Consider the following 283,755-nt stretch of genomic DNA (forward strand, 5'->3'; position numbering starts at 1 on the left):
TCTTCTTGTTCTGTAGCTGATCTTGTTATAACTGAAAGCACAAGAGCGTAGAGAATCCATACATCAAACAATACTTAACAGATCAGGGTTATCCGCATGCAGATCTCATTCTGTCGGTTGACAATGAACAACAGATCATGGACAGATCAGTTTAGTATAGAAAAAAAACGATATATTTCTATACATTAGAAAGTTAACGTTTCATGTGCTATTTGGCAAAAATAAAACAAGGTCGCCTTTGGCGGTGGCGGTGGGAGCAGTTATGTTAGCAGTTATAGAAATTCGTGATCTCATGATCTCAACGCAACTTGAACTCGACTCGGCGACTGTTAATTTCATCATCATTTAAATTTAGTTGTAGCTGTTAGGCTTGAATGTTTTTTCTCGTATTTATTTTTTATTTAAACACATCGAAGGTCAAATCAGGACATTGTTCAGCTGCTGATTTTTCTCAATTGTTCGACTCTCGAAAACTCGACAATATATTTTTTAATATTCAAAGTGAAGCGCAACTCGAAGTCATACGCAAATTTAATTACTGACTCAGTGACTGGACAACCTCTAAAAACATTGGAGCTTTGAGGCGCCCCGAGGGCATTGAATTCAGAAATAGAAAACAGTGATTTTTTGGCAGTTCCACTTTATGCAAATCCCCCAAAGTGTTGGACAGCTTATTATTAATAGTAATAATTGATGTAGATTTTTGTTTTAGCACCTTTATTTATTTGTTGTGTGTGTGTTTTCTGTTGGGTTGGTTTCTCCCATTTGTTATGTTTATGATTTGTAAGACAAACAGCAACAGCCACAGAGATAAACAAAAGCCGAAAAGCCAAAAGCTGGTGGACAGTCGCAGCTGGCAAATTCTCTTTCTCATGGAATGTTGAGTTGGGTTTGAGTTTGGGTTGTCTGTTGTCTGGTTGGTAGGTTGGCCAGCCTGTTGCTTGGCTGGCTGGCTAAGAAACTTGTTTTCTAACAAAGACCGCCTCTTAATGGGTCGACAAATAAAAGTATAATAAATAAATAATATAAGGAAAATGCGTAAAGGGTCGGGGTAAACAAAAAATATAAAAATACTCTTCGACACATCGCAGCAGTCACTTGATCTCTTCTGGCCAAAAGGCGCTGAGAATCGAATTGTGTCTCGAAACGTGGGCGATGAGATCATCGCCATTTAATTGGCTGCGACTTTGACTTTGCCTTTTACAACAGTGAATGCAAAGCTTCTTCTTTCTCTTCTCCTCCTCCTCCTTCTTTTCGTTCGCTGTGGTTTTACAGTAGCCCTCAAAATCTGTTGTTGCTGTGCTGTGCTGTCTTCTCTCCCTCACTTTACACTCTTTTTATGGTCGCGTCGCGCGCGCGTTGACCGAATTCGGAAGATGAATGTGCGACAAATGCCAAAAGATAAGGCAAGTGACTGACTGAGTGACTGACTGACTGACTGGTGAACGCGACACGAATCAAATAATCGTGTAAATCTCACAAAACTCGTAATCTGATAAATTGCTGATGTAAATTTCTAATGCTGACGCACAGCGAAATACCCTTACTTCAAAACTCAGAGGGTATGACAAGCTTTAATGATGCTAGACGATGCATAAACTATATGAAGTTACATGTGTAGAGAGCATCTTGAAGTCAAGCACGCTCACCTGTTATTTTTCTTGCCATTTTTGACTGCATTCTGAGTATTTTTTTACTGCTTCATATGACAGTTTGTGCATTGAGGAAAAGGCAAATGCTAAGCTGATTGACATGCGTTGTGTCGTACATGGCGTATGCGCAATTAAAGGCAATCTACAACTGGCATTTCCTTGCTGTCCATGCAAATTGAATTCTAGCCACAAATAACGTCTCAGCTCACATACAGATTTAAGCTATGCTCTAAAAACTAGCGTCTAATTTTAATTAACTCATTTATAGTCATTATTATATCCGGTAATTTGGGCAGGAAATGGCCAGAGTTGGTGGGAGAGTTGCCAAAAATTTGGCTTACCGTTACGTTTGATTGCTAATGCTAACGTTGATGCTGATGCTGATGATGATGATGATGATAATACAATATTATTAGGAGCAGACTAGGTAGACTGTGAGACGTCGCCTTAACCATTTGTTGTTTGTATATTTTTATAATCTTGTTTTTTTTCGCGTCTAATTGATTTTATAATCAAGGTTTTAATGCCGCTTCTCGTTTTATTGTTGTTTTTGTCATTTCAGCAAAGCCGCAAAGTCTCCAACACGCAGGCAAAACTTCAAAGCCGGAGACACTAACTCTCCAAAAAACGTGTGTGCGAAAACAAAAACAAAACCAAAAAAAGCAAAAACAAAAACAAAGTAAAGCCAAAGTTTGCTGCTGCCAATGCAAACGCCACTTGCGCAGCCGAAGCAGCTCGCGTCGCTGTCGCTTCGTTGGCGCTCGTGCTATGCGACAGCAACAGCAGCAGCATTAGCGGCAAACAGCCGAAGCACAGCAAACGCAGCAGCAGCGCTCAGTCTGTTTCTGTCGCTCGGTACGTTCGGTTGGCAATTCGCGCTGTGCTCGTTCTCGTTGACGTTGTCGTTGTCGCCATCGTCGTCGTCGTCTACGTCTTCGTCTCTGTTCGTTGCGCGTGCGCCGTCGCATCGATGTGTTGCTGCGGTTGAATATGTCGTCGCTTCAGCCCATAAGTTCATGCGAGAGTCAAAGTAAAAGCCATTAAAGCAAAAGAGCAACGAAAAATAAAAGTGTGCGAAAACAAAAATGTAACAACAACAACGCAACAGCAAGCAAAACCAAACCAAACCAAACTAATCGACCGACAGTTTAATACGAGTTTCGTTCTTTTGGCTGCTGCTTCTTCGTTTAGTTCTTATTCTCTTTTGTTTTTTTCGTTGACCATTAAAAGTGACGCTGTAATGAAGCTTTGAACGCACAACTACTACGACAAAAGCAAAGTTGAAAATAAAATAAAAAGTAAAAAAAAGAAATAAAATAACAGCAACAACAAACGAATTGAGCCGCCCCGGTTGAGGAGGCATCAACTTGAACTTCAGTCGACAACGACTCCGCGGTATTTTTAGACAAAACACAAGCGAAAAAAAACAGCAAAAAACAGCAAAAAAGAAAATCACAACGCAATGGGCACCAAGTCACCCGGTGGTCCACAGCGCTGTCGTCTCATACTGCAGCGCTGCCTGGCCATCCAGCTGAGCAAGCCGGGCCACACGCCCGAGGACTTTTGGATGTACGACTCGGGATATATGATATTTCAGGTGAGTCTCTCCAACTCCAACTCCGTCTCCAACACACACACACACACACACAGTTACACACGCAAAGAGAACTTCGAACTGGTTTCTGGACACAACTGGTTGCATGTCCCAATGTCTCAGTTCAGGCGGCGCTTTAGCGCCCCAAAGTGCGTGAGGATGTTCGAGAATTGCGAAACAACCAACAAAAAAAAAAAAAGAAAGAAACCAAGTGATTCACCAATAGATTGCAAATATTACAAAATACTCTGTTGTAGTTGAGAGGAAATTAAATGCCATAAAGATCGCTAGTAAAGATTGCCATCTTAGCTGAAAAGTAGTAAAATGTATTAACAAATTATTGTTAATGATTTCAAGATAATCTCGTGCAATAACCTATAAATATAACTAAACAGTGTGGACAGGTTTCGCGAGGCGTGGAAAAGTACTTTACATACATATATTTTTGTGTTGTGTAGAGATGTTTATAGTACATATTATAATCGTCGTCGTTTCAAGGTCGCTTCGAGATGTGCGTTGCCGTTTTTTTTTTATTTCTGTGGGCACTTCCCATGACAACAAATGACTTGGAACGATGGCGAGTTACACAGGTTACAAACTTAGGAGTTGTTCGCTTTGCGAATAGCGGCAAATTTTGTGTGTGGCGTCATTCAGACTAGACAAGAGCATCGCAAGTCGCATGCAACTTACAACTCGCAACTTGCAATTGCAACTGCAATTTACAAAGAGCAGAACTCTGCGTGTTTGTCTGAGCCAAGTTCTGTTTTTATTATCGTCGACTTATATTGATGACTCTGGCTAAAAAAGTTGCTCCTTTTTGCCAAGTTGCAAGTTGCAGCTTGCAGCAGATAAGCACTACAGCAAATAAATCACAGCAGGGCTGGCTTTCATATTCATGAAGTTCATTATAAATTGCAACGTTAAAAGCAAATCGAAACTGCGGCATTTTGTTTCATTCAGCTTCCACTTTATTCCCTCCTCTCCCTCTCTCTTCCTCTTCTCCCTTGATGCATTCATCAACACGTCGCGTTGACAGCAAATTTGAATACAAAATGAGTTTTAGTTTTTTTCTTTCCGAATTTTTTATTCAGTTTTTCGGTGGCTGAGTTTGTATTGTCTGTGGGTTCTGTTCAATGTTGGATGAGTTGTATTGCAACTTGATTGTCGCATGACGTCACTAGTCAAGTTCAAGTTTGTGGCTTTAATTTATGTAGCGACACAAATGACTCAAAATAAAAAAATAAAAATTAAAATCAGTAGATGAACAATAATATGCAAAATAATGCGCGATACAAGTTGAATGGAGCCAATATAGTCAAGCTTCACTTCCTACTCATTTGCTAAATTTATTTGCAAAGTGCTCTAAAAATAAACGAAAAATATTTAACATGATTTTTTGTGTGAGATAATGTGGTTTCAATAAGTGGATGAGTTTTCAACTGATTGCTGCCATTTCAAGTTATTGCTGTCAGGTTTGTCATGTTTATAAAGCATGAGAAAAACTGATTTGTGTAAAGTGGCTAGAGTTTCAAATAATAATATTAAAGATATATTTATATACAGTTGAGAATAATTTTGTCAGATTCTTTCCATATGAAATTTGCTATGAAGAAACAACAAAATACAAATTTTCAATTCAACTTAGATAAATTAGAAATGTGTATATGACATTTAAATTTTGGGAATACCTCCAACAATACTTGTTAATTTTCTGATCAACCAAAATCAGTAAAACTAAAAATTAATTCTATTTACTAATTTCGGAATTGTGTTTAATAAAAAATAATATGTATATTGAAAATTCACAACAGAATGTTTTGGAATGTTGTTAGGATTCGGTTCATTCTCGAAATTCCTAGAAGTTTTTAAGCTGGATTATTCTATAATAATTTCAAATTAAGAACAAACTTCTCATGTTTCTTTTTAAAAACTCAATAAATTATATATTTAAGAATTTCTTCCAAATTCTCCAAAATAAACAACTAAATTTATTTTTAAGGTGTTTAGATTGGTGACTTCTAAACTGCATTATTCCATATTGATTGGAAATTAAAAACATTCATCTCAAGTTTCTTATGAAAAATTTAAGATTTTTATAATTCAACAATTTTAAAGAGAGTAAATTTACTTTTAAAGTATTTAGATTCGAGACTTCTAAAAGTTTGTAAGCTGCATCGTTCTCTAATAATTTCAAATAAAGAACAAATTTCTCAACTTAATACATTTATAAATTTTCCTTCAACAATGTATTAGAAAATCCACAACTAAATTTATGTTAAACGTTTTTTAGATAAGAGACTTCTTGAAGTTTCTGAATTGCATCATTCTATAGCGATTTATTCAAGTTAAGTCTAAATTGCACAAGTTTCTTAATTCAAACTTGATAAACTTGTAAGTTAGCCATCAACAAATTGAAATTGCTAATTCAGTTGGCAACTTAAATTCCATTTGCGTATTTTCAACTTCCCTTTTTTTGTATTTATGGTTCATTATTACTTAATTAAATGTCGTGCGATTGCCTTAAAAGTGAGTAATTTATTTGTACACACGAACGAACGAACGAATGAACGCTGTGTGCATTCAATTGTAAGTTTTGGTCAAGACACACTTCAAGAGAAGTGTCAACGGCGTTCTTTATCTGCTTTAGACCCGGTTATTTCGCTGCGATTTTTTGCACTTTGCATACCAAAATGTTGGCACATTCACGACGAAGTCGAGTTGAAGCGAAGTAATTCCCTTGAGTTTCCGTTGACATTTCCATTTACATGTGTGTGTACAATATATATAGAGATATCTGTAAGTGCATACATTACGAAAATCCAAACGAGAAGCATTCATAAAGTGCCCCAAGTTGGACAGTCCAGTGTGCTAATTAATATTACGTGCCTCGGCTCCGTTTGTAGAGTTTCTCATCATCAGTTGTGTCTAGAGAGACAGAGAGATAAGAGCAAACAATGAAGCGTGCCCTGAATGTGAATCGGAAGAGGCCAAAAGATGTGTTGTTTAGGGCCAAACAGTAAACAATGCCAATTCGGGGCATGCTTCACGTGAAATGCCCAAAAATTATTATTGAAAATTGATGTGTGAGAGAGAGAACAGGAAGTGACTAAAGTTCAGTCAAAAGAAACGTCGACGACTTCGACTAAACAAACAGCGATGATAAACTTGTGAGTTTGTGAGTTTTGTGACTTTGTTTTGCCTGAGGTGCAATCATGTGTGAATTATGCTGGGCGTGGCAAGTCTGAAGTCTGAAGTTAATGTTGCGTTAGCTTCTTTACCTTTCACAGAACTTCAGTGTTTCGTTTTCGTTTTTCGACGTATTACGTATACGCATTTTTAAGGGCGTTTCCCAGGGACAATGGACTTAATGAGCATATCAAAACTCGAGTCGACAGAGATATATATTATTTTAATGTTGGGCCTTTTAAATGGCTTCCGGCCGCAGAGAGAATGATGAGAAAATATGCGCATTTTAGTGTGACGAAATTAACACGCTTGTGCAATCCATTGAAAACTAATTAAAGTTTATCATAAAACAACACCCGACAACATGTGGCAAGAAAAGTGTTATAAAGTTTAGGATAAATTATTTATGTTTTCTTTTTACGACAGCCAGAGAAAAACATAATGATTTGTTGCTTGAGCAAACTACTTCTATGATAAATAGATAAATATAAAAAATTTCATATTTTCCAATTTTATTGAAGATTATAAGCAAGGTTTTTACAACAAGCTTTTTGAAGTTTCCTTATGATATTTTTTAATAGCATGCAGTATATCTTATTTTTGTTGGCCTTATAGCTAACGAGGCAGCTTCAGTGTCAGTTCTGAGGCATGTTAGTACTAATATTTTATTAGCAAAACAGCAAAAAGTATAAAAAAAAAGTTATGCCGCGAGGTCTGCACCCACAACAACTGATCTCTGAACCGCATTGTTTATTTTATGTATTTTTCTCTCTCTTTTTTTTAGTGTGTGTGTTTGCAACAGACAAATGACATGAGCTAAAACAAGTTGTTTCTTCGTGTATTTCGTGATATTTTATTATTATTATTGTTTGACTTTTACGGCCAGACAAGCGTCTTAACTAAATAAGATTGCAGCAAGTTTTTTGCTTTGCTTTTGTTCTTTATGCTTTAGAGTGCAGAATTATGTCATCCAAAGAATTCATTTGGCAATGAAATTGAAAAGTGAAATGCGTTAAAAAGAACTATCTTGAACGTTGTTCGATTCCTGTTTTGATCTTGATGTGAATAATCGACTCCATTCACTCTTGGCAAGCTTGTTAAGTGCTTTTGACTTCGACTCCTTCGCCGCTGGCAACTTTCTGGCTTGATCAAATACAATTTCATGTGCAATCAAAATGAAAATAAACCAAAAGTGAAGCAGACGAAGATGAAGTCGAAGCCAAAGCCAAAGCAAATTGATTTATCGGCACGCGGCACACACAGAGTGGAAACCAATTCGAATTCAAATTGTTATAGGCTTTGATTGTTGATTCCCCCCTTCTCTAAACTCCCCAACAACTGCTTGTTGTTTCCCTCCTCGATTAAGCTGATTGAGTTAAATGAACATTTTAACGATGGTGCAACATTTAAACTCAAATTTAGTTTTGTCGCCCCGCTTTTAATTGGTTGGCTTGTGCCTTATAATTGATTTTAATTTCAAAATTTCAATTTCAATAGCACAGCAATTGCAATTGCTTTAAGTGACTAATTTGATTGGCAAACAAAAGAAGGCAAAACAAAGCAAATTGTGTGGGCTGCAAGAGGGCATCTGGCTGCTGGCTGGATTATGCAAGCGAAGTTTCTTCGATCAAAAGTCGACAACAAGGTCGTCTTGGATTACGTTCCATCGTTGTGTGTGGAGTCTGGAGTGTCCAATGTCCACAGTCAAGTGGCAAACTGCTTCAGTTCAGTTCCAAGTCACGCCGGCGACAATAATTGCCCCACACTCTTGGCAGACATATGCGAGACTCCGATTCGAGTTGGAGTTGAAGTTTTGAGTATGAGTTTGAGTTCGAGTATATACTCGTATTCAGATTTACGAGTACACAACAAAACAGTTGTTGCGCCTCGGGGTGTTAGCCGAAATGTTGTTTGGTTAAAAGTTAATTAAACCAGCTGCATTTACGAGTACGACGAGAGTTGCTTTCGTATTTGTAACAGTTATGCTTCAAATTGGCATTAACCAGATTAACACATCACCCAAGTTGATCGACTAACGACTCCCCATAACCGTTTAATACTCGTAGTCAACTGCAAAAGATGTGTTTATAATTTGCTGTGCAACCTGTTGATTTATTGACTCGGAGTACAGAAGAAAAGGGAAAACTTTGGGCTTATGAAACACACACACACACACAAATGTGTTACGATCTGTCTGATCTTTCGCTTTGTTTGTCTAGTTTTTTTCTATTTCTATTTCCATTTCCACTGTTGTTTCTATTTCTGTTTCTGTTGTGGTTTTTCTCTCAGCTGTTCGAGTTTCTGAACTCAGTTTTCAGTTCTATTTTAAGCTCACACATTTTAATGACTTACGACGAGTATAAACCTGATTACATATGTTCAAGTTGTAGATTCTCTTTCACCTGACTGGCTGTCGCTTTCTCTGCGCTGAGCTGTGAAATAACTCGAGAGAGTTAGAAGACTGCTCTATGAGACTGAAATTGATTTTGCAATTAATGTCTTAATTTGTCATTGCCAAACAATCTTATTTAGTCATAGTCAAGTGTTCTAAATATTGCAATTAAAATTCAATAACTAAATTACTGCTTAGATTGATTATCTTCTTCTACCATCTGTGGACTTTGGCATTGCATTGCAATTAGAATTTCTGACAGCAGTCTCATCTATTCCCATTAAATGTTGACAGTCAGCTTTTAGTTTAGTAATGTGGGAAATGGGATATTGCTTCATATATTTAATGCACTCAGAGTTTTTCATTGCATGATTGCCGGATTGATTGAATGACAGACATAGAAGTTGCGTGCTAACAACTGCAGATACATTTTGCAGGTATAGATACGAGTACAGCAGCTATTTAACTAACTGCTAAAAGCGACAGACCAGACTTTTCAGCAACTGCCAGCTGCGCATCAACGCCAAAATACAAAAGCCAGCGGCAAACAATAACAGCAATTACAACAAGGGCTCCGACTCTGAGATACTTTGCACGACGAGCAGATACTTTTTATACTCCCTAGGGAATAATAACTGTGTCGGCAGAAAAATGGCAGAAGGAGGCATCTTCTACTCCATAAAGTATATATATTCTTTATCTGAGTCAACATCAGATACGATATAACCAGGTCTGTCTGTCTGTCCGTCCGTCTGTATGATCACATAGATCTCAGAGACAAAATCGAAAAACAAGTTCAATATTGAATGTAGAGTCGCAAACAATAACTATAATTTGGTATATTTTGAAGTTAATGGTAAATTTGGATGACAATTAAGTATATTTTGTCGTCAATGGTTGTATTTGGTTGCAATTATATAAAAATTGTTGAAGTTATTAAAGAAAAACTTTTGTATGGCAAATTACGCATTGGAATCTTAGCTGCTTCGGCAGATAATTTGGTATATTTTGACTTTAATGGTATATGTGGTATGACAATCTGGTATATTTTGACCTTAATGGTATATGTGGTATGACAATTTGGTATATTTTGACCTTAATTGTATATTTGGTATGACAATTTGGTATATTTTAACCAAAATGGTATATTTCGTATGTATCACTTTATAAATATACTGAATATGGTCTTAGGTTATTCTAGCATTTTTTGCGGTATATTATTTGGTAAATTTAAGAATAAAACCTCACTATCTTGCTTTTTTCAAATTAAGTAGCGGGTATCTAACAGTCGAGCATACTCAAGTATAAATTTCTTGTTATGCATTATTGTGATTTAAATAATGTCAGCAAATATGCTTTGCTATGCTACTCTACAGGGTATTACAATTGCTACACAAAACAACGACAACGTCAACAAATCAAATTCAAAAGCAGCGTCAGAACACAACTGAACAGGTGCCAAGAGTTGGCAGCTCCAATGAGATCCGGCTAGGTAACGAGACAGAGACAGAGAGGGGGCAGAGCAGTGGGCAGGCGGGGGGAGTGTGGGCAACTCGGTTGAAATTGGAGCTGACTGCAACAGACTTTATTGTTCCCACAGTGTTGTTGTTGCTCGAACTTCTACAGCTCGCAACCTAATAGACTTTTCACGCTTCGGTTTTAAATTGAGGCGCTGCTGATTTTTAGCAGCTGATATCTGTCGTAAAACTCTATATAACTTCTTCTCTATATATGTATATATACATATATAGGTGGGTATTTATTTTGTGCAGTTTCTCGTTTTATTTGCCAAAAGTTTTGCAATACGAAAAAGTTTTGTAGACGAGCTCTGACAGCTCTCTCTCTCTGGAAGGGGTTTGGGGGGAAGTTGCAGCTTAAAGACTTAAGTTGAAGTTGAAACGAATTGAATTGAAATGAGAATGAGAATGGCATCGAGTCGAGTTGATATTTGTTATTAATTGCAAAAAGGGTTGCCAAGAAGATACGTCGTTGTGCACTGTCAGATGCAGTTTTATGTGTGTCCTGTTTGTCCTGTTTTTATGCCATTTGCCAGCTGCCAGTGCAATTTGTTTTGGCAAATACAAACAAGACTTAAGCCTCGACACAAAAACTAATAAAACAAATCGGCCATGTGCAGGACACTGGTTCAATGAACTCCATCCCAATTCCTGATCTGGATTACAACAACCCTCACCACAGTCAATGCTTTAGGCATTCCCAAAGCTACGCCCGACTGACCAATTCGATGTCGATGTGGCACTTTAAGTGCAGTGCAAATTGCTGAAGACGCTGTCAAGAATCCCATTCCCATTCCCAACCCCTGACTTGGTCAAGGGTGGATTACTCAATTCTCCTTCCTTCTACTGCTTCCAACTGGGCGTTGCTTTGTGGCTATGCAATTTGTGCGCTTATCAGTTGAAGCATTGATTGGAATTGTTGTTGCGAGCTCTCGCTGAACATATTTATGCAAGCAGCCGCTTCCGACTCGACTCGAGTTGAGTAGTTTCATTGTAGCAGAAGACATAGACAACGAGAAGCATTGACCACCACTTGGAGCTGCAGACATATAAACAATGATGACGCCCTTAGATAGTCGCATAGAAAGAAGAAGCCCACGGACTTTGGTCTTGGGAATGAGCACATTTTGTAATTGTAATTTCAGGCTGGGAAAACTTTGCAAAAAAAAAACACTCATTTAAGTCATTTAAATAATTATGGTTATTGTTATACTCAGTATTGAACTAATGATGTTGACTGCCAAAAGATTTATTATTCGCTTACGTACAACGATATTTTAAAGACTCTAAATACTTGGGTTGTCTTTGCAATTTGCATTGTTTCAATGTTCATTGATTCGCTTAATATTTCGACATATTTAATTGGCCTATAACCATTAATATAGCTGTGAATAGTAATGCGACTTTAATGTATTGAAGGAGACTTCTGCGTCAAAATGTTTATTGGCAATCGTTGAGCGAATCAATTCAGACTTTTTATTAATCCTCAAAGTGTGGAAATAGTGAACTACTGACACTAAATTTTATTAGGCAAACAGATTTACTGTTTGTTGAAGATATTAAACATCTTGTATTTATATATTTATGCATTAAACCTCAAAGAAGGGAAATTAAATACATAATATAATAACAAAATTTGATTCGAGAAAATATAGGAAATTTCTGTCTATAATAAATTTCTGTATTAATACTAAAAGTTAGGAACAATTTACACAAAATTTTATAGTAAAAATGTATATTCTGTTTGATAAAAATATGAAACAACTTTGAGTATTAAACACTAAAGTGGGGGTATGATAAACTATTTAAATTAACAAATTTAGTTGCGCAAATAGATTTCAATTTAATACAAAATATGAAAAATATTTCAAGAATATATTTCGGAGTAAACTCCTAAAGTGTGGAAGTAAAGAATTACCTAAATTACCAACCTTTATTGCTTAAATATATTTCCTGTTCTTGAAATTTGTTGAACATCTTTTAACCATAGATTTCTATTTTAATCTTTAAAGTGTGGAAATAATGAACTACTTAAATAACAACTTTTTAGTCCGCAATCTGGTCAGCCAAAGCAACTAAGCCCATACAAACTTGTCTTGGCTGTTGGCGCAGATCAAGAATATATATACTATATAGGGTCGTAGATGCCTCCTTCTGTTTGTTATATAATAATACCCTTCTACTCTATGGGCAGTGAGCATAAAATATTTTAGTAATATTTTTCTACATTAATACTCAAAGTGTACAAGCAATGAAATATTTCAATGAACAACTTTTAGTGCACATATAGATTTCCTGTTTGTTTACGAATATTTCGTTATTTTTCGTAAATATAATATATGACTTTTTGCACAAAGTCTTTCGTTTTTCTCTCTGTGTATTTCCATATGCTTGTACTTTGCTTTAGTCTTTTTTAACTATTTCATAAAAGCGGCAACTTTATAGTTTTGCTGCTTGCAAAAATTAAAACGGAAAACTAAAAGTAGAAACCGCTCCACGAAGGAATCTTCAATAAAACCACACACAGCAAGCGTTTGTTTCTTCTTTTTTTTATAGTAGTAGTTGTTGTTGTTGTTGCTTTTTAAGTGGCTGCTGCAAGTTGATGTTTGTTCGTGGTAAGGTCAAGGATTATTATACTCTCTTCATCATAACTCTATTAAGCTCCATGGCAGCTTGCTGTTTGCTGTTTGCTGCTTGCCACAATGCCTACACATTTGTGTTTGTAAATTGTTATTATCTCTCAGAGACAGAGACAGACACAGAGTGAAAGATTCCCCTTGAGTTGCCACACAGTGTCAGTCAACTTACAACTTGGACCAACTCGAGTCGAGACGGAGACGCTTGGTGATAGTTTTGTCTATTTAAAGCCACCGCAAACAGTCTTTAAATGTTTTGTACATTTTTCGTCGTTGTCTTCTTTTTTTTTCGTTGGTGGGAGTTTTCGGCTGCGAGGCATTAAGTAAAAGTCCAATATGAAAGCGCCACCGTTTGTGGCAGCCAAAAAAAAAAAACATCAGTCGTCTGTCAAATGACTTTCGTAGCCAAACACATTTAATTCGATTATTAAAAGTTTTGCATTACTTCCGAAAGCCGGCACGAAAATCGAAGAAGCCATAAACACATATTTTTTTCGCTTTTCATTTTTGTTGTTGTTGTTTTTGGTTTTGGGATGCCATCAGATGATGCAGCAGAAAATTGTGGAGGAGAGTTTTGTCGGTGCCCAGAGCAGTGAATACATAGTATATTTTTTTTATGGTTTTATGATTGCATAGATAATGCAGATAATGCTTGGCTTGGACGTTGTCATCTGATGTCGGCGCGTGACAGCCGAACACGCCCACTTTTTATGGGCAGATGACTTTAAAGCTCTCCTCTGACGGGTTCATCAGGCAATGACGAGTTAATTTTTGCGCCATCTCATGCATTAGTCGAGCCTCCAACTCGAGTCCAACTCCCCCCAACTGACATCTGCATTGTATAACACTAGACACTAGACACAGAGACTCGGAGTCGACGTGCTGGCGACATTAAAAAGCCAAGGAGTGACCACATCGAGAAATGGCATCGAAAAGGTCAAATCGCTGAGACCACAAAAGCCAAAACAAAACCAAAACCAAAATAAAAAGCGACCCAAAATCTAGGTGATGTTCATTAGCGTGAAACTATAAAAGCTACGGAAAAGGCACTCTTTACTTTTTTTTTGTTTTTGAGTGAAACTAAAGAGAAACTTGCAAATAAAACCTTTGACTGCACTTTAAACTTGCATTTCCTAAGACCTTTCCTCCTCCTCCTTCCCAGCTGCATCTACATTCCTTGGCTGGCTTTATATATTGAGAGTTTTTGTGTGTGACTTTTAGCCTGAGATCCCTGGGCCCATGTTTACATCAGAAACGTGCCTCAAGTGTTCCTGTCACCGCACAAATTGGACATTTATTTGTTGCCCGCGGACAAAAGTTTTGAAAAAGTGTTGGGAACAGCAGACACAAAAAGCCGAAAAGAAAAAAATGTTGGCAAAACTCTAAAGAAATACATAAATAAACGCTGTGCTTGGAGTTATATGGGCCAGAACGTGTTGAGGATTTGGCATTTCATTCACGACAACAACAGCAACAATGCTTCAATTGAGGCAATGATGCAGCGACTTTGTGGCGCCTCCTCAACAACAGCAAATATGTGTTGCAGTTGCAGTTGTTTTTGTTGTTATTGTTGTTCAGGGGCGTGCTGCGATCCGCTTAGCTAATTGACGACTGCCAACTGGTTTGGGCTATATACACGCTACGCCCACAGATGGATAACTCTTTACTCGTAAGCAGCTACAACTGAAGTGGCAGCAACAGCAGCAGCGGTTGCAAGTTGCAAGTTGCAACAGGGGCGGCCTAACTCAATTATGCCACTTGCAGCACTGCAATTTGTCAATTAGATCAACTGCTACTCTCAACTCTGTGCCAACAAACAACTGATTCCTTTCAGACTCTTTCTTGATGCCATTCAAAACTAAATTGTTCAATTCAGATTCTGCAGATTCAATTCAGATTGATGCACTGATTGAAAAATTACAGCAGAGTGTGCACTGTTTATAGCTTCTTTTTGATAGCTCAGCTCTTAAATTTATCAACTCTACATTTTTTTATAAATTTGTTTTAAATTTTTAGCTCTATAATCTTAAAGATTATGATGATAAAATTGGTAAATATATTGTGTTCTTATATTTTCTGCATTGTTGATGCATTGATTGGAATATGCTGAAAGCTCTCAAATGAATCAACTATTTAGATTTAAACATATAAATTATGCTGTTAGAATCTTATAAATGTTTAATTTTTGCTGAAGCTATTTAGAACATAAAATGTAGAAGTTTTATTTAGAATTTAATTTTGATAATTCAGCAAAAAATCAAAATTATTATTATTATTTTATTGAACCAGAGCGTCTAAGGTTTTCAAGCTAAAATTAAAACTTACTTGAAGTAAAATGTTCAAATGCATTATTTTATTGTTATATTTAATGTTTCAGTTATTATTTCGGACATAATCAAAGAGCATTATTCTCGATTTTGTTTGGATAATTTCATTTAACATAAACTTGATTTTTTATCTATATCTCCAGATATTTCTTTGTCAACAACAACTTAAAAGTTCTCTTTGGTCAGCTGACTCAACTTGTTTGGCTATCTCTGATATTAACAAATATTTTATTGGCAGTGACAGTTTCAATTAAATTAATGAATATGAAGCATACTCTAGAGAATCTTGTAATTCCCAAGCAGCCATCCGGTAATTAATTTTTATAGTCAATCAGGTGAAACTCATATAATTGTATTCTATAAAACTGAAATCAAATGAAAGTTGTCAGGAACTGCTATGGAAACAGCAACTAAAATTGTGATCGACTTAGAGATAGCTGTAGCAAATAAATATAGTAAGAGTATAGATAACTGATGATACTATACAATATTAATTGGTAAACAAAGCAAAAAAATTAAAGTTTTCCCATATAAAACAATTTGATTTCAATAAATTTATAAAATAGGAATATTGAATTATCAAAAGAAGACATGAAGTGTCATATGTATATATTGTATTTTGAAATTTTTCTCATTTAATTTATTTTTCATTTTCTAAGATTTAATGATAGTACAAACAGATATTTGAATTTAGTATCAAATATATTATATTTTCTTCACAAATTTTCCTTTAAACTATAACAGTACAGTACAGTATTTTGTTAAATGTCATATTTTGCTTAAGCTTTACTCTCTGTCTTTTCTTCCTTCTTTTTTCGAATTCTCACAAACCTAACATACTCGTTATCCAAAAATCATTTTCATCTTTTACCAGTTTCTGACTTGTTTAGCTTTAGTTTCTAGCTTTTCTTTCTTTTTTTTCCCTATAACAAATACTTGAAATTCCCACAATCCTATCAAGCTCTTTTGGCTACTAAAATGCCGAGTACAAAAATCAATTCAAAACTGTTCCTCGTTGTTGATTTGTTTAGTTTTGCTCAGTCTTTAATTCTTCCTCTTTTCCCTTTAACAAATACTTGAAATTTCCACAATCTTAGCATACTATTTTAGTTACTAAAGTCTGACTTGCTTCTGACTCGTTGAGCTTTATTCTTTCGCTTTTCTTTCTTCGTCCTCCCTTTACATACACTTGAAATGATCACAAACCTATCATACTCTGTTATCATATCAAAGTACCGAGTACAGAAATCGATTTGAAACTGTTTCTCGTTTCTGACTTGTTTAGCTTTTCTCTCGCTGTTGCTCTTTCTCTCTCGCTTTTCTTTCCGGCTTTCATTGCGTTAAATTGCGCGACTTTTAACACGTTTCCTCCAATCGTGTTTTTTGCAGAACTTCCTGGCGGCCAACGCGCAATGCTGGTGGAATGCCCCACTGACGGCGGCAACACGTGCGCTCAAATATGCCGGACATGTGGCGCCTGGAATGCTGCTGGTCACCGCCGAGCCCTGCGCCCTCGAAGTGTTGCGTGGCGCGTTTGCGCGGAGCGTTCTCAAGCCACCAGCCACCTACATCATTAGCTCTGTGGGTAAGTACACAAAAATGATCTTAGTAGACATTTAGTTAATGTTTGGGAAAATGAAATGTGCAAATTTAGTTTAAAGTGAAAGAGATTTTTAATTGAGTGCATAGAACAAAGAGTGAGAGTATGTTGCAATGTTGTATGATAAGTCAAAAATACTCTACTGGACGCATCGTCTCTCTCTGAGACCCGACGAGATACAAAAACTATCTCCCGAAGAGCTCAACTGTCGTCTTCAGCTGCTGGAAGAAAGGGAACGAGCGCAGGAGTTGCGCATGGCCAAGTTCAAGCGTTGGCAGAATCTTTGCGAGTTGCGTTGGCTGATGTACGAAGTGCAGCGAGAGTTCAATGTGAAGCACGGTCAGGCAGCGATTGGTGTCTCCATTTGGCGAATACTTGCCTTGGAGCAGAACAGCCTGGAAGCGGAGCTGCAGCTGGATGAGTTGCGAGGCAGTTGCCAACGTTTTCCATCCCCAATGTCGATGATGGTGCCGGAATGTGAGCCGGATGAAAAGCTTAAACCTTTGAGATCTATGTTGACTGGATTAAGTAGTCAGAAGAATGAATTGAGAACGCCCTTTACGGATGCGCTTTACGAACAGGAAAGACAGCTAAGGGAGGAAAGGGAATTTGAGGAAGAAATCACAACCGAAGAGGAAGCATTTGAGGAGCAAGTGGAGCAAAGCAGCAGCTCAGCCCGTAGTTTGAGTAGACTTGACTTACAGGAGGATCTGCTGGACATACATCTCGAGCTGCAGAACATAAAACGTTCCACAGCGCGTTGCGATTGGATTATGGATGCATTATTTGCATCACACGGGGAGCGAGAAGATCTCAGTTCACAGTCTCAGCCAAGTGACATTAGATGCTATCGACAGCAGATATCCTGGCAAACTATTTGCGATTATTGAACAGATCAAGGTAACATCAGCCCCTTTTAAGGCCTTTTGGCTGGTTGGCTGCACTTAATCACTTTTTGATGGCCAGGTCCGTTGTGCCTCGTTGGCTGTCAATTAAATGGACACCTGCACGCCTAATGCGACACTGTCTTCGTCCCAATCTCTCTCCTCTCTCTGCGCACAAGTCGCATTTGGCGCTTTTTTCACACTTTGCGGAACGTTGAACGCTGGTTTATGGGCTGCCGCTGCCTGAACCTTGTCGACATGGCTAACCATGGCTACCAGGCCTCATCGATGCCAAGCTCATGAATTGATAAATGGCCGAGCAGCCAAAGATCGGCGTCGGCATCGCCATCGACAACGTTCGACTTGCCTGGTTGTTGCTGGTTCAGTTCAGTTCAGTTCATTGGCGGCCTTTGGCGAACCCGTTTGGAAATTAATAAGTTGCGATTTGGCAGCCTCAAGGGGGCGCCCAACTTGCTGAGTGCCTCCGGCTGGCGGTTTATCTTTGTAAATTGCAATTGAGGAAATATATATTGCCAGCAGAGATTTGCAGCAGCAACATCAGTTTTTCGCACACACAAGCAAACAAGCAACAACACACACATTGAGATACTTTGTTGGCAGTGAAGTTTCGCTGCAGAATTTTCCATGTTGTTAATTAACGCTTGCAATGGCGTAGAACCCATTAGCTCTTAATTACCATAAACATGACAATTCCATTCGTAAACAAGCTGCCAAGCAGTGTGGCAAGCAGTTCAAACAGTGCACACTACTTTAATGTAAAGCAGTGCAACATTTGTTGCTAGCAACATTTCGTTAGCAACATTTTTGCCAAGTCTTTTGATTTTTGGCAACTTTGTGTGTTGAAATTCATCAAAGTTGATCAATGTTGCCCTGACAGTGGAACTGCAACAATAACAAATTGCATGCAAAACAATCAATCAACGGCAATTTCTCGCTCAATTAGACAGCAAACATGCCAAATGAAACAAAGCAGCTACGAAACAAGGCAACAAAACAACACAAAACACAACTACAAAATGAAATTAAATTCAATTTCGTGTTAAAGTGGCAATTGCAAAAGACTGGGAGTAAGCGAAGAGACGAGGGGGGGGAAGACATTGCCAATTTGACAGTGAAGTATCAAAATACTAGTAGAAAAAATCAAAACAAAACAGCAGCAGCAGCAGCAGACAAATGAACATTTGATAGTTGATAGCAAAATGCAAAATAGCTGGAAAGTGAGAAAATTATGCAGGAGACTTCCCCTTTCTCTCCTCTCTGCTCCTCTCCTTACAGCTGTCAGTAGCTATGATGGCGAAGAAACAGAAAGAAAAAAAAAACGTTAAGAGTTGAGCCGCAAATCAATTTCATCACGATTTCTCGTTGAGATGTTGCCCCGTTGAAAGTGAAATGTGGCCATGACAGTGGCCAAAGAGCCATCGAGCTATTGTTGTTGCTGTTATTACTGTTGATCGGCTGTCCGTCTCTCTGTCCGTCTGTCTGTAATCGCAGTTTAATATTTATGCCATTAACTAAACAAATGGCTGGCAACAAACGCGAGTTTTTGCCTCGCTTCGTTTCCCACACTCGTGTTTTGCAGTCACATATTTGCCCCAAAAAAAAATGGCAAAACGCTCGCTCCTAATGCCATTTAATTCTTTCGTTGAGAATACCGTTAGTCGATTCCCTGATTCTCTGTAAGTGGCTTTTCGAGTCAATTTCACGCTGACAGGCCAAGTGCGAGCTCCGAAGCGGCGAAGGTTAACAAACTCATCGTTAAAGAATTCGCCAAAGCGTAACCAGAGCAAAGCAGAGAAAGAACGAACAGAAAAGATTCGCCACAAAAGTGCATGTTAAAGGTAAACTTTTTTCAAAGTTATCGTTGGCATATCAACGCGTCATTGTCAACGGACCTTCTGCAAGTTCATAATCACCGTCATCATCATCGTCATCATCATCATGCTCGCTTGAACACCCCAAATATTTATATGAATATGTGTGTCCATGTGCCGCCTTCAACTTTCAGCTCGAAAAGTGTTCTCCACATCGCTGGCGTTGCCAAAGCGATTATTGTAATTTTATTGTTCTCGTTGTTCTCTTCCCGACTCTGAGACTTTGAGACTATGACTCTGACTCTTTTGCTATAACTACCCGCTGATTGCCGCCGCCGTTGACTGCCTTTAATGAGGTCAACTTGGGTCTCCTCTTCAGCCTCAGCCTCAACCTGGGCTTGGACTTATTTTTAAGTGGTTACGCTTCAGAGCTTTGCCATTCGACAGACATCACGGGAAAGTGTTCTCGCCCGCAACTCGGCAACTTCTCTGCAACTTTAAAGTTCGCGCCATTGTCTCTCTTACGAACTTACAAATTGCGCAGCCAACAATTTCACACAATAAGTTTTCCAATTTTCTCATGTGCATGACAGACTTTCCAGCAGCGTCGTCGTCGTCGTTTTCCATGTGTCCAATTCGTTTAATTATCTTCATATATCTGTAAGTGCAGCAACAGTTATTCCATTTGCAAGTCAAATGCAAAGCAAAGCTCAACAAACAGCGTTGCCACCTTGACAAATTGTTGCATTAATCAAATGCGAATTTGATTAATTAACTTGGCATTAAAATCTAGGCTACAAAGTGCAGTTAAGTGCAATTTCCTCTATGCTGAGGGGAATTAAATTATTTGTTGCATTATTAGTAACTCAATTTCAGTTTCCGTACTACAACCCCTTAACATTAGTGCGCGGTGTTGCCACTCTGTTGACAGTTTTAAGAAGAACAATTTAGAAGTGCAACAAAAGCTTCTTTACAATTGTCAATATTCAAAATGTTGAAGTAACTTTTGTTGCTGATTTTCGTTACTTTTAGACATGTAACTCATTTCACATTAAATATTGATTATTTTATTCACATTCTGTATTTGCTACCAGTTCTTAAAAATGCAATCGTCGCTGGGTTTGTTAATATTTCAAACGATGATGAATTCTTAATTGAAGTTTTAGGAATTCATGGTTTTGAAAAGAATTTCATACATATTATATTTACAAATGTGATGTATGTTTTTATTGTCAATTCCACTTATATTTTTTGTCACTTTATTTTTGTACTTTGTTGTTTTTTGCTCCTCATTTTAATTTGAAGTACAGCATTTAGCTTTCAATATTCGAAAATCTTTTTTTAAGTTTTCTCAATTCAAATAATATTTAGTTTTCAATAATTGAAATTCTTTCTTTAGGTTTTCTCACTTTTACAGAATATTTCATACATGTTATTTTTTACATTTATTTTTTTGGACTTTAGCGCACATTTTTCTTCGTTAAGCATAAATTAAAACTAGCATTTGCTTTATAATGCATCACAGATAATCTTTACCCTAAAGTTTACTTAATCGTCTCGCTGATGTAACAAGAATAAATTGACAGCGTTGCCACCTTATGGCAAATAGTTAAAGTTTGCTAGTTAAACACGGCCTTTAACAATTGTTTACGCAGCTTAGCCCACATTTAGCTGCAATGCATTTGCCCCTTATTGAATAGGCGTTGTCATTTAGTTGACAAGGCTTTAACGCGCTTTCACAAAAGGCAAAGGAGGAAAGAGAAAGAAAAATAAATGAAGCCAGAGGGCGACATTGGGGGCACGTTATACGAGTACGAGTATGCCGATGCTGACAGTATCAGACATCTGTGTGAAGTTATTGACTCTCCACATAAGCTGAAATGTCTATGAAATTGCTCGCGTTTGCAATTGGGATTATTGCACAACGGGCCAAACAATAAAAGGAGCTGTGTTTCTTCTCTTTTTTGCTTTTGGCAACTATGAATATTCGACAGACAGGCAGAGAGACAGTTCCAGGTTCAGGTCCAGTGCCCTGCAACCCCACAAAAACTCATTGACCTTTAACACACAGCCCGTTTTTATTTTGGCAAGAGATTTGGCAGGCGAAAAAGTGTCGCCAAGAGTATATTTTGTGGGCCTCTTTTTGGCTCTTTGCAGTTTGGCCATCATTGTCGACATCGACTTCGACGTCGTGTTTGCTCCTTATTTGCCAGTCAGCATCGTTGGGCTGCTGCTGTTGCTGCTGTTTTGGTGGTGTTGCAACCACGTAAAATGTCAATTTGCATTTTTTTTCTTTGTTGTTGTTGTTGTCGTGCTGGAAACTGAAGCGTTGCATAAACAGTCTGAGTCGAGCAGCAACAACAGCAGCAGCAACAGCAGCAGCCTTGTTTTCAATTTGTTACTGGCCTGAAATATTTTTATTAACCGACGGAAACAATTAGCGTCGCCTTGCAACGTTTTTCCCAAACTAACATAAAAACCGAAAATAAAGGAGAAACATATTGTGCACTCTACAAAAATACAGAAAAATAAAATTGGAGGTATGCATATTGGCTGGACAGGCGTATCATTGCCTTTATGGGGCGCTGCTGCGTGGCCTTTTCCCCTTGCCACAGCAACAACAACAACAACAACAAAAAAGTGGAAATTGAAAACGCGCAAAAAACATTTCAGACACAAAATCGTGATTGTCGTTTGCCGCTAGACATTTTTTGAGTGCAACAACGACGACAACGGGCAACTCGAACAGCAACAGCAACCGTCTGCTGCAAACTCCCAACATGCAGCTTCCAGCTTGCAGCTCGCAGCTCCTTCGATTGCTGCTGCTGCTGCTGCTCTACATGTCTTCCACACAAAACCAAAAAAAACTCCGAAAAGAGATATCGATAGTCACTTGAAGCTGTCCGCAGCGATAGCCGTGTCTGGCGATGTGGGCGGCAACTTATGTAAATGTCGAACAGCAAACGGCAACGAAAAAACTGAGGCAAGGTGTTTTCCTCCCAGAGGTTTGCCTTGAGGCGAAGCCACCATGAAGATCGCTGCTAAATTCCATTAAGTGCTGTTGACAAACAACGCAGGCAACCAGTTTAGTTTCATTCCAAAGCGAATAAAGTTAAGAATAACTTAAAGAAACACCGTTACCTACAATATAAAATATATATAAAAAGAAACCCATTCAAAATTAACAAGTGTCAACAGCACCAGAACAATAACCGAGACCACAACAATAATCAACAATAATGCTAACAAATGTAGCAAATGTTAATGCCAAGTCGAGTCGGTGTGTCATGTATTCATAATTACTTTATCATTTTATCGTCACGTTTTCAAACCAATTTTCCAAAAGCGAAAACCAACCAAAACAATATAACAAACAATTCATCAGGCACAAACATCAATGTGGTAGATAAACTAAGAGATACCCTGTAGAGATAATGAAAGTTATGGGAAATATATTTAAATAGGATGAAGGAAAAGCAGATGATCAAATTTTATTAGTTTTAGTTTTAGGAATTAGAGGCAAAAGATGAAGAACTAAATTTTATTAGTTGGTGCTTTAGGAATTAGAGGAAAAAGAATAAGACAAAAATAACTATTAATAAGGAAATAGAATTACATTTTTTAAAAAGTAAAGAAATTAATGAAATAAAAAACAAAACAAGTTTTATACATTTTACAGGAAAAGTTATAATTAAAATATAAATTGAATAATAATTGAAGCAAGTTATATTTAAAAAAAGAAAAAAGTTATTAAAAATTCAAGAATGAATATAGCTCATTAAATTATGCAAGTTTTTAATTTAGGTATTAGAGGCAAATTTATATGAGAAGTAAATAAACTATGCAAAGAATATATATGTAATTTTCTGGTGAAAAGAAAAGAAATTGTATATTATTATTATTAAATATGAAACTATTTGTGATGTCTTACTTAAACTTGCTTTTTAATAATTCAAGAAAAGCAGCATTTTATTTTGTATTTCTCATATATGAATATCTAATTGAGATATATTTTTTTGTATTCTGATTAGAAAATTGATACGACAAATATCATATAAAAAGTGGTAACTCTTTAGAAGCAATCTTTATAAGTACATTATTCTTATATACCCCTTCAAAAGTGATTAGAACTTATTGTCAAAACCTCCTCAAAACAGGTAAAATGGTGTCAATAAAATTCTGTATAATTAAAATTGATATCATCTATAATGACTTGCTAATTGTTTGAGCACTTTAAATATATAATTCCACTGAAAGTGCTTAAGCCAAACAGATAGATAAATTGCGAGGGAGCGAGAGCTGCAAAAAGGATAAGAGAAGAGTGAAGCAAATATTGTTCTTGAGAAAAACAGCTTATCTGTTTTATAAACAAACTAAAGAGTTTTCATTGTCAAGTAATTGAAAAGCGCATTACGAGCAAACACTCGAAGCGAAAGTTTCACTGCGTTTTAATTGCAGTTCTTTCGAGTGTCGATTTAATAGAGTTAAAGCCAGCTAAAGTTTATAGAAAAAGAGAGATAGAAAGAGAGACCACTTTATGTGTTTGCGTTTCGACTTTGTTTTATTTATCTATTTTTTTTTTTGTATTTTTTGTGCATTGTGCACTTAATCGCAGAGCTGGTAAAACAGCCGTGAGGCGTTGTCTCTGGCAACTCCCCATTTGCGAGTGTCTATTTACCGAATGCCTATTACCAATTGCCAATTGCTGTTTTGCTATTTGCTATTTGTTTTTCGCTGTTTGCTGTTTTTGCCATTTACCATTTGTCGGCTAATGCAATTAAAATTAATAAACGAAAATCAAACGAATCCACACCGACAATTACTTAACGAATTATTATCAATTGCAATTGTGCTGCGGCATTTTTTACTACTTCTTTTTTTTTTGTTTTCTTTTGCGATTCCAACTCGTTTCGACCAGCATTATTATACCCGCTACCCATAGGGTGGAAATGTATTATAACTTCATACTTCCAGGATCTGAGTTGCTTTCGGTGAAAATTTGGTATATTTTGAGTGCAGTACTATATCAACAGACCAAATATATGTAGGCTTTGGTATATTTTAGTATTTTTTTGTATATTAGAATAACATTATTACTTTGTGACTCTCTAGGCTTTTAGGTTGTCTTGGTTGAATTTTGAATGTAGTACTATTTCAATATACCAAATATAATCTTTAGTATATTTTTAGTAATTTGAAGTATACTAGAAGGATATTATAACTTCATGCTTCCAGGATTTTAGTCGCCCCAGCTGACAATCGGGTATATTTTAAATGTTGTACTATATCAATATACCAAACATAGCCTTTGGTATATTTTTTAGTATTTTGTAGTATACTAGAAGATTATTATAACTTCGTGCTTCCAGAATTTAAGTCGCACATGAATCAATATACCAAATATAACCGGTGGTATATTTTTGTGGTATATTAGAAAGGTACCATAACGTTGTGCCTCCAGATTGATTTGGTTGACAATCTGGTATATTTTGAATGTAATATATCAATATACCAATTATGGTCTTCAGTATATTTAGTATTATATGGTATACTAATTTGGTATAATATAAGAATAATACCTTATATACAATATAGTCTTTGGTATATTTTAGAACTTTTACGGTATTTTAATTTGATATATTATAGTTATAATACAGCACTGTCTTCCTTTTAGTCAGTATAGCTAACGGGTATATCACTGTCGAGCATACTCGACAGTAGCTTACATGTTTACTACTTCTTTTTGTTTTGCTTTGCGATTCCAACTCGTTTCTGCCAGCAATATTGTTATTATTGCTATTTCTTTTGGGCGATCTTGTGTTTATCGTTTAAGGAAGTGTTAATTTATTTGCAGCTTCCCCAGCGATTGTTGAGATTCCCCAGAGAGACCAAGAAATAGCAACAACAACAAAAACAAAAAAGAAGTAGAAAACAACAAAAAAATAATAATAAATTGCCACTGATAGCTAAAAATTATTGATTATTTCGAAATGGACAGCGTTTAAATGTTTATGGTGTCCGCAGTCGTCGTCGTTGTTGTCGTTCGTTGTTGATTCACTGTCTGAGTTGTTGTTGTTGTTAGTTGAATCGCTGGCGGTTATGAGATCAAACAAAACAACGCGAAAATGTGCCAACAACACGATACGATAGCTGCGCAGATTTCCTCTTTTATTTTAAAGTCTCTTGGTTTCTTTTCTTTTTGTGTTTTTCTAATAATAATACCCAGTGAAAAACAACAGCGAGGGAGAGAAAAAATCATACATCAAGATTATTGTAACTCGCGGCAATTGCATCACAGTAATGGCCAAAGCAACAACAACAACTAAAAAAACAAAAGCAACAACTGCAAATCGGCTGGAAAAAAATGGAAATCGCAAGAAACATTTTTCATTTGCATAAAAATGCATGGCAAAAAACTACAAGCGCTAAAAATGTTTGCCGCATGTTGCGCAGCATGACGAAAACAAGGAGGGTAGAGGGGGAAAGGAGGTGAGGGGGGAGGGAAGGAGGCTGGGTAGTGGGAGGTAGACGAAACAACCTTCAAGCTACAAAACACTTGACTCCATAGCTCAGCGCGGGCAGCGTTGACGTCGCTTTGGTTTGATTGAAGACAAGGATATGTGTCCGCCGGCAACAACAACAACAATAACAGCAACAACAACATTGGCAACAATAACATAAACTAAAGTGCAGTCAAGTCAACTGCGATACTACAATAACAAGTAACAACTGACAACAACAAAAGCAACAACAACAATGGCGCAACGTCCACAATTTGAGGCAAAACGCAACACTTTCACTCTACTTAAGACGGATGAGGCGATTGAGGGAGGAGCAACTCCCCGACCGGGAAGGGGGAGGGAGGGCAGAGAACGCAAGGGGGAGACAAGATCGCGTTGGTGGGAAAATCATTTGCCGTGTCCCTCGTCGTCGTCTCCTTCGTTCGCTTTTGATATTTATTATCATTTCGCGCGGCGTTTCGTTGCAACGGCAACGACAACGGCAACTGCAACAGCAACTGCTGCATGCAACTCCGCGTTGCAGTCACTAAGATTATCATTTGCATGAACACAAGTCTCCCCAATTGCGGGTTGATCAATCAAACAATCAATTTTGACTCGACTCCGGTTACTCCGCCGTAAACCTGCTGCTCTGCTCCATTTCACAAGGGATTGCCAAAGTTGTTATAGCTACAAGCTAAATCGCTAGATAATAAATATAAAATATTCAACAAAATACAATATCCACTCTGCATAAAGCTACATGGCTTCAAATTGAAAATTTGATGTTTTAAAATTATCAAAAGTCATAGAGAACATATATTTGATGTGAAATAAGCGAAATTCACAAGTATTTCTCGGACTTGCTATACCTAGATCCATATACTATATTAAATTGTGTATTTTGTGAATTTTTGTAACATGTTAAATTCCTACTTACCAATTATGAATATGGCTTTTCATTGCTACAGAGTCATGGTAACACTTTTCAATTGAATGCTTTACTTCAAAAGAATTTTATGCCAATAAGCAATTCGATTTAATCAACACTACAAATTCGTTTTTGTCAATAAACATCAAAACATTGAAAAGAAATATTTAGATTAATTTGAAATTCTCCCAGAATTTTTTTGAAATAATCAAAATACTTAGCAATAAAAAAGTATCTTAGACTGCGTGCATAGGAAAGGTGTTTAAACTAAAATGTTTTTAGGTGTGTGAAACTAATCTAGACTCTATTATTCAATGTTCAATACATATATGGGACTTTATTCCTTACACCGATGAGTAAACCTCAGGCTTAGATTATTTCCATATGTTTCATAAATTGATAGCCAACTTTTATATTCACATTAATGCATTTATGCGTAACATTTAAAATATACAATATTTCTATCGAACTCATGTTCCAATAAAATGAACCTTGGCTTCAGCAATGTTCATCTTTATGATTTATTAAAAAAATATGCAAACATGCAAAATACGAGGTTAACTTATAAATCAATGTATTAGATGAAGAGTGATAATATTCATATAAACACTTTGAATAACTATTTAGTTTTCTAGGAATTTGTGTTGATAAATATTTATATTTTGCAACCATTCACATTGCTAAATATTTAAGTATCAAATAGTTTTTGTGCTCAGCTGTTTGCAACACAAAAGAAAGCTGTTATGATCCCAACCAAAATATTTATTTGGCCATAAAAACAGTCAAGGCTGCTGCTGCATTGCAACAGAAAGTCAAGGCTTAAGGTCCTGGCTTTGCATTTTAAATATGATACTCACAAACACACACACTTGGCCATTGGCCACACACAGCCTCGTATTTTGACCAAAATATAAAAAATAAAAAACATTGAATGCTTGCCAAGTTTTGCGAGCTGCTTTGTATGCATAACGTAATGCCGGAATGCAAAAAGGAAAAACAAGAGCAAGTGCTGTAAAATTGTTGTCCTACGAGTATGTTGGCAATCATGCCGCAGATGATATATGAGTTCATATATGGGATATTTGTTTTATGAGGATGGTTTTGGCACTCGCGCAGAGTTGCTCAATTTATGGGCTGGGCTGGCGATGCCAAAGCCAAAAACCGCAACTGATAAGCGAAGGCAAATAAATTGCAATGTTGCAGTGGCAGCGTTGCAGTGGCGACTTTGCAGTTGCAGTTGCACCTTGGCATTCAGATTGAGATTGAGTGCAATTTCAATTGCAGTCTCGGCTTGAGCAAGTGGACGATTAAGCGGCAAACAAATTTGTTGCTCGTTGTCGTTGTCATTTTGTGCGCAATGTGAAAGTGCGAATGCAGCAGGTGTTATTACTCGTACTCCAAAAGGGGGGAAGAGAGGAGTAAAGAGAGGAGTAAAGAGTTGCAGTCGCCCATCAAATGGCGCTAATTGTCCTTGACGATGGTGCCATCCCACATGGCATTTTGATGTTGCGTTTGCGTTTTGCGCAAATTGCTGCCGGATAAAGCGCAACAACAGCAGCAACAATAACAACAGCAACTGCAACTGCAACAGAAAGTGAAAACTTGAAAAATTATGCAACTGCCGCAAGGACGTTGTTGCCACGAGGCTGCCGCAGAGGTCGTCACACACTTGGTCTCATTTTGCCGCATGCTCCAGCTCCCACTCCTCTTTGTTGTCTCTTGTCTCTTGTCTGTTGCAATGTTGCAGCTTGCTTCGGGGGCGTGTTGTAAAGTTTGCTGTTGCTTGCGCTTTTTGGAGGTTAAGCTCGATGCAAGTAGGAAGCATTGTTGGAGGCGCCTCCACAAATTGATGGCGACAATGCGGCAGCCAAAACTGAGATCCAAACACATGAGACATCTCGAGACATGAGGCAAACAGACAGAAGACAAGCGACAACCGACATGGGACATGATTTGATGCTCATAATTGTTGTCTTTTGTTGTCGTTGTCGTCGTTGCTTTTGCTGGGTGCGCATTTTAATTAAGTATACGACGCGTGAACAATGCTTTGGAAAATATATGTGGATAAGTTTTTTTTATACAAAAAATCATTTGGCAATTGCCTTATTAGGCTTTGCGCTTGCCACAAACTCTGCGCTGCATGTGCAACCTGTGTGGCTACGTGCCCCACGACGCTCCCCAAGATCACAGGGTGCCTAACTGTGCGGGGGCAGCTGCAACTCTAAAAAGTTCGGCGGAAGCTGAAACACAACGAACGACAAGTTGACAAGCGCACGACGAGGTGTGATCGATTGATAAATAGATGGGGAGCGACAACGTTAATTGGAACAAGCCAGGGAAGAGAGAAAGGGAAGTGAGAGAGAGGTGTTAATGAGGGGTAAGAATTAGTATTGAGGTGGAAAAAGAGATAGAGATATAGAGATAGTTTGAAGAAGAGATGAATGAGGAGAGAATGGAATGAATACAGAAATGAGTAGAGATTTTAATGTGAATTTAGAGGAAGTTAAAAAAATGAGGAGTTGATTTTTATGATGATACTAATAATAGAAAAAAATCAAATTTACCTTTAATAAAGATGCCGATATTAACAACTAAAAACTAGAACTAAAGAATTCGCAGATAAATATAGAGGTAGTTTGAAGAAGAGATGAATGAGAAGAGAATGGAATGAACACAGAAATTGCCGAATGAGTAAGTAGGGATTTTAAAATGTTTTTAGAGGAAATTAAAAAAAATAAGGAGTTGATTTTTAGATACTGATACTGATAATAAAAATAGATTAAATTTGCCTTTAATAAAGTTGCAGATAATAACAACTAAGTGCTAGAACTAAAGAATTTGCAGATAAATATAGAGACAGTTTGTAGAAGAGATGAATGAGGATAGAATGGAATGAAGACAGAAATGAATAAGTAGAGGTTTTAAAATGTATTTAGAGGAAGTTAAATAGAATAAGGAGTTGATTTTTAGATACTGAAAACGAAAGAAAAAGATCAAATATGCCGTTAAACTTTATGAAAATAAAGAAAATTAATAAATATGCTGATAATAACAACTAAAAGCTAAAATTAAAGAATTAGCAATAAACTGAAAAAAGAGATGCAGATAAATTTGAAGACAGTTTAAGGAGGCGATGAATGAGAAGAGTATAGAATAAAGGCAAAAATTGCAGATTAATGGGGATAAATTTTAAATTTGACGTGTTGCTTTTTAAAAATAATTGAATAGAAATAAGTGAAATGTATATTATTATACGTACTAACAACAGAAAAATATCGAATATGCCTTTAAAATTATATAACAATTAAAAGCTAAACTGAATTCATATAACTAAAGAATTAGTAATGAACTTTAAAATAAATGGAGATAAATATAGAGGCTGTTTGATAAAGACATGATAGGAATAAAGGCAAGACACCGAAAGGTGTGAATACAAAAATAAAAATTTGAAAAAGCTGAGAAGAGTTTACATAGTGAGAAAAGAATGAGGACGAATTTAAAAAGAATATTGAGATCATTAAAGTAGTATATGTTACAAAAGCGAAATACGAAAGTACTTTCAAACACCAATAACGTTTACTGTAACATTTGTTGTCATTTAAATTATAAAGATCAAGTGTAGTGATTATCAAGAATCACTCAAATTAATATTGTATCTTAAACTCATCTAAGAAAACAAACAAAAGTTGGTGTCAAAAGACTTAGAAATAAATAATTCGCATGAATTCGAGTTCGAGTTTGCTGCTCTTATAAAGTTTTTCTCATTTAATTTCTTGATGTTATTATTCACGAAGAGAATAACTGCAACAAGCGAATTTGAAGATAACTTTATATTCATAAAGATAATAATAACACGAAGCGGTATTGTAAAAACGACAGATTCGATTTGTAAATCACATAATTCATAAACTCATAAAAAATACTTAGCAGAACATAAATCTTTAAGAACTGCAAAGATTTCCCAAAACTTATAAATAAATCACTTCGAATCACGCTGGAATTAGAGGCAAATAAGAGATTGATCAACTAATGGAAAATTGTGAAAGAGCAAAACACTCAAGAGAGCCAAAAATAAACGAATGACAAAATGGCAAATCCAATTGAAAACTGGAGCAAAGCACTTAGCGGCACATCTCGTGCCTCTTCACCCCACCCCTCTCTTCATCATCCGACGTTGCAAAGTGCGTGTGGCAGTACGTTTAATTAGCCGAGCATGTAACATCCAACAACCAAACATCAAATGCCAAAATGCCAGACGGAGAGCAACTGAATCAGAGACGCACACAGAGTCAAGGTTTTGACCATTCACATTCACATTCACTCACTTGCTGGTCTGGCCTGGCCAAGAGCATCAGCATCAGTATCAACAGCAGCAACAGCCCGGGTGGTCACCCAAAATGCCAATCCATTTAGTTGTTGGGGAAAAATGCGAGCGAGCGCGTTGCACTGTTTATACCAAATGTGGCAGCTTGGCCCCCCGAAGTTGACCATTTTGAGTGCAAGTTCCAAACAATTTTTAGTTTTAGACATGGTCTGACCGCTTCTCCTTGGTTTCATTTTTATTTTTATTTACTGTTTTTTTCACTCTCGTTGTTTTTTTTTTTTTGGCTAATTGCAGGTGACATTGACGATTGCATTGTGACGCCAACAGTTCAGGGACAGTTCACCCCGCTGCCCGAAGCACTGTGCGATGTCATCATGGACCTCACAGCCGAGGGTCAATCGGCGACCATCGAGCATGTGCGCAGCAAGCTGGGAGTCCGCTTTCCACACATGACCACGCCCGGCATGGAGGTCATCTACGATACGCTCGCCCAGCTGATGCAGGAGCAGAAGATCTACCAGACAGCCAAGGGTTACTTCATCTTCACGCCAGAGTGAGTAGCATATTCAATTCAATGCAATGAACAGAGAGAAGAATCTTACAAGCCTAACATTTTGTTGGTACTTTGAATTCAAAGAGCAAGTAACATTTGAAATATGCATAGAGGGAAAATGAAAGAGTGCAATAATTGGAAGAATAATTCAAGTAGAAATAGTTGTCTTCATCATTTAGTTTGTTCTTCAAATTTTGAGACAAGATATAAAATATATATATTTAAATTTCGACTCTCATAAAAACCATGAGTTTCATCTATGACCAGCACTTTTCATTATTCAATTTAAATAAATAAATCCAAACACTGAATGGAATTAAAGCTACATAATTCTAAAGTAAGAAGTCGAGTGTGCCCAACTGTGAGATACCCGCTCACCATTTTTAATACAAGAAAAACAGTACGGTATTCATTTTAAAAAATACTTATATATACCGATGGCTATATTTGGCATATCGATATACTATTATGCTCAAAATACACCATAAAGGTTAAATATATTAGACTGTCAAAAGCAACATAGATGCAAACGCAGCAGGCGTTTTTTTTTCGAACAAAACTATTTCTTAAATAGCTTCTACACCTACTAAAAATACTGGAATATACCCAAGGCTATATTTGGTATACCAATATACTATTACCTTCACAATATATATATAATATAATATAAAATACTTAAATATATCAAAGCCTATATTTGGTATATCGAAATACAATTGCATTCAAAATATGCCATAGAGTTGGTTAAATTCTGTGCTGTCAAAAGGAACAATGACCCGATTGCCGTTATTTTCACAACCAATCCATATCTTAAATATCTTTTACAACTGAATTTCATTTTTATTGCAAACTAAGTCTTAATATTATTTATTTCAAAAGTAATTTTATTTGACTTTTATACAGAATCAAATTTAATTTCTTTGAAACTTAATTTTATCTTATTGATTGCTACTCTTAAATCGTATTACCGAAATTGAATTTCAGTTGTTTCAATGTTATGTAAAAAGCTTATGAATGCAGATTGTCAGTGTTAATACGCATTTTTAGGATTTTAGTTTCATCGCTTAAGACTTTCTTTCTATAAATGCATTCATGATCTAACCCAATTCCTTTCTCCACCAACAGACGACGACGCAGTCGCTCGCGACCGCGCAGCAATCATCACCAGCACAGCAACAGCGGCAGCTTGGCGTACTCACAGCTGGCAGAGGAGGAGCAGCAACAGGATGTGGTGCCACCTGAGGCACGCACAATGCTCATGTCAAATGCTGAGGCTCTGCACTCGCTCTACGGCGAAATATCCACGGAACGGGACGGTGATCTAACGCATCAGTGTATACAAACCAATCTGGCGGATGTCATCTGTGGTGGTAAGTGAAGGGAATGCTATTCACTCCTTTCATACTTCATGAATATCTTCTTTTGCAGGCAATCCCAATGATAAGATCATCTATCCGCGTGCGGCCAAGCGACGCAGTGCATCATTTCCGACACCGCGCAGCCTGGAACGTCGGCACAGTTTGCGGCTCTTTGGCTCATCGAAGCGCCTGCAACGCTGCGCCTCCACACGCAGCCTGTCCAAGACCTACGCCCAGACACTCAACACCACGGACAGCAGCAGTTCGGAATACCAAAGCACAGATTCGTCATCACCCAGTGAGTAGCAAAGCACTAGAGTTAAGAGTAAACTTCTCGATGAACAAAAAGCAGACTGAAGTTATCATATTGAAATTCTATCTATTAAAAAATCCGTCTGCTTGCTTCAAATCTTAACCAGCTTTGCAATTATTGATGCCAAACTTGGCTCTTAGTTTAATATGAACCCCACGCAGTCCATTTCCTCTATAGCTAAGCACTTCCTCTACTCCAAATTGAACAAAAACATATTACTAGAGAAGTTTCTAAAATTTGGTAACTTTATAGTTTATTACATTTAAAACTCTTCTAGCACATAATATATTTCTATTATACTTTATTACATTTATTCTAGCACACATTTCTATTAAGAACATACAGCCGTGAACTTTAAAATAGCAGTGCGACAGAAAAAAACTACATAGCATTTTTTTTTTTGCATATTCCTTTTTGTAAGTTAATTGCTTGCACATTGCTTTTGTTAAATGAAACATGAAGACAAGAAACCAGCAAAAACTCCGTTAGATTTGTTAAATTGTTCTGTTATTTTAATATTTTTACACAAGTGCACAACATTTTGACTGCACACTGGAGTAGCAGCTTTTGATTTCTACTTATTTTGAATGAATATTTTTTCTTAACATTTTCATTTTCAATGAGTCTCAAAGCGAATTTGCACTCTAGATATTACTCATAACATTTAAAGTAACATGAACTCTTATCTTTTAAAAATTAAAAACTTTAAATAATTTACTTCGACAGTTTTTTGAGACAATACTCAACGAAGTTATTTATAAATTAAAGCTTGCAATTAAATGTTGTAAATATCGGATAGGTGGTATGAAAGATCAAATTGTTTATATCAGTAAGAAAGTTGGTTTGGAAAACTATATACATATAAGTTTGCTGTATTCTAAGATATACTATAACAACAAATTCCACCAAACAAATCTTTTAAAAAATCACTTTAAATATCAAGAGTATTAGGAACTACGCTAATTAGGCCCTTAATTGACTCCATCCGTTTTACAGTTTAAAGTAATTCGACTTTAATTTGATACAATTTGTTGCGGAAGAGAACATTTTGAAGTCAAGGTTTAGTGTAGAATGATGTCGTTTTGGAAAATATTGTATTAACTAGTCTATATCGCTTTGAATGTGGAAGATCATTTATAAATCAAGCTACTATTAATGATATCACCTCGAATCCAATTTAACTGATGCAATGTTTTTCCCTTTGCAGAAAAAGGATCTTTGCTCTCACGGCTGTTCCGACGCAGCGGACGCGCCAAGCAGCGTCAGATTGAGACTTATTCGGCGCAGTTTCCACCTGCCGAATGGTTCAATACACGCGCCGTGCATCTGCACAGTGTGGGCACCCAGACTGCAGACCACGTGAGTAATTCTGAATATTATATTAACTATCATATTAATCCCTCTTCCTCTCTTTAGGACATGCCCGCTGTTCATACGCTGTCCAATTCGACGTTCTACGATGGCTCCGAGCTGAGCCAACGTTCGTCGACGCTACCGCGCCGCCATCGCCGTCACATGTCCAGCGAGTCGACCTTCCTGATCTCCTCCAGGGACTGCTCGCCGATACGCCGCCGTTCGCCTGTCTACTGCAGCAGCTCGCTACCTCGCTCCACGCAGTCCATACCAGCTAGCAGCAGCAGCAGCAGCGCCGTCGTCAATCACAATCACATCAAAATGAATCATTCGTCGGCAACGCTCTCGCGGTTGCCCAACGGCGCAGCGCCACAACAGAAAACTGCACAAAAATCGGTGATTGGCAAGCACATCTTCGAGAGTTCTTCCCCGGCACGCAGCTCCACGCTAAAGTCCGCCTCAGCGTCGCCGGTGAAGCGGCAAACGGACATCAACAGTGTCATCAACGGTTGCACGGACAACAAGCTCGGGTATCGCAGTCTGCAGAGCAGCGGCCCCTCCAGCCTGGAGTCGTGCAAGACATCGATGCTGGCGAGCGGTCCCTCGAGCATTGACAGCGGCAAAGTCTCGTTCAGCCAGAAGACGAGCGGTCACTCTAGTCTCGACTCCCAATGCTCCACAAACACAGCCGTTGTGGCACCCACAACCACAACAACGGGCAGCGGCAGCACACGTTCCATACTCCTCTTGAATGGTTCGCCACGTGGAACGCCTCGTCATCAGGCGATGCGAGCGCGTGTTGCTGAAGCGCAGGCGCAACGACAGCGAGCCAGCACTCCAAGTCGCATCCTAGAGGAGTTGTCGTATCCCACAACAACTGCGCAGAATGGTGTGCCCAACTCGAGCAGCAACAACTCGATTACGCTGCAGGTGACGACGAGCTCCAATCAGAGCATTCCCAGCACCAAGATCTTTGTGCAGAACTCGCCAGTGCGGAGTGTGATCACGCTGGAGAATGGCAAGATGCTGGAGAACTCGAATGTGTTCATCATCAACAACGAGACGATGACCAACGAGAAGGGCGAGATCATCAAGAAGACGCTCTCCAAGCAGTCAACGCCAGCTGCCTCAAACACAACTTCTTCCATGCCCATGGCCACCTCAACGCCTGTGCGTCCCGAGTCGGTGCCAGAGCAGCCGCTAAGCGAAACGGAGGCCAACTCGGAGACCTGTGATTCCATTTCCTTCATCAGCGAGAGTTCGCCAGAGAACACGGCAACGGAAACGCCTTCCTACGATGGTGGCAAGTATGCCAAGAATACCAACAACGATGCTACCATGAACAACAGTCGCAAACTGTGTCTGCAGCTGGCCAATGGCATTGCCTACAAGAACAATGTGCTCAAGAATGAATCCCAACCCAATTCACCCATTGGGGAGCAACAGCAGCCACTGAAGTTGGCTGCGCTGGCCAAGCAGGATTTTGAGATTGCCGGTTCGGTGGGGAATTTGCATTTCTATGAGAAGCACTCCAAGGACAAGCTGATGAACAACAGCAGCAGCAGCGATCTGAAGAATCTGTGCTACGAATCCGTTTGCCAGTTGCAAAAGTGTTCCATGAATGGCGATGAATTGGCGCTGGCGCATCTGCTGCAAAAGTCCAGCAATCCGCTGGGAAGTGAACCCAATTTGGCTTTAAAGGATCATGCAAACGACAAGGCCATTGACAAGGAGGCCATGGATAGGCGGCTCAGTCTGACCAAGGAATCGCTGGAGCAGGGCATGGGCAATGTGCTCAACGCTGGCAACGAAGAGCTCTACAACTTTCCCAGCCTCACGGATCTGTCCTTCAACTTCACATCGCTGGCGGCACGCAAAATACTGCAAGGCGTCAGCCTGAACAGCATCGATACCCTGGTGGAGCTGAACATGGCTGCGGCGGCGGCTGCTGCGGTGGCAGCAAGTAGTGCCCAGGAGAAGCAACAGAATAACCAGGCGGCAACGACGGCAGCGACTGCAACAGCAGCTTCGGTCTGCACAGACTTTGGCATGGTCTAGATGTAACCATTCGTAGTTGGAGGCGCCTCCGGCCAAACAGAGCAGCTCTGTTTGGCAACGGATGCCGCTTCATCCTTAGCATAATCAAAACGAACCGTAGAGGAAGCGAGATAGAGAGAGAGAGAGAGCGAGAAATCGAACTGCATTTGGCAAGCAAATTTAATTGCGAAACTCTGTAATTTATGTTTTAATAATCGACTGTCGATTCGATTTGTTTTGTAGCCGCAATTCTTTTTTTTTTATTTGTCCGTGTGTATTTGCAATTTCTTTAAATATCGGAAGCAATTTTATTATTTACAGTGCCAAAATATGTTTAGTTTAATTATAATGTTTATATACTTTGTACGTACAAGTCGATGAATCGATTTCCCAACAACAACACCAACAAACACAACCACAATCCCAATACACACACGCAACACACTCGCGAATCATCCGGAATGCATCTGAAAGAGTTTGCAAGTGCAATTTATTTGTAAGTAGAGCGAAGAAGAGAAGAAAGAGAGAGAGAGCGAAAGAAAGAGAGAGCAGAGCAGCTCGCAGCATTTTTATGTAAAGTTTTATATTCTTTACCTCTGCTTAGGATCCCGTGTTTAATGCTTAGTTCTTGTATATTTGTTTAAAGCAATAATCGTTTAGACTAACACGCTGATAATTGTAACCAACACACACCCACACACACACACACGTTCACACATACTACGAATATAGAATTTAGCACATACAGAAATATATACAATAATTTTGTACAAGGCCTTAATTAGTAGAGTCAGCAATAATACGAAATAAGTTGAAATCACTAATAAACATATACAAATTTATACAAACGAAATGCGTAAATACCGTATTTATTTTATATGGAAAGCTGGTTTGAATATGCATGAGTACTGCCTTTTAAAATATTAAGAATTATCTAAAGAAAAGTTGCCGCTCCACTCTAAAAAATTAGATATTCCAGCAAAAAATAGTCTCTCATTTGCCAATTTGATATTCAAATTTTGGCGCCCACTTCACTGCAAGCAAAGTAGATAAGCAACGACAAATTAAAGCAAGCGCCCAAAAGATGAAAAACGATCATTTAAAAAAGGCGCCTAAAAGATGCAACAAAAATTAAAAAAAAAAAAATTGGTCCATTTACTTGCTGCTCATTTCTGTTCGCCTGGTATTTCAGTCAGAATTTACAGGCTTTGCCGGCGGTTTCCAGAGTTCAGAGTCAGCACACACACGCACACGCAATGTGTGACACCAACACATGTGCACATTCACACACACACTCACACATATGACGACGCTGTAAATGTCAAGCAAACAGTCAAATTTCTGACCGAAATACCAGGCGAACAGAAGTGAGCAGCAAGTAGCGAAATGCACTTTGAGTGACATTAAAATGGCGTGAGTGAGAGTTATGAGTAAGTGAGAGTGGAGTATGTGAGAGTGATGAGCATGAGTTTTTTTTTATTATGAGTCAAAGTGTTCTATCACGAATGATTGATTGAGTTTTTTGTTTGAGGGATCGCTGTATTTGAATTTTGACTGCTGATTTCAATTTTTGTTCTGTCAACTATAAATAAATCGTTTTCATGGAAAATATATTTTATTATTTAAGCAAAAATAAATAAAATATCTATATTATTAGTAAAAAATAAACAAAATCATTGGTATTATTTCTTTTCATTTATTTAAATTTTTAAGTCTTTTGCTTTTTCATATACATATCGGGTGTTTTGCTTTTTTCCATACACATTTTGCGTTTTCATTTATCGATATCGTTATCATTACCATTATTGTTATTATTATTATTGTAATTGTAATTATTATTGGTATTTAATATTATTAATCAATATTTTAGGTTTTGGGTAGTTTTGGCTCTATAAATATGAATAATTATAGCTAATTGCTTTTAAGTTAATATTCATGGTATATACACTCACACAAAGATTGAGAGAGATATATATATATAGATATATGTATACTCGAACTGCCGATCGACTGATTGGTTTTCTAGTTACACAAACATAATTATTGTATAGGGGAAGGAGGGGGGGTAGTAATAATATACAAAGTAATATAGCTACGTCGTGTATAAGTATATATAAATATATATATATCGATAGAAAGAGGGGTTGGATTAGATACAAAAGAAAAGAAGAGAAAAATGCTAGACCAAAAGTTTTGGTTACGAGTATGCGATTAACGTCAAGGGGTATTTTCCATATATGTGGTAGATATATGCGTAGATATAGTAGATATCGTGTGTAGTATATATGTATATGTTGTATGTGTATATGTACAATTAGTTTTGGAAACTTACTTAAACCGTTAAGTGTAAATCGCGTAGAATAGACGAAAATTGTAATTTATGTACATGAATATTATAATTAATTAATTCATAATTATTAGCAGAGAGAACGAAGGAACATTTAAGAATATTTGTTGTTGTTTTCTTTTTTTTCTAATGTAGCTACTTCTGGTGTTACGGGAAATGGCGTTCGATTCGTTTTCGTTTCGGGATTATCTTTTTTTTGTAACATTATTTTTGTTTTTTGGCTCATACAAAGTCGTCGGGGTCGTATGATACGTTTGAATAGATGAGTGTGTGTTATATTTATCGCTCGCTAATTAACTAAAGATAGTACAAATGTTGAGCCACATTTAGACCTCCGTGGAGCGCGAGTCATCCGAACGCGATGCCTTGCGCTCTCGTCCCGGAATGCGACCCATGACCACAGGTCCTGGTGCCACAGCTGCTGCAGCTTGGGCTTGAGCCTGTGCTTGAGCCTGAGCTTGTGCCTGCGCCTGAGCTTGTGCTTGGGCCTGAGCATGCGCCTGCATTTGAGCTGCTGCCACCTGTTGCTGCTGCAACATCTGTTGCTGTTGCAGCAAGTATGCGGCCTGCGACTGCTGCACAAAGTTGGCATGCGTGTAAGCCTGCATTCCCGGAGCTGCGTACACATTGTTGGGCGTGCCCTGCATGTTGAAGCGGATCTTGGAGGCTGCATTGGCGGCATTAGCAGCCGCTGCGATGGCAGCTGCGTTTTCCCGGGAGGCGCTCGATGTGGTGGTCGATTGGAACGAGATGCTCATGCCGCTGTCCAGGGATCCAACGCTGCCACGACGCTGCGGCTTCTCATTGCCAACTAAAAGCGAGAAAGTTACATTAGTTACGTGTTTATGAAAGAGCTGCCCAACTGTCGAACTCACATTGCTCGTGCATGTCCAGCAGACTGTTGCTGAGCGCGCTGCGCTTTAGCTGCGATGAGTCCGCGGAGTTGGGCGCCTGCTCTCCGGCTGCTTGCGTGCCTGGCGGATAGGGACAGGGACAGACTTCGACGTCGGCGACTCCGCTGTCACGATTGTCAGCGTTGCCGGTGGCACGATTGCGTGCGGACTTTTGACGTTCGAGTTCGGCTTCAATGCGCAGCGATTCCATTTCGTCCATTTCGCTGATGGACTCCTTGAGATCCTCGGCAAACTTGCAGCGATCGTGCTCGTTGCGGGCATTGAATGTGATGAGGATTTTGCCATCGACCTTCTGCGACAGCTGAATGCAGAACGGATAGTTGGGCAGATCGAGCAGGGTGACAACGGTGCCACAGAGCGGGAAACTGTTGCGGAACGTGTACGTCACTGAGGTCTTCTTCTTGCTAAAGATTTTCGTAATCACTAGCAGATCGTTGAAGAGGAACACCTCACGCTGATGGACGCCAGGACGTTCCTTCTTGTTCACATCGGGTATTTCGTACAGGCGACAATAGCAGACCAGACGACGATGCGGCAGCGCCAGATTTGGTTTCTTGCCCACAATTGTGGCCTGAACCTTCATCACTTGGGTGACGTGATCGCTGCCGGGCTTGAACTCATCGGACTTGACGCGCTCAAAGATGCCGCTCAGCATGTCCTTGTCAATGTCGTGGCAATCGTCGATGCCACGCAGATTCTTGATAAAGTCCTCGACGCGCATGCGACGCTCTGGCTTCAGATTGGGCGTATGCAGATCCGTGTTCAGCATGATGATGGCAAAAGCCAGCACAAAGATCTGCAAAGTAAAGGGAAATGTAAGTCAGAGGAACTGTTTAAAATAAGGAAGGTTTCTCTTACCGTATCGGATGATCTCAGTCGACCCACAATGTCCGCATTGCATTCGCAGTAGCGCTGCGAGAAGATCTCCATCAGTCGCTCAATCTTCTGCGCCTCGCCGGGCATCCGGAAGTACGCCTGGAACTTGCGCAACGCCACATCCACCTGTCTTCCAGATAGATCGAGTTCCATGGCAAAGCAACTGAGCACCGCCATGTTGAACTGATTCTGCAGATTGCCCAAATACTCGCCAATCATTTGCCGCGAGAGTCCTTTGCGGGTGATGAGGAAACGTGCCACGCCCTGTGGCGTATTCTCGAGGAAACCGCGACGTATCAAGTAGGTTATGCCCTTCTCGGGTTTCTTGTTGAACAGATTGAGACCCACGCGATACTGTCGCTTCCTTATTGTCTCCGACATCTTGTAGTTCTGTGCCACGCCCGCCGCAGCAGCCGCCGCCTGCAACTGTTGCTGTTCGTGCTGCTGCTGCTCGTGTTGCTCGTACTGTGCGGCACTCGTGTGCGACGAGATCGCATGATCATCTGTGGGTGGCACGCCACCAGCTGCTGTCACAGCTGCCACCGCCACCTGCATCTGCGAGGTGACACAAACTCCTGCGGAGTCCGCCGAGTGTGTGGAGAACTGTTGTGAACTATTCAACGCTGTGCCACGTTTCCAGGTGTGCGGCGAATTGCTGCGATCCGAGCCCAAGTCGCTGTTCATGTTGCGTTCCGCTGAGGTGACGCTCGAATCCGACCCAGAGCTCTGCACCGAGGTGAGACTTCCATTCTCCGCCGTCTTGCAGAGTCCGTTGGTGCGCAGCAAAGAGGGAGGCGGCGGTGTTTGACGTTGCATCATCAGCAGCTGACTCTGTTGCTGTGCGGTGATCGAGGAGGTGCGCTTGGGCACCTCGGGTGGCACCTTCTTGCCACTGCCGCTGCCCTGGCTGCCACAGCTGGGCGTGGGCGTGGTGCTGCCGCCCTTGGGTCGCATATAGATCTGCGCTGCCGAATAGTAGGGCGTGTGTGGCGAGTGTCCGCTTGTGTTCACCCACGAGGCATTCAACGAGGTGTCCGCCGAGCTGGCGAAGCTCAGATCATGCGGCGAGCCGTGGTAGCTGGTGTAGTACGCAGCTGTTGTGGGCATCGCCTGGGCATTGTAGTAATGCGACTCGGCTGCGTGCAGCAAATTGACGTGCGGATGCGAGGCCAAACCAGAGACTGAGGTGGTGGAGCCGCCAATCGAAACGGGGGAGGCGCCTGCAAGAGAAGTTAAAGAGAAATGTGTTAGTTAATGTGATAGAACTTAACTACTTAATAACTAATAACTAGCTAATAACTATATCGACAAAAAATTGTCATCTTCAACTTTATAAAATAGCACATCATTAACAACTGAAACTATTTAACAATGCCTTTAGGTTCATGTGTCTGTCTATCCCTTCGTATAAATAACTAGATCGTTGGGTCTCTAAGAACTAAAGCTATTAAATTTGACAGTCATAGTAAGCGAAGTTAAATCTCATTTATAATACGTCACGCCACCTTAGGAAACTCCTAAATAAATTTTAAAAATTATTAACAACATATTGTAATTTCTATAAATAATTGCCTAGGTCGACACTAGGTTTATTCAGTTTGTTAAATAACACACTCTAAACATAAACTTGACAGTCGTAGTCCTCCAGAGTCTACAAGGATTATGTATCTATTAAAATGCTCAATCAATGTCAGTCCCACTTTGGGAAAACACAAATTAATAAAACTACAGCCAAGCTTTGACTCTAATAAATAGTTTACTTTACTATTGCACGACTTCAAAAATGTGCAATCGAATAAGCAAGCCTTTAAATAAAATTGCAAAAATATCAAAAAAGATATTGTAATTTCTATAAATAATTGCCTAGGTCGAAACTATGTTTATTCGGTTTGATAAATAACACGTTCTAAACATAAATTTGATAGCCGTAATCCACTGTAGTTTACAGGAATTAATTCTCTAATAAAATACTCCATCAATGTCAGACCCCCTTTGGGAAAACAGTAAGTGAGAAAGCTACAGCTAAGCTTTGACTGCAATAGACCCTTTACTTTATATTAAGTGACTGAAAATGCTCGCATATTGAATTTGTCTTTGTTTACTGATAATTTACTAATCCATTCTAAATGTTTACAGAAGAAGCAATTCAATTTAAAAGGGTGTAAAGCATTTGCTGTCAATGTTTAGTAGCTCTTCTTGGTATTACAATATTTTATTCAGTTCTTCACTTTTTCCTCTGAAAATCGAAGTTTATGTTCCATACTTTCTTTTACTTTAATTAAATTTGATTGTTATGCTCCTTACTTAGTTTTATTTTAATTCAATTTGTTTGTTACTTTGTTTTACTTTAATTCAATTTTAATTTAAGAATAAAATGCCAAGTTGACTGCAGTCTTTTATTTCTTTTCTGTAAACAGTTTCACTTTAAAGCCTTTATAATCTATTATTCTAACTACTTCGTATCACCGCCTTTGCATATTAAATGTTACAAAATTCCAAACGCAATTTCTAGATAGTTCCGTATTAAGTTATTATCGATTACCCCATGCTTATCGTATTTACTGCATATCTCATAGTCGAGCCCACTATAGCTTCACTTATTTTATGGTGGCATGATATTCAAAGCGTAGCCAAAATACTCGTACCAAATTCCAGGCAAAACAAAGAAGTTAACAATGACTCAGCGTTAGATAAGAAACGTGCACTGAACTGAGGCAATATTTGGTTGAAAAGTCGCAAGAGAATTCTCTTTATAAATCATTTTAAATTCACATCTCTCACCTGATTGACTGCGTGGAATGGGACTGCAATCGAGCTGGCGTCTCTCGCGCATGGACATCGATCGTGTCGGAGGAGTCCGTGACAATCCCGGCGAGGCGGCTCCTGGAGGACCCGCCATGATGGTCACACGTGGCTGTTGCTGTCCCGCAGCCGCAGCTGCTGCTGCTTGTTGTTGTTGCTGCTGTTGTTGTTGCTGTTGCTGCTGTTCGAGCTGAGATTCTGTGGTGCTGCCATAGGCAGATGAGAGCGAAGCATTCGCTGAACCCGCGCTCTCCTCGGCCAGCGTCATGCTGGAGGCGGTGACAACCATGCGGCGACTGAGACGCTTCTCGGCTTTGGCCATCGCTGTGATCGAGGCGAACTTCTTCACCATCATGTAGTGTCGAAAGGCGCGCTGAATTGTCACGGCTGCATTGCGCGCCCGAACGCCGCCGTACTTGCGTTCCAGCAGCTCGATCTGTTTGTCCAGCAGATCCTGTGATAGCTCGTAGCTGCAGTTAGAGAATACACGGAAAATATGTTATTGAAAATGCTTAATCAGAGACTTTTGCGTTGGGAAATATGCGCATAACTGAGGAGCGAGTCTCCAAGTTTGCCCGATTCGAGTCGCCAAAGTTGCGACTCGTCACTTGATAAGATATCATTTTGTCGTCTATTTGAGCGTCGTGTGAGTATCTTTACCCAAACACACACACACACACTCACACCACGGTTCGACCTGATTAAAAATGTTGCCACGAGCAACGAAAAACCTAGAGAGAGGTTCCTCCCCTCTGAATTTGCTTATTGCCATAAACAGTTTCCCCATTTATATTGCGCATTTCGATGGGAGATGAAGATAGCAGAAAAAAAAGCCACCTGGAAGTCATATTTGCGAGTGTTATTAATTAGCAGTTATACAGATGGTCTCCAAGATATCTGCTAAAAAAAAAAACACTGAGAGATTCCCGCTGGAAGCATTTTTTTCTCTTACTCTCTTTGAGGTCATTGGCAGTTGAGTTTATCACGAGTTTTTCAAGCATCAAACAAAACTGTTCTGTTCAGAGATGTTTAAGTATCATATTTGCATGATTGATTGCTGATAAAGTGAGGGAAGTAACATACATGTTATAGGAATATTACTAATCAAGCGAACTAAATGAGTTCGGAAGAAAAAAAGCTAGCTTGGAATAGCTGATCACATAGTTAGTAAGATGACAGTAATATAAAAACATATGTAGGATTTTTCAGAAAGAATGCTGACGATGTTTCTACAGGCTAAATTACTAAAGCTGTGCTGTAAGAAAATGAGTTCAATTTAACCGATGAATCAGTAAAGAATAATATTTAGTTTGGGAGTTGGAAAAGAATGAAGAAAAAACTCTAAATGATCAGTTAATCTATAAAATCAATATTTCCATAACCTTCATCAATATCGAATGAAGAAAGTTCTTCAATTGATCGAATAATCCATAAAAAGTAGATTTCACTTTGAGAGATCGTTAAGAATTAAGAAAGTGGCTTAAACATTTGCAATAAATTGCTATTACAAGCTGAAGAAAGTACTATAGTTAATGGATTAATCCGTAAAGAATAAAATGTAGTTTGGGAGTTCGTTAAGAATGAAGAAGAAATCTAAAATTATCAATCATTTCATAAAGAATATATTTCAGTTCGAGAGATCGTTAAGAATGAAGAAATAGCAGCCATAAAGAATCTATTTCAATTTTATAGATCGTTAAGAACGAAGAAAATCGCTTCAACATTTGCGGTTGAATAAGTTTGAAATCTAATATATTTAACGAAGATGAAGAAAGAACTACAATTAATCGAATAATTCATAAAGAATAATGTCTTGGAAGTTCGTGAAGATGAATAAATCACATTACATAATCCATAAGGAATATATTTAATTTTTTGATATCGCTTAGAATGAAGAAAGTCACTTAAATAGTTACACTTATCATAAGCTGACCAACTGCTTGAATAATAAATGAGATCTTTTTTATGAATATGAAGAGTGTATAATACTTCACTTAATCGGTTACTCCATAAAAAATAATATGCGAATTTAGCAGTTTAATAAAAAGGAAGAAAAACGAGCCTTAAAATCGGCAATAAATAGTTATTATAAACGATCAAACTGCTTTTATAAAATAGAGATGTAAAATATTTTACTAAAGATATAACAAAGCCAAGTAACTAGTAAAATTGTCTAAAAGAGTTTATCTTTATGTGCAATAAAAGATTTATGAAGAAAGTTAAGGAAATCTGCAATCACTTTCAAAGATCAGCGTTAAAGACTTTTCTTCATACCTGCAGACAACGATTCTGAGTGAAAACATCTGCGTCGCATTATCATTTGATATTTGCACGCAGAGACCTGTTTTCCTGGGCAGCTGAAAGTGCGTTGCTGCTGCTGCCAAGCACAATGAACAAAGACAAACTAGCGTGCAAAAGAGAATTTGCTTTTGGCTAGGAAAAACAGCTGAGATTGAATTACAGACAGTAGCCAGAGAGAGAGAATTAAGGCCAAGCAACTTGTGGCTGCTCGTAAAAAAGTCAGCTGTCAACTGAGTGCCAAATATTTACATTCCAAGCTGCTAATGTGCGTCAGTTCCTAATCTTGGCTGGGATCGTGTGTGTGGGTGGTTGGGTGATTACATATATATTATATATATATTTCGATTCGAGTTATCAGCGTTGAAATGCCGCAAAGGACAAAGTCCAAAGTCGTTAGCAAGACAGTTTGGATGGCTGATGGCTCATTGGATAGATAATCGATCACAATTTGAATGGAATACTTACGCTGATTGGGCGCGCGTTCGCTTGAGAACATCGCCACCATTGCGTATGGAGTTCTTTTTGTGCATATTCTGTTGCTGTTGCTGCTGCAGCTGCAGTTGCTGCAACTGTTGCTGCTGCTGTTGCTGCAACACCACAGCGCCTGCAGCCGAACCGGCGCCGGTGCCAACGCCGCTGCCCGCAATGACGACAGCGCCGCCGTGATGATGATGATGCCCATGGTGATAATGATGATGATAGTGCCCAGCACTGCCCACAGATGGCGCTGCCTGCACTTGCATATAATGCTGCTGCAGTTGATGTTGCTGCTGTTGTTGCTGCTGCTGTTGTTGTTGCTGATGGCACGTGGGATACTGTTGTATCTGGTAGATCATCTGCGGATGCTGTGGCGCGGGATAGTTGATGGTGGCAGCCGAGTTATGCCCCCCGGCCCCCGCATAATGATTCTGCAGATAAACATAGCCACCGACGCTGTCCGTGGTCGATGTGGAGCCGTGACCTCCTCCAGTTGACGATATTGGCGCACCCGCCAAGTCGTACTGTGTGGAGCCGCTGCGCTCGATGCTCTTCTGGGGAAAGCTGCAAAGATAAGAATACAGAAATAGATTAGTTTAGTTTAGGGTAAATTTGCAGAGTGAGAGTGAGAAGTTGAGGGCAGCAGCAACAGCTTTTGTTATGCATACCTTTCGCCAATTATAAAACCCGAAATGCAAATGATCATTTTGGAAATATTCTATGGGTTTGGTTTAATAAATTAAGCACAAACACACACACACATCAACACATTAACACATCTAATATATATATACACGCACTACAGTTATGGTGCGAGTTAATCACAATAAAAACGCCAACCACAAAAAAAAGTTTGTAATAAATATTCAAATTCAAATTGAGTTTCGTGAGTTTTGTGTTTACGGTTTGACCGATCACAGGAAGCACTCAAAGACGAAGAAGCGGAGTCGATTCTCAAGCGGAAGAAGAAGCAGAGTTTCGATTCTCAAGCGGAAGAAATCGTTCGTCGCGTCGTCGCCCAGCAACGGTCGCGTTTCAACTAAACCGAGAGACATCGCTTCGAGCTCGACAAGCTGCTCAAAAAAGGCCTAAACGTGTTTTTGTATTTGTATGTGTGTGTGTGTGCACACATACTATATATTATGTATGTATTAGTATGCCATGCCAGCTGCCTACGCATCGAGCAGAAATGCATCTGTTTTGTTTTTTGAGCTCAACAATTGTTGTTGTTGCTACCCTTGCGAAGCCATAGACAACAATACAACGAGAAAAAGAAGAGAAGAGAGTGAGAAAACACTGAAGAAGATCCTCCTAAGCGTAAAAGGATCCCTTTCAAAAATGAAACCCAAAAAAATCCTAAAGCAGAGATGGAGGCGGGGGAAGGGGCAGGGAGAAGTGTCAGTGCCATATGTCGACTGGATCAGCATCAACATCCATCCACTCTCTGTATAGGAAATGATTAGCTAACGATGACAAACACACACATCGAGAATTCCCCTAGACACAAAGATTGCAGTTCAACGACAGATCTTCAAGAATTTTGTTGTGGCAATTAAAAGGGAGAAAGTGCTGAGCTGAGTTAGATTAACAACAACATTGCATTGGAAATGGAAACGGAAAAGAAAAGTGATTATTAGATTGATAGATTGAAGAATAATATATGCCTTGGAAAATGGAAAAGAAAAACGATTATTAGATTGTTAAGATCACTGAACAGAGGTGAGGATTGATCAATAATACAAGATAAAAAGCCAGATTTGTAGATGTGCATAAATATAAATACTTTGGAGTAACATAATATAAAAGAATACGGTATTGATTGATTCATTTTTATTACAGACGATGTAATATGTTTATAAGAGATCTTAACTCGATGCAAATCAGAAAAATAAATCAGTATTGCATGACCTACACTTTATAAATAAATTTAATTCAAATTGAATTAAATTTCATATTCGAAAAGACTTGATAGAAGATTTTCCTTTCTATTCTCTTTAGTTAAAACCCAAATTCAGCGATTTTTGATTGCTGTATAGACTTTAAAATCCTTAGGATTACTAAAATGCTGTATGTGACATTTTGGACTTTAGAAAAAATTGCTCAAACTCTTAAAGTTCAACAATTTTGAGGTTTTTTAAAAATAAATTATGTCACTGTATAGTAATTAAAGTTTTTAAAATTAGTAAAATATTGTAACAGAACTTTTTGACTAAAGAAAAAAGAACTGAAAATCTTTTAGTAGTAAGAATTTTTGAACTATAATAACTAGAATTGAAAAATCCTTTACTATTTAAGATTTGTTTCTCTTTTTTTCTCAAGCGTATCTTTGATCTATACAAAATTTTAGCGCTTTAACTAGACTCATCCTAAACATTTCTTGCTACCGATTGAAACGTTAAAAGTTCCCACATCAGTTAATATTTATACTCTATAATTTCAGATTTCCTTTACAAATAAATCTATAATTATTTCCTTTAATTATTTCCCGAGCGTTAAAACCCTGCGCTACTGCGTCTAAATAATTGATTATGTGATTCGTATAGCGCTGAAGCAATTTGAAACATGGCTCAGTTGGTGGCCTAATAGGTTTTTGGCCGTGGCTAAAACGCAATCAGTTAGAGCACAGTCGATGCACAAAACCAAAAACATAAAAATGAAATAGAGAATCTCAAATCGACAAAATTGTGAACAATGCGCAGCTGCATTTTGCACCCAGCGAGCAACACAAACAGGATTGAAGGATAACGAGGCAGGAAAACACGCACAATACGATTTTTCAAAAGGGGCGAGTGAATACAAGAATATTCGAGTATGAATACGAATACGAATACGAGTTTTATCCTTGTTCGATTGTTTTGTCTTCTTCTCTTTTTTGCTTTTTTGCCAGGTTGAGGAATAATGCACCTGGCGAACAATCCATCCCCGGTTGTCCTTACAGAGCAGGTAGAGCAACAACAACTTGCTCTTGTTGTTATTGTTGCCAGCCAAGCAACTTGCCACACAGTTTTTCTCCCTCTCTCTCTCTCTCTTTCTCACTCTTGTGCAACGATTTAAGTGCTTGGCGAGTCCTGCTTGAAAATTGAGTCGACGTCCAAGTGAAAAAGAAAAAAACATCTGCCACACGTCGCCACTAATTGTTTGCTGCTGCACATGTGTCCAGCTGTTTGTTTGCCTCCAGCTCAAGCTGTATCTCTTGGATACGATTGTATCTTGCGGCCAGCGACGTCACTGACACACTGCGCTTTGCGCCGCGAGCCACAAAACTTTGTCTGTTCCCCTGCCCCCCCTCAGGCAGCACTTCCTCGCACACTTCCTCAGTGGCTGTTTGATATGCAACAAGTGTCGTCGTCGTCGGCCTTTTGACGTTGCGACTTGCGTGACCTGACGTCGTCGGCGACCGCCTTTAAGCAAAGCGCACCCGTAATTGTTATTGATTTTACATTAGTGTTCGTTTTTGAGGTCTTATGCTTTATGGAGTGTGCCACATTAAGAACCAAACAAACAAATGAAAAGGCCAGACAGCTGACAGACAGACAGACATACACAAAAAGTGACAAGGAAACCCAGTGCAAAGGTGCGAGACTTTTAGTTTTCATTTTAAACTGAAGCCAACACGAAGCTGTCTAAGTAATAGACTCTATTTAAATGTATGTGTTAAGTCAACTTATTGCATTTGACTTTGACACATTACAAATTCATTTTATGTCTTCAAACAGCTTTTAATTAACTAAATTTGTAAGTAATACCCGCCTCTCCATACATTTCTTATTGAGAAGTAACAGCGCTGTTAGCTTAACAGCAGCTTAGCATTTTCTGTTACAGCCCAAAAGTATGCAACATTTTAGTTGCATTTCATTTGACGCAGCGAAGACACGTTCCAGTGTTAATGAAACGCATTGGAAATGGAACGAACATAACAAAGCACAGGCGATAACAGGCTTTTTAATGCATCGTAAATACTTTTAACTGCTGTTCGAGGCATATCCGCAGAAAGATAACGATAAGCTCGGTGGTAGGCTGGGTAGCCTACATCTTTGTGGCGCTTACCTGACGGCCGTCACATGGTGCGAGGTGTGTGTCTGCGTCTCCTTGTGGCGCGTCGACAGACTGACCACGGTCACGTGCCGCGTCGCTGTGCGCACCACACGCCGCACTCGACTCCGACCATCGCCGACAACAACAACAATCGGCGGCGGCTTCTTTTCGCTGTCGTATTGCAAAAAGGATTCGCCGCCGCTGTCATCGAGATTCGCTGGCACAGGAAGATGCCTTCGATTGTTGTTGTTGTTGTGATGATGGTGGTGGTTGTTGTTGTGGTTGCTACTGCTGCTGCTGGTCTTGGACATGATCGTTGGAACGGGAGATTGAAACAGCGACGTTGTTTCTTTCGCATTCGTTGCGTTTCACACACACACAATTCACAATTGAAAAAGACACAGACACAGACAAGGGGCAGGGTATTGGAAGGGGCGTGGTTTGAGTACACTTTCGCCTTCACTTTCCGTAGGTTTTTGTTTGTTTGTTTGACTTTGACTCGAGAGTCGAGTTGAGTTGAGTTGTTGTTGTTATTTGTCGTTGTTGTGTTATTGCGGTTTCTTTTGCTTTCGTTTCATTCAGTTGCAAATTGATTTGTTGTTTTCGATTATAATTTATTGTTCTTGCTTTCGTTTTAATTTATGTACATATTTTATTGATATTTGTTGTTGATTGTGGTATTTTTTGATGTACTCTTCTTTGATTTCTTTGCCATTTTATCTTTGGTTTGGTTATGGAATCCATTCGTTACTTCTTCCCTCTCACTCTCCCGTTTAGCTGTCTACATTTTGTTTGTAGATAACGTTTGTTGTGTTTTTTTTCTTTCTTTTTTTCGAGGTATGCTAAGCGATAATATTAGTAAATTAATTTTAGCTACACATTCCACACACGCGTTTTACTATCTTTTTGCGCATTGCGTAGCCCAACCATAAACATTAGCTGCAACAACAGCAACAACAATTGTGAACGCCCTTCAAAAAATGGCTGTAATAAAGCAACAACATTGACACACACACGAAACACTGAGAGCGAGTGAGAGACAGAGACAGAGAGTCATGGGATGACAATCGCTAATGAAGCAAAGTGGGTAGCGTGACACTTGCAAAATGTTATAGTTGTTTTGTTGTTGTGGAAGAGCGAGTGAGTGCAAGTGAGATGGAGAGTTGCAAGCTCTCTTCTCGGCGCATTCAATCAGCTTTGTAGCTTTTTAGGTCAGCGATCGCAAGTAAAAGTCGCATAGCTAGAAAATATATGAAATGAAACCGAGCGAGCAAGCGAGCGACTTGACAAGTGCCAAGTAAACAAATAAATATTCAAATTGAATGCGAATACACGCACACCAACACACACACACATACACGCATGCAAATGTCAGGGATGTGAACAGTTGGCATCCGTCTGCACTAATCGAAAGCTTTGGCGAGAAAGCTCTTTTGGCAGTGTGCCCAGTCCCCCAATCCCCCAGTTGTGTGACCTGATCCACTTAAATAAATCCATAAATCATATGGAAATTTACGTGAGAAGATTTATCAATGGCAAACGCGACACAAACAAAACAATGGCGCATTGAAAGGGAAAAATATTCGTTTGTTTTGTATGGTATATCGTCAGACAAGATCAAGATCGCTATAAAATGTAAATTGAGAATACTCTCGAATCCAAAAAAAAGAAACAATATAAAAGTCAAAGTCGCCCCCGCACTTTCCACTCGTAAATCTGTTTGCGTCAAGTTCAAGAACCTTTCGAGACAATCTCGAGTGTCGCTTCTTCTTCTGCTTTTGGCTTTGATCACAAATGCTCGATGGGCTTGATGTCTTCATCATTAGCGTAACGTCTTCTCCAATTCGTTACAATTGTAGCTAAATGCTGTCAATGTCTCATTTCGTCATTTCTTGTATTTGTTGTTAGTCAGAAATCGAGACACGACAGCAAAAAGCTGAAAGCTGTTTAAGCCAACGAATTTCGCTGCCATTTCGATAAGCCAACAACCTCCCCACCTCCCTCCCTCTGTAAGTGTGTGTGTGTTTTTAGCCTTGCCTTGGATTCCACAACAAGTCATGGCATTATTGGCCAAAACAAGTCGCCTACAATCAAACAACAGTTGTTCTGTTCTGTTCTCGGGGCGTGGAGAGAGGTGCGAGACGTGGGGCGAGGTTCGAGTCTCGACTGTGAGAATGCTGCCCCGAAAAACCCACTCACTGAAAATATCAAAGCCCAGCTTCGAATATATATTTTATTATTTAGCAAACTATTGAGAAGCAGTTGTTGTTGCTGTGGTTGTTGTTGTTCTCAATGTTGTTGCTATTGTTGCCTAAAGCATTCAACTTGTTCTCGTTGCTGTTCTTTTTTTAGCATATTCTGAGAAAACACTTTTGTAATTGCAGTCTTAGTTTTAGTTGAACAAGTTTGCAGCGCTAACTTTTCAGCTTAAGAGTTCTTGGCTCCTTCGTAAAATAAAAAAAAAAATTGCTTTGGTTGGGTCGCGTTTTAATTTTCATTATGCTTAAAGCTGGGCTGCATGCATCCGCCACAGTGCACGACAATAGCAAGTTGTTGTTGTTGTAGTTGTTGTAGATAAAGCTGCCTTTGTTTTACAGGTGTTCCACTGCACGAGCAACAACAGCAACAGCCGCAGCAACTGCAGTTGCAATCAGCTACAAGTTTTCTTTGCTTGTATTGTATAATTATTTAATTTATAATTATTACACACACACACACGCGCGCGCCCATAGTTGAGAGAGAGAGAGGGAGCAATGCAGTTGGGCGCCTCACAATAGGTTCCACACAGTGTTTGTGGCCCGTGCTGCCAACGCTTTATTCACTTTCGTGTCATTAGTAACGGCGCAGCACGTAATCCAAAACTCTCTTTCGCTCTGCCGCTCTCACGCGTCGCACTCACTTGTGCGCTCTCGCTCTCCCACTATTTGCTGCATGCGTCTGCAAGTGCAGGCAGCGCTCGAAAATGAGCGGAAGAGGAAGTGGAAACACAATACTTCGTATGCAGCGTAATTGGTTGCCAAGTGGTTACACAAGCAAAAAACTAAATACAAAAAAAAGCCAGCCAGGAGAAGCACAACAAGCAGCAGCCACCACAACTAAGATCGCGCAACGACTGCGCGCGACGTTGTCAACTTCGTGACACAGCACGACAGACAGCTTTTATTATTGTTTTTGGGAAGCCAAGTAACGGTTAACAGTGCTTTCTCTGGCCACTGCAGGTCAGCTGCAGCTGCGCACTGCGAACTCAAAAAATATCAGCTGTGAAGCTTTTGAGTGGCTGTCAAGTGAGCTGCAAGCTTTTACGTTGAGTAATGCCCAAAGGACGTTACGTTATTTCACAGCTGCAGCTGCACATTGCTCTCTGATCGCAAAGCTTTTGCGGGAATGTTGTGAATGCTGCTAGTTGAAAGAGACTGAGAGAGAGGGGAAGAGTGAGTTCACTCTAATAGCTTTAGTTGGGTGCTCTATGTGCTGTTGCTGCTGCTCTCAGTCAGTAGTCAGCACTTGCCCACAATTTCAATTAAAAAATGTGTAGCAGAAATTTCCAGTCGAGTCCACACATACACACCGACAGTGGGACGCTTTGGACTTGTGTTTGCCGAAACGTAACGGGGCAGTGGCCGTGGCTGCTGCTTTGCTACTACAGTGGCTGCTGCTGCTGAAGCTGCTGCCGCTGCTGTTGCTGCTATTCCCGCTGTCGACGCCTATTTCTGTAGTTGCTGCTGCTGCTGCGCTGCTTTTGTTGTTGCTGCTGTATTTGTTGGCGGCACTATTGTTTTTGTGTGATACGCGCAGCAGAGAAAGGCGATTTTCTCTTTAATTATATTTTATTTTTTTACATTACAAAAAAAATATTGTGTGCAATGCTGTTGTTGTTAGTTTTTTTTTTTTTTTGGTTTCCGTTTTGTTTTTGTTTTTTGGGTTTTTCGTTTGCCGCTTGCTATTTGTTTTTATTGCTTTTGTATGGCAAAGAGGGAGCACACGACGATGTCAAATTAATAAACCGGCCCTGACTTGACAGCAGCCACAATCACAACGACATCGAGACATGGGGAATTACAACAACAACAACAACAACATCGACTACAACAACAACATGAAGATGGCACACGCGTTGCCAAATCGTGAGCTGCGTGTTATGTGTAGATTTTGCAATTAATAATGTTGATGTTGTTGCTATTGTTGTTTTATTTCTCACTTTTTCAACACTCACTCACACTATCACAACTCACTCACAATTATTCAGCGAGACAAACTTTTGTTTGCAAATCAATTCGCGCGTTGCAAAAAATATTGTGTTATTCGATTTTGAAATTTTGTTGCTTGTTTTGCGTATGCAAAGTGGCAATAAGAGCAACAACAACAACACTGCTGCTGCCAACAATAAGCAATAAGCAATCCATTATTTTGTGACTAACACACAACACAACCGAGCGAACCGAACCAAGTAAAATGTTAATGTTAATGTTAAAATGTTAGCAACAAAACGCACGATCGAGCAGCGCTTGAGACTGAGAGACGACGGACGTCAGACGTCAGACGACGTTTTGAATCGAGAAAAGCGCGCGCGCACGGGTTTCTCTGCGTTGTGTTGTCTGTGCTCTGCTGCTGCTGCGGCCTGTCGCGACGAAACTTTGAGAGAGACTAATTTGGCCGAGCGAGGCGTGCAAGCTTCCAAGCCGTGAGTCGACTACACACGGTTCGTTTTGCTCTTTCTCCACTCTCTCGCTCTCTCGAGTATATGCGAGCAAGTGTATGAGTGAATGGTGCGAACGTATTGTTCACATGTGTGTGTGCTAGTTGTTGTGTTGTGGCTGCTGTATTATAAGCTGTTCTTTTCAATTTGATCTACCGAAAACAATTGGCAGTCTATAAACGAAACACTTGCAATAGTACGTCTATCATTCGCATACATACACACACACACACACACACACATTCCTATACACCTGTATCTACCTGTCTATAAAGTCATAAGTGAGCATTGACGTACGTTGTACAGTGGGACTAATTGCAATTACAAACTAATAGTTTTTAGCACTGAAAACAGCTGCAATGCGCCAGTTTATGGCTGATTTGTCAGCTTTAAATGCGTTTGCTTAAATTGAATAATTGAGGAAAAAGAGAGTAACAAATCGTATAATTCGATATACGTATGCTGCTGTAAAAAAAAGGTGTAAATTTGCATGCACACACATACACAAGCTCGCTCGCTTGCTCATACATGTCCAAAAAAGCGAGCGATCACACAATAGCAACACAATTTGTGAGACAGTTGAAAACAGCTGCTCAGAGTAAACTCGATAACAACAACAATAACGATAACTGCAGTGGGAGAGCGGGAGAGCGCAAATGAATGAGTGCTGAGTGCCAAAAACACAAAAACAAAACCTATAGCAAAAGCAAAATGAAATAACGAGCACAAGTACCCAACGAGGCACACGAGCAAGCAAGCAAACATACAACAATAAGCTGCGCTTACGTTACGCTCAGGTGACTCACGACTCACCAACGAGTGAAGGGCGAAACGAAGGCGGCAGTGTAAGCGGGGGCGCTCTCTTTCGGTGTTGCTTGCTTGTTCGCGCTCGCTCCCTCTCTTTGGCGTATGTGGTGTTTTTGTGCATGTGCTGTACGACTATGAGTACGAATAGTACGAGTACATTATGGCCGCTGTAAACGCAAACTGTGAGGCACTTTTGGTAGTTAGTCGCTTGCGGCGGGCTACTAACAAAATGGGCTTCGTAATGGCTGACTGGGCTGGGGCTGGGACTGGGACTGAGCCAAGCGTTAAGCGTAATGATGAGTGTATTCCACTGCATATGGATATACAGACATTTGTATGTGTGAGTGAGTGTGTGAACAACAAACCATTTATATCCGGACCTGCGGCCTGTTTTGACTTTTCATTGAAACTCGCTTGTTGCTGATGTTGTTGTTATTGTTGTTGTTGTCGGACGTTGCTGTCACTGGCATCGTTAAAAACTAAAGTCATAAAAACCAAAACTTGTGCCCACTGTGCCACACTCATTCACTGGCACACACACACACACACCTGCAAGCATAAACATGAGTTACAATACGACTATGTTTTGTATCTACTACTCTATGAGCAAGCTTGCAAGCAAGCTGCTTTGATGATGATATTAACGCATTAGGCACAAGGTACACAAAACCCATTTACCTTTTGCCTGACTTTGTCTCAGCTGTTATGAAACAATAAACAACATTCAGCGAATGATGACAAGCAACCGCAACAACAAATAACTTCATGTGAGCGAGGGCTGCTCAATATAATTGCCACACCTAACGAGTCAGCTGCACTCACTCTAATTGCATGACAGACTGCACTAAATTCACTTTCAATGCATCATGTTTTTTTTTGTTTTTTAATGCATTTTAATTTGGGTATTAAAATTCAGTTTAGTTCCAGGTTTAATTCCTGTTGGTATGTCTAATTATTGTATTGACTGTGAGAGACCCTTTAGTTATTTTCTTAAATTTCAGTTAAATTTTTAATTTTCCTAATTATTTTGTTTAATATATATAAGCTTAAAAAAATACTTAATAATGATTCCCTAAACTTCGATTTCAATTTATAGAACACTTAAATTAGTTGAAACATTTCTAGAAAAACTTTACATAATTATATATTAAAAAAGAAATTTCTAGCTTTTTCTAAAAATAACACTTTTATAGGCAATATTTTCAGTCTAATCTAATAATGTTGTAATAATTAGGAAACATTTCTAGAACAATTTCAGAAAATTGTACTTTTGTCTTTTATTAAAAAGAAATTTCTCTTTTTTCTAAAAATAACACTTTTTTATGGTCAGTATACTTTTATAGACAATATTTTCAGTCTAATCTCTAATGACAAAATGTAGATTAATTTAGCTTGTCTCGCTCATTATTTAGTCTGCTCAATTATCGCCTACACCTTGTTAATGTACAATACTTTTTGTCTATTGACTTCGTAATAAATATCTATCTAATCTTAACGTAGAACCCAAAAAAAAAAAAAAAAATGCATAGTAAAAGTATCGATATGTTTACACGTCACTTGGCCAGTTCATTTAACTAATCTAATCTTATCGGGTTGTCCAAATATTTATACATTTCCATAACTACTTGAGCGGCCCGTGACTAGGCTTACTACATACAACATCGTCGTATACGAATCGTTTTGTATATTTCATTAGTAAACATAGCGAATGTAGTTACTAACTATGCGATTACGATTACGTTTACCGACTGTTTGCCTGTTGTTGACTTGACCTTAGGCGTCTGAACCCAATTTGTGGATAAATAAATGTATAAGCATATATACTATGCATATGGCTGTCAGCCCTGTACGATTGCGGGGCCAAAAAGACCTTCAAACCTCCCCAAAAAAAACAGAAAAACGAAAAAATAAAGCTAAACACAATGATTGCGAGAGCTCGTCGCTTGCAACCCTCCACTGCTGCCTCCTCCTGGGTCTTTTCCTACCTTCAACTTGCGTGTCGCTGTCGTTGATTGCATTCGGTCGGTCATGGCTGCCACAGACTTTGCCAACTGACGACGACGACGTTGACTTTGGGTGATTAGAAAGTGAACGCTGGGCTCCGAGCTGAGACAATGGCAAACAGAGAGAGAGAGGGACAAACACACACAAGAGAGGTGGATACGGTTAATGAAGCGTGCCCATCCAGAGTAGAGATGACTGTTAAAGCATTATGGAGCGTGGCATGTTTTATTTCTTCTTTTTTTGGGGTGGTTGCAAGAGGGAAGTACGCACATACTTAATTTACTCAGTGTTACCTAAGCTGTGAAATGGCATTATGTACTTTTCCGTTGGGTTCCCCTTTTTGCCCCCATCTCTAATCCGAAATTACAGCCAAAAGGTGAGACAAAGATCGCGACAAAAGGCGATAGGCGATCAGATTCACTCTCACTCTGACTCTGACTTCGACTCTGACTCGTCGGGCATTTAATTAAATGTGTAGCAAACACAGAGGCGCCAATAATGAAGATGAAGATGAGCAGCAACAATGACGAACCACAGCAGCCGCAGCCGCAGTGGCTGCCAGAGCGGCAATCACATCAGTCAACAGCAGACACCACCGCAACAGCAGCAGCAGCAAAAAAATGGAAATGGGCAATGATTTCTATACCCGGTACTTCTAAGGTAAGAGGGTATGATAATATAGTGTTAAGCAACAGAGAAATTTAATTATAATTGATAAAGTATATGAGATCATATCTGAACATAATGCTTCCAGCAATTTTTGGATATTCCGATTTAGAATTGTAGAAAGAAATTTTGGTATATAAAGTAAAACAGTTCCAAAAAGGTATATTATATATAAAAAAATCATCTCTGAACACAATACTTCTAACATTTCTTCGATATAAAAATTGTGGAAAGGAATTTTTTTAAATTCTAAACAGTTCCAAAAAAATTTAAGAGAGATCATATCTGGACACAATTTTTGGATTCAGCTTAAAAATTGTCCGAATGAATTTTAGTATATTGAAGAAAGTTTAGAAAAGTTTATAAATTCTTAACATATTCAAAAAGGTATAATAATTTAAATAATTAAAGAGGTCACAATACTTCCGGCAATTTTTTGGATATTCGGTTTAAAAATTGTCCAAATGAATTTTAGTATATAGAAGAAAGTTTAGAAAAATGTTTATAAGTTCCTAACAGTTCTAAAAAGATAATTTAAAGTCAATCCAATTTTGATATAGGAAAATCAATAACAATGGCACTTTAGATTATTATTTTAATAAAACATATAGTAATTTTACTAAAAATTATCAAATACTATGTCAAGAATTTTTCACCAAATGAAAGTCTTATATTTGGATACTTAATATTGCTTAAGATATCGAAAAGAAACTTAACGTTAAATTTAAAATGTTGAAAGTTAAGTCAAAATAATCAATTATATTCAACAATCAACTAAAAAAAAGAATAGAAAGCCAGTATTTCATAGTCGAGCATGCTCGCTTAGCGCTTCCCTACTTATTTTCCATTTTTGCTTGCTGCTGCTCTTTATCGTTTTCTGTGTATTTTTTTTTGTGCTGTGCTGTTGAAAATTATGTTAGTGGGAAATTTTTGTTGTGGTTGCCGATGAAGTACACGACAGAAAGACGGACGGACAGACAGACAGACGGACTGACGAACGAAGCGCCGCCAAAAACTTCACTTTCACTTGCACTTCAGCAGCAGAGTCAGCGCCGCACTTCACTTCAGTTCACTTGTTTCTTCTTGGCCATGAATGAAGCATATTGTTATTGTTATTGTTGTTGTTGGTGGTTGCTATTCGCTGCTTTTTGGCTGCCCACTGGCGTCGCCTTCATCAATCACAAAACAATCACGAGAGCAGCGTGCGCCGCGGGGCCAAAAAAAAACCACAGAGGAGCAAAGCGAGGCGCAGCAATTGTGGCACGATGTGGATGTGGATGAGAAAGTGCGCCCACAAGGGTTCTATGCTCGTTAGGCTCTAAATCACGTAGCGCAGACCCAGCCCCAGCCCACCTGGCCCCCATTTTCCCCCTCCCTCCTTCACTCTATTGCCTCCTTTGGGGCATTTCTGTGTCTGCTTTCTCATCGATGTGGCGCGTTGAAATGTTCATTGGGAAAATGCATGTTTACAAGCGATTAGCAGCCTATTATTTATTTATTTATTTATGTTTCATGCAATTGTAACTCTCAGCTCAGCTGCTGGCTAAGATTATCAGCATCGAAAGATTGCCATTTTCGTAATGATCATCATCAATTCAATTGGCTAGCTTTGCATAATCTGTTCCCCACTAAATTGGACATCATTATGCGAAACTCTTTTATCTTGGTTTTTGTCTATTTTTGGTAACCTGATGCGAAGCTACTGCCTGCTTTCCACAGAAGCTAATGAACTCTTCGCTTGATAGAGAAGAGAGGAGTGCGGTATTTAAAAATTCACAAAAAACTACAACCCTTGCAATGATTTGGAAATTGTGCGAGCTGTTGAGATGTTGAGATGTCGTCATTTCGTCAGCTTCCAATTCAATGCAAATTTATACAACTGACAACGACGCAGCGACTGACGATTGCACGCTCTGTCGACAAAACAACAAAAGTACAAAACGAGAAAACCGACAACAATGCAATTGTGCCGCTATTGTACAACTCGGAAAAGTGGTGGTAGGAAAAACCTGTAAGAACATTAAGTGCACTGTGCTGTAATTGTAGATGAACTGCGGCAAACCTCTTGCTCTAGCTTGTAGATATCTACTGTAGCGAACACAGTAGTCACTCACTACTCAAAAAGCTATTAGTAAATCACTTTTCAACTTTTAACTGCTGTCATGGGAAAATAAAACATTCATACAACTTTTTTTTCGCATCGCTTTTAGTGAAATTGTATAATAAGTAAATAACATATTACTTTAAGCTCGTGCAAAGCTGCAATTTCGTTTAATATCTAAAATTACTAAAATAATGATCAGCAAAAATAGAATAAGAAGAGGATAAATAGGTATTTAAAAAGTGAAATGTGGAAGCTAAAAATTAACATTCAATAGAACTAATAAATCATTAATCATTGTGAAAATATTCGAATAAAGAATTTAAAAAAAAATCAGTTTCCTTAATTTTGCAATAAGAAATTCCCCGATTTACTTTACTGTCGAATAAAAATGTAATTTAATTAGTGAAAATATTCAAAAGAATCTTGTTTTAAACATTGCAATTCCTTCAACTTTCCATCTTTACATTAATGGATGAACAGGCATAAGAAATGATCGATTTGCGTCATTTGATCGATCTAATTTTATATACGTGCATTAAATGCACATTCAATGAATAATAAAGAACATACTTCATTCAAAATTAACTACTTGAAACATATTCAAAAGAATCTCTTATAAATATTTACAGCTGCTTTTACTTCACACACCTTAAATTGATGGATTATTACAAATACATGATCGATATCTGTCATTGATCGATCTACTTTTAAATACATGTAAACACATTTTTACTATGTTTAATATGTAGTGAAATTATCCACTTGAAAATATTCAAAACAGTTGTTTCTGAACATTTTAGTTGCTTTCATTTCACACCCCTTAAATTGATGGATTATTACAAATACAATAAATGATCGATATGCGCCATTTATCGATAGACGTAAACAATACCAAAGTGCAAGTAATCGATCATTTGTGGCTTATCAACATTAAACAAGTTCTTTGTTCTGGCATTTCCCACAAACACACTTACACATACGAACTCATGTATCGAGCTTTATCTAGCGTGTCATATAGCCTCTAATAATCGCATACACTGCAAATTTTTACGCCCGCTGATTACAGGGCAAAACGGCAAAGTACTTTTCGGCTAAGTTCTCGGCTTTGTTGTGTTGTGATTCTCTTTGCTTTGCTTTTGCTTTTGCTGTGCTTTGCATGCATTGTGGATGTGTCCACAGCAACAAAATCAACGGCGTCGACTGCGACTGCGACTGCGACTAACTGGAACTCCAGAAATTTGGCACACAACTAGGACGACAACAGCAACAACTACAACTACAAGTAGTAACAGTAACAAGAGTGGAAGTGGCAATAACAACAACAACGGAGCTACAAGAACTGGTAACTGGTCTGCAGCAACCGGCAACCGGCAGCTAAGAAAAAAAAACTGAGGCAACACCTCCGCCAACCGCCTCGTTACCCACACATGACGTCAGCCGGTTGGTTGGTTTGCAACTCTTCTTAACTGGTTTTTCAGTTTGTTAATTTAGATGCTTTCTTGATGCTCTTTTCGGCTGAATGTGTAAATACATTTGCGTAGGCCTACAAACCCAGAAGCCTACTAAAACCGCCCCGACGGATGCCAAAGAAATCGCAACCCGATTTCATATTGATAAAAAACCAAATAAAAAGAAGACTGACTTTCAATTAGCAAACGATGGCTAAAAGTATTCGGAGAGAGAGTGAAAAAGCTAGATCACGTGGATCAGATCATTTAGAGGCAATTAAAGGCACACTTTGAACTTGAAATTTGCATCGCGAGACAAAGGCAATAAAGTCAAGTGGAATAATATATTTAAATAGCATGACTTTCGAAACAAAAGCTGGGCGCTGAAACTTCAGATACAAATAGATAAACAGATACAAAAACAGAGAGAGAGAGAGAGAGAGAGAGACTTGCTGAAAGATCACTTGAACCACATGTCAGATGATTAAATGCTAAATAGCAGCTACTAACTAAGTACACAATTAATGTGCTAACTTCCATTAGTTTCGTTCCGTAGATATATGCAAAATGAACTCTTTGCACTCTTTTGAAAACTCAAGGCATAAACACACACATAGTATATATTTAACTAGTTTGACTTTTGTTATAGCAACACAAATGTGAAATCTAGTTTGGTTTTTATGTGATTTATCAACGTGATGAGTAAGTCTGGTTTAATGTCTTTCGTCTATCTGTTTTTGTTTGCAGTGAAGCGTGCATTTCCTTATTGGCTTTAATTTTGTGATTTTATTATGGACAAATAGTGAATAACTTTTATGTCATTTATGGCTAATATTGAGGTCTGTTTTGTAGTACTTTAGCTTTGATTATTACCAAACAAAAAAAGTGGTTATAATTATAATAATTGCCAGCTTAAGCAGAGAGAAAAAAACAGTCATGGCCGTATCGCAAGACGCAAGCATAATAAAAAAAAACGATACCGACTTTATATTAAAACAAAACTGAGAGCCAACTCAATTACAGTACATATCAATTAGCTTGTTATGCAAATTGTTTAACAATAATTAAGTTCAATTTTCTGCAATTATCGAGACAAGAAATAGGGCAGCAAAAATCACAACCCTTAACCCTTAACAACGTCTAAGTACAATATACAATTCCAGCTGCACTATGAATTAATAATCGGGGTTTGCTTCTATATATCGCACACGTCTTTCGCTGTGCTATCAATTGGCCCTAAGGTTTATAGTTTATTTTTCCGCGGAAATGCTATACACCAATTAGACGATTGTCGTAAAGAAACAAGTGCATGATAATGGTTGTCAGTCGCTGTTACACTTGCATTTGACTCGAAAGACCTATTGACAGTTATGTACATATAATCACGTGTTTATCATGGAATTTTGTATGCGCGTGTCTCATCGTGGGAGTCACTGAGCGTTACGTCTGCTACTAGTACTATCTGTATCCATAGTATGTTATGTATCTATCTACTACTACGAGCAAGCAGCACTTGTATCTATCGAACAAATATATGCAAATGTGCTTATGTGTGTCATGTGCTTGTAGCCAAAATGTCAGAGTTCAAGGCTTTAGTAGCTATGCTTTTTATGTAACTGTCAGCTAGCAAATGTACATGTCCAATACATATATATGTACATATATATATTTTGTTGCCACACAGTACAGAACGTGAACGTGCACGGAAAAAGGATATCAGCTTATTTTCATGCCAAAATAATCGATTTTTTTTCCAATTGAATGGGCTTTCGAAATAATCTAAGCCTGTCACATCCGGCTGCCAGTTAACTGCACACAAAAGGTATTTACTTAACACAATTTTTGTGACTATTTCCATCATAAAGTTGTCACAACTTTGCCGAACTCACATTCCACAGCAGCAGCAGCAGCGGCAATAAAAAATCGTAGCATACTTTTACGCTGCGGCATAACTAATAATAGTGTAGCATACTTGCAGCTGTCAAGTGGGCAGGTTATAAAAGTGTTGCCTACTTTTGCGCTGAATGAAATCCAATTCAACTCGTTGAAATAGTGCATTGTGCATTGGGACTGTTGTGTGGGTGTTTTATGTGGTGGGCGTCGTCGTCGCTGCCTTTTGTTGTTATCCCCACAAGAGAGATGGAAGTTCGTGTGTGGGCCAATTGGAGGGTGGGGCCAAACTATGTGTGGGCAGGCAGCAAGAGGGAGTTGGGGGAATAATCATAGAAACACAAACAGCAGAGATGTCATTGATTTTTGCCGCAGCTGCTGCAGCTTCGGTGGGATGGATGCGGATGGTTGTGTGTAGGCGTTTATTGCGTCACAAGCGACCTCGTCAAGGCGAACCTTGAACTGCCGGCAGCTAGACGCATTTGCGGGGGCGTCAGCTGGAGCAATTTTGTGAACGAAGGATGCCCCACAAGTGCAACGCAAGTTAAGGATAAAAAAAGAGAAGAAAAAAAGGATAAGGATAAGGACTTTCCACTTACCAGTAGATCTCATTGGAGGTAATCATATTGGTGGTCTTGTAGTACTGGGCGGCCGTATAGCTGCTCATTGTGTATAGATAAATAACTTCCTTTATATACGTACGTAGAATATATATGTATTTGTGTTTTATGGGGTTTCAGTTTCGTGCTAGTTAAGGCAGACAGCGACCCTTCAGTGCAATGTGGGCAGTGTCTAATGAAACGGAATTGTTGTTGTCGTTGTTTGTTGTTTGATTATATTTTTGGTTACTGTGGAACTAGGTTCGAGATTCTTTTATGGACGGTTTACAACACTTTGGCACCAGAGCGATAGATACACGTAGTAGTCGAAGCAGTAGTAGAAAAAATCAATAGAGACGCAAGCGGGCAAAGAATTTCACTTCACTTTTGAGCCAATTTCGCGATTAAACTACATATATGTACTTATAGCGAGTATTTATAATCCACATATATATCTGCCATATATACTAGCAGCAATCTCATCGCATTATTAACGCCCAGCGGGGCAGAAGGAGGGCGACAAGAGACGACGACGACGATGGCGATGTATTTGCCGGGGTTGGCCGCAGACAAACGAATACATACACAGGCGACTGCGACGGAGGTAGGCGGGGGGCGGGACGTTTGCGAAAAGTACGAAAAAACAAATACAAAAAAACAAAAAAACAATAGAATACAACTGAAAACGGGACACCGAGAGACACTCGCGAGGATACCTTGTTGTATCTCAACAGGGATCCCTAGACACTAGAGACACACTAGACACTAGAGAAAAACACTAGAACACTAGAGAGCTAGCGCTAAGTGGCGCCTCTACTACATGGGATCTACAATAAGTTGATGTATATATTTATGTGAAAAATGTTGCTAGGCGGAAAAGCGTCTGGCGAAAAACTAACGTCGGCTAACTGTATGGCGAGACTGACTACAACGGGGCTGCTACGCTCAGCTCCTGAGCTACTGAGCTGGGAGCGTTACTAAAGGCGTCGACAGAGCCAAAGCGGCGTCAACTGCTCAGCAAAACTGAGAGAGAGCGACCCTCCGAGAGAGTGAAGAGAGAGTAAGAACCCTTGGCAGATGGAACAGATGTGAGTGCGGGTTGTTTTCCTATGTTCCCTCGTCTCGTCGCGTCTCGTCTCGGGCTGCGTCTCATTTACTTTTTGGGCCGGGTGGTTGCTTCGACTCGTGTCGTGTCCCTTTGCCAGAGACTTGGCAATTTGCAACTGCAGCTATGCAACACAGCAATTGCATTGCAGGACAGCTGCTGCTGTCAATTAACTGCCTCCCTCTCTCTCTCCCTGGTCGTACTGCCAACTTGCTGATTGGACCAGGCCAATAACTTCAGTTCATTCGCTTGCATTGAGTAATTGTCGCTTAAATAGTTTTATGCGCGCATTAAAAATCATTAAAACTGCAAAACGAGTCCATTAACAACAATTTGCCGAGCGCAGTCACTGAGCGAGATAGCTATAGATAAACCAGAAAGAGAGAGAGACCGAATAAGTGAGAGAGTATTGGAGCGCCAAAAGGGGGGACGCTCTCTCTCTCTCACTTTCTGTGGCTGTTTTAGGGGTTGCTTTGGATGCCGTCGCACACATTTTGTTCACAATACCTTTGGGTTAAACGTGAGCAAAGCGAATCCGGAATGTTTGCTAAGGACGACAACAACAGCTTTGAGTGCCTGAGGAGTCCTTAAGATGTACGACGCAAGAGGGCAAGAGACTTTAGGGCAATTTATTGCCCACCCTTATTTGCCAAAATCGGGGTGAACGCAAAAAAGAGACACAGAGAGATAGAGAGAGCAACGCTCAGAGAGCGAACCTAAGCCAAAGAGAGCGCAAACAGCGTTGCCAGCTCGAAAAATGTACACTGCAAGAAAAGTGTGCTGACTAATTGCAATCGCATTACCAGCTGAGCCAATTAACTTCACTTACTTGTCTTCCCATTTAATAAGACAAGTAATGAGTATTGTATCAATAATGTAATAATCTGGTATTATAAGAATTAATGACCCTGGAGTTAGTCAAGCAATATCTTCAATGTACATTTTATGTTTTCATTTAAATTCCTATTTATTAATTACTCATTGGGGTTGAATTTAAATTAATGTAAATAGATTTGGTAAACCGTAGCGTCTATTTTTAAGTTCATTTCAAGCGATAACAATGTAATATTTATTTCTCATTGAATCACAGCTCATTTGGAACAATTCATTTATACAGATGTTTTAGTTTATCGATAAATAGAGAATTTTAATTGCGCATCTTTAACAAATGCGAACTACTGTTTTTTATTTAAATATTTAAAAAAAATTATTGTTAAGGAAATCTTTTCTTATATTCAGTCAATTCAATAGCTTTTAGCTTTAGGTATTTCTTCAAAATCGGATTCTAATTACTTACTTCAACAATTCCCTTTACAATTCCAAAGAATTTCATGACTGAATTTGAATATAGCGATAAATACATTTGACTTCACTAGTTAGTGGAAAAATATCAAACATATAAAAAAAAACAAATAATAACAAGAAATTTTGTTTTTTATCATAGCCTAAAGATGCTTTAAGACTAAATCCTAATTGGTTACTAATTAGGTTTTCAATCTAAATCATCACTCGCATTAAATTTCAATCAAACCATAAAAGATTATGCTCAACACTTCAGAGACTTTTCTTAACTAGACCTTTAACAAATAGTTTAGAGAATAAAATAAAACTGTCTGTTTTCAAAAGATAATCCATATCTTTCTAATCCGAAGAACAAACCCTTGGCTGACATCAATAATAAATCACTTTGGCGCACAATTCCCAGGCGTTATTAGGTTCTTTTTTATGGCTGCATCGCATGGCATCGAGTGGCGTCGAGTTAAATGTGAACGAGAGACATGTATTGAAGCAAAAACCCAGAAAAAGTGACGAATTGAAAACTTCTTTTGGGAACTCCTTTCCCTCAAACCTCAAACCTCGAACGTTGACTGCGTGCGTGCTCGAGTGTCGGCAATTGCAGTGTAGGTGGGAGTGTGGGAGTGTCAGGGGGAAGGGAGAAGTGTTGCAGTGGGGTGGTTGGTTGCTCGACTGCTGTCTGCACTTTCTATGGCCCCGTTGCATGCAATGCAACCAGCCAACAAACAACAATAAGCACTTGACGCTCACAGCGAGGTTACCCCCAAATGAGACTTTTGCCTTCGACTTCGATGTCGAGTTCGTCTTCGATGTCGACTTGAATAGACGAGCGCGCTTTTCAAATACTAGACGCGCGGCAATAAGCATTTAATAATCGGCAGCAGCAACAACACATTGCGGTAATTGGCAACTGCAGCAAACTGCAAACTGCAATTGTGAGACGACACCGCTACAACAAGAAAGAAAATAAACCTTATTCCTCTTGGCAGTTTCTTTGTGCATTTGATTGTGTGAAAAAGAGCAAAGGAAAAACACAACAACAAAGTTCAAAAGTTTGTGAATGCGCTTCTCATGGATTAATTTTTGAAGCGACAAGTGGACACGTTGCACTGTGGAGAGTGTGGAGTGTAGACAAGTGGAGTTTGGAGTGTGGGAGAGAAAGAAACATGCTCTCGGGTGCACGCCCCCCAATTGAAATGGGTCAAACGCATTAGTGGCACGACAACGACGCATCAGAAATGCAACTTTGAACTAGATAAAAATTGTTGAGTTGTATCTTTTCTCTCTGTGATGTTGTTGCTGCTCCCCTCTGAAGCTAAGACAAACAAACTGAAAGATGAGAAGCCAAAACAAACCCAAAGAATGCTTCAAGTGTAAACAAAAGCGCAGCAGCCTCAACAACAACAACAACAACTGAAAGCAACTCACAGAATTATCATCGAAATGAACTCGAAATGAAAATGGAAAATGGAAATGAAGCTGCAGACCAACTTCGAGTAGGCAAATTGTGTGTGTCTGGCTGGAAAAAGCAAAAGAATTTTCCATATCCAGCTGCCAAGAAGATGACAAGTTATTAGCTAGGTGCAGTACTTAAACTGAATGTAACTGCAAATTTAGCACTCGCTGCTCATGGCAGCTAATTATGATAAATAAATAATCAAGAATTGCATTCCTAAGAAGCAGTCGACTCTCTCTCTCGAGGAAAATGGGAAAAAGGGAGATGTCTGTCTGTCAGTCAGCGAGCAAAATTTGTATAAATGGAGCAGCTGCCAACCATGCCAATCTCCCCTCTCTGTCTCTCCCACAGTCTCTCTCTCTCTGTCGTTCTTTGTCAACTGTGTAAAAGTCAGCAAACGCTAAAGAGCACACCAGGAGGGAGCCGCGCATATTCAGAGGGGGAAGTGGGGAGGGGGAGGCTGCAGTGGGGCATGCAACTTCAGTGCACTTCATGTTGCAGTTTGGGGTGGAGGCGCCTCAAAACACGGTCTTTGACACATTATAAAATCGCATGGCGACGTCATTAAGGACTATTAAATGCTCTACATTAACTGCAAATTAAATTCAAATTACAAAATAATGAGAACTTAATATTCCACCTGATTATAGTTAAGAATATGTTAAATCAGTTTGATTCATATGCATTTATTATTTAAATTCAGATTACAAAATAATGGCAACTTAATATTGGAGCTAATTATAGTTAAGAATATGTTAAATCAAATGAATTTTTATTATTTTTTATTATTTAAATTCAGATTACAAAATAATTGCAACCTAATATTCCAGCTAATTATAGTTTAGAATATGTTAAATCAGTTTGATTCTTATTCATTTATTATTCAAATTCAGATTACGAAATAATTGCAACTTAATATTCCAGCTAATTATAGTTTGGAATATGTTCAATCAGTTTTATTCTTATACTTTTATGCGCATGTTATTAATCAAGCACTTTTTTACGTGCTCAACTCGAGTTTAATTAGATTATCTTTCTACTTTACTATCTTTTCAATTTCTTGCACTTGTCTGAGTAATAATGATTAGCCAGTTGGGTGTGGAAATGAGTGTTTCGTTTATTAGATAGCTGCGTTATTTGCACTTGAACTTATCAATTTCAATTGCTTTTTTTTGTTGTTGTAGGAAACTGAGCACAAAGCAGGAGATTGCGTTAGAATTGCCATGAAAGTATGACAATGGCAGAAGTGGAACTTGTTGATTTGTTTTCAAACTTCGATAGTTTTGTCGGTGAAACTTCATTGAAGAGATAATTGTTGGCTGCTAAATCGGATTTTCCTACTTTAAATTTATGAAATTAATCTTTAACTAGAACTTTGAAGTTTACTTTGCCATGGACTATAAAAATTATGTAGATATTGATATAAGATATTGATAGACTTGCATAATAAAAATATTGTAGATATTGATATACGATATTGACAACTTACCTAAGACACGAACATGTTGAGCTTGTTAATTCTGAAGCCATCGAGTAGATAAGTTAAAACTCTTGTATCTTAATTATAGACAGTGAACTCATTAGAAAAATAAAATATTCCAAAACTTGTTGATTGCTTACTATAGTATTGGATTCTATCTTTCCTTACTTTAGTATTGGCTTCTATGATCTTTCCTTACTTCAGTATTGGCTTCTATGATCTTTCTTAAATCATTTAGTACACAGAGAGAAATAAATCTAGATTGAAAAATGTTGCTTTAAGATTCTTTCGATCTTAAGACAAAAAATACTATCTTAAAATATTTTAGGTTGAAAAAATCTTGAGTCAAAATTTGTGTGCTGTATTTGTATTTTAAGATTAAAAACATCTTATTTTAAGATTGAAATCTATATTTAAGAATGTTTTATTCTAGATTAAAAAGAAGATATAGAGTATAAATTGTAAAATATGATTTTTGGCTTGTCAACTCAAGATCTGTTAAGCTGAAATTAAGTTTTTAGAACTCAAAAGTTGATCACTAAACAATTTAAGAAGTGAATAAAGTTTAGTTGAATTTCAGTTCATTACTAAACGATCTAAGTATTGAATATTCCTAAAAGTTAAAGTTTAGTTTGTTAAATTGGTTCTACATATTTCAGAAAATCAGACAGTTCTCCCATCTAAAAACTGAGGCTATTTGGCAGCTCTCAAGCTGCATCTCAAAGTGAAGATGCTTCAGTCAGGAGTTCAACAGACGCTGCACAAGAACAAAGAGGAGAAAAACGCATTGAAAGAAGTGCCATTGGGCCGAGCGTTGTTCCACTGGGAAAGATGCATGCAAAACGCCTCCGCCTCCGCCCCCGCGTCTCCAGTCTGCATTCCCTTTACGCTGCAGTTAGAGCCCTCAAGAGTGGCCCTGCAGCGAAAAGGCAAGAGAAGAGGAGAGGAGAGAGGAAGGTAGGGAAGTTGAAGTGAGCGCCACAGGACGATGACGTTTCGTTAGGCGTAGGAAAAGTGTGCTGAGATTTTGTTGTGCTGCATATTTGCGAAAAATTGCAAGCGACTTTTCGAGAGAATGAGAATGAGAGAAATGAAATGGGCACAACAGCCATAACTAAACACACACACACTCGCACACACTGTCGGAGGCGGTTTTGGTTGCATCAACGCGTCATCCCCAATGTGTCATTGTGTGAGTGCGCTCGTGAGTGTTTCCACTGTAGTATATATTTTTCATCTTCTTCTCTGTTGCTGCTATTTTTTTGGGTGCGTTGTATGTGGTGGAATGAATACTTTTACAGTTTGTTAAACTCTATTTTTAGAGCGTTTGCGACGCGGCGGCCACAAGGAAAAATCTGCGTTGATGTTGCCTTGATGTTGTTTTTGGACCGTGTATATTTACATATATATCAATGTATGTGTGTGTGGGGGCGCTTGTTGGCTTAGTTATTGGAGAGTCTGTTGCATGTTTTGTTAATATGACAAACACGAATTGAGACTTTAAAAACATTTCGGGAATCAAGCGATTGCTTCAATTTGTCACGTCTAGACTGGAGTTAGGGGGTGGAGGAGGGAGGAGGGAGGTAGGTACGAGACGAAGCTGTGTTAATTGGGTAGCGTAATTAAAATAGAGCGAGACAGCAGAAGTAAAGGTGTGTATGTGTTGGGGGTGCTGTAGACGCAATTAACGTTAACTTAATTTTCATGAAAGTGCCAATGAATGTGGCATGCAACAAGCATGTGCAAAGACTTGCTCTTGCTCCTCTAGCTGTGGGTGATGTCCGTCTGCTTGTGAATCGATATAAACGTTTAGTTTATGTTTGTTTGTCTTCCCACGGCAACACGTTGAACTCAATCATCGTCCCAGGTCTGCTCTCAATGCTGCTGCTGCAGCTATGATGATGATTTCTATACCGCAAAACCAAGTCGACACTGCAGTGTAATATAATCACAAGTCCGGCAGGCAGGCAGGCAAAAAACAACAAGTACGAAAGCTACAGTTGAGTGTACTCGACTGTGAGATACCCGCTACCCATTTTGAATAAAAGCAATATATTTTGCGGTATTTTTCTCCAAATATACCAAATATACTGCAAAAATAATAAAGATATACCAAATGGTATATGTGGTATATCGATATAGTACCGCATTCAAAATATACGATAGACGGCTGAATATACCAAATTGTCAGCCTAAAACCCCTAGTAAGAAGGCGTTTTTATACCCGCTACCCATAGGGTAGAAGGGTATTATAACTTTGTGCCGGCAGGAAATGTATGTAACAGGTAGAAGGAGGCATCTCCGACCCTATAAAGTATATATATTCTTGATCAGCGTCAACAGCCGAGACGATATAGCCATGTCCGTCTGTCCGTCTGTGTGTCTGTCCGTCTGTCCGTCCGTCCGTATGAACACCTAGATCTCAGAGACTATAAGAGATAGAGCTATAATTTTTTTTCGACAGCATTTCTTATGTTTGCACGCAGATCAAGTTTGTTTCAAATTTTTACCACGCCCACTTCCGCCCCGCAAATCAAAAAAATCGAATAACAAGCGTAATTTTAAAGCTAGAGTTGCGAATTTTGGTATAAAGTATAATTACTACAGTATTTATGATTCCTGAAAATTTGGTTGCGATCAGATAAAAATTGTGGAAGTTGTTAAAGAAATACTTTTGTATGGGCAAAAACGCCTACTTACTAGGGGTCTTAGTTGCTTTGGCCGACAATCTGGTACATTGTGCCGTCTATGGTATATTTTGAATGGTGTGCTGTATCAATATACCAAACATACCATTTGGTATATTTTTAGTATTTTTTTAGTATTTTCGGTATATTTTGAAAATAATACCGCAATATTTTGCCCCTATTAAAAATGGGTAGCGGGTATCTCACAGTCGAGCACACTCGACTGTAACTTTCTTACTTGTTTCCCATACAAAAGTATTTCTTTAATAACTTACACAATTTTTATCTGATCGCAACCAAATTTTCAGGATTCATAACTACTACAGTAATTATTGTATATACCAAAATTCGCAACTCTAGCTTTTAAATTAGGCTTGTTATTCGATTTTTTTGATTTGCGGGGGCGGAAATGGGCGTGGCAAAAATTTGAAACTAACTTGATCTGCGTGCAAACATAACAAATGCTGTCAAAAAAAAATTATAGCTCTATCTCTTATAGTCTCTGAGATCTAGATGTTCATACGGACAGACACACAGACGGACAGACGGATATGGCTAGATCGTCTCGGCTGTTGACGCTGATCAGGAATATATATACTTTATAGGGTCGGAGATGCCTTCTTCTACCTGTTACATACATTTCCTGCTGGCACGAAGTTATAATACCCTTCTACCTTATGGGTAGCGGGTATAACAACAACTCAAACACAGCTCGGTTCAACTCTCTAAACAGCCAACTATGTTACACCAAAGAGAGTCATAATACAAGCAACTAAGTAGAAACAACATTTGCAACTGCAATAACAACACATCTAACAACAACAATTGCAGTAACTACAAAGGCTACAAAATAGTCGGTAACTAGAAATCACACAAGTAAAAATCTCTGCTCGAAGTTTGAATGCACTCAATGTTTGTAATCCGGGGCAACAAGCTGGGTTTCAATTTCCAGATTACGCCTGTTAAATCAACTTTGAAAATAGAAATTGTTGATTCACATGGAAAATGCATTTATTGATTGCGACTTCGTTTCGAGTGTGTGTGTTTGTAAACATGTGAATACTTTGGAAATGCGTCTGCCTCAATCAATGAGTGAATGGCCATGAATATTAACAAGTAAATAATGATCGATAACACGCCTCGAGAGTGTTTGATTATTATGCTCAAATATATTTTATTGACTCTGACAACTTATGGTTATAGAAAGCGATTTCAATAAAGTAAAATAGTTTATTTTTATTTGTGGTGGCTATTAATGTTTGGAAATGTCGTGATGACAATAATTTATGAATTTACATGATCGAAAGTTGAGCCAGAAGTTAAGTGATTATTATAAATGCAAGTAAGGGAATGCAAGAAAAAATCACTTTTGAAATATATTCATTTGATAAAAATATGAAGTTCAATTCTAATTTCTATTTGTGCAAAAACGAAAATAAAAAAAGAGCAATTTTATTTTCCTTAGAAGCAAAACAGTGCGGTATTATCATTTAAACTTACCAAACTAAAGTACCAAAAATACTGAAATATACTGAAGCATGTATTTGGTATATTGGTTAAAAAACTGCTGTCCCGAAAAAAATCTAGCTTAATTTCTTACAGACAGACAGATAAATAGCGGGTATAAAATACTGAAAAATACTGAAACATGCCGAAATGTATATTCGGTATATTTTTTTTAAAAAAAAGTTCTGTCCAAATATAGCTCTATATCTTATATAGACAGACGGATAACAGCTATAAAATACTGAAAAAATACTAAATCATACAGAAATATATATTTTTGGTATATTTATTTAAAAAAGTGCTGTTCCAATATTAAATTTAGCTCAGTTTCTTGTAAACAGACGGATATCGGGTATAAAAAGGTAAAACTTGGAAAAGTTGCAGTGCAAAGATCTGCAATTAATGCAGTTGAGAATGAATATGCTGAATCTTTACTTTATCAAAGAAGCATTAGAAATAGAAATTCAGAAAGAATTGTAAGCTTTTTTCTTAACAAAATAAGATAAGAAATAGAAATTGACAATGAATTGTATTCGAATTTCTCGTTAGTATATAAATATACTATAAAAGTTTACTATTGAATGTTGAAAGTACAAATGTAAAAGAAAAAGCTAAGAACATGAAGTATTCTACTCACAATATATAATATAGATTGATACTCTTGAAATAAATTACACACGCAGGTTTCTTACTAAATTATTTCTATAAATTAATTGCTACAAACCGCAGCAGATTAAATATATAGATTAGAGAGACTCAACTAGTATTTTCCTTCCCATAGAATAAAATTTGCTTGTGATTATGATTTAATGGGTGACGAAAGACATGTGAACATACACTCAATTTGACTCTCCACTGTTTTTAGATCTGATCCACGAAGCAGCAGATGAAAGGCAGTTTATTCATCTTTCAATATTAAACAATGTCCAAAACGTAATTAAATTATCAGCATTACTTCAATTACGCTGCCCCTTATTAAAAATTCAGCATGCTCGTCTCGCTTATTAGAGTATAATTCAACAACTGGTTGTCAGCACTGGGCAGCGACACCAAGTGACCAACGAGGGGGGAGAGAGGGCGCACTGAGAGTGAGAGGAAGACAGAGAGATGAGATGAGAGAAGAGGGAGACACAGAAGGGGGGGAGGCTTTATGACGACGCTGCTGACAATCGATTAATGGGCCACGTAAATGGCTATCTTCTGGTTGGTTGGTTGGTTGGTTGACTGGTTGCTCGTGGTTTTTCTTGGTCTCTTGGCCAAGCTGGCTAGCTGGTCAGCTTGGTGTTGACCAAGTTGGAGTGCTTGGGTCAGAGCGCTAAAGCGTTGAGCTAACTGAATTCGCTTTCAATTTGCATGTTTTTCAGTTTTCAGTTTTCGTTTCACGTTTTGTCGTTTTCGATTTCGCTTTTTATTTGTAATTTGGTTGAATGAATGAAATAAACATAAACACGGCATTAATACACAAAATACGAGTCGATCGATTGAGTGTGTGTGTTGTTGGTAATACATATAAATTTTATATTCATATTCGTGTGTATTTATTGTGGGCGTTTTTGCTGAATGCGTCTCGAGCGGCGCCGTTGCGACGACGCTGACGACGCTGACGACGGTCACCAATCACTTGGCGACTGCGCACAGCCCGAACTCAGAGAGGGGGAAGAGAAGGGAGACGCGTTGCCGCTGGCTGCGTCCGTTGACGTTGGCGAGTTGAGGTTGCACAGAGAGAGAGAGCTAAGGTCAAGCCCCAAGAGCTGCCGCTGATGAGTGATGAGCGGCGGTGGCAAGTTGTATTTGTCGCCCAAAAAAAAAAATGAAAAATAAACCTAAAAATATAAATCGCAAAGCGCCCACACACACACACGCTCACACACACTCACACACACTCGCACAGCTGTTGAATTGACGTGCTTTTAATTTTCGAAAAATTAAATTTGAATATGCGGGGGAACTCGAAGGCAGAGACGGAGGAAGCTGCTGTTGCTGTTGCTGCTGATGTCTCTGCACTCAAAAACCGATAAAGTGTCTAAGGGGGGAAACAAAGAGAGAAGGGGACAAAGCTGTATGAGTATGAGTATGAGTGTGTGTGTGTGTGTAGAAATTAAGCAACAACGCATTTTCTTGGCACCAGACGCAATTGGGGCGTGCTGCTGCATGGGGCATGAGGCAAGAGGCAAGCAGCAAGCGGCAAGCAGCTTGAGGCGTGGTGCGTGGCCAATCGGGGGGTCAGCTGTAAGCTGAAGGAAGTACGCACTCATAGCCCTGAGGGGAAGATGGCGCATTGAATTTGGGTCAATGTACAAAAGACAAGAAGAGCCCAACAACCAACAACCAAAAACAAAATAAAAGAAAATCAAATGCCCAAAAACAAAAGCACATATATTTTTCATTCTCTCATTTTTCTTCGTTTTTCATTCTTGTCGTTTTTTAATGTTTTTATAATTTTTTTACAACAAGAAAAGAAGAAAATAAACACACATTGCATCTTTTTAATTGCTGTTTTGAAAGAAATTTTTGCTCGATTTTTATGCTGCGCAGTCGTTAATTGATTGACGACTTCGAGACTTCTTCCAGAGACACGCGCCCTCAACAGTTGACCCCAAAAAAAATTGAAGAATGTCGGAAATTACGGCAAGGAAAAGCTGCCACAAAGCAAATGTTGCAGCTGCTTCCACAAAACACACACATTTGAGCATTGCAAAAGCCCTAGAACGGAAGTGGCTGTCACTTTACATTCCTTGAGATTTTCCACAATCCATTCCATAGCCATAGCTCACAGTTAAACTATATAGATGATGCGATTACAGATAATGCCATTTGCACCCGTCTTTAGTCAACTTCCGCTTTAAGAACATCACATTGTAATATGACAAAAGAAGAGACAACTTTTTTTTATCTTATTCGACGAGGAAAACATATTGTGGAAGGTGTTGCTCAAGTCAGACAATCAGAAATTTACTACAGACTCTTACATCTTTATGACATGTGCAGCTTATGGAGATTATAGAAGACATTGAGATAAGAATGCAAATGAAACTGAAACTGAAGACTTCATGATTAATGTAAATTAATCTAAAGATAGAACTTATCTTTACATGTAACTTTATGAGTTAAGCTACTCTGATTAAGAATGAAAACATTGCTAATGATTTCAAAAGAGTTAAAAAGGTTTGCCATCTTCATATTGTATCCTATCCTATACTAACCTAAACTATGGTATCTTATCCTATCCTACCCTATACTAACCTAACCAATGATGCTATTCTCTCTTATCCTATTCTATTCTATCCTATTATATATAATATATCAAATCCTATCCTATTTTATCCTATCCTATACTATCCTTTCCTATCCTATGTTACCCTATGTCACCCTACCCTATGCTCTCTTATGCTGTCCTATCGTATCCTAACATATCCTATCATATTAAGAAATAAAACATTGATGATGATTTTGAAATAGTTTGAAATGGTTGCCGTCATAAGATCGTATTCGTATTCTATCCTATACCTACCTAACCTAAGCTATCCTACTCTACCTTATACTAACTAGGTTAGTATCTTATCCTATCCTATCCCATCTTATTCCTATTCTATCTTACCTTACCCTATACTAATATATGCTACCCCATCCTATGCTAACTTCTCCTTTTGTATCCTATCCTATCTTATCCTATCCTATCCTATCCCACCCTATACTAACCTAACCTATGCTACCCTATCCTATTCTATGCTACAAAACATCGTTTATGGAGCTTTTAAGAAAATTTCTATGAACTTTTTTCTATGCAAGTCTTGATTAAAATCAAGTTGTTCATATTTCATCGACATATTGCACCATTGATTTCTCTTCGCAAAACTCATAAATAAACAATTCACAAGTCAGCTTCAAGTACGAACTTCCTAATATCAGGGTTAAGGTTAAAACTCAGTCGAAATTTGGCAACAAAAATCTTGCCAAAACTAGAACAATAGGCTTAGTTAGCTCATTATAAGCTGCTGTAACTGCTGACCATAACTAGAGACGTATTCGAGTAGCGTGTCTTCTTCTTCGTTAGTTCTCTCCATAATGAAAAAAAAAGCAAAAAGCGAATCCCACATTGTGAATTTTGCCATTTTTGGGTCAATCATGGCGCAGGCGCGACCAGAATGAAATACGGAATCGGAATTGGAATTGGAATTGTACCAAAGTTGTGATGATCGTGAACCGTGTTTCTGAGTGTGTGTTATGGCCAAGTTAGGCGAGTTGTGTTGTCCACGAGCTTGTCAAGCAGCAGACAGAAACAGCAACAAATGCTGCACGAGTCGGAAGTTGGTTGTAGGAGACGATAACGAGCCGCATTCCCAGTTTCAGTTTAAGTCACAGTCTCAGTCCCAGTTACAAGTTGAGTTACAGTTCAATTTACATGGCCATCAATCATCGTCAAAGCCGCCGAAGCTCAAGCAACACACAACGAATGCAAAATGTCTCCCGCAAATTGATTACATTGTGCCGTTTTTTTGTTGTGCACAGTCAAAACTAATCCACAAAGACTTAAGACTTAAGCTGACTGCTTGCAAAGTGTTTTCATATTTATATTTTTTGCAAGTGAAATTCGCATGTGAAGCGAAGGCCCCAAGCACAGCAATAACAACCACAATATCAATGGCAATAGCTTGAGACGCCAGTGGCATTGTTTATTAAACATTTCAAAATGATATAGACAAGTGATTTTAATTATTATTCTTTTGCCACTGCTGCTGTTTGGTTGCTCGATGATCTCATTTTTCAATTGAAAAACTGTTTCTTTTTTTTGTTGTTGTATTTCGGGCAGCTCATGAGAAAAGTGTTTTATATTTTGTTTATTGCATGCGTAATAAATAATTATCTGTATGTTTACGAGTTCGTATTGTTGTCTAGTCAAACACAGAAAGAGGGAGGACTGAGGGGGAGTGACTCCACTTGGCTCCCACAGACTCAACTCGCTGTCTGTCTCGAGTGTTCAGCGCTTAGATCAGCACTGTTCCCCTCTCCCCCTTCTATGCTACCCTCACTTCAACTCTTACAGTGCATGTCCATTTAGCATAACTTTTAATTAAAAGCCAACAGCAACAGCAACAACAACGACCACGAGAAGAAACAACATTTGCTGCACGCATGTTTTAAAATTAGGTGCCACAACGTCGACGCCCAACAAACAAATGTTGCATGCAAATGAAGAAAAAAAACCAACAAAATTATAAGTATAAGCTAACCACTAAATTTAACAAGATACTTATCATTGCGAAGCGCAGATTATATCAACGACACCGACCATAAAATACACTTTTACTAATGAAAAAGAAATACATCTAAATCTAGATAATAAAAGAATACAAATCTAGAACATACAATCTTTCACTCTAGCAAACTGTTAACAAAGCATTCATAAAATTATGAAGAACATTTTTCCGAGTCATTTAAATATAGAAAAACAAATTAAGAGAAATAAAGTATTGAAGAGATTTACAAACCAATAAAATATGTCATGGGTTGAACGAATAAATAAAATGTGTTTCATTGCTCAGATATTTCAAACAGAAATAGCTCTATGAAATATTTTGGTTATTCCCACATACGTTATTAATATAGTGAATAATTTCAGCTATTTAATTTATCAAAAAAAATTTCCCAGAAATAATATTTGCCAATTTATAAATATTTCTCTGGAATTATGGAACTTTTGGAAAATGATTTCAGTGTAGATGATTGTAATATCTACACAGAAAACATTCGATATTATTGTGTATAAACATTTTTCACTAGTTAGTCACTAAATTTCTAGAATATGGATAAATATTTCCGTTTATAAGAAAGTAGCTTTCAAATATTCCAATCTTTATTGAACAAATGAGCTACGTAGAAAATTTTGATTTTGTTATATTAAAAATCTATTAATATTTTTCCAAATTTCGAATTTTAATAAAAAAGGAAATGTTTTGGACTGTATGCTAATGAAAAACAAGAAAGCCTCAAAAAAAAATTTATAATAAATATCTATTAATATTTTTTCGTAATTTCTAATATTTCTAAAGGGATTTTTGTTTTCACTATCCCAATAAAAAAAAAGAAAGGCTCAAAAAATTTGATAATAAATATCTATGAATATTTTTCCTAATTCCTAACTTCTATAAAATGGAAAATTTCTTTAACTTCATATAATGAAAACCCAAGAGAAAATAAACCTCTAAAAAGTTGATTTTATGATAATACACATCTTAAAATATTTTTCCTAACTTCTATAAAATTAACCTCAAAAAATTTGATTTAATAATAATAAATATCTTTTCGGATTTACAATTTCTATAAATTGGGAAATTTTTTTTAACAATATCCTAACAAAAAAATCATAAAAAATACAGCTCTAAAAATTTAACTTTATAACAATTAGTATCTTTACATTATTCTAAATTCCACACTCTATAAATGGGGCGGCAATGTGCAAATACTTATCTAATAATTGCTCATGTGTGGAATCTATTCTTTCCTCGTTGCGTCATGCATAGCAATTGACATTATTTCTATGGAACATACAAGATAAGCGGAGAGAGAGACAGTCTTATATATGTTTAGGTTTAAGTGTGTATCTAGCATACAAGCACAATTATCTTTTATTTGCTTTGAATTTACCACGCAGCTCTCCTATCTGCAGTATTATGTGACTGATCTACATATTCACCTTTCGCCAAGTTCTTTGACCAAGTTATTGACTTCCCAATAATTCTTGTTCTTTCTCTCTCTCTCTTTCTTTATCTATTCTGTATCTTTAACTGTTAAATAGTAGTTTTGGCACAGTGTTTACTCATTAAGTGGTACGAAAACCGTTGCTCATCCCTTTGTTTAACATGCTATCATTCATTTTCATTCCCCTCTCTTTCTTTCGCATATTTCCAGCTCTGTCACTCGCGATGAGCAGCTTAAAAGGGGCGTATGAAATTAATAGACTCTCCAACTTGCTTAATTATCGCACTCGACAGACAATTTTAAAATGGGCAAATGTTTTTCTTTTTTTGTTCGTCGAGTTTTTTCAGAGTTTTTTTTTACAGCCATTTCCATCCGGAGTTGTTTTGGCCGGCAGGCTCGAGCTTAGCTTTATTAGATGATGATAACTTGGCTAATGAGTTGTTGGACTGACAGCAGCGGCACTAGGCGAAAAGCCAACGACATTGTGAATTGTGTTGGCTGACCAAAAGCAGCAACAGCAGCAGAGCAAACAACACCACAGCAACCACAACAGCAACAACAACAACCACAACAACTACACAAACAACTTCATTTGAGCTGCCCGCGCATTTTCAACGTTTTCATCTTGAGAATGTAGTTTTTAATGTTGTTGTTTTATTTTTTCGTATTTATTCATTTTTCGTTTGCTTTTTGTTATACCCGCTACCCATAGGGTAGAAGGGTATTATAACTTTGTGCCGGCAGGAAATGTATGTAACAGGTAGAAGGAGGCATCTCCGACCCTATAAAGTATATATATTCTTGATCAGCGTCAACAGCCGAGACGATATAGCCATGTCCGTCTGTCCGTCTGTCCGTCTGTGTGTCTGTGTGTCTGTGTGTCTGTGTGTCTGTCCGTCCGTCCGTATGAACACCTAGATCTCAGAGACTATAAGAGATAGAGCTATAATTTTTTTTCGACAGCATTTGTTATGTTTGCACGCAGATCAAGTTTGTTTCAAATTTTGGCCACGCCCACTTCCGCCCCCGCAAATCAAAAAAATCGAATAACAAGTGTAATTTTAAAGCTAGAGCTACGAATTTTGGTATATACAATAATTACTGTAGTAGTTATGATTCCTGAAAATTTGGTTGTGAACAGATAAAAATTGTGGAAGTTATTAAAGAAATACTTTTGTATGGGCAAAAACGCCTACTTACTAGGGGTCTGAGTTGCTTTGGGTGACAATCTGGTACATTGTGTCGTCTATGGTATATTTTGAATGGTGTGCTGTATCGATATACCAAACATACCATTTGGTATATTTTTAGTATTTTTTTAGTATTTTCGGTATATTTTGAAAATGATACCGCAATATTTTGCCTTTATTAAAAATGGGTAGCGGGTATCTCACAGTCGGGCACACTCGACTGTAACTTTCTTACTTGTTTTATTTAATGCTTGTGCGAAGGTGAACAATGCAAAAAGACAACAACGCCAAAAAGAACCTTTGCCGTCTGATCTTCTGAGCTTCTCTCAGCTACAACTCTTTAAAATTTCAGTTTGTATTTTTAGTTTTTTGGTAATTTTATTTGGCGAGGTTAAACGGGCAGCCAAAAAACAACGGTTAGAGATAACTGAACACTTGCGTTTATTTGCTTAAACGGGTTCAACGCTGGGCATGACCACAAGGCAAAACAAATATTCCCCTCTAAATTAACTTAAAATATTTCCTATCTTTATTTTATTTTCCATCGTTGTGTATTTCAATGTCGATATGTGTCTCTGGCCAATTTATCTTTTGTACTTTGTGTGTTTGCATTGCATTTACTACAACTAATCTGTGACTAAGTTCTTCATTTACTAGCGATGGCAGCGTGGGACTAAACTATAATTACATTAAATATTTAAATGTTGCACAGATATGATTTAGCTAGCTTGTTTAATTATGCAATTTTATGGCAGATTTATGCTCGAGCTTATCTTCGTTTTATTAGCATTGTAGTATGTGGCAAAAACAAATTTCGAAACAACGTTTTACGATATTCTGATTCCATCAATTTCGTTTTTCGTTCTTTTTGGAGAATCTACAATTAAAACGCACCCACGCAATATTATTTAATTTGTTATTCATTGATCATCAACAATGCCGACACTTTACTCGCATTAAAATATTTTACTGCTTTTCTGTTTTAGAAATAAAGCATTAATATTTATTAACATTTGTCAAATTTATTTGTCAGCCAACTTTTTAATTAACAGCCAATTATTTCCGCATTAGCATGAGTTCTCGCAAAAACGTTTAGTCTCAAGTTTCACGATATTCTAAGTGAATAGCAACCGCTAATTTAATGCAGATTAATGATTTTCTAAATTGATGTATACTTTTTATTTATTTAATTAATAATTTGCTGAGCATTAACCCTAACAAATTATTCTAAGCTTGACTTTAGAGATATTTCATTAGCAAGCACTGTCAAATTTTGAAGAGGTTCTAATTGAATGGAAAGCACTGTATATATTTTAATATAATTTTATGAAGATTATGATCCAAGTATGTAAACATCAAATTTTTTTTTAAAAATTTCCGAGTTTCTAAATTAAAGTTTACTCTTATTAAAATTTCTAAATTAATAATAAAAATCTTTTCTGAGCATAAATTCTCAAAAATTTGGCGATATTTTACTGTCAAATTTTAAGAGGTTCTAATTGAATGTGTATTTTTAAATAATTCCATGAAGATTATGATCCAAGTATACAAAAATAAAAATATTATATATCAAAATTTTGCTGTTTTTTTAATTAAAGTCCATACAAATTAAACATCTTACAAATTTCTAAATTAATAATAAGCATCTTTTCTGAGACGATATTTTCCTACCCAATTTTGAGAGCTTTTAATTGAAGAGCAAGCACCGTAAACATTTGAATATAATTTCATGTAGATTAATTGATCATCCATGTTTGTCACTTGCCCTTCATGCTCACATTATCTCAACAATTGAAGGAGACAGTGTGAGAGAGAATTCACCGTGTTGACGTCAATTAAAGCGTATATCAATATCGTAATATTTGAGACTTTTTATTTATCGTGCTTTTTGGGTCAGGGCAAAGCAGATACCCTTGGCACGACCCGCAGCACGCTCATCTCTAGCAACATCGATAGCAATAACAACAACAATAACAACAACAAGTTCGATGTGCAGCTGCCCTAAACTTGCCATTGAATTTCCGTTGGTAAATTCCTAGTTTTTATAAATTTTCGGTCTGCTTATCGATAACCGTTTTGTGTACTGAGTCTTTGTCTAGCACAGTGCGAAGTCGCTTATCAACTAGGCGCATACGATAAGGTGAAAACTACGCACATACACACACACAAACACACTTGTACAAGTGTGCGTGTGTATTGACGTCGAAGTGCAAAGCAAACAAATGGCAGGGGAAACGATAAGCATAAAAGCAGAAGCGAAACATACCGAAAAAAACAAAAAAAAAAACAGCGGCCTCTGACTCAGAGTTGCAAAAACCCAAAAAAAAAAAAAAGGGAAAGAAAAAACAATTAAGGTAATAAAAAGAAACAGGCACACTTTTTAATGCTCGCCTCGATCGAAAGTTGGCACCATATTTTGGCCATCAGTGTCACGCACACTAAGAAATTGCACATGAAAAGGGGTTGCAAAAAAACCAGAATGAAGTTGAAGGAAAAAGTCGTAGCATTTTTTGTTCAGAGCCTTTGCAAAAACCAATTTGACAGCTGGGTCGAGAGCAGGACATGACGCAACAACACTGTGACTCAGTAGTCACAGTGCCCCCTGTCAGTGCCCCCCCTCTTAAAACAAGTTAAGCATAAAGTAGTTGTACTCACCCTTCATCCAAATCGAGGGGCAAACGCTTCAGTTCGGACATGTCGAGCTCCAAGCGTAGATTAGCCACCTCGCAGAGCAGACGATCGCGTTCGATGCTCAGCTCCTTGAGCTTGGCGTGCAACACATTGTTCTCGTGCACCAAATCCTCCACATTGAGTGGGCGTGGCTGTGACTGTGGCAGGGGGCAGAGCATTGAGCTGGCCATGAGCAGCGATTGAGTTGTTTGATGCAACAGCAGCTGTTGTTGCTCCGGAGCGTCAGGCTCGCTGCGCTTTGGTGACAAGGTCTTGTTTTCGGCCTCCGACATTGTCTTAAATATTCTACAAACACACACTATGCACTTTTTGTCGTATTTCGTATTTTGTTGTTATGTTATGGCTTAAAAGCGAACATCGCGCCACGCAAACGCACTCGCGACCGCCGCCACCGCAGAGCAAGCGAGATGGGGAGAACACAACACACACACTCGCGCACACACACACACACGCTCAAGCACAGGAAAAAAAGCGACTTTGAATATCAGTCAAGAAGAAAAGCGAATGAGAAAGAACAACACGACGGAGACAACAAGGCACGAAAGCGACGCCGCCGCAGTCGCAGTTTGCTTTGATTTTAAATTCACTTGATATTCTTTTTCTTGCACTCAACAAATTGGAATTCACTTGATTTGATTTTGCTTTGGAATATTTTGATCTTATTGTTGCACTGCGTCGGTGTGTGTTATTTTGGCTGTTGAACAAACTCTTTCAAATTTCGGATTTTCGTCACATGCGCGAGCGACGAGCGAGCGACTTGTGCTTCGGAATCGAAACGAATACGAATACGGCGGCATAGAGTGACCAAACCTGCTGCATTCATAAATCCACCACTTTAAAATCCAATTTGCCATTATTCAAATGGGATGTGTGGTCGATAACATGTTATGCGGTTTTTTATCGGGCGCATTTAACATGCATTCTGTTAAACATTTCAAAGAGTATCTAAGGTTTATTAAACAATTACTTAAAATTACTTCTAAAAGTCAATTATTTTGTTTATTAAACTTATATCTCAAATTTGTGTCTTTTCAAGAAATAAATGGTTTTAAATTGAATTGTATTCATCAAACTGTACAGTTTCTGGTAACTGTTGCTTTTGCTAGGCAGCCCTTGCAGTATGCCTCAAACTGTAAAACTTCAACCACATTTTGCTAGAGCAGCTACACGAACTGATTAAAAACAATCTTGTTAACAAATATGTTTTATTTTATTATTTGGAACAGTTTAGTAGATGCTACGTTTCAGTTGCGGACAAATGCATCGCAGGAGGCGGCATCGTCGTTGTCGTTGCTGAAGTTGATGGCTGCGATTCACTTTTACGCGTGGAACGCTTGCGCACACGTTTCGTTTCCTTGGCCCAATCCATTTCACTGTACATCTGCTCGGTAGCACGCCAATGCAGCTCCTGACGCTGCACTAGCTCCACATGCTTCTGCTCAAACTCCTTATCTGGGGGCAGGAGCAGCTCCCAACGTTTCGTAGCGGTTACGCGTGCCACAGTCTTCAGAACATCCAGAGTTTCGGCGGGTGGCAATTGAGTGGCAGTCATGACTTGGTTGCGATACAGGAACGAGGTGCGTGAGAATCTAAAGAGCTGCAAGATGAAATTCAAATTATTGACACTTCTGATCAGAATGTAAACAAGTTCTGAGTAGCAAGCTGTTAAAATTCAAAAATGCCGCGTACCGACTAGCAAAGGTGAGCTGCAAGTTTCGATAAGTTGTCGCAATATATCGATATTTGAGCATGTGAATAGTAACTGAACAAAGTGATCGATTTTAAAATAAATGTAAATCACATGGAATTTGTGGAAGGAGGCTTCTGTTAATCACTTACTATGTAATCCCTGGCTCGAATCATTTGCTCCGCTGTCACACCATTTGCATGCGACAACATCTTCTCGGGATAAACGACCTCCGACTTGGGCGCCCAGTTGCCATGCAACAAGATGCCAACTTGAGGTAATAGGGCCAGCACTTTGTCCGCATTCACATGCGGATCGATGTGCTCAGTCAGAATGTGGAGGACATCGGCAAACGAGAGAAGCTTGGCATCCTTGAGCAGCACACGCAGCTGTTCCAGCAGCGGCATCGTCTTCAACATGGCCTTGTTATAAACTGGCAACACGCTGTTTGCGTCAACCTGTTGCACGTGCTCATCGTGTGGCAGCAGCTTGTTCAGATACTCGCGGGATGGCAACGCCAACGATTGATTCGACTGATGATTTGTGCAGAACATTTTCTGACGTTCCAGCTCCGCTGTCGGCGTATTCCTTGCATGCCAATAGGTTTCGCACCACGGTTCCTCAACAATGCGTTGCACAAAGTTATCGTAGGTGCCTCGCTGTTCCTTTGTTTTCTTGGCAGCAGCGGCGCCAGCGCCGGTGCCACGTGCAAACTTCACCGTCACCTGCTGGGCAACCTCCTCATCATCCGTCTCATCGTTTTGTGCCTTTTGCTCCGCCTTGCGACGCTTGTCCTCCTTGTCGAAGTGGGTGAGCGAAGGCCTCAATTGCACAATGCTGGCCAGTGGCGACAGATGCACCTCCTTATCCTCCGTATAGATGCCCACCACATATTTCGAGATGTCAGTGAGAGAACGTGAGCTTGTAAACGCCTGCTTATCCATAATGCCACGCTTGTATGTGGGTCTCTCGGCTCCCTTGGCGGGCACAGCACCATAAGTGTTCTTGCCATCGGCAGCCACTGCGAATTGTTCGCCTTTGAAGCGATCGTAGTGCTTAGACTCGAGATTGAGACCGAAATCCACTTTGACTTCCTGCGTGAAAGGTTTCACACAGCAGTTGACGACGACAGCATCGTCGTGGTTGGCAATTTCGGTTTTGGTGGGGTACTGGAACAAGTAGAGCTGGTCCTGCAGATGCTTGGATAGAAATACTGGTATCTCCTCCACAATGGGATCGTCGGTGTCGTCCATTTCAGTTACTGTTGCAATTTAAATGTAATACTTGCAAATTGTTATTTTTCAGCTGGCCGCATGCGGTCAGTGTGACCGTAATCTGAATTTAAAAATTCACCTTTATAAATAAATATACTGTTATATGGTGTGGCCGCTGGACGTGCAATGAGGCTGCCAGATGTAATGAACTTTTCGATAAGCGATTTATTTCGATAGCTCTCAAATTTGAAATTCAAGCAATTGGCGCTCAGTTGTTGCATGCACTTGAACCTTGCGGTTAATTGAGTTAAATTACAGCAACTCCAGATCTGCTGACCTTGGGAGAAGTTGTGCTGCCGAGTAAGCGACAGCACACCCGTTTATGATGATTACCATGTCCGCAAATACGTACATAAGTCATCAATCAGCGGCACACACATGAATGTAGATTTAATTCACTCGAATATCTTGCGCATAATCCGCTTCCCCTCTGCCCGCTTCGCAAGTTGTGTAAATATTTGTTGATGGTGGCAGCAACAACGTCTGTCTGGCCTTATCAATTCAATTGAAAATGTTATTAATAACAATAGCACGCTTTATACGAGAAATGGGAATGTTTGTTGCATCAACACAGACTTGCGGCGTCGTCGTCGTCGTTGTCAACGTCGCGCACGCCCCTCAATGAGTAATCGCTGCATATCTCGGAGATGACGAAAAAGAATGCCAACAATTTACGATCATTAAAAACATATAAAATAATTTATTTGCTCTTATTAATTTGTTTTAATAAATATACAATATGTAAAAAATGTTTCTGGTTAGTTCTTTTTTTTTCTTTTGTAGTACAAAAATAGGCGAGTGTATAAAATTATTAATATGCTACCCGAACTTCAATTACACACTGATAAACTGATAACGAAAACACGTTTTTTACTATTTTGTTGTTGTTTTAGTTTTAGTAGGCACACTTTTTTTTGGACATGCGACAAAATGCGTCTTGACTTGGGGGTTAAAAGATTGTATAGAAGGCACAACGTGGGTTGTATTACAAAGTATTACATATATATTAGTCTAGATATTAACGTTGACAACAATAGCATGACACACTATTGCCTATTTTAACATTTACACACTGACACAGATACACACGCACACAAATCAATTAATGCTGTTACCATTTGAAAACATGCGACACTTTGTTGCTTCTAATTTTTAGTTTTGTTTTGTTTTCGTTTTTGTGCTTGGCACTTGTTTTGAATTCTCTCCTCGAACAAATAGTGAGAGAAGGTAACAAATCAGAAATTTGTGCTCGCCGTGCATTTTTACGACCAGCCGCCCGTCAATTTGTGGAACATCTCCTCGTTAAGCGTCTGATTGTTCTCCTTGGAGCGCATCGACATGAAAATGTAGCCGCCGATGAACTCATGCACCACCTTGCAGTCGGCGGAGAGGCAAGAGAAGACGACGTTCTCATCGTGGAATTGAATCATCATGCACTTGATGCCCCAGTTAACGTTCCATGCCTTCATCGTGTTGTAACGCCACGTCTTGATGTGATCTCCCGTATTCAGATCCATGCGCATGATCCGATTGTGCGCCACACCCAACAGCTCCTCCTTCTTGTGGCCATCGAATTTGATGACGAACAGTGTGACCCCAAAGTCGGGCAGCGATTGCCAGGCCTGAATGTACTTCAACTTGGCATCCATCAGCTGCAGCTGACGGACATTCGCATGCGCCTCCAGAATCCTTTGCACCGCCTTGCTCGACAGTTTGCGCAGCATCTTGGGTGACAGATAATCCACAGCATCCACGGTGCGTGGATTTATGTTAAGTGGCGCTGCCTGCGCCGGTTTCTGCATCTGCAGCAGCGAACGTATGCTGCTCACTTCGCTGTCGTAGCTGCTGTCGGCCAGCGAACGTCCCTTGGCCGCCAATCGGCAAGCGGCCATCCATTTGGCGTATTGCTCCTCGTTGTCGAAACGCACCCAGAACTCGCTATTCGGCCCATTGCGTCCCTCGGGCGGCACCTCGAGTCGTATGCCGAACTTGCCCTGTGCCAAGTGCACATCGGGCGTCACTTCGCAGCCGCGCAGATTGATGCTGATGCTGGGCGCGCCACGTCGGGATTCCTCCTGCGATTTGTACAGATGCAGATGCAGATCGCGATAGGTGAAGAAGTAGCGTTTGGACGACTTGAGCGTGAAGAGATGTGACTTCTGGAAGCGCAAATAATCGGACAACTCGGGTATGCGTGTTATGTTGCCAGCATCGCCTCCACCTCCGGGACCCTCTAGGGTAATCTGCAGCTCATTCAGCGCCGAGTCAATGTCATCGTCACCGCCATTTGTTTGTGCGCCAGACAAATCCTGGCTGGCATTGAAGCCCGCTGGCTGCTTGTCCGTCTGATGATTCACCTGGAACTGCAACGCAGCGAACATCAGAGTCTCCTCCTCGGTGCAGTCCAACTCCTCGTTGAGGATGGACCATTTGGCCTGCTCGTACAGCTGATTGATGCGCACCTGATCGTACTTGGGATTCAGATCGAAGAACGTGTAGTACTTGAAGCGCAAACACAGCGTATCATACTCGCGCACTCCCTGCTCCATGATCGACAGCGAAGAGTCCAGCCAACCGACATTTAAACGTGCCTTCTGCACCAGCGTCTTGGGCCGCACAAGGCGAGCCCGGACATCGGGACTCGGAGAGCGTGGCGACACCGCCAGATTCTCCTGAAAGTCGCCGTAACTGGAGCCAGAATCGTAGGCAGCATAGCCACCAGATGCTAATCCGTTGTTGCTGCTGCTGTTGTTGTGCTTCCAGGTGCCGGTGGGCGAGCTGATGGGCGTGCCAGGCGCTGTGGCCGCTCGCCTTGGCGTTGTGCCGTACGGCGAGGCGGGAGCGCACAGGAAATTATTGCCATTTAGTCCCTGGGAGCGATCCAGACTGCCGTTGCTGCCATTGTAGGCGGTCGTGATGGGCACAAAGCTGTTGGTGTCCGCTGCTGGCTGCAAGTAGGCGATGCCATTGGCCTCGGCGACGGGAATCAGCTTCGAGGGCAGCTTGGAGAAGTTCTTCTTGAGGTGCTCCTGTTCGACGGGTTTGCAGAGCGACAACTCCTCAGGGTAACGTATGTCCAGATCTTTGCACAGATTCACGACGGCGCCAAATGTTTTCGCGGAGAAGTTGACGCGATAGTCGAGCGTTCGCAAATCCGGCAGCTGAACACGCAGCGTCTTGTGCATGGGCGTAAAGTAGAGAAAAGAATCCGATTGAACGCCCGCCTGATCCAAGGTGGAGCGTGTGCGTGTTAGCCAAATATTCCTGGCTGGCCACCACAGAGCGTGATCGGACCAATCCTTGGGCATCTCGGGATCCACAAGTTGCAGCATGACGCCGCCAATGTGCTGATCGCCGCGCACCCGCAGCGTCTTCTCCACCTGCAGATCTGTGATCAGAATGCGCAGGTTCCAGGTGTTTTCGCCCACATGAATCATCTTGTTGCTGTGCTCCTATTTAAGCAGATGGCTACAAAAATCACTTGATTATTTTTTTGAAAAATTGCTCAAACGATGACGTAATCGCTTACGTTACTTACGTTCGTTTCTATCTCTGTCTCTCTATCCACAAGTTATAGTATTATGTGCGCGTTTGTCTTCTTTTATTTGCAACTGCAAATGAAAATGGAATAAATTCTTGGCCCTTATCTGGCCAGATGTTTTCTACTTCTACTTCGTGCTCCAGCTGCAACTGTTCCAGCTCCAGCTCCACAGCTCCACTTCTAACGCTGCTGTGCAACAAAACACACACACACACGATTGTTATTTATGCCCGTCCAAGGTTATTTGTTAAGCGCTCTCTTGCTGGCGCTCTTTCGAACTTTTAATTCAAAGCTGGTGGAGACGTCGTTGTCGTCCCACGGCACAACAAACACTAATGAATGCTGCAAAATTCCACACACGAGCAACGACGGCGGCGAGCGAATCGTGCACACAAAGCTACGCAAGAGAGATAGGGAGAGAAATTAATTCATAAATAAATCAGCACGAAGCAGCGACGACGCGACGTGTTTTCGTTTGGATTTTTGCCTTTTGCTTCTTACATTTTGTTGTCTGCCAATTGTATGTTTGTTGGTATGTGTGCGTCTATTTGTTTATGGCTTGTTTATTTGGCTAATACACAGCACAGTAGATATTTTGGGTTGCTATTTGCGTTGCTGCCTCAGCTTCCTAAATAATTTTGTCGCTTTAATATTTTGAGTTTATTTTTAGCAGATTTTTCACGTTCGTCATCATCGGCCTTTGCCTTCTTCGACTACCGCTGAGTACTACCAATCGCTGCTATCGATAGCGAATGTTATCGTTGATCATGACGATGGTATCGTTTAAACTTAGTGTGACCGCTTATCATTTTCTCTACGTAGGATCGTCACTTCGCAGAAAACTGTTATGACCCCTTTTTTTTGTATTTTGTAAATACATGCTATAAAATAAATAAAAACTTAATATGTTCTTTGGATTCTTATTTGAGAGTACAATTTTTAATTATGTTTTAATATTTAAGCTGGTTTTGAGCTGCGGTATATTTTATATACCGAGCTGATACTTCGATGCAAAACACAATATGTTTATGTGCCCTCTTGTACATTTGGCAATTTACCAATAAATTACATTTGTTAAATAAAAGCATACATTCCTTAAAGAAAATGTATATGAGTAATGTAGTATTAGTCATTATAATACAAACAATACAATTCACTTGTTGAAAGCGCAAGTAAATGCCGTCATTGCCATTGCTAGATTTTATGACTGTGAATGAGCTTTTCGATTTATTTACAACAACAAATCGACTTAATCGATTTATTTCATGTACCGGACGTGGTGAATATTTGAAATTACTAAATTTTTAAAGGGGAAACACAATACAGTTTCTTCGAGCTAAGGACCGTCTCTTAACAATTATGTGACTATTTCGGAAAAAAATTATTTATTTGAAATCGACTTACAATCGAAACGGTTCCAGCACTAAAAACTGACTGCCACGCACGCATACCAACTAACGCGCACTGCTACTCACACGTCATTCGTAAACAAACACAATGAAAGCTCCCGTTCAGCCCGAAAGCACCAGTCGTTGCGGCGCTGTCTCTTCGAGCGCACGTATTTTGTCTCTCAGTCAGCTGAACGAACGTTTCGTCGAATTCCGATACGCGGCCGCATGCTATCTCGCTTGTGCGCACAGCAGCAAGGCGAATACGAATACAAATACCTGTAAACGAGCGCGTTCGTGTGCATGGCTTGTGCGAGAGTGTGTGAGTGAAAAGTCGCAACTAGGAAAATTGTGCATGAAAAAATCGGGGAAAATCTTTGTGTTAAAACCGAATGCGATGAAACAAATAATGCGTTTACAATTGTGTCAAATACTGAAACTTAGTAACGTGTAGCACAAGCAACAAACAACATCAGAATCATTTGTACAACAGATTTCCGTAAATATTCTCACATCACTAGGAATCAACGTATTGCACGGAAAAATCGATCCGAATATATTGTGCTAAAACGGCCAAAATTATAAGACTTGTCTGCCGACGCCGGAGCCGCAGCCTCAAAACAAAAAAGTAGAAATACGTGAAAAATATAAAGCAAATATATAATTAAATCAAGAGCTAGAGAGATAAGTTAGTAAAAGTTGTTGTGAGAGGCGAGTTGAAAAGTGAATTACGTTAATAGTTACAAAAAAAAACGCGCAATAAGTTTTGTAAAGCAACAGCCGCTGCAACAAGACAGCAACAACAACAACAATAATAATCATAATAGCTGTAATAATAACAACAACAACAAGAGGGCGCTTAGTCATCCGTGTGAGTTACGCCAGCGCAGTTCCAGTTCCAGCTTTTGGGTAGTACGAAGTGCAAGACACTCAACAAAATAAAAAATAGAAAATAAAACAGAGCTGCTCAGATAGATAGCAGCGAATTTGTGACTTGACTGGTAAATAATTACGAATTACAAGCAACGAATTGTGCCCACGCCTACGCTCTGCTACGCTACTGATTTCAATAGCAAACAAGAACAACAACTCATCAACTAACAACAACAACAACTACAGCGTAGTAACCTGTTGTGGACTTTTGTTGTTCACCTTTCGCCATCTAAAAACGGTCAGATCTAGACGCAGATACAACCACATACACACAAATTCAAATAGATACAGATACAATTGTGGAAAGAGACAGAGAGAGAGAGAGAGAGTGCGCGCATTGAGCTTACAACAAGCAAACAAAACGTAGTTAAGCCCGCGGCACACCTGTTTGCAGTAGTCATTATAGCCCAATTGTGCTACCAACAACGCATCAAACACAATTAACAATAAACAACAAACATGTCGCGCCTAACGGAAGAAATGGTTGTTGCCCGTTCCAAGCAATCCGATTTGGGAATGATTAAAAAGCTCAATTGCTGGTAAGTTCAAATGTAACTAATGCGTTTCTGTTGCTCTTGCTGCTGTTGCTGCAGTGAAAGCCTATCAAAGCACGTCCATGATCTCTGGCCTCTCTTTAGGCGCTTTCACTACGCTTCAAATACGCTTCCCAGTCAGCCTGACTAGCTGACTGACCCAAATCCCTCGCTTCTAACCAGTTTCTCCCGCACTGGCCACTTGCTCTCGTCTATATAACTGTGTCGAGCTCCTGAGGGGTTAAGCGCCTCTCGAGCATTTTGCCAGAGATGCTGGCCAGGCCACTTCACACATGGCTTCAAGTGCTGTTAGCAAGTCTAAGCAGCAACGCTATGTTCTGCAATAAGCATCCTCAAAGCTCTTGGCTTGCGAGTTGAAAGCTGATTAAAGCTTAAAAGCATTTAATAATGATTTCTGTTATATTTATGTAAAGTAGATTACAAATTTCTACATTCATACAAAATACAATATTTAAATTAACTTACTCAGTGGCAAAGTCACATTCTGCAATAAGCAAAGCTCTTGGACTGCGAGTTGAAAGCTGCTTAAAGCTTAGAAGCATTTAGTAATGGTTTCTGTTCACATTCATTTATTTATCTAAACTGGATTGTAAGTTTCTACAAAAGACAATATCTAAATTTACCTACTAAGTAGCAACGCCACATTCTGCAATAAGCATCGTCAAAGCTCTTCGCTAAAACCTGCTTAAAGCTTAGAACCGTCTATGAATTGCTTCATTGCATAATTTAATTTATCTAAACTATATTGAACTTTTCGATATTAACACAAAACGCAATATTATCTAAATTAATTTACTATGCAACGACGCTAAATTCTAGAATAAGTATTCCCACAGATCTTGGCTTGGAGTTAAAAGCTGCTTAAAGCTTAAAAGCATCTAATTGCTTTATTACATAATTTAGTCTATTTATCTGGATTAATTAATGCGAAATGCAATATTTAAATAGCCAAAATCATAAATAGAATTTCATACAGGAGTTTAATAAACAATGAAATATGGAATTAACTAATTAAGTGATTAACCAATATAAACCAAAAAGCAGATTGAAAATGGGTACGAGAGATTAATTCCATTCCAATACAATACAAATTATGCAATTATCTGCAATAGCAATATTACTTGATTGTTTTTTATTTTTAACGAATTCGCACTAACATTCGACAGTCATAATGATCGCATTTTATTTTTGCTGAACCGGCAAACTGTATGAATTATCAGCTACTGTGCGTTTAACTAAAACTTATCACAAAGCAATCGATCGTCTATTTTTGTTAAGCCAATAAGTGACTCCATTTAACTAAAAATATATCTGGCAAAATAGCAAACTTTATAACTCAAACATTATGCAATGAACGTAATGCATTTCAGTTTTATGAAGCAGACTACATTAATTTGGAAAATCGTAGTGTATTAAAATTAAATGATGTAGAGCAAATATTTCGCGAAATACATAAAGTGTTTTGCAATTAACTTAGTTGTGCAATTAAAAGTATGTTGCTATTATCGTCACACTGTATTTGCATTTATTATTTTTTTATTTGACCATCTAAAATTTGAAATTTAAGCTTTTTAAAAAGTCTCTTTACAGTTAATACTGATAAAATCTAACATTTAGTTGGCATTAGACTCGGATTACGAGGAGTTTCAATTATGCAAAACCGAAGCTAAATTTGTTCATGCAATAATGAATTTTTAAGCATGAAAAGTCCAGATTAAGAGTGTTAGACTCGCACTCTAAAAGTTGCTTAAAGCTTTCAATTAATCTAAAACTAATATAAAGGAGTTTCAATGATCGTATTCAAAGCCTACATTTTGCATTATCATATGCAAAACTTCACAGACTAACATTTAAACAAAGCTTAAAATAAATGGAAAAAACAAATTTAAATTAATTTGAGTTATCATATACAAATCCTACATTTTTTACATTAATTAGTTAAAGTTTTCAATTAATCAAAAACTAATTGAAATGGATTTTTAATAATCGAATTCAAACTACATTTTTATGATATGCTAAGCTTGGAATCGGCAGATTACAAATCGCTTAAAGCTTTTAATTAATAAACAACTAATTTAAATAAAATTCAACCTCTACATTTAAAACTCGGCAGTCTAAGATTCGTTTTAAGCTTTCAATTAATCAAAATCTATTCCATTAACAAGAAGAGAAATGCCGGTTTTTAAGTTTGTATTGATTTACAAACAAAAAGAAGAAATATTTGGGGAATTATAAACACAACTAATGTCTTACTTCATCTCTTTATAGGGGCAGTGATCTCAGCGATGTGAACATAATCAAACGAATGCGTGGTGTTGAAGTCTTGGCGCTTAGGTAAGTGTTCTCAGTCAATTTGCTCCTGTACTGAATGGGGATTGTTTGCCATTTGGGGCTTGCTTTAGATTAGACAACCGTTACGCTCATTTCCTGCGTTTGTCTCTATGATTGATTTCAAAATTCAATTAAGAGCTTGCGGCGCTAAGCAAATCTTCTCAAAGTAACGCGAGAGAGAGCGACGTAGATAGTGGATATAATAAGTACCTATCCATAAGATACTTGTGCGCGAAATGATGTCATTCGAGCACAGCGAGAGGCAGCGGCATCATCATCATCATCATCGGCATCGAGCAAGCAAAGCGCAAATACTTTGGCACGCTCAAGCGCGTAATTAATGCAAAAAGCAGCTACGAAAACTACAACGAACAACGAACGACAACAACAACGAACTTAACAAATGTTGTGGGAGCACCAAAATTGGCAACAACGACTTTGGCTTTTTGTAGGTTTTTCTCTAGCTTTAGCGTCCAGCAACTGCCCAGCAAAGCGAGAGCGTGGGTTTGCAACAAGATGCGTAGGCGTAGCGCACTTGCCAGAGATACAAGATACAAGATACTACAAGCTGTCGTACTTGTAGATACTTACTTGGCGATGATGATTATGCCAAGTATCTGTTGTCGAGTTGTTGGCTGCATCGTGCGGCCTTTTAAGGCAAAAAATCATTGTTTTGACTGTCAAGGTCGTTGCGATCGATTTGCAAGCCAAGACTCTCAGTCTCTCAGTCTGTCTGTCATGTCATCTGGGCAACATATTGCACGATACGTGACTATAAATACAAGTTTTCATGCTTTTTTGCTTTTAATCACTTTATTTGTTTGCCTCAAAAAAGGAAGGCTTTGCACACAAAAACTGCTGGCAAACAGATGGTTTTTTTGTGTTCAGCTTTTTCCTCATTTGTAATTGGGGCTTTATTACTTTCCTTGTGACACGATTGCTGTAGCTACTTTTTATAAGACCCCCTGCAATCAGATGTCATAAAGTCAACGCTTATCAGTTGCTCAATTAAAGTATTTACTGTGAAATTATGTGTAGCTTATAGATAAAGAAAGACTCTACCCAGGGGCAATAACACATTCATTGAGTTTGCGTTTTCATTTGCATTTGCATTTAACAAGGAAACCCTTTTTGTTTCATTTGACTGACTCTTTTGTCGTTTGCCATTTATGGCCTGGGCAAAAGCGAGTTCTGAGGCGGAGAATTGTTGTGCTAGGCAAAGGCCAGAAGAAGGCGTAGGTCGTCTCGTCTAGTCTACCCATAAATCAGTTCAATATACCCACACACAATGCGTTGTGTATTACTCATGCGCCCCGTTGGCTGTTTGTGGTATGCTTGGATAATTTTTGTATAAGAGAGTATTCATATTGATTTGCATTGCGTGCCGCATTCCATTATTATTATTATTTTCCTTTGAGAGCGCTACTTGAAAACCCAAGTGCTAACCTTGAAAGACATTGATGATGTCGTTGAACATAGATAGTTTTTGCGTTCGAGAGTATCTTGTGCCAGTTTCTATGCAACTATAAATAGTATAGACGACGACAACTCCACATTGATAAAGAAAATGTTGTCGTGGCAATGCACCCTTGTGCCATTTACGAATCGAATACGTTTTCAGCTATCTTTAGATCGACGAGTATCTCTTTCCTCTACAAAATTGTATTTTTACACATCTTCACGCTGTGTGTTTTTATCTTATCATCGAACATTGGGCAATTGAAAGTAATCAAAGCACGAACCATCAGGCAGCAAAATTGCCAATTTACTCGCAAATTAGCGAGCGAGGTGCAAACCTGACCTAGACGATGAAAGATACGCTTATTATGTTTGTCTGATCAGAGCTTAACATGCCAACCAGCTTGTTTCCTAACGGTAGGCTTTAGTAATGTCAAGAGAGACAGAGATAGAGAGAGATAGCGCGAGGAAGAGCTGAAGAAAGTTCCCTCTACATAATGTTAATGACCTCGTGCAGCAGCCAAGAGTGAACGACGCGCTACCAAATGTTTCTTTTGTATCTTTTGTGTGGTCGCGCCGCCCTGGCATAACTTTAAAATGATTCATGGCACTTAAGCGGGGCGTCTTTGTCACTTAATATGGTAATACACTCGAAGAAAACGAGTCCTACTATAAATGTGCTGAGCATTGAGGTCACGACTTTTTCGGTAATGAGCAAGCAAAGAAAACTATCTACCAGATGACGAAGCTAAAATGAGCTTCAGATCAAAGTCAGCTTTGGGGGAAAGCCTTTTTCAGAAAGATTAACGAATAATAAATTGATGATATTTATACTTTATTTATTTTGTGATTGCTTTAAGTGTGTTGTGCAATATTTTATGCATGTATCTTATCTATGCTTTAGTTTGAGAGCTGAGTGAATAGTTCGTCTAGGTGTAAAGGTCAAACGTGGGCAGTGCTTGAACAGCAATATTTTAAGTATCTGTAGCACGTATTTATTATTAAAATAGCTGAAAAGGTTAGAGTGAAGTTCACTTAAAAAGGCACGTCCAGGTGGACGAACGGACGGACTCAATATATTTATATCGATTTAGAAGAAAACAAGTAAAAAAGCGAGTGTGCTCGACTGTGAAATAATTGTTAACCGTTTTTAATTAAATCAAATTATTTTGGTATTATTTAAAATATACCAGTTTAATATACTGAAAAAATATATAATTTACAATAAAATCAAAACAGTGTGGTATTATTCGAAAATGTACCAAATTAATATACTGACAACAATATTATACTACGCCGCTGAATATATTGAGATAATCGGTATTCTAAAGATATACCAAATTAATATAATATAATCGGTATTCTAAAGATATATCAAATTAATCTACTGAATGATGCCAAAGACTATATTTGATATGTCGATATACTTGATTTAAAAATGTGACCATATATATAATATACCGAAAAAGTGCTGAAATATACCGCAATGTATGTTTAGTATATGATATAACAAGGCTTGTCAACAAAATTATAATTATTTTCTTCCTACCCTATGGGTAGCTGGTAAACAAAATTATAGAATATGTTAGAAAGACTGAAATAAATTGAACGTAGTGATACATTAAAATATTAAAAATGTTTTGTTTGGTATATGGTATATTTTTAACGTGATAGTATATTGACATACTTTAAATTCAAGGTGTTCATTATTTGGTATTTTAGCGTATAGTATATAAATAGGTTGAGCCCATTAAATCATATACTTATACGCATATACATATGTATAAAAAATTCCCATTTCTTACGCAGCGTGAACAAGATCAGCACTTTGGAACCATTTGAAGACTGCCTGAAACTACAGGAGCTGTATTTACGCAAAAACAATATACAAAATCTCAATGAAATTAGCTATTTGCAAAATCTGCCAGCGCTCAAGTATCTGTGGCTGGAGGAGAATCCCTGCTGCGATCGTGCGGGACCAAAGTGAGTGAATTTTTGTGGCATGTAGTGACAGAAGCCCCATTTAACACCCTCCCTCGGTATATTGTAGCTATCGCGCGATTGTGTTACGCGCTCTGCCCAACCTCAAGAAATTGGATAATGTGGAGGTCACACAGGAGGAGCTCGACGATGCATTGCGAGGCGGAGGCGGCGAGACGCATGCCACCGAAGACGATGTCTATGAAGATGCCTATGAGGCGCGACAACAGCAGCAACAACAACAACAACAACAGCAGCAGCAACATCAGCAGCAGCAACAGCAACGCGTTTCACCGCAACAGCAGCATTCACCGCAACAGCACATGCAACAATCACCGCAACAGCCAACACATCACTCACCGCAGCAACATCAACACCAACAGCAGCCACAGCAACATCAACAGCGTCGCAGCTCGAGTCCCATGAAAGAGGTAACTAAATTCCTTTGCTTTACTCTCCTTGCCCCTTATCTCTCTTACTTTGCCACATGGAAATTCCCTGCATAGTTGTAGACACTAATTGCGAGTCACATTTTTAACAACTTCAACTCGTTTGTTTTCCTTCAATTTCAATTTCAATTATTAACAAGCCGCCACAATTAGCAAGTCCGCTTGCCAATAACTTGGATGGAAGTGTAACCAATAATATCACCGATTTATATAGTAATCAAGTGCAAAACTCAATGCCCCCCACACCCACAAAGGTAAACGAACGCTGCGGTGTGTCAACCTAGGGGTAAACACTAAAAGCTCCCGACTAATTTGTTGAATGTCGAACTTCGGACTATAATTGAATTCCCCCACACACTAGACGTCAGGGTGTCTGGGGAATAACCGATAATGTTATTTGGGCTAGGATTCGTCGACCAAATATGTTATTAGCTGAATTATAGTTTAGTCTGACATTAGTCATGGATTTAGGGAATGATATCAAAGAAAAACCTTTTTGTTATTCCGCTCTATCTGTAGGGATTAATTTTAATAATTCCTTCTTTTTTTAATGTTAAGAGGCCAATAGCTTAATGATTATCGGAAACGCACATATTTCATATCAAATGAGGAAAGAAATGTAATATGTATGGGAAAAGCTTCAGCTGTATTACCTTGCTAAGCTTAGGTTTTTTTATAGTTGGGTTAATATCTTATTAATTATAGGAAATGTCTATCTTTCTTATAAAATGAAGCAAATGTATTCGAATTTCAAAATATGTTTATCGTGTTGCCTAACTGAAGAATAGCTTTTTTCCCCTGCTAATCGCAATCAAGAATATTTGTGTACATTGAAATGGGATACTCATTAATTTAAGCATTTAAAAACGAGCTCAGTATGCTATCATTTTAATTAGGAAGATAGCCACAACCTTGGTTGAAAATAAAAGCTAATTAATTCTATTTTATTTTGGTAAAGTTTTACAACAGTTTAGAAGTTTATTGTGTATGAACTCCTAGGTAGAAATTGATATAATATCCACGCCTTTTGATTTCCAAATTAAGCAATAACTATTGGGTGAAAGAAACCTCAGTCCATAGGTGATAATTAGGCAACAATTTACATAAGTAGTCCAAATGTAATAGGCTTCCGTTAGTCCTTGAAGTTAATGTTAAGCAGAAACACCTTGAGGGTCGTTTACCAAAAAAAAATGTCGTGACCACACCAACAAAATTTTAACACTAACCCATATACTTTTTTTGTGTTTTGCTGTCAAATTCGCTACGCTATCTCCCCAGGAACCCGCGCACCCGCCATCGCCCAAATATAACACCATTACTAAAGAGCAACGCACTTCCTTTCATCAATATGATGTAAGTTCTCCCCCCGCCTGGGCCACCAACAAAATTACCATTTATATTACGAACTGATGAGCTGCTTGAGTTCTGACTTCTGTAGAGCTTGTTGGACTTGTTGTTATTTTTATTTATTATTATATTATACTCTTTGTTCTTTTATAAGTTTTGCTTTTTTTTTTGGGCGTGTACACGTCACACTTGAGGCGCACTCACAGCGAACCCTTGCCCCTTCTTTTGTCCCCCCACGTTGGGCGCCGTGTTACGCGTGAACGAGTCACGCGATGTGGCACTGGCATGGTTAAGGTTTTTTATTCTCCATTTTTCTCAGTTTCTCAATTTCTCACTGCTAGCTTTTGGCCCATTGTCAGTGAACAAAGAAGGGGGCTTCGCTTTTTTCTGGGTTAAGTCGTGCCGGCAAACAGCATTTGACTTTGAGAGAGAGAAAGAGAAACATAATTGCCACAGCGTAGAATCCAAAATAAACTTAAACTGATTAAATGGGTCATTATGAAAAACCAGAAACACAGAAAGAGAAACAGAAGTAAAAAACAGAAGTAAAAAAAAGGGTTAGGTTGGAACATTTTTGGGACTCAAAAAAGCGGCTCAAAATTTCGTAACATAAATGCTAATGAGATAAAGAAACTTTTAACAAATGTCAACTAACAACTTCTTTGTGCTTCCCTTCCCCAAACATCGAATGCACCACACTAACAACAACAACAACAACTACTACTACCACTTACTACTACTTGGTGTAGCACTCACCGGGCTCCGATCAGGAGAGCCCGCATGTTGGTTACCGGGAGGTGCGTCCAACGCCTCTGCCGCCCAGCATATCCACACACTCGATGAAGGTAAGCATCGCCACAGTAGCCACAGTCCATGAAAGGGATTCAAATGGTGATCGCTTATTGATTATGGTATTCCCTTCCTTTCCCTTCTCCCATTAGGAATACTATCAGTCGGATCGTCAACCATATCCAGCACACTATCGTCACAGTCAAACCGATCTGACTGAATGGGAGGAGCATCAACAGCATCAGGCACCTCAGGTTCATCACAATCCCTACGGCAGTCAGATGCAGTTGCATTATCAGCAGCAGCCACAGCAGCGACGTAGCGCGGGTCCCGAGACCGGAGAGCGTTACGCCTATCGGAATGGAAGTGCTCGGGAGAATGGGGGAGAGTGGGAGGAAGAGCGACCCCGATCCAGGTAACGACCGAGTCACCTTTTAGCACTATCTTATCAATCGAAGTGCGAACAATTTGTAATCAATATATTTTTTTGCTTTTGAGCAGCAGACGTCCCGAGGGTCGCTACAGCGATTCGGTCAGCAATGTGTCAGCAAATGTCTTGAATCACTTCTCCGGTTGTCATCGAAGACCTGTTAATAGGGTGAGTAAGCTTAAAAAGCGTGATAAGTGCTTTTAGTGTCGACTAATTTATAGATTATTAAGTATTAATTTCTGATTAAAAATATAGTACTACTAACATATGAATGTGTGAACTTTGAAAGTGCTCTCGACCTATAATATAATGATATAATAATATAATAATATATTTGTGCAGCACATTCCATTTACGTTTTTTTTCTTTTTCAATAATTATTTGTATTTTTGTCGGTTTTATATTTTGGATATTATCTTATCTTTTTAATTTTTCGCATTTATCAATGAAATATCTTGTATATCTTATCCGGTATCTTCTTTCTATTCCTTTTTCATTTTTAGCTTTTGTTAGATTATAAATATAGTTCTTTGTACATATTTTATTTGCATTTTTTCAATATTTACTTTATTTTTATTCTAAATTTAGTTTGTTTCTTTAATTGTAGATTTTGTTAATTTATTTTCTATTCAATCAAATTATTACAATATTTTTTTTATATATTTTAGTTACAAAGTTTATCCAGTTTTAGTTTATATTTTAAAGTAATATACAAATTTAACAATATCAATAATTTCATTTCATTCATTTTACAGAACTCCAATCTGCTGTCGGCCACTTTGTGCCTGGTCAAGGAGCTGGACTATAGCAGTCTGGAGGTGCTGGAGCACGCTGTGCGCTGTCGGATCGATGAAATGGCGGGCGAATGATGAAGACGTCTATCTAATCGGATGTCGATTAGCTGATTCTCACAACACGCCTGAAAGGCACTCGAATAAAGACCACAACACGCAACCATAAGAAAGACAAATTTTGGGATATTAATGGAAAGAGGAAGAAAAAACGAACTCACGTTAACATTAACTAAACGAAACAACAAACAAAATACTTTAACTTATACTTGCCAATTGTAACTGTAACTTAACTTTTATAAGTAACAAATTTTGCTAACTGAATTATGGGGAAAGAAAATATTATGAGAAATGTAACATAGTATAAACTACAAACTCAACTCAACGCATATGCTATATCGATGTTTGTTAATGAAATAATATGTTCGTTATCCTAGCGTATTTATTTCGCTTATCGTTTGTTTTTCAATGCAATCCTTAAATCGAAAGCAAATATCAAAAAACATACATATGTAAAACGCGCCACACTAGCCTTATTTTGTACTTAACAAGAAGAAACACTCAAAACAACAACACACTCATACACTTACGTCTTAGGCGTTGAGCACAATACTTGAATCTTCCTTGTTTATTGCAAATTAGTTAAAATGTTTAACTCAAGAATATTTTGCGGCATTTTGGTAAAATACTGCAAATTGCCGCACGCGTTTTTTGTTAAATAATTTTACACAACAATTAAATGCTAATATCTTAATTTTTATACTATAATGTAAACACGTCCAGTTTAAGTATATTTTCTTTTATAAAATGCGTATGAAAATATCGAAAAAAATAAATATACATATTAACAAAAGGTATGAAAAGGCTTTTCATTTCGGATTTCAAATTTGGCGCGCCAATCAGCAAGCAGTTTTGTATATACTGCTTGGAGCTTTGCAGTAAACTGCTTGATTGATTTAAGTATGGATACGTTGTTAACTGCTTGCTACGATGTAAACTGCTCTTTGCGAACTGCTTGTAACAAGTCAGTCGAATATCGTAAATTGTTCTAAAGCAGTTTTTCGTTCTAAAAAGAAGTTAGATCTCGTTTCCATCGTACCAGTTTTATAATGCAACTTCACTGACATCAATATCGATATGAAATTACAACATTCGATCATTTTTATGAGTAATATATTGAGAGAAATATACTCAATTGCAATGCCAATATATAGTTTCCTCCAAAAGCTAATGTTCTCATTTCCCTTTCCCATTTCATTACAAGTTATGGACCATAAATAAAACACAGTTTTCTTTAGAGGGGCTTTACAACATTTAACACATAATATATTTGACTTTTATGTAGGGTTTTGCTCTGTATTATGGATATTAATATGAAATTGTCATTAAATTTCTCTTGCGCTGTTCTGCATTGTTTTGCATGGATTTTTGTCTACCCTATTTCTCTATTTAAGCTTGTTATTAATTGTTATTTACTTTCAGCTAATTTGTAATTGTTATTGTATTTTATTTATATAGTTTTCTCCGTTGTTGCTGATGTTACACTTCTTGGTGACATCAATTCAATGCCAGTTACAATTAAACCAAAGAATTTTCTTATTTTTCATATTTTTGTTGTAATTGATGATGATGTTGTTAAAGTTGTATTCATTATAGTTATTATAATGAATTGATATTTTGGTTAGTTGTTATTTTTGAGCGATTTAAGACTCTTTCGGCCGCTGTATTCATGGCAGAAACGCAACGCCTAACACATATACATATACATAAATGTAAAGTGCATTATTCATATATATATTATAATTTGTATATATATATTTATATACTAGAATATAATGTATTTGTGGATAATGTTTAAACATGCTACACATTGATATATTGAAGCCGCAATAAATGGTAAATAAATGTGCTCTGAAATCGATATTAAACTGCTTCATTTTTTGTCACTTTTTTCATAATCTTCTTTTTTCGTAACTAATTGTGCAATTACAAACATTTATAGAGTGCCAGATTATGAATATAGTTTTCTTTTTTGTTTTTCTAACATTTATATATAAATAGAATTTTCTTCAGTGTAGCCAAACTTTACACACACAAAACACATTCGATTGTGAATGTATTTTTTTCTCATTCTCCAAATTGTTTTCTTTTTTATATTTAATTATTGTCTGTCACAGCGTCGCGTTTAACACAACAACGTGTGCTAGCTTTTAAATATAATATGTGGAAATAATAATTTGTTTTGTTTTTGTTTTTGTATACTATGTTTAAGCTCTTAAGAAACTAATTGCAAGAGATGTTGGTTTCGCAATTGACGCATGTCTTCCAAAATGCTTGTTGTTGTTTGCTGAAATGCGAAAAAATGTCTTCCAAACACTTTTTAGCATATACTATTATTATTATATTATTATTTATGTATATATGTATAGTTATGCACATTGAGATATTTGCAGTAAATACACTTATTTAATTAATGTTCTCGTCGAAAAACTTCTTTCAGCTTCTCTTTTCTGTTCAATGAGCCTCTGATTTGCAATCGCAACTCATTTTTGTTGTTATTTTTTTATAGACCAATTTAGCTATATATATATCGTATTCATATATATAATAACCAACACTAAACTCTTGGTTAACATTTATAATTGTGACACGTAATTGATGCTGATTCTTTTTTGTTGTTGTTGATATTAATATATTACTTTTCTTTTTGTTTAAATTGAACTCAAAAATGTTTAATCAATTTTGTTTCCTTCTGCCTTTGTAAAATTGATATGCTGATTCCATTAATTAAACAAAAGTGATATCATATTATAATAGTAGTATGTAAATAATTGTATTCACGACGATATGTTGTGTATTTTTGATATTAATTGGTTGTTTGATTTCTAAGCATTATGATCTTCTCTTTTCTTCTCTTCTCTTCTCCTCCTGTTAGCTCCTACAACTAATCCTTAGGTTTGGTTTTGTGCCAACAATGCAATCTCGAAGATCTTCGGATAGATCCTCGAAGGATTCGCAATTGTTATGCACTGGAAGCCCTTTTGTGATTTTGCTGTTTTTTCCGCTTACGAGCTGAGAATGTGATTTTTGTTGTGTTGTGTAGATTCGCTTGTTGTTATTATTAGGTTTTCATCTTATTTTTTAATTGAAATTAATTATAAATTAATTGATTCGCATAGGGAATTTTTGTTTTGTTTTTGCTCATGGCTCATTACAAGTATTTCATTTATATATTTATATAGATTTACTTTTGTGCTTATTTCGCATTTATACAATACAATTCAACTAAACTTTCGCAATTAACAACAGTGAATATAAAGACAACACTAGCATTTTTAACACAAATCGAAATTGTCGCAGAGTGCGACACCAAATTAAATTTCCTTTTTTTTTTGCATTTTTTTTTGTTAGATTTTAGATTTTTGTTTTGAGTGTACAACAAAAAGACAACGAAATAATTTTTATAGTTGCGATCTATGCACCTTCAACGAGAGCCTCAGGTGTGAAGCTCAGGTGAAAAACGGCGATAGATCACAGTTGCACAAAGACCCGCCATCGCCAGTCTTGCACAGCGTCTTGCACACTTCGTCCCAGTCCGGCGTCTCTGAAGTGTCTCTTCCCGCAATCTCAACTTGGGGTTTGACTGCCAGCTGCATTGTTGCTGTCATCGTCAAACTTGCGCCATCTCCGGAACCATGTGAAGCCGCATTCTGCACTGCACTGACCTTCTCCTTCTCCTTCTCATCCTTTTCCTCATCCGAAACACTCAACAACTGACATGGACTGCAACCGTTCAATGTGCGACGGCGCTGATAGCAGAAGCTCGAGCAAAGTCGATCGCCGTAGGAGATGAGAGGCTCAGCTCCCTTGCACTCAGAAGCTGTAAAAGATTTGAAAAGAATTTTGAGATTATAGAAACAAATAGTAAAGTATATCTTGAATAATTATGAAACATGCGGATATTAACAAACGATTAAATTTCTCTTATAATAAGAACTAAAACAGATTGTTGTCATTAGTTGAATTATTTAATTATAATAAAGATAATGAATTATAATAAAGAGATAATGATAATTATTGTTTGAGAAACTATTTCCAAACTAATAAATCTACATAGAATGAAAAAATGTGCTAAAATCAAGAATAAAATATTGGAACAAGATTTTTGTATGTCAAAATTGAACCAAGAAACTTTATTCTTAAATAAAGATCGAAAATCAACAAATAATCTAAATTGCCCAGTCTTTAAATTCAATATCAAATTTACAAATTATATATAAATTCAATCGTTAAATAAAAATAAGTAAGAGAGCTACAGTCAAGTGTGCTAGACTGAGAGATACATTCGAAGCATTTTTAATAAAGGCAAAATTGTGCAATTTTAAGAATAATTAAAATATGCCAAAAGAATATACCGCAAAAAGGTCATATTTGGTATATGGTTGAAGTACTTCATAAGAAATATACCATAGAGCTTAAACTACACCAAATTGTACATGAGAAATATACCATATACCATATAAAGATCAAAATATGCAAAATTGTCAGACAAAGCAGCTTAGATCCTTTTGCAGTAGGCGTAATTTGCCATACTCAAATTTTTATTAAATCACGTCTACAAATTTTAATGAATAAATAATTTAGTTATTATATAAAACCAAACTTGATCTGCGTGCAAACATAACAACTGTATAAATGTAAGTGTATAAATAAAAAAAGGCAAATTTTAGAACTTGATGATCCAACTTACTATAATTTTAAATTGAAATAAAGATAAAATGCTTGTCAACAATAAAAAAACTTGCCAATGCCAAGAATCAAAATTAAACAATTCTGGTAAATAAAACAAAGGCATGATTTCATTTTTACATAATTCATAAATGCAGTTAAGTGTCAACTATATTTTTGGGTTACATAATCAATAAACGAATACTAAGTAACCACTATATTCTCGTTTACATAATTAGCAAATTCATACTCAATGTTAACTATTAAATTTAATACACATTGGGTACTCCATTTTAACTATAAAATTTCATACAAATTTTGTTCTTTTTACTTACCATTTTGCGATCCAGTCAGTTGCCCGCATTTAGCCCAATCGAAAACAGTGTTCAGGATCGTCACCATTCCGCCGCCAGACTTTTGGCAGTAATTCGCACATGGCGTTACGCCGAGGCCAGCTCTGAAGAGGTCAACGAAAAAAGGCAAAAGCAAAACAAATTAGGTAAACAACACTTGAAATAGCAAACAAAATAAAGTCACAGTTGCCGGCATTTAACATATATATTTTAATCGTATTCATGCCCGCTAAGCTCGATTAGTTATCTGGGAATTTCGGAAAGCACTCGAAATGCCAATGCGAAATGTCTGCTCATATCACTCAACACACGATTCACGCGACAAAAGAGTAAAAAAGTTTTGATGTTCTCGAGTTGATTTTTGACTAATTTGTCATTCATTGTGACAGCTTTGTACGCGGATAAACACACTCGGTTATAGATTAGATTTGATGAGCTGAGTTGTGCTCTCGAAGTTGAAGCGCTCTATTATACAGTATAACTGTTGACTTACCCGCAGAGCTCTTTACACACCAAACTCCAATCCTGAACTACGCTGACGGACGTCAGAGTTGACGACGACGACGACAACGACGGTCTGTGCTTGAGCTCATCTTCAAGGCTTTGCTGTGCTGCTTGCAGCGCAATTGTAGCATCCCCCAATGTCTGCAACAGACGTGGATGCTGTGACGTCACGGCGCAATGCGACTGCGCAAAGCACACGATGGTGACAACCAATAGCAGTCGAAACATGCTGTTCTACCAGCTAGAAAGAGACAGCAAACACACACATAAGCTCGTTGTATGTAATGTGTAATGGCCACCATGTGGTATGCGTAATGTAATGCTAGTAGGTGGGATGTGAAGAGGGTTGAATGTAGGTTTGCTAGGTGCGGAACTCGCTTCTAAGCATTGACATCGCACAATGGAAGCAATTGCGCTCGAAATGCAATTATCGCGCGCCTGAAAGTAGGCAACAAAAAAACACACACACACACCATTGCATTGCATCGAGTCTATTGTTATCATCATCATTTTGCTTGCCGCTTGATTTGTTCCTTTCCAGCCAAAAAGCAAGGCTTTGCGCCTTTGTCAGACCCAGATCTAGGTTCTCTAACGAAAAAAAGTAATATTCGACTAAAGCTTGGCATCGATTTTTGCTGCCATCATCCCGTGTGTTGTGAGTTAATTTTTTGTGTACAGCCTTTTTAGCAAATACTCCGCTTGAGCGTGCTGTGTCCGCTGTGTGTCTGCCACACAGTTTGAAGTTGCCAGCGAGCGCAGACACACATCCGTATAAACTTTATATTCCCTTAGGGGGCTCTATATACTCGTTCGGTGTTTTAATCCGGATTTAAACGCTGCAGCTGTGTCTGCTTTTTAATTAACTTTCGCAATTTGTCATTTCATACGGTGTTTGTTTTTTGTGTTTCTTGTTTTGAGTCTTTATTCACCTCTTTGTTGGTGTTGCCGCAAGCACCTCACGTAAAAGATTCAAATATTTTCGCCTATCTGGGTTATAGAGCCTATCTGCGCTACGTGCAAACACAGCCAGGTAAATATACGCTTTAATTACTAAAGTCCTTGGCCAAAACCCTTTGCGGCTAGTCAGCGAATCGCTTTCAGGGCTGGCCACAAGGTTAAAGACAAAGTCGAGGATATTGAGAAAATACTTGACTCAAGATAAACGAAATATTTCATTTGCATTGAGTTATATGTATTAAAAGTTTAATTAATCAATTATCGAGTTAGAATGTAAGAACGAAATATGATTTACTTTAAATAATCTAGATATATATTTATTAATTTTTATATTAGTATTGAATAGAATTCTTTATGGCAATGAAATGAGCTTTCAGGGCTGGCCACAAGGTTGAAGACAAAAGTCGATGATATTGAGGAAATACTTGACTTGACGTTGGCCTTAAGATAACAATGTTTAATTAATTAATTGTCGAGTTAGAAAGTACGAAAGAAGAAAGAACGAAATGTGATTTACTTTAAATAATCTATTCCGCATTGCAATTCCTTAAATAAGCCAGAGCATCTAAGGGTTTTACGCAAAAACTTGGGTAGATTTATTATCTATTGTATATGTTTACACAATTTAGTTACTTTTATAAATTAAATATCACCAATTTCTTAACATTAATTACCCAACAATTTTGAAGTGTTATTTGATAAAATTTTAAGAATTTATGATATTAAAACAGAGTAAAAAGACACCAATTAGGCGTGTAAAGTCATCATCATTCATTTATCTTTCTCTATTTCCTCAAGTAGAGAAGACTAATTAATTATTTGTTCAGGCAGAAAGAGACATTGAAATAGCAGTTACTTGGACACTCGGATTAGTTACTTATCTGCATTAAATGTTACTGATTTTTTAACCTTATTTCCACAACAAATTTACAGTGTTATTCGATCAAAAGATAGTAGAAAGATTCCACTTAAACGCATTATATCATTAAATCATATTCAATTTCCCCAAGTATAGAATAAAATATATGGTATACAAAATTCCCAATAACTAAAATTTCTACAGGATATAAGGAATTTTGTGTCTGAACAGAAACAAATGGCACGCATTTATAAAAATTCTTTGCATTGAATTCCAAGCACAAAGCTTCTAATATATAATTTATTACACAAGTCACAAAAAGCTAAAACGAATTCGCTTTAATTAATGACTTTGTTCAAGGCAATCAATAAGAATTGACAGCCATTTTTTATTTCTTTCACAAATTTTTGTAGTCAGCAAAATTCTTTAATACTCACATCTCACTCGATAGACATAAAATTGATGTACAACTTAATAAAATTCAAACACATTTAATAAAGAATAAATCACTTTGTTGTGCTTCACAGTTCAGTGCTTCAATTAGAACTAAATTCTGAGCTAAATTTTGCACTTGTTTTAAAAGCCACGATACTCAATCAACTGATTCAGCCAGATGGGTCAGCAAATCTAAAGCGAAAATATATTTTGCGTATATAAACACTCATAATAAAGCGTTATCAATTGGCTTGGCTAAACACACGACTAGAGAGACTCGGCTGAGTGTTTTCTATTATGTTTTATTTTTTGACATATGCTTGGCCTATTGTGTTGGCTTTAATCAGAGATAAACAGAGTTAACCAGGAGCACCTAATTATAATTGGAAGCATTTTAGCTTTGCTTCGATAAGCTTCAACCTGTCAGTTATGCGACTAGATAACAATTATTGCTCGTTCAATATATTCTGTGTACTTCTAATAAACAATATCAAGCATTAAAGTGTGGGGCACAGTTAATGCGGGCCTTCGAAGTGTGTTGAGGATATACTCGTAAAATGCAGGTTGTAGGATAAGTGAAGCTGATGGAATTAATTAACAATATATTTATTAAAATGCCTGCAAAAATTAGGATAATTAGCTTGACTGAAAGAAATCTGCAGGCAAGATATTGGGAGTAAACTCGACTCTCTTAAAAAGACAATCGTTCTTCAACTTTTGCTTCAACATTTTCATCATGCAGATATTTTAAATATATAAATTATATTAGGACAATATCTTATTTTGGACTAAAACAGATTGGAACTAAAGTTTAAGATCTGATTTTATTTCTTAGCTGCAGATTTACAATTTATTGGGGACATTGTCCTAGATGCTCTGTTGGCAGAAATATCTATCCGTCTGTCGTCTCTCCGTCTGTCTGTCCGTCTGTTCGTTTAAATACCTACATCTTAGAGACTATAAGAGATAGAGCCATAATTGTCAACAGCACTTGTTATGTTTGTAATCATACCAAGTTTATCAAAAATTTAGACACGCCCACTTTCGCCTCCGCCTTATGGGTCTTAGTTGCTTTGGATGACAATGTAGTAGCATTTGTAATGTAGTACTATATGAATATATCAAATGTAGCCTTTGGTAAATTTTTAGTATTTTTGTGGTATATTAATTTGGTATATTTTTTCATAGTTGGTAGAGGGTATCTCACAGTTGAGCACTCTTTACTTATTTTACATTAAATTAAAAGGTAATTCAGTCGATTCCTTAGAAACTTATATTGCGGATTTTAAATAAATTCAAAGTCATATCTAAATTGTTACCTACTTAATTCTAGGTTGGATGTTACTGCTTTTCTTAATAAACTGAAGACATTTGCAATAGTCCAATAAGTTATATTCTTTATTAAAAACTTGTTTGCTGTTAATGAGCACTTATTCTGCGTATTGGAAGCATATTACGAGTAAACAACTTTTCATTCTTGTTTTTTGTTGTTAACGAGCGCATATTCTGCGTATTGGAAGTATAGTAAACAACTTTTTATTCTTGACTAGAATATATTGCAATTGAAGCTTTAGTTCTATTTCATTTACTAGCTTCACATAAATCTATGGAATAAATTGCAAAATTATTGGAAATCAGTTTGTTAGATAGATTCTTGGTAAAAATAATCTTCGCTCGGGAAAAAAAATCAATAATATATTTTCAAATTAACTGAAAAACGCTTTACTCGTAAAAATAGGTTAATGTGAATATTAGATATTTGATATAATTCTAACATTTATAAATAATTTATAAAAATTTTCAACTAGTCTACATCAATTTAAACAGTTTTTTGTGGCTCAAACAATTTATATTTCATTATTAGGTACTTGAAATTACTTCAACTTCTTTTGAGAAAACAATGCACTCTATATTATATTTTGGAGAATTTAAGTTTTATATGTTCTTAACCCATCTTGTAATACATAATTTTACTTTCTTTTTTTTTTTTTTGCTAACAAGTGGATATTCTGTAAATTAAACAACTTCTCATTTTTGACATGAATAGATTGGAATTGAAGCTTAAGTTCTGATTTTTTACTATCTTCACATCTAGCTATTATTTTTTCTATAATGTTATCCTTTGTAATACAGAATTCATCGTATAGTGTATATATACATATATATTAAATACTTCTTTATAATTCTTATACGTTTTTTTTTGATATTTCAATAACTAAGTACTAAGCTTTGAAATTACTTCAAGTTCTTTTGAGAAAACAATGCTGATAAGTCCACGCTGTTGAGCAGCAGCAGAACATTACAACAACATAAAAGTGAGTTTAAAGTTGATGCTGAAATTCAATTAAAGAAGCGGACAAGATAAACAAATCTATGCGGTGTACAACACAAGTACTACATTAAGACCCAGGCAACAGCAAAAGCAGCAGCAGGAAAAGCGTCAGGCACTTAAAGGCTGACAAAAGTTTTGTGGGCCACAAGCGATGCCTGCATGTTGTGAGATAAGCGAGCCAAGTCGAAAGATACTTTTTGCTGTTCTTGCTGGCAAACTTGGCCAAAAGTGTAGGTAGTTGTGCCAGCTGCACCTATTTTTTCTTTTCTACTTTTCTGCCCTTTTTTTGCACAGTTCCGACTGGCAGCTATCAATGTTACATAAGACTCGAGTAACGCTGAAAACTATGCTATGGAAATCATTCAATTGCGAATAACGCAATTGAACTGCGTATGTGTGTGGGAGTGTGTGTGTGTGTGCTGTCCGGGCAGCCATTTTGCAAAACACATCTCTACGCTTTGTGTGTGTATGTAGGTGTTTCTCTCTACTTTGTTATTTTTTTCGGTGCTTTGATTTGACCTAAATTTGTGAGTGCCTCGGAAAATCCATAAATTGCGCTGTAGCCTTTGGCATACACATACACATATGTAAGCAGGATATATAGTATTTCTATATATAGCACATGCTGGTCTATTATTTACTTTACTGTTATGTTACTTCAAGGTTTTTCGCATCGCAAATTGCGTTTTCCTCTCTCTCTCTAGTGATGATGATGGGGCAATAAAAAACTTTGGGCATTGTAAATGTCAAAAACAGTTGCAAAATTAGTTTGTTAATTAGCTTTTCATTCTGCCACATCACATGGCAAAAGCAGACAAAGTGCTTGACAGTAAAAAGAGGAATCGCTACAACAACAATAACAGCAACAACAACAATTAAGGCATGCCATTTAAATTTTTTGGAAAAACATTCAACACTTTTTGTTGACGAACCGTTGCTCCCCACTTTCCCATGCTCCCCCTTTGAATGAAGCCTGCGCATTTGAGAGAAATTTTGAAATGTGTATCTAGTGGATATGCTGACGCCCCATTTATTGTAGCTCCGCCTTCGCCATGTACAACTTAGCCAAGATGGTTGCCAGAAATGGCAGCGATGACGTCATCGTTTGGCGCCCAAAATCACAGCAACAACTACATCGAAATATATCTGCATATATACGAGAGACGTGCCCATACATAAGGACAACGAAATGCCATTGCTGTTGTTGAAGGTTATGCAACACAAACAGAGCACATATAGTAATGTGTGTGTTTGTGTGTAAAGTGTGTGTGTAGGTGGACTTTTTGCTGTGTGTGTTGTGCGTGGCATAGGCATCGTAGGCAACCCAAGCGGATGCTGCTGCTCAGAGCTCCGCAGATCGTCAGCGAGTGAAGCTGCTTTTTGCCAGCCAACAGCAAACAGCTAAGAGTCACCACAAATCCGACAAGCTAGTCACAGTTAGTCAAGTGGTTCCGTCCCGTTCGGTTCAGTTACAGTTCAAGTTACAATTTACAATTGACAATTTACAATTCACGACGCGTGTGTACAAACAAAGTTTTGTAAGTTTGTAGTTTGCTAGTTTGCTGTCACCTTCTTCCAGTTCAGTCAGCTCTCGCACATCAATTGCATTCTAGTTACTAACAAAATCTTAACTAACCAACTGAGTAGCTAAATTAACTAAAAATCATTTCGCACGCTCTCGCTCGCCAACAATCTTCGTCATTTAGTTTGTTTGTTGTTCTCTCTTCTTGTTGATTATTATCGCACATTTTTCGCATTCGCACACGTTATTACGTATACGCAGCCAAAGTGAATTATCTAAAGCAATACATCGACGATATCCGCAGGATAATCGGTAAGATATCCTACATCCTCACACACACACACACACACATACTCCATTATCAGTGCGTATCTCTGCATAATTCTCGTTGTCTGTTATATAAGTTGAGTTCAGCTCAGTCAGGTTTAAGGTTTTTCGCATTACGCCAGCAGATGTCGCGCTGTCTTCCTTCCACTCCTCATATCCTTGCCATCCTTCATAGTTATATACATCCTGTAGACTCTGGAAATTAGCTTAACACTCACTGCGCAAATGCAGATGGCGTCCAGCTTTATATACACAGCACACAACACACAACACACACTCTATACACACTCCATATTCTATACAGTCTCAGCCTCATTTGAGTATATGAAATCTGTATTTCTCTATATAAGCATAGTCTATGTGCCATGAAGGCAGGAAGGAAGCTTGCAACACCCACACACCTACACACCCACACTCACACACCAATTTTGCCCTTCAGTTGTCCTTGTGTTCAGGCTGAACAGTTATGTATTCCTCTCTTCTTGCTTCTGTTTATTTACTCAATCGTTGCATTTTCCCGCTCTTTTCCCTCCATCCCGAATATTTCCCCTTGGCCTTGCTTTCGATTATGTAATTGTTCGTGTAGGTATCCATTTTCCATTTTTCAGTTGTAGATTGTGTAACACTTTGCTTGTAATTGCCATCTGCATATTGTCATTGCAATTTCAATTGCAATTGCATAATATTTGCACATTTGATTCATTGCCCACTTTTTGCAGGCAACTTTCTCAATTAATTCGAGTTAATGTTTATGATTTCCCACGATTTATTTTTCTTGTTATTGCAGAGGAGAAAATGTCGCTTAATCCGAACGGGTATAAACTCTCCGACAGGACGGGTAAACTAACGGCATTTGGTGAGTACAACTATTCGAACCTAATCAATTCTATTATAAAATATTTTCAGATATATTTTTAAACCATTAAATAAATTAAATCAATGAATCTTTAACACAAATATTATAAAAATATCAGTATAATTTTCAATCTTGGATTTGGAAATGATAACATATTATATATTATCTCGTGTAGGAATGATTTCTTAGATTATGTATGGTATACAAGTTTAATGGTCAACATCTCAATAACTTATAGCACGCTATAGAAACGACATAATTTGACACACATTTGGTTAAACAATTCTATCATAAGATATTTTCAGAAACATTGTTGAATTTTCGAATATACATTTCTAGGAATCTTTAACACAAATAGAATTAATAACTAAGTTTGGTTTTTAATTATGGATTTCAAAATGACAAAATATCTAGTGAAGGGATGATTTCTTAGAATTTATATAGAAGCTCAATGATTAAGAAACTAAAGATAAAGAAACTAAATAATTTCAAACACATTGAGTTAGAATTACATCCTTAAATATAACTATATTTTCAATAATCTTTTCAACCAAATCAAAATGATAAGACCTCTTTCGATTCAACTTATTAGAATAGAAATTTTTCCGAACCTCATTTCCAATTGTAAAGAATGCATTGAAAAATAAATCAGATATTGAAAATAATTTATTTGAAATAAATAATTTGTTTTTAAATTGAGAAAATTAAGTTAACTTTTGCTAGACATAATAATGGTGATATACATTATACTAACAATGTGTAGGAAATATAAATAACTAATAATAATAGCATATTTAAATTAAACAGACTTCAAGAAAGTATTTAATTTCAGTAGTTTGAAATCTGTACAATATTTTATGGAAAAATAACACTAAAAGTGTTTTACTCTTTTCTTTTGACTTTAAGTTTTATTCCTTTTGTTTTATCGACGTAAAACGAACAAGTTGTTTTAGACGAGTCAATATTAAACGAAGATTTAATAAATTAAAACAAACACACAAGTTGATCTTATTTGCATTATTAATTTTTAACAACATAAAGTTAACTTTTATTTAAAGATAAATTATCCTAAGCTAAAATCATTTACGTCGTATTATATGTGATTTGAGTATTGTTTCCCATATTATCCATTAAATATATGTTTAGTCATTTAATCGTCAATCATTACTAATCATTAAAGACTAAGCTGTGGTGTGCTTATCATGATGATAAGTTATTACTAGCTTAAGCAATTGTGTGCTCAAACAATTCCTTCACATGCGAGTACTCCAAACAGGCTCTGCTTCTGTTATTTATTTGCAAAGTCAATAATAAATGAGAGTGTTAAACTGACACTGGCAAACAAAACGCTGCGAAGGACAGCCGCAAGGACACAGAAAAAGAGAGAGAGAGAGAGAGAGAGCAAACACATAGGAGAGCAATTCGATAGTCGAGAGGCTGTCTAGGACATTCGCTGCCAGTTGCAGCAGGAGTTCTGCAGGAGACCTTGATAAATTGCTGCACCGTTTGGCTTCGTTGGTGCGTGAAACTGGCGAATGCCTTGTAACAGATTTTTTGGGCCAGCAAACAAACAGACAAACAGTCGCACACACAAACACACACACACACACTGATAGACAGACAAACAGACAGGGAGACGGATGTGGCGAATGGGCAAAAGTCAAAGGCAACCACCACTGAGAGAAAGAGAGAAAGCAGAGGACTAAGGACTAAGCATAAGGTGCTGCCAGACGCGTGCACGAAATTGAAAGCACAACAAACATAAACCGTTTAGTCACAGGATATTACGCATTCTTACCGCGTGCACGCATGAAAGAGACAGCAACAGTTACATGGATCAGGATCAGGGTTGAGGTCCTGTCTTGCCCTGGACACGGCTGTTCTTGACATTAAGCGCACAACTCCACGCTCAGCACATTAAATTTTATTTAACTTTGCTGTAAACTTGAGGAATTTCGAAATTGCTACAATTTGTCTGCCACGGCTGCTGGTATCTTTTGGGGTAGAAAGTTACCTCGTATTTGAATTGAATTGAAAATTCGCCAGGCTTCACTTGATGCCCTTTTAATGACAATCATGCGCAACGTTAAGTTTCCAATTGAAAGAAGAAACAATCTTGGCGCTGGCCTACATTAATTTCATCATAAAGCCAGGCAATTAATAGCTGCAACCACAGCAGCAGCGATGGACAAGCCACACCCTTTGTGAAACAACCTTGCCACACAGCATGGGGCACAACCCCACATAAAGCAAAGCCACAGCTTGCCACGGCATATGGCTATAAGCCATAAAAACCTCGTAATGTCCAGGCAGCTCAGCACAGGACTGAGCTGTAAATTTTAAGAATCCTTTTAAAAGTATGTGGTGTACTTTTTTATGCATAAGACGGGCAGATTTATACCCTTACTAAAGATTCATTCTTTGAGGTTTTATTTAAAATGTAGACAAAATATATCCTTACTTTGGATTCAAGACTTTCCAATTGATATAGCAGTTGATCATATGCTACATCGGCACTTACAATCTCGACTAAATGTATAAGTAATTATAACAATTTGCATTCATTTTGAAAATACATTAAAGTATGTGTTACAAGGAATGAGTACGTTTATAGGAATGAATATCAGTTATAGAACATTTCGTTAAAAATTGGAACAGTCAAGATATTAAAAAGAATATAGAAAAAATTAAAATGCAAAAGAATGACAAAGAGGAAAATCTAAAGAGAAAGAGAAACTTTCAAAATAATTGAAAGTGAAATGCATATTTTTGAGCTTAATTTGAGTATTTTGATTTTAGGAAATAATTTCAACAGATATAATTTTTATTGTAACCTTAAATTCAGTATTTTAATATATAAATTGGTAGTCTTTCGAAATAACTTTATTGATTTCTTAATATCAGTATTTTAATATATTAATTGATGGGTTTTGGAAATAACTTCATCAGCTATAAATCTTTTATATTGTATTTCTTATGTCCTTTTCCTTTAATATAATTTTTTTTTTTGATTATTTTATAATCATTAGGTTGCGTCATGAACTATTTTATTTTTGATGTATTATAGAACTTGCTATTTTTTTCTATTTATATATTTCAGTAAAGAAATATTCTCCAATTATAAGTATTTTATATAAATATTCATTCTTTTTTTTACTCTTTACTACTTTACTACTCTTAAATTTCGTGTAAAACTCGTCAGTACCATTTGCATCACTTACCTACTCTTAAGCACACTCATTCCACTGAAACTCTCAGGATTCACTGTGAGGGTCGAGAATTGAAATCTGTTTTTTATGGCTCGAGCGTCGGGTTTCAATTTCAATGGCAAAGCTGTGCCACAAATCATCATAACAATAATAATCATATATCACGTTAAGGACTTGCGGCCAGATAAGGCCCAAAAGTCATTTACGCTGTCAGCAGCAGCGCACGCTCTTTAATTTTTTTTCGTTCATGCTCAACGATAAGCGAAGAAGATAGTACATGAATATTATTTTTTATTTTATGAATCATTTTTTGTGTGTGTGCCTTCTTCTTATCGCAGATCTGATGCCAACGACAGTGAGTGCAGGACCCGAGACACGTGAGTTCCTGCTGAAAGTTATCGATGTGTTGTTGGACTTTGTGAAGGCAACAAACGATCGCAATGAGAAGGTGCTCGACTTCCATCATCCTGAGGACATGAAGCGATTGCTCGACTTGGATGTACCTGACCGAGCGTTGCCGCTGCAGCAGCTGATCGAGGATTGTGCCACAACGCTGAAGTATCAAGTGAAGACGGGTAAGTGGGTGAATGAAAGGTGAAAGACTTTCCCAGGGGTGGCTTATCAAATGTTTACACAGCCAGTTGGTGTTAATCAAATTTGTCTCTGCATAAATTTGCATAGCATATGTTTGACTGACAGAAATTATAGAACACTTTTGCAGGGCGCGTGCCCAAATAACTTGCGGTCGCATTAAGGACACAAAGTGTGCAGTCTTGTAGATAAGCACATTAGCTGCAAGGACATCACAGGCAACAGAGAAGAGACTGCGAGACAACAGACAATGCCATTTTATGGCCCATTGAGCTGTGCTCGTCCCCAGTCGACTTCTTGTTTACACCTTTCAAAAACACACACTCCACTCCACTCCACTTATCCGTCTAATTCTGTAAATCTCATTTGCCATCAATCATAAATCAGCCACAGCCAAAAAAAAAAAAGAAAAGGGTTCTCGTTGGCAGCAGCTTTAGCAGCCAAAAGTCATTCGCACGTTTCACTTTTTGTTGGTTGTTTTCTTTATTGGCGCTGAATATGCGCCTGATTTCATTGAAAATTAATGCCAGGGGTGGTCAGGACATCGTCAGGACATCGTCAGAGGACAGGAGCGAGCGCACGTGACCGCAATTGTGTTTGGAGTATCGATAATAAGCACCCCCGGAAGTTGTGGCCTTGTCTAGGAAACTGCCTGAGCTTCCGTCACTTCCCTTTTCCGCCCCCCTCATTTTTACTTTGCTCTGGGAACGTCGGAAATTATTCTTTTGCCTTCTGAAATTTCGGTAGCTAAAAATTGAATTAAAACAAGTCTGAGATTGTGATGTAATCAATGATTGGCTGAGTAAACCAAGATTTTATTATGTTTGGAACATTCGAAGAATAGCATTAAATCAATATTGTGGTTGAGGAGTGAAGTAAATGGGAGAAAGAAGTAAAAATGAAGAAGAAGGCAATAACAGTATCGTATATTCGCGAAACATTTAAACAGAATATTTCTTAGAAACATTATTTTAAAGAATACATTTATATAATTGTTTGAGATTAATTGAATTCATAACAGAATTTAATGTCTTGATAGAGAAATGAAAAATGCACTTCATGGTATATTTTGAATGTAGTATTGTATCAATATACCAAATATAGCCTTTGGTATATATAGAATATATAGTATATATTTTAGTATTTTATCGGTATCGAGCCGAGCACACTCGATTGTAACTTTCTTACTTGTTTCCTCTTATAATTATAGTATAGCAAACAAGTAATTACACATTTTGTGGGTTAGCATTCTCAAAATCTTCTTAAATAGAATTCAAGCTAAATATATTTATTCATCTTTCAAGTTTCCAAATATATAGTTTAATACTATCCAAGAAAATAAAAATATTCTTAACTTTTTTACTCTGGTGTTTAATATTGAATGTTTTTATCAATATCTTTCAAAGTAAAATTTAAGCTGACGAGATTTTTTTTAAAGAGTAATATACATTTTTCATTAAAATATATATCAAAGTCACAGAAATTATTCTTAAAACAGAAAATAATGAACTTAAGTATATATTCTCTATATTAACATTTAATATCCAAGTTAAATATGAAATTTCGCCTCTATAAGTACAAATTCAACTCTGTCTCATTGAAGACTCGTCAACTAGCTAATTTGCAATCGAAAATCCAGCGCACAACGTGCACAAATTGATGTACTCAAAAGGATATTGAAAGTTTTCGGCAATGGAATTTCCTTTTTAGTAGCAGACGCAACATTTTTGCGTAAACTGGCATGATATAAATCCCATTTATGATCCATAATCTCACATAATGCGCACCCTGCACGAGGGAAACATGATATGCCAAGGCAGAGAGAGGCCAGGCCATGAGGCCAAAGGCAGGCTTTTGCTGTCTGCCGACGAGTCGACGACTCTATATAAAAAGGGGAGCTTTAATCAAAATCCGTTGTTATTTTCTGACTCGCTGCATTCCTGATCCTTTGATGCGAGTGAATGACTGACTGCCTGACGCTCTAAGGCCGTCGTAGTCTGGCCAGGACTCCACTGAGTCGTGTGTCTAGGTCGAGGGTGCGTCGTCTTCTGCTGCTGTGGCTTGTGGCAGCTGCAGCCACATGGGCAAATTGAAATGTTTGAATGCCGACGCTGATACATTCTATGTGTATGGGTGGATTTAGCCTTGTGGGCAATGGGATTTTAATCACACGACTTATGGCACTCAAGATGTGAACTGACAGACGCCCCCAGAAGCAACAATGAAGGGTTCGCCAGAGCATTTAGCGAAGGGGGAACTTCGACAGCTTCCTGCTGCTTCTGTTGTTGTTTGCACTGAAAGCATTTTGTGATTTTTCGTGGGATTTTCAATGCCCAGCAAGTCGCAATTAGCTGCAATAAATGAGCAATTTAAGACACACTCGAAACAAGAAGATTTCGCTGCTTACATGGACTTCAGTCTATTGATTTTGCTGACCCCCAAAAAAAAGTGTAAAAATAAAACAATGTCTGCCCTTGAACGTATGTACTTCCGGCCTTGTATTGAACGCCAGCGAAGCATATGAAAAAAAAGGGGGCCAACGACTGTTGCTTTTGTTTCAGCTACGAAATATTTTTAATATAAAACAAAAAACAAGAGAACGCAGCTGCCAGGCACATCTGCTGTCAGCTTAAAGGACTCCGGTTGACAGTCAAGACAGCCATGGCGAAAATGGAAAAGCGACAGGCATTTTCAGCTACATTAAACTCACGAATTTTCTCTCATTTCTCACTCACTCAGGTCATCCGCACTTCTTCAATCAGCTGTCGTGCGGATTGGATCTGGTCTCCATGGCTGGCGAATGGTTGACAGCCACTGCGAATACGAACATGTTCACATACGAGATCGCTCCGGTCTTTATCCTTATGGAGAACGTGGTGCTGACCAAGATGCGTGAGATTATCGGCTGGTCAGGAGGTGACTCGATCCTCGCTCCTGGTGGCTCCATCTCCAATCTCTATGCCTTCTTGGCCGCTCGCCACAAGATGTTCCCCAACTACAAGGAACACGGTTCCGTGGGTCTGCCCGGCACTTTGGTCATGTTCACATCGGATCAGTGTCATTATTCGATTAAATCTTGCGCCGCTGTCTGCGGTCTCGGCACCGATCACTGCATCGTGGTGCCATCCGATGAGCATGGCAAAATGATCACCTCCGAGCTGGAGCGTCTTATTCTGGAGCGCAAGGCCAAGGGCGACATTCCCTTCTTCGTCAATGCCACCGCAGGAACAACTGTCCTGGGAGCCTTTGATGACATCAACACGATTGCTGACATTTGCCAGAAGTACAACTGCTGGATGCACATCGATGTGAGTAATCACCTGAGAGGGAGTCACTTATTAAATGTTCTAATCAATTATTCCCGATTCCTTTCTTTGCAGGCTGCTTGGGGCGGTGGCTTGCTCATGTCGCGAAAACATCGTCATCCCAGATTGACTGGCGTAGAACGGTAAGTTCAATTTTATTATCTACTTTTATATTTTTAAGGGGCAACATTAAAATATATTATTAAATTTAAAAGAAAAAGTTCAAGTATAAATAAGTTCTTTATCGTATAAATTATGTGTCACATGTTTTTAATGATTGTATCGTAATGGGAAATGAAGCACAGAAAATATATATCGCGTAGAAGATATATCGAGTATGATATATATATTTAGTATGGGATATATATAAAGTATGAGATACATATCGAGTATGAAATCTCGAGTATGAGATATATTTTATGTGCCTTATTTCTCTTTACAGTGACACAATCATTTACAACTTATGATACATAATTTATGTGGTAAACAATGTAGTTAGCATTTCATTGAAGTTTTTGTGTATTATTTATGTTATCATTAATAAAACTTTCTATAATGAAAGGAATAGACGTACCAAATTAAATGCGATTTAATGAATGAGACTATTTTCTTCACATAACTTAGATTTGAGTGTATCTTTATGATTCTGACTCTCGTCAAATCCTAATCACAAAAGCAAGTCCAAAATGTTCTATTGTTTTAATTATATTATATTATTCGCTAAAATGTTTTTGAATGAACAGAAAGGCACCTTTTAGTGTTAGAAGCATATTCTTTTTCATTTTGGGTATCAATTTTCCCAATTTTGTTGAGAAATGTGTTTACTCCAAAAATATACTTAAAGAGCTTGCTCAGACAAATGAATGAATTCATTTCGTAAAGTAAATTTCGAATGTATTTGACTAGAATGAATTTTAAAGAAAGTATAAAATTTGTTGGTTTAATGGTTTGTTGATAAAAGATATCATTAAAAAAAAACAATTTTTTATTAAATTAATATATAAAATTAACGAAAAATATTTAAAATTAGAATAATATATTTATTGTAAAAGTAATCAAAAGCATTTTTTTATTTATTTTATTTAAAATTGTGTTTCCTGACTATAAAGTCAAGTTAAAGTGCAAATTTCAATACATTTCAATCATTTTGATACTTAAATTCTATTCAAATACAACTTAAGCCAGACAATCAATATTATCAAGTGAATCTTTAAGTTATTTGTGTTGTTATGTCTCACTCTGCAGCTCAGCTCAGCTCATTCATCATGTTGTTTGGCCCTTTTTAGCCAGTTTTGCCCTCATATGCGGCAGTCAAAACAAAAAATTGAAATCTCTTGTTGTGCAAATTCAAATCTAAATGCTCCCAAATGGCCCGCATGACGCTGAACAGAATGCACTGCTCTCGCTCACACTCTCTCTTTCTCTCTCACTCTCTGAACCCTCAACGACATATGGGAAAAATCTCAATTTGTCATTTAGTGCCTCCATCAGGTGTTCAGAGCTTATAGGGATTACAAGGCCCAAAGCCGAGTGCATTTTCGTTTACGTAAAAGACAAACAAATGAACAAAGTGGATTTTCAACCCGCACTCCCTTTTGCTACCCTTCTCCGACTCTCCGACTCTCTGACTTTCCATCTGCCACCCTGCAACAAAAAAAGGAATGGTGAGCATTACTTACACAACAATTACGCCAAACAATAGCTGGAGGGCATTCGAAGTTGCTTTTGCTCGAGATGTTGCACTGCAAGGAATTTTTAATTTTAAAGTTAAAACGTGAGAAGGAAGAAGGGAGTCTGTAAGTGCACTTTAGCTGCCGCCTCTGTAACCCCAAATCCTTGCAGAGCTTAGGCAAATGTCGCTGTTGCAGCTGTCGTCTCCTTTGTATTGACAGCTTGCGGTCAAGGGAATGGCACATAAGCAGTTTCAAATTGATGAGGACTCCATCCATCAAGTGGGCAACACTTGCTATTCATTCAATTTGAGTGCTGTGGCATGCAAATTGACGAGGCTCGGCATTCAGCGCTTTATAAATTAATCATTTGCGGTCTTAGCCGAATGTTGATTAATGGCGACAAGTCTAGGAGCTGCACTTAATTCGCCTGAGTTCGAAGAAAATCCTAAAACAATGCCAAGTTTGCCACAAACTTAAATGGCAAACACACAAGCGCCACATGCCGCCACTCAAACTGAAGCATACTTACAGGCACTCCATAAGCATCATGTTTATAGACACCCATACAAACACACACACTTACACACACTCTCAGCTGTAGATAACTGTAAATAGCTCCCCCAGGGATGTTTAGCGACAGCAACGTCTGTCATCCCTCAGGGCTGCCTTCGGGGTTGCGCTCGCTTTGAATTCAATTAAAGTGCTGCGGCCTGAAATTGCCACAATTTATGGCACTTGCCTCACTCGTTCACTGTTCGTGCCTCCAACGAGGGGTGTGAGGCAGGACGAGGCGAAGGCACAGGGGGTAGCTTAGTGTTAATTGTTTGTAATTTGTAATTGAATGTCATTTAATAATATTTGTGGCTCGTTCTGATTTGACTCTTTGCAGCGCCGATTCGATCACCTGGAATCCACACAAGCTCATGGGAGCGCTGCTCCAGTGCTCGACGATTCACTTCAAGGAGGATGTGAGTAGCAAAACTCTTTATTTAGAAATATGATTTGAATAGTAGTTTAATATTTAAAAATAAGAGCAAGCCTTTTAATACCTTCTACAAAGACTTTCAATCAACTAAGTTTCGATTCATGCAACATTTATACACAGTTCAGAACTTATTATAACTTTTTTACCAACAAATCCGTCTGTCCGTCCGTCCACCGATAAAAACATCTCGCTCTCAGAGACTATAAGACTTAAAGCTATGAAACTTTGTAATCAATCTTAAATTTTATTATTCTAATTAAATTAAAATAAAACAAGGTTAGCAATAGGGGTTTCATATTTGTATAATAAGAAGAAACCTGTCAATACCTTCTATAAAGGTTTTCAGTCAACTAAGTTTCAATTCATGTAACACAGATAAAGGCAGTTCAGGTCTTATTCTGACTTATGTATGTATATCAGTTGACTCAATACCAACAAGTCCGTCTGTCCGTCCGTCCACCACCAAAATCATCTCTATTTTAGAGACTATAAAGACTTAAAGCTATAAAACTTTCTATTCAATCGTACATTTTATTATTCTAATTAACACCAACAGAAGATTCTACAAAAGGAAACAATCTTAGGAGATATTCTTTTAAAATAGTTTTTAAATGAAATATAATTTTTGGTATATTTATAACACTTAAGTATACCAGTTTTTCTTCTGCACAAGACATAAATTTATATTTAAGGAAAGTATATTTTTTTTTTTATAAATTTAAATGTTGTTAATATATTACCTACTTTAAAGGGTTTTTTCAAGTTGAGTACACTTGAATTTTCATTCCTATTTTTTTGCAATGCAGCGTTCCCAACATTCTTGTGCATATCACAATGTTTGTTGTTTATCCAAAGAATTCCAATTGTATTTCGAACAATTCCTTGTTATTTTTCATGCCAAACAAATGGTAGACAGGCAGTCTAGCAGAGTCAGGTTTGTCGACTGCTCCGAGGGGTTGTCGCAGCTCGATGGCACAATGAATGAGCACAAAACCTTGCAATAGAAACACCCTTCGAATTGGTCTCTTTTTATATTTCTATTTTGTTGGGGAGTATTAGTATGCTGTGCAATATGTTGCCATCGGTCACAGTTGCGCCTTTTGGCAGGCGGAATTTTAATTAAAATTTCAACTTGACTTATGAGCACTGAAACCCCAAAACTTCAATACTTTTATTTCCGCCACAGGGTCTGCTCATCAGCTGCAACCAGATGTCGGCCGAGTATCTGTTCATGACCGATAAGCAGTACGATATCAGCTACGATACTGGCGATAAGGTCATCCAATGTGGTCGCCACAACGACATCTTCAAGCTCTGGCTGCAATGGCGTGCCAAGGGCACCGAGGGCTTTGAGAAGCAGCAGGATCGCTTGATGGAACTGGTGCAATATCAGCTGAAGCGCATTCGCGAGCAATCCGATCGCTTCCACTTGATCTTGGAGCCCGAGTGCGTCAACGTTTCGTTCTGGTATGTACCCAAGCGTTTGCGTGGCGTTCCCCATGACAGCAAGAAGGAAGTGGAGCTGGGCAAGATCTGTCCCATCATCAAGGGACGCATGATGCAGAAGGGTACACTCATGGTGGGCTATCAGCCCGATGATCGCAGACCCAACTTCTTCCGTTCGATCATCTCGTCGGCTGCCGTCACCGAGGAGGATGTGGACTTTATGCTCGATGAGATTCATCGGCTGGGCGATGATTTGTAAGTTGGTTCTCAAGCATTAGTTTTCCAAAAATCCAGAGATCAATGTAGCTACAACTATTGCGTAGTTCATACAACCAAGAAGTATCTTTAAGGTAAAAAGCATATCATAAGAACGCAAAATAACTTCCAACTTATCAAAAGTTCAATGTTGCTGTAAATTTGTTTGAAATGAAAAACGAAATAAGAAATACGAAAAAAAATTAAATTATAAAATGAAATGTTAACTATTTAAATGTTACGTTTGATTCCGTTCTTCAGTTAAGTCATTTGTAAGCATCAGGCCAGTGTTGGAAAACTACTTATTAACTATGTACTCACATACTTATAATCAAAGTGTTGCAAAATGATTAAAGAACAATGCCAAGTTGATTTTACGTTTCACATTCAAAGAAAACAAATGTTTATTACGACTGTTGCACATTATAAACAAATCAAATATTATATATAGTGAAAAAACCCCCCATATAAATATCTATATGTATATTTATAAATCAAGACAACACAACTACAAAAACCACCCACGTTCACCACCAGAAGAAGGAAAAACGAACCCAAATTAATTTTGGAATGCAAATGCATGTTTTGAGGCTGCTAAAGTGTTGACAATTGTTTTCAATTATTTCAAATTCCATAGTAAAATCTGTTGCAAAGTATATATCGAAGTTGATCAATGGCAAAGTTTATGCTTCCGGCAATAAATGTACCTTTATATCAAAAGAGACCTGTGCTTGTTAAACTCTCTACACGTATAATCGCAATCCAGAACAATAATTGTTAGAAAATTTGAAGAAGAATGCAAAAGCTCATTGACTCTCTCTGTTTGTTGTAATTGAGTTGATGAAGGACCCAAGGATCGATCCTGGGCCACAACTAGTCCAAGTATCGAACTGTGCTATATACACGAATACGTATTAATGAATGAAATTAGTTGCAATTTAGTTACAAATTTGTGTTGAACATGATAAATGTCTGATATACTTATATACATATATAAACCTATATACATATATTCGGTGTCAATTAAATGCAATTAAACAAAACGTAACTCAATCAAAATGTTGGAATATTATTACGATTGATTTTTGGTTCAACTCTGTTCACTTGTTTAAGAACAGCAGCCGCGTGTTGGACATCGAATGAAAGAATTAATGATCGAATTGTTATCACAAAATACACACAAAAATTAACATAACAAATTAACACACGCGCTGTACACATAAATATCCTTTGAAAGTATAAATAATTCAATATTACATAGATATTATATACATTTCTTGTATTTTAATGTGCTGTTGACTAAGTTCAATCGAATCAAAATAACAACTATGTGTATATCAGAAATATGTATTTAAATTTAACTTTTAAAATCACATTATTTGCATTTTATGTATGTATAAATTGATGTATAATGTATTTGAGAATTACAATTCGAATAAAACAATTATTCCAGCATCTAAACAAATATATACATAATGAGTAAATAATAAATCAAAGTAATCAAAGAGCAAGATAGAAGTTTCTCTTCATTATTTTGGGGGGGCTTGTTTTCTTAAGAGAGCGATTAAAACCTGCTGAGACGACAAAAGAGAACGCAAGATAATAAAGCTGGGTGCTATATAAATACGATCGTGATCGAGCTTACGCTCAGTCGTCATCGTCATCGTAGCTCTGGCGTTACGCACATTTCCCGTAGCTGTTGTTATTCTAATCAGTTTAATCTGTGTACAACTGCCTAGAAGTTGTAAATTCTTTACTAACTCAACCGAAAACCGTGTGAACTTGGATAAAATGTCAGTTAGCTTTGTGCCAATCCCAGAGGGTAGCGATTTTCCCTTGGAAAACCTGCCATATGCTGTCTTCTCAAAAAAAATCAAAGGTGAGTAAAAGAATGATCTAATAATTTCATTAGAACCGCCGCAATATCTCCAAAAGCTGAGTTGTTTTTCAAAGTTTTTCCACATTTATTTTAATTTGCCATGTGATTTTCAGCGAGTTTGACATGTTTTTGAAATAGAACAATACTCTAGAATTCTCTAAAACCGCTTTAGTGTATCTAATTTGCATTAATCATAAGGCAAACTAGTTTGTTTACAAAAACAAACGTCAAATTTCATATGCATAAAAGCGGCACCTGTGCAGGCACTTGAATATCGTATAATTTCTTTTTATCGTACGCCGTTTTAGCCCGACAAACATCGTCTGTGCGTTGCCATTGGCGACTATGTGTTGGATTTGAATGAAGTGGCGCAGTACTATGCACCCGAACATCAGGTAAGTTGAATCCACTGCATGCTGAACTGCTTGCGACACTGCTTGCTTATTGTATTGTCACGTTTTGCAGGCTGCACTGCAATCGCACAACTTGAACTTGCTGATGAGCTTGGGCCACGAAGCTTGGGATGCAGTCAGGACACGAACCCAAGAACTCCTCACCAAAGGCTCTGTTGTAGATGTGAATGACTTGAGAATTGTGTAAGTGGCAATATACTCTCCCATTTAAATATTTCTTTCATTAATTGATTTTCTAACAGTTGCTTGATTCCTCAATCGGAGATTTTGCTGCACCTTCCAGCTGAGATTGGTGACTACACCGACTTTTACTCATCCATTCATCATGCAACCAATGTGGGCATCATGTTCCGTGGTGCAGACAACGCACTGATGCCCAACTGGCGCCACCTGCCAGTGGGTTACCATGGACGCGCCAGCTCTGTGGTTGTCTCCGGCACTCCCATACGTCGTCCACTGGGGCAAACGTTGCCCGAGGGCGCCGAGAAGCCGGTGTTTGGTGCTTGCAAGCTGCTGGACTTTGAACTGGAGATGGCCTTCTTTATTGGTGGACCAGGCAACAAGTTGGGTGAGCCCATCAAGGTAGACGATGCCTGGAAGAATGTCTTTGGCTTCTCGCTGATGAACGACTGGAGTGCTCGCGATATACAGAAGTGGGAGTATGTGCCGTTGGGTCCATTCACAGCCAAGAATCTGGGCACAACCATCTCACCCTGGGTGGTGACAACGGCGGCGTTGAAACCTTTCTTGCTGGACAACTTTCCACAGGAACCGGAAGTGCTGCCATATCTGCGTCAGACTTTGCCCTTCAACTTTGACATTAGTCTCGAAGTGTCGCTGAAACGTAAGTGTATTGAAATTGTGTCTCTTATTTATCTCATTTTGATCCTCATCATCTTCAGCTGCTGATGACAACGAGACGCTGATCAGCAAGTCCAACTTTAAGCACTTGTACTGGACTCCATTGCAGCAGATTGCTCACCACACGATCACAGGCTGCAATCTGCGTCCCGGTGACTTGATGGCTTCGGGCACTATTAGTGGCGAGACTCCAGATTCGTATGGTTCACTTCTTGAGCTTTGCTGGCGCGGTACAAAGACCGTTGAGCTTCAGAACGGCAAAACACGTAAATTCCTGCAGGACTACGATGAAGTCATCATTCGTGGTCACTGCGAGAAGAACGGACTGCGCATTGGCTTCGGCACCTGTGCTGGCCAAGTGCTGCCCGCTCACCCAGTGGATCAATAGTGATTTGTCAAAAACACAAAAACAAATAAATAATCGCTCTCCTAACTGTACCTGCACTCTCTGTCCTGAATTGCAATCAACAAGTGACTTACGCTCACCCGCAAGTTCGCTCTTTAACTCGCTCTCTCACTTTGTGCCGCTCTCTCGCTCACTTTGACGCTGTTCACTCTCCGAGAGCGCCAATTGTTGTTTGCGCTATTACACGCTGCTTCGTAAATATGCGCATGCTTCTACAAGCAACCACACTCAGCGCAGTCGCCGTCGACGATGCTGCTGGCGCCTCAGCTTCAGTCTCAGTCACGGTCTCAGTCAGAGTCAGTTAGTTAGTACTCGGCGAGCGACGGCGAAGGCGGCGTCCCACGGCAATTTGCAAAGCGTCGCGCAGCAAACAAATCATTTTTTTATATACACAAAAAAAAAGAAAAGAAAAACAAAGAGATAATAATAACAATCATAGTTAAACAACGGATAACCAAAGCGACTGGCGCCGCTCGAATACGCGCAAAAAAATTTAATGTGCAGCTTTTGTTTAAACAAAAGAAAAACACAACTGAAGAAGCGCCACACACAAAATACTAAATCAATCATTATCGAGGGCATGCCTTGAATAAGCGTTAAATGTGTAAGCAATATTAACCAATTAAAAGAAAAGCGCAAGTTTGACAAGTTTTGCCAGTTTGTATTTAAGGCAGCGAAAATATTTTTCACATTCAATTTGCGGCAAGAAACAACTCGCATTGACTTGGAAAAATCAATTTTTGAGCAGGTCTGCGCACGCACACAATCACATACACACACATATACAGACAGACTTTGGCGCCCACCCACCCCGGGCGTACACAACAAAAACCAGAACTCACAACTCAAACCCTTGAAACAGTCGCAAATTGTCCTCAACTTTTGCCGTTTGCTTGCACTTTTATGTTTGTGTGCTTTGCATTGATTTTTTGCACTCACACACACATACACAAACACACTTGCAGATATCCGCATAGCTGTCGCAAAAGATGCGCACCAAAAATACTCTTCAATGCAGACACACTTATACCAATGCACTCAGCCAGCATGCAAAAAGTTAATCAGCTCGCTGCACAGTGCCCCCAGCAACAACAACTACGAAGCGAAAGATACGCAACTGCAAAAGGCTATAAAAAAAAAAGGAAAAAGTTTGCAATTAACTGGCGCCGTCGGCTGTCATGCTGGAACAGACGCGCTATCCCCCTCTCCCCATCGGCGAATCTTTCACCTTAGGGAACCTGTTTTGGCGCGCCACTAGCTCTCTCGCTCTCCCACTATCTTTTCACTATTGCCATGCAGTGTGCGCATGTGCACGAGAGAGAACCGTCGCATCGTGTCTTGACTCTCAAGTGGTCCTCGGTCACGCTTCTCTCCATCTCCATATCGCTCTCTCGCTCTGTCTCGTTTAGAGAGCACGCGCCGGCGTCGTCATTGGCGTCCACTCACAATTGGCGATAACATGCGAAAACAGAGCATAAAGCAAAAATCTGCACAATTGCTTGCCGTGTTTATATTTACATTGTGCGTTTAGTACGTTAGAGATGACAAGGTGAAGGAAATGTGTGTGTTGAACTCTGATTGCATTTACAATTTAAACTAAGCGTAATTCAAGTTATGATATTTGTGTGCGACCCGTGACACGACTTGTGACTGTCTGGCCATCACCAAAAGTTGTTGACTTCTTATCTGGCGTAAGTCACAAAACGACACAGACAAAGCTTTCAGTTTCATTCTTTAATCACGAGCAGCGTCAATGTCTGTCAACGAGTTGAGTGCATGAGGAGAGAGAACTCACACTCATTAATGTACTTACTAATTATCGATGTAAGTTGTAATCTAGTCTGTTGAGATCTCAACACATAATTATCCTGTCTAAGTTTAGAACGAGGCACGTTAACGCAATTAACCCAATTTCCGTTAGCCGGCGCCTCGACTAAACCGTTTGGAATTAATTCATAAAAGTAATTAGACGTAAATATGAGTATGTCTGGGTGTGTGTGTGTGTGCGTGGGTAGATAAGGTGAGCTTTGAAGTACTACACAAACAACGTGTAGCAATTCACGTAATATGCCAAGACATTTTCCAAAGTTCAGCCAAGCGCGTAATGAAAGCCAAAACAAATTTCTAATCAGCGTCTCCCTGGCGGCACATTAATAGGGGAAGGCGTTTTGCAAATGTGTGCTGTCAAATATGTATGTATGTAGTATGTGTGTGTATGCAATTTATACACGGAGAGAAAAACAAGATGACTATGAGGAATTCTTAATTATTCTTGAAATAGATTTGTCTCTTGCTCCAGTTCAATTTGGCGAGGAATTCATTAAAAAACAATTTCATGTGCTCTAACATATTATTGCCGAATTTTTATTCCCCTTTTTATTGCGCTTTCAAAATTCTTGAAAACAAGTATACGCATGTCTATTGTTAAATGTGTCTGATTTTATCTATACAGAGCGAGGGAGAATACCTACACTGAGAAAAGTTTTGATAACTCTAATAACAATATATATTGAAAAAATTCCTTGATGTATGATTTCGTACAATTAATTATAATTTCAATTTATTAAAGTTTGCAATATACTTTAATTTAAGAAAAACCAATATTTCTATTTAAAATTATAAATTCAAATTTTATTTTATATTTGATCAGGAAAAGCACTAGAAGAGGTTTATGTTTTGCTTCATATAAATTTCCCAGTAACTTCTCAATTCCAATATCTTTACTGAATTTTGTTGTTTGTCTTTGACGCTTTTAAATTTCTTGAAATCAATTATTTCTAAAGTTTATTTGCGCTTTGCCTCAGTGTACGTTATTTATACTCGTATTTCTCCCCACTCTGTCGCTTGACTGTGCCGCGCTCAATTTGCACATCAGAATGCGGCCCCAAATGGTTCCAAAGTGCAGCGCATCGCTGTCTACGTAGCGCCCCCCTCTGCAGCGTCAACTTTGTTTACAAGAAAGTGGGTGGGTGGAGAGACAGACTGACATATAGAGAGAAGCGCCAACAATGTTGTTGTTTTTTTTTTAATTTTTTGTAGTTGCTGTTTTTGTTGATGATCGTGCAGCAGTTGCTCAACCAAGTTGATTGGGTGTATGCGAGTATTTAGGTCTGGGCGTTATCGTTATTGCTATTGCTATTGCTATAGCTGCAGCGTTTGCAAAATTGACAAAGCGCCTACGGAATACTGAAACGGCTTTAAAAAAAAAGAAGAACCACAAAGAGAGACGAAGAGAAGATACAAAAATATTTATGTGCGGCCAATAATAATTGATGTGTTCTCGTTATTATTTATAACAAAAGCAAGCGCAATAATAAACAATTGAAATTTGCTTAAAATTGTATTTATGGAGCAATCTTTTTCTTTCCATGTATATTTTTCTGCACCATCAGCCAAAATGTCATAAACAAATCGCGTGAAGGAGCTAAAGGTGATAAACCACACAAATTAACAACAACATTCTTTTTGCCAAAACGAAGTACTTCAAACGGCAAAACAAATAAACGAAAATTAATAAGATGACGCGGCGCATTTGGAGCATATCGTTGCTGCTGTTATTGCTGGCCATGTCAACGCTGGCCAAAGCAAGTGAGTAGTACCTTAAAGATATATTATATATACAACCCAATCTTGATTGATATTTTCTTGATTTGTGTGCAGCACCTGTAGTCAATCGTCAGTATAGCTGCATGAGCTATCAGGAGAATGACAGCTCGCTGCATGACGATGAATTGGAAACGGAGAACAGCGAAGGCATCAGTGCAGAGCAGCAGCAGCTGGAGGCGAGTGCCACGCCCAGTGAACGGCATCAACGCATTTGCAGTGAGGGTTACACCTTCTGCTTCAGTCTGTGGAATGAAACTGCCAATGGACAACGACTGGTGAAGCAGGGTAAGTTACACATTCCCCAACTCTTAATGGGACTTAATAAACTTGCTCTCCCTCAGGTTGCTGGAAGGACAACACCGATCGCAACTCCATCTGCAACCACTCGGAATGCACCAGCTCAGCGCCCACATCGCGCAGCAATTCTCTCTACTATTGCTGCTGCTCCGGGGATCTCTGCAATGACAAAGTGGCTGTCGTGGAGCCGGCTCCCCTCGAACTCGCCAACAATGTTCGTGCTGCTGTCAGCAATCGTGCTGCAACGCATCAGCAGAGCTCCGTTTGGGCCACCACAATGCTGAGCCTCGTGGGACTCATCACGCTCGTTGTGATTGGTGCACTGATGGCCTGGCAATATTGTCGTGTTGTCAAGGAGAAAATCGAACCGGAAGAGTCTCCACTTGCACCCTCGGGACCTGGCTACAGTTCGAATCTGCGCAACGTGGACAATCTGAATCTGATTGGCATGCTGGGCAGCGGCAAGTATGGCACTGTGATGAAGGGTCTGCTCCATGAACAGGAAGTTGCCGTGAAGATCTATCCGGAAACGCATCATCAGTATTATGTGAATGAACGGAATATCTATGCGCTGCCCCTAATGGAATGTCCCGCTCTGCTCAGCTACTTTGGCTACGATGAGCGACGCACGATGGATGGCCGCATGGAATATCAGTTGGTCTTGTCGTTGGCTCCCTTGGGTTGTCTGCAAGATTGGCTAATTGCCAACACCACGGACTTTTCCCAATGCTGCGGCATGTTGCGCAGCATCGCTAGAGGAATTTCGCATTTGCACACAGAGCTGAGATTGGGAGATCTGCATAAGCCTTGTGTGGCCCATCGGGATCTCAATTCGCGCAACATTCTGGTGCAAGCTGATCTCAGTTGTTGCATTGCCGACTTTGGCTTTGCGCTCAAGGTGTTTGGCTCCAAGTACGAGTACAAAGGCGAAGTAGCCATGGCCGAAACAAAGAGCATCAACGAGGTCGGAACCCTGCGTTACATGGCGCCGGAGCTGCTCGAGGGTGCAGTGAACCTGCGGGACTGCGAGACGTCGTTGAAGCAAATGGATGTCTATGCACTGGGTCTGGTGTTGTGGGAAGTGGCCACGCGTTGTGCGGACTTTTATGCGCCCGGACAGATGACGCCGCCATACAAAGCGCCCTACGAACAGGAGGTGGGACCACATCCCAGCTTCGATCAGATGCAAGCACTTGTGGTGCGACACAAAGCGCGTCCGCTGTTCCCCGCCGGTTGGGGCGGAGGCGCAGCTGCCAAGCTGGTGCGTGACACTTGCGAGGATTGCTGGGATCACGATGCGGATGCGCGACTCACCTCGCTATGCGCCGAGGAGCGCATGCAGGAGATGTCAGGACTTCGCCCGAGACTTCAAGCACAGCCCGCGAGTCCGTTGCTCAACACCAACAATCTGGCGTCGCCAACAACACAGCTGCAGGTGAGCGTCATCGGTGGCACCACGATCACAGCAGCTGCAGTGCATCAGCCACAGTCGCAGCTGAGCTCTGCGGATGGCGGCCTGCTGCAGCCGCCGCCCAATCAACAGCTGCCCACGGAGAAGAATCACCTGAACTATGCACAGCCGCAACTGCAGCCCCATCTCCAAGGCCGCAATCCCTGCCAGGAACGCAATCTAGCGCCGCAGTCGCAGCGTGCGCCGCCGGTGCTGGTGGAGCGCAGCAAGAAGCACAGCTTTCAGGCGCAGCAGGAGCAGAGTCTGTCTTGTCTGGAGCATGATGTCAGCGTGGAAGAGCTTATAGCAAGTCATCAGCAGAAGCAGCAAAACTCTAGCCTGGGTCAGGGCTTCCCCAAGCAACAGAACACGGATCACAAGCTACGAGGTTGGCATGCGGTGCGTGCGCTTATCCACAAGAAGCTGTTCCGGAAGGAGCATGCCGAGGAGATCTGTCGTCAGCTGCAGCTGGGCGAAGAAAAGTCCAATCTAGTGGCTGCCCTCAAAGGCATGGATAATGCACGCTTGGCCAGCGGATTGCGGCGTCCCAACAATCTCGACTTGAGTCCGCTGCAGCCGCTGAATCGCAGCAATCCCTTGCAGCTGCGCAGCGCGGAGCAACGCACCGGAACTCCAGCTCACATTGTGCCACGCTCGCTATCCAGTAGCCTGATCAAGCACATCAACAACAACAGCAGCAACAACAACAACTACAACGAGAACGAGTTGCATCTGCTGACGGCGACGCGTGCTCCAAAGCGTCGTCCTGGTCACCTGCGCACAAACTCCCTGCTCGTCACCGGCTCTCAAGCGGGCGGTCACATGGCGCCGCCCACAGAGCAACAGCTGCGTCGCCAGCACAGTCTGGAGGTCTTCCGTGAGGTGTTCAGCGGTCGGGGTAGCTGTGAACGACTTAGGGATCCCAGCGAGCGGGTGAAAACGCCGGGAGATGTGCCGCCCTCGGTGAGGAAGGCGCGTGCCTCAAAGACGCTGAGCTTGTACGATGATCGCATGATGGATTCGTCGCTGCTCAACATACTCTAGCATGAGGAGGTTCTGCTGTTGGAGCTATAGGTTTGATACCTGTAGCGAGTGTAGAAGCCGGCAGCAGAACTGTATAGACAACTCATATCTCAAAACTTCATCACAGCAACATATTCAACGATAGCCATACGATATATAAAATGGTGTAGTTTGATAGGGCCCTCGAACCTGAATACTGAATTCCGATCTTCAGAAGATAATACCTAATATAAAGTGAAAATGTATTTTTGTCAATGCAACTGAAGAGATGAACAGATAGAGAGAAAAAGAGAGAGAGTGAGATAGAGAGGCAGCTTCAGAGAAATCTAGATTGTATATGTATTTTTTCACCAATCATCCTAGCGTTTAGTGCGGCAAACAACCAAAGTCCTTATAGGTTATAGAACTGAACACAGCAGAGCGTAGAGTGGGAACAGAGTACCGACAGATGATGGGAACAGATATAACAGTAAACAGAGAGGAGAGAAGAGTATTTTTGCGACTTCAATTTGACGAACAGCAGTCTGATTATATAGCTTGTTTAGTAGTGTAAGTTTGAGCTTGCTGTACCTCGTGTTAGATCAAGCTGACAAAGGCGCAGTTTAGTAACATTTTTTAAAAGCCATATACACCCCCAATTTATAATCACAAATAATATTATACTTATATAGACCACACACCCCTACATATGTACATGTATAAGCTGAGGCGGACAGGGTTGTCAAGTCAGTGGGAAATTCCAGAAAATAGTGTCCGACAACCCTGCGCCATGTAGCACACCTAACTACATTCGAGTATTATACGATGTTATTCTAAACTTTAGAATCTAAAGCAAAACTTGACAACTCTGGCAAGCACTACACACATAATGAATTTCAAGCGTATGCCTTTCCCCATTGATTGTATTCAATTATTAATATTTCGTGTTTTGTTTTTTTCGTTTTCCAAAAGTTTTGTAGTACTTGTAGACCAAAAAAAAAAAACACCCGCAGCCTTTCAATTACAAATAACACTAGTAATACTTGTATGATTTACACTAAAATATATAGTATATGTAATATTATATATACGAAATTTATTTAAATTCATTTTTTTAACGCAAATAAACAATGAACTAAAAGTGTACACAAAAACACAACATTGACTTGCTAATCAAGTGGATCGCGATCGCAGTTCGATCAACACGGGAGCATTGGGTTTGTTGATCAGCAGCGTCACAATATCCAATTCTTCATCCGTTTGTCCACGCCAGATGAGCTCATAGTTGCGCAGCAGCTGCGGATTTGAATTGCAAAAGAATCAGTTAGATTTCGACACTGGATCAATGATCGACAGTTGACATCTACATATTAACGATACTCACCCTCAGCAACAATACGTGCATGTTCTGTTCGGCAAGACGACGTGCTATGCAGGCACGCATGCCGTGTCCGAAAGGCAGCACCAGGTAGGGATTTAGGGCGTTGCGCTGCTGCAGCCAGCGATCGGGCAGAAAACTCAGCGGCTCGGGAAAGTGATGTGGCTGACGACAAGCCACCATGTTCTGAGTCACCACGGTGGTCTATGATATGGAATGAATTTTAAAAAGAAATTAAAGTATTGAAAGCAAACTTGATTGTGAGAAAACTAATATCCGTTTTTATACAACTATTTAGCCACCTCCATATTAGGTCATACGACATTTTTTGAAGATTGGTTTACGTTCTTACTTCAATCGTTAATCCTTCTACCTAATATATAAATCTAGGTTTCATACACTAATCCTTATTCATGGGAAATTCCCCTCTACTCACCCCCTTGGGTACAAAGTAGCCACTCAGTACAGTGTCCTGGTTGAGCACACGTCCAAAGCCAATCGATATGGGATTCAAACGTAGTGACTCCTTCAACACAGCTCGAGTATAAGTGATGTCCGTGCGCAGTGCATCGGCGCTAAGAGATTGCTCCGCATTGGGCAGCACCTTGAGTGCCTCCTCGTAGATGCGCTGCTGCACCTCAGGATGCCGAGCCACATGATACAGCAGAAACGCCGAAGCATACGAGGTGGTATCAATGCCAGCTAAAAGCAAATCCGCCGATGTGCCGACCACATCAAAGCGATCGAGTTGTGGATTCTGTATGTAGGCGGCAATCAGCGAGGAGCTGGAAGTGCCTTCCTCCATAGTCTGTTCCAACAGCTCTAGCGCAACACTTTCCATATACGACTGAGCGATGCGCAACTTGCGAAAACTTGGTGTCTCCACATAACGCCAGAGCTGCAGTCCCTGATCTGTGGGCAAAATGCAGCTATTGGTTGTTTCCGCCGCATGCATTAGACGCGTGGAACGAGAATGCGCATGTTGCTCCGCCGGCGAGAAGGATTCAATGCGTGCACCAAACGTTAGCAGGCAGGTTACTAACGGAGAAAAAGGTTGAATTTCAGCTTCTACTAATCTTGTTACATTCACTTACATTCCAAATTGAGTCTGGTGAGCTTGGGCAACATATCGATGGTGGCGTCGTTGCCCTCTGTGTGCCGCAAGAATTTCAGGAACTCCTGCGTTACACCATCCACTTCGGGCACAAAACTGCGTACACTGCGCGGTGCACTCAACTCCTTTTGCACCTGGGCACGTAGACGCCACCAATCGGGTCCATTGGTGGGCAACAATCCCGTTGTCTTGTAGAGATGCGGTCGTTGCTTGCGATATTGAGCGAGAGCCAGATGACTGCGTCGCTGCGGACAGTCACGTTCGTTCAGCAACGTGGCAATGTCCTTGGGATCGTACAGCCACACAATGTCCTGACCTGGCACCATAGTTTCACGAACAATCGCACCATACTTCTCGTACTTATCCTGGCCGGCTTTGTGCAGCTTCAGCCACGAATATGAGCCGATGCCGGGCATATAATTGTACAGATTGCCCAGTCCAAAGGGACCTCGTGGACCGGGCATGGCCTCAAATGGCTTTGCGAATGTGCATTGCCGCGAATTGCAGCAGATTTTAAGCAGCTTTGTCAACATTTTTCCGTGTCTGTTCGCTGCAAATTCTCTAAACGTACTGAGAGGCGCAATTTTATTATCGGGCCGAGCGCATTCTGGGGATTTCAATTTATTGCGGCTTCTTTTGTTTCACTTGTCGCACAGAAAGGTAACGAATATTCTTGCGCAGAGTCGGCTTTACCTGTGTAGCGGATGTCAAACGAGTCGGCTACCTGGTGAGAGAATTTACAACGCTCTTAAACAGCTGCTGAAGAGCATTTACATAAATGTGTTGCATACTTTTTAGCGTCATCATTAAATTTCCCTGCTTAGTCGACTATTTAAAAAGTCATTGCATACTTTTGCGCTTAATAAATAATCGGCAGATATGCGAATTAGTTTATTCTTTATTTAATACGCTTTGTTTACAAGCTATAATACACGCACTTATCTAAATCACAAATAAATCAATATTCAGACTAGTTTTGTTTCTTTTCCGCTGAAAGCACTTTCTCAGATGATTTTTTCTTCTCCACTCCCTTGATCTTTGTCGGCGACTTTTTCTTTTCCAATTCCTTAAGCTTCTCCTTGAACTTTTTCTCAATCAATTTAGTCTTCTCCTTATTTGGATTTTTGGTCTTAACGGTTTGATGTATCAACACAATTAGATTGATAATAAAGATGGATACGAACAAAACCGGTAGTATCAATACATCGATCGAATGGCTAACAAAGTAGCTTTGCTCCGCAGATTGTGAATGCGCAAGATGCTTGAATTGATCAGCATCAGCCACTAACTGTTCGACATACCAAATAGCTTCATTCACGGGCTTCATCTTACGAGTACGGAAATTGAACTGTGCTTGTTGCAAGTTGGTCGAAAAGATAGGTTCACGTACGATGCGCTGGAGGGCATTGCCGAAATCGTAGTAACCTGTAGAGTTGGGAGTAATGCGAATTCCCAATTCACGTTCCTCTATGCGCTTAGCATTCTGCAATGCAAGAAGTCAATTAATATATTTGTGATTGAATTTGCATTTGCCACTTACGTTAAACTGATCAAATAATAGTGGTAACACGATGACTGGCACTGCATTGTAGATGGCTTCCTGCAGCCCAAAGCTATCGCCGTGACTAATAAAGGCCTTCACATTTGATTGAGCTATAAATAAAAGTAAGTTGTTAGGGAAATTTAGCATTTTAAGAGTTCTAACTCACCGAGAATATTCTGCTGTATTTTGTTATCAACTTCCACAGTCTTCAAATTGTTAAATTTTCTCGCCAACTCCAGTTTTGAATTCAAAATGAAACCAAATTGTGTGAACTCCTTGAGCATGTCCTGAATTGCCTGTACACCAGAGTCCGTGAATTGCTTCAGATGCGGCAGATGAATGTAGACAAGACCCTCTGGAAAACGTTCCACAAAGGACTGCAAGTCCAGTGACAAAGCCGACGACTCGGCACGAATGTGAAGACCACCAACTTCAATGACATTGGGTGGCAAGTTCTGCACATAGTCGAGCACTGGATGAGTATTCAAGAGAACAATTTGCACCGCTGGCTGTCTATAGTTCGGCAGCATGCCCCTTAGCACAGGTTCAACGACGCCCCAACGAATGCTGAAGAACAATGGAAAAATTAGTAACAAGTTCCAAACATTTAAAAGACAACTTACGCTGATTGGCCAAAGTAAATGAGATGGTTCTGTATGCGTTGCCAGTAGCTCATCTCCAAAGGCAGTTTGCTGGCAAAATAGGGAATCCTCGCAGGATTAATTGTGTTCTCGGCATTCACGAGCTTCAACAGATCCGCAGTCAACTTGCCGCCACTCAAAGCAAGTATCGGTTTATTGTGCAGCTGCGGCAATTTGGTCAGCAAACATTCCACAGTGTAGGTGGCATCGTAGATGATCAAATCGTGGTAACCTTTCAGAGCATCCAGATGTTCATTTTGTATGACTGCACGACAGTTGCCCAAGACGGCTTCATTCCAGTTGAGCATCTGCTTGATGTCCCATCCATGCCAAGCGGGATTATCTTTCTTCACATACTGATTATTCGCATTGTAATTGTTTTTAATTTGAATATGTTCAATGCCTTTTATTTCTGGGTCTGTTGTAGTGCCCACAATGGTCAATTTGTGTCCACGATCGACGAGCGCCTCAAAGAATGGCTCCGACCAGGCGGGATTATTTTCCTCGGCGGTGCCAACGATGCACAATATGTTCGCTGCGTGCAACTGCTGCCAGTTGAAGCAGCCAAGCAGCAGCAGAGACAGCAAAAGTGCCACAAACAACTTCATCGCAAACCAAAACTGAATCACACCGAAACAAACACGCGACTGATTCACCTCGTTGACTTTTGCTCGCCTTTTGCCGGCTGCGATTAGATTACGTGAGCCGGGCACGATAATAACTCACTTTTCTGTTCTATTTAATATTTATTTTTGTTTTGCTTTTTGTCGAATATTTTTGAGAGCGGGTTTCGTGCTCTTCGTAAAGCAAACAAAACAATAATATGAAGAGAGTTGAATTTCTAGAAGGCCAGCCGGCTGTCAAAACTGATAAGAAAAGCAAAATAAACAGAGTAGGCAGACTTGGGCTAGGTTATGTTGAATGTTTGTAGTAGAAATGTACAAGTATTGGTGAGCTTTTTATGATGTCAGTTGCATTCAAATGGTGCTTTCAAAGCACACTATGTGTGTGAAGCGTATGTGAGTTGATCAAAGTTTGTTAGTTGAAAGAAATTATTAAATAATTTTCTTTGACCTACATACGATTTGATTGATTATTTATTTTGACAGATTTGTCCCATTGTATTTCACCATTTGACGCAATTCTCTTGATAGTGGTCAGCTCTAATTCTAATCTCTAGACGATTGTCTCTCTCAGAAATGTTTGTCCGATAATCACTTAATAAAAAGTGTTCACTCACGCCTGGAGTGCGATTACGTGTTACCAGGAGCGTCTGTGTTATCAACAATCAAACATAAATATCGTATAAATACTATGAAGGGATCGCCAAACAAGTCTAGTAGCTAACAAGATGTCGAACCGAAAGTATCTGGGCATCGCAATTGCTTTGCACTTGCTCGGCTGCTCAATGGCCGGCAACATCTTGGCATTGATGGGTATGACATCGCACAGTCATCACATCTGGTAAGACAACAACTGCATATCAAATTAACTAAGCTATAACCTCAGTACTTTTCCATTCTCAGGAATAGTGTTCTGCTCTACGAGCTAGCCGAAAGGGGTCACAATCTGACCATACTCTCGGTGAATTTGCCACGAGCCAATGATAAAGTGCCCGCCAATGTTACCTACATCTATCTGGAACGTGCCTATGATTTCTATACGGATGATAACGATAAGATTGATATCAATTCGTTTATTGGCATCGGCAGCTACGAAACTATTCCCATACTCTACAAGTTTGGCGTTAAAACCGCCGAGTTCATCACACTTTCAAAGGGTCTGCAGCAGCTTCTGGATTATCCTGACGACTTCAAATTCGATGTAATCATCAATGACTACACGATGGGACCCTATTTGCTAGGATTTGTGCACAAGTTCAACTATCCACCTGTAATTGGCATTACTGCCTTCCACAACAAACCTTTGGTGCTGGACTTTATGTCCAATAGCTATTTCCCTGCCCTGATTCCGTATTATTCCACCCTGTATACCCCAAAAATGAACTTTTTGCAACGCTTTGATAACACGCTAATCTTCGCCCTGGATACAATGTGAGTATGGCATCCATTTCAGAGATAAGATTATTCACTAAACATTTTGTTTCCCTAAATAAATAGCTATCGTCGCCTATATTATAATCCCAAACTTGATGAGATAATGCGTCCGTTTTTCGGTGCCGATATGCCACCGCTTTCGGAGCTGGCTAAGCTGACAAAGATCTCGCTGATTAACACACATCCAGCTACGGATTATGTGGAGTCCTTGCCACCAAATATCATTGAAATCGGTGGCATGCAGGGCAGACCGGGAAAACCTTTGCCCGCCGACTTGGATCAGTTTATGCGAGGGGGAAAACGAGGTGCAATACTTTTCTCATTGGGAACCAATATGTTGCCACACAATGTGGACAGAGAGACAAAGCTGAAGATTGTGGAAGCTTTCCGACAGCTACCTGAATACAATTTTATTTGGAAATTCGACAACGAGTATCTGAAGGATGTGCAAATGCCCAGCAATGTGCTGGTCAGAGATTTTCTGCCACAACGCGATATACTGGGTGAGTTGCAAATTGTGCACTTAGTGGAGCTATTGGTTAAAATTTTGTTCTCTTTGCAGCTCATGAATCTCTGACACTGTTTGTGTCCCACTGCGGAGGATTGAGCACACAGGAAGCCACCTGGCATGGTGTGCCCTTAGTTGGCATTCCCCTGTTTTTGGATCAATATCGCGTAAGTTTACAGAGACCACTTCATATATTTTTATACCAGCAGCTCGTAGGATGCAAAGGTATTATATCTTTGTGCCAACAGGAAATATTTTTAAGATGCAAGAGAAGGCAACCTGACCTTATAAAATATATAATTTTAATCTTGAACAATGTCATCAGACAATATGACAGCGTCATGTCTGTCACTCCAGCACATTCATACAACCCGATTCATGCTTACTTACCTAATGTTCCCATTCTCCTTACCTATACACACTCACGCTCAATTATTGCTGCCTTCAGGAACACTTATCCGCCTGGCAAACTCATTCATTCCCTCGGGGAATATCGGGTTGGCTGTGGCTTACATCATGCTTGACGTAAAGTTGGGTAATACAACCGGTTGCTGTGATACCATAATTCGAAAGAGGTTTAGATAGTCCTCGCTCCCCACACATGAGGTTGAACCTATCCAAACAGTTGGTTCTTTGATGTGTAGCTGTGCTTCACTTATCGATGCTTAATCCTAATCCTCTGTGCTGGGTACCGTGAGATTAAGCCATCATGGCAGATGCTCATGTTAATCTATCAATTCATATCTCAGAGATTTTACGAGATATGTACGCTCACTTTTTTGGACAATGCTACGTTATTGTTAATGCAAATTAAGTTTGATTTTAATTTAATTGTTACCAAATATTCATAAAGCAACAACAATAGAAATATGAACGGTTTCATCGGAAACCAGAATACCCAAAAATGTAGTAAAGAAATCATTTCATGTGTTATTAGTCTAATGGCTGTGTTTGCAAATCTGGTATATTTTTTATTCTACGACGTATTTCGAATGTAATGGTATTTTTTAATTCTAAAATTTATTCGTTCGGTAAATTTTAATGATTCTGAATTGTTGATCATGGGTAGCGGGTATCTCATTCAACTGTAACTTTTTCATTCATTAAACCTAATCTTATTTTCTTTATGCAGAATCTCTTACAAACAATTGGAGCTGGCGCCGCAGTTCAAGTTGACTACCTGAAGATGACCACCGACAGTTTGGTTTCGGCCATACGCGAGGTGGCCGAGAACAAACGTTACTCAAAGGCCATGAAACTGCGCTCGAAACGCTTCCGTGATAATCCTGTGCCGCCACTCGAGTTGGCCGTGTGGTGGGTTGAGTATCTGATGCGTCATCCGGATCCTGTGCATCTTCACTCTGAAGCCAAGGAACTGAACTACTTCCAAACACATTCGCTGGATGTGCTCGCTGTGCTCGTTTTGTTTCCACTTCTCATACTCTATGGATTAAGTCGCCTTTGTCGGGGGCAAGTTAAAGAACAGCAGGCGAGAAAGCACCGCAAACGTGAGTGAACAGCGGGAAATTAAGTCAAGGATTTTAGCTTTTAAATATGATTTTTATTTCGATATACATAGCTAAATATACAATACATTTTTGTTGTTATTATTACGAGTGTCGAGTTTAATTTCTATGCAACGGGTGCTCATTGTCTATTTAAATAAAAATTCGAATGGATTGTAAGTTTTTTTTTTCACTTTTGTGATTTGCATAATGAACAACTATTGGCAAAGAAATTAGTCACTGTTCCATACGCTAGGTGTGTCCATATGTGTAGGTGTAAATGTGTGAGTGTGTGTAGGTGTGTGTGTGTGTATTTGTTAAGCATTTATTTATGTTTTGTTAATATGGCAAGATTAATACATGAAACGATTCTCACTTAGCTTAAAATTCTTTTTGTTTTTTTTTTCGGATTTTAGTCTAATTTCTATTGCTAGGCGCTAATTGCACAATTTGATTACAAACATAAATTAAATTACACATACAAGTATTAAATTAATTAACACAGATATTCGTTTTCTTATTTGTGTGTGTGTGTTGAGAGTGAAATGTTTAAAGCGTGGTTATGTACAGATTACATTTTGGGGGCGTGGCTGACCCACAAACCCACATGAGGCTAGCTTAAGATCTTTTTTTGTGAGGCTTCTCGGTTAGTTTTGGTGCAACAATGGAGAGGAGGAGTGGCAGTTGTTTGTGATTTGAATTTGATTTGATTTAATTGCATTTATAGCACCACTTGCTATCGTTGTCGTTGTTCGTTGTTCACTGCCCATTCACCAACTGCGCTGGCCCAGGCTCATCGTATGGCGCCCCGTTGGCGCCCACAAACTGATTGTTGTTGCGATGCACGAAGCCACGTCCGGGTGAGGCATTGTAGTAGACCACACGGCGTATACCGAATGGATCCACATAGCCAAAGCTGCCCGCCCGTTTGCCATCCACTTGCGTGTCCTCCTCATGATACTGCTTGGGCAGCACATATCGAAAACCATTCCGAGTCGCACTCACTCCATCATAATCCGCTGCCCCATCTAAAGAGTTTGTGTGCAACGCGGGACGCAATCGCCTGCGATACGCACGCTGTGGCAGCGGCGGCAACAGCGGCGCATCCAAGGCATTCACCTCCAGCGGGGAAGAGTTGGGCGCATAGTAACCATAGCCGCTATTGCTCGGAGCATAATGATAGCCTCCAACGGATGGCGGAGGCGCCGCAAAAGGCGCTGGCGTCGAGAAGCCAAACGTTTCGGGAGTTGCCGCAATCGGAGCCGGCGTCGTGGACACTATGCCTATGGCCTGGGGGCGTGGTCGCTGGCGTCTGCGTTGCGTCAAAGGCGGCAGCATGGAGAGCTCTGGCGTTGGTGCAGCCACAAACAAAGTGGGACGCGGCGTGGTGCCAACGATGCTGGCAAAGCGACCAGGTGCAAAGCCATGATCCGCCTCCTCGTCGTACACATTGATGGCATTCAGCTCGGGCAGCGGCTCAGCATTCGGTTGTATCTCCACATGCGGCGTTGCAATGCCCTTGAGCAGCTGATCTCTGGCTCGCGGCAGTTCGTCGGGATAATGATCGAAGCCGAGTTGCGTTTGTGGCTGCAATTTGGCTGCCTCTTCGGGTGGCAAATAGTTGAGTTTACCTACTCCCGAGTCCAGATTGGCAGTGGCCAGTTGATTCGGTGGCTCGTAGAGCGGCGGCGGCAGAGGCGTCGTCGTTGAGGTAGTTGAGCTGTAGCTGTAGCTGTGCTTGCGATAGCCACCGGGCACATTGTTGCCACCAGCATTGCCATCAACCAGAATGCCAGACTGCGCTGGCGCTGACTTTGTGGATTTGATTGCCTCCTATAAGAGCATTTAAATTATAGTAAGTGAAAACGCATTGGTAGTTCCGTTTGTTACCTCAATGCCTTTGCCTTGTCCGACAAATATTGTCTTCGATTTGAGTATGCGATAGCCTTCCTTATCGGCTATGTAGTCCTTTTGGCGCAGAAAGCCAGCTGCGTCGATCCAGGCCTCAGTACCTAAGGAAATAAGAAGGGAATAAGGAAATAGAAGCAGGGCGAGAGAGAGAGAGAGAGAGAGAGAAAAATCGATAGATAGGAAAAGTATAGAGCAAGAGAGGATGGATGATTAAAAGGTTTAGAAACGTTTAATTCAATTCAATCAAAGGCTTAAAAGACATTAAAAAGTCAGCTAATGGTATTTAATGATTTATTTTATAATTGACTTAATATAAGATTTCCAATATTGTCTGTTGACTTATCTTCTCTAAATTTGAGAATTTGATGCTTTTTAGCTAATTTTGATATTTGAAAAAAAGTTTTAATTAAACTTTAATATATTCTTACATTATTTAATGCTCTTAAGCTAAACTCAAACTTAAAAGATTTCAAGAAAATATCAATTATTTTATTTGATTTATCTTATACCTTTTCATAATGAAAAACTATTCAGCCAAATCATTTCGTTTTCAATTTATTTTTAGCTCTCTGACTCATCAAATTGTGGCATACGATGATAAATGGCAAGTTGTATAAGTCTCAAACTACCTTTTTAGCAAATCGACAGCAATTTAGAACAATCATAGACGTAAGCAAAAAGAGTTTCACTACTTTTTATTGAACGAAATCAATTTCCCTGTACGATTTGTGCAGTAATTAGGCAGGAAATGCTTTCGCGAATCAAACCGATTGGCATCCGATATCAAATCAATCAATACAGATTTCACTTTATAATTTAGTAATGAATTTTACTCAAATGTCTGTGCGAACTTACCAATGACTGTGCCGTCCTGCAAACGTTTCTCCTTGCGAAACTGTCCATTATCGGTCTGAAAGCGGAAATATCTTTCGGGTCCCTCATCCGTTTGAATGTGGTACTGACTTTGGCTGGAATCGCCCCACGAGGCTGTTGCCAGCACGACGAATGTTAACTGCAATGAAATTATTGTCGACAGGGGGTCAGTAACACTTTTGCACTTGCCGGTTGCCACTTTGCTACTATTTTGTGTTTTGTTTTTTTTTTGACTAATGGCATCTGGATCTGGCCAAACGTGGCCACAACTCAAAGTGATAGACAAATGCCAGCTGTGTGCTGGCTACCCATAAGACCAAGGTAGCCAAACGTGTTCAGTGTTTAGCGTTTCAGAGTCAAGGTGATGCGAGCAGAGATGCAACCGCAACACTCTGACGCAACATGCACAACATGTTGCAAACGGAAATGTGGCATGTGAAAGTGACCACCACAAGTCGCAATGCGAACCGGTTGCGTATACGCGATGCGACGTGTTTGCGTCGATTGTTCATGGACAAGGTTAGCCAATTCTTGTTTTGGCCAATTACTTGAATTCTAATGCCACCCGCACGCCGCCTCAATTATTTCAGCGTGCAGTCATAAAGCACATTGAAATCGCAATTGCCACAAGAGCATTGCCCCTGTGGGCGTCGTGAAATATTCTTCGCTTCAATTAAGCCAATGTTCGTTTAGCTCGCTTATTTATACCCGAAGCAGACATAGAAAAGAAGGGTATTATAACTCTGTCTGTACGTATGAGCACTTGAATCGCTGAGACTATAAGAGATACACAGAATTTTTTCTTCAATATACCATATACATGTTGTGGTATATTTTAGTATTTTATTGGTAAACTAATTAAAACTTTGTCTGTTCGTATAAGCACTTAGATATCTGAGACTATTATAAATATACGGAAATTGGTATATTAATATACCAAATATACATTTTAGTATATTTCAGTATTTTTCGGTATATTAATTTGCAGTTTCAATTGACAATACTGAATTGGGTATTTTAACATTGTGTCTCCGAAATTGATAGCACTTGTTATATCAATATACCAAAGGTACATTTCGGTATATTTTAGTATGAAAATATCGCATTGGATATTAAGACTCTGATGGCCTTTATGAGCACTTATGTTAGATCTAAGGACTATAAGAGATAAAGAGGACTTAGTATATTAATATACTAAATTACATTTCGATATATTTCAGTATTTTTCAGCATATTGAAATAATAATACTGCATTATTTGGATTTTATTAAAACCGATTAGCGGGTGTCTCACAGTCGAGCATACTCTACTATAGCTTTTTTGACTTGTTTATTATAATTTTGTGCTTGTTACCCGATTCGTCGCTTGACGTTTAATTTATTTCGCCTTAATTAATTATTCTTTTACATATTTATTTCGTTAGGTGTTGTTTTATGACAGGTTGCTGTGGGCTGTAAATATGAATGAGCTCTAATTACTTTATGCGTTTATTTTTAGACGGGTAACTTTTATTTTTTTTTTTTTGTTTTAACTCAAACATTTTACTCAATTTAAGTAGCATTTTAAATGCATTGTGTCTCATTGTCTGTAAGTTAATATTTTTGGTGATTTATTGCGATGCTGACTAACAATCTGACAAAGTCATCACGGTGCAGCCATCAATCATGCAAATGAGTGAGAAATGGATTACATCAGCAGCAGTAAACAGCAGACAGCAGACAATAGACAGTAGAGAGCAGTTGAACAAAAGTCGCAAAATAAACAAATGCCTAAAGTGGCACTTTCCCAATTCGCCATAGCCATCGCCAAATCGCCTTCGCTAACCAATTACATTCAATTTAAATATTTGCGTGTAAACGTCAGTATCAATCAGACAACAAATTGTGGCATGTCTAGAAAATTTATTTCATTTGCTAACGCAACGTAATAAATTGTGCAAAAATTATTATGGTCATTTCCGTTATGGCATTATGGGGCAAAAAGATTGCAGACATACATCGAGCTGTCTGCGGCAAGCGGCAAATGCGGCAATGAGAGTAAAAGTGGTGGCAGACACAACAAACCACTTTGAGCATCGAGAGCAAAGATCTGAAAGAAATTTGGTGTCTGCTTTTTCTGCTTTAGTTGGAAATTGGCGTCGCAGTTACTCAACCGGTTGGCGTTGGTGTTGACTCCAGAGCCACAGCCTGGCAACATATGTTGTTGTTAAGATGCTGTGGCTGATGCTGCCGGGCAGCAAGCGTTTCGGTTACGTGAGAATCACCGAGACGAGAGTGACTCCTTTCTGGGCGCGAGCGCGCCTTTAAACCAACAACAACAACAACAACATCATGAGAGGCATAGAAAAAAGATCCAAGTAAAAATCAAAAGTGGAAAATCACGTTTTTCTTGGCGCGCAATTTAAGTGGCGCTTTTTTTCTGTGTTTACCTTATTGTTATTGCTGCTGGTCGAAATGGTAACAAAGCCCGTTAACTCTTGCGCAACTCTGTTTTTTTTTTTGTGTCTTGTCTTGTTTCTGGCGTAATTTACGCAGCCTCCACAAAATAAGTGAAACAAATAAACAACTTCAGGCTTGACCCCAAATTCATTCTACAGAAAAATTGAAGGTGGAAAAGGTGGTGCAATTTATGCGAATCTAAGCTAACCATAACTATCTCTTTGTGGTCGAGCAGCGCCGCAGGGGGACCGAGGTTTTGTCTTGCCCCAGACTGACCTTCACAGTTGTAGTTTTTTAATTAAAAATCACTTCAATTATAATTATGCGCGCGCTCTCTGAATTTATTAGATCAAAACGAAGCAGCTACACACAACATTTTTGATAAATGATCTGAGAATCGAATCAGAGTCACAGCTTGTGCCTTTTTGACATGCATTCTGGTTGAGGCACGCAAAAATCTTTCAAAAATTCATTAAAACAAGGCGCTAATGAAGCGCACCCATCGAGCTAACGACGCTTGGCTTTCATATTGGGTGTTTGCCTTTCCTATTTATCCGATACCAAAAGTGAGTTGCAAGTTGCCCACACTGTGTCTATCTGTCTGTCTGTGTGTCGGATATAGCAGCGAAAAACATATGTTAATTACAATTTGTTGCCGCTTCCGTCTTTAAATATGCCAAAGCACTGAAATCGAAGCTTCGACTGAGCAAATTGTGGCGCATGCAAAACGAAAGACTGAAGACACAAACTTGCATGCAAATGTTGTTGTTTATTTAGTTTACATTTTATTATTTATTATGGTTTTTGTGGGTTTGTGGGCGTATGGGAAACCATTGCGGGTTTTGCTTGTTAGCCGTATACGTTATATATATATGCAAATTAGCCAAGTTAAGCTTATCAAAAGTGAAATACTCGATTGGTGAGCTGTCTGTTTTGCCTTGCGGTTGACATTTGAGCGTGTATAACAAACATATCAATGAGGCAATGAAGCAAATAATAATTTCTAATTGCTCAAATTCCATAGAACACAAACATAGTCACTCACTCACTCAGAGCCTGTTCTAAGTAGAAGGCGAATTGCAAATATGAAATTCTATATTAATATGCGGCGATTAAGTGAAACATTTCATTAGACACAATCAATTCCGAGAATGTTGCGGCAACAGCAACAGCAACAGCAACACAACAGCAACAACTACAACTTGTTGCCTATTGAATTACACACAGACTTTTTCGGGGAGACACCTACACCGAACAGCACAGAGGGTCTCACATGTGAGAGCTTAGCTTTAGCAGCTACTGACAGACCGCCGTCAAATTTCGAGCAGAGCCCAAATTACTGTGGGAGCAGCTGCCAAACACTAACAACAACGAACGCTACATCAAATTGTATTAAATTTCGTTAGTTGATTGACTTTTCGTAACGTGCAAAATACAAAAAAAAATTGCCAAAGTGATTGCCTTTTTTGGTCAACATTTTTGGCGCTGCCATTTCCTGTTTCTTGCGCTCAACTCTCTTATACAATAAACAATTTGACTAGAACTCGACTTCGACTACGTCTGCGACTTCAATTGAATATGAGTGGAATATGCGTTGCGCAACAACGTTATAAACCACAAACTTGTGTTGGTGTTGTTTCTTGTTATGATTTTATTATTTTGTGCTTTTGATTTGTTGGCATTATGGTAGAACCAGCCTCTGGCTTGGCCTGTCTTGTCTGTCTCGTTTGTCCAATTCAAAAAATTGACCAGCTCAGTGCAGTTGGCAGTTGGCAGTTGTCAGTTGGTTGGCTGCTGCATTTGCATATTTGCGACGCCTCTCGGTAACCCAGTTTATTTGCATTTGACAGCTGTTTGCTACTCTCGCAGCTACCTCGCTTACCTCTCCCCCTTGCATGTCCCCCAACTGTCGCTCGACTAAATAATTGCTAATTTCTATAAATAAAATCACATCCGACGCACATCGATTGCAGCATGCAAATGCTTTTAATACTCTTCCTAAATGCCACTTGATAAATTTAAATCCGCTGACTAAGCACACTAATTTTAATTTGTTTCTCTGTGAGATATTCGCCAATTAATTAATACGACTTTTGGTAATTATTTAATGCAATGTGCTGAACGCTTGTGTGCTGAATAAATTATCACATCTCGCAATCTTATCATAGTAATAAAAATCTGTCAACTTTCAGACTTTAATCTATCCATAAATAATTTGTTAATGTAAAACTTTGTTGTTTGACATTAAAGATGAGAGTTTATTGTTTTCAAAACATTTGTTTTTCATTTGTTTTGAACGATGTGAATTGTCAATGATTTTATCTGATTTTGTCATGTGATATGCGTTGCTCATTCATAAGACTAAATACTATAAATGTCACCTCTTTGAAACTGAAGCTCTTTCTTGTAGTATTCGTTATCAGATTAAAAACTCGAAATATTAATTAAATTCAATTAATTTCAAACTCAAAGATATGGTATGGTTTTCATATTATACGCAAAAGTATCTCTACAAATTTAAAGTAAAAGTAAACATGATTAAATTTGTAAATTTTTATCACAATTGATTCAAATGCTGATTTAGTTTTAATACCCACGAAATATATTAGTTTCTAATGCATTACTCATATAACTATTATTTTTTGCTTTTATATTATTACATGCCCACACTATATTCACAATGAAAATTTAATAAAAATTCTATTCAATGCAAAAGTCTCCCATCATTAAATATTTAACAATGAAATGAAATACTTTAATTTTATTAATATTAGTTATTTAATACAAGTTTACTCAGAGTTGCCTCATTTTTTATCTTAACTACTATTTAGTTTGTAAAACTATTCTAAAATAATGATCACTAAAAAAAGTTCATTAAAGTGCTCATTTATTTATAACCAACTAAACTAAAATTTAATAAATATTCTGTTAATTTAAAATTCAATTATTTATATCCAAAAATACCACATCAAGTTTTAAAGTAAATTAAATATAATTGCAAAAAATACATAGATATGTTTTTCATCATAATTGATTGAAATGTTTATTATTTTATAGCAACAATTTAGTTTCTGGAACTTTTCTATAATAGTCACCATTAAATATTGTATATTATAAAGTTCACTAAAGAGCTCAGTTATATATAACAACTATTAGTTATTTCACTTTGTTTGTCTTTAGTCATACCATCATCTTTAGCCATTATTATTACATTGTTATTTCATGCCCCACATTTTATTCCCAACTAACATTTATTTAAAATTCAACTATATAGTTTCTGAATCTTTTCTTATATAGTCACTATTTAACATAGATAAATAAAGTGCTCATTTATCTCTAACAGTTATTAAAAATACTGCTTTGTTTGTCTTTAGTCATATAACCATCATCTTTAGGCATACTATTATTACATGCATCTTAATTTATTCCCACTGACTAAAGACTTATAAGGGCATACAGGTGTCTCCATGACAAAGCCAAAGTTGTTCGCTCTTTTCGCACTGCTGCAGTTGTTGTTATTATTATTGTTGTTGTTTGTTGCTAGCTGGCTGCCATAGATCATTTAACAAATTGCGAGCAAAACTGCATTCAGACAGTTTGACTTGAATTTGCCGCCGACGCCGACGCCAAAGCCGACGGTTGGCATTGCATCACTTTGAGCCATATTTGTGGAACTTGGCAAATGCGTAACACTTTTGGCATGCACAAACACACACACACACACACTAGTACACACACACACTCGCAAGGTGTGAAATGGCGCTTACGTGAATTGCGATACGCTGATTATTATGATCAGTGAAATGCGATTGTTCCAACTGACAGAAATATCTACACATAGTTGTGTCAGCCACGCGTGTCTCTCAAAGCGAATGACATTAGAAGCGCATAGAATAGAATTCAATGACTCTGTCGATTATGCAATTGGCATGCAAATGCGCGTCGCGTCGCGTCGCGTTGAACAAACAAATTTGTGCATGCATCATAAATAATAGGCCATAAAAATTATTATTGCTTTTATGCGCTTGAGGCGACAAGGTCAGCGTTAGCGACGTCGATCAAAAGAATTAAAAGGGCGCACGTAGATTTTCACTTTTTCCATTGCTTTGTTTTTGGGTGGTGAATTAGTAATTATGAATATATTGTCAGGTGGCACAAAATGAAACCAAGATTGCATAACGCACAGCACACAGAATTATAGGTGTGCCCAAAATTTGTCGAGGCGTGAAAAGTTGTGTAATCTTTGCCGCCCACCAGAGGGAGGAGGAGGGAGGTGAAGTGGGGCCATAAAAGAAGCGACTTTAACTGCAAATTGCATGAAGGTCGTTTGTAATTAGGCAGCCAGCTATGAAGCCAACTCTTAACTCTGTGAAAACTGCTACGCTGACTCATCAGAAATGCTCAATGCGAAACTTTGACTTTGACTGATTATAAAACCCAAAAAGGAGCCAAAGAGCAATAGAAAGCCAATAAGTGGGCAATAAATTCACATAAATCAAACAAACCGTTTGGCCAAATGTGTAGCAAAGAGCTGTCAAGCGTTGGCACTTGCACGCCTCATTGCCTCGCCCCGGCAAGTTCGTGTCCTAAGTCTTTTTTTTTTTTTTTTTTTGCTTGTGCCGATTCTGCAACGCTTCGTCGCCGAATAAAAAATTTCCGCATTTTGGGTGCTGCACTTGCGACTGCTCCAATTTGTCAATGCCGCCAACTGGGTTAGCGTCCAAGTCCAAGCCAAGTCCAAGCTCTGTATTTTGTGGTCAAAGAAATCCAAGCAAATGCTCGTGACATTCGGCCCCACAAGAGAGTGAAAGTTGCACGAAGCGAAGCAACAACAACAACAACTGGCAATCGAATTAAATTCAGCTCAGCTTCGACATGGCCCAATGCAACTTGGCATAGCTTTAGTTGTTGTTGTTATTGTTGTTGCTGTGTTTTTGGCCATGTTCAATGTGCGATCGTGTTTTAATTTCGTGTTGTATAAAAGCCTTTTTTTTTCATTGTCAGCGGCGTGCGGGCATGCAACTTGCATTGTTTGCCGATGTTGGATGGATGCTTCTTCTTTTTTGGTTTAGCTGTTTACTGCCTGGCTAAAATGCTAAAACGTATTTCATAATTGCTGTGGGTTACTTTACATTGGCGTCAATGTACATCTGCAACACGTTGTTGTTGCTGCTGTTGTTGCCCAAATTAATCATAGCCAAGTAATTGGCCAAGAGAGGTGTCGGCGGCTTTTCCAAGCTGCTGTCTGAGCTGCGTGTAAATGAACTTCATATGCAGACACGTACCTAACGCTATCTCACAGATAACAGCATTGTGGGAAAAGTCGCTTTTGGCAGCATTTACGAATCGCTGTTGTTGTTGTTGCTGTTGCCATGGGGCTGGGCGCCGTGAACTGTGTCAGCAATGTTTTGCTGTGGCTGTTGCATTTTATGCAAAATGCTCGCTTGGGACAAATTCCATTACGCCAAACTATTTGCCAAGTGTGATAATGGCTTTTTTTTTACTTTCGAAATTGAAATAAGGGCCAACGACAGCGTGACTTTGGCATAGTTTTAATGGCTTCACACATTTCGGTTATTAGCATTTCCAGAGTGCATTACGCTCAGACAGAGACAGAGACAAAGACAAAGACTTTGCGTAGGCTGCAGCACGGATATTGCTTCTTGATAAAAATATGTTACACAGCAAAGCTGGCGACATTGTTGTCAGTTCTCTGTGTGCTTGTGTGTGTGGGCACAGGGCAGAGCAAAGAGCTCAGATCTCAGATCTCAGAGCGTGGTTGTCTAGTTTGCACTCTAACAACTTCCAGCTTGGAGCTGACAGTTTGCTTTTTGTCTGAAATATTTGAGACAGAAGTGCGACAAGGCGTATGTCTCAGTGTGTCGCCAACTGCATATTGAAAATATATTATATATGCCACAAATAAATCAGCACATTCGAATCAAATTATTAAGTACACGCGGCTGTCTGTTATTTGCAGCTCTTTAGCAAGTCTGTCTCAAAGTCAACTGTGTAAAATCCGAGAACAATTTTACAGTTTACTAATACTACTAATAATTGTTGACAAACAACATGGAAAAACCACTGTAAATCTTATTACTCAGCGGCATTTCCGACTTCTAAACTAAATATTTAGTCACATCCGCTGCCACCCAAAATCGGAGCAGCGTCATTTAACTAATGATTTATAATTTCCACGAACGAAATTCACATTTTGTTTAATTAAAACAGCGACAGTGTTCTTCACACATCCATGCACAGTTTCCTTTTATGTCTTTCAAGCGTCTCCCAACCATATCAGGTAGTCAAAAGTCAAATCAAGCAACTGCACAACAATTACACCCAAATAAAAAGATGAAATGAGCTCCACCCTCGACATATTCCCACATCTCATTTGGCCGCATTTCATTCATACAAAAAGTCCATAAAAAAACATAAACTCAAACAGCAGCTGGAGCTAATTTGTTTAACAGCCCATTAAAAATCTTTGCAAATTGGCTACAAATATTGTGCAGCTAATTGAGATGGCGCAACAACAACAACAATAAGAACAACAACAGTAGCAAAAAGTCGTGTGAACCAAAAGGCTTAGAATTTATAGTAGAAAATATTTTTCAGGGCCGCCTTCATCAGAGAGCACAAAGTAAAAAGTATTTATATTTGTACATTAAGCAAAATCTATGAAATTTGGGTCAGTTAATAAAATAAAAATTGCAGCATCATTGCTAAAAAGTTCGTGAAATGTGATTTTAATCAAAGTTCATTAGGGGCGTGCACAATTTATGAGCAAAATTATTTATGCAAAACAAAATGGGCAAAAAAACACAACAACAAAAAAAACATTCAGACATTTCTTTTGCCTGGGGTTCACAATTTATTTTTGGCGGCATGTTACATTTGAAATGATATTTAATAATAATGCGCTGTAATTGTGAAATGAGAAATGAGCTTAGGGGAATTAAATATCAGCCAACTTATTTTATTCGCATCGAGGTTTACATAATTATTGGCCCCGAAATGCGTGTAAAACAAAATGGCAAACATTTGTTGTATAGTTGTTGTATGTTGTTGTGTCGGAATTTATTGCTATCACTCAGCTGATATCTTGTCCCAGACTGGAACTGCTATCTCCCTCAAGGTCACATAAATAATACACAGCAACAACAACACAACAACAAAATGTTACAGTTGTTAATTAATTCAGTTGCGCTAATTTTGTGGCCCCGCTTTTTCTCTTTTTTTGTGCTTTGGCTTTGGTTCGTTTACAGCTGCTCATTTGCATTTTGAATGCTTGTCTCTTGGCTCTGAACGGGTCTTGGATCTGGCAACAACTGGCAACATTGTTACCAATTTACGCAATTACAACTTGGCTGGCTGCAGTTTTATTTGATGTGTCGCCCTTCAAGGGAAAGGCCAACAGAGTCAACAATGCAAACGCTGACCTGCCCACATGATCTCTTGTCTTGCTTTGAGTTCAAACCACGCAAAAACAAAAACAAACACACAAAACACATTTACACAAAACACAATCATCAAGTTCGTCATCAACATCATCACGTACTCATCATCAGTAAATCTTCGTCGATTTTTGGTTTAAGACGATGCCAGTGACCTTTGCTATGCTTTTGCTTTTGTTGCTTTTCCATCTCGCTCGCTCGCTTTGTACTATGCAAATTATACATTTATTGAGTGCCGAGATCAATATCGGGGAAGCCGCTGAAGCACAAACATCACTCAAAAATAAACGGCCCAAAAATGTAATTCACGATTTTTGTTGAAACTTTTTTTTATTCGCTAATGTTTACAAAGATTGATCGAAGAGTTTGGCATCTTCCCACCTCCCACCTCCCGCAGCCCTTTGCTCGATGTCTGCCAAACTTCCCGGCAAACAGTTAAGAAATAACGTTTTGCCTATTCACCGAGTTCTTTTTATATTCAAATTTGTAGCTAGCCAACATTTTAATATGGGTCAAAAACTACAGGTTTTTCTATGATGAACTCAAAAACAAGCACACACGCAAATATGTGTTAATCGTTTGCTATTTTTCACGATAGTTTTGCATATTTCTCTTATGAGTCTCACATATGTATGTACTACGTCTTGTGCCTATTCATAAATTATTCAATAGCTTTGTCTCAATCTCAAAGATAGCACAAATTAATAAAAATAAAAATACAAGTGGCATTTTCGCCATAATAATATTGTCACAAATAGTGGCTAATAAAATGCAATATTTACTATTTACGTTATAGGACTTGGTTAAGAATATTGCTATGACCTAATGCAGTCGAGGTAATAAGTTTGTTGCCTAAGTCTTTTGTTTTACTATTTACGACAAACATTTGAAACAAACAAGTGGCTGTAAATCTGGTTTTCATTTCAAGCAATAAGTTAATTGCTTAATTATGTGCACACGTAAGTAGGAGAAACTAATTATTAGACTCGTCATTTTTTACTAGTTCAACTCGAGTCGAGAATTGCATAACTTGCGCTTGAGCTTGTGTTGCTCATCGTGCAATAAATCAACGCAAGTATACTGCATACAGCGTTTGATCTTAAATCTCGCCACTTGAATAGGGGGAGCTAACAAACAAATGACATTGATTTCTTTTCTAGATAAACGCTTAAATTTAGTGCCGAAGTTCGAATGGAAAACTGAAATTGTGGGAACCATTTAACAAAGTCATCGAATTTGCATTTCAACTGATCTCTTGACATCATAATAACTTTTTTTTTCGAATTCTAAGAAGTATGAATGTATACTACATATATGTTAGCAAGCTTTTGTGGCAGCTTTGATCGCATTGCATTTTTATATAAATAAAATGGAGAATTAAAAGAACAATTCAAAAGAAAATAAAATCGTTATACTTCGACCAAATTACGTAATCTATTTTTAAAGTTGCAACTTTCTAAGCCATTTCGTTTGAGTTATGTGTGACTAGTTCAGTCAATAATTTTGATATAAACATAATGGTATATTAAAAACGCATTGAAATGAAAAAAATCGTAAAACACCTTCTTCTTTTCTAAATCCTTTTTGAATTTTACAGCCTCCTAGCTCTTACCCAGTTGAAGTTGTGCGTTGCTAATAAATTCAGTCATTTTAAGGTAAACAAAATGGTAAATTTTGAAGAAAAAGCATTTAAAAAGAAAGGAATTTCGTAAAACACTGACATATTGCCCTAAGAAATACGATCTATGTTCTATGTTCTTAAAAGGTACAGCCTCCTATTTCTTACGCTTTGCGTTGTTAGTTTAGAAGGTCCTTTTTATTAAGGAAGAAAAATAAATTCGCTGAACACCGCCTTATTACACTATGAACATATATTATTATATATTCTTAAATATATTATATGTATATTCTTAAAACTTGAAGCCTTCTGGCTCTTCAGATTCGAGCTGTGCATTGCTACTTCACTCAAACAGTCAGAACAAACATTTATGTAAATTCTTACAGTAGGCTATAGAAAGTATACTTTTGTTTTAAATATATTTGAATGCCCGCATTCGCTTTTCCACTTTTGCCGTGGACAGTACAAATAAAATATAAAACAATTTAAAAAAATTCTAGAAGTTTACTTTTTGAGCCAAGTTTGTTTGCTGGTGAATCTAAGGCATATAAAACTGGATTCAATATTTATCTTATTTCCCATCAACAGCTCAGAAATGTCGCTGCCAAAGAGGGAAACTGTTGAACCGACTCCCGTTGAGCACAAATCTGCAATGAGGGAATCTTCGCCAATGCAGAATTTGGAGACGGACTCTATTGGCGATGGCCAACATCTGTTGTCCATGTGCCGCAAGCCGCGACTTGATCTCAACTCGTTGACTGTGCGTCAATATCTGGATCAGACTGTGGCACCCATTTTGTTGCACGCTCTGCAAGCGGTGGCAAAAGACAGACCCACGGATCCCATAACATTTTTGGCCACATATTTGTTAAAGAATCGGAATCGTTGCTATGAAGTCAATTCCGAAGCTTCGTAGAAACTCTAGCCACGCCCCCTCAGATGTTATAGATTTACTACTTATTATTTGCTGACAACACACACAGTTACATTTACATATTACACCTACACTAGCTCACTCACACACACTTACCAGATGTATGCAATGCAGCAACATTGTCTTGAAAAGCTTTTCCTTTGGTTGGTCTACAAAAAACAACAATATTATCAACACTTTGTTTTCAATTTCAATATATTAATTTGCTGCTGGTATTTTCACGGCTGTCGCACAATACAAAAATTTGTATTCAATCTTCAGAAATTTTCATTTAATTTTCCAACAATTTTCAGCAGCGCTTTATTTGGTGTTTTCCCGGCGTTGCAGCTGTCAAACGACATCACGCCCGAGCGCGTCGAAGTCGAACGAAGCAAAAAGATTTGCCCAAAAAGATGCACCGTTAATAGTCAATTTTGTTGTTTTTTTCTTTGCAAATTTTCTATGTTTTTAATTAGTTCCGCCGAGTGCTGCAATAAAACACGATGCTTCACTTCCGATGAATCGAATTCGAATTCGATATTGATTTTGATTTTGATAGCGTCTCGCACGTCCGTTAGCTCAGCTGGCTCGATTGCCACTAAAATCGCAGCGCTTTTAGTTGACGGTTTAAAAAACTTCAAATTCAAATCGCCAAACGTTTCGTGGCTCGTTCGTTCGGTTCGCTTCGGATCGTTTCGGCGCCATTCGGGTAACGACTTTGTAGCTGCTACTGTGGGGAAGCTGAGTGAGCGAACGAACGGTGAGAGAGGAAGAGGGAGAAGGGGAGCTGCCCCCACAGGGCATTGGGGCATGTGAGGCATGACGCTGTAAAGCCGCGTTTGTTTTTTCTAACATATTTGCCCGTTGTCATGGCTGTTAGAATTAATCTACTTTATGGCGCACTCTTCGCGCACATTTTTCTTTTAAGCCGATTTCAGTTTCGGTTTCGGCCACCCGCAAAAGTCACGCGCCAAATTGAAAATTGAAATTGTCTGGCTCTAGTTTTTTATTTTTTACATCACACAGCGGTGATTTGTTGATTCCATTGAAATAATTAAAAGTTGATTATAATTCCGGTATAAAGTTCAGTTTGCAAGCGCAATGTGCTCTGCTGTATTTATTTATTTATCATCGATTGATGCTACAGTCACTCAAGTGCAGTGCGAGTACTTGAATATTTTAGAAAGGGTTGCCTGAGTTGCCTTGATATTTGTTGTTGTGTTTTGAAAGAGTTGCTAAGACGCATTCTCAATAACAACTGTTAGATACTCGCTCACCATTTTCAATACAGAAAAATATAGTCATAGGGTATTCCATATACAATTCAAAATATACCAAAAATACAAAATATACTAGATCCCCATCTATACTTATTTCTTATATAAATTCTATATGTATTAAATTTAACCGGAATCAAAGTTGCCTTGATATATCTTGAGTTTTGAAAGAGTTTCTAAGACGCATTCTTAATATCACGAAGTAAGAAAGACGAGTGTGCTCGACTGTTAGATACTCTCATTTTCAATACTAAAAAATACTAAACTAACTAACTAACTAAATATACTAGATTGTCATCTGCAATTATTTCTATTATAACTTCGTCAATATTTATCTGATCGAAGCCAAAGTTTCAGTAATCAGAAAGTAATAAGTTGTTATAATCCAATATTTGGTATTCAAAATATACTATAGAGTATTATATATTCCAGATTTGAATTTGCACTTATGTCTTGTATAATTACTACAATATTTATCTGATCAGACCCAATTTTCAGGAATAATAAAGTTTGATAAGTTTCTAGTTTCAAAACAACGCTTGCTTTTCGAACTATTTTTGACTTCTTCTTTTTGTAACATACAGCACTTGTGAACTTAAAATACTCTTCTACCTTATTGCAAGAGGGTATAAATATTTATGATACACATACAAATTCTGCGTTAATTGCTCATCGTGTTAGAAATAATAAATGGCAAAAAGTTAAAACTATAATTTCACAAATCAATAAACAACTCACAACTTGACTCAGTCGAAATGTATGCGAAATGCAATAAAAGCGAATCCATTAAGGAAAGAGGCGCCCACATTTGATTAAAAGATTTATCGATCCATGGATAGATAGAGATATATATATACAATTATAGTATTGTTGCCTTGTGGCTTGATTTAATTAAAAAATCAAAACTGTTGTAATGTTGTTTGTCTGCTAAAGATCTCTCTCGGCTCACATAACAACTTGAGCTCTTAAGCCGCCCAGAGTGGAGTTTGCAAATTGAGCGTAGTTGATCTTGGCGCCAGTGTTTATCATAAAATCGTTGTTGTCAATCGTGTTGTTGTTGTTGTTATTGTTATTGTTGTTATTGTTGGCTGTGAAGTGCGTGGGTGACTGACAATCTTTTTCGCCGATTGTCTAACGCATTTCAAGGCTATGCGATCCGTTCAACTTGTCGCCGCTGGCTGGCGCTTGAGTCGCCACCATTTGTTGTGCCACACACACACACTCACACACACAACATTGTATCTTTACAGACTGCGCCTATCCCTCTGGCTTGCCCTGTGGGCGTTGGAGTGACGTCACAGTCACAGCTATTGGCATTGCCATGATATCATTTTCCTGGGCTTAAATCACACGAAAATCTAAACATTTCATAAATCTAAGGCTGCAACTCACAAACGAACTCTCAATAAATAAAAAGCAAAACAAAGTCTAGGCGAAATTAGCATGCAGTGCACAGACGCGCGACCCACTGTGCGTATGAGCAACCAAAATAAAACAGGCAATGCGGAACAAATTCGAGTGGTGTGATTATTTATGCGTTACAAGCGCAAACGAAAAATTTAAATATCTGAACATGACGCATACGACATGTTGTCCAAAAGTGTCACTCAATGTGACACGCCCCCACCTCCGCCAGCTCCCCCACTCCAACCTGCAACCTACAGCAACAACATTGCTGTGCGTTTGACAATTGAAATCAAATTGATCGAAACGCGATTAGCAAAATTAATACAGACCCAAACTATAAATATTCGATGTATTGGCGCATTGTATAATCCATGTGCGTGCACTTATAGCACACACTGTACAAAGCGAAGAGTTTTCGATTTGATTGACTCGCTGATCGAATGACAGCGAAAGGAGTCACGCGGGGAGGGAAGAAGGGAGGAGGGAGAAGTGCACGCTGTCGCTTTGATTTTGGCATATCGATTCAGCAAATCGTTCCATGTCAAATCGTTGTCTATTTTTATAGCTCTCCACATACACTTTCTGCACGGTATCTTGGGATTTGTTTAACAACTTTGAGTATATTAATTATTGATGCGTTTTATGAGCTGCTTATTCAAATAGAAGTCATCAAAATATTATTGAACAAAATGAACATAATAACATTGATCTGATTATGTCTATTCTCGCATTGTTGTTTCATTTATGCATATAATCCTATTACTTACAAGAAATTAGCCTATTTTTATAAATGTTTACGATGCGTGGCGGATTTTGCATAAATCTTAAGAAAACAAAGAACTTTTCTATGACAAAAATTTCTCTTTCTGAACTAATATATTTCTATTAAAGGTTTTTATTTTAATAGTAAAGTATTTGCAAATTCTTTTCTAGAAAAATTTTTAATTGAAATCTAAAATTTTTATATTTTTATATTTACAATTTAATAATATATATTTTCATTAAAAATTATGACTTTAAAAGTAAATCATTTTCCAATTCTTTCTTAGGAAATATTGTATTTAATTTATTGTATAATACATATGCAATTTCTTTTTTACATGAAATTGAAGCATTTACTTTTCTTAAAAATTTTTTATTTACTTTATTGTGAAATACTAAAATTTGTATTGATATATTTATTGTTAAATTTATTATAATAATAATACACTTAACCAATTTCTAATTACAAGTTGCTATAGTAATGGAAATAACTATGATTAGATCTTGTTCAACATTTTTTTATTTCTTAGGAATATTAGGAATAAACTTAAAAAACATTTGAAAGCTTGATATTCAAGAGTATTTAATTTTCAGCTCAAACTATATTATTGGGATTTTTTGTTTTGGTTATTTCCAATATCTGTCTATACATAGATATTTAATATTATTTTTACTATTATTCCTGCAAAGTCACGAACTCTTGACGCGCATTGACTTTGACAGTTTTATGAACATTTTTGTTGTTGTCGCTGCTTTGTTGTTGTTGGTTTTATGTAAGCATGAGATAATCGTAGAGTTGTATATCAAAGGCAAAGTTGCAGGTGCCAATTTGACAATAGACTAACCCAATTTCAGCCCATATAAATTACACTTTATGATCTCATGCAGCTAATCCCGACGATTGCCTGCTCGGCTGCTTTTGTTGTGAAAGTTTGGCCCAAAAACACAAAGCTTATAGCTTATGGCCAAAAAAACACCCACATGCGCAAAAAAAACTAAAAAACTAAATAGCAGAACAACAATCGCTGGAACGCTCCACATTTGGGCCCAGACAAACAGTTACTAGAGATTGGCGAAAAAAAAGAGAAGAAACAGCATGACCTACGCTAATAGAAAATAAACAATAAAAAATCAAATGCGACGCGAGCCGCAGAAATAAGTTTAGAAAATTCCAACTAATTTTAGCAGTTGCGACATCGCCAAAGCATCGTGGCAACAACAAAAGTTCGCTGAACTGCACAAAAGGCATCGGAAGATATAATATGTAATAACAAAGCAACAACAACAAGAAGAACAACAACAACAGCGAAGACAAAGGCCAACTTCATTAGCTGGCGAGTTCTGGCATCATCAGCTAACTTGGCCAAAAAGAAAGCAGTTGAAGGTTTTTTTTTATTTTTGTTATTTTCTTCGTTTTTGTTTTATATTGGCCACAAAAAATGCACACAAATCAACGTTCGAATTGTTGTGGAATCAACCAACAAGAAAAAAAAAACAGGCAGCAAAAGAAGTCGAAGAATTGGTAAAAAGAAGCAGACGAAGAAGCGTAGCGAAATTCCAAGTAACAAAATTCGATCTATCGACAAAATAAATGGACTTTTCATAGACAGTGACAACAATTAATTATATTTTAATATGCCTTGCAACGACTTCGACCTCGAGACTTTAGAGACTTTGAGACTCTCAGATGGCGGCTTGAACCCCGCTAAGCATGGCCGACAGCTTATTAGTTTATAGTGTCAACAACGCGCTTAAAAGACGCGTCAACAGATGAGGCAACACGAATACAACACGAATACAAAGAAAGGTCGCCGCCGAAAGTCATCGAACTTTCTCTCCATCTATCTATTCCTTTTGTTGCCACTAATTTCTATATTATGTTACAGGTGTTCTTCAGCTGCCGCTCGCGCGCTGTTTTTGTTAATTAATTATGGTATTTGGCCAGGCGCCTTACCAAATGCTGCAGTTACCCATCGTCTTGGCAGCTAATCATTTTATTTTTCATTTTATTGTTGTTTTCATGTGTTAACAAATTTGCTTAAATCACATCACACATCACATCAAGCATACGTCACGTTGCCTTGACTCGGCGTAGATCAGAAGAAATGTGGAAGTCACAGAACAATGGACAATAAATACAATTATGCACTTAGTCGGCGAACAAATTTCTGTAATTTGACAAATGTCTTTATTTAAATTTTAATTTAATTACATATGGGAACGAAAATGTGAACAACAATCGCGTGTCTCTTTTGCCTTTTTTTCGTTATTTTTATGGTTTGATGGTCTTTAACTAGAAATTCCCAAAAACAAAATATGAAAAAACTGCGCGACACTCTTGATGCGAATAGAATAATTAGGAATGGTTTATAGTAGTATGCTAGTAGCCACTTTTAAGAGCTATGCTGTAATTAATAACAGTTTACGACTTCAGCCACAAATTAGCCGCATGACATAGCGCGCCAAGAACTTAAATCTCCTACTTGCTTTTGAAGTATACCTGCTATCCATAGAGTAAGAAGGGTATTATAACTGTGTGTCTATGGAAAAAGTATGTAACAGGCATCTCCGATCCTATAACGAATATATATTATTGATAAGTGTCAATAGTTGAGACGACATAGCCATGTCCGTGTGTCTTTCTGTCTGTCCGTCCGTATGTCTAGCTGTGCGTCCATCCGTAGCAACACTTAGATCTCAGTGACTATATGTATGTTTGCATATCAAGTTTGTTTCAAATTTTCGAATTTTCCAAAAAATCAAATAACACGCTAGATACATTACTTCCGGTACATACAATAGTAACTATAGTCTTTATAATTCATACAAATTTGATTGCGATCGGATTAAAATTGTTGAAGTTAAAAAAGAAATACTTTTGTATGTTGCTTTGCCTGGTATAAATCTGGTATATTTTACACTCTATAATATATTTCGATTGTAGTATATACCAAACGTATCATTTGGTATATTTTTAATATTTTTGTGGTATATTTTAAAATTAATACCGCAATGTTTTTCTTTTATTAATATTGGGTAGCGGGTATCTAACAGTCGAGCACATTTGCTCCACGTTCTCGTTGTTCTTGGCCTGAAGTAGTTGCTGACTGAGTTTCGACTGCGTAGGAGTTATGAACTCGAATTCGCGTCTAAAGGCGCGTGTGGGCATCGAAAACCAAACTGACCGCAATATAAACGATATCCTGTTACACATCGAAAAGCTGACAATTCTTAACGAAATTAATTGTCTTGGCTGCCGCCGGCATACATAGTTGAGTATCTTGATCTTGCTTCCGTTCGATCGAAGGCGTGAGCACATTGACTTTATTTTGAAGCCAAGTGGGCGTCATTAAGTACACGCTTATGCCAGTGTTTATGTCTCGTATATTTCCAGAACTAGTTTTAAGAATAGAAATACATAACAGCGACCTTGCTGCAGTTGCTTAAACTCTAAGTTACTCTAAAGCTAAGCTAATTCAGTGGATTCGAAGTCTTGGCGCTCTCCTGCCGTATGGCATTGATGAGCTCATAGTTCACCAAGAAGGTAAAGCGCAGTCCCGAGATCTCCACAGTGCAATTATGCGCCAAGCGTGTCTTATTGCCACTCAACAACGGTGTGCCATCAATGAAAATCGCACGCTTGCCCTCGTTGGCAATGAAGAAGTCGCCATTGCTGCGCATCTTAATGGTGCCCTGACGTCTTGATATCTTCGCAGCAGGTCCCTCCAGCGACAGATCCACATCGACGCCGCATTCCTTGGCCTCGCGACCAAATGTAATCTCCTTGGATCGCATTAAATAGCGCACCAAGCGTCCGCACAGACAAGCTAGCGTCTGATTATCAAACTCACTAGCTGCTGTGGGTCCCAGCACAGAGTCAACGAGTACGCCCCATCGTGAGAGTTCATTCTCCAGCAGACGTATGTCGCGTTTGTTGCGACGATCCGCCAAAGCGAGTTCCACTTCCAAGGCTTCGTCACGCGGCTCATGCAAGTCCTGATCGAAGATCTGATCCTCGGCATCCGAGAAGCTAAGCGGCTCGCTGCCGTGTAGAGGCTTCACAGTTTGATCTGGCAGCAGGCAATACTGCTTAAGCAGCAGCCAATGATTGTGGAGCGACTTTGCTGTGCGTGCACAATAAAAGATTGCTGCATTCTTGTCCAGCAGCGCCTGGAACTGCTCCAATTTGGGTGTATCAGTCTGCCAAAGAGATTGCAAATATGAACACATATTGTAAACAGTACAGATGCCTGACTTACGCTCTTAATGGTGCCCAGCAGATCCTCCTCCTGCACGCTGTAGAGTGCCTTGCGCTGCACCGACTCCACCAGCTCGGGGTGCAGATTGCGCATGGCAGAAACGGCAATGCGCGACACCGCGGGCTCATAGAGCAGCGCATACCAACGCTGCTGCAGCTCCTGAAGCGTAAACTTGCACGAGAACTTTACGCCACGATGAATCATGCGCAAGTCGTTGGTTTGTTGTATACCTATGACAAGCGCCAGATCATCGATTGGCTTCCAGCGACCCAAATCCTTGGTGGCCATCTGTGCCAGGGGGCGTCCATTGCGACGCGGCTTCTTGTTGCTCGCCGGACGTGCGGGACGTGGACGGCGCTCTGTGGCAGGAGCACGTTCCATAATTGGTTTAGGTTTCGGCTGCGCTTGCGTTTGTTGTTGTTGCACTGGCGCAATAATCGTGGGCAACGGTAGGCTGGGCGTTGCAGGCGTTGTGGGTGTTGCAGGTGTTGTGGCAGCTGCTGCAACGTTGCTTGCTGCTACTCCAAGTGGCGTCTCAACAGCTAGGCCCGCGGTTTGTGATGTCTCCGCGGTAACAACAGTTGTTGCAGGCGACTGCAGCAAACTCGTGGGTGTTGTGGGGATGCCTGTGTAATTCTGCGATGTGGTGCGCGGTCTATTCGATCGGTTTGCATCGGCACCGCCGCCACGGCTGTTTGGTATTGTTAAATTATATTCAACGATTTCGTCGTCAAAACGTTTGCGCTTTATTGTACGCGATGAACTGAAAGCAAATTTGTGTACAGTTATTTAATGAACTTTCCAAATGTCAAAATAAAATTCACCTTCGGCGCTTGGCAGCGTCGTTTTGCAGCAGCTCAATCGGCAAATTGTGAATCGGAGTTTTACTCAAAAGTGTTGTTGCTGCTACTGATGCTGTTAATGGAGTTGTTGTTATTGTTGTTTTTGTTGGTATGACAGGGGCTGCGCAAGTGTTGACAGATGTCGATGACACCACACTGACAGTAGTGGCAGCAGGAGGAGCGCCTGCTGCATGCGTTGCAACATTTGGTCCTAGAGTTGTTTTCACTATTGCTGGGGTGGCATTATTAGCAATTGTAGCAGGTAATTGCGTACCTTCCATGGTTTTTTATGCAATATTTTTGTTTTTCTTTTAACAACGCAAATGTGCTTGGTAACCACAGTGAAAATCAAAAATATACTATTTTAAGTCGATAAATATACCGAAATATATCACTTCTAAAATTACCACATTGGTCACACAATGATGGGCAGTTGGTAATTTCCAAAAATGCGTACAAAACTTGTAAGCCTTTTAATCAGTTATGTGAAATTAATTTTTTCAAGAACTAGAGGGTAATTATTAATTTTCTTGTAATTTGGTTTAGCTATTACCAATTTAGGAATATAATATATTTAGTAACGTATATTTCGCGCTCTGTTAAGTGGCAACACCATGTTAAGTTAACAGAATTCAATAAAAATACGAATAACTTAAAAGGTGATTTATATTTGTTTAAAAACTTATTTGTAATGTTAGATTATCACACAACTATATATTACTATATATATTTTTTTTGTTTTAATTAATTTGCCCCAAATGATTGCACCAATCTGTTATCGATAACGATAAATTATTATTATATTTCAAAAGTGGTGTATTGACAAGAGTTCACTTGCGGTCACACTTGCTACAAATACAAAAGCAGTGGTATTCTCGAATAAATAAGAAATAAGTAATGTCTTATTCCTAAGAATGAGCCTCAAAAATACGTGCGTTGAGGCACCACAGTATTGCTAACAACTCGCTAACGTTTTGCCCAAACGCCACAAAACTATGAGGTGAGTGTGTGCAGCACAGATTAAGCGACAACTGAACCCGATGATGACTAATCGATTGCGCTTTGCTTTCAGTTGTCACTACGCGGAATCGGAATCGTCGCAGTCCGAGAGCAAAATGGACATCTCCGAGACGCCAACGGACTCCACAGGCGTCTCGCCGCTGGCCGACGAGCGGATGCCAAACAAAGTGAACGATGCCACCTCGCAGCAGCATCAGATTGAGGAGGATAAACGAGAGAATAACGAGAACGTGAACTCTTCATTACTGGATAATCGAATAATGCGGCCGGAGTTGTTGCTGCCGCTTGGTGGCGGAGGAGGAGTACCACAACGACATATGACAACCGAACGCACGCTAACGCTGGCTAACAGCCATCCGCTGATGTCACCCACAAACACAGACTCCGACTCGGAACCGTTTCAGAGCAAGCGCAACAATTTCCCCGACGTTGTGCCAACGGAAGCTGTGCGCAACACGCTCAATCAGCAAAACAATATGCGCGTGAAGCCGCCAAAGGACGCAAAGGTCAGTCTGTTGCGTGCCAATAGCCCGGATCTGATTAGCAGTGAGTCGGATGCGGATGTCTCGCAGTATTTGGCAGCTGTGGAGTCGAATTTTCAGTCTGTTTCATTGCTGCCCAATGCCAACAACAAGGCATCGCGCAAAACTAAGCGGATTGGTGTTGGTGGCGAAGACATCTCCAGCTTGGATTCCATATCGAATCACAGCTTCGATGATGACGAAGACATCGAGCACAATTTGGCCTCATTAAGTCCATCAAGTTCACTGATCGATGGCCTTGATGGCGAAGACGATGACGATGATGACGACTGCGAGGGTCCCGAACTGCTGCCCGACAACGATGATGACCTAGATGATTTCGGCATGGCCACAACGCCCACGCCACATGCAACTGGTGGCGCTGTGGTTACCACAACAACTGCTGCTGCAACAGCCGAGCTGCCGCAATATACGGCGGATGAGGAGCGACGCGACTCACGCAATTGGCAAAAGATAACGCTGCCGGATGGCAAGACCCGTGAAATTGATATGCGCGTCATTGAGCCCTACAAGCGTGTGCTCTCCCATGGCGGCTATCTGAAGGCTGGCGGACAGAATGCCATTGTCATATTCTGTGCCTGCCATTTGCCGGACAGATCGCGAGCCGATTATAGCTATGTCATGGACAATCTGTTTCTGTATGTGGTGAAGACGCTGGAGCAGCTGGTCACCGATGACTATGTGCTCATCTATCTGCATGGCGGCTCCAACAGGCGTAATGTACCACCCTTTCCATGGCTCAAGCGGTGAGAGCTGCACAATGTGTTTATCGAGTAACTGATTGCTCAAATAATTGTATGTTCTTTTAGTTGCTATCAACTGCTGGATCGCCGCTTGCGCAAGAGTCTGAAGCACATGTATTTGGTGCATCCCACATTCTGGATCAAGTCCCTGGTTTGGATGGCGCGCCCGTTTGTCAGGTGAGCAGATGCGAATGATAAGGCAGCGAGTAATCAGCATTTACAACTAAGTAGAAATCGAAGAATATCAATGACACGGCTTTTAAATAGTGTTTTTCCATTGAAATGAGAGTGTATAATCGATGCATAACTATGATCAGTTTAATATTAATATAAATTAGAGTCATTGATTGAAACTTACAATTTCATCGAAAGTATTTACATCCATCGAGAGAATTTTATATACGTAATCCATTATTTTTGGTCAGTCTCGAAATGATTTGCATAAGAATGTATAATCAATGTTTTCTGCATAAATTAATTTCAGGATTTTTATTAATATTGTCAGAGAAATTATAAAGACAATCCCAGTTTCATTCAACTGATTTGTCACTGATTTAATAAGGCTTTAAAATTGTATTAACTTTTTGCGCTTTCAAAAAGTATTTGCATTAAAAAAAACCAGAGAAAGTTGAGATCATTACTTTAGACTGTGTACAAATGATTTACATAAGAATATATATTCATTGTTAACTGCATAAATTAATTGCAATTTTTGTGTTCCCCACAGCACAAAGTTCTGGCGCAAGCTGATCTACGTTAAATCTCTGGAGGAACTGGGACTGCATGTGGTTGTGGAGAAGGCAGCCATACCGGAGAAGGTTAAGCAATACGATGCCAAGCGACACTGAGTTTAGAGACATTGGCAAACCATTCCCCCTGCACTCACTCCTCACCAAGATTATCTCTAGCTGCTCCAATCTTAAAGCAGCATTTTCAAATACGGTTCGCTCGCATTTGTGTTTCAGCATTCCTCATTTTAGGACTACAGTTTAATTGATTTTACTTCATTTTTTATGTACTCGATATTCGATATTTATTTGAAAACACTCTCGCTATGCTTTAATTTAAGATCTCAATCTTTGTGATAATTTATTTTTGCCTTTTCACCAACTCAATGAAACTCATCTAATTACTATATTGTATTCGCTATGTGTTATGGAATGGAAGAGTGTAGATGGCGTTCAACAAGACATCGAACAAGTTTTTTCGTAGCACTTTACTGACAGCAGTAAGAATCAGACACACATTTATATAGTACTATATACACCCACACAAACACACACTCACACACATGTAGCTGTAGCAATTACACTAATGCATAGTTATAAGCAATCATGATCATGTAGCTTCCGCTTCAGTTTCATATATATACAAGACACATACATAGATATATATACATATATATGTCACTTAATATCGCATAATCGCTACAATAATTTTTCTAGCCTGGCTTTTTTTTGATAATGTTTAAAAAACAAAGAGAACGTAAAGCAACAAGAAACCACCAGACTTCCGTATCGTACGTGTTACCTTCTTTGTTAAAACAAAAATGAAAATGAAACCTAAAGCAACTCAACTGAATTTAAAATTAAGCCAGTTTTACGATAATTGAAAATGTTTAGCTGAATTTTTTGTGTGCATCGACACCACACCGACCCCGACCACTGATGAAGAGAGAAGGCTCGACCCCATGCCAGTGTCCATTCCCTTGCCACCTCCCTCGTCCCCCCACTCATTAAATAGCTGTTTAGCGTGTAAGTGAAACTAGTGACCATTAATATATATATTTAACATGGACAACAATTTGATATTTAAATCTACAAAACTCACACATAACCCACAAAAAACAAATGAACATATGAAATGTAGTTGTATAGTTAAGCATATAACCGATATTGATATTAAGGATGCGATCTTTTGTTGGTTTCCTTATTGCTTCAATGATAATAAAAAAATTAAAACAAAACAACAATGCAAACAAAAATGGATTACGAGTAATTACTTTGATCGCAATCCCAGAGATTCTGATCCTCGTGGAATTGTATCAACACCAACTCATAGGTGACTATTGTGCCAGCTACCTAAAAGTATATAATTGACTTATTATTAATCCTTTCGCTTTTGCAGTTGAATCAACCTACACTCAACACTAATTTCCTGGTTAGATGAAAGAACTTCATGCCACTAAGTGCCACTAAATCACTGGTGATTTCATCAGCAAAACGCTTCGTCTCGGAGCACCATGAATCCTTGGGCACACAGCGCAAATAGCGCAGCGAATAACGCGACTCATCGTGCACGCTGGCTGCGTATAAGGACACGGCCAGCGTTCGTCCTATCAGGAATATGAGCGAGAAGTAAAAGTAAACAGCGTGAGTCACCGAAGGCATTTGACTGGAAATAGAAAACATTGATTAAAGTATGTTTAAGAGAAGTCATCAATACTCACTTCAAACTGCGTAACAGTTGAACACATATAAAGTAGAGATTGTTGGAAAAGGATACCATGGTAATCAACGATATGGCATTGTCCATTTTACCACACAGGCCGCAAATGTTACGATATTGTATGCGTCTCTCCGACCAATACGAAGGTGGCATGTGCTGTAATTGAAGAATAGCTAAAGGATTTCTCATCAGCAACGCTGTCAACTCACCATTCCTTTGAACTTTAGTAAATTGTCGTTGAGCTGTCGAAACTTGGCTGCCAAGCCAACGCTGACAATCATTACAAACACATCCATATAGTTCCAGATAAACGTAGAGTAGACATTCTGCAGTTTGCCCCACAACGCCAAGGGCGGCGAGTAGCCCATGAAGTAAAAGATCTCATCGTTGGTAAGCATAAAGAAATTCCGAATGGGATCATCGGTGACATTGCAAACCGAGGCGTAGTTGATGGCCGAAATCATGCTGAGCAAGTGCTCCGCTGAAAGTATTACAACATATTAAGAAGTAAGAAAGCTACAGTCGAGTGTGCTCGATTGTGAGATACTCGTAGTGGGTAGTGAATAAAAGCAAAACAGAGCGGTATTAATTTTAATATATTAAATTAAATATTAAAATATACTAATGGTTGTATTTGGTATATTGAATAGTACTATATTCAAAATATAACATAGAGTACTGAAATATATAAGATTGTCAGCCAAATCACCTAAGACCCCATTGCAGTAGGATTTTTCCCCATAACACAAAAGTATATTTTAAGTAACTTCTAGAATTTATATCTGATCGAAACCATATTTTCAGGAAATTACGAAAACTATTTGAAGAACTGGATATTCATACAGACGGACAGATATACATGAATATATTGACTCGGCTGTCAACCTGATGAAGAATATATATACTTTATAGGGAGATGCCTCCTTCTGCCCGTTACATCCATATGCTGCAGGCACAAATATATAATATCCTTCTACCTTATGGTTAGGGGGTATAAAAATCTATTAAGCTTCCCTTCACCGACTTACCAAAGGACAGCATCATGCCCACCAGCATGACCATGTGTATCGTATGCGCCATGCGCCACTTTTCCTTCTGCGTCTGATACTGTGGCAAATCCTGTTCGATATCGTGCCAATGCATCATCAATTCAGGCCACTTGCGTGCCAAATTGAGAGCTGTCATGCAGACCAACAGAATGCAGCCTCTGAAGATGATGGGCTTAATGTTGTTAAAGCTAATGGGTCCATCCAACACCTTGAAGATGGTCAAGGTCAGATCGATGAGCGTAGAGGTGATAAACAACAGACAGCAGCAGGTGCGAACATGCAGCCAGGAGAAGCTCAGGCTGCTGGGATGCTTCGCTGTGACTCCACGGACCGGCATCATGGCAAAGAATTGGGCGGTAAGTAGCACTTTGCCCACAGCCTCATGGAAAGTGCCATTGTAAAGGAATTGGTCACGGGTTTTGTCACGCAATTCTAGTTACAATTCAATGTAATATCAAGTTTACGAGAATATCAAGTATACGCTTACTTGTGACCACATTTTCATCGCACTCCGCTTGCAGTCGACTTATGTAATCCTGCGAGGTTTCCAAGAAGGCACGCTTGCGAGCGCTGCATAAAAAGATTAATTGTAGTAATATTTATTTGTATTTAAGTGCAATATTTTTACGTCTCGTGCAGCAAATCAAGTTTCCTCAGCAAAGGCGACTTCTTAAACTTCTTCCAGCGCCGAAATTTGCGTCCCAACTTGGGCAAAAGCCTCATTGCTCAATCGCAGGCAAAAGCCAACTGTGCAGAAAAATAAATAACAAGCTTGTCACTGCATATCCTGCCAATTAAAAATGCACCTGTTGTTTTGCACTTATCTATAATTAAAGCGACAACGTGGCATTTATAAATAACACTACAAATTGCAGGTCATTGGCGCACAAAGCTATAACTCAGCTGTCTGTTAGCAACATTTTTTGCAAGTTCTGCTTCAATTGTGTGTATTCCTTTTTTCAGTGTTCATAGCAATCATTAACTTTGTCCGCTTTGTTGAACTGCAACAAAATCAGTTCGTAGGTGACAATTGTGCCAGCCACCTAAAAAATATAAGTAAAGTTTATATATTATATATGTTTATGGTTCTTTTTTAAATGAGTATAAAGTTTAATAAATACCGATATGACAACGCCTCGAGTGAGCCGAAAGAACTTCATGCCCGTTAAAGCCACCTGATCCATGTGCACTTCCTCCGAAAAGCGTTTGAGCTGTGAAAGAAAAACATTTAACCAAAATTAATTCAATTTACAGAATGAGTAAATTATTAATTAATTTCTTAAAATCTGAAATTATAAATAATGTATAAAAATAAATTAGTATTTACCACCAATTTTAAACAATTAAATTTATAGAATATTTGAATTCAATTTAAAGAATGAGTAAATGGAATTGCATTTTAAATAAAGCTACTTACTCTAATAAAAACAACATTTCATAGTATAAGAATAGGTTAATATAAACCTCAAATCTTAGGCAATTAAATTTGTAGAATAATTGCTAAATTATTAGATTATTCTGTTCTTATAATTGATACAAAATATAAACGAAATATTGTTCTATTATTAGTCATATCTACTATTACATCTTCATTATTTTGTACTTCTAATTTATACACAATATAAATGAAATAGTTGTCTATTATTATTTTAATCTTCTATTTATATATATAAACTTTCCTTTATATATCATTAACTTACCTCTGATGTCCAGTATTGTCTAGGTACCAGTCGAAAGATGAGCAAAGGTCGCTTAGATTCATCATTAATGCTGGCGCTATAAAGCGAGAGTATCAAAGTGCGTATAAGCAAATAGCCCAAGGAGAACCAAAAGTAAGCGGTATGAGAAGCAGAAGGTTTCTTCCTAAAAGATTCAATATAAATTCTATAAATACTTAATAATAAATTAGCAAAGTACTTACTGCAAACTCTTCAATATCTTGCCACAGATAAAGTACAAATTGTTGCTGAAGCAGAGCAGAGTTATGACTGAAATAGCATCATCCACAACATTGCAAAGTTTGCAGAGATTGCGAAAATTAATGCGACACTGTATCCAGTAGTCAGCGCTAGTGGGCTGCAAAGCAAAGAAAACTGATTAATAGATCAGAAACTTATTTGAAAATCTATTCTACCATTCTAGCTTCACGTAGCATATAATCGTTGAGCTGGCGAAAGCGTGCCGCTAGAGAAACACTGACAGCCATGACAAAGATGTCATTGAAACTCCAGGCGAATGTGGCCAACACATTAACAATCTTGCCCAGCACACCCAAAGTAGTAGAGTACTCCACAAAGTGATAAAACATGCTAAAGACTATAAGCAAATAGCTATCAATGGGTCGATTGGGCAGCACAGGACAAGCGTTGACATAATAAATGCTGGACAGCATGCTCAGCAAGTGCTCCACTGCAATGAAGAGTATATAGAAAGTAAAATATATATCTACATCATGCCTAACTCACCCAACGAACAACCCATGGCAATTATCACAATCATTTTGATGTGATGAGCCAAGGCGCCACGTTCTTTTTCGGTGCGCAAAGCGGGCAATTGTGACTCCACCATTTGCCACTCAATCACTAGAGCTGGCCACTTGGTTGCCAGTTGAAAGAAGGCCACCGAGATGGCAAAGATCGAAGCATAGAAGACCAGAGTTTCCACCGAGTCAAAGTCAAAATTCACATGCATCACAAAGGCGGCCATGTAGCCAGAGCTAATCAAAAACAATATGCTGACCACCAGCGAATAGCAGGAGCGAAAGCTTAGCCAGCTGAAGCTTAGATCTTCGGCGTACTTGGAGCTGACGCCGCGAACGGGCATCAAGGCAAATATTTGAGCTATGATGAGCACTGCAGAGAGAAAAGAATAGAATGTGGAGTAAGTTGAATGATAGTAGGTTAGACTAACCTGGTTTGATGGCCTCCTGAAAGGAGCCGCTGTGCACATAATCCTCTCTATCAGCGTACTGCAATAAGGCATTGACTAAGAAATATAAGATATACACATATACATATATTTTATTTTCATGTGAACATTATTTGTTAAATTAATGTTATTTAGGAAATATTTTTGGGTAAGTGAAGTGAGGTAATAATAAACAAGTCAGAAAGCTACAGTCGATCCATTTTAAATAAAAGCAAAACAGTGAGGTACTAATTTTAGAACATAGAAAATTACCGCAAGAATACTAAAAATATACTAAGAGCTATATTTGGTATATTGATATAGTACTAAATTCAAAAGCGGGTATACAAATGAATGTTAGTAAGGAATTATTATAAGTAGTAGAACAAATAATAATAATAATAATAAATTAAGCTAAAAATAATGATAAGAAAATGCAATACAATAATTAGCATTCTTTATAATTGGAAGTGATGTTAGAAGACTTACTAATAGTAATAAATGATACAATAAAAATGAAACTCGAAAATATAATAATGAGTAAGTAACACTCAATTTTCTCAATATTAAATTCGCTTTTATATTACAGTTTTCTCATTGGCAATAAAAATTACACAAACTTATAAAAAGGGTCTAAAAAAACAAATACATAACAAATAAGACTTTTTCTGAGCTAAAAAAAAACTCATAAGTAAATGATTTTTCTTATTAAAATAAAGTACAAATGAACATTATTTACAGTGTCTAAAAAAATACACTTACACAAAAAATACTCATTCACACTTAAATAATAGTTAATTTTCTACTCTGCTTACGTTTGGGCCAGCGTTTTTGACTATTCCGCTTATGGTTCATCCTCCGCTTTATGTTCGTCCTATAAATAGTCCTTTAGCCCAATTATATTTTTAGAAAATCGTGTCAACTTACGCGCTGTCGGCGCGTGCCACACGCCAGAAATTGATAAGTGCCACACTCTTGCGCCGCTTGGCTGCAACACCTATTGACCGCGCCATGTCAGGCGACAAACTGTTGCCACTTTCATAACAAACAGAACACTTAAGTTGTAGTTTAGCTTTAATGCCAGGACATGCCAATTGAATATATGTGTTTTGTGCGCTATCTGTTTACAAATCTGGTTTTTGCAAATTGCAGACACACTCATTAAATATGCAGCACGCTGACTATGAATAGAAAATACTCTTTGAGCTGCCCGCGCCACGACTGCAGATGCTCTTCTGCACCTCAGAGCCGCTCATTTGATTAATCAAGACCAGCTCATAGGCCATCAGCGTGGCAGCCATCTGCAAAGAATAAGTTTAACAGGAATACTTTGTAGATAGTTTATAAACTCACAGCAAAGATTAAACGACGTGTCATAAAGAAGAAACCTTTGCCGCTGAGCGCAAAAACGTTGCTTAAAAGTATCTCTTGGATGCGCTGGAGCTCGATACACCAGAACTCGGTGGGTATTTCAAAGAGTGTGTAGCAAATCTCTCTGGCTTCCTGTGGTATAGCTGCAGTAGCAAACATCATGTTGGAAAGACGTGTGATGACATAGAACAGACAGAACCAGAAGTACAGCTCATCCATGAAGCTGCCACGAGCTCTAAGAAGAGACAATGAAAGTTATCAAAGCTTGTTGCCACAAAAAGTCGCTACTTTACTTGAAGCTGTGATAGATTTGCACGCACACAAAGTACATGTTATTCGAACACGCCAAGATGACCAAGCCGGACAGCTCCTTGTCATACACTTTGAGCAGATCACTGAGCTCTAGAATATCATAGCGCAGCTGTTGCCAGAACTCATTGGACATACGTTGCCCAGCATGCTGTCTGATGCGCCAATGCAGCTGCTGAAAGCGCAGCTGAAAGGCACGAGAGATCAGTATCAACAGGATGTCCACAAAGTTCCACACGAAAGTCATGGCTAACGTGGTCCATTCGATGAAGATCGCTTGCACCACATTGAAGTGGAATACGGTGAAGAGTTCTTGACGTTCGCGCTGAAAGTAATTCAACCAAAAGTCCACATCCAACTGACACTCTTTAATCTGCTGATAGTTGCTATATATGGCACTGCCCACATAAGTCGAGTGCTCACATAGAGCAGCCACAAGCAAAACTACGCCCCAAATGCGTATCCGACGCCCAAATTGTCGACCAATGCGACAATCATAAGCGGGTTGTAGAAAAATCAACTCACAGCGAGTTGTTTGCTTAATGATTCGAGGCCAGCGAAAGGAGAGTATGAGAAAGACACTAAAGCCAGCAATGCAGATTACGCTAAAGCTAAGAGATCCTGTCGAAAACAAGGAGATTTATTAAATAGGTTAAAAGTTTAATAAACTTACCTATCGTGTATATCTTGAGGCCATTTTCGAAAACTATTTTGGAGGAGAGCACGCAGTCCATGATGGCAAAGCCCAGTATGATGCAGCTTACAAGAAATGACAGAGAAAACCAACGAAAATGCACTTTCTCCACGGCAGCATTCGGCGATACACCAGACACGGGGAGAACGCCCAAAAACTGCGCCAAAATCAGAACTACAACAGAAGAAACTCCGAGTAATTAAAGGAAACTTAATTGCCAATCACTTACAGGGTCCGATGGCATGGTGAAGTGTATTTTTATTGCGCTGCATTTGCCTCTGCATTGCTGCTGCTTGTTTACTGGCCAAATGTGGCATGCAGCACTTGTAAAAATACAACGATTGCCATCAAACGAGCGTGTGTACAACGGGGCGTATGACGCAACTTTTATTAATGAGCTTGCAGTTAAGATCTGATTAGTTAACAATGTGCCATGACAACAAGAAATGTGCTTAAGAGTGCAGCTACTAAAATAAGTGCTTAGCAATAAACAGTTCGCTGCCGAATGGAGCCCTGATTAATGACATCGGAGATCATCAGTTCATAGGTGATTATTGTGGTGCCCATCTGCAACAGAATTTAGAGTTAAAAGAATTTCAAATGGTGCTTCAATTAAATAACTAACAGCCAGCACTAGTTGACGAGTTAGATAAAAGAAACCATTGCCAGAGAGCGCAGTCATATCATTGCCCAGTTGTTCGCTGAAGCGCTGCACCTAAAAAGTATTTTGATTAGTAATAATTTTTAAATGGAACTGCCCCTCACCTCTGTGGTCCAAGCCTTGGAGGGCACATCTCGCAGCGCTGTAATTATTTTGAGCTCGTAATCATTGATGGAAGCGGTGACAAAAATGGTCAAAGTTGTGCGTGCAACAGCAAAGATGAGCGAGTACCAAAAGGCAACCATCACTATAGTATCCACGCCAATGTTTCTGCAATAAAATGTTTATATAAAATAAGAGTTTTATAGTGGTTGACACTCACTTGAAGCTGTTGAATAGCTGAAAGCATATGAAGGACATGTTGTTGCCAAAGGCGAGCAGCACAAGTGGCGCAATAGCTGCATCTAGGAGACGCACCAGACGCTTCAAAGCCAAGTAATGTTGTCGCACCTCGGTCCAAAAGACCGCAGGCATTACTTTCTTGTGTACGGCGGCAATGCGTCGATGCAGCTGATGGAAACGTGCAGCGAGGCCGATGCCAATGCACATAATAAAGCAGTCAGTAAAAGAGCGAGGATACGCAATTGTCTCGTTGATCCACTGCAAAGAAGACAGTCACATAAGAAATCTAATCAAATTATAAATTCAACTACAAAGTCACCTCAAGGAAAGGCAGCAACCAAATCTTGTAGGGCAAGATAATGTAGAGATGCGGTCTCTCCCACTTGTAAACGCCTTCCAAGTAGCTCACATTAATGTTGCACTGTGTGCGTTCCAAATTGCTCAAGTGAAAAGAATTGGCCAGCAGCAAAAAGTGTTCAACTAAAAGGAACAGATTGTTAACCTTAGAAGTAAAACATTCTTAGATATACAATAGGTTACTCACTCAAAGCAGATGACATAATGAGACCCACCACGATGTTAATGCGTCGCTTCATTTTGTATTCATCATAGAAGCGATAAGGTATGCTTAGAAAGAGCTGCTCCACGCGATGCCAATGCTTCATTATGCGTTGCCAATTGATGGCCAATTTCCAGAAGAACACATGCTCCAGCAGACACACAATATAAAGCGCCAAGCTGCTGGAGGTGTGAAAATTAATGCCCACCTCAACGACATAGTGTAAAACTGTGCCAAATTCGCAACAATTGAGCAATAAAATAATGGCCGAGTAAAACGTGCGTAGACTAAGCCAACGAAATTTGATATTATCAACATCGAGCGAACGAATGTTATTCACAGGCAGCAGACCATAGATTTGTGAGATAAAAAGTACTGAAAGAATGAATGCAATTTTGTTATTAAACAATATCTATATTGTATTTTATTCTACTTAGTTTAGATTATTATATGACACATGTAATTTAAGCAACAATACAGATTCTAAGCTTGTTTTAATATGAAATGATGAAATAGAATCATTAATTTTAAACGAAACTATTTAATTGAATACTCAAAGCTTATATAGCCCAAATAAGTATGCAACACTTAATTATATTAAACTTTCATTGTGAATCTAGATTTAATTGAAGTGTTTATTAATAAAATTTGTATATGTACATGCTGAATTTTTCAAAACAATAAAGTAGATTACTCCACGAATATAATTACATTCTTTGTTATGTTGAATCATTTATATTAAACGAAAGAATTTCATTGAAAAGTATTGAGCTGAAAGTTCATATTCACATTGCCAAAATAAGTATGCAACACTTATTTATATTAATCATTTTCACAGTGAGTCAACATTTAATTCAGTTATTTACAAATAAAATGTGTATACATGCTGAATTACTTAAAACAATAAAGCAGTTTACTGCACAAATACAAATACATATTATTTGTTAATTAACCCCTGGCTTACCTTGCGAAACAGCGCGATAGAAAGCTTCGCCTTGTGGCATGGTCAAAACTGAACTATGAATGAAGCGTGTGCTTGCGACAAGTTGACAGTTGTGTATGAAGCATGATGATGATGGGGGCGTGGTTTTTTTTTACAATTCAGCAGCAAGTATTTACTACAATTTAAGGCTAATTGCGGCACCTGTCGGCCGGCCATGACGAATGGCAATTTGCCAATGCAAATGTTGCCAATTTATCACCCGCACAAGGGCAACAATCCTTTGCGACGATTTGGTTCATCGAATTGCAGCAACACCAGCTCATAGGTGACAATTGTGCCAGCCATCTGAGGAAGGTAAACGTTTATAACACGTACTTAACTCAATAACAGATTATACTCACACCAAAGAGCAAACGACGAGTGAGAAAATAGAATTTCTTGCCGGACAAAGCCACAGTTTGTGTGGACATTTGAAATATCAGTCGCTCCACCTCGACGCACCAGTTGCGAGTGGACACTCGCCTCAATACTCCGAGTGCACTCCTTGACTCATCATTGATGGTGGCTGCTGTAAGAAAGACGCAGGCGGTGCGGGCCACCAGATAAAGTGTGGAGTACCAGAAGTAAACATAGCTAATGGGCCAACGCAGTTTGCTAGAAAGTAAAATGATCTATAAGAAATTGTATTAATTCATTAGAACGGAACTCACTTGAATATGTTAAGCAGCTGACAGCAGACAAAGTACAAGTTATTCACGCAGGATAACAAAATGATGCTGGACAACGCATTATCCACGCGCTCTAGCAACTCACACATGCGCACATAATGCTCGCGAATCTCGATGAATGTGGACTCCGAGATGTGTTCTTCGTGCTCCAGCTTGCGAATGCGCATGGAGATCTGCTCGAAGCGATAGGCCAAGCCTTTGCTGACCATCATGATGAAGAGATCCATGTAGTTCCAAATGAAGGTGCAAGTGCCATTGACAAGCTGCAATTTAAAAAAGAAAGTTGCTCTTATATATAATATAAATATAATATAAAATTCTCTATAATCTTTTATAATCTATAAATAGAAGTCAAGTCCAACATTATTATGAAATTATTAATGCCCGTAAATAAATTCAATAACTATTTAAGTTATTTTAACAAATAAATAATGAAATATATCATAGCTTTGAATTCCCACACTTTTAAATCAGTCACATTTTCTTACCAATATATAGATAGCAGTGATGCGATGATAAGGCATCACCTGAAATACATATTCATAGTTGTGCAGTATATAATTGTCGAAAGACGTATCCGCAGTTGTGTTATGAGCCTCTGCGCAGATTATAATCCGCTGTTCAAAATTCACAATTGCAGAGGCTTGATACAAAGAATGTTCAACTGCAAATAAATGTGAGTTATTAAAAATAATTTTTCTATTCCCACACTTACTAATGGAACATATAATTATTATAACAGCAGGCAGACGCACGCGTTGCATTAAGTTGATGGGCAGCATCTCATAAGGTGGCTTGTTGAAGGTCAGTTCCAAGCGTGTCCAGTGTCGCATCAAAGCAGGCCACTTACTAGCCAAATCAATAAACAAAATGCAAGCGCATTCTACAAAAGTGAAGAATACAGGACCCACTGAAAGGAGAGATATCAAGAAGTTGCCTTAAATCAATATAAAATATATATTTATATTTACAATTAATAGAAAACAATAAAAACTCTCAGGACTTGATTAAGTTTCATTCAAATTTTAAAGAAAGAAACTGTTTGCATCCTTCTTGCTCTTACCAGCTCTCTTGAGTTGAGTCACAAAAATTTATATATGTTGAAACGTAAAGGAGTTTCATTCTAATGATAAACATAGAGTATAAACTTTGAAAAATCCAGACTTATTGCACGATCAAATTATGCAATTTGTATTGTAAATAAATACATATTGAAACTCTCAAGACGTAAAGCACTTTCCTTCTCACCTTATGATAGGGTACAAATGTTGATAAAACCCAGCCCTATTACAAGATGAAATTATGGAAACTTTTTACATTCTCTTTGCTATTACTAGCTATGTTTTACAACATTTGCTTACCAAAATTCTTAGCTGTAATGCCAATCTTGAATAAATGCTTGAGCATGCTGACAAGTAAAACAGAAGTGACCACCATAAAGATAATGGTGACAAGCATTTGCAGCGATTTGAATTTAAATCTCATGCGACGTGGATTCGGCTGCCAAATGTTGGTTAAAGGCATGAGTGAAAAGCATTGCGCTAGTAACATGACTGCGAGATATAAATTGAAGTATTATAAATAGGAATTTAGCAACAATTTAAATAAATAATTATACGAACTCACCTGGATATACAGCCCTATGAAACGTCTCGAGCTGAGCATAATCCGTGGGCTTCTCATTGTTGATGATGTTGAAATCAAAGTCAATGTCATCTGTGGGTTTGGTTGAAACTTCGTCCGCCTGCTTCACCTTGCGATTGAAAATGTGCCGCAATTTCCAGCCAGAATGTCCTTCCATGTCGCCGGTCATTTGTGCACTGAGCCATTCTAGCAAATTGTGAGAAATTTGCTGGTCACACTACAAAAGGGAAATTACTGACGGTTGGAAAAGCAGTTATCAAGCGCAAGTTGTAAACAATAATTATGAATGGACAGCGGAAAAACACATTTTGGCTCTGTTGCAGCTCAGTCAACATGCGGCAAGCTGCAAGTACAGAATTCTTTCAGCCGAATTTCAACATTTTGCGGCAACTTCGGCTAAAGCGGCGCCAGCAACGAGCTCTGGCAGCTCACAAGGTGCGTTGCAAGGACAATGCCAAGGATCTGGAGGAGTTGGACACGTTTCATCGTGCAATAAGACCCTGTAAATTAAAGTTGAACATTAAAAGGGAATTTCTTATCAATTTGTTTACTCACACAGATCTCTGCTTGGCGCGTATCTTTGGCATGATGCCGCTGGCAAATGTGATGAGTCCTCATGCTAAGCAAGTGAAATTTCATCTACGTTCCACGGGAATGTGTTTCTCAGCGCTTTTCCTACTGCTTGGAGGAATAAAAACCATGCGAATTGCAGCCAAGATCTATCAAGGTGGCATCAATAGCAGAAGTTTGGGTAAAATGGAATTGATTATGCAATTGAAGATTATTAATTTCTACTTTATAATCCCATCTAAAGTCAACTTGGTTTTCTACATAATGGGCATGATAATCTGCTTGAATTTCATTTCATTTGCACGTTGTTGGCATCGTTTAATTGTGCCATGGAATGAGATTGATATCATCATGTTGTTTCCTCCCTATGCGCCGACTAAAATAAGTTTGCGAGTCAAACTTTTCATTACTGGTTGTGTGTTTGGTTGTCTGACTTTAAGTGAGTTGTAAAAGCATTAAAATTGATTATTTTAATCAATGAATTTCACTTTTTTTCCATAGTTGAGCATGGTTTGTATTATGCCTCAGCTTATACCAATTATCATATGCACATGTTGCACTGTCAGCCGAATGTTACCGAGATTCTATTCAGTGGTTATATGAAACGCGAGTTTGCGGATATATTTGAAATGCTGCCTTACAATCCCATCTTTATATTCTATGCTTTCGTAAGTTAATTTTGATATATAAATAATTCTGCATAGTCTATAATATTTCTCTTTAGTTTCTGACCGGCACCTTCAGTTTTATTTCTAATTTCTTGGACACTTTTATCATACTTATCAGTATGGCATTGGCTCAGCGATTTAAGCAGTTTTCACAGAGAGTGTTGAAGCTCAAAAATCGAGTAAGTTTCTTTTATTAACTTATGTTATCTAATTACTGAAGTATTAACAATACAGAAATAAGTAGTCTATATAACAAAACTTTAGTGTCTCTGCTAGTATCTTGGATTTAAGTCTTGATACAAGTGAATAATGATGCTTTACATATTAACGATAAATAGAAAATTTTCTTATAATAGTAGCAAATAGAAAAATGATCAAAAAAGGGCCCAAAATAATTTACAATAATTTAAAGAATAATTTAATATAAGAATTATTTGAGCTTACATTCAAGAAGCTTTCAAACTTGAAAACTTTCTTAAAATATTAGCAAATAGAAAAATTATCAAGAAAAGAGTACAGACTAAATTAGACATTTTTGATCTTATAGAATAATTTTCTTTATACGAATTTGTAGAGCATTCATTTAAATTACTCAGATTTTGAAAGCTTTATACATACCCTATATTTCTCCTTCACAGCAAGTTCCTGATGCCTTGTGGCATGAGTTGCGACATCATCACATTCTGCTTTGCGAGCTGATGGATTTAGTTGACACGAATATGTCGAGTATTGTGCTCTTTTCCTGCTTGAACAACATTTACTTTATATGCAATCGTTTACTTACTATATTCACGTAAGTTTATCCATTGAAGTGTTCTATATATGCTTAATATTTTATTTATTTTCAGTAAATTGCGTTATCCAGTGAATTATGCGTTCTTCTGGTTTAGTTTATTGTTCTTATTGGGTCGCACCTGTGCCGTCTTTTTGTATGCTTCACGCATACACGAGTTCTCGGTGCTGCCCCTGGAGGTGCTTTATATGGTGCCCAGCGATAACTGGACTGAGGAGGTGCAACGATTCACACATCAAATCAACAATCAGTTCATTGCACTCTCAGGATATCGACTTTACTATCTCACACGCAAGAGTTTCTTTGGTGTAAGTATTGTGAGTTCTTTTATCAAATTTGTTTAGGTAAAAAAATCTCTTTCTTCAGATGATGTCCACGCTGGTTTATTATGAGTTTATGCTATTGCAATTGGATGCCAAGGATCAAAAGGGAGATCTGCCTGCGTTATGTGCATAAAAGAGAAATAAAAATGGAATTAAAAAAAGTTATATTCAACAATTAAATTTGTACCTCGTTACCAACGAAAATATAAAAGTCAAGGGATTTTTTGTGGTAGTCCTGGTTGTTAATAAAGCTCGTAAACTGTTGTCCTAATTGGGAAAGTGAAATATTATTTCAATTTTCGGGCTTTTGCGGCCAAGTGCAGCGGTTCACAGAGGGCGAGTCCACAAATTGGGGGGTAACCGAAGTCGTTTGCCATTAGTTTCAATTATTTGGACATACGTAAAGCTGACAACTGTACAGCGATTGTTACGCCAACTCAACGAGTTGTCAGAGTGGAAGGAGTGGAGTTCGAGGACGATCAGGATGTCTTAAAATGAAATTTGAATGGTTTTTCAATTCGCGCTCGCTGCGCCTTTGACACTGACACTTTGCCAATTAACACTTTCCTGGTTACCTGCCATTTGTTTGTGCCCCAGGACATGAGCCAGCAATTATCCTGTCAGAAAACTTGCTGCACACACACGAAGTTGGTAGCAAAACAAAATGCCAACAAAAACCAAAAAATAAAATTGGGAATAAGGCCCAAAGGCAAAAGCAAAGGCAGGTCATTACCAGTCGCCGGTCGTCGAGTTTCACCCACCGTCGAGTTTCCGTTTTGTGTGCAGCACGTGAGTCAGTTCGGGAGACGCCACCCCTCAGCAGTAAGTTGCAACTAGCAAGTTGAGAGCGAGTTTTTTGTTTTTGTGAGTGAGTGAGCAACGTGTGCTGTCATGACAACGTGCGACAAAACAAACAAGCGAATGAAAAATATTACGAAAAGCGAGCTCAATTTTTGCTGGCATTACGAAAATTTTCATTCGCTCAGAACGCAACGAACCGCCAAAAGGAACGCAAGTCGCCATCGTTATTGCCACAAGTCGAAGGGGCATGCGACAGCAGCAGCATGGAGATACCGGATACAGTGTCGGTGCGAAGATTTCGCGAGTTCAGTCCACGACAGAAGCACGAGCTCTACGAGACGCTGCTCGAGCTGAGCGAGACGCTGGAGGAGCTGCCCAAGCGATCGCTGCGCAAGACGCTGGAACTCACGTTGGCTGTGCTGGAGTACAAAGGCGAGTTGGCACAGAAGCTGGAGTCGAGTGGCGAGCGACGCGTCCACGATGAGAACGAGAAGCTGAAGCGCATGGTGCAAAAGCTGGAGGATGAACGCGACAATCTGAAACAGAAAACAAAAGAGGTGAGTCAGCAAAGTTTAGACAATGATAAAACTACATGAGGTTAAACTTGCAGTTGAGTGAGGAGATCAATCGACAGCAGCAGCAGCTGAGGGAGGCGGCGCTGCAGGCGGAGGCAAGCGACAAGGACTCCTCGGATCCGCTGTCGGAGCTGGATAAACAGGAGCAACTGCTGCACAACATTGACACCAAGAACAAGCACATCAAGCGGCTGCTGCGAGAAATTGACGTGAGTTTAGACAACTAAATTGCTTCGAACAACTCACTTAACTTCCACTTTTTGTAGTCCCTGCAGAACCAGAACATTGTGCAGTCCAAGACAATAGCGCTCAATGAGCAGGAGCTGCAGCAGATAAAGACGCGGCTCGTGCAGATCTCACAGGACATCACACAAGTGGAGCAGGAACGTAAATCTCTGCAGCAAACGATGCAGCAGCAGAGTCTGGAGGTGACACGCTTAGAAGGCAACGTCACTTTTCTCGAAGATGAACGGGACAAGCAGGAGTTGGAGATGCGACAGTTTCTGGAAAAGCACGAGACGCAGGCGCTCAGCTGGCGAACGTCGCTGGAGCAAAAGGAACAGGAGCTGCAGCAGCTGCGCAAGCAACTGGAACACAATAAAATCACTGGCCACAATTTGATGTTGAGCAGCGCGAGCAGCAGCCAAAGTCAGCAGGACGAGGAGCAAACGCGACTGCGTCATGTGAGTAGTAAATTTCCATTATAGAACTTCACAATAATCAATCTTCCGACAGTTGCTGGAACTGCGCGAGCAACGCATTGAAACGCTGGAGGCGAAGCTCAAATCGGTGGCTGATGAAATGGCCAGTTCCACGAAGCTGATGAATAAGTTGTCGCTGCAGCGCGAGACTTCATTGAATCCTCAAAAGCCACGCGCCTGCTGTCAGCTCATCGAGGAGCGTCTGCGTGCTGCCAATGCCAGAGCACAACAACTGGCCGAGCTGCTGGACAGTACCGAGCAGGACAATGTGCTCAAAGCGAAGCAGGCGCTTCACTCGCTCACAGCTCTCGAATCCTACAAGCGTGGCGAGGATGGCCTTGTGCCTGCGCTGCGTCGTTGCGCTGGCCTCGAGCAGAAGCTGAGCGACCGGGAGAAACAGCTGCGCAGCTACACACAGGAGCTGAATGCCATGCATGAGCTGGCGCAGGAGAACGAGGTGCTGCGACGTCGCCTCAACATTCCCGATGATGTTGTGGTGCTTTCGAAGCAAGTGCGCGCCAAGCAGCGCAACAAGGATAAACAGATCGAACGCCTGACGCTCAAGTTGCGCACTTCCGAAGAGCTGCGACTGCAGCTGAAGCTGGAAAGGAGCGAGCTGAGGTGAGTGAAAGTTTAATACACTTTAAAGTGTAATACTAACAGTTTTTTTATGGCAGACGGAAGTTGTTGGAGCGACAACCACTGCAGGAGGAGTCACTGCATCATCAGCAGCAGCAACCGAGTGAGATGGGTGAGGTTCCTTCGAGTGCGCCACTGGAGAATTCACCGCGGCGTGGGCAGGGCGATGGCGCCGCCAGCTCTGAGCTACAAACCAAATACGAAGATGTGCTGGCCGAGAACGAAACGCTGCGCATGGGCATGTATGAAATCCTCGAGAAGATGCGAGAATACGATGGTGAGTCTGGGAAGAGCAGAAGATAGTATTTATAAACGGTAGATAGGGAGACAATAGAGGAGCATTATAGTTCATACCAAAATTATCGCATGTCATAATAATCAAATTTTAGAATGATATTTAATTTTTGTTAATTATGAACTCGTATTCATTCATATATATATTGCGAACTATAGTATATATTGGAAACTATAGTATATTTGGCATGTAATAGTATATTGACATACTAAATATATCTGGTATATAGTACACTCTATAGTGTTATCAAGTAGCAGTATATCGATATACCATGTATATAATGTGGTATATGTATTTAAGTATTCTTACAGATTTGCAAATTTTCATTTTTAATCCATATACCAAATATGTATATAATTTAGTATATTGAAGTATTTTTACGGAATTTGCAAATTTGCGTATTTCAATTGAGTTGCTTAAGCAAATAAATTAATTCTAAATGTACAAATTGGTAAAGACTGAAAGATGAGAAATATAATAATGATGAGTTGTGAATTTCATTAAAACGGATTAAATATGTATAGTATTCAAGTTAAACTAACCTTTGTCACTCTCTAGTGAGTGACAGTTTTACTTAGTTTTTGCTTGCCAAACAAAATCTACCGCAATCTTTTAATCCCGTTCAACTCTTCTTTGCAGCCACCTCAGATCACATTACCATCGACTCTGAGCTGCTGCGTCGCCTCATCGATGCGCTGCCAGGCGGAGCAGCGACGCCGCAGCGTTTACAGAGTCAGCTGCAGGAGCTGAAGGCCCGGGAGGAGGCGCTGTGCCAACTGCTGCAGCAGAATGTCAGCGAGTCGGAGACGGGTGAATTGTCCTCGGTGCACAGCATGCGCGATGTGTCCGAAATGCCCGACGAGCAGCTGGAGAGCAGCAGCAATGTTATCGACACAGCAACGCGACCAACAACTCCCAATGAGCTAAATGAGGCACTGCAGCTGCCCATCATCAGCGAGAACGGAGAACGGGAGGCGGAGCAGCAACCAAGGCCAAGTTCAGCGGAGCTTGGCGAGCTCGTCATTCTGCGCAAGCACTATGAGGAGATGCGTCTGCACATGGCTGCCGATGGCGACGAGCTGATGCGCTACAATCTGGAGCTGCACGAGCAGCAGATGAGCCTGGAGCGCCAGCTGCAGGAGCAGAGCAGCTCCTATGGTTACATGCGTGCAGATTACGATCAATTGTTGACGCAGTTGAAGCAACAGGAGCTGCGTTATATTCAGGATATGGCAGGTATACAAAAGCAGTTGGAGCAGCAAAAATCCCAACTGGCTGCCAAGACGGATCAGATGACTACGCTGCAGCGAACGCAGCCTTGCACGGCGGAGGAGCGACAGCAGTTGGAGCAGCGTAATGCACGCTTGAGTATGCAGCTGGCGCAGGCGATGGAGCAGCTGCTGGGCGAGCTGAAGTTGCCGGATATTTGTGCGGATTATGGCATCATTGAGGACAACTATCAGCTGAGCTATGTGACCGCGCAGGAGTTTGAACAGCAGCGTCAGGAGTTGGCCACGTGGCGTCAGCAACAGGCGGAGTTGCAGCGGGAAAACAAGCAGCTGGAGGGGCTGCTTCAGGTTGCCAATGGGCAGATCCAGTCGCAGCAGAAGCTGCTCAACGAGATCACCGACAATCACATCAATCTGCGGCATCTGGTGGCTGATCTTCAGAGCAGCTCTGGCGACAAGTTGCTGCTGGCCAAGATGCAGCGGGATCTGGATGCAGGTGAATTACTCAAATAAAGTTAGTTGATCAGTTAATAGTCTCTGATATACTTAGCTAAAGCGGAGACTGTGCGCTTGGAGCTGGCTCACAAGGATGTGCAGCAACATGTGGCGCAGCTGGAGACGCAACTGCAGGCAGCCGAGCAGCTGGCAACAGAAACTCAACAACAGTTTCAGCTAGAACACAGCAGCAGCGACATCAAGCAGAAGTGAGCTTAAAATTGACTCCATCTATGTATATCCTTTAATCGATTGATTTCTCTTTAGATTCCTGCAGCGTTCGCTGTTCACGCTCAAGGAGAAATATGCCAAATTCACGCCTTTGATCTTCCTCAACAACTTTGTCTTCGCTTATCAAAAGTTCCACAAATCCCAACAGCAATTGCAGCCACAAGAATCCAGCGACAACTCCACGCTTATGGACCAAGTGTTGCAAGCAGTGCAGAGTAAGTTGTCGCCAAATGAGGAGAACTCACAGCAGCTCATCAAGTTGATTAAATCTGAGACGCAAACGAAGCTTCTCGAGCAACGCTGTGAGAGTTTGCAGTTGAGGCAAATTGAGTTGCAGCAGGAGCTAAGTGAACTGCGTCTGCAACATGCCACAGACTCCGAGCACTGGCAGACGATCCAAGCATTGTTTGGACACGCGTCACCGGAGGAGTCTAAGGAGTCCAAGGTGGATGTGGCCACCAATACAATAGGCGCAGCTCCAGTTCCAGCGATGCGTCGCACGGCGCAGCTGATCGACAAGCAATCCTCTCCTATAGGTTCGCCTAGTAGAAGATTGTCCAGTCAAGATATAGCCATACAGACGGAGCAGGCAGCTGCTGTGCAGCTCATGGAGACGGCAGTGCAGACCAATGGCAGCCAAGTGGAGAAGCAACCACAACAGCAACAACAGCAGCAACAGCCACAACAACAACAACAGCAGCAAAAGCCACAACAGCCACAACAACAACAACAGCAGCATCAAGCTGTGCAGACAGCGCAGGAGCAGCTCACAAATGATCTAGAGCTGCAACAATTGAAAGCAGCGTAAGTTCTTGAGAGGATTAACTATATTGATATACTCACACTTCTTCTCCAGTCTTCAGGCAGCCAACGTGCGTATCGAGGAGCTAAGCCATCAACTGGAAACTTCCATTCCTCCTCCCAATCCATCCAGCGAATCCGATAGTCAGCACAGCGGCGTTGTGGAGAAAACAATTCTCTCCTTCCACACTCTACTCCTCGAGAAGGATCAGTCCATACAAAAGTATCAGGATTTGCTGCAAACGGAGAGAGAACAAAATCAACAACTGATCACCAAGCAATCTGCAGAGAATGAAACCCTAAAAGCCACAGTCAACAATCTCAACTTTAATATCAAGACCAAGGATCAGGAAATATTAGAGTTGAAGTCCAAGCTAGAGTTGCAAAAGACACCGGATCGTGTAACCGTGCATTCTACGGACAATTCTCTAAATGAATTGACGGATGAGAGAATCGAGGAAATGTTCGAGCACAGCTCAACCGATCGAAGTCCAGAGCGCCAACAGGAACAGGAAGAGGTAGAACCGGATTTGGCTGTAGGTGAAGATGAAGTGGCTGGCGAAGAGGAAAAGCAGGATACCGAAGAGCTCAAAGAGTTGCCCACGCTGCACAAACAGATCAAGGAGCTCAAGGACAAGCTCATCTACTGCGAACAGAATCTAGTAACGCGTGAAGAGGAAGTGGATATCCTGAGGGAAAAGTAAGTATAAAGCATATTTATAATTACAATTTTTAGTTTGTGGAAAAGAAGTACCAGGTTAAAGATCATGTTATATAGGAATCATTAAATTGAAGCAGCATCAAAACTCATTAAACTAAACTTGTATTACAACTTTTAGTAAATCGGCATTAAAGCATTAAGGAAGGTTCAGAGTATATTAAAATGAAACTTTTGACGAAATTTAAAGTTTGAAAATATATTCAGACATACATTTAATGATTTAAGACTTCATTTAATTTAATGACAATTAAATTGAATAAGATTTAGAGTAAAAAAATTAAATTATTTTCAAAGTCTATTAAAATTTAAGAAAATCCATTCAATCTGCTTCTTTTTAAGTTATTTTTAAAGAACTATACATTTTCTTATATAATTGAAAAATACTCCTTTAAATTTCATAAAAAAAATAGGGAGTATTATATTAGGATTTCACTTTTCTATGGTCTCAGCTTAAAATCTGTTTTTAAGCTTCCTTTTAATCTTCCCTTTTTTTGCATTCTTCGGTTTGAACTTTAAAGCTTCTTAAACACACAGAATCAATAATAAAAGTTTTACTTCCAGATTAAAGCTCTATCAGGATCGTGAAAAGTGCGCGGAGAGCAGCAGCAGCAATCCCGAGCTGGAGCAGCTGCGAGTCTTCCTGGAGGAGAAGGACAAGCACATACGTGATCTAATGGACACGCTCAAGAACTTCCATGTAGATATAGCTTCACTTTACTCCTGAACTTTACTTAATCATCTCTTATTCTCGCAGGACGATCAGCAGCGTTACATCAACGACACCTCCAACTACTCAGCAGAGCAGATTGCTAAGCTGGCAGCGGATCTCAACCGCACCGAGGCCACCAACAAGATCTATCACACACAAATGGAGGCACTGCGGCGTCAGTTGACGAACGTCACTCAACGCGAGAAGCAAGCTCGAGATTTGAGTCAATCGCTGCGCCAACAGTTACTGAAACGTCCCGTGGTGTCCATCAAAACCGAGCTGAATGCCCGTGTCAAGAACGAGAATCTGCAGAAGCGCATACAGCAGCTGGAACTGGATCTGGACGAATCACGAGCGCAACTGCAACGCCAGCAGACGCTGCTCGAGGCGAAACGAACGCGCAGCGCCAACGAGGTGGGACTTTGGGAGAAGCAAAAGCGCTGGCAGCAGCAAGCGGAGAAGCTCAAGTTGAAGCTGGACGAGACTGAGCTGGCGCTGGAAAAGACCCGCACACTGCTCCAAGCGGCACGCACCACAATCGCGAGACTGGAGAAGGACAAGCATATGCTGGAGAACAAACTGGGCAGAGGAGGGGCGACTGGTTCAGCAAATGCAACAGCCTCAAGTGGGAATCATGCGAATGCGCTGAAATGCTGTCGTGCTCCGTCCTGTCCTAATCTGCAGCATGTGGGTGCGGCCAAGTTTACGCCTTCGCCCTCGGAGAGTCCCGAGACGTACACGACGGGTCCAAGCAGCGAGTGCAGCTCGCCGGCTCATCATCAATCACAGCCAAGTGCAGGACATCATCACAGCTTCTATGAGCAGGGACAGTCGGAGTTGATTGAGGCACTCAAGGCGCGCATTGAGATGCAGCAGCGGAAAATTATTGCTATGGAGCTGGAGGGACGAGGCACAAATGCGCTGACCACGGAGTTGGAGAAGTTGCAGGAACGTTGCCAGGCGATTGAGGCGCAGAATATACGATTGGAGGCACGTAATCTGCAGTTACAGCTGGACACGGATTTGCTGCGTCAGGGCGACAGCAGCGATCGCTTGCACAAGCGTATTAAGCACCTGGAAGAGTAAGTGCAGCATTGCTAAGATCACTTGTTTATTACTCATTATCATTACCTGGCATTACAGTTATATATTGGCACTCAAGGAGGAAATGGCGCGCACTGAATCCCGTCGAGAATTATGCAAGTGCAGCGGCCTCAAGGTGAACACACATCAAGGACAATCCGCTGAGCACACGATACTATCGCTGCGCAATCTCGTGGAGAAGCTGCGTTCGGAAAACAAGTTCCTCAAAGATGGCAGACTTTCCAGCGAGTCACGTAGCTCTACGGACTCGATGCCTGCGTCTGCGGAATTAACGCGACTGCAGCAACTTCATGCTGAGGCTTTGGAAAAGATTTCCACGCTGCAGCAAGATCTCAAGCAACGCAACGGAAGTGGCAAGGTAAAAATCTTATACTGGTTAACTAACTATGTATGTATATCTGGCCTATATTATTTCTTTAAACCAAAACCAGAATTACATACATAGAATTAGAATTAGATAAAAATAACGGTCTCTTCTAGATTTCTCGACATGTTATAAATATTTATTCTAATTTGAATCATAAGTAATAAGAAATTTATAACTTTACCTATTAGCAACCGGAAGAGCTGAAGTACATCAAGGAGCAACTGCAGAAGAAAACGCAATTGTTGCAAAAGGCAAAGGTTTTGTTGACACGCGCGGCTGCTAAGGAGAAAATGCTGCGCGAGCAAATCTCGGTGTGGAAACGCAAATGCTCTGAATTGCAGAATGTTCCTGTCATCGATGAAATTAGTGAATAATCTTAGTTTTAAGCTAAATGTTGTACATTATTACATTTCATATATACAGAAAAAAGAAACGGACGCGCAAAACGGTTAAATTAGAATTTAGTGTATTTGTGTTGCCAGACTGTTGTATTGGGCGTTGCCACCGTGTCGTATTGTGGCTATTGTTCTGCTTTGCTGCATTTGTGACGTCAGTCACTTGATTGTAGCCCATTGTTGCCTATCCTGGAGTCGTAAACGACTAAGCCAATTGAACTTTGTTCATTTCAATCAAAGACTCATTGGTGTGCAGATCACTTGTTAAAGTGCAAAGATGTCATATCTGGACTATAAGGCATTAATTGTCCAGAAGGAGGGCAAGGTGCTTGTCATTAAATTCTACAATCCAGCAAAGAAAAACTGCCTAAATCGCGATGGCTATGGGGAACTAACCCGTGCTCTAACCGAGGTTAACGATGATAATGAGGTGACCATTGTTGTCATTACCGGCGTAGGTGAGTATTTCACCGCTGGCAATGAATTGACCCCCATTCACAAAATCAACGACGTGGAGGCGTATATAAAGGAGTCCAATGACAATTTCAAAAAGATGGTTACCAGCTTTATCAACTGCAACAAGCTTATCTTTACGCTGGTCAATGGTCCATCGATTGGTATCGGCACCACAATCGTGGCCCTCTCTGATGTGGCGTGGTGTGCCGAGGAGGTAAGCAACAAGTGGTTACTTTACATTTCATTCAACTTTAGCTCCATCTATCTGTCTCTTTCAGGCAACCTTCTTGACACCTTTCAGTCGTCTTGGTCTTGTACCGGAGGCTTGCTCCAGCTTTACATTCCCCTTAATTATGGGCAGGTCAAAGGCCACTGAAGTGTTGGTATTGAATGAGAAGCTCTCGGCCCAGGAGGCGTACCATTTTCATTTCGTCTCTCGCATCTTTAAGCTAAGTGAATTGGATTCCGTAGTGTGGCCAAAGATTCGCGAATACTCTGAATTGCCGCCCACCTCGATGAGGGAATGCAAGCGGTTGATTAACTTCTCCCTGCGGGAGAGTTTGAAGAGGGCCAATGATGAGGAGTGTGAGGCACTGTACAAGCGTTTCTTCGAAGACGAATTTATAGAGGCAATCATGAAATTTAACACCCGAAAATCAAAGCTTTAATTTACTTTTGTTGTGTCGTTCAATTCAGTTACCAAAAACATAGAAGGTTACCAAAACATACTCCTGACTCTGTTGTTATAAGGAAGTTATCGATAAATGTGCAAAGCGGGTGGTCACACATAAAATATAACATTTTACAGTACAGTTGCTGTTATGCACTCTTTAGTTAACAGCTGCTATACGTAAACGTTATTTAAATCACAATATTTTTATGAGCACCGATGAATAAATAATTTAAAGAAAACTCATTTGAAATATATAAAGTATGCAAATATAAAAATGTATGCACGTAATCCTTGTCATACAAGAAAAGAATGCCGCGTTTGCTGTTTACTTAACAGGGCACGTAAACGTTAAAAGTTTTGCGGCTGTTAACGTGACTGTCTGTTGATTAACAGGTCACACTGTCACCACGAGTAGTAGAAAGAAACAAATCCGACTTTTTTTGTTGCACATGCAAAAATAATTAAGTGTTTTTGTGGGTAGCGCTAATAATTTATCTACTGCATTTTCATACTTGTGCGTGTGCGGGTGGCGCAAGCAGGCAGCAAACAGTTCGTTGTTAATTCCGAGTACAAAAAAAAACTGTGCAGTGTGTAACAAAAGTTGCTTGCAGAATTCGTCGTGTCATTAAAAAAAGCAAAAAAAAAAGTAGAATTGAAAAAGAAGAGTGCTGCGGCAAGTGAAACACGACTCATTTTTCCATTTAGATTGGCAGCAGCCGCCCGACGCACTGTCGCGAGGCCGCCCGCACGCATAAAAAAAAGAAAAACATGTTAGATTGGATGCAGCCCAACTGATTCATCTATTTTATTTTTGTTGGCGAACTTATTAAAGGTAAGCAGAAAAGAAGTTCACAACAACATAGCATACTTAAGTATTTTCTTGTTGCCCGCCCGTAAGTCATCCAACCCCCTTTGTTGTCCCCTTTGCCGTTGCTACATAAATTCCACCGCGTTCTCTTTTCGCTTTTTTTTTTGTGTCGTCAACGTGGTGTTTGCCGCCGCCATTGGACATTGGAATGCTGCGTGCATTTGCATGCTTATTAAGTTACGCAGTCTATTCGAATTAGCTAGAATTTCGACACTTATTGAAAGAGTCGCTCTATTTCTTTTTTTTTTGTTGCCTTCCTTTGCTTTTCTTTCCAGTTGAGTGACGTAGTGCGGCGCCTGTTGTACAGGTGTGTGTTTTGGCTGCATATGTGTGTGTGTGTGTGCTCCTTCAGTCTGCTTGACGGTGTGCCAGCACTTATGAGTGTGCCCAACCTAAGTCAAGCACATTTTACATTTCTTTTGCATTTGTTTTTTGCCGGCATCTAACGAAATTGCATTGTTTTGAATTAATATGTATATTTTTGACACTTGAACGGCACTCTGCGGTCGTTCGTTGTGGGGGAGCTGGTGGGGTTGTCACCCCACCCGGTACAGCATATCACACTCTCTCTTTCTCGCTGTCTCTTGCACTTGCTCTCTCTGTTTATTTGCCTTTTTGTCTGTGCTTTTTTGCCGTTTTGTGTTTTTGCTGGGGCCCCGACAGCTGTGCGGCGTTGCCAGATCGCGTGCCCTTCTATTTAACCTCAAAATTTGGCGCTTCGTTGCTAATTTATATATTTTTTTTGGTTTCCAACACAGTTGTAGAAGACACTTCAATGTTTGGCGTTCGCTGTAGTGTATCCTGAGATTCGTCCAGAAACGCCAACGTGCCGCAATCGTATTGCATCGTCAGTCGTCAGCGTTGTCAACTGCGTTGCAAGTTGTTCCAATTATGGCGCAGCAAACGCAGCCGGTTGCCCAGCAGCAACAGCAACAGCAGCCGCCTCAGCAGCAGCATCAACCGTTGCAGCAGCCGTCGCCAGCAGCGACGCCGGTGTCGACACCAACAACGCCACAGCCGCCGCCCCACAGCAGCAACATCAACAACAACAATGGCAACAACATTGTGTCACCAACCAACAATAACAACAACAACAACAGCGTACTCACTCCAGTACCCGTCTACAATCAGCCTGTATACATGCCCACAGGTCATGGCGGCCATCATCCGCACATGTCCCAAGGAGCACCCGTGTTCCATCCCACGGTGATCCCGAGTCATATGCCCAACAGCGTTTATGTAGGCAATGTGACCGCTAATGTGAATCTTCACAACTGGCCGCACACGTATGCGTATCCAGCTGGCAGCGCAGCGCCGCCTCACTATGCGACTGCGCATGGTGACTTATCGCAGGAACAGGTAAGTTTGTTGTCTAATTTGCCCAATTTTGATCACACAATAACATTTTACTTGTTTTCCAGGGCAATCCACTGATGCAACCGCTGCCGCCCATGTCGATGCATCAGGGTAATCCCAACAGGCACATGGGTGGCATGGGCGGACGTGGACGCATGCGCGAACGCGATCGTGGCCAGCGTCGCAATGATTTTCACAGACCACGGCACATGCAACAACAACAGCAGCAGCAACAGCAACAACTGCAGCCACAGCAGCAGCAATTGCAACAGCCAGATGGCTCGAGTCCAGCGCAGAATGTGATGCAAATGCAGGCGGATGTGATGGGCCAACCACAGATGGCACAGCCACCGCCACCAGAGGCACAGTTGCAACCCATGTCGTACTACGCACCACCAGCGTATCCTGCCTATGGCGGCTACCAGGCTGCCTATTTTGCGTCCCATCATGGCCCAATACCGGCACAACCAAATGCGGCTGCTGCCGCCGCAGCCGCTGCCGCTGCGCAACAGGCCACAGGACCGCCAGTGTATATACAACCGATGCCACTTTACAATTCGCCCATGTACAATTGGGGCGGATATGTGATTCAGCAAATGGTGCCGCCATCCGAGTACGCGTCCTACATCACCACCGAGGATGGTGGCCAGGGCCAGGCTGGAGTTGTTGTCGACGAACGGCAGGCGGCACAAGAGATGCCACAGCTGTGGCATCCGGCGCCCATGTATCCGGAAGAGTATGCGGAGGTGGCGCATGTCAATGGCGATGAATTGAATCACAATAGCTCATCGCTGGCCTCCTCGGAAACGTCGAGCATGCTGAGTCCGAACTATTCCATCTATGATGCGCAACAGATGCACGAGATGCAGCAGCAGATGGGCGTCATGCAGATCTACGCCGATGGCCAGCTGGCACCATTGCAGGCAATGCATCCAGTTGCCGGTGTGCCACAGGTGAGTGTTGACTTTTTAACCCTGAATTCATTGTTAATTTTGTATTGTTTGTTTTTTCTAGTACAAGGAGGAGATTTGGATGCAAGGCGATGGGCAGCCGCAAGCAATGCTTGTCCAAGCGGCACCTCCACATCATATCATTCAACAACAAACACAGCCAGCAGTTTGCATCGAACAGCAGCCACCGCCACCGCCACAGCAACAGCAACAGCAGCAGCTGCCAACTCATCCTCCACAAGCGGAGACGCCCACGCCCCAAGTGCAAATACAGGCGCCACAGGAGCCGCAATTGGGTGAGTGGCAATTTTTGTTATATTTCTAATTGATAAGCTGCCTTGGGACGTGTTCCGATAGCAACCAGATAACTTATATTTCTCTTTTATCTATCGATATATGTATGTACGTGTGTGTATATTTAAATTGATGTTTATGTTGATGGAATATTGATAGCTTCCGTTCGAATCGCGTTTCCATGGGAATGAATTGATATTCGATTCACTTTATAGATCGTTGCATAATAATATCGTTCAACTTATTCTTATTTGTTCTTCTCCAGTTTATTGTTGTTTACCATGATTATGTCTTAGTTCTTTTATATTTTGACTTGATGAATAGTTTGTAGACTCACTTTATTATTATTTAAAGGGTGTTGTAAAGGTTTTATTCGTTTCAATTCCATTCGATACGCTGCGATAACATCAGCTTGCAGTTTTATTTTCCCGTTTTTTGTTTTTGCTGAATTGTTGGGCATTTGCACGCTCAGTTTACAATTCGTGTCGCTGGAGGTTTCAATTCTGTGCTATACTGTGCTGTGGGTCTGGGTCTGGGTCTAAGTCTGTCCCTCTGTCTGTCTGTCTGTTGTGTGTCAGGTGTACAACAAATCCGGCGTCACATGATACGAGGCGTTGCGTTTGTGGGCTCGACGTTCTCCGTCGATGTCGTCAACAACAACAACAATATTCTGCCATGATTTTCAGTATATATTTTTTTGTTTTTTCGCTCTCCGCTTAATTGCCGTGGCTGCCCTTTGAGTGGCAACTGCGACGGCGACGACTTGTTGCTAGGCGTCCATTAGCTGCGGATCTCTCGGGCTCCAAGTGCTTCGAATGCCTATCCAGAGCGCATGCTTTGTCTGAGGAACCACTTCACAGGTGTTTGATTTGTTGTCGAAACAGTTTTACTGTTGTTTGTAGTTCCAGCTATATATTTATTGTAGATGTAGTATATTATTCACTACTGTCACTAATCAGCTGTGAGTCGCTCGCTCTGTTTATGCAGTTTTCTTTATTTCTGTATTATTCTTTTCCCTGACTTTTTTTCTGCTTATCAGTCGCCGACGCTTTCTATGCGTCAACGTCTTGCTCCACTTACAGTCTTATATATTTGTGTGCAGTATGCGTTATTAATATGGTCTACTTTATCAAAAGTGCATAGTCCTAGGGTGACCATGGAATTTGTTTAGAAATGCTGAGATTTTGTTTATGAAAAAGTTTGGGTTGCTTGAGGTTTCCTGTTGCTTTAAATAATAATTACAACTTTTTTTGTTTTCATTAAGGAAAATATGCTTACGTTTTAGGGTGGCCATATTACAACGTTTATTTTGTATTCCTGTATTCATTATTTTTTAAATGTGGACATTTTTATGTAAGGAACTTTTGATATGGTGTTGAAACCATTAGGCTGAAATGGTTGTTAATTAAGGATAATGTAAGGAGCTTTAGAAATATCGGATAGGGTGACCATATTCTATATAAGTTTAATTTCAGGGTGATTGAAAATAGTTAGTAAATGATGTTGAATAGGATGACCGTAACTTCATATTAGGGTGACCATAAACATATTACATCCTCATTCCGTCAGCTGTAAGTTATTGAACACGTAGTTTGTGGTCAATTATTGGTCATGTGGTAACCAGTAACCAAGCATGCAGAATTCTTGACTACCCTTAAAAGCATTTCTTGTTGAACTCTGCATTAATTTCGCTTTCTTTAGCTACTTTTGTTTACGCTTTGGCTTCGTTCAGTTGCGTCCCGTCCAACGGTCATTTGTGTGATGCATGGGACTCGGACTCGGTTCGCTTTGGTTTAGAGTTGCCTTCCGCCTTATCAAGCACAGTCATTGACATTTTTGTTGGCCATTGGCCACTGCTCACTGGCATGTCGCATGGAGCATTAAAGCAAAGCAACGGCGCCATGGATCACTCCACATATTCTCGTACTTGGCTCACATATACATATTTTATGCACTCGGCCCAAACTCAAATTGATAGCTGTCCAGCCAGTTGAGGGTCTTAGTCCACTGTGTGTTTGCGTTGTTGTAGAAAAGCTGGAGTGAACGCCGTCTCGCCGTCAAAATTGCTGTTGTTGCTTTCTTTTATTGTTATTTTTGCAGCACTTGGCTCGGCGACTTTGTCAATAATTTGATAGCACTTGGCGTGTTTATACACGACCGACCAGATACGATTGATAGCATATAACACACCACTCAATAAGTTCCCGGCCTGAGAGGGAAAAACACATTTTTTTCTAAAAATTTACTTTTATTCATCAATTTAGTTTCCATCTAAGGCTATACAGTCAGTCCAGCGCTTCTCCAACCTTTCGATGACATTTTTGTAGAAGGATGAACTTTTACCCTCAAAATAGCCCTCAGTATCGGCAATCACCTCCTCATTTGATCGATATCTCTCGCCTTGGAGGTGCTTTTTGAGATCTGCAAAAAGCCAGTAGTCGCTGGGGGCCAAATCTGGAGAGTAGGATGGGTGTGGCACTAGTTCGAACCTCAATTCGCTTAATTTCAGCATTCTTGCCATAGACTTGTCACACGGTGCATTATCCTGATGAAACCGCGGCTTCTTCTTTGCCATATGTGGACGTTTTTTCTAAATCGCTTGGCCCAGTCGATCTGACAGCTTTATATAATATTCGTTGTTGATTGTTTTACCTTTCTCCAGGTAGTCTATAATCAAAATCCCATATGCATCCCAAAATATGGACGCCATAACCTTACCCGACGATATTTGTGTTTTGGGACGCTTCGGACGGCTTTCACCGGCTACCACCCACTCAGAAGATTGACGACTGGATTCTGGAGTATAGTACTGTATCCATGTTTCGTCCATGGTTACGTAACGGCGAAAAAAATTGGTTCTTTTGCGCTTCAACATGCTTAAACACGCCTCGAAAGCATCGATACTTTGTTGCTATTGGTCCGGTGCTAGCAATCGCGGCAGCCACTTTGAGTAGAGTTTTTTCGTATCCAAATGTTTATGCAAAATCGTAAACAAACAGCCTTCTGATATCTTTGAGGCATCAGCTATCTCCTTTAATTTTAATTTGCGATCGGCCAATACCATTTTTCATATTTTTGCGAAATTTTCTGGCCTAACTGCTGTTTTTGGGCGTCCGCTACGCTCAGCGTCTTCGGTGACCACACGACCACGTTTAAATTAATTATACCAATCCTAAATGGTTGATTTTCCTAGAGAAGAATCCGGGTAATGCCTATCAAGCCAAATTTCGGCTTCTACCGTATTCTTTCCCATCAAAATACAGTGTTTAATGAGGACACGAAATTCCCTTTTTTCCATATTGTAGAAAAACTCAAAGGTTGTTTCACTTTAAAAATTGTAACTTAAAAGCACGTGGTCGCAGAGTTGTAAAATTTTTACACAGAGCTTATGATAATTGACACTATCCATAAAAAATATCGATGTTTGCTTACTACTGCCCCCTTTATGTCAGGCCGGGGACTTATTGAGCGATGTGTTATAGCACTCGATGATATAGGGACACAATCGTAACACATCGCAACCAATTGCCAACCCAACACAGTTAACACAGTTTATGCCCGCTTGTTGCAATTGCTAATGCTCATTTAAACGCCATTTATTGATTAGTCTAATCTGTTTTTTTATTTATGCTTTTTTTTTTACGGCTCGTTGCGACAGGCTTCTTTTATATGGAGCTTTAGTTCCGTAATCAGGGTCGCTTCAAGTGGCGCACGACCATATAAGACCTCCATGCTCAATTCCTGATATCTTGGGGCATAAGCCCGTGCGATAACGGGAGAGGCCCCTCCGAAAAAAACAACAACAGAAAAAACGCAATTATCTGAACTTTGATCGATGATTTTTAGAGCTCTTTTTTTTGTGTTTTGTGTTGTCGAGCACATCATAATGAGCTGAAATTCTAATACACATTTTCCGATTCCGATTTCGATTGCTATCGCGAGGCGCGACAGTGAACAGCTGTTCATATAACAGTTCTAGTTGCTTGTATAACAGATGTTGAATAGTTTTCTAGGTTTGAAAATGGCAAATATTGTTTATTTTCTCTAACATTTATTGTTCTGCTTTGCTCTCTGCGTGTGTTTGTTTATCTTCTTTTGTTTTATTTTTTCTTTTAATTGAGAGTGTATTGTGTGTAAAACTGCATTTTATTGCTTCATTTTTATTCACTCTAAAAATTTGGTTAGTTTTAAAATGTATAACACATATACATATATATATATATATGTTTCTTTATTGTAATTTGTAGTGTATAACAAAACGCACAAGCCTTTAAAGATTTGTTTTGCTTTTGCTTATGGACTTGCCTGAAATAGTTTGTAGTTTATTATTATTATTAAGTAATTCTTTAATGTATAAAACATGAGCCATAAAATTGCCGTTAGCTAAATTATTACTTTTTAAAATTGAAAACAATTTCAGTTTATGTTTTTTTGTAGCTTTTTTCTTGGGCTTTTTTTCATATAAAATTTATTTGTATTTTGTTGTTTTAGCATAATAATTTGTTATATAGTAGTTGTTGCTGTTCTCTTACAATTTACAACTTAATCATCGCTTTGCCTTCTCTAGTTTACATACGAAAATATAACTAACTACTACCAAAAAGGTTTACACACTCGTTTCGTTTTTTGTTTTTTGTTTTTCAATTTAAATTTGTATTTTGCTTGCTAAATCGCTACTTGGTTTTTGTTTTTGGTTTTTTTACCTACTACATTTAGGTCGTATGACACATTTATAACACTTGCCGTATAACAACGAATGCACAACAACAGTTATACAGTTATAGTAATAATTATATAGATCGAGAGTTTATCCGTAATACATATATATTTAGCAATAATCATTAATAATAAACATCATCTTCATAATAATAATAATAGCAATAAAATACACAATAATTAAAGAAAATCGTAAAATTTAACAAACAAATAATAAAAAATATTTTACAATGTAGACTTGTTGCTGTGTGTGGTAGCTATAGCTGTAGCTGAAGTTGTTGCTATTGTTGAGACTATATTTATCGATCAGGGTTTTTTATCAAAGTGAGCGTGTCTGTGTGTGTGTGTGTGTTTCTATATTGTTATATAGCTAATATATATATATATATTTTATAGTTGTATATATGGCTACAATCTTATCATCGAGAAGCTAAGCCAAGTTTGTTTGCTATAATTTATCAATTTGTTGTATACTATATATTTAGTTTGTATGAATAGTTTTCTTTTTTTTTGCTTAGGCATAGTTTCGGCATCGGCATCGATATATATATTATATATATACGATTTACATGCACTCTTTTTGTGTTTTTGTTTTGTATATAGTTTTCTTTGTGTGCTCTATTCAATACTTTGCCTGGACCCTGGACTTGTCCCTGTCCCTGCTGCTCACTTCTCCGGCTGATCTGCTTCTCTCTTTCTTTTCCCCTCTGGATCCGTCTTGACTTCGCTCTCCTTTGTATAAGTTGCTAGAAAAATATCGCTCTCTGTCTCTCATGATCCCCTCTCTCTCTCTTCTCTTTCTTCGTACTTGACTTGTTTTTGTTTATTGTTTTATAATTATAGTTTCTCTTCACTTCCACTTTGTTGCTGTTGTTGTAAATTCACTTCTCATGCTTAGAGCTTTGATTCCGTTGTTGTCGTCGTCGATGCCTTCTGTGTCCCAGACGTGGGGGGAAACTGTTGCTGCGGCTCCTCCTGCAGTGGACTGGGCAGAGTTTTGATGATCTTGGGCACTATGGTGATTGGTTGATCCTCATCCTCCTCTTCGCCATCCTCGCCCTGCTCCTCATCGATGGGCGTCAGTGTCTCCACATGCACTGGCGTCTCATTCGAGCTGCTGAAGCGTTTCATGCACGGCGCCATGAAGCTGGTCGCCGTCGAGATGGCAAACAGGGCTCCGGCCATGTAGAAGGGCAGATCGTAGGTGTGGGTCAGATCATAGATGGCACCGGCCAGCGGTGTGCCAATCAGGGCGGCGAATCCTCTGAACAAAATGAGCAGGCCAAAGGCATTGGTGAGCTTGTCCAGGCCCAGCAGATCGACCAGGATAATTGACGTGAGCGAAATGTAGCCAGAGATGGCGATGCCAAACGCAATCGACATGGCAATGTAGGCGCTGTAGCTGTAGCAGAGTGGCGTCAGGGTCACCGCCACCGTCGAGATCAGCAGACAGATGTTGTTGAGCAGCAGCGAATTGACTTGCGGCAGATCCGCCACCCAACCGCAGACGACACGTCCCACGGTGTTTGTGATGCCGATGATGGACAACAGCATCGCAGCATCGTTCTTGGCAATGCCGTGCTCCTTGGCCGCATCCACCAGATAGACGAAGGGAACATACAAGCCGGCCATGCCGAAGATGTTGGAGACGCCCATCAGCATGAAGACGGGATCCTTGAGCAGACTCACGTCCAGCATGGTGTTGAACACGGACTTGACCGAGTCGGGAATGCCCAGACAGGGACACAGATCGTACTCCTCGCGATGCTTGTCCGCCTCGGCCAACGGATCCAGACGCATGCTCTGCATGCTCTTCTCGTACTTGGTCAGGGACAGCACCGAGTTGCGATAGTTGGTCAGCGACTTTTGCGACTGATATTGGGGCAAATTCGTGACGGATCCGGAGTAGAAGATGTCCTTACGCGACATGGGACGCACCATGCGTCCGGCACTGCCGCTGGAGCTGCCCTGACGCTGTGACAGCGACAACTTTGACGTGTTGAAATCCCCGCCAGCGCCTGCTTCGATGTCGCCACGTGACGAGGCGCGAATGGCCGCCAACGAGGGTTGATAACGTTCCGAGGCGGATGTTTTGCGCACCCGACTGAAGGACGGCACGGAGCCATTCTTGGGAAGACTTTGATGATCGCCGGCCAGGAAGGCGGGCTGCGAGGCATTGCGTATCATGGCATCCTGTGACTGATAAGGACTGTGCTCCGACTCGGAGTTGCGATGCGAGCGACGACCGGATCGGGCGGACAATTGACCGTTGCTATCAGCATTGCCGTTGTTCTGAGGCGGAGATTGGGCATTCACCTCAACCACCTTGGACTCGGTGATGGTGGGCAGCGTGGACACCGGATGCAGGCCACCCGATTGCTGCGCCAACAGCTCCAGATTGAGGCTGGAATGCACACCCGGATCAGCGTTAAGTGGCATCTTGAGCTTGCGTTCCATAGTGCCATCGGGCAGCTGGACCATGAAGTGGGAACCCGCAAAAGAGCCGCGCTCCAGCTGCATTTGCTTCTCCTCGTACATGCGTTGCATCAGCGGCTTAACGCGCTTCTTCTTGGGATAGGTGAGGGGACGCATCATAGCACCGAAGATGGCACAGTTGAGAATCAGCCCCGCAAAGATGAGCAGCGCATTCTTCCAGCCGTACTCCTCCAGCAGATAAGTAGCCAGCGGGGCAAAGGCAAAGGTGCCAAAGCCCGAGCCACAGACAGCGATGCCCGTGGCCAGGGAACGTTTCGTCTCGAAGTAATAACCGACGGCAACGACGGCGGGCAAATAAATCATGCCGAAGCCAAAGCCGCCCATGAAGCCATAGGTGGCCATCAACATGCTGACATTCGTGCTGAACGTGCTCAGCACGAATGCGATGCAGGCAATGATGCTGCCCGCAATACAAACAGCACGACATCCATATTTGTTGGCCAGAGCCGAGACAATGGGTCCAGCACTCAGATAGACACCGGAGAGCAGACTGCCCACCCAGGCGACGGTGCCTTTGCCCTCGTGAAAGTAGGCAACGAACTCCTCAAGGAAGATGCCGAATGTGTAGGCGATGCCGTCGACAATCATGTTGCACATGAAGCTGGCGAAGCAGATGACCCAACCATATCCACCGTCCGGCGGTGGCGGCAGCTCCCCATAGACGCTAACCTCATCCTCATCGTCGCCTTCTCCTTCACCCTCCTCCTCGTCGTCCTCATCGTCTTCGGGACTGTTTTGCTCGGCGGTTAGACGAGCTGCTTCCTCGCAGGCAAGTTCGCTGTCGGTGCGTTCGAATTTGCGCAGGCGTGCCGCCGAATTGCCCACTGTGCCTGCGGCTGCTGCATTGCTGTTGCTGTCCACCATCTTTGAAAATTTGTTTCTTTTTTTTTTTTTTGGTGTTTGCTTTACTTAATTGCTTTGATTTACAGCACCGTTAGTTTTTTGCTGTACACACACACACATGCACTTGAGCGAGCTTTCAACTTGAAATTCAATTTCAATTTCAGTTTCAATTTCGATTTGTGTTTTCGTTTTCGTTTTCACTTGATGCCTGCCGCGCGTTGCTTTTTGCTGCCCGCACACCAACAAGCTCCTTGCAAGTGGAGTTCGTTGGGAGTAGTCGACGAATTGTCTGCGTTATGCGTGGCCGAAGTGTCACGCTCGACGCCGTTACGAGTTATGCGAGCCTTAGAACGGCCGCCGTCGACGTCGACGTCGCTGCCTCTGCTGCTATTGCTGTTGCTGTTACTATGTTTTATCTTTGCGCGCGTTCGCTCTCGTTCTCGTTTGCTGCTACTCCCACTCGAGGTGCTCTCGCTCTCGCGCCCTCTCTTAAGTTGTGAAGCTTAAACTGCCGTTATGTGTGTGTGCAGTGTGTGTGCGCGTGTGTGTTGTTATTCTTGAATTGTTATTGCTTCAAAGTTCTTATGCATTATCGACAGTTGTCGTCGTCGCCGTCACATACAAACAAAACAACACTGCATTTTCATGAAATATTTTTGCCGATTTTCGTTAAAGTTTGTTTTGCTATTTGTCACGTTGTAAAATGTTGTGTGCTTTTTGTTCAATATAAAATTTTTGGTTTGAGATTCGATTGGTGGATGTGCAGCAAACGCAAAACGTGTGTATTGTTGTTATTGTTTTTTGACTTTGCTTTTGCCTTTTGACTTTTCTATGCTTTTGCTGCTTTTGTCTTTGCGTTGACTCGATTTGTTGTGCTTTACTTTTGCTTTTGCTTTTGCGGCTAGTACATGCTGCTGCTTTTATCTATGGCATATTTTTGCATTGCTGCCGTTGCCGTTGCTGTTAGCGTCGCGACCGCGCTGCTTTTTGGGGGTGCTGTACGTACTTGATGTGATGGCAATGCAATTGCAAATTGTATAATTTGTTGAGTATTGAAATTTGATTGTACAAATGTGTATAAAAAATACGAAAATTCCTTCGGCGTCAGCAGAAAAAGAGCGCAAATAAAGCAAACGAAAAGCTTCGCTTGTCGAACGACGGCCCCGCAACGTGTGATCGATAAAATGTGAACTGCGAAGGCAGCGGCAGAGAGGCAACAACAAGAACAAGAACAACGACAATAATACACGGAACTCTGAGCTTACGTGTTTCACACTTTACCACAACAGCAATTGACGTCGAGAGTTGCATACATCATGTGCAACACATCAACCGAAGAATGGCCAATTTCGTTGTTTATATATTTTACAAATTTAATATTGCTGTATGTTTTTTATTGTTGTTTTTGGGGTGTATTCAGCGATTTGAATTCTTTGTGCGTCGCGAGAGATACCAACAAAAAGAGCACACCAAACACACACTGACGGCGTGTATCCGTCGTCACTGCTGCACTGTTCGATATAAAATGAAAATTCGTCGTAACCAACAGACGTCGAAAACCGAATGGGGCTGTTAGAACCCGAACTGTTATACTGACATATACAAAAGAAAAAAAAACAGGCAGCCAAGTGAGAATGCAAAGGCAAAAAAACGCAAAACAAATGTAAAAGCAACAACTACAATTCCACATACACATGCACATATCTAGATATAACCTCATCGGATACAGCAAACACAATTTCAATTACAGCAAACAACAACAAGCGAGCAAGCTGGCAACAAAAATGCAAAAAACAACATAAAAAAAAAACAATGTTCTCGCCATGCGGTTGCTGACATTGCGATGTCTATTTTTCATGCAATGCATTTGAAGTTCAAGCGCGCAAGCTCCCGCTCTCTCTCACAGTCGCTGCTCGACGCTCTCTCTGGCCACCTGGCCACAAAAGCTCTCTTTGTCTTTGCACGCGCTCTCTCGCTCTCTCACTATCTTGCGCTCTCTTGACAGCTTGTACATTTGCTTGGGTTTACAGGTATGCGGCGCAAGGGTTGCGCTCGACAGAAACAGCTGATTTGCACATTGTGCCAAAAGCAACAACAACAACGATAACAGTCAGCAGACGCAGCGGCAGCAAGCAGAAGGCAGGAATGTTGGCTACAGTTGCGTTTGATACACAGATTTCACACAAAAACAACTTTGCACAGAACAGTAGTCTCATCGGCCTAGCAACCCCCTTTGGGGTTGTGCAAACTACCCTCTCTACGTATATTTATGACGCACTTTCTTTAAGGGTAGTCTTCACTTTGTAGTTCTTAAACGACGCGTTCACCGTTACCTTTCTTGTTCTTGTTGTTCTTCTTCTTGAAGGGAAACCGGCACGCGTATAACACTTTTGCCTGGTATAACAGTTTGGCATATAAGAGCGTAAACTGTTGCTCTTAGTTGTGATTTAGGTTAAAGGTTAACTTGCGACTTTCAAACTTTTACTTTTTTCCATGTCACTCTAACCACTGTGCATATGCGTGTGTGTGTGTGTGAGCAGTGAAAATTTTTTGGTGTGCCGACTTTTAGGCGCCGACACTGGCGGAGAACACGAGGTCGTCTTGGGGAGTTGGCAATTTCGTAATTTCAGCATGTCTTGGTCGTATCTTAACGCGTTTTCAGTCATTGCAGCATTTTGGCATTGTTTTTAGGTTGATAAGCGAACGAATCGTGTTAATTTCACAGTTTATATTGGTCAATAAATGGATTATTTTTAGACTTTTAGCTCATAAACAAATACTTGCCAAATACAAAAGTCGTCGTAGATAATGCGAGTGCTTTAAGAGAGGGAAAGTAAATTGAAAAATTGAAACGTCTCTTAAAGTGCCTTTTTGTCTAGCTCTCTTCCGAGGATGTCCATTTAACTCAAGTGTGTAAGTGTGTGTGCGTGTGTGTGTACGTGCTCAATGTCATTCATAAAAATGGTAGCACGCACACCCACACACACACACATACATACATGACTTATGGGTCAACGCCAGAGGGCGCCAGCCCTTGACGTTTTGCTTTTGTGCTCTCGTAAGTTGATTTACTGTATTATTAGCGCATTAGTCAGCCTCCTGCACTGTTTTTGCTTTCTCCTTTACTTAAACCACATTACAGCACTCTTGGTAGTAGCTGTTGGCATTATGGCCAGGAAATTGACCGTTAGTTTAGGCCATATTAATACCAAGTATTATAATAAAGAAAAGTGAAATTTAATGCGCTAAAATGTTGTACCGCAAAACACATTTATTGCGTGAGTTCAAGTTGAAATGCATAAGGTTGACAGAACTCGGCAAACTTTTTGCTTTCTATCGCCCTCGCACCCGCACACAATAAACCACAAAGCAGCAGGTGTTTGAATTTGTTGCACAATTTCACAATCGAAATTGTTTTGGGCCACAAGCCAGAAATACAGAAATGCCGAGCAGCAAGAGCAGGTGACAACAAGAGTTCCAACAGAAAACACAGAAATGCCAACAAAGCAATTTAAGTTGCCAGAAATATGCAGAGGAAAATGCAAAGCTGAGATTAAATGGGAATTATCAAGGGGGATGAACAAGTCATTAGCAACATTTTAATATCTTAAAAACTGCTGATTGCAATTGGTTTTTCCCTCGCTCATCACAGATTTTCCTTATGTGCACGAGTTGAATGCGCTTTTATAGATACTTCTCACACAGTAAACAATCGTATATCATCGACGAATTTCTTTCTCTCTCTATCTGTATTTGTATCTGTATCTGCATCTAGACAATGCCAACGCCTCTGCTGGGCCAGTTCAAGAATTTCTTAACAACCTTCTTCTGATCATTTGTTGTTGTTGTTGTTGTTGTTGTGCTTTCCTTTAGTCTTTTGTCTTTGTGCCTCTTCGGGAAATGAAATTGAAATTGCGCATACGCCGCGTTGTGCGCGCCCCGAGACACTTTGTCTGTCACACAGTCAATGTGCTGCGCTTTTGTGTAATTTTTTACGCTGTGACTTTGTCCATCTTTGCACATATACTCGATCTGATTATATATCTACTATAGATATATATATTCTAGATGCACCAGCTGTAGTCTTTGCTGCCAATATTAAATAGATACAACAATTTTACACAAAATGACGCAGTTGTTGCTGCTGCCTGCCAACTTTTATTTCTTTTTATTTTGCACTTTTGTTGTTGTTGTTGTATTTTTTTTGCTTTACTTGTTGCTTTTGCTGTGCATCGCATCGATTGTAGCTCATTTCCCCGTTTTGTGAGTTTGGCCTCTGTTTTTTTTTTTGTACCTGCTAGATACATTTGTATCTAGTAGATGACATTGCTGCCGCCTCTGCTTCGGCTGCCCACGCCACGCTCCACAACTGTTATACGCATTTATATGTTAATGCCAGGCAGGATACACACCGATGTCCTTGATGTGCTCCCGTGAATGCTGAATGCTGCCTGCCACTGATATCCTGCTTCAGTTCCATTTGCTACTTTGCTGCCTCGTTTCATATTTTTTTCAGTTGTCAAGCTGTCAGTTTTACTTTCAGTTATCCTTTAACGCACTTCAGTTCCCCCTTATCACCCATTTTGCCTTTGCCAATCAAGCAATCGATGCTTATCTGCCACACACACAACGCTCAACGAAAAGAAGCTTCAAGAAAAATGGCTTAATATAATCACCGCCTCACTTTATAGCCACGAGTCGTTGTCGTCGTCTTCGCTCGTAAATTATTTGTTGGCTAGTTCTTTCCACCTTCATTGATAAGAAAACGTTTTACGGTTGTTTGTTGTTTTACCGTTAGTGCTGTTGACAGCTGCGGTGCGATGTTGTGGCTGCTTCAGACGAAGGTCGCGTGCCGCATTTTGTCGTCGTCGTCGTCGTCGTCGTCTCTTTGAGCATTATGCAATTTTCTTTGGCTTATTGTATACTGCACTTCTATTTGGCTATTATTTATTGTAAATTGACACAAATGAATTCAATTGAATTGCAGCAGCAACAACAATTTCGAATTGGGGCAACTGGCAACTGACAACAGGGTGACAACAGGGTGACAACAGGGTGTTTCATTCAATTTGCTACTGTTGCCAGGCCGCATTTTCCAGTCGAGTCGAGTTGAGTGTGTTTACTATTTGTTTGTCATCGCAGCCAAACGCCCATAATACGACAAATTGTTGGCCAGATTTCTTATCAGTAACAACAACAATAACAATTACACACCACGTGTGTGAACGAACGATCGTCGTCTGACATCACGCTTTATTTGTTTATTGCATTTATGCTTTCAACTTTTCGCTTAGCAATAAATTATTTTGTGCAGTCGTCAGTTTTAAAAGTTAATTAATTTGTTTATTGTGGATACATTTTAAAAAGCGTGACTGAGTTGTTGGTTGGTTTCTATTTATGCAAAGAGTATTAACTAGTCATGTTGTTTCTATTTTTGTTCTGCGTCGATTCATGCAAAGTAATGTGACTAATTTTGCATGTATTGCTATAATAATACACAATTGCTCATGCTGTGATAGATTACTGCATTATATTAGTAATATAAAAGGAAATCAATGCTTTTGTCGAGTGAACAAACACATTTTAGCAAATATGTCAAAGCTTTTTATCTATTTGCGAATGATATGAATTTGAATTAGTTCGACAATGAAACACTGCACATTTGAATACTTTTTCTTTCTATATAGAATATAAAATAGTTCGTGAAATTGAGTAGCTAAAGGCTAAAACAAATAATTGATGATCTTTACAAGTAAACGTGTTTGAAATTATGTAAAAAAATCAATGCTAAATAGAAATATTCTATGCAATACGATATAAGATTTTATACCTATATAAGATATAAGTATGATATAAGATTTCATACTTGGTATATTTTAATACTAATTTTATTATTATCTGACTAGACTTTAAAGTTGTGATCTATAAACTTCCAATTCATTTTTGAGACTTCCAAATCTTTCGCGTCTTCACGTATGAATTAAAATAGTAAATCATTGTGTATATTAAAATTATTTCATACTTTGCATACTTTTAAAACTGACCGCATTCATCAGTCTTTTAAAAATGAAATTAAGGGTTGCAATTTTATGTTCTCTATTCCTCTGGCATAAATTATAATATTTTATGATACATTATATAGGAATTCTTTTCTTCTTTTTTAATCTCATAAACCAAAAGAAAATTAAATATATGGTAAAGAGATAAGTCATCGATCTACTTAAAGATCATTATATCAAATTTAGTTGATTGTAACTTTTAAGATCCCTGAGATTAAAGTGTTTTTAAGCATGGACAGACGGGCAGACGGATTCTCTTCTTCTTCATTTAACGGGTACAATAAACTCTTGAAGAAAACACATGTCTTTAGATAGCAAGTGAAAGAATTCTGAATGAACTTAACTTGAACATAAAAAATTCGGCTTCTGTTTTGGTTCATTGATAAAAAACACAACAAAACTTGTGCTAAAGTTCACTTGATGATAAACACAATTAAATAGAGTGATTCACTTGTTGATTGTGAAATTTGCTTTGTAAAATATGTATAAATTTGTTCAAGCATTGATTGCTTGGCTTTATTTATTTTTATGTATTTTAATTAAATAACAAATTTCTATTTCTAATGCTCTGCTCTGCTCGGCTCAATTGGTGGGGAAGCTGTGTCTCATTCAGTCGGAGATATTCCCGGCAATTGTTTAAAATTCATAAGCCAAATACAAATTAGTTGAATGCGGCGGCAATCGTTGTTGTTGTTATTGTTGTTTGAGTTGTCATTGTTGTTGCCGCTAATAAAAATTGAATAAAATCGCGCGTTCAATAACAACAACAGAAACTGAGAGCAGAGCAGAGCCGACAGCTAGACGATGTCTGTGGATGGGGGGGCTGCGCTCTCCTCTCCTCTCCTCTCCTCTCCATGCTGATGACCCCGTTTTTGTGTCGGATAGGAAAATCAATTAAATATCAAATAGGATTGCACAACAACAATGGCAACAAAACGTAGTAACAAAATCTCGATTGAAATGCGTCTCGCAACAAATTCATTTGCGTAATGTAAATAAAACTGTTATACAGCCGAGCGTAGCACAGTTCTGTGTGTTCCGTTCCTCAGTGAAATTGAAAGCGAAATTGTCCAGTCAAGTGTGTGTGTGTGTGGAGAGAGAAGAGGAGGCGACATGAAACTGTTCTAATGCACTCACCCCCTCTGGCTGCTTCCCCCCTCTGGGAACAAGTCGGGTGCCACATGTGTTAAAGTGAAGTACAGTCGCGTTTTGTTGTCGTTGTCGCTGTCGCTTTCGCGTTTTCGTGTCATGACGATTTCCTTGTTTGCATTGTTGCATTCAAATTTTATTAGTTGTTGTTGCTGTCTGCTATTATTAGCCGTAACATGTTTGCCTCTTGTTGTTGTTGTTATTGTTACTGCCTTTGTTGTTGTTGTAAAATTTACCTGTGCGCTCAGGTCTGTAATTATCCAGCCAACCTTGTGACAATGCAACTCTCTCATTCGCTCTCTCTCTCTCTCTCTCACGCTCATCGTCGTCGTCGCACCCAAATCTGACACCCTGGCACAGTTTATAATATTTTAATTCATACTTAGTATACTTTTAATACTAGACTGCAAAGTTGTGTTCTATAAATTTTCATTTTATTTTTGAAAGTTCTAATTCTATCATTTGTCAAAGTATGAGTTATTATATTTTAGTTAATACTTAGTATTCTTTTAATACTAGACTGCAAAGTTGTGTGTATTTTAATTTATACTTAGTATATTTTAATACTGGCTATTCTCATCTGACAAGACCGCCAAGTTCTATAAATGTTTATTTAATTTTTGAGAACTTCTGATCTATCGCCTCTAAGTATGAATTAATATTTTATTTCTACTTAGCATTAATATTTCGCATCAGACTAGATTGCAAAATTGTGTTCTACAAATTTCCATTTCATTTTTGAGAGTTCCAATTGTATATTCTCTGTTCCCTAGGCATTGTTTATAATATTTTAATTTATACTTAGTATATTTTTAATACTGACTGCATTCTTCTTTTTGAGAGTTCTATTTCTATCACTTGTCAAAGTATGAATTATTATATTTTAGTTCATACTTAGTATATTTTTAATACTGACTGCATTCTCATCTAATTAGACAAAGTTTTGTTTGTTGGATAAATTTCCATTTAATTATGAGAGTTCCAATTCTAGTTTCTTTCATCGTCGCTTATAATATTTTAACTCACACTTAGTATATTTTAATACTGACTGCATTCTCATGTTCTATAAATTTCCATTTCATTTTTGAGAGTTCCAATTCTATCGTCTCTCATCTATATTTTTTGTTGTTGCTCTCGTTATACGCTAATTGAAATTAATTAACACTCGCACTCTGTATTCAAAATTCCATTTGTTGTATTGTGTCGGTTGTTGTTGGAAATCCGATTCTGACCGGGGTTGCTCTCTTTGTCATATGACGTTATGGGGTAAATATAATATCGTACTCGTATTTATCATTGCCTTTTAATTGTACACTGAAAGCATTCGTTATGATCCAAATGCTAATGAAACTTTAAATAGCCTCTCTGCTCTGCGCTGGTCAAAGAAATTGTTAATAGTCTATTTGATGTACACACATTTTCTAATCGCGTCTGTCGCGCCTTCTCTTTACCCTTGCTTTCCGAGCATGTGCCAAGATATACAAATATATAAAGAGGGGCTTGTTTCGCCCCCGCCAAATCTCATCTGATCTTAAATGATCTCTCACAAGTTTCAATGGAATTTTTGGCATACGAGACTGAGACTGAGAGCAAAGTAAGCATCTCACAATTGAGTCAACTGTAAATATTTTAAAGTTGTTTTATTCAAGTTGAAAAAAAATTAAATTTGTGAAAAGGGAAGATAAAAGATATCCCAAATGTGCTGGAATACGATTTCGTACTTACACATGAGTAAGTATTGGATTTTGATTATTCTTTTTAAAAGAGTAGATACTTTGGAAAGAAATTCAGTAATTATTAGGTTGTTTGGTAATGACATACCGGTTTTTACATTAAAATTTCGGGCTTCTTTTGTGAAGTCAAATATAATCGTATCTGGCAATGCTATATATCGTTTCAAAGGTATTGGCATCACCTTTAAAATGACATATAGTTTGTTTACATGAGCTTCCACGTTAAAAAATTACAATCGATTGAAATGGAGTTCACAAACGCAGAAATTCGGGCAAATTTTAAATTTTATTTCGCACAAGGAAAAACTTCTGCGGATTCTCGCAGACAGATTATTGCTGTCTTAGGAGATAACAAACTTTCGATTCAAATCGCCGAACAGTGGTTTAGGCGATTCCGAAGTGGCAATTTTGATGCCGAAACACCCACGCCTTCCGGACGACCAGTGACCGTTGATACGGATAAAATCATAGAAATAGTGGATCGAGATCGTCATGTGACTATTAGAACCCTCGCAGAGGAGCTGCAACTAAGCACGGAAACCGTCCATAGGCATTTAAAGTCGAAAAATTTAACAAAAAAAGCTCGGTGTATGGGTGCCTCATGAGTTATCCCAAAAAAAAATCTTTTCGACCGTGTATCAATCTGTGAATCTTTGTTGCACCGTAATAAACTCGACTCATTTCTGGATCGGTTAGTCACTGGTGATGAAAAATGGATCACATATGACAACATAAAGCGTAAAAGATCCTGGTCGAAGCACGGTGAGTCGACTCAAACGGTGGCAAAGCCAGCAACAGGTGTTGCTGAGTGTATGGTGGGATATCAGAGGAATTATCCATTATGAAGTGTTGCCCTATGGCCAAACCATCAATTCTGACCTCTACTGTGAACAACTGGAGCGATTGAAGATTGCACTTGAACAGAAGCGGCCAGCCATGGTGAATCGTAAGGGCGTTGTGTTCCATCATGACAACGCCAGGCCCCATACATCTTTGGTGACGCATCACAAGCTACGGGAGCTTGGTTGGGAAGTGTTAATGCATCCACTTTATAGACCGGACATTGCTCCAAGCGATTACCATCTGTTTTTGGCCATGCAAAATTTTTTCGATGGACAAAAATTGAGTTCAAGGGAGGATTGTGAAAATCGAATCGCCGAGTTTTGTGCCAGTAGGGACAAGGACTTCTTTAGAAGAGGCATATCCAAGTTACCATCAAAATGGCAGAAAATCATCGAAGAGAACGGTACATAAAGCACTTAAATCGGACAATGCTAACTATTTTAAAATTGTCGTCAAAAATCAATAAAAAACCGGTATGTCATTACCAAACAACCTAATATTATTTTTAAATAATTTGTTATGATTGTACAATCAGTTTTCCATTTAATATTAAGCACTTTAATTGATTGAAGTGCTGATTTAACAAAATCTATCTAATCTATTTTTCATTTAAAAATAACTTCAGCACTTGATATGATAAACATTAGTTTTTAATATAATCTGAGTTTAAGTTGTTGGATTTATTTCAACTTTATAGTGAATACTGGAACTGTATTCTAAATAGACGCTGAACTTTGTTCGAAAGATGTAAGACAAAGTGCAATAATTAACAAACACTTAATTAAGTGTTGATTGGGGAAAAGTTTAGTCTATTTTGTATCCAAAAATTACTTCAGCATGAAGCGTATTAAACAAGAAACATATGCTCTACTACTAAAAGTTATTATTATTTTATTGAAATTAAGAATACAATTCCTTATTGCAATGAGAGATGAATCATAGCAACTAAGATCTCAGACACCTTCACACATTAAAGATGATCCGAGTTCAAGCTTCAATTAGTTTTGAAGGTAACAAATGCATTTTAAATATATTCTAAACTTTCTTCAAATGAAGCTAACAAAGCTAAACAATTAATGACTAACTAATTGATATAAATTTTTGATTTATTTAATGCGTTATTTGATGCGTTTATTGTAAACAATTTTATATTTTAGACGTAAGCCTGATTTTACAATGAAGCAGGCTGCTTTTCATAAATTCTAAATTGAGATAGATTCTCTCTGTCTTTTAAAAATTTGTACTACAAAAGCATAAGTCATGTATTCCCTATTGATACATCTTAATCATATTTCAACGCTGCGATTCCCAGGTGTGTGATTTAAAGGCACTTTGTCTTGATTCGATTTGCTGTTCATGGCTTCACTTGGCAAATCTTGTGATTGCGAGATGAATCAGTTAATCAACTGGGCAAACTTTGAAGTGAGTGTGTGCTCCACTTTTGCAGCATTTCCCACATTTACAGACCCCCAATCCCACAATCCCCAATGGCCATGAGCTGTGGAGAATCAACAGCCTTGTCCAGTTGATTCTTGTTGTTGTTGTTGTTGTTGTGCTTATCAAGTGTTAATATTTACAGCGGCGCGTAATTGTTAATACATGGGGCGAGACCCCAATGGCAAAGCAGAGCAGAGTAAAGCACCTCGATTCTCATGCTCAGCTGGGATTATTAATTAGGCATTTATTAATAGCAAATAGCAGCATCTCATTGACTGCTTCAGTGCATCACGTGTGTGTGTGTGTGTGCACTGATAACGTCATTTGCTGCCCCCCCTGATGGGTGTGTGTTATCGTTAATCGTTTCGGGTTTATCGTCTGAAACTGCTGTCGCATAGTCTTTACTCCGAGGTGTTGATTATGATTTACCAACACGATAGTGTTGTTGTAATCGCACTTTATATCCGCTGAAATTGACATGGATTAAGTTCAGTTATTTTCTATTTACTGCAAATGGCTGACAAATTGATTGGACAGCAACAGTAACAGCAACAGGCGGCAGCGATATGCGGCATGCCTCTTATCAACGCTCTCTGGGCAATAACAACTGTTGTCGCCGGCACAAACATTGTGAACCCATTGTTCATTGTGACAGTTATCTCTAGTGGTCTGCTTTTTGTTATTCTTGTTGCTGTTAGAAGTGTCCGATTAAAGTGCAGTGAATCAACTCTCAGTTTTCTCTAACAATATTTATATTCTATTATTGATCAGGCGGATCTGTATTGTCTCTGCTGATTAGCGATGTGCGATGCGATGTGTGAACTAATTTCCTATTGACTTTTTGCTATTTTGAGCTACTTTTCCATCAACCTAAATCCACAATTACAAAGCAAACACTTGCCTTATTTTTACCCTTGTCTTTACCAAATTGTGTTCGAATGTCAAACAAACAAATCAATTAAACAAAACACAAAAACACAAAAAAAAAAGAGAAGAGAAGCCTAAATTTCCGTTGAGAAATTTGTGTGTAGCTCATTTAACATCAATTGGTATCAATTATGTTGATGATATTGTAAATTATTTTGTATGCGCTGCACATCAGCAATTGGTTTGGCGGATTAAGTATGCGTTGCTGCTGTCGCCTTCCCTAGAGGTCAGCACTTGACCTACACAGATAACTTGCAACATGCTTGATAAATTTTGTATTAATGCATGAAATTCTTTCTCTTTTGCAGTTGATAAAACGCTGGTGGCCAACAACAACAATAATAACAACAACAAAAAGGGCAGCGAGGCGGCTTTGGATGAGACTTTGATTGCCAGCAACGAGAAGCAGCAGCAATTCGAGCTGGAATATCAGCAACAACAGCAACAGCAGCAACAACAACAGCAGCAACAGCAACCACAGCAACTGATTGAAAAACAACAAACGACTAATTTGGCGGTCTCTGTTGCCACTGTTGCACCCCAATTACAGCAGCAACAACAACAGACGGCAGCAGCACCAGCAACTCAGCAGCATCAGCAGCAACAAACTTCGCCAGTTGGGCTGCAGCCACAGCAACAACAACAACAGCAGCAACCACAGCAGCAGCAGCAGGTGCAGCCCAGCTACCATGAGCAGCATGCTCCACAGCAGCAACATGCCCAGCAGCAGCCACAACAACAGCAGCAGCAACCACAACCACAACAGCAACCACAGCAACAGCGCAAGCCACCGCAGCAGCAATACAACAACAATGCACAACAAGTGCGCCGCAAATATTCATCAGAGTACAACCATCAGCAGCATCATCATCACCATCACCAGGGCAGCAACGACTCCGCCAATCAGACCACCAAAACCATGTCGTGGACCAACTCTTCGCAACACAAGAAGTCCACACAGTCGGTGGCGGTGACAGCATCGCCAAACACTGTCAATAACGGCGGTGCTGCATTGGCTGCCACAGCCACGGCTGCCACAGCAACTGCACCACCAAGTGGTGCCACCAACAACATCAGCAACAGCAGCTTTAATAAGCAGTCCAGCAGTGGCTCCTCCTCGAGTGGTGGCGGTGCCTACAGTCACCCGACCAAGACTTATACCAATCAACAGCACTACCAGCAACAGCAGCACTACCAAACCAGTTACAACAACAGCAGCAGCAGTGGCAGCAACAGCAGCAGCAGCAACAACAACAACGGCAGCAATCAGCCACAAATGCGCACATATGGCACCATGAAGGTGCCCTCATCGCCAGTGGCCAGCACAGCGCCACCGCTGGAGCGCAAAATTAGTGGACAGCAGCAACATCAGAGCAACAGCAACAGCAATGCAGCAACAACAACAACAACTACCTCAACGGCAAGCATTACAGCAGCGCCGCATCAGTTTCAACAACAGACGTCCATTGACAGCAACCAGTCCAATAGCACAAACAATGCCACAGTGCTGCCCCAACAGCAGCAGCAGCAATCGCAACAACCAGCACAGCAGCAGCCACAACAACAACAGCACCATCAGCAACACCAGCAACAACAACATGCTGCCTCAGCTGGTGGCAAATCCTTTGTGAGCAAAACAAAGTTTGTCTCACACAATTTCAGCAGCGAGACAACAACAACAAGCACAACAACGTTCAGTGCAGCAGCATCACAGCAGCAGCCAGCACAGCCAGCGCTCAATTTGGCGCCACCAGTGCCGCCCGCATCGCAGAGCAGCAGCAGCGGGGACAGCGTGCAAAAATCATGGGCCAGCCTCTTCAGCTCGAAGCCAGTGGCCAAAGTGGCGCCCTACGACGGCAACAAGTCCCAGCAACAACAGCAGCAGCAACAGCAACAATTACAGCAGCAACCACAACTGCAACCGCAACTGCAGCTGGCTCCGCCGCAGCAGCAGCAACCACATCAATTGCCAGCCCAGCAACAGCAGCAGCAACAACAATCACAGCAGCAGCAATTGCCAGCAGCTTCGACTGCGAGTGTGCATCAGCAATTGCAATCGCCAACTCCAGTGCCAGCGCCAACTGCTCCCCTTGTGACACCCGGCACCCTCTCCTATTCGGCTGCCTCGGCTCAGGCTGTGCCTGCCGCTGTGGCAGCTTCGCCCGCCTCGGCAGCGGTCAAGCCGTTGAAGCCGGAGCCAACGCGTGCTGCACAGCTGGATGAATGGACCAATAAATATGCCGAGTTTCTGACACGTCACAAAACCAATCTGACGCCCATCAGTCTACGGCCACGTGGTCTAACCAATCGCTCCAACTACTGCTACATCAACTCCATATTGCAAGCGCTTCTGGGCTGTGCGCCTTTCTACAATCTGCTGCGGTCCATACCCAAGCAGGCGGCGGTGTTGAGCGAGGTCAAGACACCCACCGTGAATGCCATGTAAGTGACCCAGTTTCGTTTCGTTCGTGTTGAGGGGGTTTATTAGCAGCCACAGGCAAGTCAACAGACGTCTCGGCACCATGTCCAGCTGTCGTCTGTGTTACGCTTGTGGCATAGCAATTGGCATTGGCCTCTCAGGCGTTCATTGGTTGCCTCCGTTCTGGGGGGCAATCTTTGCTTAACGTCGAGGCCAATGCAGGTGCAGCGTGTAACGCATGAATGTCCCATCGATGGCTTCATGCACTGCTTCTTGCACGCACAGTAAAATTGAATTATATGCAAATGAAATTCTTTAACTAAAATACCTTCTCCTTGTTCCCTTTTAGGATGTCTTATATGACGAACTTTTCCGCTTTGCCTGGCGGCTCACGTTTGCGTGTGAACAACAAGGCAGCTCAAATAAAGGGCAAGGATGAGTTTGCTGGCGTCGATCTGCAGTGCGATCTGGCTTTTGAGCCCACCGAGATCTACAAGCTGTGGAACGACAGTCGCGAGGAGCATGTCGAGGGCAGACAAGAGGATGCCGAAGAGTTTTTTGGGCTACGTTCTCAACAAGCTCAACGATGAGATGCTGGAAGTGAGTACTAAATGGTTGTCTTTATATTTAATGGCATACTAAATTATTTATTCTATAGGTCATTAAGCTGATTGCCAAGCCAACTGCTCAGCAGAATGGCGAGGAGCAGGAACAGGAGCAGGAGGATGGAGGCGATGTTTGGCAGGTAAGTGCTTTCGCGCATATCTCAAATGATTTGCAAAATGTTGTTTAATGAATTTCCACCCACACACACAGATGATCTGCAACAATCGCAACAAGGGAAGCGTCACACGCCAAACCGACTTTGGACGCACGCCACTCAGCGACATCTTCCGAGGCGAGCTGCGTTCACGACTCCAACGCGAGGGCGAACACTCCACGGATGTTATTCAGCCATTCTTCACGCTGCAATTGAACATTGAAGTAAGTTTGCCACCGATCAGAGATCAAGTCCATGCTAACAATTACTTTTTATACACAAAACAGAAAGCTGCTTCGGTTAAGGAGGCATTGGAGATACTGATTGGTCGTGATCAGCTTGAGGGTGTCACTGGCAGCAAAACCAAACAAGAGGTGGTTGCCTGGCAGCAAATGACTCTCGAGAAGTTACCCGTTGTGCTCATCTTGCATTTGAAATACTTTGACTACAGATCCGATGGCTGCACAAAGATACTAAAGAAGGTTGAGTTCCCTGCGGAACTCAAAATCGATGCCAGTGAGTGAATGCATAAAACACCAAGATTATCCTCAATTCATGTCCTATTTCTTGCAGAGATTCTTGGCTCGAAGAAGACGTCGCAGAAGCAGCGCGCCTATCGCCTTTTCGCTGTCGTCTATCACGACGGTAAAGAGGCCTCCAAGGGCCATTACATAACGGACGTGTTCCATACCGGCTACAATTGCTGGCTGCGCTACGACGACAGTTCGGTGAAACCGATCAGCGAGAAGCAAGTGCTGCAGCCGCATACGCCGCGTGTGCCTTATCTACTCTACTATCGCCGCTGCGATACCCTGCCACCAGTGCAGCAGGCAAGCAACGGCGGCGGCAGTGGTGGCTCCTCAGCAGGCAACTCCAATGCCCATGCCCATGGCCATGCTCATGGTCATGGTCATGCCACGTCCAATGCCGCCTCCAACACCGCAGCTGCAAACTCAGCGAATAACAAATGAAACTATGTTGTCAAAAAAGTATAATACTAGGCATGCCACGTTTTGGTTTTCTATGCATGTACAATTTAACAATTAAACTATATTATATATATATATTATATTTAAATGCCTATATTTAAGCCCGAAGTCCAAAGCGCATGTAAGTGTGAATGGTCGATGTATGTGTGTGTGCTGTTTGCGTGCGTGCGTGCGTGTGTGTGTATCATATAAGACTTAAAATTAATGCAAAACTCCTAGCTATAAGCATTAGCCGTAGTCCTAAGTCGATAGCAGCTTAGTTGTGCAACAATGAAGAACAACAAAAAGTTCGTTTAAACGAAATCTTTGTACAAAGGTAGCGCGTGCGTTAACTGAAACAGCGAGCAAATGATCACATACATACAATTACAACTAATTAGTTGCTAATATAGTTAAAGCAGCCAATCTATTATCAGCATGCCCAATTTTCCTCCAAAAATACAAAAGAAACTTTCTAAATGGCACAAAGTTCAGTCGTGTGCATTATATATACATAAATAGTTGGTAGACCTTTTCGATATGACAAACATTTAGAGCTCTATATGTACATATTCATTATATATATATAAAACATAGTTATAGGACAACTAGGAATACCATTTCTTTTGTAATTGTTTATGGAGCATGCAGCATGCATTTAGGTCCCAGAGCAAACAATCAGCTGTTTATTGAGTATAGTTCACAATATATATTGAAATGCTTTGAATATGCTTTAAAAACAAGAAAACAAAAAAACAAATCAAATTAACAAATACTTTTGTATTCAATACAAGACAAACAAACAAAACCCATGGAATATGTAGGCATTATTTTGTGTATAAGTCGGAAATAAGTTATCAGCAAACCAACAATAGTAACGCCACTTACATTTATCAAAGTTTACGTTCATTTCATAATTTATTTCGTTTTGTTGTTTAGTTAGAAAACCAATCAATCACACAAATCATTGTACTTCATCATTTATTTCGCTATTCCTCAAATTATTTTCGCACCTCTAATGATATTTTACTGTCTTTTGGCAAAACACATAAATTAGTTGATAAATATTAGATTTTTTTTTGTAACAAAGTAAAGCTATAAATTATGTAAATCAACTTGTCAAGTTTCATATTTCGTAAAGAACAACAGCTAATCAAGATTTCTAGTTGTTGCATCTGTAGTTGCTATAAGCAAACGAGCATATTACACAGATACATGCATATTTTTTAATTTGTAATGCTATTAATTAATTCACATACACTTACAATAGTTATAAATAACGTGCCAATGTTAAAATTCGATAAAAAATTATACAAAAAATACAAAAAAAAATGAAATGAATTCTGTGTTGTCGAACACACGATTTGAGTGCATTGTGTAGTCAGTGACTAAACGAAGAAATATGTTGTTAAACAAAAGAAAAAAAAAAAAAAAATAGTTACGAAATTTTGTTAAATTAAGTTTGTATTTAATAATATTTGATATAATTACGGGAAAATCTATAGAAACTGTGCTGTAAATTGCTTGGACTACGATTTAACATCCACATTTAAAAGTAACCTCTTCTGTTTGCTTCCTAAACTCCCATGGGAATACTTTACGATAGCCAAAAAAAGCAAATTGTTTGCCAAAAGCTTTGTTTAAAGTATTCTTTGGATGATTTTCTGTTTATACCTACTAAAATTGTTAATTAGGAATTTCTCGAAAGCCAAGTCAAGATGTCAGCGTATTGATTGTAAAAATAAACATATAAACAGCAAAGTAACTTGAATAGTTCAAGTGATTAGTAGTTGTATATTATATAATGATACATATATACGACATATTATGTATGTATATTATAAAACAATAATATATATTTTGATGTTACACATATATATGAATTATTTGTAAGCCAAATTATAGCAAAACATTTTTTTCTATAGGAATTTTACAGCGTCTGCGCTTTGCTAGTTACAAATAGGTTCCTAAAAAATGCGAGGAAAATAACCCAACAAAAACATACAAAAAAAAAACTAAGAAATATTAAAAAAAATAAATAGAAATTAAAAGAAAATTAAGAAGGATAGTGAAGTAATGGAAAACAAAAGCAAAAACAATAATATTAGTACTTTGTAGTCTAAAGCCAAGCTAACAACATATGAAACATAAACAAAATTATACATACACATGCATACACATATAAATGAAATTTATACAAAAAGAAAACAAACAACAACAAAAAGATAAAGTAAAAATCAATGAAAATTATGAGGAAATTAATTTTCATACCATATTATATATTTTTTCAAGCGAAATTAACATGTTCAACATACATCGCATCTACATAAATATTAAATATATAACGTAGTAACCAAAACTAAAGACGTAATAGTTTAACATTTTTTGTCTAAAAAATCGATTTATATATTTATGGAATACTCCAAAATTCAATTATTTTTCTGACTTTATTCATAATCAGTTTATACATCATTTTTTTTAAATTGTTTAATTTTTGTTGCCCCATTTTTTTTTAATTCTTTGGCGCTAAGGCAAGTCGGGTTTTGCCTGGATTAATGTTTTAGGTTTTAAGTAGTTTCTAAGGCTGTGTAACTAACTAAATACATACATATACATATACAATATCATTAAAAGCTAAACAAAACGAAATGCAAAATTATTTAAGTGACCGATAAATGATTATAAAATTTCGGGATTTGTGTTGACTTCGCCTGACAATTTACGATTATTGTTTACTTTTGATTTCCAGTTATTGAGCTATATGTTGTGACCCTAGAAGGAATGAAAGTAAAGTAAAAGTAATGAGAATTGGCAAGTGCACTTACTAAACGTATAATCGAAGTACGATAAAATCATTAAGATATACAAAGTAAATGAAAAATGATTAAGTAAATTTATAAAAAAAATAATAAAACTAAACAGCATACAAACTAAAGTTAAAGTTAAATGTTTTGTAATAATTTTTGTAATGTGAATCAGAAAATGTGGGAAATGAAAAGTAGTTTTCATCAATTTACAAAGAAATCTATGAAACGAAAATGACTAGGAAGACATACAAAGACGTTTAAGAAAACAAAATTAATAATATTTAAACAACAAACAAAAACAAAACAACATACATGATCAACAGAGCATAATAAATTAGTCCACATTTAGTCTAAAACAAAACAAAACAGAACGAATTGAAAAAAGTTGTACTAACTAAAGCTAAGCGTAACTATTATAATTTGTAACATGATACATCCACACAAACTAAAAACGAAATTAACTAGCAATAAAATAAATAATACCATTACCCAAGTTTGTTTTTATTTTCTTACAACTTTTGTGTAACAATTTATTAGTGTACTTCAGCATGATTGCAAAAATCCATTGAAGAAATTTATTGAGATTTTGACAATGATATAAGGTAAGTAAATTTTCAAGTTTGTAAAGAGAATAATATTTTTAAATATAAATCAAATTATTCACCATATATGGTTGAAAATATTTTTAGCATTTTATTCAGTGTATAAAAATTTAGTTTACTCCAAAAATAAGTTTTTGTAAACGGCATTTAAGAGAATTTAAATATTAAAACGGAAATTAAGTGGGAATAAATTATAGTTTAAAGGGCGGAGAGGAAAGTGAAAGGAGTTCATTGAGAGAGTTGCTAATAAATAGGTATAAAATCACATGCTGGTGTAGGTCAAAATCATCACGAGCAGAAGACACTCAAAACCGGTTTTCGCCCAAAAAGAGAGCATCGAAAAGAATTGAGTATTGACAACAAATGAATACCCTAATAGTATATAGAAAATAAATATATTTATACCATACCAATATAAAGAATTGATTGATTCAAACTTGCAGTATAAAAGTAGGAAAGCAATTACTCTCAAACCTTACATCACTTCAGCAGTGCTCGCTACGCATCAGTGCTTCTCAAACTGCTTAAAGAAATCAACATTGCCACAGTTGTTAAGCGCAATACATCGACTCTTTTTCTTTATTTTTTTCAAAATATTTGTTGAAATCAGGCAAACGACGTCTTCAGCGACTTGTGATTCATTTGTTATGCGAATCACAAACGAAACAGACAACAAAAAACCCGTTTTGCACCAAGCCACGACTTCGACTTCGACTCTTGCTCTCTGTGTACATCGTATAATATCTATTAGAAGAGACCCTCTTCCAAAAACGGTGTGTGCTGTGAACACAGTCGCGAATCAGCAGAAGCCGGAGACACTGTGACAAAATGCACAGACAGCTGCAGCTCGAGTTAAGGATTTCGTAAGATCAAAAGATCTCTTGCGGCAAATGCCAGTGTAAAGTGTAGTTCAATCATTGGAATGTATCGGAATGTGCTGTGTTTGGTACTGGGCCTCATCGTGGGCATACAGTTGACTGAGTTCTGGGGCTATCTCACATTCACAACGGATGAATACGAGAGCACAGCGATTGCAGTGGACACAGCTGCACCCACATTGCCACTGAAGGTATCGCTGGCTGATTGGTTGCACCATGAGACGCGAGTGTTGTGTCTGGTGTTGACCATTCCCAAGGATCATGCCACGAAGGCGGCCAAGGTAAAGGCCACTTGGGGTTCTCGCTGCAATAAGCTAATCTTTCTGAGCAGTCAAGATGACGCAGAACTCGGAGCTGTCAATCTCAATGTGACTGAGAACCGAAGCAATCTCTACACAAAAATGCGTGCGGGATTAGCTTATGTCTACAAGCATTACGTGGAGGATTACGACTGGTTTCTCAAGGCTGATGACGACACGTAAGCCGCGCTGCTTTTGGTTGTATTCATTTATGGATTTGTTTGCTTGCTTTCAGTTATGTCATCATGGAGAATCTGCGTTACTTTCTCTATCCCTACGATCCAGAGGCACCTGTGTACTTTGGCTATCGCTTTCGCACAAGTTATCCACATGGCTACATGTCGGGGGGAGCTGGCTATGTGCTCAGCCGTGATGCATTGCGTCGCTTCAATCTGTTTGCTTTGAACAGCACAAAGTTCTGTCCGCTGAACAGTCGCCCCGAGGACAGACAAATTGGCTACTGTCTGCTGAATGTGGGCGTGGTCGCCGGTGACACTCGGGATGACATGGGTCGCGACCGTTTCTTGCCTCTAAATCCGCGACATCTGATGCCTCAATTACAGCCAGGCACTTGGCTGGATAAGACCTTTTACTTTAAAATGAATGTGAGTTGTCAGCGCATAAATTGTTGTCGAATGTCGTTAAATCATTGCTTTTAATTTCAGTATTCGGATTGCTGTTCGGACACGAGCATCAGCTTTCATTATAGCAAGACACATGACTTTGATCTGTATGAGTATTTTCTGTATAAAATACGAGTGCTTGGACAGCCAGAGGCAACGTATGCGTTACCCAAACGTTTGGATGGCAAACAGATGGACCAAAAGCTGGAGTATTGGAGTGCACAAAACTCGGATAATCCCGAGAAGTTGTAATGGGAATGAAGAGTAATCTTCGGCAGGCCGAAGTGTGAATTCCTTAGCAGAGTAAAGACTAGTTTGATAGAGATGAATGTTGACAGCACAAATGTTTTTGTACAGTAGCGTTATTATGATGAATACATGATGTACATGTATGTATCCCAGACTTTAATCAAGGAGTGAAAGAGTAGAGAAACTAAGATTTATAGTATATGAAATACTAATTAAATTGGATATATATTGAATTAAGGCGCATACCAAATTTTAATAAAAATGAAGTCTAGTTGTGCAGACATTACTTAGATGAATATAAGTTTTCAGTTTTAAACCAGATTTGGATCATATGAAGAACTTTATATTATTATAATGACAACTGTATGGAGTAGTAGTCCAATCGAATTAATATCTCCTTGAAAGCTTGTCAATCTACCAAGCTGAATCTTTGTACAAAAATTTAAGAAAAAACTAAACATAGTTTTCGAGAAAAATTCTTCAAATGATGATTTGTATAGGAATCGATATTGTGGTGAATATATGAGATAGTTGACTGATTTAAATCAAATATGGATACAAGAAATATAACATTATCGAGAGCTGGGAATTATAACTTCGAGAAATAAAAGCAATAGAATAGAATCGGACTTGTTCCTATTTAGGATCACAGTCGAATAACAAGCTAAATTTTGAACAAACTATAATATTAAAGCTTTATGACTAAGTTATTAAATAGCATTGATTGAAATGATCAACTGAGTTAAGTTGATGGCTTTTTAAAAGTAATTTCCATAGGCAACGTCTTGGCATAGAAAATCCTAATACCTCTTGCATGGATTCCAGAAAAAGACTCTGCCTAACATTACTAACTTAATAACCACAAGACAAACAAATAAATGTGCCAGTAGTATATGAAAATTGTAGCAACTAGACTAACTTTGATGGAGACATTGATAAATTGTGTAGGCGTATATCGATATACTTAAAGTAATTGGCCGACTTTGTGTAAATAAAACAAGAGACTCATAGCGTGGAGACCAAGATTTATTTGACAATGAAACAAACAATCGCATGTACAGCCAGAGGACAGATGGAGAGAGAGACCCAAAGTTTAGCTGTCCATTGGCACAGCTTCAGCCATTTGTCAATGAAGTCGAGTCGAGTCGAGTTGAGTTGAATTCAGTCTAGTCTAGTTGGGTGGGTAACAATTGAAGACCCCTGCTTTAAAGCCCAATTTATCACAAAGACGACGGCCGCGTGCCGTGTGCCTCGGCGCCGTCCGTTCAGCCGCCTCTAAGGATTAGACTCGACTCAGTTAGAGGAGCAGAAGAGAAAACATAGCGAAAGAGAGAGAGAGAGAGAGAGGTTTGTAACAAATACTGAAAATAGGAATCGAGAACCGGAAAATCGAGCGAAACGTGCCAAACACGTGAAAAATACCTGGGGATCAGAGTTGCTTTCATTATTGTTGTTGTTCTTGTTGCATCCGCGTCGCTATTGTTGTTATTTATGAGCATCGAAATGAGCTGAAACTGCAGCACAATTCCAGCAATTGGGGTGGGATTTGGTGGCACGCGAGCCACACCTCGACTAAGGACTAAGGATATGGATAAACTCGTTTTTGGCAATACTCGTAGCAGCAGCTGCCATTTGAAATTGTAGAGCTGTAAATGTTATGTAAAATGTGTAACATATTTACGAGTTTGTTCGATGTGTGTGCTGCTATCTAACGAGGGGTTGCCTTTTCATTTCTATTTTTTGTTGTCTCTAAAAAAGGAACGTGCTCTGGAACGTGCCTATTGCGCCGGCGCGCCCGTCACTTCATTTGTTAGCTTAATTTCCATATTTGCATAAATAAATACGAGTCGCTTTGTTGTTTACGTCGCATGCAAGTTTTTAAAGTTGATTGGGAACGAGTCGGAGAGCTTTATCTGCCTCAAAATGCAAATGCAAATGCCCATGTAGATTGGAACACGTGTCCTGACCAACAAGCCGTGAACATGCAAATGTTCAACGGGTACGAGGTGGTGGCAGTGGCACAGGCAACCAGACAGATTTCTATGATGTGGTCTTATCGGTGGCATGCCACGAGGCAGCAATTGAAACTAGCAAGCTGATAAGCGAGTGACAGCTGCTCAGCCTATTAAGCTGCGGAAAGTTCGAAGCGAAACCCCTTTTTGGAAAGGGCTTCCTATAGAGCTTCGGAACTGACAAATAACTTTTGAATATCTGACAATCGTGCAAAGTAGCATTAAGGTTTATAAAACATACTTTGACGGTATGCGAGATACCATCAAATTATAATGATAGAATTAAGCTGGGCATTAATCTGCAGCTTTTTAGCAAGGCTTTTTGATTTGTTGTTACACGAAGCTTAAGATTTATGTGAAATATTTCGAAAAACTTGCAGGGAAACAGTTAAATAAATATATGACTGTATATTAAAATTTGATTTATTGATATAAGAATATTAAGATTTGTGTGAAGTGTTTCCAAAAACATCAGTTTATAGTCGATATTTTCTAAAAGAGTTTGCCACCCAGTAAATGGTGAAATTAAATTCAAGTTGATAAATAAGATACTATATATTCATATACAAAAAACATTATTCACCAAACCTAAATTGAACAAATTGGCTTAACAGAACATTTAATTTCTTATAATAATATACTTCAAATAAGTATTATGTTCAAAAGTAATTTTGAAATTTTATAGGAATTAAAAATCTTACTTAATTTTACTTACTATGACAGAGAGAATAATCATTTTCTTTTTAAATACTGTGTTTTAGATATAATTAAAAAATAACTTATCCTATAACTTTCTTATAGCAGCAATATTGAATATTAATAGAAAACTTGAAATATGAATTCAACAAAATTGCTTTGTTGTGTTTGTTATCAATTGAATTTTCAGAAATAAACAAACTACTAAGAGAAGCGAAGATACACTTTTAATGAAGTTCCTTGATTGTCATAATCTATAGATTAGCAAACTACAGATTATTGGGCTAGACATTGTGGACTCAATATATTCCTATTGCCTATGTTTAATTAGATATTCGAATGGTATGCAATCAAGAAGGCAATTTTCTTAGAACACTTAAAGATAATTTTACGCCACTTTAGTTTCGTCTAAAGCAATTTGTGGTCGAAAACAAAAGCCTACTCAGAATTCGAAGCGATGATTGTCTGCTGTCTTAAGGAGCAACGGGACACGCCCTTCGCTTTAGTGTTTTACTACTTCCCTCATTGTCATTGATAAACCCTTAAGTTGCTGACCCTCTGGAGAATGTGTGTGTGTGTGTGTATGTGTGTGAGTTTGTCGTTTAGTCCGCAAATTGTCTGAATCATTTGCTTCTTAAAACCCAAGTCACAAATGTCTTCCCTTCCTCCAGCCCCCCTGCCAGCCCATTGGACTCTTTTCCGCTCTGACTCTTCGCAACGCCCATGTAATTAGTAGCATTCCAGAGCTAACAATTGAGTGAGTCAATGTCCCTGTTCGTTGTTCGTTGTTCACTCGGGCGCCAGGCTGTCTGGCAGACTGTTTACACACATTTCGAGGACGTTTTATAATCAATTTAATGGCTTCCCTGATGCAGAGCAAGCATAAAAAGGAACTACACTCAAGGTAGCGCACAGCTCACACAAAAAACAAGGAGGAGACCAAGACAATGTCGAAGCCAAAAGGCACATGAATAAAAATACGAAAAGGAACAAAAAAAAAAAGAGTCAACGCCAGGCAAATGTCCGTGGGCATTTCAATTTGTAGCTGCTGCCTAAAGTGAAACCTACAATTGGCACTTTGCAGCCAAGGAATTGCCCCTTTTTCTTTTTTCTGTGTGCTGTGTGCTGTGTGCTCTTTGCCTTGCTTTGCCTTTCTTCTTCTGCTTCTGCGGCACCGCAACTCAATTAAGTGACGAAAGTTGAATGAAAACCCAAAAGGGCAAGCCAAACAAATGGGAAGCGAGGAAGGAAGCAAGGAGGGTGCGGTGCGGTGCCTGGCACCTCGCAAGTTCCGATAAGAAAGACGGCTCTGAAACCGAGAAAGCTAGAAGGGTCGTCAGTGAAGCACATAAATGCCTCCGCAAAGGAGGAACACACAAAAAATAAAGAAGGGACTATGGATGTGGCTGTGTGGTGACTCAACAATGTCTTGAACGTGTTGCTTCGCTTCCTGGGGCAAAGGAATGTTTCTTATAAGAATATCCAGTGCCACTTTGCAACCCCTAAACAAAAGGACACGACGCCTTGGCAGAGGGTTTCCTTTAGCTGTGGCGCGTGCCAAGGAAGGCAGCGCAGGGAGGAGGGGTGAAGTCGAAGAAAACAAGTCGAAGACTGTGACTGAGGAATACCTGTAGCTGGAGAATTGACGTTCATTACCTTATCGTCTGTCTGCCGTCAAGGTTGTCGCCTTGCAGTTCCGCCGTCTGCATTGCTTGACAGGCCTAGATGGCGATGTCCTGTGACTCATTGCCGTGTCCACGTCGCAAAGCGGAAGCGCCTGCCAAAGCCGAGGGACGAACAACGAACAGAACAAAAAGAAGTATTGAATATTACAGCTAAACTGAAAGCCGGCAATTACAGGACACGTGCAATATGCAAAAACAAGGACTTTCGTTGGATGTAAAAGGAAGTGGCAGCGAAGCGTTAAATTGAAGCATGCCAAATCAATTAAAAATTGTTAGTTGCTTGTTTGGCTGGCAGTCTGGCGACAACGCAACGCGGTTGTTGTTGCATGGCAACACACATACATATGTATTTTCTAGCTAACGTATAATTGTGTTTTTCTATTTTTTAGAATTTGTCTCGCTGCAACTCGGCTTGGCAAACAAAGCTGCGCAGCTGCCGCACTTCGCTTATCGCAGCGAAATAAAAATCAAAATACCTTTACACATGATTTATCAAGCACAGCAAATGTGTATGTGTGTGTGTGTGTGTGTGTGTGTGTTGTGCTGTTGCAGCTGCCGTTGCTGCCCCCTTTTGGTATTTTTGGGCTGCGATCGCCCTTGGCCGAAAAATGCTTATGCTTTATGCTTTATGCTTTATGCCCAACAACAGTCCAAAAATCAACCCCCTAACAAACACTTTAGGGTGGCTTACTATCTGCACACAACAAATGCACATACATATATGCTGTATATGTATGTGTGGCTATACTACTCGTATTTATTAGCAGAGTTCTCATTTATTTAGATGTTGTTGCATTTGTGCACATAAACTGCATGAAATTTTACATTTTCAGCTACCAAAAATCTGACCATCTGAATTGTTACTCCTATTTCGCTAGTTTCAAACACCCGCTTCCTCTCACCCCCTCTTCCTCTTCCATCCTCTCAGAGGGGTGCTCCTAATTACCTCGGCATCTGTGAGCTGTGTTGTTGTGTTTATGGTGTCCATGGGATTTCATGGATATCGCGGGGTGCAACCAAAAATTGTTTCGTGTTCGTCTGCTCATATGCTAGATTTTTAGTGTCGAGCGCATTGAACTCTTTAGCGACAAGTCTCTTCGACTGGAACTAATGAAAATTGCTATAGCTCGCCGAGCTGTAATTACCCATTGAGCAACTACTTACTGTAAGTATATACAACTGAATTACATAGTAACAGCTTGTGTCACCAAAACACAGTTAAGCACAACCTTTCATTAACTGTCTGTTTTTTTGAGACATCATATAGAAAAAAGTTTAATCTACAAATGCTTTGAATTCATACTTGACGTTAAAGATTTATTTAAATGTGATTCGTAAAATGAAATTATAAAATTATAAAATTAAGCAATGAAATTTTTAACTTTTTAAGCAGAACTCTTTGTTAACAGTTAATATTTTATTTGAAACATCAAACAAACTTGGACTTATGATTAAAGTTGTTTTTTATGATTAAAGTTTCTTCTAAAGTTTTTTCATTATTCATTGTTTTTTCTTTAGAGAACAATCATAAGGTAAAGACATCTAATTAAAAATTCTTAAAACGATGTCGAATACTTATTATAAATTTTAATATTTCTTCCTACATATTTGCATTTATTCTAAAGTAGTAGACAGACAGTCTTTTATTTGAAACTCCAAATAAACTGAAACGTATGTTTAAAATTGTTTTTAATATTCCATATTTATTGTTTCTTTAATGAAAGTCAACACATCTTGTCCTGATTCAAAATTCTATAGACGATGTCGATTACTTATTATAAAGTTTGATATTATTTCTTACATAGTTGTATTTATTTTAAGGTAAATACTCCTCATATATTGAAGTTTTTTTCTGAGTACAAATAAGCTTTGTAATATTGCAATTTTAGTTGCTATCGAATTTTGAATTTAACTTATAAATCTGTAATAAACATAAGACTTTCTTAGCCTATTTCCATATAGCTTACAAACTTAATTTGCAATCTAGAGGCAATTCTTAGTACAAACATACAATAATAACTATAGCTTTTTTAGTTCCTCAAAATTTCGTTGCGATCAGATTAAAATTGTTTTTAAAGAAATTCAAAAACTCCTACTTAATTGCTTAATTGCTTTATCCAAATTAATAATCTTTCATTCATATTAAACATTCGAACTCTCTAAGATTGGTTGTCATGTTGCAAATTTTGGCTGCTAATATTAAGAATGGGTTCATAAGAAGAAATGACCACCATCAGGCAACAGCACATCATCATCGCAATTTGTAAATAAATGTCTTAACTATTTTGTATTATAATACAAATATCTTTTGTTATTTTAAAGAATTGTCATACATCCATATTAGAAGATATTTGCCAAATTGCTAATTTTGCCTATTACTCTTAACTTTAAGAAATGGACTCATACAAATTTTTCCCATCATCTGCCAACAGCCCATCATCATCGCAATTTGTAAATGAATGTTTCAACTATTTTGTAGAAATACCTTTTTTTATTTTAAAGAACTGTCATATATATTAGTAGATGGTTGCCAAGTTGCAAATCGTGGCTACTAACTCTAAGAAATGGGCTCATACCAAGTTTTCCCACCATCTGGCAACAGGCCATCATCATCGCAATTTGCGAATGATGACTAAATCTCGTAAATAGACTCGCGTTTATCTTGGCATCTGACGACAAGCAAAGACAGACCTATTATTATTTCAGACTCAGTCTATTGCCACTACACGTATGTGTGCAAACAATTTTAGTCTTGATAAGCTCGTGATAAGTAAGCAACAATGTAAATCAAACTTCCCACAGCACATTTACACAAGAAATCAAAACAAGATGCTCGCCAGATAAACTCAGGCTGATGCTATATAAAGAGAGGGGCTATCATTGGCAATCAGTTCACGAAAACTACTCGATCCAGCAACAGAATGCATTCTCTCACATTAGCCCTGATTGCCATCTGTGGCTTGTCCGTGGGATTTGCTGCAGCTCCAGCTCCAGCGGCAGCAGCTGCTCCAGCCAATAATTTCTATTTGGAGGTGCAGAACTGGGTGCGAAGTGTGCCACACAAGGAGATCCAGCAATTGGTCAGAGCTTATGCTCTGAATGATGCCGGATTCCAGTCAGTGCTGAGAGAGATCAACTCGTTGCCCACATATCGATTGCGACAGCAAGTGCTCCGTCAGCCGGAGGTGCTTCAACTCATTCAGTGGCTGGGGCAGCAATTGCTGCTGTCAGGCGGATCCCTGAAAGTGTTTGACGACCTCGAGATTGAGATTAAACTGTTCAACAAATATCCCTACTGGGCTCAGTCGGTGAATGGAGTCGCTGGCTTCGAGCAGGAATTCCTTTATCTGTATCCAGTCCAACAGCTGCGCAGTCTCCTCGAAAGCAACGCCCAACAGAGTCCCGCCTCTGCCGAGCTCTGGCGTCGTCTGGTTGCCCTGAAGCCGGTCTACGAACGAATTGTGGCTACACCACAGGCCATCGCTTTTGGCAATCGCCTGCGTGCCTTGGGCGTGGATATTGCTGGCGTGGACTCGCTTATTCGCTACCAACTCGGCTGGAGCAATGAAACCGTCTCCAACTACGACTACCAGGATTATCTGGGATTTTAAATAAAGCACAATTGTGAGAGCGGTCAGGAAGTGAAGCGGATTTAATAGAAAATCTATTACAATTACTATACTCGCATTTATCCAACTATTACTGTTATGAAATATCAGCTTGCAATATTATATTCTTGGTTTTATTATTTCATTAATATGAAATCTAATCTTAATATGAAATCTAGTCAAAAAATAAAAATATGTTATTAAAGATATCATAATGTTGTTTTTTTTTAATTGTTTATTAAGTGAGGAACCTGTACAACAAAAAAAGGTATATCAAATAAAAATGAAACCAAACGTCAATATAAAGTTTGTGGATGACATACTATAAGTATAAAAGGCATAGTATAGTAACATAATGTTAATTTAAATATTAATCGTGAGTTAGTGTTCAATCTAGTAGTCATACGCTTTAAATAAATAAGTTAAAAAAAACATTTGTCTTTTCCAAAAATTGTTAAGTATTAAAAGTTAAATGTGGAATTTGCGTAAATTTAAATATTTTTTTTTTAATTTATATACAGAGTTGGTTAATTGCAATCTAAGAAAGCATAGAAAGTAGAAATTGTGAATTTCGTATAAATTTGATTTGTGTTTAAAGCACAGTCAGATCGTGCATTTGGGTTAAGTCTTTATTTTTATATCAATTACCCATAAAGTGTACTTGATCAGCGTCAACAGTCAAGACGATAAAGCCACGTTCATCTATCTGTTTGTCCGTCCGTATAACCACCTCGATCTCAGAAACTATAAGCGATTTTGATATTGATATTTATATATCAAATGTGTATTTTGGTATATTTCAGTATTTTTGTATATTAATTTGGAATATTTTTTTGACAACACTTGTTATATCAATATATAGAATAAACATGTCGGTGTATCTCAGTATTTTTTTTCGGTATATTAATTTGGTATATTTAAATGATAATACCACAGTATTTTGCTCTAATTGAGAATGAGTATGCCCTCTACTCATAGTCGAGCACACTCGACTGTATCTTTCTTTCTTATTTGATGTCCGTAAGCATAAAGCAAGAAAGCTGAAGCAAAAAGAAATTTATAATTTCAATTAAATTTAATTCACACAGAGTTTCATTGATGAATGTAAATGATAAGCTGAATAAACATTGAAATATATGAAATATTTTTATTTTCTGAAAAATTAAATATAAATTAAACCAATATTCACACAGTTTAATAGCATACCAATGAATAAGCTCTAAGATTATTTTAAAACTGCTGTGCGCTAAATTTGAATGCCTGAATGGGATATTAACCATAATTCAATTACAATATAATTGGAATTGAGAAGAGGAATATCATTTGGCAGCAGCTGCTTTAAACTCAGCGAAAGCCTAAGGAACCAGCGAGTGGGTAGCTGAGTAAAATGGGTGGGAGAATGGATAGATGAATGGGTGGGTGAGTAACTGAGTGTGTGTTGGTGTGTGTAAGTGAGTGTGCACCCTCAACTGAGGAGACGTATCTATGGCAATGCCATGATTAAGTAACAGATGAGCCATGTGCCCAGCAATGCGCTGTCCAATGCTCTGGCAAATGTCCCGGCAGTGTGTCCTGGCAGTGTGTCCTGGCAGTGCTTATGGGTCGCACATGCGATTTAATTGAAACAAACCAAACAGGAAGCGCCGCAAAGCAACGCAGAGCGCAGCGTAGACCTGAGCTGAGCTGAACTCAACTGAAATGAAGGGGGTGCTTTTGTAATGAAGTTCACAGTTGGCAGTTGCCACTTCCCACTTCCCAGTTGCCACAATTTCAGTTTCCAGTTGCCAGTTCCCATTTCCCAGTTGCTCCCAGTTGCCAGTTGCCAGTTGGCAGTTCTCAGTGCTTTGCGTATACAGTTACTCATTAAAAGAGGCGAGTCGAGTCGAGTCGAGTTGAGTCGCGATGAGGCGGCTTTGAAATTGGAATTGCAACGGAAACTAGTTAATGTGAGGCTATTGTCAAAAGCAGAAGCGCAACTTGTGCAATTTTCACACAGCAGTCGCCGTCGCAGTCGCCGTCGCAGTCGCTGCCAGCGTCGCAGTCGACGACAAATCTTGCACAGGATCTTTGCTGTTAAACAATAAAGCATACAAAAAGAGAATGCTGAAAGAACTCGCCCCTTTTTTTTGCGGTGTACGCGTCCAATTGGAATTTTATAGAGTCCTGTGGCGGGGGGATAAAAAAAAAATGAAATATATTTTATATGTACATACATATATATCCAGCCCCCTTCCCTCCCCCCTTCCACAGCTGGCAACCACAATTCCGAACCCTCCGATATATGCACTGCACTTCGCTGTGACTGACATGCGGATATACGAGTCTCAAAATGCGGCTGCACTTTCAGAGCCACCCCTAAAAACGGCGCCCTAAAACACATTTCATTTCATTTTTAAAGCGCTTTTCAAAATCAGCAGCAACAGCCTCAGAATCGGGTAGAAATAGGCATAGTCTGTGTGCAGCAATCGCAATCGGAATTGGAATCGAAATCGGAATCGCGCTACGCTTGAGCTCTGGTTTATATACAGCAAGTAAGAAAGTTACAGTCGAGTGTGCTCGACTGTGAGATACCCGCTACCCATTTTTAATAAAGGCAAAATATTGCGGTATTATTTTAAAAATATACTAAAATACTAAAAATACTAAAAATATACCAAATGGTATATTTGGTATATCGATATAGTACCGCATTCAAAATACACCATAGAGGGCCAATATACAAGATTGTCAGCCAAAGCAACCAGAAAGTAGGCGTTTTTGCCCATACAAAAGTATTTCTTTAATAACTCCGACAATTTTTATCTGATCGCAACCAAATTTTCAGGAATCATAAAGACTACAGTAATTATTGTATATACCAAAATTCTAGCTTAAAAATTACGCTTGTTATTCGATTTTTTTTATTTGCAGAGACGGAAGTGGGCGTGGCAAAAATTTGAAACAAACTTAATCTGCGTGAAAACATAACAAATGCTGTCGAAAAAAAATTATTGCTCTATCTCTTATAGTCTCTGAGATCCAGTGTTTCATACGGACGGACGGACAGACGGCCAGACGCACATGGCTAGATCGTCTCGGCTGTTGATGCTGATCAAGAATATATGTATATATGTACTTTATAGGGTCGGAGATGCCTTGTTCTACATTTCCTGCCGGCACAAAGTTATAATACCCTTCTACCCTATGGGTAGCGGGTATAACAAACATATTCCAGGGACTCGAGTTCTGTTCTGTTCCGTTTTCCCCCTTCAATGTTTGTTGTAGAGTATTTTGGCTCGTGGCTCGCCCTACGACATTTTGGTTAGTGTTTGAAAATGCACCTGGTTGAATATGGAATATGGTATTGTGTGTTGGGTTTTCGATACTACTTCGTTGACTTCTGTTTGCTGTATTGGGTGGTGGTTTTCGCTTGCATTCTGATTTCCATGGTGCACATGCCAATGCCAGTGCAAAGGACCGCAAGCTGTCAAGCTGGCAACTAGGCAAGGACATTAGCAACAACAAATGAACGTTGGTTGCTGGTCGCGTGCCCGAAGCACTTCGACACCCAACAGAATTGTGAATTGTGCATTGTGATTGTTTTTCATTTTTCTTGCTGCTTTTCCTTTTTCACTGCTTCTATTCTTCCACATTTTGCGCGCTCATGCAAAACGCTTTGACGAGTTATAAAAGTGCGTATGTGTTTGTGAGTGTCCTGCGGCGCATAAATACATTAATGCATGTGCTCACATATTTGCCGACATATACTAGTAATTTCGCCTTGACTCATAGCCATAGTCATAAATCGGAATATATAATTAGTGCTTCCCTTTTTCTGCTTTGCTGGGACTTTCCTGTTTTGGGGGTTAGTCATGCGGCTTTTGTTTACTTTCCTGCATGGATTGGTGTGCAAATTCCTTAATCCTGACCAGACATCTTTTCAGCTCTTCACATGCCCATACAAATTATAGAAATGCGATTTTCAACTTGATTCAATTTGTAGGCTGTTTAAAAAAGGTTTCGCAAAATTGAATTTTGTGTATTCAGTTTCGTATTCTGTCGATTCAATTTGCAAACTTTCCTCTCAATAAATTAAATTATCACATGGCAAACTTTTTATGCAGTTTTGCTATTTATTTGGCCTTAAAAAGCTTAAGCAAATATTGAATTTCGCATTTTTAATTGGAAATGAATACGAAGCAAATATAAATATTTAAATTGTTTTTAGTTAATCCTTTAAAATGACACTGCCATCGGGCAAAACATATAAAAATCAAAACAATTCACACAGAATGTTGACCAACAAAAAAACCTATAAAAATGGAATGCAAAAAGTCGAGTCGAGCTGTTCAAATATTTGCTGGCAACTAAATCCCAAAACAATTCCACACTCCATCGAGATTTTTTGTTAATTGGCGCGAATCGAATTCAAACTGCCTCTGATCCTATTCTAATCAACAGCATATGCCGATAAAAACAGCAACAGAAATACAATTAAAAAATTTCACACTTTCGGACAAATTAAAAAAAGCAAAAACCCGAAATGTAAAAATCCAATCTCTGCCAGTTTCCGTTTGATTTTTTCGAGCAGCCGAGAAAATTGCATCAAATTATAAAAAAAAGCAAAAATTTAATTACATCTCCACAGACTGGAAGAGAAAGAAGCTGCCGGCGGCGACAATGGCAACATGTGCTACAGTGAAGCATCCTTGAGGAGCTGGCCAAGCGCAAGCACATGGCGGCTGAAAAGGCTTTTGAGACGCACACAAATGCAAATGCATTATGCCACATAAACGATGCATTTTCGAACATTAATTATTACCAGGCAGGCTGGTAAGCAGCGAGCTGGAGCAGACAGAGAGTCAGGACTGCACTTGAAATTACCATAAAAGATGCACTTAAGGGTTAGCAATGAGCAGGCAAACAACAAACAGAAACAGAATGCGTATTTCAACAAGTGGGAGAGACGAAGAAGATGTTCTTTGGGGTCGTGTTGGGTGTTTGTTGAGTGCAAATTTAAGCTAAGCGCGCCTTCGAGCGCTGAGCAAGAAATCCGAGCAGTCAGTCAAAGGCATACCGTATCGAAGCCAGGAGAGAGGTGGAAATAACGCAGCATTTGTTGCTGACAGACTGACAGAATGACAGCAAACGATGAACGATGAACGATGATTTGTTGGGGAGTTGGGAGATCAACGTAGCGAACAGTCGGAGGGTTGCGTTTGCAACCCAAATCCCAACATAGGGTTGGAATTTTGCGTGTCCTGTGTCCTGTGTATGTCCTTGCAATTGTTCGCGTGGCTGGCGCACTTCTCTCTCAGCAACAGCATCAGCATCAGCATCGAATTCTCGGCCGTTGCTCGGTGCGTGCGCTATTAATTCTAAGCTGCATGGCAAACAAACACTGATTCCGAAGGGGTCATCCATTCGCCTTTCACCCCGAACACTCTGAGGATGACGATCGGCCAGAAAGCTGCTGCTACTGCAAGTCGCTTTGGGAATACCGTAAACCCAATTGGGGTGGCGACAACCAACAACGAACAACGAACAACGTCGTTGCCACGCACGTGCCTACCGTAATACAACAACAGCCAAAAGCAGTAGAAGCAACAACAACAACAACAACAATGGCGTCATATTCGAACATAATATGCCATATTTGTGTTTGGTGCGAGCAGCGCGACCAAAAAGCCTTTTTGCTCCTCTCTCTTCACTGGGAATCGAAAGTGCATTCCCTTTCATGGCAACCATGAGGACAACGCCAGCAAGGCAGCGGCCAAAGCAGAGGCAGAGACAGAGACAGAGGCAGAGAAAGCGACGTCGCATTTCGATTATATTAATGCAAAGCACACACTCGCACACACACAGCGACACACACTCACACAGATACCAACAACAACAATCGCTTTGTGGTGGCTGACCAGCCCAAACTGTGCTTGAGTCCTCCTGCTGTGTGCGTGTCTCTCGGTGCTACGTCTACGTTCATGTCCATGTACCTACCCCACCAAAAGCAAACTTGACGAGCTTATAGCACTGCTGTCTCCACTGCCTTTGTCTGTGTGTGCGACTGTGTGTGTGTGCTGGAGTGTGCTTGTGTGTGTGTCGCCTGTGCGTAGAGAGCACGAGGCAGCAGCAGACAGCGTCGAAGTAGACAGCGCCGCAGCCAAAATGAAAACCTGAAAATGCAACACCAAAAATATTACACGCTAAGAAATTACGAGTTAAAAGAAAGTTAAACTTATAGAATATTCTAGAACACACATATATGGTTCCAGTTGAATTTAAAATTGGTTAAATTACAATAATTTAAAGCTTTCACTTCAAAGTTAGAATATCATTCTTTTATAACAATAATAAAGTCTGAAAAACTTGGAACTTTAGACACTGATTTAATTGGATTTGGAATAAAATTACAAAAAGTGATTTAATATTAATTAGAAATATATTTTTTATAAATTACTCAAAAGACAATAACTTCAAGAATGTAAGTATAATAAAACAACTATAATTTTCATTGTCTCTGTATATAATAAAACATCAAGTTAAAAATGTACTACTAAGCAGTATTTGCAGCTTACATTTAGAGATTTGATTATCATTAAATAAAATATTTGTATACTTTGTTTAAGTTAAATATAATGTTTCCAAATAGTATATTTTTCTTTTTAGTTATGACTGTAAACTGAGATTAATATAACAAGTAAAAAAGCTAGAGTGTGATCGACATTGAGATACTTGCTACCTATTCTTAATAAAGGCAAAGCAGCGGTATTTATTCTATAATATACCAAATAAATATACCGCAAAAACTCTAAATAGTGCCGAAGACCATATTTGGTATATTGATATAGTACTACATTCAAAATATACCATAGAGTACAAAATATGCGAGATTCTCCGCTAAAGCAACTAACATAAGATCCGTAGTTAATATGCGTTTTTCCCATACAAAAGTATTTCTTAAATAATTTCTGCAGCTTTTATTTGACTTCTACAACATTTGACAATCCTTTCAGTTTCTAAAAATTCATACAGATGATTTTATTATATTTATGATTTTGTTATTATTATACTTAAGCTAAAATTAGAGAAAAGATATTGAAGTGGCCAATCTCTAATTTCGGCTTCAACGTAGCTAAATAATTATGTTTCTTGATTGCCATACATTAGTATAGTACATATATAAAAAAATGAAGAAAACTATACATAGTAATGCAGTCATGATGAGCTGATATCCTAAACGATGAACTGATATCCAAAATTTGTATTCCGTCAGCTTGCCTTTTGGCCCAAATAGTTGAATCTCTGTTGTTATGTATCTTTAGAGCAGACAAATGTTTCCAATTGCCACAGCTGCTTAAGAGCCGGCAGCACAGACACAGAGAGACAAGGCTCAGATACTAAGTGTGTGTGTGCCTCAGGTATTTCTGGCCCATTGAGTTTTCTGTATCGCATTTAACCTTTGGTTACACGCACAATTAACGGTTTCATGGATATCAGCTGTTTGCAAAGATTTACAAAAAAAGGGAACCTAAGAGAAAGAATGGAGAATCTGGGTCTTTGTTGCCAAATTTCCATGAATCGTAGAATTTGCAAGACAGCACCGAACATGTGCTACAGTTCCTGTCGCGTGTCCTTTTTTTTGCTGTGTGTGTTTCTTTGGTGCGTGGCATTTTTGGGCATTGAGGCAACCTGAGGCACAGCTGCAAAAAATATTTCGGCACCAAAAGATTTCTCCAAGTGCAGGCAGACTGAACTCAGTGCAAAGGACTTTCACTGTCGACGTTGCTGCTCCCCTCGCCAGGCTGCGACACGCTCTCTGTATGTGTGTGTGTGTGTGTGTGTGTGTATGGAAAAAAGGGTGACTAATGTGTGTGATTGCTAACAAAAGATTCCGGCTCTGCGGCGACGTCGCTGCCAACGTCAGCAGCAGCAGCGGCAGAGTTGCCGGCAACGAGGGCTAAAAGGACAACGACTCGGAATTGGGGGATGAAAATTTCCAAGAGCGACGCCGTCACAACACACAAACAATGATTTTAATTTCGCTTTCCTTTGGCACACATAAATAGAGGCGGCAGGATATGCTGTTAGTCATTCGCAGCAAAAACGTCGAGCCGACAGGAAGCCGCCAAAGGAGCGCTCAACGTTGCCAACGTTTCAATTTGTTGTTAAGTTTTTGCTTAGTTCTCTTCAACTCTTTGTTGCACTTTCAATTCCTATCCACAATCCCCGTCATCATCATCATCCGTTCATCGTTCGCCGTTCATCGTTCATCACTCTTCGTTCATCCGTTTCTCGTTTTGCGTTTATCAGTTTGATTCTTAAATCGCGTTCAAGTTTTCATTTTCGATCATCATCATTTCGTTGATACGCGGCACAGTGCAATGGCCAGTGTTGCCAACCCACCTCAGCAACCATCGTCATCGACATCGACAGCCAGCGGTGGCAGCCACAGTCACGCTCAGTCTCACCCACACATGCACAGCATACAGCTGCTGCACAATGCCACGGCTGGGGGCATGCCACATGGCTTGGGTCTGCTGACCACGGTGGCATCGCTGCCGCCCAAGTATCGCAGTCGCTATCTGAACATCAAAACCAAGTGTGAAATACCATTGGATCTGTCAGTGAAACCGCCATCGCCAGAGCCAGTTGCATTGCCATTGCCAGTGGCAGAGGCAAGCAGCGATGTGCCAATGGCGACCACATTTGCCGAGGTTCAGAGCGAACCAGCAACTGCTGTTGCAGCCACAAGTGAGGAGGTTGTGCTGCCCCAGGAGGTGGCCCAGGAGGTGGTCGTTATTACAGAGAAACCCATAACACCGCCACAAAGCCCAGATCCAGTTGCAGTTGCAGTTGCAGTCGCAGTTCCAGTTGCAGTCAAGCGCAAGCTGAGCGAGCAAAGCGAAACACAGCCGCCAGCCAAATTGGCCAAATCACAAGAGACTTTACCTGATGCTGCCACGCCAGCGAAACCCATTAGGGTCGCAGACATAGCTCCGCGCACCGCCAAAGCAACCACAACAACAACATCGACATCAACATCCACATCGACATCAACATCGAGTGCCAAATCGACGCGTAACAAAGCGACTCGCAAATTAAAGTTCGATGAGGAGACAAGTTCGCCGGTTTCGGGCACAATTATACGACCACTGGAGGACATCACCGATGGCACAATGCAGTACAGCAATGGCGACATCGATCCCAAGTACAACATTGTCGAGATTACCGACGAGACAAAGGCCGAACTGGCCGCCATCAAGAACGTAATTGGCGACTACGTCTGTCGCCTGTGTCGCATCAAGTTCGACGATGCTTTTGGTTTGGCGCGTCATCGTTGCGCCTGCATTGTGCTGCTCGAGTATCGTTGCCCCGAGTGTGGCAAGCAATTCAATTGCCCCGCTAATTTGGCCTCCCATCGACGCTGGCACAAGCCCAAAAAAGGAGACGTCGACATCGACAGCCGCCAAAAAAGGAGAACCGCAATACCAGCAATCAACAGGAGCAGCCACAACAATCGAACTCGAAGAAATCCACGAACGAGGAGCTTGCCTTTGGCTGTGCCGAGTGTGGCAAGAAGTTCAAACGTGCCGCATATCTGCGCAAGCATCAGCAGACGCACGCAAAGAAGACACAAACAGTGGCAGAGAACGAGGTGGAGGAATCGGAGCAGGAGATCGAGCCACAGCCAGCGGCAACCACCGCAACCACAACAATTACGGGCAGCTTCCAGACGTCTGTCTACAAATCTCACAGCTCCAGCTCCGCCAGCAGTTCGCACTCCTACGCCGGCACCCACGAGGACGAAGGCGTCTATGTGGCGGGCGTGGCCAGCAGCAGTCACTACGACTACGAGGCTGACTATTTGTCCGACTGCAGTTCGTCCACCTCCTCCGCTGGCTACGGGCGTCTTCAGATTGTCGAACACGGTCTCACCGAGGAGGAGAGCATCGCAGCAGCTGCTCTCACGAATCTTCGCAATTGCGCCTCTGTCATTCAACACACGACAATGGCGCATTAAGTAAGTCGATAATGGGTTAATCATTTTGTTTATAGTCCTTTAATTGTTAAGTTTAGTTTCGTAATTCACACTCTTCGTTATGGCGAGAGAACTGCAGCTGAAACAGACCAAAGAAAATTAGTTTTTAGATTTGCAAATTTCAATTCGTTTGCATTTTAGTTGTACTCGGTTAGTTACTAATTCATTTCACAAGTTTCTAGTCTTAGTTCTAAACCAAAGAATGAGTTCAGTTCTAGTCAAAAACTCTCACGTACTTCGATCAACATTCCAATTTGTTGTTGTACTACATATAATACCAAATAGCACCAAAGACGACAAACAGTCTAGTCATCAGCATTAGGTTAAAATCATTTACTTCTAGTCAGTCCAAATACCAAAAATACACTTGGCACAAGTCAGCTTCAATATGATCTCAGTGTAGATAGCTAAAGCCCTTTGGACTTTCAGTACCAGGCCACGCATTTACACAGTTCGTTTAGTCAGTAAAATTCTAGTCATACCAATAGGTTCTAGTCAGAATTTGCAATAATTTATACCAAAGTCATCACATATATTTTAAAATAGTTCTTAACCTGCTTTTTCAAACTTTCTACTCCGAAATATCTTCATCTAACATTCTCATAATCATTTCCTATCCCTTCATCACTTCCGACCTTGCATTTTCATACTTTCATTTTCATCTAAATATTCTAGTCATTCTCTTCTCATCTATATTCTACACTTCACAACTACTCACACTATCATCAACATCTCATTCCTCTTTCATACATCATTCATTTCATTTTCCATAAAATTCTGTAAAACATAAATCATTCATTACTCTTTCCACAACACTTTCAATCATTCCTCACTCATATTTCACATCACATCATTCTTATATTTATTATCATAAACATTAACCATAAATTCTAGTCATTAATTTAATCGCTCATCTAGTCAATTGAAGAGCTAGTCAGCTTCATTTCGCATCTCATTAGCTTATTCATCTACTTTTTCGGATACAATTTTAAGTTTAACTTTAGGCAAACATTTAGTTCGAAATTTTCTCAATTTATTTTTCATTCAATTTCAAAAATTCAAAAACGAAATTCAGGCGAAAACGTGCAGTAATAGTTTTTAAGTGTCATCCAAACCAAAAACAAAAACCAAATCGTAAACTAAGCAATGAAATCCAGTTCCCGTGCTGGTTCCAAAAAAGTCGAGTGTGAACTCTAGTCATTTCTTAGAATTCTAAGTTTCGAGGCAGCTCAGCATCAGATTAGTTTAGTTTAGTTTAGTTTACTTTAGCTTAGTTAGTTAGTTAGTTATTTTTGGGTTAGGTTTAACAACAACAACAACGGACATTGAACCAGCGTTTCACTACCAGTAAAAGTATTTAAAGAGTACAACTTAAGTTATCGATGCATGGCCAGAGGCAACAAATACAACACACAGTAAAAAACCGGCGGTTGTGTACTTAAAAGTCAACTCTTAATGTTTAAGCAATCCAGAGCAATATCACAGCGTTATTGTTCCTTAGTCTGTAGAATGCAATGCAATGCAATTTGGTTGTAACCGCAGAGTACAACGAAAGTGGGAAAACTTCGCTCAATCTACACAATACTTATATACAATTTAGTTTCTAAGAATATTTTTAATAATATATCATTGATAAGCATATCTAAGTGTTAAGTGAGAATTTGTGATATTACATTGTTAAGCCTAAAGTTTACAAAAGGTCTTGTGCTCGATGTTTTTTATCTGCGCACAGTGCATTTACAATAACAAACGAATAACATTATAAATTTTAAACATTTAAGTCATAAATCCATATATATATTTTTATACGTAATATTTATATTTTTCTATATACTAAAAAAAAATCGAAAAAACTGTAAAATTAACATATATATTTTGTGAATAAAATCCAAAAAAAAAAAGAAACTGAATAGAAATTTGTTTTATTTTCATCGCTTCGGATATTTGTAGTGCTATAAAAATGGATAATGTGTTGCTAGGCAAACTGATATCGAGTTTCCCCCTCTTCAAGACAAGCTGGTTGGTAATCACTTTATAATTGTGGCGCTAGTAAACACTTCCTTCATATGAAGTGCTCATAACCATAAAGTCCGCTCATGCACATGTCTGACAATGGTTCATTCGAAGGGTGGAAATTGTAGTTGAACCCCAGACGAATGTGGAATCCAACTAGAATTGCTTTTTCTGTCTATTCATTGACGATGACGATGAGATGATGAAGGCGTTTTTATTATGTTTCGTGTCTTGGCAATTTTCTCATCGATGTTCGATGGGCAGTTTTGATGGCTCGTAAAGCAACTGCAACTGATGTGTGTAAACAAAACCGCAGTCGCCGACTGGTTTAGCCTACAAATAACGGTGCAGATGTAATGAAATGCCAGTAAAGGACATTGACATGGTCGACATCATCGATCTCCACCGGGCAGCACTTAAAAGCATCTAAAACAAATAGCAGCAAACAAACAAACATCATGAACACACAAAGGAAACTTCGATGGCGGAAGTGGACAGCTGCAAGTTGAGCCTAAGCACACAAGGAAATGCCACAGCAAACGGGGTGCGTATCCGTCTCTATTTTGGGGGGTGGAGGAGGGTTGGCTGCAGAGGTGGAGGTGGAGGCGGAGGTGGAGGGGGTGCGTTGCCCTGCTGGACCAGAAGAAGCGGTGAAACACGCCAACTAATGATGCCCTCTCAACGGAAATGCATAAAAAATGTTTAATCAAATACAAATGCATGACAACACGGAAAATAGCTAACCAGCATGCTGCAATGGGGAGTGCACGACTAAAAGGTACTCTGGATTTTAGAAATATTTAAAAATAGTTGAAATAGTAAAGGGAACTAACTGGTTAGGAGTAGAAACTATTGTTAAAAAAGGCTCATAATGACAAAGAATATAGTTAATAAAATAAATAGGTTTAAAAAATACAAACTTTCACTATACTTGTTATCGTGGTAATATTTTAATATATTTCAGTTAAGTTTATTACAGATTTGTAGATCTTTGGCAGATGTCACTTAAAACAAAATAAGTAACGACTACATTGTAAATAAAACTATGTTATTAATAGCTTAGAAGAATTTAAACTTTTTATAGATTTTTATTTTACTGTTTTTGCTATTTTACAAAAGTTAAACAATTCTAATATAATAATATACCTAATAATATAGAATATAGAATAATATACTAATATAGAATTTTAAGCTTGTGTCGGAATTTAAGCAATTGTAATAAACGATGCTTAAGTTCATAATATTATTATTCAATTTGTGTTGGAATTTAAGGATTTTCGTTTTCACTTCCTTGGCCTTAATTTGTATATAATATACTTTTAAGACTAATTCGTACAGGGTATGTAGAGAACTAACGAACTGGGCAAAGCCGCACAGGATGCGCAGGGATGTGCGTGATGGCATTGCACTGTGTGAGTGTGCGTGTGCGGTGTGAATCAATTTAAAGCGTCAAAAGAGCGATATATACTATACTATTAAGTAGATGTCCTGTACGCACCGCCAAAGTTCAATGCACACGAAGGGTGTTGGAATTATGTAAAATCATGCCGAAAGTATAAAAACTACCCTCACTCTTATGCTTACCCTTACTCTTACCGCATCCGATAGACTCAGCGACCGACTGACTGACTGACATGGGGTGCAGCATCATCCATCGTTCGCTGGGTTATCGAATACTGCAACGCGGGCGTGCCCAAAAAAACAAAAAAAAAAGACTGTAAAGAAGAGAAGTCAGTCAGGGCAGGGCAAAGTCATCAACATCTGTGGCGATTGGGTTTCAGAAATAATAATACAAGCGAGCCGTGTAAACTGATATCTCAGTTCGTGCAACTTGCGTTTGCACCTTTTGGCACGGGACACAAAATGCGGAACACAGAACATGGTCCTGCATACCTTTGGTGGAAGTGCGCCCGCATGTGACGCAGGATCTGCCGCATAGCAGCGCATAGGAGACAAGTTTTGTGCTACGAGTATGTGCGGGCCTCGCCTTAAAGTAGCAGCTGCAGCTGTCCATTCGTCGATTCGATTCTATCTAATTATGATCACAGGACATGACCTGCGGCGGTAATTTGCCCACCTTGAGAGGTAGCTCTCGAAAAATCCTTGCGATATGCAGGCACTTTGTTTGCCTCGATATAAGTGGCCGTATGTTCCCTTTTTTGCTCGCTCTATGCAAAGAGTTGACAGATTTGATGAGGCTGATTGGCTCGAGCGATGAGTGGACACTTGAGAAGCCTTTTTGCTGATTACCATCGTCATCGTCATCATCATCGCTATAATTATGCCCACTTTGCACTTCAACTTATGCCGGCATTTGAAACCGTTACAAAGCTCGCAAGGATTTTGCGCAGTGTAAATTTTACTCAGAGGTTGCAACTCTGTGGCTCTCTCCTGGCAGCTGTCCTGAAAGCAACTCTGCGCTTTAAACAAGTTGGCAGCCCCAACTGTCAAAATAATAACGGTACATTTTGGCGCTCTCGCTTGCTCTCTCTCACTCACTCTCTCTCGCACGCCTACGCTCTGGCTCTGGCTGACTGGCTGTCGTCTGGCTTGGCATTCAAGGAGCAGACAAAATGGAGCCGGAATCCACGCACACCTGACATTCGTGTTGTGGCGACGCTGAAAGTCAGACGTGTTGAGCGCAAGGCAGCTGAAACAAACCCCAAAATAACACACCAAACACACTGAGTGCAAAGTTGAGAACATTTTTGAAAGTTTCGCCCGCTGGCAAAGTCGCGATTTACGGTAACCAAAGTACAAAACACAAAAACAAAAAACAAAAATTACCAAAAAAATACAGATAACGTTGTGTGTGTGAGAAGCTCGACGAGTGAAAGCGCTGGCAAAAAATTAATTAAAGCTTTGTTTACATTTGCCCCCAAAACTTGTTAATTGCCCAAAAAGCCCCAAAGCCTCAACACACCAAAAAAAAAGAAGAGAAGAAGAAAAAAGGCGAAAGCAGAAAAAAATATGACGTGCTGGTAGCATGTGCTGCCTGCGGCAATGACGCTGGGGCAGCGAAGGCATCGGAGTGATGCTAGGCGAGCGCAAGAGGGGGAGGGTTGGGTGCTGTGTGCACGCTCTCGCATCCCCCCGCTACAGCTCCCGTCTCCCTCCCTCTCTCGCTCTCCATCGCTCTCTGCGGTTTACGCGCTCTCTCCGTCTCTCGCTCTCTCAGCGAAAGCTTTTCAAGTTTTGCGGACTTATTGATTGTGTGTCCTTACACTCTTTCTCTCTCATTCTCTCACTTTCGCATTCTCTCTCTGTGAGTTTGCTCTCACTTGTTGTTGGCAGCAAGGAAATAACGGGTTTTTTTGTGCTGAGATTTTAGTTCGAAAAGCTTCTTTTTTGTTGGCTGGCTTTGCGCTTTGCTTTTGCTACATTTGCGCCTGGCATGCGTTTGCGTGCTTTGGGTAAATTTTTCACAAATTTTCATTTTCAGTTTTTCTCACGACTGTTTTAGGGCGGTTCCACAAGGCAGAGGCCACAGCCACAGCCACAGCCACACACAGTACTACAGAGTGTCCCAGCATAGAACACAAAAACTTGGACGCGTCGTCTCCACCAAAAATCGCACTCACTCTCTTTCGCTCTTTCGAAACAACGTATGTGTCCCGCATTGTAGTGCATGTGTTATATACGTGTGTGTTGTTGGTGTGTGTGTGTGTATGAAAATTTGTTGCAAATCAAAAAACAAATTCACAAAATACTTAATAGCAACAACAAGAAAGAAGAAAGAAGCATCGCAATGCCGTGACTGTTTACCAAAAAACGAATTGAGCCAAAAGGCCAACAATAAATTTAGTTGTGAGCGCGTGTAAAGCGAAATTCGAACACATGAAAATATTATGACAAAAAAACACACACAAAACGAGAGGGAGAGACAGAGACAGAGGCAGAGAGAAAAAAAAATGAAATGGAAATGAAAGAAAAGCAGAAAATGTTGTTATTGTGTCGTGGAGCACATGTGTGTGTGTGTGTGTGTGCGCATCTGTTAGACAAGCTTTTGTTCGTGTGTGTGTGTGTGTGTGTGTAAAATTCAATAAAATGCGGAAATTGCAATTGCCAAATGGCAATTACAACAAAAATAGAAAAGCCACACAACAAAACAAGCACAAGCAGAGCGCGCACACACACCAGCATACCAACACACACACATAGATAGGCATGCAAATGACAGGACACACTGACACACACACACACAGACACAGACTGCACAGACTGTTGTTGGACTCTGAAGGCAGCGCCTTTTTGGTTGTGCGCGTAGTTTTGATTTTCTCTGTGGCTTACTTTGCCCACTGATTTTCGCAGCGCCTTTGACTTGTCTCTTGTCTCTGTTGGTGTGTGTGTGTTAGTGTGTGTGTGTGTGTCCTTCTGCTGCTTACGTACGCAGACTGAGTGACTCGATGCGGCTGCCCCGAATGGCAGCAGCAGTCAGGAGGTCCTTCGCACACTTTTCCACATGCGTATGTGTGTGTGTGTGTTTGTGCCTTTGTGTCGTGGCCCCATGAAATGAATGCGTATTCAATGAGCAATGAAATCCGTGACACATTCGCGCTTCAGTCTCTTTGGCTGTCCATCTGTCAGCCGCCTTTTCCTTTTGCATTTTCCATTTAATTTATTTTTTATTACATTCGCTCGCCTTTGTTCTCAACGCTCTCTCTCTTTGTGTGTGGCGCTTTCTCTCTCTAGCTGCTCGCTGCTGTACTGATATCCGTTTTGAATAAAAGAGACATTAACACCATAACCTCTGACATTTATCTCGAACAATTTTGTCTTCTTGCTGCGTCTCGTCGGCCACGTTAAATGCTTTTCAAGTGCACACACACAAACACATACACATACACAGAGAGAGAGACTGTGTCAGGCATGCCACATGTGCGGTTGCCACACACCCACACACACACATGCGCTTGTGTATACTTGTGTGTATTTTGTGAAAGCATTTCATACATTTTGATTTGGCCGCATGGCTTTGTTTCTGTTCTTGGCATTCGCATTGGCATTTCTGTCATGCACTTTTGCAGTTTTTGCGGCCGGAACAGGACAAATGCCAAACAGTCTCCCTTCCCTACCCTTCGCTTTCCCCTATCTCGTAGTAGGTAGTAGACTACTTTTTGTGCTACAAATTGCTTGAGTTTCGCTTTAATTTCCAGCAGGTTTTCATTAATTGGCAGCCGTGTGCTAAATTCCATTGCAAAAATCGTGCAAAGTGTTCGCGTGCGCGGCCCGGACAACATCGAATATCGCAATATCATACAACAACAATAATAACAACAACAAAAAAAGCATACAAACAAATAAGATCTATCATAATTCTAATAACTATGCCAAATTGTGCATGACCCGATGCAATTGTGCCTTTTTTCAAGTTTGAAATGCTAAAGAGAAGCTTCAATCGAGCAGAGACAAACGAATAACAAACCAAACACAGAAAAAAAAATAAACTTGTTGACTTGAATTTCCAAATACACAAAATACACATCCGATTCCCTGGGCGTGGAGAAAGGTGAGCTAACATTACATCTATATTTGTAACAATTTCAATTAAGCTAAGAATTTGATTGTAAGCAATCAATTTGGAAGACTTTTCTACTCGAAATTATATACTAATATTATTCTCTAAGAAATCTGCGATCTTGAAATTTTAATAAGTTATTGCGAAAACAGCCGAAAGCGTTTTCAAAAGTATTTTAATTATGAAAGTAATCACAAAATTAGGCTCATTTTGCGTTCTCTTTGTAAATTTGTATAGGATATAGTCAGAGACTTTGATTTAGTTGGGTTATAAAGTGGATTGCATGGAGTTCATTTCATTCCACACCGATGCTCGTTCAATGGAGTAAGACAATGTTTACCAATCGGAGAAAAGGAAAACCCGAATTTCAGTTATCGCTTAATTTTTTATTTTTATTTTTATTTCTAGTTTGCGTTTTTTTCTCTTCTCTGTGTTTGGCGTCATAACAACATATCCATTTACGGATTAAACATACACGAAATTTCATAGCAACTTATCCTTTATAAACAGCCGCTAGACCCTCACACACATACACACACACAGAGAGACAGAGATAAGAAACCCTTTTGATTGAAAAGTGTAGCATAATTTTAAGCGCACACTTCCCGTCGGCCGTCGATTGTCGTTTGTCGATTGCCGGAGAAAGCAAGAGGCGAATCGTTGAGCAAAATATTGTTTGGCATTTTACAAAAAGTCTATTAATAAAAATAAGCAAAGAGTGAGAGAGAGAGAGAGGAAAGGAGAGAGAAAAAATCAGTGCTCAGCCCAAAAGAATTGACCCAGCTCAGCAGCCATTGAAAGCAAGCAGCAAATGCCGACAAATAAAAAGCAGCAACAACAACAGCAATAACAAAGCGAAAGGAGCAAAAAAATAAAATAAAAATAAAATAAATATGAAGCCAAAAAATGTTGAGCAAGTAAAGTAAAGTTGAAGGCATCACAGCTCGTCGCGGCTTGCCCCGAGTGCGTTTACTTAAGCAATCAACCCGACCTCAAATACACACAGAGAGAGCAAAAGAGATGGACAGAAAGAGACAGAGAAAGTATGCGATTTATATGTGTATGTGTGTGTGTGTATTGAAGGGATTCTCGTTATTTGTATTATAAAAACAACAACTAAAAGAGGCCGCAAAGTAAAATAAAGAAGCAACGCAAAAAAAAACCCTTTTTGCTCTTGTTTGGATGCCGTCAAAACGAATTTGGCACAGAAAACGCAGTGCATTGAGCGCTTAGTGTGTGTATTTTATTTGTTGTGCCTCTGTGTGTGTGTGCGGTAGACAAATAAAACATTTGCTTTTCGGTTTGTTTGCCGTTGTCGTTGTTTTCAATGCTTAGTTTTTCAATTTTACGAAACGAAACGAAACGAAATCAAATCCACGAAACATTTACACGCATGCACAACAAAAGACGTGCAAATTTTCACGTCAACAGGCAAAGCACACACACACACACACACACACACACACACACATACACAGTCGCATACACCTACACATAAAGGAGATAAATATATTTACAGCTGCAGATACACACACTATCACGTACTTAGGCAGCTGCCAAAAATGTGTAGCATACTTTTTGGGGCGCTTTCAGCATTATTTGCACCTTGCCATTCGTTTTTGCGTTTGCGTTTTCGTTTTCGCCTTTTGCGTTTTTGCGGACCTTTTGTTGTTTAGCATTCTTAGCTTTCTTTATTTCCCAGCCAGCCTTTGCTGCTCAACTCGAACACACACACATACACACATTGCTGTTGTTTTGTTGTTGCTGCTTTTTCGGTTGTTGTTTTGTGTGCTCCTTTTCGGTTTGGAGCTTCGTCGCCATCGCCATCGCCATGCTGCAACTTCAAAGCTTTGTCCTCGCTTGACTCCTCTTGTTGTTATTTAGTGCCTTGGCGTTGCTTTTTATGCGTTGTCCTGCTACACAAATTTTCTTTCGCATCTCACGGCTAGCGATTGTATCTGCTATCTGTTGTTGTCTGCCTTTCTCCCCTCCCTCCCTTCCATCTTTGTGTGCTCTGTATCTTTTTCGGGGCGCGTGTGTGTGTGTGTGTCAGTGTGTGACTCTCATTCTCTGTGTTGTGCCTGCTGCAGTCTCGAGGCTCGAGGCGCTTTTATGATGTGCGCATAAAATATTTGTCATACTCCAAAATCTGCTGGCAGCCTCAGTATTGAATTTTCTGCGCTCACAGACTCTGACTCAGTGACTCACTGACAGACTGACTGACTGACTGAATGACTGACTGACTGAGATACTCACTGAGTTGACAGAGTTTGGTTCGTTCAATGCGGCTGTCTGTGGCCTCCATTAATGTTTGGTCCGCAATCCTTTTTTTTTTTTTTTGGGGCCACGCCCCAGCTTGCATAACAAACGTATCTATGGCTCCATTTTATATGCTACACATATATCCCCGCTGTCTCTCTATATATACTATATATTTAATATATATATATGACTGTGTGTATGTGTATATATGTATTGCATGCTCTGCGGCGCCTAACGAACTGTGTCATTTACACTTTTGACTTTATTGTCAAGTCGCGTCGCCTTCCAATCTGAAACTCAACTCTCTGTTGGTCCTGTCTGCTGCTGATCCTTTTGCCGTGTCAATGTGAAAATATTTGCCTCAATCCGCTTGACTGCATGCACGTTTTGACGTTGACTGCAGGGCAGCAGCATCGGCAGCCGTCGCGATTCGCTTCTCATCCTGTATCCTCCTTTCTCCATCCTGTATCCTGTTTGTCCCTCGTCCCCCCCTCAGTCCACGCGTTATCGCGGCGTCGCTTTGTTGACTTTTGCCCGGGACGCTTTGACGTCGATTACGCAAAGCCAATAATGAAATGACTTTGGGGTTTGATTGGCAAAACATTGCGGGCTACAAATGCGCACACCACAGCGCCTCCACCTCCGCCTCCGCCTCCACCTCCACAAAAGGCAGCCACGCCCACTGTATGTTTGCGCTAAAATTCACGCTCTATTAATGGCACGCCGTGTGGTTTCGATGTGTGTTTGGCGTCGTCTCCATTGTACACTGTCAACATTGAGGCTTCGAGCCGCTTTCGCTTTGATTTGCCATTTTAATTAGCAATCAAACAACTAAAAATGCGCCAACCTCTATGTATGTGCTCTCTCTTTGTTGTTGTTGTCGTTGCTGCTGTTTTGGGGCATAAGTTCAGAGCGCAAAACCCACTCGCAAATCGACAACGACAGCGACAACGAGAACGAGGCCCATAAATAAACGTTCGAGCACATCGCGTTTTTCTGACAATGTCTGTTTTTTTTTTCTTTTTATTTATGTGCGCGTTTATTTTGCCATAGGTATTCGCTCTCCGCTGTTTGTATTTGCTTACATATGCCAAACACACACACACACACACACTCCGTACACACACATGGAACACATATCGAGCAGCATATTTTGTATTGTCTTTCGCCCGCAGCTTTGACATGAACAACGATTGATTCCAATTTCGAGGACTCATTTAATGCTTTATTTTTACAGCATTTTTAGCTTTGCTTTCAAATTCAATTTGTACACAAAAAAAATGAAATGAAACGAAACGAGAAATAATACCTCTATAAAATTCATATTTAATAAATATCTATTTATTAGAGTTTTTAGAGAATTAAATCCCAGGGGCATTTAATTAAAATTGCAGCAGCTAACGAATACATTTTCATTTCGTTTGATTTTGCATAATTGAATTTCAATTGAAATTCAGTTTGTAGTTTATTATACGAGTACTCGTACATATTTTATGTTTGCTTAAGATTAACAGGCATACAAAAAAATTATAGACTTTTAAATTTTTGATTCAATTTTACGACGCCAATTGCCTCCCTCAAAATTTCGACTTAAGATTTGTGCAGACGCTTTCTGGGTATGTGTGTGTGTGTGTGTGTGTACTTGTGTATTCAATCTATACTTGAAATGTAATCACAAAGCTTTAACTTTGGCGAGGCCAACAAAGTTTTGATGAGTCGAGAAATGTGTATTGTTATGTTTTTTATACCCGCTACTCATAGAGTAGAAGGATATTATAACTTTGTGCTGACGGGAAATGTATGAAAAAGGTAGAAAATGGAATCTTGGGCCCTTTAAAGTATATATAATATATTCTTGATCATCGTGAATAGTCGAGACGTCCGTCTAAGGGTCTTAGCTGCTTTCGCTGACTATCTGGTATATCATATGTTAGCCTTCGGTATATTTCACACTCAATGGTATATTTTGAATGTAGTACTATATCAAAATATCAAATACACCATTTGGTATATTTCACAATCAATGGTATATTTTGAATGTAGTACTATATCAAAATACCAAATACAGATATTTGGTATATTTCACACTTAATGGTATATTTTGAATGTAGTACTACATCATAGTACCAAATACAACATTTGGTATATTTCACTCTCATCGGTATATTTTGAATATAGTTATATATCAATATACCAAATTCAGCCTTTGGTATATTCCGCACTCAGTGGTATATTTTGAATGTACTAATATATCAATATACCAAATTCAGCCTTTGGTATATTTTGCACTCAGTGGTATATTTTGTATGTACTACTATATAAATATATCAATTTTAACCTTTGGTATATTTTCAATATTTTTGCGGTATATTAGTTAAATATATTTTAAAATTAATACCGCACTGTTTTGGTTCACAATGGGCAGGCGGTATCTCAAAGTCGAGCTCACTCCACTGTAGCTTTCTTACTTGTTTTTTTTTCTTTTGCTTTACTTTTTGCTGTTGTTGTTGTTGGTGTTGTCTGGCGCTTAATAAATATCTCAATCGCTTATACGCAATAACGGCGCCTGTCTGCGTCCCCCAACTGCTGATACTTTCTTTTTTTTTTTGGTGTTTCTAGGTCCTAGATATATAATATGTATGTAGCACCTTTTCTTTTTACTCCTACTACGATGCGATGCGCTGCGATTTCGATGTCGATGTCGAATGTTTACATAACGCCCTGGCACAAAAGCCAATTGCTGAATGGCTTTGAGTCTGGCGCTCACTTTTTTGTTTGTATGCGCGTCCGTCCGTCCGTCCGTCCGTCTGGCTGTCTGTCTGTCTGTTTGTCTGTGTGGCATATTTAGTTACCTATATGATTTCATATCGCATGAATTTTATATAAATAAATCGCAATTGGCTTGCACACAAGTTGGCAAACGAAACCAGAGTTGAAGTCGCGTACTTGCAATTTTTGCCGTCTGCTTTTTATACATTTTTATACATATATAAATAACATTTATTTGGCTCATTTGGCGGTTTATGGCCAACAAGGCGTCGCTTGTACTGCAATCCCTTCTCTCTCTCTCTCTCTCTCTCCGTCTCTCTCACTCTCTTCCATATATTCATGTTTATTTTTAAAGGCTTTGGCGCTTGGCCGTTTATCGTAATTACAATCTCATGTAAGCGATTTCGCGATGCTGTTGCACAACTTCGGAGGCCATAAACATAAAAAACGCCAGCCAGCCAGTCAGCCAGGCTGCATAGACATAAACATACATATATGTATGTATATCTCGGCTATACAATAGCCAATGTGTGTGCTTGTAACTATGGCATTTTTATTTGCACAATGCAGAGGCAACTAAATAAGACATCATTTGAATGCGGTCCACTCTTCAGTCCAGTCTAGTTCAGTTTTTTGGGGTTAGCCGCTGGTCAAACGCTTGGGGAATAATAAATAAGTGTGCCCCCCATTCTATGTGTGTGTGTGTGTGTGTGTCCAAAATATGCATGTTGTCCTGGCCATTTCATAGTTCATTTGTAGGGACAACCCGAGAACTCGGGATGTCAGTCAACCAAGCGTGGTACAGTTTCAGTTTCGGTTACGGTTACGATTTCAGGTTTCAGGTTTTTCCTGCTCGCTTTTCGTTTTTTTTTTTGTGTTTGGGGCCAGCTTGTTAGGCCCTAGTGCTTTTGTCGATGAAGTGTGACGTTTATTAAACTCAATTTAAAAGAATGGCGGCTCATTTATTTTATTACTGCCTGTCAGTTTTGCCGGCCCCGGCTAAAGTTACCAAAGAGAAACCAAACACAAGCGCAAAGCACCAAAAAAAAAGCCAAAAAAACCCTCGTTGAATACTGATAGTGTGGCACATTTCCATAGTATATAAATGAGTCTCTCTTCCTCTTCTTCCTTGTGTGTCTGTGTGGGGCATAACAACAACCAATTTGTTATTGATATTGACAGTTGCAAATAAATGAGCAATTTGCTGGGCATGTTCTTTTTCTGTGCGCTAAATTTAGCCAACTAAATGAATACTAAAATTCGACGTTTCAATGCCTTTTGCGAATGCATTAGAAAACTCAATTGGAAACTGATCTGCCCCACAAAAAAAGAAAAAGAAAACCAAACCAAATTAATCTACACCCAAAAACAAATGGCCGTTGGCTTGTGTAGTCCAAAGTGGAAGTTAGTTTTATAGGCCAATGCCTAATGGCATGTTTGTCGTTTGACTACAGCTAAGAAAGATAGATAATGCTTGCGGCTCGAAGATGCATCGAATGCTGCATGATTTATATCGTTTATTTGCACTAAATTTATTTCAGCACTTATATGCTCGTATCCTGTATCGCTTAGACTTCCAAATGAGTTGAAACTGTATTTATGGATGGCATCGCATTTCGAATTGACAAATGTGCATAAGTAGACAACAGTTTTTCAGCAGCTTGCAGCTTGCAGTTTGGCTGCCATTAGAGCCCGCGAAAGTATGCTACACTTTTTTTTTGTTGTTGAGCTGCTGTTCGCGTATTTTGATAGATGAGCCATGGCAGCCATTATGCAACACACCTACGTTCGGGTGTGTGTGTGTGTGTGTGTTGGTTGCTTGACATAACTCACATTGCAGTTTATTTACCAAATGTAAAAAACTGTGCACAGAGGCGAAAGCAACAAAAACAAACATCAACTAGCAAGAGCCAGAGAAGAAGGAGATGTTGGAGTACGCCTGGCAGTGACAGCATCAGCGTGTGTAACAATTTTTCAACAGTGCTACACATAAGTCTGTCTACCAGCTGCTATAATGTGTTTCCTGTTTTTGCTCAACGCTCAAAAAGCGGATATGAGCGTCCCTTTCCCAATCCATTCTCGGAAATGTGTTTCACTTGCCTTCTCTCCTACAATTTCTGTTCTTTTTTTTCTTTTTGTGTTATACTTTTTTGCGCAAGTTTCTGCTTTTTTTTGCAACTATTTGAAGAGGTTGCACCGCTGGACACACACACATTCGAGTGGCATATGCTGGGGCTGCTGTGCTTCGCGTTATCTTTGCGGGCGGCCAAGAAATATATGACCAAAGGCACACACACCACATGAGCGAGCATTAGAGGAAAAGAGGAAAAGAGGCGACTCTGGCTGTGGCTGTTTTTTAATTTTTGCTGCCAGCAAAGCATATTGCCATCGCCAGAGCGAGTGCCTGCCTGCCTGGCCATGTCATTGCCAGTAGCAACGCCTCTTTTTGCTAGAGTGAAAATTGAAAAATACGCGCGATAAAACGCTTGACATGCCACGTAATGCGTTGTAAATATATTGCCAAAGTTTCGTCTTTTTCTTGTTGTTGCTGTTGCGTTTTTCCACATTGTTGTGACAGCGTGCACAACACAAGAGACAGCAGAGTGCAACACAGCAGGCGAAGTCTGATTTTCCCTTTCTGCCCTGTTTTTTTTGTTGTTGCTGCCTCGTTGTAAACTCGCGCCCGTTATTATTCATTATTGAACTGCCAGTTGGCACTGACGTCGAACGAGGACAACAACAATCGACAAGAACGCACTGGGAACACAGCAAATGGTCGCAAGAAGAATCGCATTGATTTTTAGCTCTTTTAATTTTTAAAACGCAAGGCTACAAAACTAATTTCATATCATTTGGTATTGAACGCTCCGCTTTGGCCATTAAGTGGTCAAAAGTTTTTTGCGTTTTTCGTTCTCGCAGTCAGACAAATGAATGTCCTTAACGATGGGGGAAGAATGACCCGAGTTGGTGAAGAGCTTTTGGCCGATTAGTCAGAAATCGATAAGGATATTTTATACTCGTAAACTCTAATGGCGGATGAGTCGGCTCTTTATCAATCTAATGTGCATCAATTTGTCACTATTAAAAATAATTTTCATGGCAAAAACGAACAGTTTAATTAAGTTGTTGAAGTGTGGCTTAAATGCGGCACTAAATGCACTTTAAAACATGTTGAATAAATGAAAAGCGAACGCAGTAATAGGCTTAAATAGCATATGATTATTATTATTATTGTTTGCTGTGATGCAAAACGAAATTTAAATATTTCAACTAATCGAATTAACTATGCAAAGAGTTTGAGTTGCACATCAAATTACTTTTGACAAAGCTTTGACAAAAGTTAACAAAATAAACATGCTTCAACTCTTTGTGTATTCAATTAAATATTCATCAACTTTTTGACTTGACTCTTCAGGTAACTAAACAATTGGAATCTGGAATTTAGCACAAAGAGTTTTAAACGCAGTTGGTTGCATTCCTGGCAATTTCAGTTTCAGCAGCAGTTCAAAAAGATGGCCATAAATATGCGAGTGAGATTTTTGTCGACTACTTTTCTACTCAATAATGGTCTTTGGGAAGCTGCGGCTGCTGCTTGTCGCCCACCACAATTTTGTGGGCGTGTGTATGGCTTTTGCTCGTTTTATCGTTTTATGGTTTTATCGCTTTTTGGTGCTTGCTTGCTGCCTTTGCTGCCTTTGACGTCACCTTAATTAATGGGTTAATGCGACGCTGGCAGCGACGTTGGCATCGCTGGTAATTAAGCGACTTTGTCGTTGGCCTTCTGTGCCAAATGAATTATGCTTTACCTAGAGGGGAAAGGTATAGAAGGAGTAGAAAGAACTAACAACTAATTTGGATGCGGCATTGATTTAATATTTGCTTTTTAATTAAAAATATTTGTGCAAATACTTCGCAGTGCTGCTTGAAACGTGCTTGAACTGCATTATCATGCGAAAATGTCATAAATTAATTGTATTGCAATTTGTGGACGAGCGTTAAATGTGCGCTCAATTAGACACAATCGCTGTACAGCGAGCGAGCGAGCGAGCGACAAACGTTGCGTATACGCAATATGGCAGCGCCTTGATGACGGGCCGCGATACGACGACAGCAAAAGCAACAGCAACAAGGACAAGCTGAACGATGACAATGGAGATAGAAATGGAATGGGATTCACAGTACAGATAGAAGAAAAGGGAAAGGGAAAGGAGGAGGGAGGAGCGACGCTTCTCTGGTGTCTCTTCATTTACGTAATGTAAGCAATTTGTGAAAATTGCTGGCCTGGCCGGCAATTTTGCAGATTAAACTGCACCAAAGTGCAATTGGGCGCAAATTTGTGTGCGGTCTGCTGATGCTGATGCTACTTGGCTAAAAGTTTGCGCCTTAAAAACGCAGTAGATTAAGATAATGAAGCTGCAGTTTGGAGCCGCTTGAATGCCTGACTGAATTGCTCGCTGGCTGCTTGGCTGCTTAGCTGCTTGAAAGCTGAAAGCCACTCCATCACTTGCAAATTAAAATTAAGATGAATTATGAGACGTCTCAAGACGCTGTCACAGGCCAGGAGACAGACTATCAACTCAGCTGAACGCAATGCGAACGCAACGCAAAGCGAACTCCTTCATGTGTTGTTGCAAAATTCAAAATTGATGCGAATTCCATAAATCAGTATCCCAGGCAGCGCAATGATCAATGACTCTGCCTGGATTGAAGGCACGTATCGACTCGACTCGACTCGACTCGTCTGATGCTTTATGACGTCAACGTGCAAGAGTCACCAGTCGCCAAAGTGTTAAGCCAACAGGCGGCAACAGCTTCATCATTGTGCCACGCTGCAGGGACAAGCCCAAGGTTTGAGGGGAACAGGGAACGGGGAACGGAATGAAGCCGTGAGCTGAACTCTTCTCTTCTGCATGGCATATAAAGTATCGCATACAAAGTATGTGCAAAAAATGATGATGCCACGCCCCCCCCTCGCTGTTGAGTGACTTCTCAGCGCCTTTAAGCTTAAAGCATTGATTTATAAGACTCTCGGAGCAGACAATTCGTAATCCGTTCTTGGCAAACCAACTGGACAACTTGGCAAAAGTCATACTCTCTTTCTCTCTTCGAGAAGTGCAATAAAAATGTGTGCCCATGACCAAAAGGGGAAAGAAAAAACAGAACAGAACAGAAGAGAGAAGCTGGCTAAACGGGGCCGTCCATTTGCCCGACATTGCACACTATTAGTTGCAGCTGCCAAAAGTGATGAATGTGTGAAATGTAAACTTTGTTACGGAGGAATAACAGCGCCAAAAACCCAAGCGCCAATTGCAAAGAAAAGCTAGGGCAACCCCAACCCATCAACAGCAGTAGCAGCAGCGATGGCAAAAAAAAAAGTAATGGATGCCAGGAAAAAAAAGGCAACAAAAGCTCGCCAAAAGACGGGTAAAGACGGGCAAAAGTAACGTGAAGTGAAATGAAACCAAGCGACAGCCGCCTGTCGAAAATTGCAATTCTCTTTCTCTCTTCGTTTTTTTTTTTTGTAATATTTTTTGGGTGATATTTGTGTTGTTTTTGTTGCGGCCGCAACAGGGAAAATCCAATTAAAGCTGCTGTCATTGTGTGGGCGTGGCAGCAACAGAAGCAGCAGCAGCGACTGATTGAATGTCAGACAAGACAACGTATGTGTCATAAAGCGGAGATTCGGAAATCTTGCTCATATAGTACTTCAGCATTTCGCCAACTAAACTACTTTTCGGGAACATCACTTCGGCTACTTGGAGTTGAAAGAGTTTCAAGTTCTCAGTGTGTGTTGATCTTTCTCTCAAGTATTTAAACATAATTTCTTTGCATTTATTTGACAACTTAATTTGTGTGAAAATGAAATTGTTTTTGCCAAGTTTTCGAGTGCTTGCTGTTTGCTTACGTTTAAATCGATTTCCAGGGGAGCTGAAAATGTTTGTTTTAATAATGTGGAAAGAGTTGGAAAAACACATGCACAACTGATTGGCCCAGTTAGTTTTCGGCTCATTAAGTTTTTCATTAAAAATTAATTAAAGTCGCAAGTTAATTAGGTCTAAGCGTATTTATCATTTTTCGCGCAAGTTTTACATTTCTTGGCATGACAGGCGAACGAAGCAAGCAAGGAACGAAGCAACCAACCATCCAGACAACCAATGAACACAAGCGTACCAACAAACTAACGGCATGCCAAAAACTTTTGCGTGCTATGCCCATAGAATGGGCTCTTCTTCAGTCCTCTCTTCACTCCTTCCCCCTCTCAGCGATTGCAGTGCTTCGTCGCTGTCGTCTTTTGCTGCAAAGTGTCATTAGTCTGCCAAGCATTTTGGCATAAATTAGTTGAGTAGCAAAAGCAAGACTTGTACAGGGGCTGAATTTGTGGACTAAAGTTTTTCGCTAAAGGGTTGACGAAGTGGGTTGGGGTTGGTGGAGGGGGAAGGGGAGCATTTTTGTGGCATCGCCTTTAGCCTTTCAGCATGTAATTATTGATGAATGATCTGCCTGCTGTTAAACGCTGGCGCGTGCTGCAACATCATGATGGAGATGAAGACGGAGACGGGGTCGGAGAGAGCAGAGGCGCGTCCTTTGATGTCCTGTTGGCAGTGCAAACAATGGCGCTAAAGCCAAGCCAAAGCCAAAGCCAAGTCAAGTTGATAGAGCGTTTCGCTTAGAGTGCAAAATCAGGCCCAAACACTCACTTACACACACAGAGGCAGCAACAACAAAAGCTCAGCTAATATTGTAATAATAAACAATGGGCCAAGTGCTTTAATCGCTTTTCCTGATTATATTGCAGGCTAAGTGCTTCAAGTGGCGAGTGCAAAGGAGGGACGAAGGGAGGTAGGCGTGAGAGGGCCAACGACTTACACAGCTTAATCTGATAACCAATCTATAGTGCTGGCTGGCTTACCAGCTGGCCCATGACTAAGCACAAAGGTGCATGGTGAATTGGGCACTTGGGCAACTATCGTGATGAATGCATGCTTAACGCTTCACAAAATTAGGCGCAAATCCTTTATTAAGCCCCGATTGAGGAGGTGCAAACTTGCACAATATTTTGGCCAACCGTAGTTTATTAGTTTATTATCTGGCTCGCTGTGCAAGTTTCACATAGTTAAATGCACGAGCTTAAAGTAGTGCATCAGCTGCGATATTACGTATACGCTTTACATTGGCATTACGTATACGTGCCGTTGGCCAGTGGCAGAGTAAATAAGTCTAATGAAAATCCCGCTTAAAACCAAGCTTTTCGCTGCTCGCTTTCAATAATAGTTGCTCACATGTCGCTGTCGCTGTCGCTGTCTGTGTCCGGCTTTTAAGCTTTCAATTCATAAATATGAAGTCGCACAAAGCGAAAGCGAAAGAGAGAGACAGAGAGAGAGAGCGAGCCAAAGATTGCCTGCTTATGAGCGCCATAAAATGACACTCACACAGCAATAACTGTACAAGCAGCAGCAGGAGCCACAACTATAACGATGCCAGCTGCTGCTCTTGCTGCTGCTGTTGCTGTCGTCGCAAACGATGACGCCATTGAAAGGCTTAAACGCTCATTACACTGGCAGGCATTAAATTAATTGGAAGCAGCGCAGTTCTAACTGCAAACTATGCAGCCCAAAGAGCCCCAGCTTGATATTGAGCAAAACGCAGGAAGCCATAGAGTGGAAAGGGACGAGAGGTACATCTCGCTGGGATAGGTTGGAGCGAGGGGAGCGGGAAGCGAGGAGCGTTGAGGCAAACAGCAAAAGCAAAAACTTTACAAAAGGCCAAAAGTTTGATGGCAACTTTTGTAGCTGGGGCCAAAAGCAAAAGCACTCGAGCTGCATTCATTGCTAATTTGGCTTTAATTGCATAAATGTTGCGCTTTTTGTACACGAATTTTCTGTTGAAAAGCCCCGAGAACGAGGACGAGAAGAGGGCAACAACAACAACAATGAATTCTGTAACAAAATAACCATAAATTCAGTTGGCAAAATGCATAAAATATATGTATATACGTAGCTAAAAAACTATATAGTGTATATAGTATACACTATAGATCTGTGTTGGGCTGCAAATTTTGTGAAATTGTTTGTCGAGTGCACTTGAAATTGAAATTTTTGTTACATCAAGGTAAGGTGATGTGAGGTGAGGTGAGGGAAATGCTGGTCAGATAAGAGGCAACAAGAAAGACAGTTGCAACATTCGTCTTTCTTTTTTTTTGGGGGGCCCACAAAACAAGCTCGTTTTGCTCGTCTTATCAAGCTGCTCCACCTGAATGCCAGAACAAAACTGACAAAGTGATGGACTGACAGACTGATGGACGGACAGACGGACAGACGGGCGGACGGACTTCTGTCTGCCCTGCCAAGTTCGAGTTTGCGTTGAGCTGCGAGGTGCATGGGCAAGTTGAAGCGTTGCACAAATATTTGAGTAAAGCACCAAAATTTGCTACTTAAATATAGTAACTGCAAAAAGTTGAGTGCCACCCGAAATGAAAAGCAGCTGGCAAACTAAATTTAATGAATGTTGCCAACAAAATTTGCATACTCAAAAAAAATACGAGTAAATGAAATATATTTATAAAATGGAAAGGAAAGCATGAAGAAATTGCGCCACTTTTTAGTTACCCCTCCTCTGCTCAACACTCTCCCCCCTTCCCCTCTCTCTCTGCAGATTCTACATTGTGCCAGCCTTTATGTGTGTGTGTCTCCTATTTCTCTGTGTGTTGCCGCAGTTTTGCACCCTCCTTGGCTCTTGCTTCGGTCGACGAATTTATGAATTGCGCCAGGGTTGCCAGCAAAACTAAATGGGTTGCCTGCATGCTGTGAAAGTTTACAAAGCCCAAGTCCCCTTTTCATATAATTTACGACTCTATATATGCTTGTGCATATATAGAAATTAAAATCTTTTATTACAATTTTTTTAGCTTCCTTCTCTGTTTTTTTTTTCTCTATTTTTTTGTGTTCGTTTAAATAACGAAAAGTTTTCATTTGCTGGGGCAGCTTTTAAGCACTTAGTGCATTAGCTAGGATAGAGAGGGGGAAGGGGGGAGAGAAAAAGGTATACTTGGGCGAAATATGTCACATCATAGAGAGCGTAGAGAGAGAGAGGAGGGAAATGTGTCACAGTCCTCTCGATACACTGCCTTTCGCTGCTGTTGCTGCTGCAGTGAGTGCTTAAGGTGCGTTGGCAAACTTATTGACATAACTGTCATTACCTGTACAACAACAGCAAACACAGCCTTGCCAAAGGTAAAATCCCCACTTAAACTTGCATTGGGGCAGGTTTGCTGAGAGAGGAGGAGAGCGGGTTGGGGGGGCAGGCAACGAGTGGAGATTTAAGTTAAGCGGCCAACGAAAAGTGTATTCAAATATGCACAGCAGCGACAACAACAACAGCAAGAACAAGTACAATAAAAACAACTTGAAACAGGTGTACATGAAACGACATCATTGTCTCTTGCCACTTCCCTCCCCACTCCCCACTCCATGCCCCTCAATCTAGTCCTTGGCTGAGTTTTTGGCATGCTATTTGTTGGTGTTTTTGCACGAAAAATGTTTGCAAGTGGCAAAGAAATTTTTAATGCGATAAAACTTTAATAAAGGCTCACTCTACATATTGGAGAGCGAGGCGGAGAAGGAGAAGGTGGAGGAGGAGGGAAGGGTGTATGGGCGTGGCCTAAAGTAGTTATGAATACAACAACAGTTAGACAAGGCAGCGGCACAGGCACGAACGCACTTAAAAATGTATGTAATTGTGCAAAAGTGTTAAGGATGGAGCCGAGTTGCCGGGCTGCTGAACTGAGCTGAGCTGAGTATGAAAGCAGTTGTAAATGGAAGCAAAAGTTGCGTAGATGCATGTGTGGAAAGTGGGTGGAAAGAGAGGGAAGAGGGGAGAGGGTAAGAAACTGGTATGCAGTTAACTAGTAAGTAACAAAAGTAGTTATAGAAATGACAGACATGATGGCTGCAGCTGCTCCTGCAGGAGAGCACAACTACAACAACAGAGGACATAGATAAAGACACAGAGACACTGAGATGTGTCTGCGCTTTGCTGACAAGCTGGGGAATGAAGACGCTCGACTGCACTTGCCTCTGCGTTGCGGTGGTCGAGACAAGACGAAGATGTTGACGACTCGAAATCCAGGTGTGCTAACGAGCGACGGCGCCTCTTGAATGACAGCTAGCAGCAAACAGATTCCAGAATTGAAGACGAGCGACTGACTGACTGAGTGACTGAGTGACTGACAAACGGAGCGACTGACAGACGGACGAACAAAGATACGCAGCTGCCTGGCCACGTAAATTGTTTTGAAATGCAAGGTGAGGATTAGAGATAATGTGTGTGTATGTAGCAGGAGTTGCATTGAAATGAAAGTTTGCAGAGATAGGCAAACCTGATTATAGTATGTAAGAGAGATAAGTTCTAATGGCGGTTGCATATTTTAAATGAGTTAAAACTCGACTCTGCTGGCCTACTAGATAATGGAGAAATGTCTAGGCAAAATGTTTTTCATTTCACTTTAAAAAATACTGCAAATATGGTATAATTAATATGCTATATACAACATTGCATTTTAATAATTATATTCTATGTTCCATTATAACATTTTATGCATGAAAATATCCCATCAAATATGCTTGCATGTAGCTCAATATTAATTAAAAGTTATAAAATGAAGAATGTTTTAATTGGCACTTCGTTGATAACTTTAAATTAAATGAAATTAATCAAAATGCTCAATTGAAATAAATTTAAAAACCTTTTTCCTTTTTTTTTTGGTGAGCTGTGAATGAATTATGTTTATTATAATGCCATAAATTCCGTGTCAAAAGTTTTAGCGCGGCTTTTGTGCCTTTTTATTTGAGAATCGACAACAACCTTTTTATGGGCGCCATTTTAATGTCTGTAGTTGACACTCACCTGGCTGTCTCTTCCTCTTTCTCGTTCTCTCTCTTTGTTCGGCATATTTTTGGCCTACGCTGCGTATTATCTATAAATTTATTTCGAGTCGCTATGAAAGGCTTTTGGGCCATGCTTAATTAATTTTGCCACATTAACATTTACAGGACTTGCTGGCAATTTATGTCCGCAAGCTAATTATGCCAAAGGTTGTCCCGATCCGCACACACACTCGCACACTCATCTGGGGCACACACATTGCCTTCAGCGCTTCCGTTTCATTTAAATTAAAAGCCTATTTAAATGTTAAATGCACAAAAAAAGTGGCTTTTAATTTCGTATAAAATTGTATAAGCAATTACCCAACGCAAATGCAATAAACATGCTGAATTTATTTTAATTTTCACACACAAGCCAAGAGCCAAAGGCGCCGCCAGTCCGAGTCCGACTTCGAGTCCGATGCCGAGTTGGAGGACACGTACACAACAACAACAACTGTCAACGTGTTTGGTGGGCAACGCAGTTAATGTTCACAAAAGCCTTTTACAAAATTAAAGCTGAACTGCTGCAGCAAGTGCTGCACAATTGGCGATGAGCTGCAAATGTTTGCTATCAAATTAATTGGCACTAAAATTAGCACGAAGCAGTTGCCATTGCTGCCATTGCATTCCGTTGCAGCTGCTGTTGGCAACGTTCGCTGATTTAGTCGCCTCTCTTTTTGCACTGTTTCTCATCCACTTGGCCAAGTGTCGGACGTCTGCTGCCTGCTGCGTTTTTCCATTTGCACTAAGTACATGGATTTTGCATTAATGCAACAGCAACAGCAGCAGTGACAGCAGTTGGCAAAAGGAGACAGCGCGCACTCACATGAATCATTCATTGATTTAATTACAATGATTGCCGAGTGCAGCGGATCGGCCAGGTGCCGTGTGCCAGGCTTTAGGTGGCAACGTGGCAAGGTGGCAGCTTGTAGGTGGCAGGTTACGAACTCGCAATCGCTGCTGGCAGCTGCCACCTTTCACTCTCTCTCTCAGTCTCAGTCTCCCTCGCAGCTTGGCAAGTGTTTAATTAAAAGTGCTAATGCAAAATAAATAAGCGGGATAGCTGACAGGAAAAATCAATTTGTGATAATAAGCATCAGCATTTGCTAAATTGAAAAATTTATGCATCACACACTTACATACTTCGAACGTAAACCTAATAAGCTAAAGCATTTTAATACTTTCCCTAATAATATTCTTATATTAAGCAGCTTAAACTAATGAAAAATGTGTGTGACATTAGTCTGATTAAATTTGCTGAAATGATGAAGCTTTTTATACCTGCTACCCATAGGGTAAAAGGGCATTATACTATAAGTTTGTGCCTCCAGGAAACTCTATAAAGTATATTCTTGCCATGTTCATCTAAGGGTCTTAGTTGGATTGGCTAACTATATGGTATATTTTGCATTCTATGGTATATTTTGCATGTAGTACTACATCAATATACCAAATACAGCCCTTGACATATAGTATTTTTCACATTTAGTACTATATCAATACACAAAATATAGCATTTAGTATATTTTCAGTATTTTAGCGGTATATTAAATTGGTATATCCTAAAATTAACACCGAACTGCTTTCCTATCATTCTAAATGGATATCTCACAGTCGAGTACACTCGACTGTAGCTTTCTTATTTATTTTCTGTGCCAACTTTAATTGAATTGGAGTTCAAGTTTATCAGAAATTGCCAAATATATAAATATAAATTTCTTTATTTTACTCAGTATATGTGTTGCGTCATTCGAAGAGCAACTTTCGTAATTCCTCAATTGTATTTGATTTAAAAACAATGATTGCACAAATCTTAAAAATATTTGTGCATGCCCAATGGCTGAAGTGCCCTTGTCATGCACTCAAAATACATATTTTCCTTTTATTCATATTTTCATGCAGAGAGAGAGAGAGCTGCAATCATTGAACAAACTTTGCACTCAACTCGAGACCGAGACCGACTCCGAGTCCGAGTCTCGTATTCTGAATTCACATTCCCCAGAAACCAAATAGCTTGCTAAGCATCCAAGTGCCTAAAAGTCCATGCATATCTGGACAGGTGAGGCCAGCCAGCCAGCCAGTCAGATAGAGACGAGCACAAATTGAACCCATTGAATTGCCACACTCTCCTCCCCCTTCACCTCTTCTCTCTTCATCTCCCTCTCTTATGGCTATTGGCATTTCCTTTTCGCACTGAGGACTTACGGACACCTTTGCAAATCGTAACCACTCAATACAATGCATACAATAATATTTTTTTCTAATTTTCTCGGGCTCTCACTTTGAGTGTCTATAGCTCGGTGTGAGTGTGTGTTCATGTTTGTGTTTGTGTTCGTGTGTTCGATGTGTGTGTTTAGCTGTGTGTAATACCCTCTAATAGCATTAGTCGTGTTGCAAAAGGGTTAAGCTATCGCCCGAATGCTTCTTTTGCTACTTTTGCTTGTTTTTTCTTTCCTTTTCTTTTCTTTTTCAATGTCTTCGGTGCGCTTTCATGCCACTTTGATTTCGCTTTGTGCATTTACCACGGACGTTTAATAGTTGAAAGGTAAATTGCACACTATTTTCCTACTTGCCATAGCAACAGCAACAACAGCAACAACAACAACAACAACATCAGTTGAGACTGTAGCAAATGCTAGAAGGAAAGCAGCAACACTTCCGCTGCCATGTCGTTGCATTGCCTGTTATTGCTCCAGCTTTTCACAATGTTGTTCTTGTTGTCGGCCAGCACGGAAATCATTTGATTTGCCATGTTCGTGCAGTGTAAGGCGATCAAAGTGTTTTGCCTTTGATGCCTTCGCAACCCCAACACACACACACATAAGCCAACTGCACCAGATGAATACCAACAAACAAAATACGACGACGAAGACTATTTCCCCAAAAAACAAAATGTGGAAAAATGTTGCTGGCAGCTGGAAAAAGGCCAAAGCATAGCTTCACATATTGCTGCATTCTTTGCTGCTTAATTGTGGAAATATTTATTTGGTTATTCGATAACATTTTTCCAAGCAAATATGCAACTCTAGGCTGGATATTAATATGAGCAATATTTTCAATATTATTTGCACATCTAATAGCAATAAACTACTAGAGACCCAATGAAGTTTTCTTCTTTGGTCTTCAGCTGATATTACGTATACTGAGATTAAACTGTTCATATTCTATGATGGCAAAAAGTGCATTAAAATTCTTAAAATTAACCAAAATAATATACCGAACAAGTAGTAAAATATGCTGATGTCTACATTTGGTATATTGATATACTATGATTTTACCAATAACTAAATTTGGTATATTGAAATGCTATTAATCCATATGTTCATATGGAATATGAACAATATTTTTAATGAATTACTCTTGGGTTCCAGTGGAGTTTTCCTGCTTAGAATATTACGTATACGATCTGGTTGACATTTTACTTGAATATTCTAACGCAGCAGTTTTCAATTTAAGTCTTTAATCTGCGGCAGGCCACAGAGAGATTGCTGCTATTGCTGTTTGCATGGAAAAGCTTAAGCTCGAAGCTGTCGATTTCGATTTCGTTCGGTGATTTTCATGCAGAATCGTTTATCAGCATTATCAGTGCGTGCATTTGCCAATCGTGTTACATTCGCACACACACACACACACAAAGATATATATAAATGTTATAGCATATATATAAATTAAATTGCATTGACAGCTGAATGGCAAAGCTAAAATGATTGGCTTGGCTATAATTCAAATTAATGGCAGATTATGCCACTCAAACTGGTTTAAATGGCCAAAAAGTCAGCGCAGAAGACTGCCAAGAGCCAATGTCTGTGGCTGCTACTGCCACGCCTCCGCCCCTGCCTTTTCCACCGCACGCTGAGCGCACAAAATGGGGGAATAAAAATGGGAACGCAAAGAAGGAAGAAAAAAAAGGAAAATGCAGCATATTTTAAAGCGCAGGCAGAAACATAAAACTCGCCTCCACTTCCACAACTGCCAATGAGAGGCGACAAATCTCATGTCGTTGTTTGATTTTATAAATTTTCCAGCCAGCTGCTGAGTTCGAGTGTGTGTGCGAGTGTATGTGTGTGTGTGTGTGTGTGTGTGTGTGGTGCGTGCGATGTTTACTGTTGGCTGCGTTCAACGCGACGTATGCGTAATCTGCGCTTAGCATGCGAAAAGTCAGCCATAAAAAAAGCCATCAGCTTAAACTGTTGCGGCCATAAAGGTTAACACTGGCAACAAAGCAAACTAAAGCGCAACAAAAAAAAAAAAGAAGAAAAATGTGGAGAACAGCGCAAACGGAAAAACTACAACACACATACAAAATGGCTAAAACTGCTTAAAATTTAACGAAACAATGAGCTGAAACTGTTTGTCCGCACAATGACGGAGCGTGCCACAGATCGAGTGATGGCCGAGACAACAGCTAGAGAGAAAGAGATAGTAAGAGATAGAGATAGAGAGGGAGAGAGAGAGATGGCAACGCATTCCTCTGCTCGGCGCACGCAAGTGACGACCATGAAAGCGTAAAAATGTAAAATTAACACGCAGCTTCTGGTTTTAGTTTTGTGGCAACAATAGCAACTGCAGCAGCAGCAACAACAACAACAACAACAGCAACAACAACTACGTGAACTGCTGCTAGTATTTTTCAGAAAACAACAACTGCAGCTGGCAAACCGCAGCCATAAAAACCACACAAAAGCAAGAATGAAGTTGTTGCCGCTGCTCACTGCTAGCCGCAAAAGCGCTTGAAAAATATGTTAACCACAGTTAAAACAGCGCCAGGTCAAGCGTGCAGCACACACACACACACACATACACAGAGAAAGAGTACGAACGAGCGAGAAAGAGAGAGAGAGTGGAGAGTGGAAGAGTGAGAAACACGTGCGAATGCCTTAAACGCTTGGCATGTTGACAAATGTTGCAGTCGACGCCGAAATGAGCAGCAACCTGACGCTGACCTCGACGTCGCAGTCGCAGTCTCTGTCGCTGTCGCCATCGCAGTCACGCTTGATGACGCTATCGTTGTCGTTGTTGTAGTTGTAGTTCTCGTTGTTGTTGTAGTTGCCTGGTGTTGGCAGTTTTAGTTGCGCTCAAGAGTATGCTACACTTTTTAATGCCGCTACTCATGACTCTGAGTGATAAGCGTCGTCGGCTCCACTTCCATTTCCTCATCTACTTCCACTTCCACTTCCACTTCTCCAGCTCAACTCTGAAGTCAAAGCCAGCGTCAACGTCAACGCCAACGCCAACGTCTGACATTTGTTTTAATGCAAACGTCATCGTCTGGCAGCTTTTGGGTTTGGTCTTCAACTGCTCTCTTTTTTTTTTTTTGGCAAGTGTTAAAACTTTAACAGTGACATTATCAAAATGAAGGTGTGGCTTTGGCCTTACGAGCGAATTGCATGACAATGCACACAGCATGAAAAAAAGGAATAAACCTACAGTCGAGTCTGCTCGACTGTGATATACCCGCTACTCTTTTTTAATAAAAGCACGAAATTATTCAAATAAATGTAGCGAACAACACTAATATATTCCTTAGACAACAAAATATTTATACCAGATTGCCATATAAAATCCAACAAAAGTACAAAAATATGTCGAATAATATATTTGGTATATTGATATACTATTACATCCAAAATATACCATAGACAACAACACGCAGATATAAAATATGCTAAATTAATATACTGAAAATATCAAAGTATACCAAAGACTTTATTTGGTAAATTTACATTCCTCTAAAATACAAAATATACCAGCTTGTTTTGTAATATGAAAAAATAGTATACTGAAAAATATCAAAATATACCGAATGCTAAATTTGGTATATCAAAATACTATTACATTAAAAATATAAGGTATAATAGATACCAGATGTTTGACTAAAGCAACTACTAAAACATACTGAGGGCTGTATTTCATATAGTAATATACCATTAAAATATCCCATGAAATTTAAAATATATCAGATTGTCAACAAAAAGTAATTAAACTATTATTGCAGCAGTTTTTTTATATAAAATGATTTCTTAAATAACTTCAACAATTTGTATCTCATTGTTACTCTTCGACTCTGTGCCAACTAAGTGCTTGAGTTATTATAATCAAATTTGGCAAGAGTTCGTAGTACTTTTCTTTTCAGCTTTTGCTTTTGCTTAAGCACGATTCATCTCACTTGAGTGTGCTTTGTGGCATTAGAGTCTGTTACGTTTTGTTTGCTGCACCATTCATTAGATAATGCAACGTATTTCTATTCACATTAGATGCACTCATTTGGCATTCAATGAACGAACGTTTGCATTCAACTCCAATTCTGCTGTGCATTCGATTTTTATTGACGTTTTTAATCAGCAGCTTGAGCTGCAAAGCAATTTTCCTTTAGTTGAGCTCACTCAAGTTTTATTGCATGCTCCCACACACACACATACAGAGAAACACACAGTCATACACACACACACACACACATTCAAACACTCGCACTCTCACCTATTTCATTAACAAAGTTTCATATGTGATGATATATGCCTTTTGCTGCCTTTGAACCTTTTGCCTTCTTTTGCACTCGCCTCCCTCTCTCCCTCTCCCTTTTGGCTTGCGTATCGTCAGCTACCACGCCCCCTCCGCCTATATATATATATAGTCAAGTAGAGCATCTGGTGGCGTCTGTGTGAATTCAATTTGATTGACGTTACGAGTTTCTGCTACTGATTCCAATTGCAATCAATTTACTTTTGTGCTCTTCGCATCCGAGTTGAAAACTTCATTAGAAATTTTTCTTCTTTTGCCGACTGCCGACTGCCGACTGCCATTTTATTTTGCCTTTTTCCTCGCTGCGTGTGCAAGTTGGATTCTCCTTTTTCTTCCTTCAACGTTTTCTTTTTTTGCTTTTACTGCTTTTCTCTCAATTTCATCATTTGGCATTTGGCTGCACTCGTCACGTTTGTTTGTTTGTTTGTTTCTTGTTGTTGCTCCTTCGGCTGCTGCTGTTGGCAGTTTGTTGCTGTTGCAGCTGCAGTTAAGTAGCCAAACTGACAGCAGCAAAAAAAAAAGAACGAAAGAAGAAAACCGAAGAAGGAAAACCAAAACCAAAAGAAGAAGCAGGAGAAAACTTGGCGTCATATGTGAAAAGTTTGTCTGCGGCTTGGGGTTTTTATTTTGATAGGGGTAATGATTATAGGCGAAAGTTCGCTTAATATGCAGCAGAGCTGCCTTCGCCGCTGAATAGCCATGATTTATGGCACACACACACACAAAATAACATACAACGATGGAAGGTTTCAATTGCAGACATCGTGTCGCATCGAATATATAAATACAAGATTTATCCATCAGACAGTTGACAAAGGCTTCTTAAATGTTTGGCAAATTTAAAAACTTGGGGCAATTGAAATGTTTGTTCAGCTTTCAGCTTTTTAACAGCATGATTCGCATGCGTATGATGAAATATTTTTGCGTTTGCATTGACAGCGCACAAATATTTTGCAATCTGCTGTCGCATGATTTTTTACGCTCGTTAATTCAGAAGCATTGTGATACGTCGTGGTAACAACTACTGACTGACTATTTGAGAGGCTTTTTTTTACAACACGGCCGCGGCCAATGGGGCGTATGAAATATTCGTTGTAGTGCGCGAATTCTTTTTAATTAAACAACATGTGTTGGATTTTAATTTGCAAGGTAAATAAAAAACAGTACAGCATGTAGAACATTTCCCCGTTCACGTTCATGTTGTTGTTCACGTTGCTGCTGTTATTTTTGCTGATGCTTCTTGGCCAGGTGTCGCATCGCATCAAATTGAACAACGTGCACAACACGCGGCAATAAACGCGCAGCACTTTTTTGTGCTGCAAAAATGGGCAACAGAAAAGTGGCTCTAATCTGTTTAAACTGCAATAGCAGCACGTCAACTGCAAAGGGAATGAAGGACGACAAACTACACACATACGTGAGTGGGAGTGTGTGTGTGTGTGAGCGGAGAGTGGATACAACAAACGGTCAAGCAATTGACATGCCCATGAACCATCAATCACTTCAAACTGACCTCCCCCTCCGACTGACTCCCACCACACTTGACGTCTGTCCTTGCAGTTGGCACTGCAATCAGCGGACATGGACAGTGGACAATTGCCTTCCACATCCCCCTCTCTTTCCCTTCTCTGTCACCTACATACACAGAGAGATAAATAGTAGATAGCCACATAAGCTTTATCCGCAGTTCGGGTATGAACATTTTGTTGCACAGTTGAACGAAAAAAAAGCAAGTATTTAAAAACATTTTTTTGCTTTAAGGAAATCCGCTTCTCACTTCAGCAATTGCATGCGTGTTTAATGATGGCATTCAATGACAGCAAAATAAATGTTTTTAAACCTTAAAAACAATATAAGAATTACTATAAAAATCACAAAAAAATATAAAAATAATCAACTCAAATCGAATAACGAAAGAAGATTTATAAAATCTTTTTTCTGCTCTTTAATTAAGCGTTTGTTTCCAAATTTATTTATCACATTCAATAAGATAAAATGCTTACTTTTAAAGCAGTAATAAAAAAATTTTAAGTACATAAAAAATTATTAGTATTTTCGGAATCATTTGATGGATAATAAACGTCCAACAAAATATTTTGTCTTTCATTAAAATCCACATTCCAATTCCATATTTTTTATAGCTTTTGATGACTCCAAATAAATGTTTTCAAAGCATAAAAACGAAAAATATGTTTAAATTTAAATGTAGCAAAGAAAACAGACTTTCACACGTTTTACTGCGCTAAATCGAATAAAAGTTTCACATTTAAAGCGTATGTAAACACAAGTGTGTAAAATAAATACGAATTTACTAATATTTTGCTAAGCAGTTGGTCGATAACAAAAGTCCAAACAATATTATTTTATTATTAATTTTAAAGCATTTGAAGAATGCAATGAAGTCTTTTCAATCACCAAAAGTAAAGAAATATATATAAATTTATATTATCATTTAAGTGAAAGAAAAATATATCAAAAATCTGCTTTTCAGTTCCACGTCTTACTGCATTAAATCGAATAAAGGATTTACATTTAAAGCAAGCGTAAACACAAATAAAATAAATACGAAATTATTAATATTTTGGCAAGCACTTGGTTGATAACAAAAGCCCAAACAATATTATTTGTCTTTCAAGAAAATCCAGTTTTCACTTGCATATTTATTTATGGCATTCGATGACACAAAATGATTATTTTTAGAGCATCAAATCGAGCTCGAGCTGGAGCTGAAGCTGAAGCTGTTACCCTTTACAGTTGACTGGCTGCCCGGCGGGTTCTGTCACCGCAAACAATGTAAATTATAAAAGCAAAACGAAGGCAGTTGACCAACGTTTATTGCTTTTTGCTACATTTTTGTTTTTTTTTCTTGTTGTTGTTTAAAGTGTTGACAGGCAGCAGGGTCTATTTTACCCTTTTCTTTTTTTTTTTTTTTTTTGTTTTTATCAGCTGTTGTTGTTGTTGTTTTTCGGGTCAGCAGCAATCATGCCATTGTGCTGTCAATAAAAACTTACCCATTCCTCAAAACGCTGACTGTCAACATTTTGCAGTTATTTTATCTCTCGACGGCGCCCAGTGACAATGTCATAAAAGTGCAGCTCAGCTCTGTTCTGTTCAGTTCAGTTTGGTTCAGTTCGGTTCAGTTCAGGTGCTGGGCAAACATTGAGCATTGGCCTTTTATTT

The 283,755-nt window shown here is 39.4% G+C and overlaps 29 protein-coding genes across 46 annotated transcripts; 16 read left to right on the forward strand and 13 right to left on the reverse strand.

Annotated features, from left to right (window-relative positions):
• The first annotated feature begins 2,214 nt into the window (after nt 1–2,214).
• Nucleotides 2,215–37,842, forward strand: LOC133843078 (uncharacterized). The gene is made up of 7 exons (XM_062276456.1): nt 2,215–3,249; nt 16,694–16,889; nt 31,670–31,928; nt 33,054–33,298; nt 33,357–33,584; nt 34,807–34,958; nt 35,016–37,842. Exons 1-7 carry the CDS (start codon nt 3,115–3,117, stop codon nt 37,008–37,010), a joined length of 3,210 nt encoding a protein of 1,069 aa, XP_062132440.1. The 5' UTR covers nt 2,215–3,114; the 3' UTR covers nt 37,011–37,842.
• On the forward strand, nt 16,906–18,329 carry LOC133843081 (uncharacterized). The gene has a single exon (XM_062276465.1). The coding sequence runs from the start codon at nt 17,018–17,020 to the stop codon at nt 17,792–17,794; it is 777 nt and encodes a 258-aa protein (XP_062132449.1). The 5' UTR covers nt 16,906–17,017; the 3' UTR covers nt 17,795–18,329.
• Nucleotides 37,843–39,521: 1,679 nt separating the features above from the next.
• On the reverse strand, nt 39,522–85,852 carry LOC133843077 (IQ motif and SEC7 domain-containing protein 1). 5 transcript variants are annotated; one of them, XM_062276450.1, is made up of 6 exons: nt 85,030–85,852; nt 46,695–47,270; nt 43,908–44,398; nt 41,109–42,346; nt 40,212–41,046; nt 39,522–40,147 (listed from the first exon to the last, which is right to left on the reverse strand). In XM_062276450.1, exons 1-6 carry the CDS (start codon nt 85,335–85,337, stop codon nt 39,663–39,665), a joined length of 3,933 nt encoding a protein of 1,310 aa, XP_062132434.1. In that variant the 5' UTR covers nt 85,338–85,852; the 3' UTR covers nt 39,522–39,662. The 5 variants fall into 5 exon arrangements, with proteins under 5 accessions (XP_062132434.1, XP_062132437.1, XP_062132436.1 ...); XM_062276453.1 differs by lacking the exon at nt 85,030–85,852 and adding an exon at nt 64,956–65,822; XM_062276452.1 differs by lacking the exon at nt 85,030–85,852 and adding an exon at nt 50,754–51,683.
• Nucleotides 85,853–86,253: 401 nt separating this feature from the next.
• On the reverse strand, nt 86,254–88,093 carry LOC133843080 (DNA-directed RNA polymerase III subunit RPC5). Its single transcript, XM_062276464.1, has 2 exons — nt 86,905–88,093; nt 86,254–86,662 (listed from the first exon to the last, which is right to left on the reverse strand). The coding sequence occupies exons 1-2, from the start codon at nt 88,003–88,005 to the stop codon at nt 86,303–86,305; spliced, it is 1,461 nt and encodes a 486-aa protein (XP_062132448.1). The 5' UTR covers nt 88,006–88,093; the 3' UTR covers nt 86,254–86,302.
• Nucleotides 88,094–88,910: 817 nt separating this feature from the next.
• On the reverse strand, nt 88,911–92,294 carry LOC133843079 (unc-112-related protein). 6 transcript variants are annotated; one of them, XM_062276460.1, is made up of 4 exons: nt 92,069–92,294; nt 91,699–91,964; nt 91,565–91,637; nt 88,911–91,494 (listed from the first exon to the last, which is right to left on the reverse strand). In XM_062276460.1, exon 4 carries the CDS (start codon nt 91,461–91,463, stop codon nt 89,289–89,291), a length of 2,175 nt encoding a protein of 724 aa, XP_062132444.1. In that variant the 5' UTR covers nt 91,464–91,494; nt 91,565–91,637; nt 91,699–91,964; nt 92,069–92,294; the 3' UTR covers nt 88,911–89,288. The 6 variants fall into 6 exon arrangements, with proteins under 6 accessions (XP_062132444.1, XP_062132447.1, XP_062132443.1 ...); XM_062276463.1 differs by having other exon boundaries at nt 88,911–91,506; XM_062276459.1 differs by having other exon boundaries at nt 91,693–91,964.
• Nucleotides 92,295–93,092: 798 nt separating this feature from the next.
• On the forward strand, nt 93,093–104,458 carry LOC133841666 (putative cyclin-dependent serine/threonine-protein kinase DDB_G0272797/DDB_G0274007). Of its 7 annotated transcripts, none has more exons than XM_062274298.1 (10): nt 93,094–94,427; nt 96,711–96,776; nt 100,041–100,214; nt 100,282–100,642; nt 100,801–100,914; nt 101,939–102,013; nt 102,757–102,852; nt 102,949–103,211; nt 103,295–103,394; nt 103,982–104,458. In XM_062274298.1, exons 1-10 carry the CDS (start codon nt 94,348–94,350, stop codon nt 104,093–104,095), a joined length of 1,443 nt encoding a protein of 480 aa, XP_062130282.1. In that variant the 5' UTR covers nt 93,094–94,347; the 3' UTR covers nt 104,096–104,458. The 7 variants fall into 7 exon arrangements, with proteins under 7 accessions (XP_062130284.1, XP_062130282.1, XP_062130283.1 ...); XM_062274299.1 differs by having other exon boundaries at nt 93,096–94,427; nt 103,298–103,394; XM_062274300.1 differs by lacking the exon at nt 96,711–96,776 and having other exon boundaries at nt 93,093–94,427.
• Nucleotides 104,459–105,702: 1,244 nt separating this feature from the next.
• On the reverse strand, nt 105,703–111,987 carry LOC133845154 (uncharacterized). The gene is made up of 4 exons (XM_062279522.1): nt 111,856–111,987; nt 109,592–109,843; nt 109,081–109,202; nt 105,703–107,897 (listed from the first exon to the last, which is right to left on the reverse strand). The coding sequence occupies exons 2-4, from the start codon at nt 109,828–109,830 to the stop codon at nt 107,527–107,529; spliced, it is 732 nt and encodes a 243-aa protein (XP_062135506.1). The 5' UTR covers nt 109,831–109,843; nt 111,856–111,987; the 3' UTR covers nt 105,703–107,526.
• A 3,546-nt stretch (nt 111,988–115,533) lies between these two features.
• On the forward strand, nt 115,534–129,074 carry LOC133845149 (glutamate decarboxylase). Of its 2 annotated transcripts, XM_062279518.1 has the most exons (8): nt 115,534–115,723; nt 115,969–116,019; nt 116,822–116,890; nt 120,438–120,674; nt 123,430–123,998; nt 124,071–124,138; nt 126,558–126,636; nt 127,840–129,074. In XM_062279518.1, the coding sequence occupies exons 3-8, from the start codon at nt 116,830–116,832 to the stop codon at nt 128,356–128,358; spliced, it is 1,533 nt and encodes a 510-aa protein (XP_062135502.1). In that variant the 5' UTR covers nt 115,534–115,723; nt 115,969–116,019; nt 116,822–116,829; the 3' UTR covers nt 128,359–129,074. The 2 variants fall into 2 exon arrangements, with proteins under 2 accessions (XP_062135502.1, XP_062135501.1); XM_062279517.1 differs by lacking the exon at nt 115,969–116,019.
• Nucleotides 129,075–129,988: 914 nt separating this feature from the next.
• LOC133845153 (fumarylacetoacetase) lies at nt 129,989–132,330 on the forward strand. The gene is made up of 5 exons (XM_062279521.1): nt 129,989–130,233; nt 130,542–130,628; nt 130,699–130,829; nt 130,889–131,490; nt 131,549–132,330. Exons 1-5 carry the CDS (start codon nt 130,207–130,209, stop codon nt 131,893–131,895), a joined length of 1,194 nt encoding a protein of 397 aa, XP_062135505.1. The 5' UTR covers nt 129,989–130,206; the 3' UTR covers nt 131,896–132,330.
• A 50-nt stretch (nt 132,331–132,380) lies between these two features.
• On the forward strand, nt 132,381–139,386 carry LOC133845146 (bone morphogenetic protein receptor type-2). Of its 2 annotated transcripts, none has more exons than XM_062279513.1 (4): nt 132,381–132,517; nt 135,306–135,501; nt 135,574–135,804; nt 135,861–139,386. In XM_062279513.1, the coding sequence occupies exons 2-4, from the start codon at nt 135,432–135,434 to the stop codon at nt 138,308–138,310; spliced, it is 2,751 nt and encodes a 916-aa protein (XP_062135497.1). In that variant the 5' UTR covers nt 132,381–132,517; nt 135,306–135,431; the 3' UTR covers nt 138,311–139,386. The 2 variants fall into 2 exon arrangements, with proteins under 2 accessions (XP_062135497.1, XP_062135498.1); XM_062279514.1 differs by lacking the exon at nt 132,381–132,517 and adding an exon at nt 133,650–133,737.
• On the reverse strand, nt 139,345–141,354 carry LOC133845150 (cytochrome P450 302a1, mitochondrial). Its single transcript, XM_062279519.1, has 4 exons — nt 140,741–141,354; nt 140,083–140,684; nt 139,653–139,850; nt 139,345–139,564 (listed from the first exon to the last, which is right to left on the reverse strand). The coding sequence occupies exons 1-4, from the start codon at nt 141,291–141,293 to the stop codon at nt 139,442–139,444; spliced, it is 1,476 nt and encodes a 491-aa protein (XP_062135503.1). The 5' UTR covers nt 141,294–141,354; the 3' UTR covers nt 139,345–139,441.
• Nucleotides 141,355–141,640: 286 nt separating this feature from the next.
• LOC133845147 (UDP-glucosyltransferase 2) lies at nt 141,641–143,767 on the reverse strand. Its single transcript, XM_062279515.1, has 4 exons — nt 142,927–143,767; nt 142,470–142,870; nt 142,301–142,413; nt 141,641–142,243 (listed from the first exon to the last, which is right to left on the reverse strand). The coding sequence occupies exons 1-4, from the start codon at nt 143,550–143,552 to the stop codon at nt 141,731–141,733; spliced, it is 1,653 nt and encodes a 550-aa protein (XP_062135499.1). The 5' UTR covers nt 143,553–143,767; the 3' UTR covers nt 141,641–141,730.
• Nucleotides 143,768–144,096: 329 nt separating this feature from the next.
• LOC133845148 (UDP-glucosyltransferase 2-like) lies at nt 144,097–147,216 on the forward strand. The gene is made up of 5 exons (XM_062279516.1): nt 144,097–144,408; nt 144,471–144,998; nt 145,065–145,504; nt 145,564–145,676; nt 146,642–147,216. Exons 1-5 carry the CDS (start codon nt 144,296–144,298, stop codon nt 147,023–147,025), a joined length of 1,578 nt encoding a protein of 525 aa, XP_062135500.1. The 5' UTR covers nt 144,097–144,295; the 3' UTR covers nt 147,026–147,216.
• A 185-nt stretch (nt 147,217–147,401) lies between these two features.
• LOC133845152 (uncharacterized) lies at nt 147,402–162,830 on the reverse strand. The gene is made up of 4 exons (XM_062279520.1): nt 162,342–162,830; nt 149,781–149,937; nt 148,905–149,026; nt 147,402–148,847 (listed from the first exon to the last, which is right to left on the reverse strand). Exons 1-4 carry the CDS (start codon nt 162,363–162,365, stop codon nt 147,774–147,776), a joined length of 1,377 nt encoding a protein of 458 aa, XP_062135504.1. The 5' UTR covers nt 162,366–162,830; the 3' UTR covers nt 147,402–147,773.
• LOC133845155 (protein dpy-30 homolog) lies at nt 161,684–162,499 on the forward strand. The gene is made up of 2 exons (XM_062279524.1): nt 161,684–161,843; nt 161,900–162,499. The coding sequence occupies exon 2, from the start codon at nt 161,907–161,909 to the stop codon at nt 162,225–162,227; it is 321 nt and encodes a 106-aa protein (XP_062135508.1). The 5' UTR covers nt 161,684–161,843; nt 161,900–161,906; the 3' UTR covers nt 162,228–162,499.
• A 4,989-nt stretch (nt 162,831–167,819) lies between the features above and the next one.
• Nucleotides 167,820–171,122, reverse strand: LOC133842330 (microspherule protein 1). Its single transcript, XM_062275379.1, has 3 exons — nt 170,754–171,122; nt 169,930–170,692; nt 167,820–169,870 (listed from the first exon to the last, which is right to left on the reverse strand). The coding sequence occupies exons 1-3, from the start codon at nt 171,050–171,052 to the stop codon at nt 169,142–169,144; spliced, it is 1,791 nt and encodes a 596-aa protein (XP_062131363.1). The 5' UTR covers nt 171,053–171,122; the 3' UTR covers nt 167,820–169,141.
• A 470-nt stretch (nt 171,123–171,592) lies between these two features.
• LOC133842007 (protein prune homolog 2) lies at nt 171,593–174,927 on the forward strand. The gene is made up of 4 exons (XM_062274896.1): nt 171,593–171,771; nt 171,844–173,079; nt 173,143–173,253; nt 173,804–174,927. Exons 1-4 carry the CDS (start codon nt 171,767–171,769, stop codon nt 173,922–173,924), a joined length of 1,473 nt encoding a protein of 490 aa, XP_062130880.1. The 5' UTR covers nt 171,593–171,766; the 3' UTR covers nt 173,925–174,927.
• Nucleotides 174,190–177,325, reverse strand: LOC133842008 (gustatory receptor for sugar taste 64f). The gene is made up of 7 exons (XM_062274897.1): nt 177,202–177,325; nt 177,061–177,143; nt 176,553–177,005; nt 175,734–176,005; nt 175,526–175,680; nt 175,214–175,470; nt 174,190–175,153 (listed from the first exon to the last, which is right to left on the reverse strand). Exons 1-7 carry the CDS (start codon nt 177,294–177,296, stop codon nt 175,065–175,067), a joined length of 1,404 nt encoding a protein of 467 aa, XP_062130881.1. The 5' UTR covers nt 177,297–177,325; the 3' UTR covers nt 174,190–175,064.
• A 155-nt stretch (nt 177,326–177,480) lies between these two features.
• LOC133840139 (uncharacterized) lies at nt 177,481–186,900 on the reverse strand. The gene is made up of 26 exons (XM_062271801.1): nt 186,714–186,900; nt 186,449–186,640; nt 185,803–185,997; nt 185,576–185,751; nt 185,070–185,350; nt 184,761–185,013; nt 184,617–184,704; nt 183,402–183,644; nt 183,177–183,337; nt 182,838–183,115; nt 182,620–182,785; nt 182,480–182,563; nt 182,347–182,421; nt 181,834–182,011; nt 181,145–181,781; nt 180,834–181,086; nt 180,679–180,781; nt 180,408–180,606; nt 180,296–180,354; nt 179,484–179,558; nt 179,039–179,425; nt 178,708–178,982; nt 178,495–178,649; nt 178,274–178,436; nt 177,695–177,784; nt 177,481–177,616 (listed from the first exon to the last, which is right to left on the reverse strand). The coding sequence occupies exons 1-26, from the start codon at nt 186,898–186,900 to the stop codon at nt 177,533–177,535; spliced, it is 5,037 nt and encodes a 1,678-aa protein (XP_062127785.1). The 3' UTR covers nt 177,481–177,532.
• Nucleotides 180,551–182,171, reverse strand: LOC133842009 (gustatory receptor for sugar taste 64c-like). The gene is made up of 5 exons (XM_062274898.1): nt 182,084–182,171; nt 181,834–182,028; nt 181,145–181,781; nt 180,834–181,086; nt 180,551–180,781 (listed from the first exon to the last, which is right to left on the reverse strand). The coding sequence occupies exons 1-5, from the start codon at nt 182,169–182,171 to the stop codon at nt 180,662–180,664; spliced, it is 1,293 nt and encodes a 430-aa protein (XP_062130882.1). The 3' UTR covers nt 180,551–180,661.
• On the reverse strand, nt 182,065–184,604 carry LOC133842010 (gustatory receptor for sugar taste 64b). Its single transcript, XM_062274899.1, has 7 exons — nt 184,381–184,604; nt 183,402–183,791; nt 183,177–183,337; nt 182,838–183,115; nt 182,620–182,785; nt 182,480–182,569; nt 182,065–182,421 (listed from the first exon to the last, which is right to left on the reverse strand). Exons 1-7 carry the CDS (start codon nt 184,418–184,420, stop codon nt 182,335–182,337), a joined length of 1,212 nt encoding a protein of 403 aa, XP_062130883.1. The 5' UTR covers nt 184,421–184,604; the 3' UTR covers nt 182,065–182,334.
• A 113-nt stretch (nt 186,901–187,013) lies between the features above and the next one.
• Nucleotides 187,014–189,242, forward strand: LOC133842013 (gustatory receptor for sugar taste 61a). The gene is made up of 8 exons (XM_062274901.1): nt 187,014–187,233; nt 187,291–187,482; nt 187,546–187,713; nt 187,755–187,969; nt 188,026–188,148; nt 188,608–188,762; nt 188,818–189,070; nt 189,129–189,242. The coding sequence occupies exons 1-8, from the start codon at nt 187,014–187,016 to the stop codon at nt 189,216–189,218; spliced, it is 1,416 nt and encodes a 471-aa protein (XP_062130885.1). The 3' UTR covers nt 189,219–189,242.
• A 907-nt stretch (nt 189,243–190,149) lies between these two features.
• LOC133842004 (centrosomal protein Cep290) lies at nt 190,150–198,241 on the forward strand. Its single transcript, XM_062274893.1, has 13 exons — nt 190,150–190,443; nt 190,497–190,670; nt 190,728–191,144; nt 191,197–191,783; nt 191,840–192,078; nt 192,736–193,821; nt 193,876–194,029; nt 194,088–194,855; nt 194,908–195,552; nt 196,135–196,270; nt 196,328–197,364; nt 197,426–197,744; nt 197,942–198,241. Exons 1-13 carry the CDS (start codon nt 190,150–190,152, stop codon nt 198,125–198,127), a joined length of 6,042 nt encoding a protein of 2,013 aa, XP_062130877.1. The 3' UTR covers nt 198,128–198,241.
• Nucleotides 198,242–198,309: 68 nt separating this feature from the next.
• Nucleotides 198,310–199,492, forward strand: LOC133842011 (enoyl-CoA delta isomerase 2). The gene is made up of 2 exons (XM_062274900.1): nt 198,310–198,818; nt 198,883–199,492. The coding sequence occupies exons 1-2, from the start codon at nt 198,426–198,428 to the stop codon at nt 199,270–199,272; spliced, it is 783 nt and encodes a 260-aa protein (XP_062130884.1). The 5' UTR covers nt 198,310–198,425; the 3' UTR covers nt 199,273–199,492.
• A 188-nt stretch (nt 199,493–199,680) lies between these two features.
• On the forward strand, nt 199,681–229,158 carry LOC133842005 (putative uncharacterized protein DDB_G0271606). The gene is given in 11 exon segments (XM_062274894.1): nt 199,681–200,109; nt 200,904–201,504; nt 201,567–202,454; nt 202,516–202,747; nt 223,257–225,390; nt 225,717–225,921; nt 225,923–225,967; nt 226,026–226,112; nt 226,184–226,351; nt 226,415–226,643; nt 226,701–229,158. Coding segments are annotated over 10 exon segments (4,854 nt in total). The 5' UTR covers nt 199,681–200,109; nt 200,904–201,036; the 3' UTR covers nt 227,099–229,158.
• Nucleotides 207,899–212,313, reverse strand: LOC133842006 (monocarboxylate transporter 9). The gene is made up of 2 exons (XM_062274895.1): nt 212,066–212,313; nt 207,899–211,513 (listed from the first exon to the last, which is right to left on the reverse strand). The coding sequence occupies exon 2, from the start codon at nt 210,819–210,821 to the stop codon at nt 208,356–208,358; it is 2,466 nt and encodes an 821-aa protein (XP_062130879.1). The 5' UTR covers nt 210,822–211,513; nt 212,066–212,313; the 3' UTR covers nt 207,899–208,355.
• A 2,042-nt stretch (nt 229,159–231,200) lies between the features above and the next one.
• On the forward strand, nt 231,201–232,658 carry LOC133844261 (glycoprotein-N-acetylgalactosamine 3-beta-galactosyltransferase 1-like). Its single transcript, XM_062278173.1, has 3 exons — nt 231,201–231,860; nt 231,917–232,286; nt 232,347–232,658. The coding sequence occupies exons 1-3, from the start codon at nt 231,427–231,429 to the stop codon at nt 232,554–232,556; spliced, it is 1,014 nt and encodes a 337-aa protein (XP_062134157.1). The 5' UTR covers nt 231,201–231,426; the 3' UTR covers nt 232,557–232,658.
• A 7,171-nt stretch (nt 232,659–239,829) lies between these two features.
• Nucleotides 239,830–240,761, forward strand: LOC133844634 (uncharacterized). The gene has a single exon (XM_062278716.1). The coding sequence runs from the start codon at nt 239,868–239,870 to the stop codon at nt 240,555–240,557; it is 690 nt and encodes a 229-aa protein (XP_062134700.1). The 5' UTR covers nt 239,830–239,867; the 3' UTR covers nt 240,558–240,761.
• A 7,853-nt stretch (nt 240,762–248,614) lies between these two features.
• LOC133844071 (insulinoma-associated protein 1a) lies at nt 248,615–251,704 on the forward strand. Its single transcript, XM_062277899.1, is given in 2 exon segments — nt 248,615–249,976; nt 249,979–251,704. Coding segments are annotated over 2 exon segments (1,638 nt in total). The 5' UTR covers nt 248,615–248,914; the 3' UTR covers nt 250,555–251,704.
• The last annotated feature ends 32,051 nt before the right edge of the window (nt 251,705–283,755 follow it).

Source organism: Drosophila sulfurigaster, chromosome 3 (assembly GCF_023558435.1).
Source record: "Drosophila sulfurigaster albostrigata strain 15112-1811.04 chromosome 3, ASM2355843v2, whole genome shotgun sequence".
Lineage (NCBI taxonomy): Eukaryota > Metazoa > Arthropoda > Insecta > Diptera > Drosophilidae > Drosophila > Drosophila sulfurigaster.

Bases quoted from the DNA above. Each gene is read 5' to 3' on its own strand.
- LOC133843078 (XM_062276456.1), top strand. From the start codon at position 3,115: ATGGGCACCAAGTCACCCGGTGGTCCACAGCGCTGTCGTCTCATACTG. The intron at 16,890-31,669 runs GTAAGTACACAA...GGCTAATTGCAG, and splicing joins CTACATCATTAGCTCTGTGG to GTGACATTGACGATTGCATT. The intron at 33,299-33,356 runs GTAAGTGAAGGG...CTTCTTTTGCAG, and splicing joins GGCGGATGTCATCTGTGGTG to GCAATCCCAATGATAAGATC.
- LOC133843081 (XM_062276465.1), top strand. From the start codon at position 17,018: ATGTTGTATGATAAGTCAAAAATACTCTACTGGACGCATCGTCTCTCT.
- LOC133843077 (XM_062276450.1), bottom strand. From the start codon at position 85,337: ATGTCGGAGGCCGAAAACAAGACCTTGTCACCAAAGCGCAGCGAGCCT. The intron at 44,399-46,694 runs GTAAGTATTCCA...CTCTAACTGCAG, and splicing joins CGAACGCGCGCCCAATCAGC to CTACGAGCTATCACAGGATC. The intron at 42,347-43,907 runs GTGAGAGATGTG...CTTCTCTTGCAG, and splicing joins CATTCCACGCAGTCAATCAG to GCGCCTCCCCCGTTTCGATT.
- LOC133843080 (XM_062276464.1), bottom strand. From the start codon at position 88,005: ATGGACGACACCGACGATCCCATTGTGGAGGAGATACCAGTATTTCTA. The intron at 86,663-86,904 runs GTAAGTGATTAA...TTCATCTTGCAG, and splicing joins TTCGAGCCAGGGATTACATA to CTCTTTAGATTCTCACGCAC.
- LOC133843079 (XM_062276460.1), bottom strand. From the start codon at position 91,463: ATGATTCATGTGGGCGAAAACACCTGGAACCTGCGCATTCTGATCACA.
- LOC133841666 (XM_062274298.1), top strand. From the start codon at position 94,348: ATGTCGCGCCTAACGGAAGAAATGGTTGTTGCCCGTTCCAAGCAATCC. The intron at 100,215-100,281 runs GTGAGTGAATTT...GGTATATTGTAG, and splicing joins TGCGATCGTGCGGGACCAAA to CTATCGCGCGATTGTGTTAC. The intron at 100,643-100,800 runs GTAACTAAATTC...ATTATTAACAAG, and splicing joins GCTCGAGTCCCATGAAAGAG to CCGCCACAATTAGCAAGTCC.
- LOC133845154 (XM_062279522.1), bottom strand. From the start codon at position 109,830: ATGTTTCGACTGCTATTGGTTGTCACCATCGTGTGCTTTGCGCAGTCG. The intron at 109,203-109,591 runs GTAAGTCAACAG...TGACCTCTTCAG, and splicing joins GTGTGTAAAGAGCTCTGCGG to AGCTGGCCTCGGCGTAACGC. The intron at 107,898-109,080 runs GTAAGTAAAAAG...AATCTTTTACAG, and splicing joins ACTGACTGGATCGCAAAATG to CTTCTGAGTGCAAGGGAGCT.
- LOC133845149 (XM_062279518.1), top strand. From the start codon at position 116,830: ATGTCGCTTAATCCGAACGGGTATAAACTCTCCGACAGGACGGGTAAA. The intron at 120,675-123,429 runs GTAAGTGGGTGA...TCACTCACTCAG, and splicing joins GAAGTATCAAGTGAAGACGG to GTCATCCGCACTTCTTCAAT. The intron at 126,637-127,839 runs GTGAGTAGCAAA...TTTCCGCCACAG, and splicing joins CGATTCACTTCAAGGAGGAT to GGTCTGCTCATCAGCTGCAA.
- LOC133845153 (XM_062279521.1), top strand. From the start codon at position 130,207: ATGCTGTCTTCTCAAAAAAAATCAAAG. The intron at 130,830-130,888 runs GTAAGTGGCAAT...ATTTTCTAACAG, and splicing joins GTGAATGACTTGAGAATTGT to TTGCTTGATTCCTCAATCGG. The intron at 131,491-131,548 runs GTAAGTGTATTG...CATCATCTTCAG, and splicing joins TCTCGAAGTGTCGCTGAAAC to CTGCTGATGACAACGAGACG.
- LOC133845146 (XM_062279513.1), top strand. From the start codon at position 135,432: ATGACGCGGCGCATTTGGAGCATATCGTTGCTGCTGTTATTGCTGGCC. The intron at 135,502-135,573 runs GTGAGTAGTACC...ATTTGTGTGCAG, and splicing joins GTCAACGCTGGCCAAAGCAA to CACCTGTAGTCAATCGTCAG. The intron at 135,805-135,860 runs GTAAGTTACACA...GCTCTCCCTCAG, and splicing joins ACAACGACTGGTGAAGCAGG to GTTGCTGGAAGGACAACACC.
- LOC133845150 (XM_062279519.1), bottom strand. From the start codon at position 141,293: ATGTTGACAAAGCTGCTTAAAATCTGCTGCAATTCGCGGCAATGCACA. The intron at 139,851-140,082 runs GTGAGTAGAGGG...TCCATATCATAG, and splicing joins GCTACTTTGTACCCAAGGGG to ACCACCGTGGTGACTCAGAA. The intron at 139,565-139,652 runs GTGAGTATCGTT...TCAAATCCGCAG, and splicing joins TGCACGTATTGTTGCTGAGG to CTGCTGCGCAACTATGAGCT.
- LOC133845147 (XM_062279515.1), bottom strand. From the start codon at position 143,552: ATGAAGTTGTTTGTGGCACTTTTGCTGTCTCTGCTGCTGCTTGGCTGC. The intron at 142,871-142,926 runs GTAAGTTGTCTT...ATTGTTCTTCAG, and splicing joins ATTTACTTTGGCCAATCAGC to CATTCGTTGGGGCGTCGTTG. The intron at 142,244-142,300 runs GTAAGTGGCAAA...CTTGCATTGCAG, and splicing joins TATTATTTGATCAGTTTAAC to AATGCTAAGCGCATAGAGGA.
- LOC133845148 (XM_062279516.1), top strand. From the start codon at position 144,296: ATGTCGAACCGAAAGTATCTGGGCATCGCAATTGCTTTGCACTTGCTC. The intron at 145,505-145,563 runs GTGAGTTGCAAA...TTCTCTTTGCAG, and splicing joins GCCACAACGCGATATACTGG to CTCATGAATCTCTGACACTG. The intron at 145,677-146,641 runs GTAAGTTTACAG...TTCTTTATGCAG, and splicing joins TGTTTTTGGATCAATATCGC to AATCTCTTACAAACAATTGG.
- LOC133845155 (XM_062279524.1), top strand. From the start codon at position 161,907: ATGTCGCTGCCAAAGAGGGAAACTGTTGAACCGACTCCCGTTGAGCAC.
- LOC133845152 (XM_062279520.1), bottom strand. From the start codon at position 162,365: ATGTTGCTGCATTGCATACATCTG. The intron at 149,027-149,780 runs GTAAGTTCGCAC...TTATTTCCTTAG, and splicing joins GCAGGACGGCACAGTCATTG to GTACTGAGGCCTGGATCGAC. The intron at 148,848-148,904 runs GTAACAAACGGA...ATGCTCTTATAG, and splicing joins GACAAGGCAAAGGCATTGAG to GAGGCAATCAAATCCACAAA.
- LOC133842330 (XM_062275379.1), bottom strand. From the start codon at position 171,052: ATGGAAGGTACGCAATTACCTGCTACAATTGCTAATAATGCCACCCCA. The intron at 170,693-170,753 runs GTGAATTTTATT...ATTTGCTTTCAG, and splicing joins GACGCTGCCAAGCGCCGAAG to TTCATCGCGTACAATAAAGC. The intron at 169,871-169,929 runs GTAAGTCAGGCA...TCTCTTTGGCAG, and splicing joins TGCTGGGCACCATTAAGAGC to ACTGATACACCCAAATTGGA.
- LOC133842007 (XM_062274896.1), top strand. The intron at 173,080-173,142 runs GTGAGAGCTGCA...ATGTTCTTTTAG, and splicing joins CCCTTTCCATGGCTCAAGCG to TTGCTATCAACTGCTGGATC. The intron at 173,254-173,803 runs GTGAGCAGATGC...TGTTCCCCACAG, and splicing joins ATGGCGCGCCCGTTTGTCAG to CACAAAGTTCTGGCGCAAGC.
- LOC133842008 (XM_062274897.1), bottom strand. From the start codon at position 177,296: ATGAGGCTTTTGCCCAAGTTGGGACGCAAATTTCGGCGCTGGAAGAAG. The intron at 175,681-175,733 runs GTGAGTTGACAG...CTTCAATTACAG, and splicing joins TACTAAAGTTCAAAGGAATG to CACATGCCACCTTCGTATTG. The intron at 175,471-175,525 runs GTGAGTATTGAT...TTCTATTTCCAG, and splicing joins CAACTGTTACGCAGTTTGAA to TCAAATGCCTTCGGTGACTC.
- LOC133842009 (XM_062274898.1), bottom strand. From the start codon at position 182,171: ATGCCACATTTGGCCAGTAAACAAGCAGCAGCAATGCAGAGGCAAATG. The intron at 182,029-182,083 runs GTAAGTGATTGG...CTTCTGTTGTAG, and splicing joins TCACCATGCCATCGGACCCT to TTCTGATTTTGGCGCAGTTT. The intron at 181,087-181,144 runs GTAAAGTAGCGA...GTCTCTTCTTAG, and splicing joins CAAATCTATCACAGCTTCAA to AGCTCGTGGCAGCTTCATGG.
- LOC133842010 (XM_062274899.1), bottom strand. From the start codon at position 184,420: ATGCCACAAGGCGAAGCTTTCTATCGCGCTGTTTCGCAAG. The intron at 183,792-184,380 runs GTAAGCCAGGGG...TCATTCTTTCAG, and splicing joins CTATCGCGCTGTTTCGCAAG to TACTTTTTATCTCACAAATC. The intron at 182,422-182,479 runs GTTAGTTATTTA...ATTCTGTTGCAG, and splicing joins CTCGTCAACTAGTGCTGGCT to ATGGGCACCACAATAATCAC.
- LOC133840139 (XM_062271801.1), bottom strand. From the start codon at position 186,900: ATGACCGGCGACATGGAAGGACATTCTGGCTGGAAATTGCGGCACATT. The intron at 178,650-178,707 runs GTAGAATAGATT...TTTGCTTTGCAG, and splicing joins TGCTACGTGAAGCTAGAATG to CCCACTAGCGCTGACTACTG. The intron at 178,437-178,494 runs GTAAGTACTTTG...TGAATCTTTTAG, and splicing joins AAGATATTGAAGAGTTTGCA to GAAGAAACCTTCTGCTTCTC.
- LOC133842013 (XM_062274901.1), top strand. From the start codon at position 187,014: ATGAATGGACAGCGGAAAAACACATTTTGGCTCTGTTGCAGCTCAGTC. The intron at 188,149-188,607 runs GTAAGTTTCTTT...TCTCCTTCACAG, and splicing joins TGTTGAAGCTCAAAAATCGA to CAAGTTCCTGATGCCTTGTG. The intron at 189,071-189,128 runs GTAAGTATTGTG...CTCTTTCTTCAG, and splicing joins CACGCAAGAGTTTCTTTGGT to ATGATGTCCACGCTGGTTTA.
- LOC133842004 (XM_062274893.1), top strand. From the start codon at position 190,150: ATGGAGATACCGGATACAGTGTCGGTGCGAAGATTTCGCGAGTTCAGT. The intron at 190,671-190,727 runs GTGAGTTTAGAC...CACTTTTTGTAG, and splicing joins GGCTGCTGCGAGAAATTGAC to TCCCTGCAGAACCAGAACAT. The intron at 191,784-191,839 runs GTGAGTGAAAGT...TTTTTATGGCAG, and splicing joins CTGGAAAGGAGCGAGCTGAG to ACGGAAGTTGTTGGAGCGAC.
- LOC133842011 (XM_062274900.1), top strand. From the start codon at position 198,426: ATGTCATATCTGGACTATAAGGCATTAATTGTCCAGAAGGAGGGCAAG. The intron at 198,819-198,882 runs GTAAGCAACAAG...TGTCTCTTTCAG, and splicing joins TGGCGTGGTGTGCCGAGGAG to GCAACCTTCTTGACACCTTT.
- LOC133842006 (XM_062274895.1), bottom strand. From the start codon at position 210,821: ATGGTGGACAGCAACAGCAATGCAGCAGCCGCAGGCACAGTGGGCAAT.
- LOC133844261 (XM_062278173.1), top strand. From the start codon at position 231,427: ATGTATCGGAATGTGCTGTGTTTGGTACTGGGCCTCATCGTGGGCATA. The intron at 231,861-231,916 runs GTAAGCCGCGCT...GCTTGCTTTCAG, and splicing joins CTCAAGGCTGATGACGACAC to TTATGTCATCATGGAGAATC. The intron at 232,287-232,346 runs GTGAGTTGTCAG...TTTTAATTTCAG, and splicing joins CCTTTTACTTTAAAATGAAT to TATTCGGATTGCTGTTCGGA.
- LOC133844634 (XM_062278716.1), top strand. From the start codon at position 239,868: ATGCATTCTCTCACATTAGCCCTGATTGCCATCTGTGGCTTGTCCGTG.